Raw genomic sequence first — 266,365 nt, 5'->3', positions numbered from 1 at the left:
ATGTTGCTAGAGTTTTTAAAACCAAACCCAGTGCTGTACTAATCCTGGAGGAATTAACATTGAATTGTGATGGTTTTCTTCATTCAACAGACCTGCAATCCAATCCCACCAGCCCTATTCAGTTCCCTTTGTTCTACCAGCCGGTAAAGTGCTCTGAACTGAAAGGTTAAGGACGATGTCCTTCACTTGGGATCTCCTTCTCCCTTTAGCTTTGAGCAGGAAGTGCTGCCTGCCAAATCCTGGTTTCTACTGCAATTCCTAATTATGACAGGAAATACCTTTAGGTAAGGAATGTGCTGGGAATATTTGGCTGCAGGAAACACAGCCTTGGAGAAGCAGGATTTGTGTGATAGGTAGGTAAAGTCAGAGGAAAAATGGGCACCATCCCCCTGGGGACTGTCCTGCCTGGCACAGCCTGGACCTGGCACCTCATCCATCTCTGGGCAAATGTCCATGTTGGACCAGGCTTGCTGGCTACAGGACTGCAGGGGGGCTCCTGGGCTGCAGGCTGAGGTGAGGCACATCAGGGCCTTCATTTCTAAGAATGAAACCCCACGTACTTTGGTGATAAGGTGGAAGATAGCTGTGGTGAACCTAAATCTAGTTGACCATACGTCCCCAACACACTGCTCCAGCAACATTTAAAAGCTGCTGAAATGAACGTAAATGCAGTGTTCACCCATGTTTGTGTGCCAGAAGTCACTACAACACAGTGAGCAATGCTGATGAGGTGGGAAGAGACGGTAAAGAAGCAACATTTTTAAGGGAGAGCACAACTTCTTGAAATATACATGGTCCAGGCAAAGCCAATGGTATCTGGTGGTAAGCCAGTGATAACTGAGAGCAGCTTGCCTCCAGCCACTGTTACTCCAGTGGTGGTTATACACACAAGAGCACCCAGGTGGTTTTCTGTCCTGAAGATAATGCACACACGGTCGTGGAAGAATGAGTCTGCGGTCTGCTTGCCTTTCAAGCATAGCCAGCCATGCAATCATCCAAGCTTAGGAACTTTGTTTGAAGGGCATGTAGGGCTCTGGGGTGTCGAGATGCTGTTGGGCATAGCCACCGTCAGTAACTGGACCACCCGGCAGGCAAGCTGGTGTGCTGCATCTGACTGACACTGGGCTTTCCTACAGAACAGGCCTCCACAAAGTCTGGAGAAGAAAGTCCTGGCCTTTCCCTTGCAGGTGGCAGGTAAGTGTACAGAGAACGGGTATTCTGTGAAGGGACTCAAAGACTGAACTGCCTCAGCCAGGACTTGACAACCCACAGTGGCTCTGGGAGAGGAACTATGTATTTTTTGAGCAGCTCTGATGTAAATATGTAATTTTAGGACTATCTGTAGTGCCACAGAGAGAATGCACCATAACCCACCTCCCAGAGCCTGCCCTGTTTGCCTGCCTGTGTTCCTCCAGCCCTGCTTGCTCTCTGCGACCCAAGAGTTCTCATGTCCTACAGAAACACACAGCCACTGCAGCCACAACATGCAGCTCCCTGGGGGCTGCCAGACACCCTGTGGGGCAGCAGAGAGCTCTGCCTGGTGTGGTTTCCACCTGTTTCCCCCTGGAGCTCCATACCCTAACATGGAGCAGCCCCATGGTCTCCTTCCTTCTTCCATACTGCCTGGTGGAGCTGCAACCCTGCCCTCCCAAACTCTGGGAACAGTGGCCTTGGGCAGCAGCATCCAAATCTGGGACTAGAGAGGCCAGTGTAGCGTTAATGTTTCCAGTGAACGCATGGCTGATGGCAGCAGGGAATTTAAACTGCTGAGTTAGGTACAACCCAGGTATGGATCAGGGAAGTGTTATGCCAAGGAGAAGGTGGGGATTAACCAGCCAGCAAACCAACCGAGGGTGAAGAGGAAACTCCCCACATGCCCAACGTACCCCAGGGACAAAACATAGGATTTTGTTTGAAGTGCATTTTCCTCTTCCACATTGCTCCTGCTTGTTTAGGTGTAAGCAGGGACAGGCAATCATCATTAGCATCCAAGATGCTTCCTGCCAAGCCAAGCTGTCCATGTGAGGTGCATTTGTTTCAAAACGGGTCAGCCTAGCTGCAAACTGGGGCAGAGCAGTCATACATATCAAGGGAGTCTGTAGGAAAATGACTGTTCCAAGGCTGCCAGATCCCTCTGTGTGCATCAAAGAGGGATGAACACTGCTATGGGCATCCTGAGGGACATTGCATGGTGAGCACAGCCAAGGACTGTATAGCTTCACTAGTGACCTTTCAGCTTCCCGAATCCTGGCTGTACCTTGCTAAAATACACTTTGCCTTCACTATCACACTTGTCCAAGTGGAACTGAGGGGGAACAGACTGAACTAGAGCTGGCTGACCACATTTTGAGAGCTCCTGCCCTGGAGATGCCAAGCTGAAGCTAAGCAGCACAGCCAGGCCAGTGTGGGCTCTGCAGAAAGTCCTCTCCATCAGCAGTGGCTGCCTAGATGCTGCTTTTCAGGAGGAACCTCTCTGATCTTGCAGCCCTGGAGTGACTTCACTCCCTGTCCCAGGTAAGTCTGAAAGGCACGTGAGTAGCCTTGGGCCAATACTGCATCAAGTCTTCAGGCAGCATCAGGCTTCTGGTCAAAACTACTGCACCCACCTTGTGTCTGCACAGGGTTTCTTTCCTCTGAGGAGACACCTCACATCTCAGGGTGTGGGGTTTTTCTCTGCTCTTGGTGCAGGCTCAGGACAGGGCACTCCTGGGTGATGGGCAGGTATTGGCAGAGCCAGCAGCCCATGGGAGATGCACTATACTCCTGCCTCATTCCTTGGTGCTTCCTTCTGAGTGAGATAGTCCCTATGTGGCTCGATGTCAGCCCAGTGCCAGTAGGAAACGGCAGCACCTGAAAGGAAAAATGATTTTGAAAGTGGAAGAATTCAGGGTTCTCCGATGCCTTCCTCTGGCGGGTGAATAACAAACCACTGGCCACAGTGTTTGTAATGAGACTCGTCTCCGTATTTTTAGCAACTGATCTATGAGATCATTTTGCTATTTTCAGTTGTTTGTGACTTGGGACTTTTCTGCTAGGAACATGCTGAGTGGGAAGGAGCACATAGCATTAACTTCCAGCAAGGGCTGAGTGGACCCTATGTACCCTGTACTCATTTTCTGAGCAGTTTACCTCCTCAGAGCACCGGCAAGCCAGGGCATCAACAACAGTTGTTCCTTCAAGACACAAGAGAATAAGCATATACCCAGGAAAAGTCCAGACAGTCTTCATTAAACTGACTTGACCACTTCCATAAGCAAAGTCTGTCTGTAAGCCACGACGTCATCTCCTGTGCCCCATTCACAAGCAAACAGTCTCTTGCTTAAAGCAAGAAATATAATTTGGTGATCTGGTGGTTTCACTGCAAAGGATCTCACAGCAGAGCATACATTCTGCATATCTTACACCAGTCCCCGCATTAACACAGTGCTTGCTACAAACACATCTGGCAGCCTCAAAATGGAGCAGCTTGATCATCTCCCTCTTGCCTGCTCCTCTCCTGCTTGCCCTGCTGCACTACACACAATGTGCCTTACATCATCTCTTGTCTCAAAGTACAAAGAGAACCTGATCCTGAATGCTGTTGTTCATTCGTAAGTGCATAAGGGTGCAGTAAGTAATTGTCTGAGTGATAAGCCACAGCTATAACTTTACATCAAGCCTGCAAAATCACCTGCAGGATTCTCCTAATGCCATCCATGCTGTGCTAAAACTGTGGATTCCTTCATCTATGCCAGAACTTTAAACAGTCATTAAATAGAGACAACCTCAGATGAGATTGTAGAGCTCAGAGGGGACAAGTTACTTGGGCTGTCTGTAAGTGACATGGCCCCGGCTGCTGGACCCAGCTTGACACACTGCAGCCTGGCATACTAGGCACAGACTTAACTGCTGGCTCCTGTGGATAACAGCTCCCCCTCCAAATTTGTTTCACACTGTAGATGTGATTTCTTGGTAGCAGCATCCTCCTGGCACCACATCTCACCAGCCCAAATCCTCCGTAATGTCACTGTTTCTCCCCAGGTGGCTATGTAGGGACATGCATCAGCCACTCCCCATCCTCTTTTTGACTGGATAAATAGTCTCCCACTACAGAGGGCTTTATATTGAGGAGCTTATCCTCCTTCCCCAGCAAACCTGCACCACATCAACAATCCCCAAAAGCCCCTGCAGCAATTGCCAGCTGGATGCCAGCAGTGCCACCATCCCCCTGCTCAGTGCGCCCGTGTCCAGGCCTATGTGTCACAGCAGGATGCTTGGACTTGGCTCACACGCTGGTGGGTGAGCCCTGCTGACCTATAAGACCCTGTCAGAGCAGCAGGGTTTCCAACCAGGATGAAATTCTGGCTCTGGAAAACCCAAAGGGGCACAGGAGAGCTCGATTTCATCTGAGCAGACCCACAAACTCAAGGTAAGCTTTGGGATTTTTGCACATTGAAAGCTCTGACAGGGCTCTACCAAGGGAAACACGGCCATGGACTGGAGCACAGCCACCAATCTGACACTGGAGCTGTTCAGCCTGACGGTAGACAACCTCTGCAAGCCAGTGAGCGTGAGATGGCTTGGCCTTGGGACTTCAGCATTTCCACAGCTTCAGGTTTACCAGCTCAGCTGCAGAAATTTTAAGCTACTTAATGGCATTTTCCTATGGTGCTTTAAATGTATAAAATGCTTACGGAGGCACAAAATGGCACTTTTACTCCCAAAAGAGGACTGTTTGTTTCCTTTCAAGTTAGAGGAGGAGAGTGGAAGAAAATACGAACTTGCTTTCTCCAAGAAAACAAACTGACCTTTGAGTGTTATGAAAGCCTTTATACAATAATTTGGGCAAAGAGAACTGGAATTTCTCCTGTGGAGCATATTTTTCCTTTCAAAATGCCAGTTTGCTAAAACCAGGGCAGTTTGCAAAAAGGCTTGGTTTCAGTGAATCTGCCCATTTCATAGCTGTTTACAAACGTTCTGAAACTGCTGAAATGCTGAGTTTGTCAGCATAAGTCTTCAACTGCAAAGTTTATTTACAGCTGGAGTCAAAAAGATAGAATGAATAAATAATTATAAAAAGACAGAAGCAAACCCAAAATGAAGTATTTTGCATTGCTTAAAACCAAAGCGTTGTAACTGACCTGATCCAAAACACATCATGATCATCAATTCACAGAAGCCTTGAAATTTGGATTTCTGAGGAGTGGAAAATTCACCCCATACACGAGGAGACTGGTAACGAGCCCTTGCAGGGAAGATGCAGGGTAGTTGGGATCAAAGAGTGAGGCTTTCTACCTGTGTTCTAGAATAAACTGACAACCTTGTGCAATGGCATCACTTTCTTTGCAAGTATCTTTTCCAAAATGGGCTCGAATAACTCCCTGACCTGTGGCTATGGCCACAAATTCATGAAAAGCATGAACTCTGCATTTGGACAGCATGCAGCCATTACCTCCTCTGAAGAGCTGCACTCACAATAAATGTGTCTAGTGCACTGATGCAAAAATCGTGTTGGTTAGGAGTCAGGAAGCTCCTTCTGCCTCATCATGTTTTCTCCCAACAGCTTGGAGGTGGTACACAGCCACCACATGGTTTGCCTGAGCCTGCACGCAGCACACAGAGGGCTGGGGTGATGTCATGTTCATAGGATCATGAATCACAGGGTGGTTTGGGTTGGAAAGGACCTTGAAGCTCATCCAGTTCCAACCTCCTGCCACAGACAGGCACACCTTCCACTAGAGCAAGTTGCTCAAAGCCCTGTCCATCCTAGCCTTATTTGAACTTACTTTACTGATCTGCCCCTATCTGATGGGTTTGTTTTCAGAACAGCACAGCTTCAAAGCAACAGGTGAAGAAGCATTTCTGGCTCTTTTCTTCTTCATCAAAGGCAGTGCAAGACATCTAATGGTAAAAAAAGCAAACATTAAGCTAAAGACACATGTCGGTCTTACTAACCAATGCTAACCTTAGAAAGCTTATTATGGTTTTGCTGCTACTTTTTACCCCAAAGAGGAAGTATTCTGTGCTGGAACCACTGTGAGGTGTGTTCAAAGCAAGATAAAGGTCCAGTGAAGATCCTGCCCTCTGTTAAAAGTGTTTTTGTCCAGGAAATATATTGGGAATAACTGGTGGGTGGGGGAAATCAAAAGGAAACAATTAAAAGTAGGTGAGTAAACTGTCTTTCTTTTTCCCTTCTTTCTTTTTTTCCCCTTCTTTCCTCACCAGAGAAAGCACACAAAACCAATTACATTCATTCTAATTTGGGAAGAAGTGGAGTTTTTAAGGCCAAAACAAAAAAGGAAGACCCTATCCTAGAATATCACTTTGCCAGAGCCTGCAGTGGCAAGGTACTAATGCACTTCCAGGAGGGGTGGAATGATATTGCCTTTGGCCTTAAGCCCTATGGCACACTGAAGGCATGAAGCTATGGCTCATTGCAGATATCATTCATTGTGGCTTAGGTCCAAAAAGACAATAATAATGACTTATATTTGCACTGCACAGCACATTTCATAATCCACCGAGGCTGCAACCAGCCACGTTGTGTGCAGCTGTGCCCTTCTCAAATTCCTAAGTACCAAATTAATGTGCCAGTTTGTGGTTGTTAGTGAGGACACTAAGTGGCCTGTCTTTCCTCCTCGTTGCTTGATAATATGTCCTGCTGCAAGTCCTCCTGAGAGCTGCTGCTGTTGATTTTTATTTTCCTAGGGCTGAAACAACATTTTGATACCAGGCAGTGTATAATCAGTGCAAATTGGTCCTTACTTAGGTCCCCACCTGTAGCAAAAGATGTATCTCTTTGAAACCGAGAAAGACAAAAACCGCTCCCCCTCAGCTGATCATTTCCGAGCTGCTGTCCCTGGTATGAACCTCCTTCATCTGGAATTAATGCCTGCTCCTCAAAAATTCACCCATCCCTTTCTTTTTTTGCCTCCTTGCTGCTTAGCCTAACATTTTCTTGAATAGACAGGAATAAAGCGTCATTTTGAGGGTTTCTAAGTTCACAGAGCTATGTGTGATTAACAGTAGCCAAGAATCAAACGCATTATGCCTAAACATGTCTAGTAAATATAATGGAGACAGGCAGAAGTCTGAAGGCTTTTCTGCATCTGAAAGAGATAATTCAAGGGTCATAAAAAATTCACTGCCATAAAAAATGTAACTCCCTGGAGCTTTTGGAGTAAATCCAGTCTGAACTCAGAGTGTCGACTAGGGATGCCTTTAATAAACATTTAATTAATCAATCACTGGTTCATGGGGCTCCTGATTTTCTTCTAGTAGGCATTTTCCCTGTCATTAGTTTATCTGTGCATTGAGCTCACATCAAATTGCACCAGCCCTTCTGCTGGGCAATGCCACTGGTGGATGTTCGTAAGTGGTCTCCATAATCCTTGGCACAGCCACACTCAGAGGCATGCCCAGAGCTGAGCTCAGTCACCCAAAACCACAGTGCCCCAACAGCTAGATCAGCCAGGTGCCTATGCCCAACGCTTGAGGGGTGGCTGGGGATCCAATGTCCCCCACAACAGGCAAAGAGGGACGTGTCCTCCCAGAAGACCTGGGGTGATGCAGTGACTTCCCCATGGGGACTCTGTCTCCCAGCTCCTGCTGACACTGTCCTTGGGAGCTGCAGGGGCAGGATTCATCTGAGCTGTTGGAGACTTATCCTCACCTTCCAGGAGCCAAAAATCTTCTAAGGCAGCCAGTGGAACGGTGGGAGTGGTGAAACCCAGAATATGTGCACCCCAGCTTGGGCCTGTGGGTCCCCCAGCCACCTGCAATGCACTGGCAGGAGCCCCAAGGAGTAAAGCAGCCTTAATATTGCAATCTTGCAGCCCAAAATGATGCCACTGAAGCCGAGTTATTGTCAACTTGTGTTGTATGTGTTTAGGGGTTGTCCTGCCCACCTCTGGTATGTAGGCTGACACGGACTCTTCAGACTCTGGCTTCACTGTGCTAGCGGGAAGCTCAGCCCAGCTCCTGTCCAGTGGGCCACCACAGCACCCAGCCTGGGAGATGAGCCTGACCTCAGATCTGCAGAGCACCCCCTGCATCCTGTGATGTCTGGCATAGTCCTACATCCGTCCCGTGCTATAACCTCAGTTCAAATAGCAATAGTAGGAAATTGTGGTTTATTTAACTCAGTTTTGCTTTTTATAAAAAAATGGTAATAAAGTTTGTTTCACTAACTGAACTGGGGGAATACATGCAATAACTATGAGGCCACTGTGGCATGTACCTAATGTAGGAGGGAGGTATGGATGGGAGGGATTCAAGAAAAGGAAGAGATACCATGTAGACACACATGGAGCAAATAGGAATTTTTTCCAATGAAAGACCTATTTTTTAAACAAAAATAGAAAACCCTGGAGGATGTGGGAATGATGCTGATGCTTCATTCTTTGCTTCCATGAGCAAGGTAGGGAACTGCAAAGCAGCTGCCAAGAATACCCCAGAGAGTGCAAGTTCAAGGCATGTGGCAGCTACAAAGGTATTGTCTCAGCACCAAGGTTTTGTCTCTTGGGCCAGAAAACCTCCAGGGTGGTTATATCTGACATGGGTCTCATGTAAATCACTGTAAAGTAGACATAGGTGCCTAAAGTAGACACAGGTGCAATTGAGTGAGTCGATGCATGTTACTGCCTTCTGTTCCCCATTGCTCAGTCTCTCGTATGCCACTTCACAAGGAATCTCCAACTCTTTGGTGCAGGTCTCCTTATCCACAATTTTAAAGAAGATAAATTAACCTGAGCATGTTTATATGTTGACCAAGTTGAAATATTGGTGGGTAAGCCATATTGCTCAGTCTGAGACGACTGGAAACTAGAGCAAAACATAGCACCTGGAAACAAAAGAGCTGGGGATGCACATGAGGCTATTGAGCTGGTTTGATGGGCAGCATTGATTTTCCTCTACAGTCAACTGCTGCCACACAGCTTCACAAATACTCTCTTCTCCCACTTTGTTCAAAAGTCAAACCAGCCTGCAGTGCTGCAGAAAGGGTTGATGAAATAACAGCTCATTTTGTCTTTTCTCAGCAACACAGGGAGAGCAAGTTGTGAGGATAGAAAGAAACAAACACCTATCTATCTGTCACAATGAGGTTTGTCCTGTTTGCCAGTGCACTGAGCAGACGGTGTAGCATCTTTCACAGAGGAATCCCAGCAACTGCAGTGAAAACTACAACTGAGCCAACTCTGGTGCCAGGAAATCCCAAGTTCTCCACATGAAATGGCCAGGGAAGACTTTTTTTTGTTACTGAAGACTATTACCCTTTTCCCCAAAGGCAACCCAGGAGATGAGAGCTCAAGCAGCTGCCCTCAAGTGACAGGACTATAAATCTTTGTCTCAAGGGCAATGGAAATGAAACTGCCTCAAGTGCTATTGGAAAATCCCTGCTTGCTTCTTACGAAGTTCAACCAAACAGAATTAAATCACTATTTTTCCTTACTCAGGGCTGTGCATCTTGCAGATAAAGGAAGATAAATGTAAAACCATCCACCAGCCTGCATGGTTGATGCTCTGCGCACAGGAGCTGTACAAAACCACCTTCCAGATGGAACTGACAGCCCATCCATACAGGAATCAGGCCTTATTTTTGTTGAACTTCCTTGTTTTTTCAGCTAGGGAAGATCCAACATCAACATCGCTGTCACAGCAGCTGCACAAGGAAGTAAGTGACTTCCTGTCTGAGCATGTTCCACCACTCAGCATTTTGTTTTTGTGATAAACCACAACCATGCATGTCATCCCACCCTGTGCCAGCGTACTCTGACCCATCCCCTCCCACCAGAAAGGCACTGGGAAAATATCACAGAGGCAAAATGTGCCACAAAATGCACACTCAGTACTTGTGCCAAATGCCCTCCCTAAAATGTGCTGCCAAGGAGGACTTTTACGTACTTTGGGAGTAGCTGAGGGCTCTTCTTGCAGGATATGCCCCTTCCTCCAGAGCAGTTACAGAATCACAGAATCACAGACAGTTTGGATTGGAAGGGACCTTCAAAGCTCATCTCATCCAATCCCCCTGCAATAAGCAGGGACATATTCAACTAGATCAGGTTGCCCAGAACCACATCCAGCTTGGCCTTAAATGTCTCCAGGGATGGTGCATCCACCACCTCTCTGGGCAGCCTGGACCACGATTTCACCGCTGTCATTGTAAAGAATTTCTTCCTCACATCCAGCCTGAATCTCCATCTTTTAGTTTCAAACCATCACCCCTCATCCTGTTGCAAGGCCTGGCTGAAAAGTCTTTCCCCACTATATTACAGGCCCTTTTCAAGAACTGAACCACCACGATAAGTTCAACCTACATGGGGACAAGAAATTAAATCCTGGCACAACTTTCAGTCCAAACTTGCTCCAGAACCTAGAGATAATGAAACTCTCTATCTCTCTGTGCAAATAATGGAAGAAAACCCCAAACACTGACAAGCCTCTTACCGTTTTTCCTTTCCTTAGTAATATTTCCTAACAGTGAGACAAAAAGAGCTAACCGGCGTCCTAAAAGTAGGTCCTGCCTGGGTGCAGTGCTGCTGACGTCCATGAGAGGGCTATCAGCAAAGGCATTTGGATGTTTTACCGTAGCACGGAAAGAGAGAAAACACAATGCCAGTTAATTGCAAAATTCATAGGCACCCCCTGCTCCCTCGCAAGCTTCTGCACAAGCTCTGGCTCAAACGAATGTGCCCTTGCACCAGCTGGATGTGCAATGTGACCTCCTCTGCCCAAAGCAGCTCTTGCAGCAACACAGTCATTAGTGACTGTAGTAGCAGCATGGGGCAGTTCTGGAGCTGTGCTGCCTCCAGCCCTGGCTCCCCCCACACTCCTGGACAGTCTTCTGCGTTGTCAGAATGTCTGAGACGAGTCCCATGCCGAGGACTGCTTTTCTTAATATGGCAGTTGAAATAAACCACATTTGATTCGCACACAGCTGAAAGATATGGTTGGATCCAAAGTGACATGTTCTGTGTTTGCTCAGGTTTGAATCTATTCTCATTATCAAATAAGGCAAATTTCAGAATAAAGCAGGGTTTCAGAATGAAAAAAACAAACCCTACAGCATTTTTAATTGAAAACATGTTAAAATGAAATCTTACTTCCATACATGTATATTTCATGTATATATGTAACATATTAATATAAAGATTTCATACCTTCTTCTTCCCTGTACTTATCATACCATTACCTTCATCCAAATGATACTTTCTGAATTAGACAGACCTGGTCAACACGAGGGGTTTGTGGGAAATAAGCCATCTATAAGAGAGAAAAAAAATGAAAAAAAAGACCCAACCCCCAAAGCCTTTTCTAGCTCTGAGATTTTGCTTCCATTCACTTTTGCAGTCATCAGGAGGGCTGTTGGCACTTCTGAATACACCTTGAGTGAAATTCAATCCAGTCTTGAGGTCAACATGAATGTCAGCATTGCCTGGATAGAGAGGTCCTGCTTGGGAGATACGTGATCTAAGACTTGTGCTGGTAATTGCACAGGTCTGAATGTGACCTTTAGATTTCTCCTCAGCTCATCTGAGACTTTGTACATTATCTCTGGGACATTAAGCACATCAGGATGAGCTCTTCAGGGAAATTCTGCAGTGTTGTCAGCACTCAAATTGCTAGCCCCGTGGGACGCAATGTACTTCTGTCTCCATCTTCTGGTGTCGTATGATTATGTGAGGATCTCAGCTTTCATGACAATGAAAAACAGGTTTCTAGTCATTGAGACTAGAGAAAAGCTGGCAAATGTCACCTCCTAAAGGTACAGGATCAGAAGACAAATGAAATGGAATCTCAGCTGTATCAAGAGCCTGATTTTTAAGCTAACTGCATGGCTTAACAGTGGCATAGTTTTGAGGGACAAATATTAACTTCTGAATACTTGGAAAAAGAAATAGCATTCAATTCTTGAAGAGAGAAAAATTTGCTTCTTGCTTTTTCCTCCTTCTCTCCCTGCACTTCTTCCTTCTTTTCTAAGGCTTTTGCCTATTGCTTACACTCCTTGATACTTCTCAGTCCAGAGATGCCATTGGAGGATGCTGCTGTTAGCTAGTCAGATGGAGTGTGAGTACTGGGAATTTTCCAGGGTTACAAAATGTTTTCCTTGCATCTGCCAAAGCTAATGGCAGCAGTCACTGAACACGTGCCACTGGAAAATCACAAGCAGGCTGCCTGCCAAGCATGCAGAGCTCTTGGACAGAGGCATGTCAGGGTCTTGTGAGTGTGAAAGGACATGGCCAAGTCTGAGCTGGAAAGGCAGCTCTCCAGGCTGGAACCTGGCACGTGACAGCCCACCACTGCATTGCCAGCCAGGAAAGCTGCCATAGATCTGCATTGCGAGCTGCTGGGCTGTGTGTCCCTGACAGCCTTGCACGAGCAGTGTCTGCTCACCATCAGAAGAGCACATTTCTTTTTAATGGAGCAGTTTAAGTGGAAGTAAAGTGGTCAGCACAGAATAAACAATCTCAGCTAATGGCTTGCTGACATTCAATCACAATTCAGCAGCGACATCTCCAGCATCCCTTGAATCTTGTGCCAAGCCATCAAACCCCTCTCACTTGGCAATGGAAATTTGCCAAGAAGAGGCTAAAAAGGAAGCTACTGAGGAATTACTCTACTGTGAGCACATGAAGAGGAGTGTCACCAGTGCAGGGTGGAGAATTCTAAATTTATACTGCCCACATATATCCATACTAGATCTGTAGCCCATCTGAGCCTATAGTCTGCTCTCTGGCAGTGCCCAAAACCAGGGAAAAGATACCTAAAACTATGCAAGTGTTTCTCCCAGCCTCAAATGATTTGTGACACATGTGATTGGGTGGGGAAAGCCATTCATCAGTTGCATTGTAGCAAAAAAGGCGATCTTTTGTACAATTCAGTGAATCCCATGGCTGTCATAATGTCTCATCCAGAGAAAAGTTGGTGGGAAAGGGTAAATCCATGTAACTTAAGAGAGATTACAATTTTTCATAGAATCACAGAATGGTTTGTGTTGAGGAGGACCTTTAAAAATCACCTAGTCCAATTTCCCTACCACAGGCAGGGACACGTTCCACTAGACCCGGTTGCCCAAAGCCCCGTCCAACCTGTATTTGAGCACTGGGCAACCTGTTCCAGTGTTTCACCACCCTCATCATAAAAATTTCTTGCTTATATCCAGTTTTGGTAGTATCCGTCCAGGTGAGAACATCATGTTATGTATATAAATGAGAGTGGAGTGATGCACACCTCTGTATTAAACTGCTCTCACTTGGGCTGATTACTACCTTCATACTTTCACTCTGAAGCTAAATTCTTCAATGGAAGTTATCTATTTCCATGGGAGATGCTCAATGGCACACATTTTTTAGGATAGGACTTCCAGAGAGATTTTCTTGATTTCTATCAAGTTAATGAAAAAATCAAATGAAGCTTCATCTTGCAGAAGGTTTTGTCAAAACACTTAGGCCCTAAATTCTGCCTATAATAATACACATTTTAATCAGGAGCTTGAAATTTATAGCTTAATGTAGATTATGTATATGCATACATGCGTGTTATCTGCCAAGCCTAAATATACCCATTTGAAGGAGCTTCAAAAAAACCCAAACCCCCTCACTTGGATGTTAACAGGAGAATGGTGAAGGTAGAATTTTCAGGCACTATGTATAGCCAAGAATTCGATGTGTGCTCAGTGCAGAAAGGATGAAGGGAAGAAATAACAGTGGATTTATGCCTTTGCAGAACCAGCCAAGCTGGGACAGCCTTGCAGTTGGCTGCCTGTGGCCCTCAGAGGTTTGTTCCAGCTTTATGTTTCAGTAATATGCGCTACCAAAATGCTGCCTGGGGCTGACAGACTACCAGCAAGACTGATTAAACCAACTACTGGAAAAAAAAAACAGGAAGCTAGTCAAAAAACAGCATTTCCAGCACTGGAATATGAGCTGTACTACTTCCTAGAACCGACTCCTGGGTTTGGTTGCTTTGAATCGCGCTGTCATACACACACACAGACACAGCAGCCCATGACCGTGAGATGACAGCAGGGTGTCTCTTACAGCACAGCAGAGCTGGAGGCTTTAAAGCACTGTACACAGGTAATGCACACCTTACTGGCTGTGCTCCTACTGACATACAGGTAGCTGCTGAAGGACACATTGAGTGACAGTTGCGCCAGTAATTATAAATGACCCCAGAGCAACCACATAATTAGGCAATGCAGACTCCTCCTAAGATTTCTGTTCTTCCACATTTTCTCTGAGTAAAAGGCTCATTTGTGAATATGATGAATAGCTCATGAAATGGCTTGTACAGCAGGATGCTTACAATAAAATGTGTTTGGAGCAGACAGGGCAGCATTATTATTGCCCTGCCTGCCTGGCTTCTTGCCAGCCTCCTGCTGCCTTCTATCTCCCGTCACAGGAGGCTGGAACAATTCCCCTGGGATTAACATGAGAGAGATTCTGTGAAAAATGAAGGTGGTATGAAGGAGGGAGGTGATGGCTGAAGGGAGAAATCAGGCTTGCAAGGACTGACACAAGCAGTTAAGCACCTGGAGAGGTGGGACAGCTACGAGACTCACTGCAAAAGGGAGCAAGAAGGAAATCTCAGGAAACTTCTTCCCTCTCTACTGATGCTCCAGACCTCCCACAAAAATGCTGCTTCTGTAGGACAGAACGGCAAGAAGAGCCACCCGCCCTCGATTACAGTTGGTCAGCAAACTGGTGAAGCTCTAGAAGTAGAACTGGACATATGGACATGCTCCCACATAATTCCCAGGCACAGTTCAGGAGGCAGGATGGTTCAGAGATGATTCCCACCGTGTCATACAGCCACTGTGATTTGGAGGCTGAGGCTTTGTGAGCAGAGAATCAGATCACACCATGTCAGCTGGTTTCATGTCCAGGAAGGTCCCTGGCCACATTTAAATTACTGCAGCTGAAGCATCTTGTGAAACTAAGGTTTTCTTCTGTATTTTATACTGTATCATACATTGTGTTTATACTGCCACTCATCACACTGATAAGGCTCTGAAAAGAAAAGAAGACATTTTAAAAATTAATCTGGAAAAATTCTTACGGCAAATCTTAAACCTGATTTTAAAAATTCTTTCTGCGAGGGCCAGTTTTTTTTACCTCTCAAATATTCAAACGACTGGACTTGTCAGGTAGAGTATAGGAGATCTTTTTCTTCTGGTTTCTCTGTGGTATTGTTTTCCCAGGATAATTTGGCAACATCACAACATCTTCTTTCTCAACTGGTATCCTTGTTTGCTCCATTTCCTGCCAAAAACTATGCTCCTGTTGCAGCCTGCGGTGTGACTGGCAGGTATCAGCAGTAGGCAAGTTTATTCCCTGACTCTGGACGAAGGAAGAAAAGGCCAGAGGTCACTGTGTGCCTGCTCGGTTTGTTTCTGCTAAATGTCAAGTGCTGAAGTAGTCTGGGAGGAAAGAAGTTAAATGTGTAGCTCCTGAATTACAGTGCCAAGAGTACAGTTTGCTTTTTCTACATGAAGCTGGACTTGGCCAAACTCTTGGTTTGCATCAAAAAGAGAACTCACCCTTGCGTTTGTAGGACTATGAACTTTTTGACTAAGAATTTCTGACCTATTTTCTTTCACAGAGTAGCATTCACATTTAATGGCATTAGAAAGACTTTTTTATTTACCTGGGGTGCTTGAGACTTATTTGGTTTGTGTTTTGTTTTCTAGAAAATTTCATCTGCTCAGATAATAACTGAATTAACTACATAGCTCCACTTTAATTTCATTATGCTCTCGGTTTCAGTTTCACTTCTCATTGTATTTAATCCCCATGTATTTTTTGCAAGTTGTGATCTAAAAGACATAATCTACTCAGTGCATTTCATTGTTTTTAAATTCTTAGCAGATTCTTTAAGAACTTCTATTGTGTCTCATTTGGCAGACAAATAATACCTGCTTGACCATCTGTATTTGTGTACAGTTATTCCACCACAAGACTTCCTTTCTCACCATTTAGAATGATAAATATTTGTACTGTTGAATAGAGTAATTTTTATGTTGCGGTATGATGTCCGTGATCCGGATTTGAGTTACAAACCTGTCATGTCATGTGTCAGGGCTCATTATCCACCGATTGCATAAGCTATTGTTACTAGGATAAATTTAGAATTCATCTGAAAATCACAATTAATCATTTGACCAGCTCTACATTAAGGTCAGCCAACATCTACTGTCTCTAAGCTCATGTATATTGAAGCTTGCTGCCAGAATATTTTCTGAGTTTTAGCTGCCTTGATTTGTGTTATAATCAGAAATACTTCATTTCAGATTCAAATTACTTTGCGTAGTTAGCTCACTAACTCAAGTGTGTTGGCATGCCTTTGAAAGACTAGCACATTCTAAATATGTGCATAGACAATTAAATAGCAATATCTGAAATAATTATTATTTATATCCTTCCGTTGTTTTCTCAATAAACAGTATTTTATACTTAGATATTGTTTTCAAGATGATTAGGCTGATTCCTAAACTGGTTTTCCTAACTGTTTTAGTTTTTTTCAAGTCCAATAATGTTTCAGGACTATTTCCATCTGGTAGCAATAGTCCTGTTTATTCTGGAACATCTTGGTTTATATTATCCTTCTGTGTCACAAAATCTATTGAAATCATGCAAAACACCAATCTCTCTGCCAAAGTCAATAAAATTACTACTTGTTGAAGAAAACAGTAAACAACAGAATTTCATAATGATGTCATTAGCACATCCTTTGTCAACAGTTGGGAAATCTGGAACACTGAAGAAAAAATAAAGAAGGAAAAACCTTAATGCATTCAGCTTGGATGTATAATTAATTTTACATAAAATTCTAATGAGATTTGGTTCAAAATGCAAACAAGTTTTATAGCAGCATTAGGTGCACAGCAGCTCAGCATGCAGAGTGGGTGCTGCATTTTATGCGTCCATCCATCACGTAAACGGACACATTTTAAAGCTTCTTTAACTCTGACAGTCAGTGTGCTACCACAGACCCTTTGCAAATGGCATTTAGATCCGAGCTGATCTGGAGTCCAGTTCAGGAGTCTGATTCGGTACATCTGGGAGCTCCCAAGGGATTTCATCATACCCTGTACTTTCTGCTGGAAGCCAAATTCTCCTGCTCTTTCTGTTCAGAACATTCCCGGGATGTCATCCAAAGCCACCTCTTGCTTTGAGCCAGCACAAGATTTGTGCATCCATTTGGTACAAGGAATGGCTTTTGGAGGTTTCAGAGGTTTTCTGTCCTGATCATTTCAAATGTGACAGTATAAACCTCTGCAGTCATGGACAGAGTATGTTTATTCAATTGTTAGTGCCAACCAAGCAGCACACAAAGTATTAGAAAACACAGGGATAGGCTGAAGCACACTGGACAGATATTGCCTTAAAGTTGCATGATATGGTCAAAACTGAACTTACAAGGTTAGTTGTCAGAGGTTGCTGTCAGAAAATGGAGAGGGGAAAAGGAAGGGGTTTTCTGATTTCTAGATTCATCAAAACATATATTAATAATAACACTACAGAGGTGTACTTTGCTATAAGGAACAGATCAAGTATTGTACTAAATGCTAGGCTTTAGTGAGGCTAATGTATAATCAGGGATGCTACCGATAGTCTACACCAAGCTTAAGTGGTCTGGCTGCAGCAGAGAGTACATTCTACCTTTCCTCCATGGTTTCCACTTTATATCAGCATATACAGCATTTCGTCCAAGAAATTCTGTCGGTTTTCATGGATTACAAACATAAACTTATAATAATTTATTAAATAAATAATAACCTACTTAGCCTGACAATGAGCCATTTCCACAGTGTGCACTATCACAACGTGCCACTAGATGGTAGAACAGGATTCTGTCTGCGCAGCTCTGCAGTCAGCCAGCCCTCCCTGATACAACCTTCCAGCAAGCAGCTGGATTAATTCTGCCTGAAGATTCCTAAAACTACAGTGTCATTTAGAATTTTTATTCCAAGTGCATACACCATATTCTTTGTCTTTTACAGTTGTTATGCTCCAGAACTCCGACTTCAGTGATGACTTCCCAAGGTGTATTTGCAGAACAAGGCACATAGCAGCACACTTTATATATGTTCCACAGGTGGCTAGTCAACACCTGAAAAGTGATAAGCTGTGAAAATGAAGCCACAAGATTCGTTTTGTAAACTGTGATTCCCTGTAGAAATCACACTGCCTGGGAGGCAAGAGCAACTATAAGAAACTTCTGCTCTGAAGCATCCTCCAGAGGAGCTGCCTACCACCTCTATGGGAAGCACTGCCTTCCCTCTTCCTTTTGGAAATGTACACAGAAATAAAGGGAGCAGGGAACATGAGTGCCTGTCCTTCAGTGACTTCCACAGGGATCAAGGAGAATAGTGAGAATTTTACACATGTAGCAGTGGAAAATTAAAATTCAGGGCAGCAAGGGTACTAATAAGCAACATCATAGTTGAGAAGTAACTAAGCTGCTATGAGTAAATGAAATGAAAGCAGTGTCAAACACCTAGGATTTATTATAAAAATTTGGATACAGTGCCTAAAAAAATCTGATTTGTATTGACCACAGAACTTAAAACCTGCTTGGATATGATAGAAGAATGGCACATGCAGTGAAATATGTCTCAAGGACTTTTAGCAAATTTAAAACAGTGAGTTCCAAAGTCTTGGAGAAAAAGCATAGGGGTGCCACAGAAATCAGGGAAAAAGAGCAGTGTAACTTATCATTGTTATTAGACAGCCAAAAGAGAAATGAATAATAAATATATTAATAGGCGTAAAGAAGAAAGAGCAGAGTGCACAAGCAAATAAAATGATGTCAAGACCCTAGAAAACAGACATAAAAAATTGGATAGAATATTGCAGCTTGTTATGTCACAAGAAACCACCTGTGAACAGCTGTTTGGCAGGTGAGATTTGTTTAATATGGGGTGAAGAAAAGCACTTTTCCACCTGGAGTTTTCAGTTACAGCACACCTGCTGATCAGACAGTACTGTGGACAGAACAGTCCCATGAAACGGTGTCTCTCCTGCCAGATAAGTATTAACTTAATTATCTACTCTTGTTTTATCTATAAACACAGAGCTCAGGACTTCCCTTAATTCATACTTGTTTGGACTGTGTAGGGGTTTGGATGGGAAAAGAACATAATGAATCATCAAGGGTTTTTTCCACTGCTATCACAAGCAACAGTATTGCAAATATCCTGAACTCCCTCTTGAAACAACTTCCAGCCTTTGCCTCCTGTTGGAAGACATTTCTGGAATCTCATACTTACACTTTATGTTCAGCATAAATTATATTCTTTGATTATATGCAGTGATCCCTGTGGTAAAACCATTTTTTCATACAAATCTCTGCCTTCCCTATGTCTACTCGCTTGTGTACTCCAGGCTAGTAGTAATACCTTCCTTTTGCTAAGCTAAACACCCAAGTTCTTTCAGTATATGAATAGGAGCTCTCCATGACCCTCAATCATCCACATAGTTTGAATTAATCTTCCACAAGCATTAGGAAATGTGACTGCTGCACAATGCTCCAGAGGAAGCTCATTTGCTCCTCGCACAGGGGAACAAGTGCTTTTCTGTCTCTGCTGGAGACATGTCTCCCTGGGCAGCCTGAATCCTACTTGGTCTCTCCCACAGCTTCTTCAGACATAACGAGAGTAGTTATACAAACCCCACATGTTCATCCTCCTCTTTATTTTCTAATGAATGGGACTTTGTATGCTAAAAAGTTATTTTTATTTTTTCACTAATAATATTGATTTTCAGTTTAAGAGTTATCAGTTACCTCATTTCTAATTAAATCAGTGGTTTACATCAGTTTCCATATCCTTCCAGAGTCATCAAGTATCAGGTCAAATAGCTTGCAGAACTTGGAATTATGCTAGTTACAAATATTATCAGCCTATTCTTTTGATCATCGCTTCTTAAGCATTGGCTGATCAGCAAAAACTAACTCCCAAATGACCATGCCCTTAACATTAAATATCTTGTTTTAATTTAATTCTCTATTAAGAAGGTTCTGCATCAGTCACCTCACCTTTTTTTCTTAGGAATACTGATAAATGGATAGGCCTATATTGCCTGAACGTCGGACATCTGGATCTTGACCAGTGTTTCAAAGCAATCATTGTTCATATTAAGAGAGCTCCTTTATCAACCCTGTCCCAACTGAGGTTGCTGGGTATTGACAACTGACAGAAAAGCTTTAGCAGATGTGACTCAAGACTCCCCTGAGCCCTGCTGGAGTGGAAAGGATTTATTATACAATTAGCATATTAATAATTTCCTGCTTTTTCCTAACCCCCCAATACAATATTGGCTATTCCTGCTTTTTATTTAAAAAAAAAAAAACAAACCAGACCTGATTTTCATCATTTCTCTCCATTCACTTCGATATAATCTCTTCTCTTCCTCCCATGTTTCAAAAAGGCATTGCTGTTGTCCTCAAGGCCATAGATCATACACTGGTGCCTTGGTTCTTTGGCTTTTCTGCAGTAAGCTGCCTCCTAATTTATATTCATTATTACCAACACCTCCTTTGTCCCATTTGTTATACAATTTTCATACCTCTGACACTTTCTCTATAAGCTGATTTTCCAAGCAAAATAACTCTCTTTTTCTGTCACAGGCTTTTTCAGTATTCTGAAACAGTACACAGTATACCTGCTTAAATTCTTCCTTGCAGAGATTTGATTCAGAATTCGTTTCAGCTTATAAAATTAGCCTTGTAGAAGTACTATCTATGTTTAATGTATTTGATATAATTTTGGAATGCAATCCACTAGCAAAACTGTTCCAAAAGACTTTTAACTGCCAGGGAGAGGTAAGTTATATGGAGTGAAAAATTAAGAGCCTTTTCCGATTTTGAATTAATGAGCCCACAGCTAGAACATTGTATATAGTTCAGAGTACATCCATTCCAGGCATGACACCTGAAAAGACTTGGAGGAGAAAAAACATCAATCAGGGCTGAGTGCATTTTTGAAGTGTGTTTTAAATAATGAAATGCTTTTAACTAACTGACAAGTGGGAAAGGAGAGGAATCAAACAAATGCCTATATGTATTTTTACAGAGATACATCACTTATAGCATTTAAGTAGAAGACAGGGAAGAAGGAACACAGAGAAAAAATTACTGAGATAGATTGGATGAGGGGCAGAGAGTTACTGAATCCATCTAGACTGAACCATGACTCTGTATGCCACTGATATGGCATATATGGAAAGGTTTTTCTTGAGCATGGAGGATGTAGACATGATGAGCAAATAGATATTCCATCTTTTATCTTGGTCTGTCCCTTGCTTATATTCCTGTTTTGCTCCTTTAAGGAACTGGCTATTCAGGCAGCTAGGCTAATCAGGGTGGCTTGGACCATCCACACTGCATGTCTGGGTCATGGTGGAGAGGTTGTTTGATTCATGTATAGAGAGTAGGGAGCATAGAGAGTGTCCCATAGGGTAAGTTTTCCTGGACTGGACATTGCTCATTTAATTCTATGACGGGGCCCTGCAAGATCAGAGGGCATCTCACCAGCTGCTTTAGAAACGCCACCATGAAACATAGGAAAAAAACTGTCAGTTCAACAGATTCCCCCCCTGGACTTTGATCCTACAAGACCTGCACAGCCTAAACTAAAGCATATTTTAGTTCTCCCACCATTGTGATATCCACATAAAAGAGATCCTAGGAATCTGGCGCAGCTCTGATGTGGTCTTGTTCCCTAATCTGCACACACTGCTCAACTCCATTGCATTTAGAGGGATTAATTTTAGCACCAAAATAAGAGCTTACTGTTCTCCCCTTGCAATATCAGTTAATGATGCATCACAGAACCACAGAATAGCAGAATGGTTTGGGCTGGAAGGGACCTTAAAGCTCATCTAGTTCCACACTTGGGAGGGAGGGCATGGAGCCATAGTCTCTCCTTGTAACTAGGTTATTGTATGCCCTTTGCTTACAGGCATCAAATCTTCAGCATGGGTTTTAGCACTTTGGTATCACTGAAGATCAACATAACAGCAACACGGCACAATCACCAGAATTGCCTAAAGCTTAAAAATATCAAACGTAGCTAATGTAATTTCAGTGAGCTTCCATTGCACATGAACTGTCAAGAGCCTCTGCCCTGCTTGCTAATAAAATCACCAAGCCCACAGCCAAAGTGTGGTGCAGATGATCCTCCGAAGCGGGCTGCCCTCTGCCTGCTACCTGCCATCCATCCTGCAAGGCTGGACCACAACGACACGCAGCCCTGACACCAGAGCATCAATGGCCTTTGCCACAGCAGCACCTTCTAGCTTCAGCCAGTCACTGCCCCTTCGGCCTCTTAGTGATAGAGGGATGGAAGGAAGGAACTCCTCAAACTGGCCAAAGTCTTTCCTTACTGTGACAGCTCCTGTGCTGTATTTCATGAATTCCATGAGAGCAGCATGCACGCCACACAGATGGGATGGGATGGGATGGGATGGGATGGGATGGGATGGGATGGGATGGGATGGGATGGGATGGGATGGGATGGGATGGGATGGGCTGAGATGAGCTGGGCTGGGCTGGGCTGAGTTGGGCTGGGCTGGGCTGGGCTGGGCTGGGCTGAGCTGGGCTGGGCTGGGCTGAGCTGGGCTGGGCTGAGTTGAGCTGGGCTGAGCTGAGCTGGGCTGGGCTGGGCTGAGTTGGGCTGGGCTGAGTTGGGCTGGGCTGAGCTGGGCTGGGCTGAGCTGAGCTGGGCTGAGCTGGGCTGAGCTGGGCTGGGCTGAGCTGAGCTGGGCTGGGCTGGGCTGGGCTGGGCTGAGCTGGGCTGAGCTGAGCTGGGCTGGGCTGGGCTGAGCTGGGCTGGGCTGAGTTGGGCTGGGCTGGGCTGAGTTGGGCTGGGCTGAGTTGGGCTGGGCTGAGCTGGGCTGGGCTGAGCTGAGCTGGGCTGGGCTGGGCTGAGTTGGGCTGGGCTGAGTTGGGCTGGGCTGAGCTGGGCTGGGCTGGGCTGAGCTGGGCTGAGCTGGGCTGGGCTGGGCTGGGCTGGGCTGAGCTGGGCTGGGCTGAGCTGGGCTGAGCTGGGCTGGGCTGAGCTGAGCTGGGCTGGGCTGGGCTGAGCTGGGCTGGGCTGGGCTGGGCTGGGCTGGGCTGAGCTGGGCTGAGCTGGGCTGGGCTGGGCTGGGCTGAGCTGGGCTGAGCTGGGCTGAGCTGGGCTGGGCTGGGCTGAGCTGAGCTGGGCTGGGCTGGGCTGGGCTGGGCTGAGCTGGGCTCTGCTGCCCTCCCGCCGGGACCCGCCTCCCCCGGCCTTCACCTGGTGGGGCTGAGGAGCGCAGTGTGAGGTAGCGGCGTGGAGCCAGTCTCTCGTGAGGTAACGGGTGTGCCAGGGCGGAGCCCCGGGGATGGCCTATAGCGGGGTGCCTGCGCGGGGCCAGGCTGTGTGCGGTGGTCCTGGGTTCAGACCCAGTCGCTGCCGGTTGCTCTGGTATGGCCCAGAATGGCCGGTGCGAGGCTGGACTTTGGCTTGCTCTTGAAGCCCCTGCGCTTCATTAAGGTCCTCCAGTGGGTGAGTGGGGTTGGGGAATGTGTAAGGGGAAGCCCCCCCCTTCTCAGAGGGCTGGTTCTTCTCCTTCCCCAGGCCTGGCTTTGCTCCTGTGTCTTAGCTGAGTAGGTCTGAGGAGGTGTGTGCCTCCTGGTGGTGGTGGTGGTGGTGGTGGTGGTGGTGGATGCTCAACGTGAGGCTGCTGTTCAGCCAAGCATGCTGGCTGGGAGGGAAGAAAACAGTTCTCCAGGTAGATAAAATCTATATGCTAATTACGAGTTTGTCACAGTAATTTGTGCTGCTGTGTGATGTGTGTTCTGGTTGCTGGGGGTTTTGGGTATTGCTAGTAGGTAAAGGTAAAAGAATAGCTACTTAGTCATGCTGGTGTGCAGTATCCTGAGTGTGTACTTTCTAGCTGCCCTAATCTACAGCTGTGGATGTCTGGGACTCCTAAAAATACTTCCCTTACCAACTGTGTAGTGTGCTGACTCTTCTCTTCAAGGAAATTTGCTGTAGAGTTAAGAAAAATAAACAAGAAACTCTTAAATGTGCTTTTTTTCTTAGTTGAGCTTCTAGAATCCAAAATGTTTGCATTATCTCTTGACATCACTTCATACTTGAGGTTTCCAGACTTTCTTCCCATTTCTTGATTTCATTATTCATTTCAGCTAAACGTTGGGTTTATTTCCTTGGAGATCCAGTGGTGTGCATTAATGTGTCTCTGTATCAATTCCTATAGATTTTTGACGTCTTTGCTTTTGCCACATGTGGAGGCTTTCAAGGTGGAACTACTCTTCTAGTTTCCTGCCATGGCATGGTAAACAAAACAGTTACAGCCGCTTTTGCTTATCCTTTCAGGTAAGTATTAGCTCTTCAGTTGCCACTTATATGCTAATTATCAATTTTTCACTTCTTTCCCGTCTTTTGTCAGTGTCCTATAGAAGTAGATAGAAATAACAATAGGCTGTTTCACTCTACATTAAGCTCTATTCTACTGGTGTGTGAATGCAAAAGAAGGTCAACTAGTAAGAAAAACTACAATTAATTTTAACAGCCTTTTCTTCATCAATTTGTAGCTGCTTTGGAGGCCCAGATTAGATTAGATTCAGAAGTACAGATTTTGGTCACAAAACCAAGCACCATAATAATACTTGGAGGGGAAAGTAGGAATGTGAAATGGTTCTGTGCTAGTCACTGCTAGTCACACAGGTTTGTTGAACTTCGTGTTTGTATGGTCTTGAAGCTGTAATGCAACCCAGTCTCTTTTACGTCCTGCTCCACTTCTTTAACTGCCAGTCTCTAAAATAATGTTATGTCTCCTTCCACATCAGGATTTCTTTCTTCAGTTACTCTAAAGAGTAGATTCATCCCTAAAAGTTGCCATTGCATATCCCAGTGTAGGATGGGGAACAGTCATTGGATATCTTGGCAAGCCTTTGTGCTGTATAATTGGTGTATTATGCAAACATAAATTTTGTTTTAAAGAGAACTTGCACAATCAGAATGCTGAAGCACTGTTACTGTGAATCATGTCTGTGTAGTTTCCACTGTATAGCAAACACTAATTACATGAAGGATATAATCTTTGCAAGTTGTATACTGTTGTATTTAGTGCACCAGACCCAAATTTCTGTGGTGGTACTTGGACTGATGTTTATCTTGAAGGCAACTTCTCATCTTCTGCACAGTTCTTCATTACTACACTTGCAGTGTTGGTATTCCTCTACAGCATTGCAGCTCTTGTGGTATATATTAGATATAAGCATGTGTAAGACCAAAAGGGGAGGTTTCCACTAACTGGAAGTAGCACTAAAATATTTTAATGCTTGCCTGTGAAACTACAAGGAGATCAAAAATACTCCTGATACAAGAATACCTGAATAACTTGTGAATATTCAGTAGTTCCAGAAGTTAGGTGGGTCATGAGCAGAGTATCTCAGACCAGTTACTACAGCAGTCAAGCAGAAAAGGGGATCCAAAGATCTTGAACATTAGTGGTATTGTACCTTATGCAGTTATTGAAGCAGAGTAGAATGAAGTTCCACCTTCTCAAGTGAACAGTGTCTTCACCACAACTTTTATTTTGTTTCATGTATTCAAATATACAATTGTTCCATAGCTGGAACCTCTCTTAGTGTCCGAGAATATTCCCTGTGCAGAGCACCTGCTGTGTGGATGCTGCTGGCAGAGGGAAATAGTCATCTTGTGAATTTTGGTCACTTATGTGGACTTAAAATTTTTTAGCATAAATGCTACACATCTGATTTTAGAAATTATTTTTTTACAAAGGTTAAAATTGCCTATGCTTGATAGATGCAGAGGCATACAGTTTTGTAGCTGATCAGTACAGAATATAACTTGTGTTGTAATTACAGCACTGTTAATAGCTAAATGATCATTCGCACTGATGCAGTTATTTTGGTGATTTAATTGATGCTGTCTCTGCCTTGGTCTCTTATGTGTATTCATGGATATTTTTTAAGTTACTAATGAGTACTTCTCTTTTGTAGGACTTGGTTATCGCTGTCATAACAGCCTTTTTGTGGCTAGTCAGTACTTTTACTTGGGCAAAGATGCTTGCTGACATCAAAATGTACGCAGGGGCCAGCATTATTCTAGGAATTGAATCTTGCAAAACACCAGGAACAACTTGTCATTTTGCTGCTGTGACCAGCATGGGAGCTCTGAATATGTCTGTGGTATATATGCCTTCTGCCACATGGGTACAATAAATGTGTTAGAAAAAAGCCAGTGGCACCTGAGAGCCCTGTTCTATTATTGCATGCGTTGCTTTGTGTGAAAATTGCTTTAGGTGTTATCAGTCATTCAGGCTCTTTAAAACTGGTAAAATACCTATTTTTTTCTTTAGAAGGAAACTCGTTTCTCTTAATTTCTTTGAGGAAATAACTTGTAGGATTTGCCTCTAGAGCTGTTAAATGTGTCTGGAAATGCTGTGTCTGAGTATAATTTTTTCTGTAGCCAAAAGCACCTTAAAATATGATACTGCACCATACAAATGGTGGCTTGGCTGATGCAAATAAAGAGGAAACACTATGCCTCCTGTTCTGTCTTTTGGTGCTGAACCTAGGTTTTTCATCAACTGAGCATTTTTACATATTAAGTAGAGGTTCTTTGTAATATAAAGATATAAAGCTCATGTTCATAGAAAGAACTCTTCACAGGTCTTCACAGTAGGGCAAATGAGATTTATTGTATGATCTTCTGAGTGAACCCTGCTTTTCAAGACTCTGGCTGTTATTCATTGGCTCAGTAATAATTAATTGTGTGTTCCGGAGGCTATGAGTGACTGGAAAGAATTTATCTAATTCCATGAAAAGGATAAAGTAAATAGAAATATCTGATTTCTAAAAGAGTCTGTTAAAGTAGCTTGTAATACTCTAAAGCATGAGGAAATACCCATGTCAAAGAGCCGCCAAAGATAGCGGTTGTTTCTGGCTTGTCTTGAAGCTATATTCTAGGGTTTTGTTGTTTTGGGGTTTTTTGTTTGTTTTTTTATTAAAAATCTTATCACCTTTTTTCTAACCTACAGGTATTTGGCTTGATTAATATGATTTTAAGGGAAGGAAATATTTGATTTCTATACAAGGACACCAACCTGCACAACCAGCCAAACAGAATTTCTCTAAGTCCAGCAATACATCATATTCAAAGAGGAGCATAGAAACAAGGTGATACTTTGAAGTGCTTCCAGATTTACATCACACTGCCAAGAGCATGGAGCCATTAGGATTTATGTCAAGAATAACTAATGATATTTTGTAAAAACTTGTTTTGTATTATGGCTTGACATAAGGTCTGAGATACTCCAATTGAAGTGTTATCTTGAAATGTATTATACCTTTCAAAGTTGTGCAGCCTTTTATTGCAGTTTTTGAAGAGAAAAAAAAAATGAGGTTATCTGGATGCTGGCCCTTTCAGATTCTTAAATTAGCCATGTAGGAGGGACGGGTGAGATGCAAGTGCATTTGGGTTATTAATGCAACTTCTTTAGTTCTAACAAGCCTTAGCTGAAAAATGAAATGTAATTGCAACTAGGGCATGTGAAAATGCAGTTCAAGTTCTTCCTATTGCTGATATATCAAAAGCTGTCCGAGTAGAACTTGTAGCTCTGTCAGAGTTGTAACCACCACATGTAGTTTTCCAGATATTCCATTCAGATTACTGTGTCTAATCTGACAGAACTATCTGTAAGAACATTACTTCTGTGTTTAATATGTCATTACTATTTAATGGCTCAGGACAATCTGAACAAGAAATCTTAGAGTTTCACTATAAAATTGTTAAAGAGTGCATATATGTGTGCAATAGATAACTTAGACTCTTACTGATACTGTAGAAATCAAAGCTAATATATTCCAACTAGTAGTGGCTGGGCTCTGAATTCTTTTTGAGGTGTATGAGCAATGCTTGTGTGTGAAAGGACATAACTGGAGATATATGAATATGACCAAGTTGTCAGTGATATTATTCAGCTTATTCCCTGGGAGCAATATTTGGTACTTCTCATGTGGACTTCTTTATTATGATATATGACCCTGTGAATTGCCCAGAAAAAAATGTGTGTTTTGACAAATCTAATAAATGAGCTGTTCAGTTTCTTGGTTTGTTTAGACTGTTTGTGATTAAAATAGACATAGTGTGTGTGTGTGCGTAATGCAAATCCTAATTGTCTTGTGTCCCCAAGCTACTGATTGCCTGATAGTAACCTTCCAGTCCAAAGACTGTCAGAAAATAAGTATGACTTGCTGAAAGAATATGCCTTGTGTCCTTACTGCTGTATCAGTGACGTAAATGTATTGGCTTTGTAGTTTCTTAGCTACTGGCAACCTTGCTAGCTGAAGGAGTTATCTGTGCTGCAGAAGGGCTTTTTACACAGATACCTTGGGGTTGTTGTAGACAGGACAATCTCTCATTCCTGCAGAATAAAGCTGCTTGGTGCTGCCCAGCACTTCTTTCTGTCAGCCCAAAGTGGGGGCTTTTAGTACTTATAACTATCTAAAATTTCATTTGAATCTCTAAGAAGTGCAATGTTCAGTTGTCCTTTCCTAAAACTCTGTTCTTTCTTCTGCATTCCTGGATAAGGGATTTGAAAGCAATGAGCTTCTGTTCTTTGTGTTACTGTCTCAACAAGACAGACTTGTGGTTATTCAAGTACCACATGTTATCCCACCTTAAAGGCTTCTTGAGGGAAGATAAGAGAAAAGCAGTGTACTCTGTTCCTACTCTTGCCTGAAAAGTATGGCACTCAAAATCATAATATGGACTTTCTTGGGATCTTTCCTCTGTCCTGGGCCTTCTGCAACCCAAGAGGCAATTCTTAATGGAAGACTGGGTCATAGGATTTAGGAAGAACAATATCATTCTTGTTTTCACAAGCAAGGTATGAAACTAGGTACTTCTATTATGGGTTTATTTGGAGAATCTTTTTGATAGCAAAGCTGGGCTAAGAGCTAAAGGGCTGCTGAAACTGCCAAATGGTTTTGACAGTGAAGTGGGGTTTTTCTTTAGCTTTGCACTCAAAGGACTTTGAGTAGATCAGTGATTGACCCTGCTTTCTCCACATCCTTGCTTGTGTAGATGTTACATGCAAGCAGGCCAGGGCATGTGCATTCTTCTGGTAGTCCCATGCTGTTTGAACTTCCTTTACCATCAGAATACTGATTATGGCTGAGTAGTCTTCAGTCATTTCAGTGGTCTGAATTGGGTCTTGAAGCTTCACTGGAAATATCAGTGATTAAAAAAATGAGTGTAATCTCTGCTACCAGCCCAGCAGAATTGAATTGAGCTATAAATGTAGCATAACTTTTGTGGAAAGGCTGCATATATAGTGATTACAATGCTTTGGGTGTTAACTAAAATAGAATGCAAAGCTTCCATTGATATTTAGCATACAGAATGAGTTGATTATAAGGGTGTGTTAGGCTGAGGTTCTCTTGCACTAGCTGTTCTGCCTCTCAAGAACCCCTGTCAGCAATGACTTCCGCGGTATTCTTTCTGACCTCTTCTCTTGCATCAGTTCCATGTTTCAGTTACTGACTTCACACCTTAAATCCTCATTCCTCCTTGAAGTGAGTTCATTTATTACCTAATGCTGCCCTGAACTGACAGTTGTCACAGATGGTTTGTTTTGTAGTGTTATATCTATATCACTATGAATAGCTGGGAGGAGAGGGATGGAGAAGAGAGTGGGAGGTGAGGGAGAAGTCAAAACTATTAGACTTTTTCTATTGCTCTCTTTCTAACAGTGTTATAGACACTTCAGATAAAAAGCTCTATGCTGTTTCATCATGGTGAGCTACGATAGAATTACTCATTCAAGGTTATGAAAATCAGTATTTAGATGTTTGGGTAATTCTATTATTATAGCTTAAATTTCAAAGCTAGACCTGAAGTAAATCATTATTTGTCACCTGATCAAAGCTAGCACTGCTCTGAGCAAGAGGTTGAACCGATTTTTTTTTACAGCAGTCCCTTCTTTATAATGTTTGGGTTTTCATTATTGTTCTTTTTTTTCTCCCTAACACCTGATGAGCCATTGTTTGCCTTTCCCCCCTTTTTTTTTTTTTGTCTTTTAGCCAGAGGCTGCCTGTTTGCATCATTGTGCGTGGTTATTTAAAACGTGTATTTCATCCTGAAATCTAAAGCCTCCATGAATTTTCATACTGCCTAAGAAAAAACCTTGCTAATTATAGATTAGGTTTTTTCAGCCTCATAATTCTTTGGCTAAAACGTAGTTTTATTAACCTTTATTTTTAACAAAACTATGTTCCTGTCTATTTATTAAGTGCTTATTTACCAACTGAAGCTCCAGTTCTGCACTGAACTGACTTTTGTCGCAAATAGACCTATTAGAGTGATTGGGATGGCTTCGTTATAAAATGGTAATTGTGTGTATTTTTGCACCCAAGAGAGCAGGAATGGATTAGATCAATATATAGCTAATTGATGGCTGAGGTCTAGCCCACAACTGAAATGGAACTGGGAAGTTTAGCATACTGTAATTGATTGTTTCAACAAACACATTTCACGTTCATTCAGAGAGACGTTTGTGTTTTCCATATTGCCGAAACTTCACACTTTTTGTAGGTGAAACAAGTGTGTCCCACCCCCAGCGTGCTTTCCTTCAGAAGCCAGGGAGAGCAAGTACAGCAGGCAGGGCAGGGCTATACCTGGTAAAATATAGATCAACAAATAGGTGGTTGTGTCTTGTAGAAATTCAAGCTGCATATATGTCTGTTCTACACAGATAAATGTCAACAGCATCCTGGCTCTGCAGGCTGAGGTGAGTGTGACCTGTAGTCCACAGCAAGCAAGATTTTTAAAAGGAAAAATAACCCCATGTCCACTTCTGGCTCATTATGATTAGACTTGTTTCCTTCACAAGGGGGAGAGTCTGATGCAGAGTACTGTTGGCCTTGATGTCTGATAGCATCCTGCAGCTGAGATGAAATGGAAAGCATCATGCAGCAGGAGTAAGCAGCTGCTCTCATTTACCTTGGACACCCACAAAGGGCTGAACAGCCTTTGCCTTTGAATTGACATCATACTCATACTGGCAGTACCGAAACACTCAATGTCTTATTTACTCCTGAGAGTGGAAAAAAAAAAAAAAGACACTTTGATTTACCAGCTTTATCTTGACTGCACAAGAATCACTGTTGCTATCAGGAGAAGCAGCGTGCTTGATCCCTCTGTATTGAGGGAACAAAGGAACTGGAAATCTGCCAGGTCTCTACAGGTAAGATTCCTTCAGCTGGAAGCAATCTCTTTTGCAGCCATCAGCAGAGCAAGTTCATAAAAATCCTTTCACTCTGCATTAATCCTTCTGGTAGCAGGCTATAGTTATGGATCTCTAGCAAGTGAAATGAGGTATGATACCTGGTGGGATGCTAGCGAGAGGGGATTGTGATCAGAAACTCATGGCAGGAAGAAAGGCTGGATGGTGGTAGTGGAAAATGAAGCTGAGTGGGATAGCAATAGTGAACTCCACAGCATTATGAGGTGTTTAAGGAACAGATTACTTTGTGGTTTAGGGAGCTGTAACCAGTGATCTGAGGGTCAGGCTCCTGTGACAATGAAATGTACATACTCTGTGTGCCAACTCCAAGGAGAGTTCCTGCCATGAGAGCTGGCATAGTGGTGGTGGTTGAGAGCTTTGCCATCAACCTGTGAGAAAAGCCACATGAACTCAAGCCATGAGTGATCTGATAATGTCAAACAGCCAGTAGCAGCCAGTGCTGAATGGTGTCACTGTGGGATCTGTATCACTATGGCCACTATGATCCCAGAGACCAAACCAAGCTCAAACACAGGCTGGATCTAGGACACTGCAATGCCAGCTGACAGGCCAGCAGTATTAGTAGTGTTAATTGTACCAGAGCTGAACAACATTTTGTGATGTGCAGTAAATTCATCAGAGCTCTGGCTCTGCTTGCACACCTCCTGTTGCTAGCCTTGATGTGAAAAGCTGTAAGATTGTGGCTTCATCACCTGCTTGAGGACACCGTGTAGCTGCAGCCTATTTATTTTATCCTGTCTCCTAGAACTGAGCAGCCCATAAAATGGGAAACTTGGCTGTGATGCACCATGCTGGCTTGGCTGCCCACCATGCTGCAAACTCCTGCAAAGCTGGTTGGGTATCTCGCTTTCGGAAGCTGTTTTAAGACAGTCGCTGGTGCTTCCACCAGTCTGGTGCCTGACTCTCAAGCAAGTCATGACTGCACATCAGGCATTCTTCATTATCCTGTATCATCTGCTTCCTAGCAGATTTGCTGTATAGCCTAAAGCAAAGTTGTCAGAGGCCAGGTTTTGCTGCTTAGTCACCTTTAAATATTAACCTGAACAGTAAAATTATTCAGAAGAATGCTACAGGGAAGGAGTGTATCCCCCTCTTAAATACTAGCAAATAAGGCAGTTTCTCTCAAGGTTAAGATCAAGCCTGCAACAGGTACTCAGTTTTAGTTTAGAGTCTGACTCAAACGTGGAAATCCCTTTTCTTCTGGCATGTCAAGTGAATCCAGGTGCGCCCTTGATAACACTGTCCTCCTACAGACGCTTGCTACTTAGAGCAGGGAAAAAATAAATCAAAATTTCTGACTCATGTTTTAATCCATGCGCTTTCCTTATACTTTTCAAGTAGCAATGTCCAAAGCCCTGCCTGTGCTCAGCAGCACTCCCTTGTCTGGATATTTCATTCATCTTGAGTCAGAAAGGCAGCAGCACAGAGCTGGGTTGTGACACACTTTAAATTTGTGCCCATACAGATGCAGTCAAAGGTTTTGCTCTTTGTTTGAGGGCAAGAATTGGAGAAATCTGTGCTAACCCCTGACCATGTGTTTCTTGTATTCTTTCCTTAAGAAAATATGCCTCAGCCAAATCCTATTCTCCACTATCCATGTCTTCAGTTAATGGTTCACTATGGATCCTGCTTGGCTGATGCTGGAGCTCTTCCCCCTTTTCCCTTCTGGACTAAGCCCATAACACTCAGTAATTTTTCAAAGTATTTTTCTAGGTATCATCTAGGTAGGTTTCCTCTCATTCTGCTGCATCAGCACTTGTTGCAAATAGTGGGGGTGTATTTTAGCAGCCTGTTCTCATAATGAATCTACTACATAATTGATTGCTGTTGCTGCCATGAGAGCTGCAGGTACCTGTGCCCCATCAGCAGTGGGTGACTTGTGCTTGCTGTCCCATCCTGATGGTATTTCAGCAATTCTTCATTTATTCATAAAACACACTGTCTGTTCTTGGCTTGAAGAATATTAGTGCTGCTATCTGCATTTCCTTCCTACCTGTCTGTGCAGCAATTTGATTCAATGTAGTCATCAAGTAGACTGTATACTGATCCTTTACTCACAGTGTGAGTAAAACCTGGTGTTAGCATGAGCTCTAGTCAATTTACCCATTTCATTTCAATTTAATTCAAAGTTTGAAGTACTTTCTAAAAGGATCACACTGCTGCGCTTGTTTTCTGTGGTCCAAGAGCAGCAGCTATCTGCCCCACATCCCCTGGGTGCAGCAATAATTTCACTAGTTGCACTCCCCTGCCTTGGGATAGTAATCTGTCCATTGCTCTTACGTGCTGCTGTTCCCAGCTCCTTTTTCTTTTCCCATTTATACATATCATCCCTTAAATCATCTTCCTCTGGTGACTTTAAATCTAATTCTCCACCGCTTTCTGCAGGTACAGCAGCTATTTTTAATTTTTGCATCCTGATCTGCTTTTGCGAGCTGCTAATTTTAGCCTCACATTTAATATGATCAGGTTCCCTTGGAGCTCTCCTTTGCTCTAGGGTGAATGGCTGCACTGTGAATGTTAATCCTTCTGCTGGAATCTGCCTCTTCTTGCTTCTGTGGCTTTTCTTTGGCTTTCCCTGAATAGAAAACACTGTATTTCGCTATTACCCTTTTGAGCCACTAGACTGTATTCCTTTACAATTTTCTTACTATTTTCCTTTAAAGCAGTTTTCAGATTGAAGCAGCTATTATTCTGCTTTTACTCTAGCTCGATCAGCACAAAATGTTTCAGCTGCTCCCACAACAGTCATCAAAATACAGGAAGTGAATCCTCAAGTTTTCCTTCATAAGCTCTACAATAGCTAGAGAACATTTATTCTATCTTATACCTGGTCCTATGAGCTGAAATGACACCCCCCTTCTTCCATGGAGAGGTGGGTGTAGCCTGAAAGAGTCTTTGAAGTTTTCTGTTGGTTCTGTTATCCAGCTGAAAATCTGAGCAATATCACTTGGTAGCATTTGGACAGAGCCTTGGGTGACATGGTCTAGCATGAGGTGCCCCTGCCCATGGCAGGGGGGATTGGAACTGAATGATCTTAAGGTCTTTTCTAACCCAAACCATTCTATGATTCATTTGGGTGGAAGTAATGGCTTGTCAAGGTCACTGCCTATAGTGACATAAAGCTTGTTGTCCAGCAAAGGCACAAAAGACTGGGCAAACTATAAAAGACGACACTGGCTATCGAATGAAAAAGCCTCTTTTTTCTTTTTTTCCCGTACCATGCAACATTCTGGCCTGATCACAGCAAAAGGCAGCTGTGATGCCTTCAGACTGAAATTGAGCCATTCTTATACATGGGCTTCATGGAGTGTTGCATTTCAGGAGCCTTCACTCTTTTCAAAGAGATCAGCACTGTCTTTGGGCTCACTACTGACACAGTGTGCTTCTAGCACACTGGAACAAGTCATGTTTACACCACTGAAACAAACCACAGTTCAGCTGAACAGTTCATTCTGCTGAGCTGGCCAGTAACTGAAAAGATCCTTGATCAGAAGGAAGAGGAGAGAAAAGAACACAGTATGCTAATAATGGGTCTAAGGTAAAGACATACAGCTTCAAGCTGCGAGAGCTCAGAGTTGAGCTCAGGCTTATCAGAAGTCCCCAGTACTGAGTGTAGCATATGAGGCATTTCATGACAGTGCACAAGCTATGACCCCAGTTACAGCACCAACAATAGTTCTGCAGAAATGAGCATGGTACTGGTAGCGTTTCTTCCCAGAAGATCACAACTGCAGGTGGATCAAGCAGTTAGAGAAGAAAAAAGTATGTGCCAGTAAAGAGATGATGGTGATTATTTTTAGCTTTAGTTTCCACAGAGACTGTGCATCAAAAGTAATGAGAAAGGACTGGCAGGCACAGGAGGCTGCAAGGTTTGCACGCAGCTCCATGAAGAGTATCTCGAGGATGAAGCTAGACCAAGAAATGCATTGCTAAAGCATTTGCAAAGCCGAAGGGCCAACGTTCCCATCTTGTCCTGCAGCCCTGAAAAATCTTAAGGAAGTAATCTAATTTTGAACTTCACTGATTGTCTGGGTTTACATGTGGCCAACACAGGCACTTCAGAGCTTCCAACCTTGCTGGAAATAGAGCAGGACTGCTGGAAACTCGGAAGATCTCTGCTTTCTTCTTCAAGACACCATAAGCCTATTCTCCCAGGTGCTGGTCAGTTACTTGCATGGATTTACAGCAAGTGCAATAGGCCTTCAGTCTGGAGCAACAGTTTTACCTGCAATATATCAGTGTTGGTGCCCCAAAATGGGCAGGACTATGAAGGATCAGTCCCTTCAGGATTAATCCTTTGAGGTACCATTCAGATGCAACCAATGTCATGACCTACAGCTAGCAAAGCTGAAAGGACAAAGAATCTTCCCCACAAGAAGAGACAGCAGAGTGAACACAGTCAAGTCTGGCTGGAGGCACCCTGGGGGTGGCTGCTGCTTTATTTTGCTAATGGGTAAGTTTGTGCTCTTTTAACTTGGGAAAAACACCTTCTGGTTCAGTGATGGGCAGGTTCTTCTCAGGACCACGTAAGAACATTGTGTTGATTCAGCCCTGGCTGCGCAGGAGGAAATCCCTAGGAGCATCCGTGTCCTGCCTTACCTGTCAGAACACCACTGAAATACTGGACTGAAATGTCTGTTGCTTCAGTTCTTCAGTGATCACCTGAGCTGGCTCTCTCATACCAAGCACAACAGTGATGGGGAGAAGAGGCAGAAGGGCATAAGGTACTGCATAAAACCCGTAGCTTTGCTGGTCCTGGCTGGTACACTAAACCAGTTTAGCTATCAGTTGTCCCATGGGGACTTCCTACCCAGAGAGAGACAGACTAACATCAATTCTCTGCTGACTTCCTCCTTCTCTCTGAAGGGGATGAGAGCCCTTGGGATAGGTAGGACCTTGAAACACTTCCTAGCACCAGGTAAAGCAGCTGGGGAAATTCCTTGCTGACACTGATATATCACTGGGCTTGGTATGTCTCCACTGGATGCTATTGAGACTCTGGTCTCTCTGGCCAGGCTCAGAAGTACCAGGCACCTGAGGGGGCTTTTGGGGCAGTGCTTGACAGACCATGGTGTCCAAGTTCTTCAGGCACGTACAGAACTGGGCAGCATATCTGCATTTTAACCCTTGCCTTTTAATCTTTGATAGCAAGTAAATACTCTTGTGTCTTGGTGTAGGGAATAGGAAATACCTCCTGACTGAAGGTCACTGACAGAAGCTGGCGTCTATTTTGATCTCTTTGAATGCTGTCACTGAACTTCTGAACTGCTACTATTTCCCTGGAATTGTGGGGGTGTCTGATCTCATAAATGCTCTGCCCCAGGCTGCATGCTCTTACATCTGTAAGGCTGTTCCAGAGCAAGTACATTAGATAGTTAACCCCCGGTGCTGGCGCTTAATCGGGACAGCTCAGCCTCCTCTGTAGATGTCAGTGAGGTTATACTGCTTGCATGAAGTGGGATATTGCAGGAGAGCTGTTCAAGAAATACAGTATGAAAATGGATTGAATAGGGGTCCGTATTGCTTTGCTGTCCGTGGCCATGCAGAGAAACACTGGAGCATCCCTCCCTGCCTGCTCTCTGCACCCAGCCTGTGTGGGTATAAAAGAGTAGTTGATGAAGTACAGGAGCATCCACCCCGCGGCTTACACAAACAGTAAGGAACGGGTTCAGTTCAGTGTGAGGAAGCGAAACGCAGAAAGGAAACTGCAAACAGGACACTTGATCGTTCCGGACGTGACCCAGCGTGGTTCGTGGGAAAACTAATCCCATACCGGGATCCCCTCTTCCTGGCTGTGCCTGCGCTGTGGCGGTGCCTCATGACCAAGCTTTTCCCTATTCCCTCACATGTACTTGCTCTTCCCGCTTGTGCCCTCTCTGCGCACCCGCCGGGCCCTCCCCTCCCGCTGCCCCGGGCTGGCTCGGGGGCGCTGGCAGCTCCTCACCCTCCAGAGCCGCGCTCCCCGGGCCCGCTGCCCGCCCCCTGCCAGCCGCGCCGCTGGGGGGCAGTGTTGCCCCGGCAAAGCTGCGGCAGCGCCGAGGCCCCGCTCCCCGGGGCTGTGCCGGGGGCGGGGGGGTGTCCCGGGCCGCCGTGGCTCCGGTGCCGGCTGTGCTGGCTGGCTGGCGGGAGGGAGGCTCACGGACACGCCGCAACCGTGACTGCACAGAAGAACCTGTGCCCCAAGTCTCCCGGCCTAAAACGCATCGCATCGCCTGCCTCCCTCCCTCTTGTCAGCAGCGCCCAGAGACCACGGTGAGAGCTGTCAGTGCGCTCTCCACTGAGCAGCGGCAGAGACCCCTTCCTTGCTGTTGCTTTCAGTAATGGCACGCAGGAGGCTGGAGGCCTTGCAGCCTGCTCCAGTGTTTGGAGCAGGTTGGGACCAGGCCACCGCAGGGAATGCTGACGGTTCTCTTTCCCCCGGGGCCTACCTGGCCCAGGTTGGATGCCCAGAGCTCTGCCAAGGGTATGGATCCAGTAGCCCCCTAACCCTCCATGACGTACATGTGCACTGGATGTGCACAGGCCCTCTGGAAGTGGTTGGCTGCCACAGGGTGCCTGGCGGTGGGCCTGGGGCAGGGCAGGCTGTGCTGGGCCCAGGGGAGCTAATCCAGGCACTGCTGCTCCAGTCCGTGTGGCCCCAGCTAGTACTGTGGGAATGAACTGACAATCGGACACAACTGCACGGCTGGAGCAAGCCTTGCCTTGCCCATGTCACTCAACAACTGCTTTTTTCCAGCCCCGGAAGTTAAGCAAGAACCTTGCCTCAAAGTTGAATCCCAGGGGGTCTATTGATCTATGGCAACTGGAGTTTGATACCAGAGAACGGCAGAGCAGTGGCATCCTTGAATAACATTCAGAGTAAGATCTGTTCATCTGCTTTGTTTTCAAGTGTGTCTGTCAATCGGTACTATGGAGCTTGCCGCAGAATCTCACTGGAGCTTGTACTTGTTGTCTTTAATCTCCTGGTCAAGCCCATGCTTTTTTACTTGACTGCTTTGAAGCATATCTCATAACATGCTTCCAGATGCAGAATGACCCTAAAGGCAGATCACAGAAAGCAGCCTGCAGACCTCAGAGCACTAACCAAGCATGTCCTCCTGGGAACTGAGCAGGCAGCCACAGAGCCAGGCTGACCTCCACGCTCAGTGCCCTGCTATCTGGGACAATGGTGCCTTGGACCTGCCCTCACCTGAACAACCTGGGCTGAGGCTCAGCTGATCTGCTTTTCATGTGTGGTGTGCAGGCGCTGATATCTGATCTAGACAGCCAGAAAGAGCTGCTGTTAGTGCACAGTTCATCTGATCTGTTCCAGACGGATGTCTGCTCTGCAATAAGTCACCCCCAGAGTGTCTCTTTCTCCCCTGTGACTACATGAGGAGCTTGCAGTGACTTGCTCAGGCAAGGTGTGTGTGGATGGAGTCCAGAGGGTACCAAGCCTGTGATCAGCATTTCAGCTGGAGCCTTGCGAAGGGCCTGCTGTGGTCAGGGATCTCAGTTAACCTATCAACCAGAGGATGTGGAATATGCAGTTGTGGCTACTTGCTGTCAAAGTGTTATTTCCATTATGGTGTTGCAATCTGGATGCCATACAACAACCTAGCAGCTAGATTTTTTGCTCAGGAGTATTATTCCCCTTGCCTGGCCACCCTTCTCTGAGGGGGCCCAAGCTCCATCTCCTGCTCTTAGTGAGCAGTCACAATGCTGCAGCATCCTGAGCAGACATTCTCCATCTCTGCAGCTGAAACCATTCTCATGTATAGGTCTCCTGGAGACTATGAACAAATACAGCATAGGCACTTTTACATTCCCTGGTATAAATGAAGTTGCATGGCCAGAAGCTGAGCCTTCTGATGTTTATTGCAAATGCTATATATAATACCAACGTGAAAGCAGAGCATTTGTGTGTTAGAAGTACTTTCACTTTGGAAAAAAGCACAAAACCCCCTGGTAACATAATCACACATAATCATAATGGAGGAACTAGACCCAGTCAGTAAAGTGACCTGTGATCTGTTATAATCACTCTTGAAACTTCAGAGCAGTGTTAATCCAAAGATCTCAAAGCACTTCAGAGATGTGTAATAGGTGGACACAGCAATCAAAAGCTGTGGCAGAACTCACACTGGTTTTTGTAGGTTTTGGATAAAATTAACGCATAATGTATAACAGGCAGCGGGAGGTCAGGACCTGTTGCCCCCAGCCTCTCTGCTTGAACCACCAGCTGCCTTTCTTCCTCTTCTAGCTCAGCTTATTGGTGTCATCCCTCTAAAACAAATGGCACCAAAGTTCACACCTTTTAACTATATGCAGAAACTCACAGGGCTGTTGAAACTAGAGAGGCTGTTCCCATCATGTACTCTGACCCTCTACTGCACACAGCAGCTGTTCTTGAGTTCTGAAGTCTTCTAATGATGGAAAGGCCTCACAGTCTTAGCTAATTGTTCCACTAATTAAATGCTTTTATTGTCTAAAGCCTGCCCTTAATCCTTGCTCTCAGTCTGTCTAGCGGCAGCGCTCAATACTGATTCAGTGTTCTCAAAGACACTTCCCAAGGAAAAAAGCACAAAAGCTGGTTGAGCAATTAGATGAGGTTTCTAATATTTAAAGATGTACTGCACAGCCTATTATCATCTGTATTTTACGAAACAATATACATTTCTTTTACATATATTTAAAATATCTTTTCATATATTGTTCCATATAATACTTAATAGGTGTACATCTAAGACAATCAGTTCTGTCTTCTCTGCTTTTGCTCTACCAAAGACAATCTAAAGAAATGAATGGCTGTGCTTCAGCTCATTGAGACCTGAGTTTGTTCACAGGGAGGAAAGTCAATAGTAGTAGGGGTAGCTGAGAGGAAAAGCTAGCTGCTTGTGCATAAGGCCTTGTTATTACTTGATTTTGTAGCTCCTGAGCAAGGAATGTAGTTTCATGCATGGCCAAAATAAGGTTTCACAGTGAAGATAAGGATGAAGAATCAGTTGGAGCTGGAGATCAGCACTGCACGTACTGAAGCAATAGCGTGGGTGAGAAAGGATGTATCTGTGAGTTATGGTCAGCACATTTGTTTCCCCATGCAGCAAGTTGCATGCGACTCACGAGATGCTGTATCTTAGCTGAACCTGCCCTGTGAAAGGCCAAGCACACCAGCTACACTCACCTCAACTGGATGGAGGCATCCCGGGCAGTGTTAGTTCTTAGATCCATGGACCTGCCAGTTGCTCAGAGGTTAGAGTATGTGAACATCACTACAAGGGTAGTTGCTTTTAACCCAGCTGTTGGCCTGCTGTGGGAGACTATGGCACCATCAGTGTTGGCTGTGACAATGCCCTTGCACTAATGGATGTTAAGAGCATACTGTGATGCTGTGTTTGTGCTGTTGGGTTGGGTTTTTTTTCCTGAGAAGAAAGGAAAGAAGTTTGTGCAGTTCAGCAGCAGGAACAGTAGTAAAGAAAGAGGAGGTTTTATCCATCTCTTTCCAGGTTTCCTGGCTGAAACTACAGCTTGTCTCTGCCTCTCTGCAAAAAAAGGTAATAATCTCTTAATCACAAAAGTACTTACTATGAGAGGCATCAAGGAAGCAGAGTGGCTGCCCCAGAGAAATACTCAGGAAAATAAATATAAAACCCTTTAATGAAACAACGCAGTTAACTTCTTCAGGTAGCAAAGATTTAATACTTGTATGTGCCAGGCACAGCTTGGTGTCAAAGTGACAGAAAGATCAGTGTTACAGCAGTACTGCCAGTTACTTCTCTGTGTCACCTGCATAGAATTGAACAGATCATGTTTACAGCAAACGAATGCAAACAATGGTGGTTTGGAGCTCTGAATGTGGGGCTAGCCCCGTTGGTGCTGGAGGGTCAAACAGCACTATAACAACCGCCACAGACACAGTAAACCTATAACATGCTTACAGAGTATCAATCACTCCTTCCTATCTCTATCATTGTGGTGTTAATGACAGCTGGGTTTCTGATTGCACAATGAATTGGCATTTGACTGAAGGGTTTTGGTGTTTGTAAGAGAAGTTGTTCCTGAGCCAAACCGCTCCTTTGGAGCGCAGCAGAGTTGCAGCGCTGTGACGGGTGGTTTTGTGAAGAGTAGGATCCTTGGTGAAATCACCCTGGGCCTCCACTGTACCACAAAACTCAATGTATGTGACAGATTGGATAAAACATTCACTGACTGTCCCTGCTCAACTTCAACTGAGTATTTTCTTTTGCCACCCTGCCGCCAAAAACCTTTCAGTAATCAGGAAAGAAAGGAAGCCAAGACATGGAGTATTCAGTCATTATTTATAATTCATTTTCTTCAGATTAAGATAATTTTCTGAATTCTTGTAGAGTTTGCTTTTTTTATATCAGGTTCTTAGGCAGCACTTACATTATACATGCCCACACTTGGAAAAGATTATTTCACCCCATGTGTTTACTGTCATTATTCTTTTGAGTGTGTTCCACTTGATTCTGTTAAACATTAAATACGCCAGTGGAAATACCAAGGGTGAAGACATTGAATGCTGCTAGTGTTACAAAAGATAAATAAGCTGAAAGTGTTGATATGACAGCCTGAGATACCATAACAAGCTTTGAGTTTTCTCCACTCTAAAACTGCTTTCAAGCCGTGGTCTTTACTACAGCAAGATGGGAGGACAAGGAAGGGCTGAAATAAAATACTGAATGAGAAGAAATGTTTTTAGCTTTTACCAGAAAGCTTTTCAACTCTGTTGTGTTTTTCACCCTTTCTGCTGCTCAGCAGGGACAGAAGACTCCCATTCACTGCTTGACAAAGAATGTCTGCGTGTCGGCTGGCCTCCCCAAAGGCAGTCAGAGGATGTGGCCATGTCTGTCTGGGGATGCAGAGCTCTTCCAGGAGGAACCTGCCAGTGGCTGTAGCCCAGGGACAGCAAATGCTTCTGTCTGTGACTCTGCTTTTGCTTCCTCTTCTCCCTCTTTCACGTCCTCCCCTTGACTCTCACTCTTACCTGTACCTGCCAAGGGCAAGTCTGGCTTCATCCTGCTTTGGGTCCAGTTTATGCAGCAATGGGCACCTTATGTTTTGCAGCCAAGATACAGAGAGAGAAAATCACATCTGGTTCTTCGGCTGTTCAGAGCAGAGGTCATTTGGGAGGCACCTTGGAGTCTCATCCACTCTGCTTTAAGGCTAGTTTACTGGCAACACAGCACTCATTTTGGGAGAGGAGGTCAGTACCTGCCTCGGGGGGCTGGTGAGGATAACCCCCTGTTCTCAGACTCCTCTTTCTGCTTTTGTAATTTCAGCCCATCCTTGCCTTGTGTTTCTCATTGCCCTCCTGTGAGCTTGGAAGCTGGTTTTGTCTCTGCAGCCAGCTCTTTCCCCTTCTCTGAAGGCTGTTTTTTGCTTGGTGCCTCTGCTCTTTCTGTCCGTTGGCCACTGTAATCCATGGCACTGGATGTTACCTGCAGGGCCAGCTCTGGTTGAAGGGGCTCATTGCTCTTCTTCCACCTTCGGGCCCCTGAATGTGTATTGAATTCATACATTCTGCCAGTAACTTGTAAGGGAGAAAAGACAAGTGATTAAAATCATTCCTGCCACAGCAGATTAAGACATGACAGTTCTCCTCAGGACGGGGTTGAAATGAGAAACATGAAGCACCTGGAATGTCAGCTGAGTTGGGGAGGTAGCCCCAAGAGGGAAAGCCTCATTCCTGCAAGCTGGAGTGGGGACCTGGGTGTCGTGGTGGCTGCTCAGGAAAGATCTGGGATCCCCAGTGAGTTTTGGCTGTATATATTGCTTCTCCATTTGCACAAAATACTTTCTTCCAGGCTTTATGCGCACATTTGTCGTTAACAGAGTGAATACTATCTATTTCCTGTTTGCGCAAGTACGTACTTCATATAAACACAATTTTGTTAAATTTGGGTTGTTTAGCTACATTTTCTTGTTTGAAAGACTTTTAGCCCTCTTCATATTTTATGCATGATTTGTACCTGTACATTAAAAGCATCTTATCCTTCAGTTCATTTAGTACCTAGAGATAGGTGGAAAAATTGCTGTGTGTTCAGTGCTATTGCCTCACAACCTAAATCACCATCTCTTGCTGAACAGAGAATCAGGAGCTGTAGTGGCACTTCTTTGTAATTAAACATTATTAATATGAGACAAACAAAAGACCATTAAGGCCTGAAAAGAAACAGTGGTTTCATGTTGCTATGTGCTAACAGTTTGTATGTATCAGAATTAATGATTTCTGACATATTAATGCAATCTGAGCAATTAAAGATGAAACTGGATCTCTTTACATGTTATTTTTCTGTCTGCTTACAAGGCGGGCAGGTTAAAGCAGCTCAGATCAGGAAGCAGCTCCTGACCATCCCTCCTAATCATATTCCACAGATGATATCCTGGGAACTATTAAATCTCATTTCCAAACCGCTGACACTTGATCCTGTAGGGTTTGGGATGAGCCAGGAATGGGAGAGTGCACACCACACATTTCTCTGCTGACACCACAAAGCTGTGTAATAGCGCAATACTCATGTCAGGCACGACACCAGGCTCTAGAGGGCGGTTCAGGTGGGCTCAGGTATCCTTAAGTCTGGTGCTGAGGCCATGTTTGTTGAGGAAGGGAGCCATCAGCTCTCCTGAACAAACACCAGGATGCGGCTCTTGCAACAGCCCAGAGAACATCCATGTTTAATACATTACAAATGCAGTTACACAAAGAAAAAGCAGGGACTTTGGAGCCCATCCCTCCAGATCTCTTTATAAATAGCAGGTGGGCTTGGACATGGACCAAACTGGCCTTGAGCAGCTTTGTGGATGGGTTTAATTGCACAGTAGGGTCCCATTTGTTTGCCCAAATTCTACTGAAGTCCCCATGCCTGGTGTTTCCCATTAGCTCACAGCATCTGACAGCTCCAAGCTAGCTAATAAGAAACACAAGGTACAGGCACTTGTGTGGAAATTCAGCCAGATGAATCCAAGCCTAGAATCCAAGCCTGCCTTCTTCTGGATAATTTTTAGACCTATTGTTTCAAACCTATTTTTGGATCTATTTGTTAAAGACCTATTTTGACTGACTGTCTCGGTTTTTACCAGCCCCCCTTTCTCCATGCCAGGGATCCAGCACCCTAATGCCAGGCCAAGCGCCAGGGTACAGGGCTCAGGCGCAGGGGCTGTGGATCGGGGGGATGAGGTAAGGCAGATCAACCCCTAGGAAAAAAAAAAAAACACTTTTCTGTAATGAACCCACTGCAGAGCACAGTGGCCATCACTTGGAAAAGGGATAAGCACCAAAGCTCTGGCTCATCCTGGTTTTCCTAACTTTCACCTTATTTTCATTTTTCCCAGCTGGTTAATGAGATATACTCAGAGTTAGCTAAGTATATTTCAGCTAACAGCTGGAGCCTGGTGACACTCAGTAACTGATGCCACCACAACTGTACCTAAAAGCAAGTATCTTCCCTTTCCTCCCTCACAAGTGATGTTTTCCTCCCCAACAAAAAGCAGGAATGCTGCACTGTTGCTGCAAGAGAGGAGGTTTGAGAAGGAACAAGTAACTCTCCCACCTGCCCTCATCCAGGGAGAGGTTTAAGAGGCAAAGTCAATACATCTGCAGCTACATTAATCTTCTGACCAAGTTACAGACATGGGAAGGGTGAAACCCTGTAGCCATGACAGCATCCGAGTAGGAGGCTTGCAGCAAATTCTTCCTCCCCTCCCACCTTCCTATAGCAGACCGATACGTTCAGGTTTAGCAGAGGAGCAGTGAATAATCTGGCCATCAAATGTGTGCTTTCAAGGGCCATAAGAATTTCTACCATTAGAAATGTTAGTAGGGCAATGTCTTGATTTTCACTATCTGTGAAATATAGCTCCCGTTCTCCTTGGAAACAGCAAACCTGAAATATGAAAAGCAAATGTCGAACCATATTTAAATCAACTAATCTGGTTTCCAGCCAAATTATCATATCCACTGTTAATTGCTTTTTATTACCTGGGTCTCTGGCTTCACCATCAAAGACAGTGTTTAGCTTTGTCATTGTCTGTGAAGAGAGACAAACGTGAAATGAATCCTGTGAATTAGTTAAGTAAGAAGGAGGGGCAGTGACTTGGAAATGGTGAACTAAATGGATTGAGATGGACTTGTATGACCTGCATATTGAACTCCTATAGGCAAAACTGGCAACAAAAGCCATTTGTGATGTAGTGTGTTGCCACTAGATGTTCAAAGGAGAATTAGTAAGGTCTGACATGCTAAATACCTCTATGTGTGTAACCACAAGATGGTCACCTCCACCCAGAGGGGGATTGGGAATCCCCTCTTTGAAGAGCTTGGGGAGGGAGAGTACGCTAATGAAAGTGCTTTGCAGCCTTTATGGTGTTATGGCTATGAAAAAGGAAGGAGATCCAAGATCAAGGAGCAAAGAAACATCTGTTAAGTGGAATTAACTATGGCATTTTGCTGCAAACAGCTTATGAAGACCAAACTCTTTACAGTTTGGGGACATTTATGTACCTTATTGGTCGCACTCAGGCAGGTCAGGGTTGGCTGTACAGGTCAGTGGTAACACAGCAGTGCAACATTGCCATCAGGGCACTTGTCCTCCTGTCTCTGTGGCTACAATGAATCTCCTTGTCACTGCTCTGAATGCAGCCTCTCTGGCCTCTCACATACAGGGCTGCCAGAGCAGCTGGAGAATTCAGCAGTTGGGAGCAAAGGGGCTACAGGGCAGATAAACACCCCTCACACTCAGTGTTGCCTCCAAATAGAGGCCAGCTGGGGCACTGAAGTGTTTTGCATTTGGAGAGAATCCTGTTTTCCTTGTCTATCATTTTTACGTTCTCATTGGAAAACAGGCACCTTTCATAGAAGGGGTCCTACAGTCAGATTTCATGATGGGGCTGGACAAAACTAGGTTTTGTTTTGAGGCTGGCAGTACTTACCACAACCACATCTTTCTTGGGTTTCTTCTTTTCTACAGGAAGGAAAATACACATTGTAAAGAATACAATTTCTCTGACAGTGACTAGAGACATTAAAGCCAAGATTTCCTCTTGGTACATGGTACCAAGAATGGAAATTCTTGGTATTCAACTTCTGAGACATCTCAAGTGATCCTTATTTCTCTTTAAAGGCTGATCCCTCCTGCTATTTGAAAAGTGAACGCCTTCATAGTATTTTGGAGTCAGAAACCAGAGTTGCAATGACTAATCAAAAGTATAGCCTCGAAAAGTCTTATTCCTTCAGTAATGAATAAATAACAATGGTTTCTTTAACAGATTTCCCTTTCTAAATAATACAAACAGATAGAGAAATTCAACTCTGGGGATATTTGAACGACAAATGTGGATTATTTTTTTCCAGTGAATGTTTGTAGTTGTAAAGCTTGTGCACTCAAACATGCACTTGGAGGCAAAACAGGGAAATGCCGCAGATCCAGTCAAGTAAAATTCAGGTTGAAGAACAGTTTGGTTATATGTGAATTTACCACACTATTAGTTGATCCCACATGCAAGCAAATACAGCAGCAGTGCCACGGGCATCTCGACAGCACGGATTTGTGGATGATACCCAACTAGTTGCTATCATTTCTTCTTGCTTGCTCCCTGCCAATGTGTTTACGGCCTTTCGTCAGACAACTGTATGTCTGGCCATCAACAGGCTTTACAACCAGCCAATACTCCGAAGAGCTGCAGATGGGTCTCAACCTGAGCACCGATGGGAAACCTTTCTGTCTGGCCTTTGCTGCCCAGCATTTGGGAACCAGTTTTCCAGGAAGCACCAAGCATCCATTTTTTGGAAACCAGCCAGCTGAAATGCCTCAAATTGGGCAACCAAGAGAACAGCTAATTCTGTTGGGTTTTGTTAGTCATGTGTTTTTGTCAAGCTGGGAGATACTGACTGAGAAGGGGAGTTGTAAAAGCAGGGTCTTACTGAGCCCATATGAACCATGCTTGCTAGCAGAAAGCTAATGGGACTAAAAGCAATAAGACTGCTTTTAAAAAAAACCTGTTTTATGCCCCTGCTAAGTTATACAAACCCCTTTAAAGCACCGATACTTGAAAATAAACCTTCAGGTACATGAATTAACGACGTCAAGGAAGCAAATGAAGGGATCAGAGAACAGCGAATTAGAGTGGAGAGGACTCTTGAAGGTTCTGTAGAGGGATGGGATTATTTTTTGACATCATATGAATTGCACGTGAAAAGAGCAGCAATTCTTTTGCATCCATGCCAGAACACCTGGCAACTCTGAATTTGGATATTACCTAATAGTTAATAGATTTAAAGACCATGAAATCACTTAGGAAGACCTCCCATAATCAGCCAGTGTTATTTAATCTCAGTATTCTTGTATTGGGTTAAATTTATGTATCTAGAAATGGATTTACAAATTCTACATTGAATCATAAACAAGGTTTTGTTGTGAAGTATGAAAATACAGAAAATAGGTGCATACCTGGAGCATTTATCCTGTAATGAGAAAAAGATTAAGAGTGTAATTAGAAAATGTCACACTTTTGCCTACATAAAAATACCATGCTTTGTTCTCTTTCATTTGGCAAAAAGAATGTGCTTTCTTGAGTTCTGGGATTTGCTTGATAGGTCTGGTTTCTGATTTTGCTTTCACTGAAGGCCTGAATCGTTTAATGCTGCTCTCAAACAGGAAAACAGCCCTGAGCATTGCTCCAACACCTCCCCAAGAAGTGATGGTATTAAAATGAAGTCTTACTGATGAAAACATGATGGATTTATATAATCTGGAAATACATATTTTCAAACATTGTCATTTTGTTCCATCCTTGGAGGAAGGTCAATTTTTTGGATCTGATGTGCCTGGATAATACCGTTTAAAATATTTGAAAGGTTATAAATGTTTTTGAAAATACAGAAATTGCTTTTTAATGGGAGAGCCTGGTTCCTGATGAATCACTTGCCCTGTTAACAAATAATAACAATAGCCAGCTATTCGCTGCTAGATTCATTTGCCATTTTTATCACAAATTGCTAGTTTCCTTTCACACCATTCAAATTATAATCACAATTATGTATTACCTGTTTACTGTAATTTATAAATCTAGTTCCAAATCCTGAGAATACTTACAGAAATCTTTCTTTTCTAATTCTAGTCCATTTAAAGAGCTGCTTATCTTTGTTCTGTGAAGTAAAAAGTCAATTCAGAGGCAATCTGGCTCCAGCCCACTGAGGAGGCCGCCAGTGGGGATCTCCGCTGCTTCCCACACTGAACCAGAGCTGGTTCCAGGTGCTTCCATGGCTTTTGCCAAGCACAAACACTTAGAGATACAGTGAAACTTAATGGGCCAGAGCCTTGCAACAGGCTTGGGTAAAACTTCAGGAAATCTGAAGAGGTTTTGCCAGACCAAAGAATTTGGCATGAGCACCAAGGTTTGGAAAAGACTCTGGGATCTAAATGCATCCAGTAACTACCTAGATGGCAGCTCACTCAGAGTGGGAGCCAAATACAAAACAAAAACTTCTGTATTTTTGGTCAGCACTGTCAGACGCAGATTCTGACTGAGCCTCACAAGCACAGCTGCCCTTTCAGGTTACAATTGTGAATTCCGCTATTACCTTCAGCTAATGCTAACGTTAGCAAACCCATGAAGAAAATGACATAGACATTTTTCCTTGATTTCATATCATTAACACCAAATATCACTGTGGCTGGCAATAGCATTCACTACAACGAAGGGCACACCGCTATGAACTATTCCTCATGGCTGAAGGGCCTGAGTTCTCTCTGTCATTGCTGGTGCTTCCCCAGCATGGCACTGGGAGGACTCACAGAGGTTTTCCATGTGCTCTGCCTGCTGGAAGGCCGTGGGTACGGACCCAGGTCGCAAGGAGGAAGCCCAGGTAGCCCAGCAGTCCGAGGAGCAGCAAGCTGCAGAGGGTGATGACAAACGGCACGTACCACGCCGATCCGGAGTAGAGGTTTTCTCTTTTTGTCACAAGAGTGAAGCCAGGCTTTTAAAACAAGATAGGGAAAGTTCCTCAAGGCTGCATAGTTGTAAGGTAACTGACACCAACAGCACCTTTCATCTGGTTGAACTTATGCACTGAAGCACCTGGCCCTATCTTGCCCCAGGGCTCTGAAGATGATGGGCAGAGAGATAGTGTCTGCTGGAAACAGTGATTCATCCCAGGTACCTGCCTGCTGACTGCCAAGGCAGCTCAGATGACTGAGATGGACCAGAGCTCCTGGGGCAGCCAAAGGTAGGTGAAATGGAGCCCACCCACGATGCAAAGAGGTTCCAGATCACATTTCCATGCCTTATATTAAAACAAGCATGCCATGGTGGGGTGTAAAAGCCTCAGGATGCCTGAGAAGCTGTGAGTGCACTGTTGGAGGGTGTGCAAGTTCAGGGAATACTGCCATTACCAAGATAATGGTTTCTTGTTACCGAAGGCAAAACTGGAAGTAGGTCATCTTTACTGCAGTGATCATTCAACTCACTCCGTAAGAGGAGTTGAACCCTGAGGAACTGGATTATTGTATAAAAAGAAATAAAACTCCTTTTTATATATATATTTTTAACCCTGTGACTTGTTCCAGAAAGGAAAACCACACTTCCTGAGCAGTTGCAATCTCCCACATCTTCCAAGTGCCAGAAGACACGTCTCTGAGCTGGTGTGTAACTGTGCTAGCAACTCATTCATTAAAGTCCCATCATGAAACTATCCTCACATGGATCAAAAATTACTTATTTGGTCTACTTGGGTCATTCCTAAGTGTGGTAGTATAGTTTTTATTGTCTGCTGAAGGTTTTATTCGATTTTCTGTAAAATATTTGTAATCACATTGTGTATGAAATGCAGTAGGTTACCCATTTCTTTCCTATTTAAATAACCTATTTAGCCTCGACAAAAAAAGTACATCCAACCCTTAGAGAAACTCTCAGATAATCTTTAGATCACACCACCGCTCCATCCTCACCGGGACTGAAGTCACAAGTGACTTTTTGTGACAGGGCTTCTTTTCTACTGCTACCAGCCTTCCAGCGTCTGATTTATCAAGTTGCTGCACTGAACATGTGTAAGGAGTAGTGTTGGGAGAAGTTGCTATAATGGAAGTGCTCTTCTGGAAAACAGACTGAAAGTGGAAGGCTGATATCTCTGGGGAGGCAGTTTTAATGCTGTGGTATGTGGTCTAGACTGTTTGTAGTTGTGGTAAAGCATGGGGAAGAAATACAGAATAAGTTTTGTTATTCAGCTTAACTTTTCATTTCCACATCAAGTAGGGGGAGGAGAAGGCTGTGGGAAAACCATTTATTCCTTCCCAGCAGAGCATTAGATAATAACAGGGTTATTAATCAGTCTGCAAGTTTGGATTTAAGCATTTTCATAGCAAAGTGTCCAGACTTGCATGTGCTGTTTGCAGGATCCACTGGTTCTGGCTAGTTACCAGTAGTCTCTAGCAGATCCAGACCACTTCACAGTGAATAGCTCTTTTACCCCTTCACCAGCATACTCATGTTTTCATTCCTTCATGCAAGAGAAAAAAGGGCAGTACCATTTGCAGGCAGGCAGAAAATGAAAGGACTGCAGGTGAGCTGGTGCAGCAAGGGATGAAGGTGGGACTGGCACAAGGGTGGGGACAGAGGGTCTGTACCCTAAGGCTGTGCTGCCTCTGCAGGCAGGGTGAAAGCCAGCTCTCCTCACATCCTGCACCAGCCTGATGGAAATTATCTCCAAAATTAAACTGGTGAGCCAGAGCTTGCCTGGGATGGCTGTGCAGAGGGATAGACTGTATTGATGGGACACAAGCCCACAGCTCCACAGATCATACCCTGGCTGCTGAAATCTGTGCAGGCCTCCTCAGCTCAGCTATGGACCACCACGTGGGCAGGGAGCTCAGGAAAGACCCATCTCACCCCTCTGGATTTGCTATTTGAAACCTGCTGAAAGCTCAACAGCACAATGAGGCTGTGCACAACTGCTTCATTTCCTGACAGGCAGCTCAAGGGCTTACGTGATGGTGACCTCTAGGATGGAAAAAAGCCCTTTCCAAGTGATGAGGATCTCTTGTTGTTTTGTTGTCTACTTCAGTTTTAGTAGCCACAGATTAATGTGTTCCACTGCTAAAGAAGCACACAGAAGTGCAGGGCAGCTGGGGGAGTGAGTAACTATGAATAAAAAAAGAGGTAGTGTGAAATGCATGAGGTAATTTTAAGGTTCCAGGCAAAGGTTAACCCTTGCTCTTTCCTTATTAATAAAGCTGCCAAAGTCTTTAACTTTCCAGTTGCCTAGTAATGGCAGTGTGCCCAGTCCTTTGGCTACTTGCCCTTTTTGTTTTAGAAACTAAAATACAAACCATATGTTATGACTCTGTACCTGAGACCAATCATTCATGACAGTAAGTACATCAACTATGTCTGGCTTCGACATCAGAGCACAGAGCTCAGCATTTCCCAGGACTGGACCCACTGTAGGCTTCTGCTCTCATTTTGCATACATCTACCCTCTTTTGTTCACTTCTATGGAGATTAGTCCATAAAATAAATGCAGAACTAGACATAAATTTCAGTGAACTTACTGTCGTGGTAATGGGGGTAGTTGGGTTTGGGATAACTCTGAGGCTTAAAGTCACTGTTCCAGTTTTAACTAGGTGTGTATTTTTGTCTCTGGCAGATAATAGATTGTCGTCTGTTATATAGACACGCAGTTTGTAAATCCAGTTTGTATCAAGTCTGCTTTCATAGTCAAACCTCGATGCAAGAATCAGCCGTGATGTGTTGGAGCCAGCACTTGGTGAAAAGGCGAAATGATTGTTCACGTTGCCTGCAAAAAAACAACAGCGAAGCACAAAAACTTTATTTTAATCACATATTAAAGTAAATGTGTGGAACAAGCAAAACAATTTGGTTTTGCTGAAAACTTCTTATGGATCACTATCCACCTGTGTGGTGAAATGTCATTGATGAGAACTGCTCCTAGATCTTCCTGATACCAATTTGAAACAATACAATCATAAAAGCATTAAAAGATAGAATAAGACCCTTTATGGGGATGCAGCTGAGAGGAGGCTGTGGAAACACTTCAGAGCCATAGAGCACACAAGAGGTGACCTGAATGACCTGTCCTTGCAGCCAGGAAAGCACCCAGAAGCAGCAGCATGCAGCTGAGGCAAGGACCTTATGCTGCTGCAGGGCTCATTCTGCCTGTCACCAGAGGCCCCTTCAACACCTCTCCATAGCCCCTCCCTCTAGCCGGAGGTGGAGGCCTTTGAAGAGGTCCCCAGAAGAGATCTAATGACCTGGGGACATTAATTGCCTCCAGGGCTTTGTCTGTACTGTGGACCAGTGATGCAGGCTCCCCAGACTTCATTTTCTGTCAATACAGCAGCTGCAGGTAGGCCAGCTGCTGTTAGGCTCCAAACAGACCACACATACAAGAGATCAGAGCCATGAAAATGCATGAAATGTGCTTTGGTTTTGCTCGTTGCCCCAGGGAGCTCCAGAGTTGAAGTGACCTTGAAGGCCATGTCTATTGTACAACACAAAACAGGTCATGGGCTGCTCTGCGGCTCAGAGGCCAACTGCATGGCACAGCTCATGTCTGTACAGCCAAAAGTGGACCTGTGGTCAGACCTTTACTTACTAATACAAGCACAGCCTTTGTATGGGTTTGTGTGTAGGTATCACTGCTGCACTTGTGGAGATACACCTCTTTGGGTAAGCAGTAAAGTAACGATGAGCAGAATTTGTGGATCACAACTAGCTCACCATGAGAAGCAGGACATAAAACTGTGCTAGGTTTTTATTTACACATCAAAGTGAACCATCAGCATTCCCTAATTTTTTGCACTGCTCCCAGCTCACGCACCATGACACAGTACCTTCATTAATGAAGTAACGGAAAGACCTGGGCGGAGAATCACGATCTTGGCATTCAATCCTGAAGCCGTTAATATTGGTCCCAACAGCTAAGCTGACTGGGATTTGAAATGAATAGAAATTGGGTGAACAAACTGGTTCTTCATCATTTACTTCCAAAACATTGACAGTTACCTGAAAGAAAAGAGCAATAGCAAGCTGAACCACATCCATTGCGCCGAGCCACAATTTTATTAACTTCAGTAACTGTTTGGCTTTGCCCATTTTGCTCTTTTTATCAACAGCAGTTGAAGAGCAGTGAACCTCTTTTCCAGTCTAGTTTCTACCAGAAGATGTCTCTGATCATTTGACGTTCAATTCTTGCGATCAACACTTTTCTGGAAACTGGTTCCTCAACTTGAACTATCTTCCAAAACCGTGGGGGTTTTGAGCTGATGTGTCTGACTATTTGAATCACCTGAATTGTGTCATAGTTAAAATTAGAAATAATAGTAGTGACACATATTCATTAAACCTCCTAGCAAGACTCTAAAATTGCTTCACAGTCATTTGCTAGGCTTCTTAACATATTTAATAATAATTCCGAACATGATCCATGGAAGGAAGGAAGACTCCTTATAGACTGTTCCCAATGAGAGAGAAATGGTGGTAATGGCCTTCTGCATGGCTGGGAGCACCCCAGGTAGCACCAGAAGTGCTTAATGCCAGCTCGGATTACCTGGCTGAAGGAAAACAGTTACCCTTCTCAAAGCTCTTTCCTCTAATGCCTATTGGTCTCTAACAGGCAACAGGTAAACTTGTCATTGTTAAAAGCTCCTGATGCTGAATTTTCCTTAATCATCACCTCAAAATACTACAGGTGGGGGCCCCTCAGTTCAAGAAGGACAGGGAGCTGCTGGAGAGAGTCCAGCGAAGGGCAACAAAGATGATTAAGGGAGTGGAGCATCTCCCTTATGAGGAAAGACTGAGGGAGCTGGGTCTCTATAGTTTGGAGAAGAGGAGACTGAGGGGTGACCTTATAAGTGTCTATAAATATATAAAGGGGGAATGTCACGAGGATGGAGCCAGGCTCTACTCAGTGGCAAACAATGATAGGACAAGGGGTAATGGGTACAAACTGGAACACAAGAGGTTCCACTTAAACTTGAGAAGAAACTTCTTCTCAGTGAGGGTGACGGAACACTGGAACAGGCTGCCCAGGGAGGTTGTGGAGTCTCCTTCCCTGGAGACATGCAAAACCCGCCTGGACACATTCCTGTGTAACATTATCTAGGTGTTCCTGCTCCGGCAGGGGGATTGGACTAGATGATCTTTCGAGGTCCCTTCCAATCTCTAGCATACTGTGATACTGTGATAAAGAGATTAAGAACCTCCCACCTAGCATCTCTACGGGTGGTGCTTGGCTTGAATAGAAAGGAGGCCTAGTATCCATATCTACCTCCCTCCCACCCCCCCCCCCACCACCACCCGAGAGATGTGCAAAAATCAGGTGCAAGGCTGTCATGAGGAAGAAGATGTGAAAAGGAGGAAAAAGGAGTCTGTATGTGAAAGACACAGGGATTCTTTGAAAGAACTACAAAATACCTTTGTGAGCATACTGGCTATATATTTTCTTCTGAATAAAAGAGTTGTGGGCAGCTATTTAATTAATATATGACTGTGCAGGGGTGAGCTGGCCGTTTACAGACCACAATGTTTTGCCTGATGTCTTACTGTTCTTGCTATGAAGAAGGAAGAAAAATGTAGATAAAAGGGGAGAAGTGGAGTGAATTTACTCACAGATGCAGTTGCAGTCTTCTCTTGGTCTGAGGCCTGTACTGTGAGAATGTGTTTCTGAGCTGTTTCATAGTCTAACCTAGCTAAAATCCTCAGATGTCCTTTGGTTGGGCTGATCCAGAAGATATTTGCGTAATTCCTGGTGCCTCCTCCAGCTACAATGGAATAAGTGACGACACTGGGTGGCCAGTCCTTGTCTCTGGCACTCACTCTTCCAATGGCGGACCCAACTGAGAGACAGAAAATGCATATTTCTGTAACATTTTAAGGAAAAGGAAGTACAGAGTATGTGCTCCAACTAAAACTTGATGAAACTGAGCTTAAGATTTGTTTTAGGGTTTTTCACCCCCCAAAAAGTAAAGTTTTAGCGATTTTCATCCCATTTCTCACACAATGGTGCGAGAAATACTAGTTCATCATGCTGTGCTATGGCTCCCACATGTATGGGCTTGCCTTCTACCAATAAATACCAAAATGTAAGGAGTCTGCGGAGAACCACAACAGAAGTGCTCTGCTCATGAGGGCTACCCTGAGCCCTTGCACCAACACCTTGTGGCAGCCCAAGCATTGGCTTGGTTGGAGGAACAGGGCTCTTTGTCTGCCTTTAAAAGCAGTTGCTGCTGTTCCTTCTGAGGTCTTTGGAAAGCAGTTTGAATTATTTCCATGCTGAGCATTTATGAAGAAAACTACATTTATGAAGAAGAAAATGGCAGCGCTGTAAACTGTGAGAACGGGGATGGGTCTGTGCACACCCGTCTCTGCAGTCATTGATTCAACACTAAGTGGATCCACATGGCCTGGGGATATACAGGATGAATAGTCTACATGCACAGAGGAAGACAGAAGGAGGATGTAAATCAACGGTTGGCATTACTTTTTTTTCCCCTGACCCTGTGATCTCCAGTCTCACTGCAAACTGTTGGCTCCTGTTTGGTACGGCAATAGCAAGCACCCTGTTAATGTCAACTCAACCCTAAACAAAAGGCAGTCTGAGTTGAAGAAAACATATTCTTTCTCTTGATAGTCTCAGCATCCAGCAGAGTTCTGTGGCTGACACAGACAGCTTTACAGACATATCCATGTCACAGATGGGTTTCAAGTGTTATCTTGCTAAGATACACGTCAGTGGTATGAGGAGACACACAGAGAATAGGAAATACTACAAAATTCACCATATCATGCCCACTGGGAAACAGTGTAGAAAGCCAAGCTCTATCCATGTACCACAGAAATAAAAGTTGGGCAAGAACAACAGGCTGCTGAGCAATGCAAGACACTTGTTATTAACACCTGAAGGTCAGTGTCCTCTGCTGAGTGGCCATCCTGTGCCTCCTTGTCCTCCCTTAGCCTTCCTCATTTTCCTGGCACTTTGGCTGCTGCAGGATCCAGGGCTGCCATGGATCTTTGGCCAGGCAGATCCCCCTGGGAGCCAGCCCCTCCTGCCCCCCCCCCCCCCAGTCTCTCCAGCTGCCTCCCAGGCCTTCCTCACCACACCAGCTGTACTCAGCAGCTACTGATGAGGGTTTCTCTACGGGGCTGGCAGGAGTGATTTTTGCAGACCTGTGGACCTTGGCAGGATCATCCTGACCAGAGACAGAAGAATACCAAGCTGAGGGTGAGGGCTGGATATTTGGGGCTGCTTCTTTGCCCGTGGCAAGGGAGAGGAGGTTGTGGACACGATGGCAGGGCTGCTTGAAGCATGCCTTTTCCTTTCCACCACCTCCTGCCTCCTGGCTTAGCAAATGGACACAGAAGCACCATAGAGCCCACATGCTCTATGCTGACCATAGCCACAGCTGCCTTCACCTGTGATTTAAGCTCAGCCTGGACATAATAATTTGATTAATTCAAGCAGATACTAGGTTATCTGACTGCTAAATCTCCTGGAGTTTCATGGGCAGCTTCACCATATACCACTCAGATGCAGTGATGCAACTGGATGACCTCCTTGGTGATGTGGCCATGGGAGTAGGTCTGTTAGTGAGAGCAGCCTGGGGCAGTGTTGGACATGCTAAAGGACAGAGGTGTCATTCAGAAGGGCCCAGCAGGCTGGAGCTAGAGACCAACAGGACTCATGGAGCTCAGCACAGACAAATGCAGTCCTGCACCGGAACAAGCCTGTGCATCTGAGCAGGCTGAGGCTGACTGAGCAGGAGCAGCTCTGCAGGAATGGACCCCTGGCCTTGGGGGACAAGTTATAAATGAGCCACCAGAGCACCCTTGGGGAATGGAGACTGCGTACTGGGCTGTATTAACAAGTGTATTACCAGCATGTGGTGGGAAGTGACTAATCCACTCTGCTTAGCAACCATAAAGCTACCTGTGACCAGCCTCGGGGCCCAGGTACAAGAGAGAAGATAAAAAAGGCTGGGGAGGGCTGAGGAGAGAACACAGGAGGAGAGGGTGGTGACACTGGGCTTGTTCAGGCTCGAGAAGGGAAGGCAAAGGGGGATTTAATTGCTGTGATCCACTACCTAAAGGGCAATAACACAGAAGACAAAGACACACTCTTCTCTGAAGGGGACAGTGAAAGGACAATAGAGAAAAGACACAAGCCACAAAAGAAAATTCCAGCTGGATACAAGGTAAAATTATCTCGAACGCAGGTTGCTCAGCTGGAACAGGGCTCAGAGAGGCTGTGGAGTCTTCATCCTTGGGAATTTTCAAAATGCAACTGGATGAGGCCCTGAGCAACCTCATCTAGCTTTGAAACTAGCCTCACTCTGAGCACAGGTTGGACTGGAGATACCCATACGTCCCTTACCCCTTCAATTTTTTCTGTGACCCTAGAAAGTTCAGAATGAGGATCAAGATTTACCCAGAATATATCTCATGTACCTCCCAATTTTTTTCTCATTCAATACAATAAATACAATAAAGACAATAAGTGAGGTCCTGGGGCAGAAAGCCTGGTTTTGGCAGATCAGGTCATATGAGGAAGAGGCTGAACCTAGGGAAGATTCCATTCCTGTGCTGGCTCCTCTGTGCACCGAGCAGCACAGCACAGAGCTGGCTGGTGACACACAAGGATTACACATCAAGGTGCTGTGGAACTTCTCGGCAAACACATAAGGTGCAGGACTCCCCATGGGACAGGAAGGTGCTGAGATTAGAGCCAAGGATGTGAACAGGTTCGGCAAATTCAGTTTTAAAGCCATATTTGTAGCTGCTGGTCCTGGGCTGTTGCAGGACTGGGAAGGACCCTGGCTCTGGGCATGAGGAACTGCTCTGGCTGCGCCTGGCTGAGTGCAGCCTATCCAGGCAAGCACTCCCATCCCACCCCATCTACCGGGCACCCACTGAACCCAAGGTGAGCTGGGCCTGAGGGGACAATTGAGTGACTGTCCTGCACCATACCCAGGGCAAGGGAGTCCTCACTCATCTTTGTCAGTCAATAACTGGTTTTGCACTGTTGCAGTGCCTCCAAACGGCTAATTTAGCAAGATCAGAAACATGGTCTAAAACACAAGACATCTGAGTTCAATTCCTGGCTCTGTCACAGATTTCTTGTGCATTGCTGAATTTGTCTGTGTCTCAGCTTCCATCTGTACAACTGGAATTGTTGCCAGTTTTGTCTATTTAAGGGTAGTAGGTGGTTGTATGGTGAGACCCTGGTTGAACTGGAACTTTGAGCTGTTCTCCTCATTCAAATACATGAAAATCCATTTAAACCAAAAAGGTGCTTAGCAACATGACATCATTATTTCTATCATGTAGTTCCTACTTACAGTACCTTTAGTAATTTCTGGAACATTAAATACATATGACAAATTACTGAAGACTGGAAAAAATTCATTCACCGGCTTTATCCTGATGTAAATGTGGATGATATCTGGAAATATAACAGAAGATTAAATCATAGTTAAGTATGGCTGTGAAATTTTCTCATGCATATATTCAAAATACATATGGTATTATTCCTCTCTCCATGCTGTTACAGTACAGGAAAATATCAAAAGAAGTGTAAAAGGGATACTTGCTTGAGTAGTTAGGAGAGGCAGTATCTTGCACCCTGACAGTCAGTGAATAAACTTCAACCCCTAGATTAGCTGGGTTTTCCAAATCAATACTTTCAGTCATCTAAATTAAGAAGAAACACAATGGTAGTTATACTTACATAAAGTCACAACACACATGATGGCAATTACTTTTTTCAGCATTTTGTAAGTGTGGTTCCCCCCCCCCCCCCCGGATATATAGAATTGCTCTGTAGGAGGAATACAGGCTATTAATCAATTACGGAATTGAATTTCAGGCTTTTTCTTTTGTCCTGCCAACAAAATTCCTTCTCCTTAAGTGCAGGAAGTTTTATCATTTGGATCATAGGGTTTTGGCCTTTTACCTAGTTAATACAAAGCTCATGTAATGAGCTGGCTATTTACTCTGCCCTTTGTTGGCTCAACAAGAACCTGCTGTTGCTAAATAGTATGAGTTACTCCTTGAGCTCATGCCTGCAGACATGTATTAAAGGTATCAGGTTCAGCCACAAGTGTTTATCCAGATACCAAGCTGTTACTAAATGGTGCCTCACACAGATTTAAATCCTAATCTCTTCAACTCTCTGTCTTTTAGTAGAAGCCTCATAAACTCTGGGGCAGCAGGACTAAAGCACAGCCATCCACTGTTGATCATCTACAGGGAAATTCCTGAAGGAACAGAACACTTCAGATAGCCTGTTATATTACATATACACAGTGATCAAAGGGCTGACAACAATTGTATCCTGTGCAGCAGTTAAAATGCTTTTTACGTTGTCAGATACAGCAGCTAAGGGCAGTACTCACTGACATGTACACTTCAGATCTAATATTAAAGTAAGCCATACAAAATCATTTTACTGATCCAGTAGCACTCTTGTGTTTCAGACAGAATGTCTATCTTTTATTATGTTTCCCTTTTCCTGTAGTGGTCCAAGGTTCTTTTTACAGCAACAGAACAACCTCCATTGCACATGGCCAGCAGCTGGGAGGGCGTCTGCAAATGTAAATATGCCAGCACCTATCAGCATAAGATACCCATATTTTGACATGCAAAATCACACAAGTGCAAATCCCACTACACTGTTGTGAAAATTCACCACTCAAAGTGGTTTTACAGTTCTGACCAATGAAGCTGGGAAGTAGTCAGTGAATGTGGGATTTCTCAAGTATTTCAATTCTTCATGCCGGATAGGAAGGGTTTTCCACAGTTTTGTCATGAATAAATGGGTATGAAACTGCATCATATTTCACTGTTTATCTATATCGAAGTTGGTGCTTCACACTCCCTAAAAATGGATACTTTTTTTCCAATCATATCTAGCACATTTATTTAAATCTGGAGAAAACAGTTCTCTGTTCACCAACTTTCGTAGAATCCATAGAAATCATCCTAAAAAGCGTCCTATCAAAGGGTACATACTTCACACCCAGTCAAAATAGTCATTCTCCACATCATACTTACTGTGAAATGAATTATAGGAATTTTCTTTTTCTTGTGCAAACAGTGAATTCAAAGAACTTACAATATTTCATAAGCTGACTTCTGAAGTGTGACAATCTAACATAAAACCACAAAACAACTGACCACAAGTCTCCCAGACACAGTGGACTCCAGAGCAAAGTTATTGCGTCCAAACCCAGATAATCCAGTGAAATCAAATCGATTGTTTGATGGATCAACATCAATATCTTTACAGTAATTTCTAAGTTCAAGAAGGAATGTCCCAGCAGCTGTATTTTCATTTGCCTCTCTCCTGTTAAAAACAAACACATTTCCCATCAAAGCAAATTATATTTCGCCTCCTGAACTCTTCGTATATTACATGCCAAAGAGTCAATTTATATTTATCTCCCACATTAAATCCTGTTGATGAAACAACCCAGAATCTGATCCATATGCTGTGGTGGACAACAGCCCTTCACAGTGGGCAGAGCATAAACATTTAGCCAGATCCAAACCATAAACTTGAGACTCAGCTGAACTTCAGAAGCTGCCGCGAGATCTTAATGCTCACTATTAGTTCCATTAATAACTAGTACTTTAAAAAACTCCTTTATAACATTCATTTCTTCAGTATGTTATAATGTTCTGAAGAGAAGCTCATTCTTTTCTCCTTAACTAATAGCTGGACCATTCTGTTGTTTCATGGAACTAGCATTTCTGGCCCTGCTCTTGGCAGCAAGGGTCTCTGTGATGCAAATGGAAGTGGGGGCAGAGGTTGTTGATTTAATTTTTTTAAATCAAGAGAATTAAATACAAAACAATGAAGAACCAGCTGAAATACCGCTAAGCCCTGGTTTTGTTACCTTGTGCAATCTCTATAAAACTAGTTGTTTGATTTGATTGCATTTTTTTCCTTAAATTCTTTGCCTCCCTCAGATCAAAATTTAAGCTTACTAAATCACCAAGAGACTGTTGTATTGTTGTCATGGGTGTTGTAACTAAGCAGCACTCTGAAGAATTGGATTCTCCTCCGGCAGGAGTATGTAAAAGTATGTGATTTAAATCTAAGACATTTCTGTTAGATAGTGAGCAAGCAATTTAAACGGATACCCATTAACTGGGAATTCCTCATTGCATAAGTACTTGGCCTGAGATACTGGATTTTCATCTGCAGGACCATCAAACTACCGTAAGTGCACCTGAAGAACTGCACTATGCAATGCAGTGTACTCTGAAAGATCAGAGCCCAGGCACATCAAACACTTCAGATGCACAAATTTTACTCCCATTATTCTATGACACACTTCATCTGTAAAACAGAGTTAATGTTATGTCCTCATCTATGAATACAAACTACCTGATCATCACAAAGGTCTCAGGGCTTTCACAGTGATAACGAAGTCCATGACTAAGTCACCTTGCACAGAGGACATCAAGACATTATCTGAGCTCTGAAGACCTAACAGATTACATTAGACAAAAATCATGCAGGTCACTGGGAGGGATTTAGAAGAGAAGATCAGGAAGTTTAAAATAAAACTGCAGAACTGACTAGCAAGCTTTCCCTGGTGAATGATTGTCCACACTTTAGCACAGGGTAAAGAAAGGAGGAGCCTGGATATGTACAGGTCAAAAAAGTAATTCTAATACATGCGTCTGATATCCTAAGGATTTAGGTATCTGAAAGAGAGATAAATAAATTACCTGAGTATACACAGATAATTTTAGTCCAAATTTTCAGTATGAACATGTCAGGAAATAGAATTTTGTGCCCTAAGACTCTTAGAGTGAGCTCTAACCTTTAAAGGCTAATAATGAATGCCCATTTGAGCTGTAGGCATGAGAACTCTAGCTGATGTCCCCTAGACTGCGCACTGGTCCAGGGCAACAAGGCATCACTAAGGCAATGAAGAGCCTCGATACCTGAAGGTAGAAGGATTGCATTCTGGTGGGTTGTCATTGATATCATCAATAATGATTGTGATCTCCATTTCTCTGGCGTGACCACCGCTGGGACTGTCCTCCACCCGGACTATCAGTGAGATGTTAGGTTGGAGCTGCAGTGGCAGGTAATCTCGGTCAATTCTCCCAGTCACCTGCAGCATTCCAGTCACTGGGCAGAAAGCAGACAGAAGTTAGATGTTCACCATGGGAGGAAGTAACAGACACTCATGGTGTATGTGCAAAAGAACAGGATAGCTCAGCAGACAGGTAGAAGAATAAATTATCTTCTATTCTGTGCAGATCATGGCTGGTTTAATTGTTTTTTTAAATGGTACAAAATGGCTCTGAAAGTTCTGCATAAGACTTTAACAGATAGATACCCATTGCTCAAAAACATGCCCCAGGTAGCCTCAGCAGAAGGCTTGGGAAGCAGTTACAGATTCCCCTTACTCTCTCAAAGAGGTAGTGCAAGTCAATGTTGAGTGCAGTCACAGACCATCAAAGACAATGAGCTGCTAATGCCTGTTCTGCCCTTGCTTTCTAGATAGTAAGACTGCTTCTCTTTCTACTGTTATTGTTCAAGCATCCTTCAGCACCTCTAAATCTACTCACAGAGCTGCTCTTAGCTGTGACAGTTTGCACCAAGTGGTCTGGTCAGCCATTCACTTAATTTTTTTATCACTTCTGTTAGCCTCTGTTCAAAAAGTGAAGGTGTTTATGGCACAACACAATACTATTTCCAAAGCGCAGAGGAGGTAAAGGAGCAGTGTATATATCTTCTGCCTTTTGGAGTGTAATTGAAGGGGTAGGGTGGCAACACATCATCAAAGGACATAGGGAATCCAAAGCATTTATGCACTGTGTTGTGTGTCACCTCTTACAGCTAGATAAGCAGCCCTAAAGCAACAGCAGACAAGGAGCAAAGCAGTCACTGAATGCCAGACTTGGAGCAAAACCCTCAGGACAATGGTGTATGCACCCCAGGGAACACAAGGAGATAGGACAAGCATGAGAGAGAGTACTCTTTTGGATGGCCTTACTAAGGAGGGTCAAGAATCAAGCAATTAAGCTGCAGTGCAGATTTGCTGTGCATGTCACAATACTAGAGCAGATTTCAAGCAGGAGAGAGGACATTATGGTCTATGTGCAGCTGTTTCAAGAGCCCCAGAAGGGTCACTGCAGTTCTCAGAGATTAAAAAGGCAGCAGCTAATCTTTCTTCTGCTGAAGGGATATTACCCTCTGTAAGTCAATATTTGTCAAGAAGTCACCTTTGGTCTACTTTCTTCAAAATAACTTACTGAATCTTGGCCAGCAGGCCAAAGAATTTGATCCTAGTGATATACTGATCGCTTCTTACTTCTAGGGGCAGATACAAAATAAAGTGTGTCAATTTAAAACTAAGGCAAAACTTTTTCTCCAAAGTGGCCATGTTTTTTTGGGGTGTCAGAAAGCACATTTTTGTTTGTCTTACATGGATTTATGGAGAAATATCTCTCAGAAGACTGGATGCTGTAGAAAAGTCTGCTGGGAGAGCCTTCATCATCAGGATCTTTGGCTGTTAAATTGGCAACAACAGTGCCTGGGCTTTGTTCCTCTGGAATCCTGTAGATTCTTTGCTTTCTACAAGATAAAACAATATTTATCAGAACACCCATCTGTGTTTGCAAGTGCAGCTGATTACAGACCGAGCTGAGCAGTCAGTTGTAACAGCATAGCCATGGCCGCACTAGGCTCAGATGGCTATTTGCACGTCAGGGTAAATAACCCAGTCACTGTTTCTGCCAGCTGGATGGGTAGCAGTAGCTGAACTGGTATGTGGTCACAAAGCATGACATGGCCACACAAGTAAGCGTCCTTCCCCTGCAACCTATTCACAGTAAAAACAGTTTGACTGTGACAGATTCATGGAAGCTGAAGACAGAAGGGGCTGTTAAGTCATGCAGTCCATCTCCCTACTGACCCACCAGCTGGTAAACCCACTTGCTTTAATTCCTTCACTATGCAAGAGAAAAACAAAAATAGAAGCAGTAATGTAATAAATCATCTTTTGGAATGAATGCTGAAGGCTTTTTGAGGATAACAATATTACCAAAAATCTGATTTGCCCCTGAAGTAGGTGGAGGCAGAGAGGAGCACTACTGATGGTGCCCAACATGCTCCAAACTCCCAGAAACATCTGTCTGTCTGATTCATTTTACATAGAAAAAATGATTCTTTAATGCTGCTGTTTGGTATGCCAGTGCTCCTAGATTTCCCATGAATTAAGTGAGTTTTATAGCCCAGATAAAGTCTGGCAGATAATTGTGCAGGATTGCTTGTAATAGGTGCAGTTGCATGTTCACATGGGTACTCAGGTATGCAATTATGGTTCTCGAACCACGTGCAAAAGCAGGTGTGGGCAAGCACACAAAAATTGTGCAAGGAATTCGTGAAGGGTAATTTATACTGCTGAAACACACAGAGACACACAAACATCTACAAATCAAAGGGAGTTGAAGGTGCTCAAGGGTTCAGAAAATCTTTATGAGTATGTTTCAAGACAGAATCCTTTTTGCACATTTTGAACTTCCTATGCCAACACTTAGCTAATTGACTAGTCTATAGTTCGCAGTACAGAAAAGCATGAGCCCTTGGTCATCCTCTGAAAACCAACATCGCAGGGCACCTAGCAATTAGAGCAGGGAATTGTAGAGACAGATCAGAAGATCCCTGGTCTCCAGGTCTCCACTTGCAATTTTAAAAATGATTAAGTAGACAAAGTATCTTCAACTGTTTTGTCAGCTCGTATGAAAAGAGGAAAGCATACAGGAGAGAGACCACATAGGGTTTTCCCAGCAAAAACACCTTAGTTACAGCCACAGATTAATAAGGAGTTTGTGAAGGCTGCAGTGTCAGTTTTTATTAAGTTTCTGTCTCCGTCTTGGCATTGGATTTCTTCTTTGGTCTCCTGTTGCTTCCGCAGTCACTGCTACCAAAAATGCCATCACAAAATGCCTCTCTGGTCACTGGGGAATATGGGAAGGACAGCTCTAACTGGTTTTGGCTCAAAGTAGGAAACTCCCTATGCCCACAGCAACCACAGCTCTGACCTTTCTCTGGACATCAAACTCACCACAGCACCACCTTCACAGCCTCACCAGTCCTCCTGCACCCTGCACGGGCCATTGTTCTGTCCCCACCAGATCTCTCAGGAAGAAGTGGGATGTTACCAAGCACATCCCTGTAGCACCAAGTACTACTACAGCTGGGGAGGAGTTGGGGCCTCTTCCTACACAGCCACGTCTGGGCTGTGTCCTGTTGTCCATCTGTCTGCCACCTGCCAGTGGCTTTTTACAGGATGGTTCAAGCAGACGTTTTAGACGCTGCAGCGTAATTGCAAAGGAAGCATATGTTTGTTTTCTTGTCTTCTCCTTTGTTTTCCTGACTCCACAAGTTTTCCATTGATTTTAACAGCCAGAATTTCAAAAGGCTGAATGCCAATGCAGTGTTGTGAACACCAGAAACAGATGTGCTTGCATATACTATGGGAACAATTAAAAATACCCTTTGAAACTCTGTTCTTGACAGCTTTGATCAGGAGAAAATAAAGAAAGTCTGCTAACTTGTCAAGTTTCCCCAACTCCCATCCCAGCACTAATTATTACAGCGTCAGAAAGTATGCAGCCCCAGCATGCAGCTCAAATTTTAGCAGGGAAGAGGCCATACATGTGCATACTGAGGATAGATCATGATGTGTAATTTAATCTAAAGTTCTTTACAAACTGAGCTGCTCTTTTTGGTCTGTAATGTCAGTCTAAAAGGGAGAAGATTCAAACAAATACCAGGGCTTATTTGTGCCATATGAGATCTGAGTCTTAGACCTTAGCTGTTATGGATGCTCAAGTCACTGCAGCTCTCACTAATTTGAACAAGTAGATAAATATTTAAAAGAGCTCCTTTAGCATTCCAGACATAAGGATAAATATGCAGAAAAGGCAACATTTGGAGGAAATAATCAGTCTAGAACACAATGTGCAAACGTTGGCACTGGGAAGAAGATTCCTCCTGCTTGTAGCAGTACAGTAATGTAGAGTGAGCTGTTAACCTTATTGATTATTCAGACATGAAGTTCAAGTATTAAATGAGTAGCAACAAAACAAAAAATCTGTGTCTTTTCTAATATTTCATTCTTCTGTTTCTTCAGCTTCTCCACTTCTTTACCCAGTAAGGTCCAGATCCTTGGCCTCAACCCAGGAGCCCTGCATTGCTCTGGCTCCACAAAACACCCAGAAGATTGCTCCAAACAAGTGGCTGGAAACCTCTTGGCATGGCCCAGGTGCTACATTGTCTTCTCCTCTGCATAGATGGCAGGCGAGCAGCCATCATAAATATTCTCAGCAGGGACTTCGTAATGTGCTGAATCCAATCAGTATCTCATGCAAGTGACAATAGAATCAGATCAACTGTAGTTGCCAAGCTCCTGCTTTGGAAACAATTGTTCATTGAGCTTTCCACCACAAAACAGCCTACTGGTGGCACAGGTATATTCTTTCCCATTTTCCCCAATTTTCTGCTATTTTCTTGATTCCAACTAAAACTCCATTAGTCTTCAAAAGCTATTTCTGACTTGTGTGTTATGACACAATTTCCTGCTTATGACACAGTAAGAAAGGACAGTGTTTCAAAGATCCCTGGGATTGTTCACAAGTGAGTATGGGAAGAAGGGGAAGACAGATCAAAAGTAAGACATTTTTATGTCTAGACATTTCTGCATGAATAAACATCTTTATGGTGAAATGCACGTCTGCATGAGGGGTAAATTCTGTATTATTATATTCACACAGAGTATAATTCTTCTCCTTGTCTGAATTTGTCCAAAGGTCTTTGCATAGCTTTAACCTTTCTAGATGCTAACAAGTACAACAAGCTTATTTGGCTGTTCTTAGCATGAAGGCAGAGACTGGAAAACTTGACGCTATTAAGAAGACAAATGTAATAACAGAGGGAAATGAGAGCAAAGCTTTCCAGTAGAAGAACAGGAATCACAACATTAAAATACTGTTTTCAGTAGTAATTTGTTGTTATATTTACTTGCCCTTTCGCTACACCCTCCCATTGATGCCAAAGCAGTAGAGCTGGCAAAAAATCAAGATTTTGAGTACAACAGAACTTTTTCACTCACGTGGTAAAGTAAGGTTTTTCATCATTGATGTTAATAATCTTGATATTCACTGTTTTAGTTGAGTTGAGTCCATCTGGATCTGTCACTGTTATATTTAAAAAGTAACTGTTAAATAAGAAAACAAAGCAAGAATCATTCAGTGGCTATGTAGGAAAATATTTCTCTGCCTACTGTAAGTTAATAGACCATGTGAATAAAATACATTCTTACCAATGTGGATCTTTCTCATAATCAAATTCTTTCCTGGAAAAAACGGCTCCATTCTCAAAGACTGAGAATGGCACTGATGCAGGGAGCAGTGAATACTGAAATGAAGAGAGCAAGCAGTTAGTCTTTGTGTATTTATATATCCCTCCATTCATTCCTTGCCATGTAGAACAGGCTAAGTTATAGTACAGCATTTGCCTCAAACTTTGCTTAATAGAACATGCTGATGTATAGATGCCAGCACGAGCCCTGATTGTCTGAATTGAAGCAGCTCCAACTTGGTCGTGCGTGCTTTGCTTGCCAGCCAGTGGGGAATCAGAGACACTGAAGTACGTTAAAGCCCACACTGTTCTCTACCTCTGTGAACTCCAGGTCTGCAATAAGAATTTAACACAGAGGTCAGCCAGCAGGGCCACAATGCCCCAGGCAAAAATCAGCCTTGTGGTGGCAGTTAGAGTACGTGCACAAACGAGTGAACGGGTGAGCCTGGATTTGCAGGATTTAGGAGCTCTGGAGGGAGGCAATGAAGTTTGGGAGGTCCAGATGTTGGGAGAGGACAAGGAGGGGAGAGTGAGCTTTCATAGAGTACACGAGGGTGTGTGGCTGAGGGATGTTCACAATAGCCTGGTGTTAAAGCTGCCCAGCAGCTGCTTTGTGCATTGCATTACACAAACAGGTACCACACCAGTGCACAGGGGTGGGAGGGAGCTGAGCACCCCAAAGCTATTCACAGTATGGAGAAAGGCAGCACCCTGCTCTCCATGGCCCCAGGGTAGCTACCACATACCCAGTACGTTCTCCTCACTATTGTCCACATGCTAGGCCACCACCAATAAGCCCTCAAAGACATTTCCTTTGCTAGTGCAAGTGCTAATAATACCCACAAAGTCTGAAGTATGCAACATCAGAGGGTCATGCACCATACAAGTAATCTGCAAAATCCACTGAGCAGATCTGTCCAGGGCATGCAACTGCTGTAGTGTTACCTTTGGGGAAAAACCAGGAGGTACAGAGTGAAACAACTTGCCTCCTGCAATGATAGATACAATGGAAATTGCTTTTAAGAAGCAGCTGGCTGATCACATATTTTAAGGTTTTTTTTTGCCAGTTGACCTTTCTAAATTCCCTCTCTGGATTATTATTTCACCTGTTGCCCAGCACTTCTGTATTTGCAGCTTCTTACTATGCCTGAGATTCATCAGGGGTTAGAGGGTGTGTGGAACTCACTCCTATTGCTTTCAGAAGCAAAGCAGAGTTAAAACCCAGGCCTCTGCTTCCCTCCTCACCAGAATTTTTTGCTGATACCAAGAGTTTTTTCATATCAGCTATCACATTTTCTTAACTGAAGGTCACAGTTTGCTCTGGGACTGTAAAAAAGCTGAGATCCATTTGCCTTCGAAGTGATTTCCTTATTGTCTTATTGAGAAGAATTTACACTGTGATACAGGTTAAAATTTTTTGCTTGCTTTTAGGTCCTCTCATCTACAAGAAATGTTTTGCAAGCCATTTTTCTAAAAGAGACACAATTTCTCCTGTATCCCTGATTAATTCTATCAATATCTGCCTTCGATGTCCCTCAGTTTTGGAGGGCTGAGAATTCAAAATACAACCCAAACATCTAGGCTGGGTTTTCTTAGTATATTATTGAAAATGCTTTATTTTTCTTGAATAAACCTTTTCCTGTTTCCCTGATAAGAAAGGAAGTTGTTGAAAGATGCTGGCAATTAGGATTTCAGATACAATGGATTGTATCATTTCTGGGTTTGGGTTTTTTTTTTAACTTAATACAACTTACTTTGAGTTTAGCATTTTCAGGATCAGCTGCTTTAACTTGGTAAATGCGTGCTGGAGGTGTTCCTTCCAAGACATAGATCGTTACAGCTGCATGGATATAAGTGCACTCAGTATTAATTGGGTAAGAATAAAGGACACAGCGGCAAACATACTGATATGCTGAAGTTGTCCATATGTATTACTGTCTGCTGCATCTTCTCACTTCACAAGTGTAACTCCAAAATTGTCACAAAGAGCACAAACACAGAGAAAAACAAACTGACTGCACATCCATAAACAGGCAATCACCACTGCAAGCTGCAATACAAGTTGTACCTTCAGGAGAGAGACTGATCTTCACATACTGCCTGCCCATCTTGAGCTGCTCACACGGCATGGAGTAAAATGATGCATTTGGGCTGCACCTGTGTCTTTCTTTACTATATGCAGATGGGGAGAACGTAGCCCTGTGCCAGGTCCTCATCCTCTCCCTGTCCACCCTGTGCCTTACTGGGAGAGCTCAGAGCCTTTCCTCTTCATTTTTGCCTTTCCTTTACATCAGTGAAGTAAATGAATTATGGATGGTCTGCATTGACTTAAATTTTTGCCTTATTAAGGATGCTAATTCAGTGCAAGGTGTGCTTCTTTCCATGCCAGGAATTCTCACAGCTGGACTATCCCACACTGTGCCACTGGCAACAGGCTTATCTCTCCTTGGGTTGAGTGATTAATAGAACAACAGATCTTTAGATCACATCATTTGCTTTATGCCCTTTTGTGTCTGCTGGACCAGCTGTTTCTGGACTATTAATTTCCACTGTGACCCCTGCTGACTGCTGCTTCTCATCAGAGCAATGGGAATCCCAGGGCAGCGTAATGAGTTGCTCCCAGAGGACAACAATATGAATATAAAGTTTAATGAGAGGGAGATGCTTTTGCATATCCAGCGAATGTGCAATTAGTGTCTAATTGTAGCTGCTACTGTTAACTAAAGCCACACAGTTAGACAGATCAGACATCTGTGCTCACCAATTTATGGCAGCTCTAGCTGAGAGTTAAGCTGATGCACTTATTTGTAACAAGCTCCCACGTAAAGTGTTTCATGCTGTGCCGATCCCCTGAAGTGTCACATTTAATTATTATTAGATTTCAGCAGCACCCATGATATGCAAGATACCAGCTATATTGAGAAGATGACACAGCCTCTTCCCTAGGGGAAGATGGTTTTCTTTACAAAGTATCGTATAGAAGCAGGAATGTCAATGTGCTTAGGAGGCATTAGGTGAAGATGAATTTGAGCAGGCCCGGTCTGAACTCATTGGGCAGACAAGCCCTGCCCTCTGCAGTAGGCAGAAGTTAGGTCTGCAGCCACGCTGCACTGCTGAACACCCCAAGGGCTGCAGGTTGCAGCCTACCCAACACTGCTGCTGTGTTGGTCCAGATGTGGGACCAGCAGCCTGCTCCAAGTACCTACCATGAACAGATCACAGTTTGGTATTCTCACATTTTAAAGAAAAATGAATATTAAATTATTGAATGCTTTTCCATAGAGTGCTGTTACAATATCAGGACTTCAAAGAAGCTCTCAGTACCTCATGAAATAATAAGAGCATATTTTTGCTCACTACCTGAACTGTTCTCTCTTTCTGTGAACACATGATAAATACATCACTATACTCTGTCACCCACAGTACAATTTTTCCAGGTCCTCTCATTAGCAAATGAACGAGATAAGACCGATCAGAGAGTGAGGCAGTTATTCCCCCTCATTTCTATTGATGGTATAAGGTACTGCATGGCATGCAAAGCCTATACTGATGACAACTGGGGTCCAGACACTCCAGCCTAATCCCTAAGGCTACTGAACACTCCTCCCCATTGCACCTTTGCCCACAGTCTGAAAGTAAGCCTGGTTAACAACATCTGCCCCATGCAGGAGACAGAACTCTGCCTTTTGCTAGCTGAACCACAGATCATGATCTCTGAGATCACATTCTTCAAAACAATTTTCCACTTAATTTCTCTGTGCAGGTTCAAATGCAAGATACAGATGTACACAATTATACACTTATTTAAATTTATCTTTCTTCTCCAAATAAGTACAGTTTTCAAATAACTGCTGAAACATGTACCCGTACTCAATGGCTATATCCCACCAAACATCAAGTTCTCATTCACACCTCTAATTAGGTAGTCTCATAAAAAAAAAAAAAAGTATTTATTCATATTAATTTTTATATATTTTAAAAATTCTTCAGGTACTTCAAAATGGCTAAATCATTTTTAGTCAAAGCTTTAAGAAAACTAAAAGGGCATTTTCAGAGATGAAGCATACCAAATGTTCATGTAAAATGAGGCTCTGATAAAAACAGTGTTTTCTTCCTCCCTTGTTTTCCTAAAGAAAAATGCTTAGACCACTTTAGCTACAGGCACTGTATGCAGCTATAGGGTTTTTTAATCCAATATCATCTTTTCAAGTATTTTACTTTTCAAATACCACCATTATCTTACTTTGAATTGCCATATTTCCTTGAAATACGGGACTTTCATTTTTATCTGTTACTTGGACAGTCAGTATGTTAAGGTCAGTTCTCCCAGTTGTGTCTTCCACAAAAATCTGTAAATCGAATCTATTTGGCATGGTTTCATAATCCAGGACAGGGTTTCCAGTGGTAACAACCTGGAAAGAAACAAGAAAAGTTATTAACATATGGTGCAAGAGTTGTAAGTTACAGTCTGTGTGAGTGAATGCAAGTGAAACTACACTTTACATCAGTAAGCAGTCAGCATTTTAGTCCATCTCCTAGTTGCTGGCACGGTTCTTATCATGGCAGAATTGTGAGAAAAACAAAGTGGAAAGACCAAAACATTGTGGCTTCAGGGAGTTACAAGGACCTTGTGTGAGGGACAGTCTGAAGAGGAGACAGCCTGGAAGGAGTTGTCTCCTGCCTCACATGCAACTCTTTGTCTTCAAGGTCAGGACTACATCTTGCAGGTTCTTGTTTGCATCAAGTCTTCCCCTTTTGACACCAAACTCAAGGAGCAGTCAAGGTGCTTTAAGTTTCAAGACGGAAAACTGGGAGGAAGCCCTGCAGGACACAAAAGCGGCTTCGCTACTTCTGTGAGTCAGAAGCACAAGGGGGAAGAATTTTTACTTGCAATAAGGAGTGTGGGGGCAGGAGACCTAGGCTAGCAGGTACCAACCCCTTCCTTGTATAAGCTTTGCCTGGGAGAAGACTTGCAGGAAACCACAGGAAGAAAAGAGCTGCATGAACACACTGTATGAGAGAGGGACATACATGAGAGGACATGCATGAACACACTGAATGAGAGAGGGACTAGAACTGTTTGGTGAAAATGTTGAACTAGTTAAAAAATTAACATAGGCCTTAAGTTTTGCAAGATTGATAAGGCAAACATTTGGTTTGGGGTTTTGGTTTTGGTTTTTAAAGGCTTCCAGCTCTACATATCGCCTCTTAACACAAAATATGTACAAGCACAAGGCTGACATTCCGTGAAAAACATTAAATGCATTCTTTTGGGGTTTAGGATGTGTCCAGAGCAACAGCAGGATGGTGAAAGTTATATGCCTCAATCTTCAGTGCTGAAGTAATAAAGAAGCAAGAACTTTGTTTTCTTGGACAAGAAAGGAAAAGGTGAACGTTAAGTTCGCTGTGTAGCTAAAAAACTATGAAGCTTGAACACAGTAGTGGGGTGCTGTCGAACTGGAGGAGAAGAGAAGAGTTGGGGCTCACAAGTGTGTGAGACAAGGAAGGTGTCAGTGTATTCAGCATACTGCAGAATGGAGGAGCCTGGAGAGGATGCAGAACAATGAAAAAAAAATCCTTTATTTTAGATGAGATGCTTTGGCCAGAGGACAAATACAAAAGTGGTATCAGCACAATTAGAATACAAAAGCCAAAATAGAGCCTATTAACTAAGACAGTTGGAGGAGAGTGAATAGAAGAACAAAAGTTTTATGCCTTCTGGTACGTGAAACAGCTGCTTTCTGGAACCTTGTGGATCTTTTTGTTATAATACTGCAGGAGAAAGCAACTGTGTCCTGGATGGTCTCCTCTCTCCTGTATTGTACAAACAGAAGTTTCCCATAAAAGTGATGCTAGCTCAGAAAAAAAACATTCTACAAAATCTTGTAACACCAGTAGGAAGGTTATATGAATGTTTACTGCAGATTTAAATACAATAAACAGATGTAATGAATTCAACATGAGAAACTGTCCAATTCTAAGCAGAAATTATATGCTCTGGGGATTACCCCTCCAGTTCACAGCCAAATATTTTCATTGGCATTGTAAGTACAGCCAGACTGCCTACGAAGACATCTTCCACCCTCCTTTATAGAGACCTTGCAAGTGAAGATGTGAATCTAGATGGTCTTTTTCTAGGTTGCTTTTGAGAACAGCTTGCCACTGGGGTAGGCCATGACCCTCTCACCCTGTGTTCACCTCTCCTCCAGGCAGGAACAATACTTACTGATGAAGGCAGCACTGTAAACACTAAAAAAGCTGCAGATTTCATGAAAAGGGGTCTAGACTCACCATATAACTGTTCACCCCTCATTCCACCCAAGAATTTCATTGTTCCCCACTTCACTCCCAGGATGCAGAGAGAGCATCACTAACAGCATCAAAATAGTTTCAGGCCACAATACATTTTCATGCACTCAACACATTTTCTGCCCATGGGATTCTTCAAATAGAAGTAAGGTGAGGAGGAATTACTGGGGCTCAGATCTCAGAAACAGAGTTTTTCAGCAATCTCAAAACTTATCAAGAAATGTGATACTGCTTTGGCTTGCCGCAACAGGAGTAAATGTAGCTTCATAAATACAGAGCAGCCTGTGCTAAGAGGTACTTAGCTAATCTACAAACTCCATACATTCATACATGAAAAACTGCCTTTTTCTATATCTTAGCAAAGCTTTAATCATTTTGGATCACATCTCTTTTGCAAAATATTGTACAGCTCTGCTACAACGTAGCATAAATAGTTAGAAGTAGCAATGTTTATCAAATGAATGAACTAAGAATACTCACTGCTAACTTGCAGAATTTGTGTGTAGCTTGCTTTACATTTTTCTCATGACTGATACAAACTGGACCAACCTCTTTGTTCTTCGTTTCGAGTAAGTTAGGAAACCCTGTAAACATCTACAGTTCAGCAAAACATACAAAGCCTCACAGGCCATGCTAGTAATGGGGTAGTAGTATGAAATGAGTATCAGCTGGCACTTTGGAAGAAGCAGTCTCCGGCCTATACCTTTCTTGGCCATTCATTTTCATTCTTGTGTCACACTCTGCACTGTGCTAGAATCTCTCATCATCCTGCCATGATAAAAATCAAGATGAGACATTTTATCTATTTGCAGGGTTATTTTTCATCCAGATTAATTTCTCAGTCCCACTCAACAAGCAGCAACATAAAGTGCTTGTGCTGCAGAGATGGCATGGGACAGGAGCAAGCAGGTATAAAAAAGGTCTATGTTTTGCACCAGAAGGTATAGCTTTAATTCAAAATGCCAAAATACAGCTGTCCTGGGTTCAGCAGTAGCAGTCATTTTTTCTCCTTCTTAGTAGCTGGTGCAGTGCTGTGTTTTTGACTTTCGGCCTGGGAATGGTGCTGATAACACTGATGTTTTTAGTTACTGCTCAAATGTTTGGTCTGGTCAAGGACTTTGTGAGCCTCATGCTCTGCCAGGGAGGAGGGGAAGCCAGGAGGAAGCAGAGACAGGACACCTGACCCAAACTGACCAAAGAGGTATTCCATACCACAGCACGTCATGCCCAGGATGTAACTGAGAGTTACCCAGAACGGCTGGGGACTGCGGGGTTCGATGAGGTATCGGTCGGTGCTTGGTCGGGCTGGGGGGGCGAGTTATCAGTCGGTGGGTGGTGAGATGTTGTATTCTCTTCCCTTGTTATTCCCTTATCATTGTTATTATTGGTGGTGGTAGCAGCAGTGATTTGTGTTATACCTTAGTTACTGGACTGTTCTTATCTCAACCCATGGGAGTTGCATTCTTTTGATTCTCCTTCCCATCCCTCCGGGAGCAGGGGGAGGGCAAAAAGGGGGGGGGGGAGTGAGAGAGCGACTGCATGATTTATGGCTGACTTTGTTTAAACCACGACAACAGCCTAGCAAGGGAGTCCCACATTATGAATTCTCTGGCAGCACAGACAGCTTAAGGGATGTATCCATCTCCTGCCTGTTACATCCCCTCAACTGATTCTGTTCAGGTGCTTCTGCAGCCACATCCCATGCTTCACAAGTGAAAGAGGGCTTTTTTGAGAGGTTTTTTTAGCATTTCACCAAACTGGCTGTGGAGCAGCTAAAGAGCCAGCAGAGGTTTGTGCTTGCTGGGAGGTAGCAGTATGGGAACAGCAGCAGCTCCCCACAGACAGGGTGAATCAATGAGCCTCAACCACCTGGGCTCACAGGCTTACTTTCCCCATTTTCATTGCCAGAAACATCAGCAAAGGGAATGAGAAAAATGCCCTGGTATCAGCTCTGTGAAACCTGAACTTCCTGGGAAGCACCCAGAAAAATGTATTTAGATTGACTTTTCAAGAGCCTACTCAGTGCCTATGCATGTCTTTTAAAGACAGTCTTCGGTGTCACGGCTCAGGCTCAGACATACAAGCAAGTTACAATGGGATGACAAGCTATTGTGCATCTGAACAGTCATTGCCAGTGACAAATGTGAGCTAACACTTACTAATTTATCCAGCAATGAAAAAGAGTGTTAAGTAATAGAAATTGCTTTGCCTTTGCCATAGGACAAGAGCACACCATAGACAAAAATAGATCACAGATGTGTGGAAGTGTGATAACTTCTTACCTTGAGATAACTACCTTGTGTGTCACAGCTTTTGTCCAGAGTTAAATATGACTTTGATCTGACTCAGCTTACTTTGTTTTGGAAGTGAGTCAAATTCATTTTAATTCTAGGCCAACCAGAAGATGCATGTGGTTTAACTCAGCCACTTTAACTCCACAATGACTTCATATAAATTAAGATGAAAAGCTATGTACAAATCCCCAAAACATGGGGTTGTATATATCCTTCTTCACCTCTTATTTTCCAAAAATATCACTTTTTTTTCTATCACAGAATAAATGGGACTACTGTGATAGATGTTTTTTACTAGATGCAATTAAAAGTTATAATCACTACGGCTGTTAAATTGTCGTATCTATTACAACATGTCCAAATACTACCACAGTCTGCATTCGCAACTCTTTTCTGATTAAACAATGAGACACTGTGCACTGTCAGTGCTCAGTAATTCAGGAAACATCAGCCTACATGACTGAACATAGCTCAAGCTAAACGTAAAACTCACCCTGTATTTGAGATTTCCTTCTGGTTCGATAACAAAAGCCCCTGCAAGTGGATTTGAATTTAGTATGGTAGGAAGTACGGCAACATCTTTAGAAGACAATGGAGAAACAGTTACATTGAAGGTATAAACTGTAACACCAGCTGCTGCATTTTCTTCAACAGTGCTTGTTGCAGGCAATCCCTGAAGCAACTGGGTTCTTCTTCCTGCGAGATGAAAACAAATGTAAAATTACTTCTGGGAACCTTGGCCTAGCAGGAGCACACAGCTTGTGCCAAGAGCTGCCATTACTGAGCACAAAATAGCTTGATTCTCTGAATGGTGGCATTGCACAGGAGTAAATACAGTGCTAATGGCAAAAGAAACAATCTTTTCTCTAATTCAGTACTGTACTCTTGTCATCTAGAGTGGCTGTTGTTAAAGTAGTATTCTTACTGCATTGTTTGACCTCACATATGCCTCTATGTAGAAGCAAAGAAACTGAATGTTTCTGTTGTTTCATTTCAGCCCCTGTGCTAATTGCTGCCTCTGTGCACTGATCGCTTCAAAAAGCACCTTGAATCACACAGACCCTGATGGCAAAAAAGCAATCTTTTGTGAATTACAGACTGCTCTGAGCAAGGAAGAGCAACCTCCAGCCCTTGGAGGAGATGCAGGCCCAGAAAAGCACTCTATGGTTCAAAACTGCCTGGAAGCAGCAGAGGCTGCTGTGGCATCCAACAGCTGAGCTCCTGCTTCTCAATCAGACCTTTGGACTCCCCAGACCAAAATCTTTGCTTGCTCTGTCACTGAGCTTCTGCGTTTTGTTATTTTAACAAAGGCTTGTGGTGCTTTGAGTGTCTATAAAACACAGATCACAGAATCATAGAATAGTTAGGGTTGGAAAGGACCTTAAGATCATCTAGTTCCAACCCCCCTGCCATGGGCAGGGACACCTCACACTAAACCATATCACTCAAATATGATCAGATCAGGACAGCTTTTAGGGCATGTCCTGAAACAACATCTTAGTAACCTCACACACCTAAACTGACAGTGTACCTCAACATGAGACTGTGGCAGGGCTGACTGCTGCTTGGCGGGGCTTCACTGGCTTGTCCAAAGCACTTGCTAAGAAAGGTGGCTGTGTTCAGTTGAACTTCCCAAACACTGTGTGCTAAGAGAGAGGCAGACACTGCTCACCCAACGGCCTGGCCAGGCTGCTCATACACTAGCAGTTACGGTAGCGAAGTATCCTTTTGCTGGGCAGCCACAAGGTAAAAAGCTGCTATGGAAACTAATCTAAGGCTGCTTAAAAAAGGGCTGCTGCACTTTTCCACCTAGATGCTCAAGCTCACCCTGGAGCTTGGGAACGTAATGCCAAGGGGAAATCTGCTGCTTTGCAACACTTTTGCAGTGTGGGACAGAACCATCTCCCTTCTCTTCCTATCATGCAGCTGCGGAAGAGCGGCCCTCATCAGCTACCAAAAAGGCCATTCCTCAAATGGAAGCAGGCTTTTTAATTTGGAATGGGACAGTTCAGGTCCAATGCTTTCCAATGATATTAGAAGTCTTAGTGACTTTTCCCCCAGACTAGCAAAAAATCTTTTTTCCCTACATCCCTAGGGAAATTTGGGAGCATTTTAGGGGTAGCCCATGTATAGCCTTTGTGTGATAGACATTGCTTCTGTTACTGGCCTCTTAAATAACTTTTTGCCATAGTATCACAGAAGACTTAGGATCCCTGTGCCTTTACTACATGAGAATCAAAACTAATCTCAGTAGATGAGGAGTCCACAAGGCAAAGCATGAAGTCACATGGTCTCCCTTCTTCCTGCATCCCACCCCAGGAGGCACTTGCAGGGTTTCCTGGAGCACTTCTTAGAGCAGCATGAATCCATCAGACACTTCCAGTTCTCCTGCATTGTGGGGAGGAGAAAGAGGGAACATGGGCTGTGGGAACATACTAGGGTGTGATGGGAGTTTGTGTGTGGGAAGAACACTTCCTCACACAGGGCCTCACTGGTAAAAGGCAGAGCTGAGGTTCTTCCCTGGAGCTGCATGGAGGTTCCCATGCTCCTACATTCTAGATACAGCAGGTCCATGGATCACTCATCTGTATGGAATTACCCTGGCCAAAAGGCCTTGGAGATTCTCTGCAGGTGACTAAGGTACAGGTGAGATGTGGGAGAGTGTGAGGTGGGAGCTGCCTGTAAGAGTTAATCTGAACAGGTCACACTGATTCTCCGGTAGGGCTGAGTTCAGCTGAGCTGTTACTGGTCTATGTCAGTGGAAGCAGGACCCAGTGAAGGACTGAGTTTTCACCATAAACAGAAATTACCCATCCAAATGAGACTGGGCTGGGAGGGGCTTCTGGGGATATATTTCCATAAATGGAGCTGAACTTTGAGTATAATCTCCTGTGGACAGAACCTGATAAATCCAGTTCCCTCAGCAAACCACAGCTCATTAATGGAAATCATTCATAAAATAAATGAAATAATTTTTAACATTTAGAAACATGGAAAGGAAAGAGTTGCTATTTTATATTGTCTCTAAAGATGTCATTGGCTGTTTATTTGGGATTTGTCTTTCTAAATCACAAGTTCTTTCTTCTTGCTCTGTATTTTTAACTGAAATTTTCAGTACTGCACGTAAATGGCTTCTTTTTTTTTCACTTGATTTTACAGAAGTCTCCCTTCCATACCACAAGTCTTTGCTTACCTTCTTACTCTGGAGAACAAAACATGCCTGAAGCAATTTAATACATTATTTATCAGAATTACCAGCCCCAAACATTGACAAAAGATGAGTCCAAGTGAAAGCAAGCATGAGACTGGCTTTGGGAAGTACATGTATGTTTAAGTCTGTGATCTGTTAGCCTTTACATTGTGCTCAAGTCACACCTTCATGTATTTCTCTCTCCACAAACATGCAGGCTTGAAAAAGGAAAGCTGAGATTCACATGCAGTGTCCTGGTCATAGTTCTGGGGACATCAGGAAAACCACCAAATGCTGAGAAGCTCCTGAGGCTTGGCAGAAATCTTTCAGTTCCTTGAGAGCTGACCCTTGAGTGACTGTACCTGAGCAGCTAGCTTACTACAAGCAAACCAAGTGTTCCATGAGCCACCCAGACTGCAGTTGGATGATCTGCTTTAAGTTGTTAATGTGCACATATTCATATTGGCAAATCTCCCATGTTTTTACACTGGGCAAAGACAGTGATATTACCCTACTAGTATTTCCCACAAGTGTTTACCTGTTTGGTCCCATTTGATTGCTTGGTTTATGCAATCAAAGAGAAATGTTATTAATATTTCTGAAGAGAATACTGGAGTATCAATACTAGATATTGTTTCCTGGAGAGCTGACCTCCTTTCCTACTCCAACACTGTCACACTGAGCAGCAGCTACTGCACACCAAGTGCCTCATCCAGCAAAGTGTCTTAACAAGGAGCCATAGTCTCTTCTTTATTATACTGCTGTAACCACAGAGCTCAATCTAGTTCAGTAGGAAATAATTGTTACTTGATTTTTTCCATCTGTGTCTGATCCCTAAATGTGCATTATAAAGCTCCCAAGAGAAAGAATAACAGCCAACAGTGTTATAATTTTAGCAGCATAATGAAAACATGTTCTTACCAGATACTACTCCCAGCAAGATGAGGAGAAGGAGCATGATCTTCATTGTCTTTATGACCCTGTTCTTCATGTTCCCAGGATGCAAACTGAAGGAGTATCATGGTATGTTTTCCCTAGTTTACACCAGCTCCACCTAAATTCTTGCTCTTTGTCATGCTGTGGAGCAAAAAACAAAACAAAGGACCCATGTCTCTAAGGAAGTTTCTAAACACCCTCAGCTTGTTTGCTTGTCAGAGAACTGCTCCTTGCTGACACTCCATCCACAGACCTGGGCAACACTTTAGAAAACAATCATTAATAGTCCTTTCACTGCAATAATATTTTTTGAAGCATTATGAAAAGAATCTAACGTGTTCTAAATCTGAAAATACCATGCTGCTTTCATCGCTCTGGCAAATGAGGTGCTGTTTTCATATGTCAGTATCAAATACTCATGCTTTGTTACTTAAACCAAGAACCAGAAGTTTTCTCATTTCTCTGGCTACCAGAGAATTACTCGGACAACACACAGCGTACCTGGAAGTGAGATCACAGTGTATGTACGTGATGAATTTAGTTTTGCTGCAGCTGTCTCTGGAACAGCATGGACTGCTATGCAAAGTGCACTAGCACCCTTAGATCAGGCATTTAGCTAGCTAGACCACAATACACCCATGCAACTTCTTTTGTTTTAAATCTAAGGGGAATCCTAGCATTTTTTCACGGAGCATAGTACAGAGGTGACACTAAAACTGGGCCTGGTTGCAGTATAAGTGCATCAGCATTGTCTCATAGAATAACTTGGGTTGCAAGGGATCTCTGGAGGTCATCTAGTCAAGCACCCTGCTCAAAGCAGGCTTAATTAGATCAGATGATCGGGGATTCGTCTAGTTGATCCTTGAGCACTTCCACACAAACTGAAGAGCTCTGCTAAGAGGTAGAATTTAGAGATTCAGGTTTAACACAGTTCTGGAGAAGCCATATTAATTTGTGAGCTAAGCTAGCATCCCTTTATGGTTCTGCATGACACTCTGGCTGTCCCAGTGAAAGCTGACATTAGTTCAGAAAGCTCTGCCCCCTGCTCCTGTGTTTTATGTAGTACGAGCATGTTCACTGAATATGCTGAACATAAACAGCTAGTTTAACATTGGAACAGGCATTGCCTATGCTTGCTGCATGCTCACCTTAAACTGTTGTATAAATGTGCCCTGGAGGATTCTGCTGATACAATGAAACTGGAAAAGATGCATCAGTAAAACCTACTGATTGGAACAGAGCCATACCTACATATCTGATACTGGCTTAGGGAACCATAAGGCACAGTCATTTGATGGTCAATCTGCATCTATTTTAAAGTGCTTCTAGAGCCTTGCCAGGTCCAGATGAAGCCTGAGTTCAAAGTGAATGTGTTCACACTGTATCATCTAGGAGCACACATTGCATAAACCCGTAGTACTGAAGAAGCTGGTCTTCCATTGCCCCAGGAAATGTGTGCTTAGACTTTCTGTTAGTAAAAAAAAAAAAAAAAAAAAAAAAGCATGGAAAACCTCACCCTCAAATGACACAGTTATGCTGGTAAGATATTAATGTGAATGTATTTATATTTGAAGGCGTCTAGCCTGTCCCTTTACCTACCGGATCATTGTCCACCCCTTCCTATGCATTTCCTTGTCTACAATGAAGATTTTGATCTGACTGGACATCTCACAAAGATGAGGTCTTTGTGCACAGGCATGAATGAGGCTAGTACAACAAGCTTGTGATCTTTTACTAATAATCAGAACACTGTAAAACTGCTGCTAGCTTTATTCCCTCCTTTTAGTTGCAAAGTACGATCTAGATACTGCTGTTTCTTTTAATCTTGAAAGAGCTATAGAAACAGCTGGGCTAGGTTTTAAAGTAGCCAGTGTTTCAGATACATGCATAAATTTGTTTAGTATCTAGCTTGAGTGATAGAACTGCTTCCATGCTATGCTCAATAGGTAGGCCTTTTCCATAATTCAGAATTCACAGGTTTTGTCCTTTATTTTCTTTCTCTTACTTCTTAGGCTGAGGATTTTATCTGGGGGGCTGGTTTTGGTGGTATTGTGTTCGAGGGGAGGGCGAGGTGGTTCCTATAAATGCGTTTTCCAACTTTTTGTTGTTGTTCTTCCTTCATCTGAAAACCCACAGAGATATATTTTCAGCAAGAGCTCAGTGTCCATATACATAAATAAGGCTTTCCTCTGCACATCTTGTGATAGAGACACTATAAAGCAATATAGGAGACACGGATGGCAAACGCATATGGAATACACATGTGCTTGAAATGCCAGCCTTTCCCCAGCTTCACATGGAAGTGTAACAGGTAATTGTTTCAGGTGCTAAGTGAATACCCATAGAGTAGTTATTTTCTGTTTTCTCTCTAAATATGTCTTGAGGGCTTTCAGGTATCCCCTGTTAAGCCTTGTGGTTCAAGCATGTTGTCAGAAGAGATTGTAGAGGTGTCCAGGGAAACATGGGGAGAGCCAAGAGTAGCACACAGTGAAGGAAGAGAGTGCAGAGGGCATCTCAAAGGGATGCAGTGTGTATGAGGGTCTCTGGCTCCTTCTTCTTCCTTCGGTCACTGCCAGTATGTCTCAGTAGCTCCTTTAGATCCCTCTTTTCTTACATTTCTTTGCTGAGTGGATTTCTGTGATTCTCTGATTCATCCTGCCAGCTTGTAAGGAAGAAAGTGAAAAAGCAGCCACAGTTAAAAGAGACCCCAAACAGATTGAAAATTAAATAGAAATAAATACATGTATATCATCAAATACAGGGCTGGTTAGCAACAGATGAGGTAGGAAAAGGCGAGCAAGGCAGAAGTTCCCTGGTGAGGTGGCAACAGTAGATCTGCCGCTGCATGAAGGTCAGGAATGAGATTCCTGGAATTATAATGCAGCAAGATGAAGAGAGATCAGGGCAGCACAAGCAAGAATACAACCAGAGTCTGCAGGCAAAACAGAGGGAAAAAATTTAATTGAAGTAAATTATAAAGATCAAGGAACAAACTGGTGTTTTAATCATTCTTGGCTTTCAAGATGATTTGATATCTGGGTACTTTAGAGCAGTGCAGAAAAAAATGTACTTCTGAATAAATGTCTTCTGGATTACCAGGTAAGATGGAGAATGTGAGGAAGACACTACATCTTTCAGGAAATTAAAGAGTCCTGGTTCCAGAGGAAAGACCAATATAAAATCATAGAATCATAGAATAGTTAGGGTTGGAAAGGACCTTAAGATCATCTAGTTCCACCCCCCCGCCATGGGCAGGGACACCTCACACTAAACCATGTCACCCAAGGCTCTCTCCAACCTGGCCTTGAACATTGCCAGGGCTATATTGAGCTGCAAAAGACTGCACTGGTCTTAGGCTGAAAGCAGAGAAAAAGAACATGGGAAGAGAGACGTACCAGGTGGGACAGAAGAGAACTTGATGTGCAAGCTTCCAATTGCCCGTTCTCAGGAAAGTGAGGTATTTTGCCAGAGGCCAGCCTCAGAGAAGCAGCCTACTTGCATAACAAAATGTGCAGGTTCAGGACATTAATCCTTTTTCTGTGCATTTAATTCTCAATTGATTTCCAGTCTGTCAACAGGAAAGAAATGTTCTCTCACTTCTCAAATGCATCACAGGTTCAAGACATAATTTTCCCATTAATGGTGATTTCAGCCATCAGTGGCTCTCTTCCACTTAGCCAACTCACAGGAAAGGAGACATTTTGCTCTAACTATGGTAATTATCCACCAAAAATTGAGCAGCATAAGGAGAATTTTCACACACCTGATACAACCTCAGTTCAAGACTATTTCTTATTGTTATTTCACTAATTAAATTACCTAGACTGTCAGGTTTTATTTTAATCTCTTTTCTCTTTTAACACTACAGCTTCTCCATTCACTGCTTTGGTAACCTTTCCTAAAATATTAAAACAGTACCTTAGCACCCTACACCAAAAACTTACGCACCATTGCATTACATTTCTCTGCTAAAAGCTTCCTCTGTACCATTTGTGAGGGACAAGAGCAACCTAAAAGTCATGAGTATTACCCAGGCTACCTTAATCTCACTCAAAGAGATCCCAGTTTAGCAAGGTTAGTAACCCACACAATTACACAAAAATAATCACAGACAGATATCTGGGCCATTTATTTTCTGTCATTAAATTGTGGACACATACACTCACTCAATTAACTTGAGGTGTCTGTTAATACAAATTGATTCCATTACACCAAGAAGTTTTGGTGGGATTGAGGTTTAAGAAAAGAACAGTTTAAAATCTGGGTAAGTTCACACAGAAGCCCCAAAACAATGCTCTTGTCAGTGCTGAAAGAAAGCTCTCCCATTGCTAAAGCAGTTATACACCCAATGGATGAAAACATTTGCCAGCAAAGAAGGAACCCTGGGAGTCTGTCTTTTGCCATGAAGAATCTGAGCACTCATTTTAGAAGGACTGGGAGTATGTAAGGCATTAAGATTGAGGAGATTGTTCTGATCCTTCCCATTCCCTCCACTCCATCTTGACAAATGTGGATTGAGGCAGACAGATGATTACAAGGACATAAGTTCATGAAGGCTCCAGATGTACTTCAATCCTCCATACAAAGAGGTCAAGTGATTTCCCCAAGACCACACAGGAAGTCAAGAAGAGCCAGAGTTCTTGGTCCCACTATCAGCCTTAATTCTGATGACTGTAAGACATCATGACTGTAAACAGCACATTGCTGCCAAATGTTTTTCTCTTTGAGAAGTTCTTGTGCTGCTTAAAAAATACATTTTCTTCTGCATTAACACAACATGGAAGTCAGTGAAACACAAGCTTCAATATTCATTCACCTGAGCAAAAGTAGATGTTATCAGCAACTACTTCGTGTTTTGTGGTACAAGACAAAAAATGTGTGGTGGTGTAGAACATCCAGTACCTGTGAGAAATTATGTCACTTGTTCACATCAGTCATGTATGTTGCTTGTTCAATTGTGTGATTTGTCTTCCAAAATGTTTTACTGCAAGTAAAGATTCAGTAGAAAAGGTGTCGAGTTCAATGAAGACCTTTTTCTGAGTTTACTGGATATTGGATCAGGGCCTGAATCCATGTGGCTGTACTTTGTACCTTGTGATACAGCATATTACAAGTTTGTCTGTTACTGTAATTGCTGGGCCACCTGAGCTGATTGGTAAATATATAAACAAGGATGTGAAGTAGCAAATGATGCAAATGCAACAGGAAAGAATGCTCTGTGCAAATATGGGTACAGAAACTCCAAGGTTTCTATGTACATAGTGTGATGCACTTCACTTAGTCAAGTATCGTAACGTATCACCAAGAATGGCTTAAACAGATCTTTGCATCATGAAACATACTGTATCTTACCTATTTTATCAGCAAAAGGGAATTGATTATACTTTGCAAATGCAACATTGACTTTTAGCACAAATAAAATGTTTTCTATTTGCTTTGGGAAAACAAAACAAAACAAAGAAGTGTGTAATTAACAGAAAAGAGCATGGCTGGGCACAGAATGAGGGCTCAGGCGGTGGAGTTTCACTTGGAGGTGGAGAGTTTCTGGCTCATTGCTCCAGGGCTCCAGTGATCTTTGCCTCAAGTCCCAAAGAGTGCTGAATTGACTCATTTCTCCTCAGCAGTCTGTAGCCTAACATAGCTGGGAGAGGACATTCTCCTCCAGGTATTGGCATGGCAAAGCAAAGCCAGTGAGGACAAGAGAAGTACTGCATATACCTCCTAGGTATAGGCTTTCCCTGGGGAAGATGTGGCTTCTGCCCTCCTCTGTAGCTGTACCTGGCATCTAGCAGATGTGTGTAAGGAAGTAAGGAGGGATATTGCTCTCTCTTCCCTGTTTGTTTCACAGTATAAGCTGCAGTCTGGCTGTTGGACTGGAAGAGGACAATACTTTTTAATGCAGGACCTTAAATAACTGCAGGATGACTGCTCAGAGTTCTGTGCTTCCAGTGTTCCTGTAAGCTTCTGCCCCCATCAAATGAATACCCATCAGCTGACTGATGGTAACCACAGGGTGCAGTCTTAGTCCTACCATGACCACGGATCAGATACATCAAATGATACATCAAATCCTCCGCTTGATACCGCCTGAGGATTTGACATTTCATTTCTGTTTCTGCTCCACTGTCATGCTTAGCAACACCCAACACAGTAGTATCACGATTTACTCAGCTATGTGAGGACATGAGGACAGAAACACGAAGAAGAAAGACACAATAGTCATTGCTAGCTCTGTTCCTTGCTGCCTGTAAGATCTGTGACTAGAGAAAGCCTTTAGAAATATGACACAGGGATAGGACCATATTCATCTGGATACAGACACAGAATTCCTTTTTTTACAGTTGCTGAGTTTATGTTGTGCTTATTTTATCTGAGAGCAAACATGTGAAAAAAATAAGCCACTTAGAAATGACACAACATTTTATCTGAGTAATGACTTGAATGAGTCTCCAACCACAGTAATAGGCAAAAGGCAGCAGGAAACCAGTGCAATACTCCATATATAGATACTTCTTGCCTGTGGATTTGGACATCAACACCAGGGAACAGCCTGAGACCACAAGGGTTTTCTTACTGACACAGAAGACCCCATACAGTAAGCAAACTGTCCACCAAATGTTTTGACAGAGAACTGTAAAGTTGTAAATGCTGGGTGAACGCACAGAGAGAAAAAACCCTGCAGCCCAGACTGACCTCAGCCACATAAAACCTGGCTGTTATAATAAGAGCTACATGGGTGATAACAAGGAAACAAGGTCAGAATATGTCCCTTTGCTGTGTATGGCTCCCTGACCATTGCTGGAGCTGAGGGAATATTGCCATCTAGTGCCACACAGAAATCCAGCTGTCTAAACAGAAAAGAGCCGTTTAATTCATGTAGGCAATGGTTACAAAGCATACTAAAAAAAGGGGACATTCTGTGCCAGGGACATCATTTTAGTCAGTGTCTTTGCCAAGCTTGTTATCAAAAATGGTACATTTTCTCCTTGAAAAAATGACAGTGTGTTGTGGGAACTGAGTCATAGTGCTTTGGAAGAGAGACCCTGTTCACAGTCGTTCAGAGGTGAAAAAAGTACGAAAGTACTCACAGAGTGCTTTAGCAAGTAGCAGTCAGAATGATAGGATGATGTGGAGGATGGGATTTACCTTACCTACCTTGAAATAACTAAACCATGCACCTGTATACGTTAATGATATATAATCACCCCAGACTTCTTTTGGAAACAAAGGGGCACAACCAGGGCGATCAACTTTAACCATCACCTTTAAGATGGGAAGCACTGTACTTCTGAAATATCTGTTTCTCCACAGTGACAGTAAAGGGGGTTTGGGATGGCTAGCCCTGATGTTCAAATTCCTTCAACCCCTAGTGCCTATCTTTCTGTACTATTTGTTAACCAGGTAGCTAATAATTTTGATGACCTGCTGGTGGAAAAATAAATACCACTTCCAGACTTCTAATGTCCATGATCTCAGCTGTGCGATTCTCACTCAGGTGAGGGGACACATATGCCCACACAGGAGTTCCCACTGACTACAATGGAAACAAGCACTGGCCTATACCATATTGCATGTGCTAATAGGCCAGCATGCCTGATCATAATGCATTTTATATTCACCTCTGTGTGCAACAGCATTATGAACTTCCTCGTTGTCATGCCAGAAAGACCCCTTAGGGGTTCAGAGCAGTTGAGTTCCCCTCAGCCAAGACTCTGCTGAGCTGGAGATGAGGGTTTTTTTAATCAGTGCATATGTCTGAGATACTTTTAATGAGGCCATCAACTCACTTATCTGTGCTACCAAATATGTGCCAGATTATAACAATTTTCAGTCACTGCCCATCTGGAGCAGATTCAAACCAGTGGCTGATATTCAAATGCAATTTGAAAATCAAAATCACTTAAGCAACCAAATCTTCCAGCTGCAAACAATGTCCAGATTTTCAAGCCAGAAACCTAATGTTTATATGTGTTGACTTAAAATTGCTTAAATGTCCCACCAGTACCTCTGAGTTAATTGCCATGTTATTGCCTGTGGTTGTGACTTTCCCACTATTTCTACCCCTTAACCATGTAAAGAAAAGGATTAAGTCACAGACAGAATCAGAATCAATAATGCCAAAGAACATAATTTTTCAGCCTGAGAAGGGTTAGAATATTTGAGACACCCACTGCTCCATTTTATTTTAAATAGCGTGAATCCCAATTAAGCAAGAGGCTGCTAAATTCTTTTCCTTATATTTTAAAATTCATTGCTTCACATATTCAAATATAAATCCTTACAGGGGATTTTTCCTTTTCTACTCTGATTTAAATATGCTGCAAAAAATTAGTACCACAAACTTCCCCAAATGAGTATTATTTAGGTAACAAAAAGTCTCAAAATAAATTCTCGTGTATAAAGTTACTGATGTCAAACTCTGCCAGGTTTTTTTTTAGGGGTATTTAAAGGGAAGTTCACTTAGCAAAGTCCTTATTCTGCGTATTAGAAAAGAAATATAATATGTGCAGTGTCCTGAGTGTCCATAAATAAAGTTGAATTAAAATTCCATCTAAAAAGGAACATGAAAAGCAAGGATGGCAGATTTTTATATAAACACATTTAAAGTATCTAGAAATGTGACTTTCTAAAACCCTCACTCTATCATCTCAGTTCCCCATAACTAAGATTAGCTAAAAAAATCTAAGCTAACAGCTTCCAGAAATAAATACCAAGAAGCTGGCAGCAAATCCTGGAATTCCCTCATACCTTTTAGTCCACAGGGACAAAGACTGACCTTTCAGATGCAACATAAACCCAGCTGTTTTCCTCAGGCTTTTGCCTGAGATGAAGGCTACCTCTGACAGTTTGGGTGTTCTAGGCAAGCAAGAAAGGATTACTAACATTAGCTCAGTATCTTAATTGCTGTACTTAAGAGGCTGCATACTTGCCTACAGCTGGATCCAGCACAGAGTGAAAGCTCCCACTGACTTCACTGGGATCTGGATCAGCCTTTTAGGTTTGAAGGAGCAGGGGAAGTGGCAGGAAGGATGGACATTTTACCTGCTGGTACAGACTGTCATGGCTCTACTGACATTTGTACCAGTTGAGCCTTTACCCCAGGACACATGCAGCTTTATGAAGCTATGACATAAAATCACAAACTGTTTTCCTATGCTAAGGGGCAGCAGTGAGATGACATGCCAAATACCTTTCAGTATCAAGAAGTGGACACCGCAAAACATTCCCAGACCCAGCAACCCATTTGGATGGACCGTCTTAATGCAGACAAAGGTAATGTCCATAGATGTTTAACAACAGCACCTATGTATCTTTTGTTTCAACTGACAGTAATGGCAGACAGTGGGGTTTAGCCATTTTATTTTACTGATAATTTGCAAACCTCTGAGACTATTTCCTTACATAAACCATTTTCTGGACACAAGCATTTTTCTTGACAAAACCACCCTAAGCTGTACAGACCACTCAGTTGTTTCACCTCAGCCTGGGCTACCCCTGGCTAATATGCCCACACAATGGTTAGTGTTGCCACAAAGGGAGCTGGATCCATGAATTGATGCTGGGTAAGAACTGAGTGGATGAAACAGCCGGGAGCAAATGGCCAGGAAACAGGGGGTCTGGGCAAGAAAGTTCCTGTGGAACCACAACCTAAAACACTCCCTTCATTTGTGTCCAGAGGATGTGTAGTAATACTGCTCCAGGTTGTAAGATACAACATAAATGGGTTTTATAGATCCTTAAACCTTTGATGTTGTTGCTGTTCTGTGAATACAGAAATTAAGCCTACTATTAGCTTTTTTCTGCTGAATTAAATGTTCTGTGAAGTATCAGAGGGGCAGCCAACACGTCCCAGCTAAATAGCTTGTTTGTAGTAAATTACTTTCCATTCTTAAGCAAAAAGAATTTAATCAAATGTCAGAAACAAACTACATCTTGACAGATTAGCAAGGTTGCTGCTGTTAAAATAAATCTGTTGCCAGATTTGTTTACAAAACTTCTTTTTCAGGGATGGGTGAACTTCCTGGAATTTGCCAATCGTTTGAATAAATATTGTGGAGGATTTGTAAAATGAGAATTAATTAAACATTTCCTCTGAGTTTAAACCAGACATTTTGCTCAGTGTGAAAAATTACTTGCAAGCAAAGAGAAGTCTTTTTTTGGGAGGTGGAGAGGCAAGGAAATCTGAGCACTCCCTTTTCTTTTCCAAACAAAATTTAGAATATAATAACTATGACTAATACAGGAATTGTAATTTATACATTAGATTTTATATATTCCTTTTTAACTTTCTTCACAGTTCTGAACTGAGCTCAATACGTTTGACTTCAGCTTTCAAATCCCTCAGAGGTTTGTTTATTTTTCTACGAGTCTTTTTGGTTTGGCTGCTTCTGTACAATACGTGGCAGATGTGTTCATTTCTGGAAATGGGGTTTTCTGATACTGACGCCTACATATGACTTGTGTTGCTCTAACAAAGGCCTCTGAATGTGTGTTTGGATGGGTAGTATCACCATCTCAGACAAAGAGATAAGCTTACTGTCATCATCCATTCGTTCTGCTGGGATGTCTGAAAGGACCAGATAATGAACTGCTCATCCTAGCCAGGGAGAAAACAAGGACAAGTACTTGCATTCTGCCTTTTCCCTCACTGCAAGTTAGGTTTGGGGTTTTGGGGGGTTGTTTTTTTTAGGGGTTTGGGATTTTTTTCTTTTTTTCTTTTTTTCTTTTTTTTTTGTGGGATTTGGGAGGTTTTGCTATTTTTTTAAAATGATCATGAGGAAAGCATTCTTCATTTACAAAACAGAAAACAGCAAATTGTCTGCTCTTTCATGTAAAAGGTCAAGAAACAGTCACTAAAGATGCCATCTATTAGAACAGCTCCATTGGAGAGGAAATTCAAAGATGGCATCTCTTTTCTAATAAAGAGACAATCCTCTCATTTAGACTATGATTTTTTATTTTGGGGGGGGAAGGGGGGGTATATGTCAAATGCCACTAACCTGGGAAATTAGTCCCTGCAAAAACCTTCACTGCTACCATTTGGAAGATGTTTCTAACAAAACCAGTGGCAGATGTCAGTCAACGGCATCAACAACTTGAGGGACACCAACATTACTCACTGTCCAGGTGAATTAAGCATGGTGGCTGTTGGTGGGTCCTACACATAACTTACAAAAGACTTCATAGACTTCACAGAAGACACGGGACTTTAAAAGCATGTAGCATTCAGGCAAAGAGTCCTTCTTTGATTCTTTAGGTACTAAATCAGGAGGATTGATTCTTCCCACTTACCTTTCCCTAAAAAATTTCCAGCTATTGAAAATATCATGACTGGTCTTAAAGGATTGATCAGTCAGAGCTACCACACACTGCTGCTGCCCTAATTAAATTAAATTCCACTGGGTCCATCCTTCCAAAGCCTTGCTGGGTGCATTTGAGCAGTGTTTCCCACGGTCGTATGTATGAAGCTACATGTTGGCAGGATGGATAAACATCTCCTTTTTAAAGACAGCCTCAAGCTTTTGCTCAAAGAGGCTAACACTGCCACTAACAACTAGGAAATCCTGGCAGATAGTCCCCATGAATATCTCTTTCTATATTTGCACAATGTCAAGCACACTATCAGCACCGAATAAATAATAATCATAGAAACCTGGAGTCAGCCAGGAAATAGCTGTGAATGAGACATTCATATTTTAAAAGTTGAAACTGCAAAATTATCTTCTTATGATTATGGGAAAACTGTTCTTTTCCTTTTTCTCTGCTGTTTTCTTTTCCTAAAGAAGCAGAAATGCTAATGCTGCTGCTGAAGGTACCAAAAAGTAAAAATTTACTTTTTCCTGTACTACAGAATTACATCTGAAGTGTCCTGCCTGCTTAGTACATAAAATCTCTTCAAGGAGCAAAATGAAGAACAGTCGTAATTTTAAGTCCAAAGAATCCACTTCTAAAAAAAATAAATGGAATACAAATACATTATATGGGAGGAAAAGGGAAAGCAGCTGAAGAAGTTTCACCAGACAATCTTGCTCTTGATAATTTCTGGACAAAGTCAACTTGTTTTCTAAATATGGTTGATACTCCATGTTGAAAGGGATTTATATGAATCATAAATCTTCAAAAACAATAAGCAAAATTCATAGAGAATTCAGCCTCCAGCTCTATAGAAATAATAATAAAGGGCAACTCTCTTTGGTAAAACAAGTTGAATTTGGTAACTCTCATTTAATTCAGTCTCTTGACAAACATTCAGGGTAGTTCTTTCTTCAGGAGAAAATCAATTATGTCTCCTTCTCTGCTGAGGTGCAGGGCTCCTGTATTATACTAAGGATATTTCAAGACTATATTTTTATGGTTACAGATGAGAAGCAGCAGATTTTTAAGGTACTTTAAAATCTGCTTTTAGAATTGCTGCCAGGGATACACATACAAACTTGTTTTTTTTTATGTACTGGTCATCTTTAACAGAAATACAAAAAGGTCTGAGGAATGCTTCAGTGTACTCAAATTGCAATTAAGTTAGTCCAGCAGCATTTGTCAAAAGATGTAATGGCAGGCATTATAAAGGAGAAGAACAAACTGAAAACACAGAATGCCAAAAATCACCATCTGCTGAAATGATGGAGTATCATGCTCAAAGCTGTTAAGGTGTTACTAGAGCTGTTGTATGTTACAACATTAAACATTTAATTGCAGTTCATGGGTTTTAAGTAAAAGGACTGGGGACAGCTTTTTACCATAGCAACCACAGAAAAGAAATCTCTTAAAGCATGTGTGCACTGCACACCAACAAAAAAGCAAAGAAAATAAATATATTTGGAATTCAGCATTTAATCTATAATTATTTGGAGAAATTCCTCTTTCCAAATTTACATTCAGAGTATGCTGGAGAGAATAAGACACTCATTCCAAAATTACCAAAAGCCTTTCCTGGGGGACTAGAAGATGTATTACGTTCTGTATCTTATCTCACTAACAACTGTTAAGATGACTTCTTCTGCTTAGGTAAACAGAGTAGGAAAATTAATGCATAGAAAACAAAAGAAGACTTCTATCGTCTCACTGATGTGTGGCCACTTGTGCTGCAGGCAGGGTATGGGCACAAATGAATCGCTGAAGATCACATGTACTATTATTTACCTTTTGCCACTCCAACCATTTCTGTTGTGTGCTGAGGTCAGCCTATTTGTGCTCTTTTAGCATGAGAAGCAAGTTACAGTGACAACATCTCTGCTTGTTTAAGTGCAGGTCAGGTCAAGTTTGAGAGGACAGGAGAAAAGGCAAGTAAAATGACAGTGACATCACCATTGTTCCTTCAACATTAACGTATGACATTTTGATCCCGATGGAACTTCTTATCCATGTTCCTTTTTGAAATAAAATGCTGATGAGTTCAACTATTTTTCCAGACACAGTTCGGTTTTGATGGCATAGTTATTTTGATGTAGGATTCTTCTGAAGCCTTTGCAAAGGCTGGATAGCTGTAAAGGCAGCAAATTCAAGAGGCAGCACAGCAAACTACCTGGAGCTGTGATCTAAAAGGTGACATAGGGAGGTGAAAAGCAAAGAGTGAGAAAGAGGGAGGTCCTGCTGGTTACTGTACCCAGAGGATACATGGAGGCGCAGTGACAATAGGGAGGATTGTATTTCACCAGCCCTGAACTAACTAAAAAGGTTTGAATAAGGAAATGTTTTTAAAACATCTATTGTAGCTGCTGAAAACAATTATGCCTGTGGTATCTGCCAACTCTCATAATTATCTGCTGTTATTTTAAAAGTGTGTATGGGAAATACTGCAAAATCTAGGACCAATAATCCCATGGCTGACACAGCATGCTCTTAGACTCTTACACCACAAATGCAGTGTGAGAACTGAACAGAACAGTTGGCTACATAACAATTCAGATTGACAAAGACAGACTGAGGGGGTTTTGTCAGCTGATGGAAAAATTTCCATCGGCAAAAGTATTAAACCCTGAATAAATGGAGGAATTCACCCACATATGAGCAATTCCAGGACCTAGAGATGCTCTTTCAGTTTTCCCTCTACAAATCCAGGAGACACATGTTCATGGCACCCATAAGGTCTCCAAACAAGACTATTTCTAACCCATCCAAGGGTTAGAAATCTCTCTATTTCAAGGAATTCATATTGTACTGCTATTAAATGTTGTGTTTATCAAGGGACTGTTGTTAGGTCTTTTCACCACCATAACTATTTCCATACAGCCTCTAACTTCATATTTGTATTTTTTATAAAAGCAGGCATAAGTTTTGCTCCGTTGTTGAAGAACAACTTTAGAAATATTTAGAAGTGCCCAACTCTACTGTGACATGAACATACAATTAAAAAAAAACACCACTGCTTATGCTACTGATGACTGAGTTGTATCAGTTGTCCTAATTATGCTGACACATGAGGTCACAGAAGGCTTCACACCGTTCTTTTAAAGAGAAGACACCTCTTGCCACAGAGAACTGACAGACAAAATATGCTTAGACAGATAATGTATTTTAATTGATCTGTTATTATTATTGTTATTATCAGAATTAAACACAGGCAGTGGAATCCACAGATATCTGCTGTCTCGTAAAGTTGCTTTTTTATCTGTCAATTAAAAGGTTTGGAAAACAACAGCCCATTCTGGCTATAATCTTGCATTGAACAGGAATCTGAAGTTGAACTACAAAATATTCAAATGTTAATTTGACAATGATTTTTAGCTGTTGGTTTGGTTTTTTTTCCCCTAAATGGGTATATGGGTATTGTTGGCTTTTCATCTGTCTTGTAGCTTTTGCATATATCAGATGTCACATGCTGAGCATCTACAAACACGACTTGATTCAATGCACAGAGCTGCATCACTGGAGGTTATCAGCCAGATAAAATGTTTGATGGCCATAGAGATGTACAAATATTTTCTTAATCAGAACCTGCATAGTTGCAATCTTAGCTCCCAGGCACTTCAGAAACTTGCACCCTTCACAGGCAACATGGGATATTTTTATAAAAGTTCCAACTTTTATTTTCTCTTCTTGACTAGCTTTTCCATTTAACCCAAGTATCGTTAGTATTGTGTGCTAATTCTTTGCCTGCCTGAAGGTCATAGTGCCTTAGGAACACTCGTCAAACCATAGGTTTCCAATAAACAGACTATCAAAGGGTAACATATCATGAAGAGGATTTAATTCAAAAAATCATTAGACCTGTGAGACCATAACTGAGGTCCATCCACATCTGGTCTCTGCAACTGTACTGCCTGTGTAAAATGTCCAGTGAAGATGATAGAAGTATTGAGTCGTCTGTGAGATGTTTTGAATGATGATGGTATCAAAACATCTGTGACACAACCTCTCACTGTATGTAAGCCAATGCTTAAATATCAAACATATTTTCCACTTCAGGTGCCTTTACTCATCAGGCATGTCACTCACTATTCCTGCTAAGGCCTTTGAGATCCATTTGGACTGAGTCAGAATTTGCAGTGCTTATCAGAAGATACTATCTTTGACTCTTCCAGGTTGGGGTGGGAATCTTACTAGGACAAAGCTCCTCACAAATTTAGCACATCAATGCAAGGAGCTACAAAAGACTTCCTTGTACAATAGATGAGACACAATTGATTTCTGGCACTCCACTTCCAGCCTCAGCCAGAAATACAAGACAAACAGGCTTGCTTTCTTCTATGATTTCAACATGTCTGCTTCCTGTACAAGCTGGAAATAGGACATACCAGAACAAGTGTCATAACATTTCAGAACTTCAAGCAAGGTGTGATTTGAGTCAGCATCTGGAAGCAGCAAAGGCTTAGGGAGCCATGCGAGCAGGCTGGGCCCTCTCTGCTATTGACTGAGCCCAAACATGACCTCCACCAAAGACACACTCAAACCTCTTGTCTTTCAAAGCCAGGCTGAAGTAAATTTGAGCGTCTCCCAAACACTGAGGGACAGCCCACCCAGGATGAAATCTTTATTTTACTGTTCTGGCAGCCCTTGGAGTGCCTTCCCTCAGCCCACTCTCAGACGCTGTGTATCCCTGCCAGGATGAGTCCCCCTTTACACTGGGGATCAGTGGGCTGCTGGGAGGGAGTTCACCAGCACTTGTGGAAAATGGCAGGAGAGGAGGGCAGGCTGTGCACTGAAGGAAAGGGGCCTCCAGTAAGGGCCAGGACAAGGCTGGAAAGGACTGCTGATTTCCCAGGGAACGGCAGAGGAGAGCTGGCTGCCAAGAGGAGGAGAAAAGGAAAGGGGGGCTCCCCCCCCATGCAGGTGAGGAAGCATTTAGAGAGAAGAGGGCAAAACCAAACAGCTTTGTGAGGAGAGGCAGCTCACTGGTGGGAGGTGGAGAGATGACTAAGGACTGGGAGAGATGTACGGGAGAGCCCTGTCCTCCACGGGGGAGACAGGATAAAAAGCAAGACAGGATAAAAAGCAAAAGCAACATTAAAAGACATAGTGGTGTCTGGTGAGGCAGCTGGGCCCAAGGGAAGGGTGGTGAGTGAGAGAGACTGGGAGCAAAAAACGCCCCAAGATGGTGCTTCAGTGGAGTGACCTGGCAGGAGATGAAAACCTACCCTGCAGTGTACTAGTAAAAATGACAGAGAAGAGGGAAGAGAATTCAGAAAAGGGAAATGTTTGGGAGAAAGTGATACAAACAAGAGAAATATGGCATATACTTTGAGAAGGAACAGCAGAAAATTGGTTACGATGCAGTGAGGGAGATGCAGTAAGTTGCTGTTGTGTGCTGCCAACACAGACAAACGTGGCTGGTGAACAGAAAGTTATAATATACATTATTCAGTAGGGCAAACTTAATATTTTATGAAAGCATATTTCTATGCCTACCTCACGAGAAATGCATGAAGATCTTTGGGGACCCATGTTTTGTGGGTTTTGTTACTCACCCGGGCACTGTGAGAGAGCAAAGCTTAGGAGAGCAGCATGCTGTTTGAACACAGACTTTATACTGAGGCAAGATAACTCCACCCCTAAGTGGTTTTATGTCTCAAAATCTAAAGAACTTTACCATGTCTTTCAAAACTGCAGGGAAATCATACAGGTTTTTTTTCTTTCTGTCCCAGCCGGATGGTCAAGAGCCTTCCTCTAGACTCTGGATATGGTCTTCAAAAATATTATTGCTGCTGCTATTTACCAAAAAATGTTTCAAATAAAACAAAACAGATAAATATTTAATAAGTAAAATACAAGTGATTCACTGCACCAGTGCTAGATATGCTTAACAATTTTAAGAAGCAGTAAGAAACATGGATTTTGTGATGTGCATACTGCGATCTTTCCAAAGTACCTGTCAATAAAGGGAAATTGACTTTTAGCCTGTCAAGTATTCTTTCACCCATCATTCAGGTCTTCCGAAATAGCCACATTGATAAGAATCCACACTCTGACCTGGCCTAATGCTCAGTTTCTTGCATCAAGTCCATCTGATGAAGTGTTAGATCAGAGACCTTGGGTAGTGTGTTTTAAGAAGTGAGTTTGAGATCCAAGTTTCATACATGTTGTACCACAACACAGAGACTGGATGTTCAGGTGTTTGTTGGAGGTCAGGACATAGGGAACATTCTTGAAAGAAAGAAAATATTGGAAAGGAAGATGGATCTGAACTGAACTCTCAGAGGCTCCCGGCTGAAACCTGAAACTTTTGCAGAAAAAAACGAAACTGCTTTGCTTCTCACAAGCAATTGGTAAGTCCTCACATCCAGTGAAAATGCCTATCTGCACTGTACAAAGCAGTCCTATGATACACTGATAGTTACCATTACTAGCTTTGGTGTCAGAAAGACTCCAGCTACGGTAACATTGTAGATAAGACAAATTAGCCTCTTAAAAGCAGGATAAATTAGCTGATGTACAGTGCTATGTTAATGCATTTAGACTGCAACCAATACTTCGCAAAATTGTTTAGAACATTGTTTTAGACACTGGAACTGAAGGATGTGCAATTTATTTTTTCACAGTGCTTGCGGAACTCTTGGATTTGAAATGTGTAGTCACTGTTGTGACTAGTTCATGTTGATGTTCATTAGCCTCTAGTGCATGGCCTTTTTTCGGTAGCATTTTTTCTTTATGTTTTTCAGAGTTCACTGTAGTAAGTTATCTTATTCTGAATGCTCTGTTCATATATCCGAGTGGTATACCTCACTCTAGATTTCCCATTTCATCTGATTAGTGCTGCTGTAGTGCTTCAAGCATTGTTTTGTGTGAATCAATTCGCAACACTTGCTTGAGAAACATGGTTTTTTGCTGGGATACAAGACTATCTTGCTCAGAATTTCTTTTTCAGTTCTCCGTTTTTCTGACGGTTTCCATGTTTCTTTTTTCAGTGCTGGCTTTTTTGGCTAAGATGGAACCAAAAGCTTAATCTGGATTTTTTTTTTCTTGTGTTATTTCAGAGGACATTAAAAATAGATTTCTCTGCTGTGTCTATTTTATACAGTTTTCTAGCTCAAGTCTTATATGATGGCACTCACATGGTGTTTGAGACACCTTCTGAAATTACAAAGAAACCAGAAATACTACAGGGACTGCACTTCTGGCCAGAATGACTCTAGGAAGACTGGCTCATAGTGGTTTTTACATTTGGCTTGCTAAGTATCAAGTTGTTTTAATGGCCATCCTGTATGCATCTTTTTTGCAGAAACCTATAGAACTTCTTAAGTATCGGCTTTGTTTAATGAATTTACCTACTCTAATTATCACAGGGCAGACTAGGATGCTACACTATTAAAAAACCAAATAGTTTCAGAATCAGTTTCGTCAGTGAAAGGCAGGACTATCTATCTGTCAGGTTTTGCATCTTCTCAATACAAACTTCTCTGGTATCTTTTCTCCTGAGGTGCAGCTGTAGTATTAAATAGGAAGTTCATTTATTCACTGTGGGAAGTGAGACTAGAGTTAGATAATCTACAGGTTGAAATGAGCAAAAGTGTAAAAATTCACTATAAAAATAATTTGCACACAAGTCAACATATAAATTAGTTTTAGACTTCTCAAAATCCTGGAGGAGAATTGACGTTTCTGTTCTTTTGTGACTGACACCCAGCTACTTTGCTGGTGCTTTTCTTATCCAAACACCATTACTGACTGCCTTTAAGAAAGTCCTGTGATTCATTCACTGTTCCATTCCCACCAAAGTAGATACCTGGGTTCATAAAACTGTCTGCTTCATAATAATTTCTGCTATATAAAATAAAACCACTGTCGTGGTAGATCCATTGCAAAATAGGATCCTGAGAAGTACCAACGAGTTTCTTGACAAACTGCTTAAATCATAATGACTTTGTCACAAGAACATCATATGTTTATCATCTTGTTATGATACTAAAGCCTTATACAGCTGTTTTTTGCAGACAGTTTAAAGCCATCTGGTGCATGATTTGCCAGGTATACATGATTTAAAGCAGAGGGTCAAAAATTCTAGCTGTTGCTGTGACTACACATGCCTGAGCAAATGCATGGTATTTTCTCAGTGTGTGACAGTGGAGTTGAAATGGAATCATGTCATTATTTCTTTGTACATGGTGACTACATCTGAAATTCCTGATAGCCACATGTGAGAACTGCTGTTTTGGTTTCTTATCTCTTTCCATTTAGATCCTGATAATTACATAAATGTCAGAGTGATCTCCACATAAGCCAAATATTGATACGCAGCTAGCTTTGGATGTTATAACTTTTGCTGTGCTTTTATAAACCCCAAGTCTTTATCTATAACTCTAATAAGTAGATATAAGAACATATGATTTTTTATCTCCTGGTTACTTAGCGGAAAGTTTGCATTTGGAGATTATCTTATTAAAAAAACATTAATATATGGATTTAAAAGATTAGAGTTTCATCTGTATTTTGCTGCTTATTAATTAAACACCTTAATTTGCTTACAGTTTTCTTTTTAATTCCATGTTATGATTGGGTAACTGTAGTATTTAGAAGCTGCAACCAAGATGAAGGCTGCACTGTATTAAATTCTGAAAGACCACATAATAAAAGGAAGCCTCTACTTGGCATTTGAAATAAAAGAAGATCCACAAGGACCAGAGAGGGAAAGTACCTTTCCTGACCAACTTAATTACTTTTCTATGGCACAGTGACTTGTTCAAGGTCATAGAAGAATTAAATTTTTGTATTGGTGAGCAGCTGGAAAAGAAACAGAGGATGTTTAATCTATACTTCCACATGCAGATTTTTTACTCATTTCCTATGGAAATAAGTTTTCCGTGATCATGTTTGTGCCTTTTCCTTCCTTTTTTCCTCTCCATCCATAACTTTTGCATCCATTGATTAATAAAACCAAAATTGAAAGAGGAGTAAAAGTCTTAAGTAGAACTGTCTTTCTACAAATTCTGTGAAAGCAGATGCCAGGAAAAGAGAAGAAACTATTTGAATGCCACTGCTACCATAAAGCTGCAGCCTGAGCTCACACTCACAAGAGAGAACTACATACATTCCTGACCATGGGAAGAATGGTCAAAATGTCAGATGGGCTCTCTTCCTACTTCACTCAGGGATGGGGTTCATTCTTTAGAGCATATCACAGAGGTAGCACAGATGCAATCAAAGCAGAACATGCACTTTTCAAACAAAAGATGCTGATTATTGGAAAGTGGGGTGCATGTGTAGATGTGGCACTTAGGGATGTGGTTTAGTGGTGGACTTGTCAGTGCTGGGTTAATGGTTGGACTCAAAGATCTTTTCCAACCTAAATGATTCTATGATTCTGTGATCGTGGAAGCATTTGTTTAATGATAATGTTGTTCGTGCATACATATGGTAGGGAGGAGGAATTCCTTTGGGAGGGCCTTGGAAACCTTTCTCTCAAACTGTAAATCACTGGATTGTTTCTTTTTAAGAAGGAATTGGTACATCTTGCATCTTTGATTTTATGCTAATTTTCCTTCATATGGTCTGTTAGAGCCTAGACTGTAGTTCTGCAGTGTGTCATGGGAAGCAGCATGTAGATTAGTGCCATGTGTTAAAGTTGGAAAGTTTCTTCACTTTTTTTTTGCTTGGTATGTGGCAGCTTGTATTAAATAGTTTCTCCCGCCCCTTTTTTCTCAGTTGTGTGATTAGGAATTGCTTTACTGCTTGTGTATCCTGTGGCAGTATTTAATCTAGTTCGATGTATACATATTTCCCCGAAATCTTACGTCGGTTTTCACTGATAGGGCTTTCCTGGGTTCTCACATGCCTTTCTTTTGTACCTGTTCTCCAGATGTATGTCTTGGGTGATCACGAAATTGTTATGGTGTAAGCTGTGCAGTGTAACTTTAATTACATGACTATTTGGCCACTGTCAAGACTACCTTGCGGTGGATATGAGCACAAGTGCCAAACGTGGTTGACTATTAGCATCATGTCATTTATTATTTCTCCCAAGGAACTCCATCTTGCTATTCCTCACCAAAAAGTTTTAGGTGTAGTGAGCAGGGTTTTCAACCTCAACATAAGCAGTTTAAGTCTATTCTTCTTTTTCCTCATTGATTATTATGTTTCCTTATAATTAAAAACATCATTCATATTCGTTCCCAGCTAAATTTCACTAGACTAAGCCAAGCTCTTCTCATGTGACAGACTTTACCTCCTCTGACCATCCTGACAATCCTTTCCACACTTTTTTGCAGGAAGATTAATTTAAACTAGTGGCTAGAATTGTACTTAATATTCCACAACAGGTCTAGCCAGGGCTTTGTGTTGCATCATGACCACCCTTCCTGCTTCTGGAAATTCCATGTATAATATATCTAAGGCCATACAACTTACGGCTGCTTCACACTGGTTGCCAACAAGGCTGCTGTGATTGACTTGTTTTCTTTGAAAGCATATTTTGGTGAGCTTTCTGCTTCTTTGATTGTTTTAATTGTGTTCCTTAGTTTCTTGTAGCTAATGTCACACAGCTGGAGGCACTTTGGCCCTGCCATACAGCATCTAAGCTTTTAGGCCTGAAGGGTAAGATTTGTATATTCTACCTACTTTTTGGAAGAGGTGGTGTGAATGCTGTCTGTATTTAATACTGCATCTGTCAACAATGTATCTAAGGCAAAGGCTGTTTGGCCTTTGCTCCAAACATTTATTAATTTTAGCAAAGACCCCTGTCTTAATGAAACAGTAAGAAATTTCTTAAATCCATGGTAGACTGTAGTGCCATGCACCTTTCTGCAGGCAACAGTGCTACTTCAACAGTGCTACTTCAGCAGTGCTGACTTCAGCAGCGCCTGTCCTGCCCCTCTGGACACCACTCCAACCCTTGAGTAGGTCTTACATGCTATTTCTTCAAGTTTAGATTGATTTCATTCTTTGCTTCAGTGCTGTCTGGTATGAACCAGCGAAAAGTGAATGGTGACAGAGGGTCTTAACAGAGTGGCTGGGAAGAGGCATAGGACAAGGAAGGGACAGTGAAAAACCCACACCCACAACCACAGAACCATGAGCTTCAGTCATCAGTTCTTCTGCTAGGGCTGCACAGCTGTAAGAAAGATGCTGTGAGCAGAGTCTGTGAGGCTGCTTAAATGAAACTAAGTCCTTCACCACTGTTTTGGCTTTGGTATGCTTGGCTTAACAGGTGTGAGCTGGAGCAATAGGTTTATGCCATAACTCCTTACCCACATCAGGTATATTGAGGACAAAAATTTTCCCAGTAGTGTTATTTTCTACCCTTACCTAAATGAAGAAAAAATTAACCAAAACTTACACAGTCCTAAAATTAAATGAAAGGAATGTAAATCCCGTGGGTTACACACAGCGAGACGAAAACCTCAGTATTATTTGAGAGGAGTGGGACCTGCGAGTTCAGAGCTGCCGTACCGTAGCCTAAGACTTCAAAACAACGAAAAGCCCATTTGCAAACAGACGAAGCCTGCGTTTAAACGCAGATCAGGTAGTATTTGGACAACAAAATGGCTGTGGCTGTGGTTATAGGTGATTCACAGGAGGGCAGCTGGAAGAAGTCGGGAAGACCGGGAGCCCCGACACCGCCACCCGGGGCCGCGCTGGGCCGCGGGGGTCGTGCCGCAAATACCGAGGGCGCGACCCACGGACTTACTGCGGGGCGCTGCGAGACACGGGGCGCGTAACCCCGGGGCGCGCAACGCCAGCGGCTGCCTTCCCGGCAAGGCTCTTCCGCAGCCGGCCCCGCTCCGCTCCGCCGGAACGGGCCGGGCCGGGCCAAGCCGCGCCGGGCGGAGGAGCTGCGCAGGGGCGCGGAGGGGCTGCGCTAGGCGCGGAAGAGACCCGCGTCCGGCGGCCCCCTCGGGGCGGGCGGCAGGCCCGGCTGCCGGCGGCGTCGCGGGGCGCGGCGCGCAGGCGCGGGGCACGCGGGCATGCGCGCTGTGCTGCGGGGAGCCCGATCTGATAGGGAGCAGGGGCTGACACTACCCCCGTGTGGGCGGCGGAACGTCCCGAGGATGACGTGCGGCGTTCTCGAATCCCGTGTCTCGCTCGCTCGCTCGCCGCCGCCGCCGCCGAAGGAAACGGGAAAAGCAACAAGGAGGCAGGAGCAGGCGCGGCGCCATGGCGGCCCTGGAGCGGCCCGTGCCCAGTCCCGAGGCGTTCCTGGGCCAGCCCTGGGCCGCCTGGGTGCGGGAGGCCGCCCCCCCGCACGCGCACGGCGCCGCCCCCCCGCACAGTAAGGGCAGGGACCGGCCCGTGGCTCGGCACGCCGCTCCCCTCCCCCGGAGCGCACGCACGGCGGCGGGGCCAGGGGCCGGGGGCCCGGCCGGGCCACCCCCCCCCCGTACTCCCCGGGGCCCGCGCCCCGCGGTGGGAGGTGCCGCCCCCCCGGGCGCTCAGCTGACGCGCCGAGCCCCCGGTGCCATGTGTGCGGGAGGCGCTGGCGCACGCCGTGCCGAGCCGCGCCGTGCCGTGCCGTGCCGTGCCGCTGCCCCGCGGCGCGGGATCCGCCGCTGGGCCGGCGCCGCGGTGGGGGAAGGGGGCGAGGGGGAGGATGCGCGGAGGGGCCGGAGGATGCTGCGGGGGGTGGGGGCTGGAGGGTGCTGCCGCGGGGGCCCGGCGGTTCCGCTCCCTGGCAGATGCTCCGACCATTGTGCCTTTGCTGTTGCAAATAGAAACACTGCTCACCTCCTCACCTCTCCTCCTCCCCCCCCGCCAAACAATAAATGCACACCTCTGGGCCCTCGCCGCTTCCTGACTCTGCTTCTCTTCTGCAGGTGTAGATCTAGAAGAGACTGGAAAGGAGGGTGGAAAAAGCAGGGAGGTTATGAGGCTTAATAAAGAAGGTAAGTGGATAGTGCTGGCACACCTCTCTACCTGTCTGTCTCTTGGTGGCTGTGGATGACTGTGGTTTGGCCTTGACAGGGTAGTTTAATAGCATATGGGTATCTCTGTCATGAAGAATGTTTCAGGGTTGGATACACGCAGATGACTGTCACCGTGTCAACTTCTTTTGAAGTATAACAGGTGTATGCATACAACTGAGAGATGTGGTAAAAGATAAGGCAATTTTAAGTCAAAAGACAACTACACCTCAGTGGCCATGTTGGATTTTTTTCGAGGACCCTGCCCCTTGATGCAATGTTTCGTTTGCTTCTCTGTGGGGATGACCATATAAACCTGTGCATCAACTTTAAATGTTATATTATTAGTGACTAGTGAAAAACATTTTCACTCACAGAGAGAAACAGTTACCATCTTTGGGTTCATCCACTTTAGCTCAAGTCGCATTTTATTCTTTCATCCTCATGGCTGAGTGACTTACAGTCAACTGAGCAGCCAGCATCTTATATTATCTTATGTTAGGCTAAGCCTTATTATGCAAAACCAAATACTGGTCATTTGCTTTTCTGATCATAAGGTTTTCTGGTACCGTAAGTATGAACAGGCAAATTCCAGGCTAATGATATTTGCTAATATGTCATGCCTGACACAGTTCTGTCAGTTGAGAGGAGAGACTTGAATGGGGAGCGTGGGCAAATCAAATCTACACATTGTGTGACATGCGCTGTTAACATGCTGAGGTAAAACCTCATGCAACTAGTGAAATGGTTTGGGACATGTTTTCATGTAGCTTTCTGTTTCTGTTCCATTAAGAAAGCAGTATACATATACAACCTTTCTGTCACGAGAAATACTTCTTGTGAAGTCAGTTTGTAATGAATGATCCCATCATAGTAAAACTTCAGTGTGACGTAACTGATGCTGAGAGAAATCCCGCTATTACCTGTAATGTCATCTCATATATTCTGAAATGATGCAAAGTTTCTTGTTATGCTATAGTTGTCATTACGCGTGCGTTCAATTTTGAGCATCTTTGTAGCTAAAAGACATCTTGTGTTTTCTAAACAAGCTTTTGAAAAAAGAATGAACTAATAATATAGAGTTGTGTGATAAACTATTAAATTGTGTGGAGTACACATTAAATAAAATTATTTAAAATATCATAAAACCTCCCTTTTCAAAGACCTTTATAGAGATGCCAAGCTTGGTTATATTCCTGTCTTGATTTTTACGTGCCTGAACGTATCTGTTTTGCCGACCCAAAAGCAAGTTACAGGCAGATTGGATTTTCATGTAATATAGTATGGCTAAAAAGTTCCAGGCTCAAACAGTTTGTACATCTACCAGTAATGTTGAGTGTATGTTTGATTCAAAAGTAATCAAACAAAAATTTCCCTACTTGAGCTTGGCCTTCATAAGGATCTTAATTTTTTGAGATAAAATGTTTTCTGCCTAGAAGTCCTTGAACGCAAATTGTTACTGTAAGCTTACTTGAGACATAAAGATTGAAACGCATCCCTGCTCCTTAGTCATACATAATATGCAAATTGTTTCTTAGAACAATTCAGTATAGATTATCAGCTCTATTCTGTCATTGTTTGGTTTTAGGGAGGTTATAGACTTCATCAAAGGAGCTCTATTTAAACTCAGTATCCAGAAAAATTATTTCCAACCTAAGTGTAATGTCACTGCTGACATTGTGATAGTGAGAGGTGTGAAGCACTTATTAGCTTTCATAGTATTTGCACTGTTACACAGTTTAAAGAAACAAAACTGTTATATTTAGAAAATAAAAAGCTTTAGGAATTTTATTGCTTCCAAATAGTAACTTGTTTTGGATCACTTAGAAAGGACTTTCAAGAAGTTTGAAGAAATAGTATGTGTTGAAATATTTCTACTGTATTCACTTCAGCAGTGTGTTAATACAGGTGTTTTCACCACACCCATCCATGTCTCTGAATGCCCACTGTAAATCTTTCTGGAGCCTCACTATCCTTACTAGTAAAGGTGGGAAGAATTTCCAGGGTTAGATTGGTCTGCAGAAAACATAGCTCGTGGGCTTGCAGAAATTCTGGGGCACTTGTTCTGATCTTGTACGCATCTGTTGTGTGACATAGTGACTTCTTTTGTCTGCTTTGTTCATAGACAAGGGTTGTGGTCATGGTAGGTCTTAACACCAAACCAAATGAATTTTTCTTTGCTTTCTTATCTATTTGAGTAGGTCTTCATATGGCATTTGTGGTGCCAGGAGATTGTAAGAGGTGTCTTACAAAAATCAGACTTTATTTGTGTAAGGGGGGGATGACGGAAGGACAGGACTTCAGATATCAAAAATTAGTGTCCTGTTTGAGAAGGATAGTGTAAAATCTGATCTCACTGCTTTTACTTCTTCTAATATTTGTCTGCATTTTGTCAACTTCAGTTGATATGACCAGATTCATGTGGCCATTCCCTTGTGAGTGGTTAAGCAGGGGGCCTTTTTAGACTAATGAAACTGTGCGTGGAGAACACAGTGGGGGAAAGGGTAGGGAAACTGTGGTCCCCTCCAGAGTGTGACAAGGTGTTTCAGTTTGGATCCATAGGAAAAAAATTTGTCGGGTGTCAAAAAATGCTTCATCCCCCTGTCACTGCCTCCTTTCTGGTTGTGTACTGTAGATGTTTAGAGTGGTGGGCTGCTCTTTCTCCCTCTTACCCAGGTGGGGGCCTGGGAGGCAGTATTACCAGTGGTGGTGGGGAGGAACCCTGTGAAATCTCTGCCTGACAAAGGGGTTGATACTTAGCACATCCCTGGGCAAAAGGGTTGCAGTCTGGCAGTGCTCATCCTTTCTATAATGCAAAGGATGTACCGAGGCCATGTGCCCCTGTGCCCCCTCCTTTGGGCAGAAGTAAAAACATAGAAATATTGCTCACTGCTTTCCTTTATTCTGCAGTGTATATGTAGGCAGCACAGTGGAGAGAAATTTCCTGAACATTTGTTCAGTTTTGTAGATGGAATTGCTTTTTCATGCTAATACTTGGTTTGTGTATCCTTTAGCAAATGCAGTATGGCCATGGTGGACTTTTACTGGCTTGTAGGTTTGTGGAGAGGAGATTACCAAGTTGTAAGTGTTCACAGAAAATGAAAAAAATTATGCAGAAATGTTTGTGCTAGGGGAAAAAGAAAACCAACCAAAACTCAACACACTTACTTGCTTATCTAATCAGGAAACAGAACCAGCATTGTGTAACTTATCTGACAAATCACTACCAACCAACCGGCTTAGCTAAGAGGGGTTATCAGAATTGGAGCAGCATTTGGGGTTTAGATTGAATTTTGAAAGTTGAATGGTGTGTCTGAAGAATGAAGATTTCATTCTAGATAGCAGGCATAGTAAAAGGACTCTGTATGTATTTGACAGTTTGTGTCCTGTAAAAAGTCACAGTAATTGTATGCCTGAGAGATACAGTGATCTTTTATTATCAGTCATAACCTGTAAGTTGAGTTTAGATTAATTTTAGAGGCATATGTTTTGCTCTATGCAATATTCAAGAAAATAATAGAAGAATGTTATTTTTTTGGTTTTCCATACAGAACCTATTAGTAATCACTTTAGTAAATGTGCAAGCATTAAGTGTCGTGTTTCTAGGTATGCATGGGCTGTAAAAGAGCAAAAGATATCCTGTGTATCTTCGTGGACTACAGCAGGGTTAAACACAACATGGGATTTAGATCTGTATCTGGGTACTTGGTGTCGTAATCAACTTCAGTTTCTCAGTTCAGTGGGTTTGTATTATTGAGGTTTCAATCTGATGGTGTGTGTATTTTGTCTTAGATGATCTGTTTTTCTAATATTGTGTTAAAATTAGAGATTTTCTATCATTGTGCAGCCCCAGACTTGACCATTTTACTTGACGATTACACAAGCAAACTGGATAGTTGTTTACAGTATGTTTTTCCTATTTTTGACTTCCCATGTAACTATCTGATGGAAAGCTTTTTGGTAAATCCATTGGCACTGTCAGAACAAAATTAAAGGGATACTGATTAGTTTTGCTTTCAGAATTATTTTTTTTATTCTTCAGAAGAATAGCTTAATTTTATCATTTTTCATGGAAAAATAAGAAGCTAAGGAGATTGGGTGATGGTAGGGAGCACTTTATAGGGAAAAAAAAAAGGATGTAGCTTGTAACATTTTACTTATGAAAAGCCAGAGGAAGAGAACGAAGATTATTTATGAGGAGATTGTAAAAGAAGAGAAGGCAAAACCAGCTGGTTAACATAAGCACAGGAATTGAAGCTGGTCTTTTTTTTTGATTCTTATTTATTTTGTTGTTTACTGGTGGTTTGCTGATGGTGCTGTTTGTCTCCTTTAAAAACATACTAACTAAAAACTTAAGGATAAAGCATTCTTGTTTTTATTTAGCTGCCTTCATCTCCACCTTTTTGTGGTGGTAGGGAATGTTTGAAAAGGCTGAGAGGGAAAGAAAATTATAATGAAGTTTTGAGCACATACCCCAGAAGAAATAAGTGAGGTTTTTGAATTTAGACCACGTTGATTGGTGATTCGGGGTTGGTTTTGACTTTGGTTTTTCAGTGGGCAAAAGAGGGAGGTGAATGGTGTATAGTTTTCTTTCTCTTCCCTGTAAGCTAATAAGGTCTTCCAGAGATACTGGTTCTTAAACAGATGTAATATTCAGGTGGAGCTTGGTTAGTGAAAGAACTGAGAATTAGCAGCATACAAATCTGTGGTTATTAGCAAGTGAAACTTTTTCTTACCATTCTTATCTTTATGCTGGGAATAAGAATAGTGAGCAAAGGTCCCCACTGGGTTTTTCTTTAGGATGAGAAATGACAGTGGGACTGGATTCTGGTGTTCAAATACCCGATCAGTTCAGTATATGATATCTGACTTCCATAGTTTTATTTTTTTTCCCATGGACAGCTTCTGCAGGGGGTGGCGTGGCTCATGGTTGTGGCTGTCACCTCATTTAATGTGTCTCAAGGAATGGTAACAGAGGAAGAATGAAACATTATGTATGATAGTGCCCAGAAATTTAGTCAGAATTGTAGTTTATCCTCATAGTTACATAGTTATTTTCTGAAACCTGTCCTTTAGTTCATCAGCCCACACACTGGATAAAAAGAGTGGAGTCATTGTAAGGCTCTCTGATCAGACATTCTGTGTTTTAAGTCAGGATTTTGGTAGGATTTTAAAATATGTATCTGAACCTGTTCTAGAAATTATTTTGTTAAAGATTCTGGGTTTGTTAGATGGCACATATCTTGCTGGAGTTCAGTAATGTTTCTCCTAGTACTTGTGCAACAGTTATTCTGAAGAGGTTAGATCTCCTATAGCTTAAGGTAGCTTGTTTGATCACTGGTGGGGAAACGACATGTGATTTTCTGTCAACTGACAGCACTGTCACTAAGGATCTGTCTCTGACATTGCTTCTACTTGTTGCAATTTATAACTGGACTTGAGAAAGAAGGAAATGACATGTGTACTAGAGTGTACCCTGTTGTCACCACAGAAAGTGAAATAACTTCTTTTATCTGTTTTTGATTGAGATATAAAAACGTGTGTGTTCTTGTTGATCTGCCTCCATACGTGCTTAATAGTTTATAGACTAAATATAGGTTTCCACATTTCAGAGAAGACTACACAAGTGTTGAACCATTTTCACTGTGAAACAGAGTAATTTCCTTGAAATAGGCATTTTGTTCTAGTTAATAAAAATTAGGACATTGTCCGGTTCTGTATTATCTTTGGGGCAAAATTTTTAGCCATTTAACCAAGGCTGATGTGTATGAAATGGAATCAGTGGGAAGTCCTATAGAAAACATGTTTCAAATCACATTTTGTTTTAGTTGTGGATCACAGGAGTCCTGTAGGCAGAAAGTGTAAGTTTCTGGTAGTCCCAGTGAAAGTTTAGATTTATAACCCTGCATGTATTACTAAAAAGGTTCACCTTTAGTAAAAATAGTATGTAGATACGAGTATTTCTTAAACAGTTAACTCCACCATAAAGTCACCTGAATGACATGACCATGTGTTATTAAGAGTAGTTTTGGAATGACTAGCAAGAAAGATTTTCAATAGCTAGGAACTTGGTGCAGAAGTTCTTCAGCTTGTCCTTGAAAAAGCTGATTCAGGAGTTAGTGGTGTTAGTGGTGCAGGATTCCTGGTGAAGCTTGTGTCTTTAGGTTATTTGTATGCAAAAAAAACCTGTGGTGAATGCTGCTGTGATGCAGTCAGGGTGTTTGACAGAGGTCTCTTAGTAATTCTATAGCAAGATGGTTCTCTTGCTGGATGAGAAAGATAGTTGCTATGTGGGTAAAATGATCCAATTTTTTATTGTGCTGTGCAGCTCTCTTAGCTGACTCAAATTGGAGATGGAATACAGCATGTTACTTAAGACTGATGTGGGGCAAAGGAAAACGGACTACTGCATGCATCATTTCTCTCTTTCCTCTTTGTGTCCCTTTATATGGTTGAATGTTGATAATTTTAAGGGAGTAGTTTTGTCATGAATTGTATGGTTTATTAAAAGGTGTGCTTTAAAGCCACTGATGGCGCTAGAGAAGCGGGCTTTCTGACTGCTTTTGGTCTTGTGCTCAGTAGAAATAGGGATGTCTTCCTTACTTCGGATATGTTGTGTTTGTTATTCAGCAAATTTCCTTTCATATTTTACTAAGTTATGTTAATAATATAGCCCTTAAGCCCAACCCATCTTCCTATTTATCTGTGTTCTTGACATTATAATCTAGAATTATTTGGTCTTCCTGTTTTTTGGTTTCTGTGTGCATGTATTTATAAAATGTGCAGTGTTTGGCAAAAAAAGAAGTGGAATTTTCCCAGGTCAGCAAGAGCATCAGCCAGGAGCAGTAGTGAAGTTGAAGACAAATGCTGTAGGTTCTGCACAACTGCTGGTACCAGTGTACATCTAGTGCAGTTTCACTAATCGCCAGGCCCCTCCTGAATCATCTGTAAAACGGAAGCAGTTGTGTTGTGACAGTGTGGTGTGCAGTACACAGGGGGTTTGGACTTCCTTTTGCTTCCCTTTCTGTTCCCTTGGAGCAGGTGTTCAGCAGAAGAGGCAGAAGGGTGGCTGATGAAGTAACATCAAAACATAAGAATGATTGGCAAAGGGCATAAGCTATGAGGTTTGATTCTGTGTTCTTAATTTTTTTTTTTTTGTTTTATTCTAATATAGAGTGTTTGATATTTTCTGACCATTCTTTCCCTTCCTGTTTCTGCTGTAGGGGGCTAAACATAGGGGGACAGGCAGAAGACTGGGAATTTATAGTTATATTTGGATTGAACACTGCTAACATCATACACATAATAATTGTTGACAGGTTTGTTGGACCAAAAGTGTCTTTTCTGTCCAGACAAAGCAGGATGGGATTGGATTTCTCCAGTATCAGAATAAGGCGACTTCAGCTTGTCATTGTTCTGAGCTGATTTGGTCAGAATGGAAGCAGAGGTTTGCACAAATGTAAATCATCACGTGCCTTCATCTTTGAATCTCTGACAGGTATTCTGTCCTCAGGTGGCCTTTCGGCTGGCCACTTGAGATTGTCCAGATTAAATAGATTATCAGGTGGTAGTTGGCATATGCAGTTATTTTTTTAAGCTGCTCATTGAAACAGGACGCTTCTGATGATTTAAATCTGAAAAGTTTGTTGGACCCATGCCACCACAACAGCCACTGAGAGAGCCAAAGCCTTGTTTGTTTGGGGCTGATAATGGAGACAGTCAGAGGACAATGATCTGGATGAATATAAGTAATTCGTCTGTTACTGCTGTGATTAGGGAGGCAGTGTTATTATTTGCATGATCTGAATGGCTAGCAGCCCCATCAGAGACTAGATGCTACTGTGTGCAGGAAGGGTGTGTGCATGTGTGTTGTGAAATCGTTGTGCTGCAGAGCTAACTTTTTAACATATGACAGAGCAGGAGTTTTAATATTGACAAACAAAAGCACTTAGTTGCTCAACATGATAGGTGGTAGACTTTGGCCTAAACTAAAGTGGCTTTCTTAGAACTGGCAAGGAAAGCTTTAAGGTGGTGTTCAAAAGGCAGTGAAGTAGTTTTGCAAGAGAATGGAAGATATCCTTACTCAAGTGTGGAAGCTGGCCTGAGTGAAAATAGATTGGTTGTTAAAAGCTTAGTAAATGGATACTGACATTGTGAGCCAACTAGAAATGTGAGCAAATGGTGTGATAGCAAGTAGGATGTGGACAGAGTATGCTAGGTATGCCAGAAGAGCCTGGAAAGCAAAGACGAGTCATTCCTAGTGTTTAAAGCTGGAATGGAGGGTTGTTGGTTGCAGAGAGAATAATGGTAGATCAGTATGACGATATAGAAGAAAGAACTTTTGAAACAGCATAAACAAGCAGGAGAACATTTGTCAAGGAAAAAAAAGAAGAAAAATTTAATATCTAATGTGAGGTGAAGGCCCAGGAAACACTTTAGCCCTGAGAATGTTTAGGGAAGACTTTGTCCTAAGGATGCAAGACAGGAGAATGATTTAGGTATAGATGTAGCCTGAATGAATGGATCAAGAGAGAAGTCATTGTCAAAGATGACGTAGTATTTCATATCTGAATGATGCGCAGGATGATAATACTGTCCGCAGTTATCAAGAGAGGGGGTGGAGAAGAGAGGGTGGGAAGGGTGAGATGTAAGTTCTGTTCTAGCTGTATTGAGCTGAATCTGACAGCTACTCAGTGACAAGAGGTGTCAGAAAGATAGACTGAGATTTTTTTGTTTAGACATAAATCTACTGTATTTGAGACCTGTCTCCTTAGGAGCAGAGTTTGTGGATGAATTTCCCGATCATAAGAGAAGGTGCAAAAGATGCAGCTTAATGGAACTACTAGAAGACAAAGGAGAAAGAAGGAACCTCCCAGGAACCTGTGAAGTGTTTGGTACAGGGAGGAAGGGAAGCAGGAGAGGGTAGAGTTATCAAAGTAAGAAAAGGAGAATGAATGCTTTAAAAGGAGAAATGCATTTAATTTTTATGAGGAACGTACAAGGGTTATGGGTGATGGAAATATATGACTTAGTCAAACAAAGATATAGCAATAGTAAAAGCTTTTAGATGTTTTAGTGAAGTAGTTGCGGTGTAGTGCAAGGGACAGCTGAAGGGAATTCAGGCTGAACTTAGAGACAAGTTAAATGTGTAATTTGTTATCAAACAGTTCATAATGAGTTTAGAGATGAAAGAAGAATAGAAAGAGATGTAGTGGAGTTAGAGAAGCAAGGGGTAAGAAGTAGGTTTCCAAATATAGGAAAGACTGCCTGTCCTGCTGTTCCATCAGAGCATGAGGAGAAAGATGTGAAGTATGGGGTGATGTGAGTGAGGCAAGTGGAGAGTGAGACAGTTTCGTATCTGTGGTATGAGGAAGAAGCAAGAGCTGTAAGGAAGAGAAAGAGAGTGGGAAGGAAGAATGTGGAATGATTATTATGTTTTCTGGCTTTCTCTTGGAATAAATATTTGCATTCTAATGTAGAGAAAGAAATGGATACAAGAGAAGAGGCTTGAGGAGTGAGTCAAAAGTAGGAGGAAAAAAGGCTGAAATTGCAGGTGTGGGTTCAGCTCAACTGGAGGAATGGCACAGCTTAGTAAGCAGTAGGAGAGAGAGAGAAAACGTGCAGTAACCTCATTTCCAGTCTGTTTTCCTTTTCCACTGCAAATTCTAGGACAGGCAAAAATAAAGTGAAGGAAATAGATATTTAAGACGAACATGGATTTAGGACTGGTGGAGTTGGACCTAGCTGTGGGAAGGAAATGAAAAAAAGATTAAAGGTGGAAACAAAAAGGAAAAAAATACTGTGTCAATGTGAAAAAGGGTGGAGTCCTGAGTATCAGAAATAATGGAGTGGGAATAATGAGCAGTACCAAGAGAGTAAATTGGTGCTATTAATTATATGCCAGGTCAGCCTTTGAGTCAGGTTCTCAGATGGAAGGTTCTTTTGGAGATGACTAGAGAGAAGATTGCTAGCATTTTGTGCTCTCTGACAACCCCATGCTTGAATCACAACATGCCTCTGAGAAAGGTCAAAGCCTTGAAGAAAAGCAGTATTTTGGAGAAATCCAGAGAATATTGCCTTTTCTCCAAGGAGAGTGAAGCGTGTGTAGATCATGGCTGTGGCAGCAGAATGCTTCTGTGCTTGGGTGACTGTTTGTATCTATTACATCATGTGATGGGCATGAAAGTGGTTTGCTTGCTGGTTTCTAGCTCAGTAGTTTTGTTCCTTGCAGTGCATCGTAAGTAGGTAATGTATCTACGTGACCTATCATGTGCTGATATTGACTTGCGCTTCCTGCTTCCAGAGCTGAGACAAGGCCAGAGGATTCCATTATCATGGACTGGGTCCCAGCTAGTGCAGTATTGCACAAGGTGTACTAGCAGAGCTTGGGCACGGTGCTACAGTACCCATAGTTGTGTGGCTTTTTGCTTGTTTTGCAGGGCAAAGCAAGCTTGTTGTGGTCTGTATGCTACAGGCAGGCATGTGTTATGATACAGCATTTTTGTGGGGTTTTCTTGAGAAGGCAGAACAATGATTTTTGAGGTGTTAAGTGGAATGGCTGTCATTTGTGATGCAGGCTTCTCAGTGTTTAAGAAGCTAATCTCAGGTTTTCACATGTCTTTAGTAGATCTAAACAGCTGTGTAAGGAAAGAGATGGGAAGAGGAGAATGCTGTGTGGAAGAGGTTTTTGCTCACAGAGGATTGAGCTGATCCTTTGACACGGAAAGTTTTATCCCTTACCGTCCCTTCTTTTCCCGGGCAACTTTCTGCCTGTCCTTGTATATTATCAACATTCAGTCATCCCAACAGCTTATACACAATGTCTCCCAGTCACTGAGAAGAAAAAAAAGGCATAAGATTTTTCTTTTCAGGGTCCCTTGGGTTTTTTTATGCAGTATCATGAAGTTTTGTTCTAATCTGTATTCATGCTTTTGTTTTATTTTTGGCTTTTTAGAAGACTTGGAGAACCTTGGGCAAGTGTACTAGGAAACTGAATGTGTGGCAATGGAAAGATATAAGGAGAAATGGGAGAAAAAATATTTCAGCTCTTGAAATTATGTTCAGCTGTGTGTACAGTGCTTTTAATAGGGTCTTTGTACATTCTGTGCTTGGTGTTTTCTGCAGCTACTTTCCTAACTTGCAGCACACTAGGTGTGAATGTCACCAAGCCTTGCAGGTATGTAGATTTTGAAAGAGGTAATGCAGCTTTATAGATTTTTGGGTTACTTGTTAATCAGAAAATACTATTCTTGACTGCATCACTGAGGGAGAGAATGCTACAAGTTTTATTTTGTGGCATTTATTATTGTTTCCAGCTTTTCAAGATACCTGTCACTATTCTGACTATTTGTTTTCCAAGCTCTTTGGCAAATCAAAGCTATTGTAAACCTTTATTGCTTTCCTGGAAGGTAAGAGTTTATCCTGAATGTGAGGGTTTGTGTTTTGTTTTGTTATTAAGTGTATATTTGGAAAAGTTCTAGAGATGTGTAACATATATCTTCAAATGATTTAACATGTATAAAAGTGCCAGCATTAAAAAACTACTAAGATACAGTCTATATTTCAGAGAGCTTACAGTGCACTTCAGACAAAGCCATCATGGTATGCTGTGAAGGCAAAAATCAGTCTATGAATGTTGAAAAATTTCATGCAGGCAGCTATTTAAAGGAGGAATTTAAAGGAGGTAGAGAATAATTAGTGGAGGAAGGAGGCATTGAAGCTGATAACATAGAGCACAGTGAAGTAGTGTACAGAACAGATTTCTAGTGAGAGCAGTTTATTTGTGAAAATAAACTCTCCCTGTTTTGTTAATATTATCTTGCTGTCTCGGAGCTGGAAAGTGAAGCTAATTGTAATTGCCAGACTGCAAAAATAACATAAATATTGCAAGATAAATCTTAATCTTCCTTAACTCTGTTCCCTAAACATGCCCTCTGTTTTCCAAATACTTTGACATTCCCTTTTTTTATTAGGCTTCAACCTTATCCATTCTCTTGAATGTTGCCCTAGTTTTAATACTAGGCAAAAAGTGAGGAGAAACTAACACATTGTGTATGCAACAATATTTGTCATTCTTTCATACTCCTCTTCTGTATGAGTTATTTTATGCCCATTTGTTTATATATTACAGGATAAGAGTATAAATGAATTTGCAACATTCTAAGCAGGTTTGACTCTTGTTATGGACTTTCAGCTTCAGAGTGAGTCTGTTGTGTCCAAATTCCTCTGAAGTTTTAATTAATTTCAGAGAATCCCTTGAATGTGGGCTTTTTGTGGCAGATTTCTGATGAACCATGTGCAAGCATAGAGTGCTATGAAAACAATACACAGAACAAGTGCTTATAAAAACTTGCTCATTTTAATACATTGAGGTGGTGCAAGAGACTTTCCCTGTGTTAATAATCATGTATTAAAGCTGCTTTGAGTAGTAATCAGGACAGTGTATATATTCAGAGGAAGGATTTGGAGAGGCAAAGGGGAAGAAATCCTGAGTATACACATGATGACTATTGATAATGTTTATAGATCACCTTTCATTGGAAAAAGACCCAAAGTGTTCTACCAGCCATATGCAGAAATCAGTTTCTTACTGAAAGGGGGCAGGGGCATCTTTGAGTACAAATATGGCTACTACTGAAAGCCTAATCCTACCTGCAATGGAATTAAATGAAAACGTGCTAAAAGCTGTGTACTGATAGAGTGTAATCCAGTCCTCACTGAAATATGTTACTGCATAATGATTTGGAAAGGAAAGGAACAATACCTGATTTCCAGATTACAAAGAGAATCCACCTTTCCCTATCAGAGGTCATGGCAGACTTTACTGACTAGTGCTGTTTGCCAGTGGCCAAAAGATGGTGCTCCCATTGGCACCAAATTTTGCTCATTAACATTAAGTAGCAATCGAAGACTGCCATGTTTTGAAATACATTGTTGGGGTTAATCTGTCTTGTCAAAGAACGGTTACCCAAACCAAGCTTATAAGAACAGGCCAGTACTTATTACAGCAAATTAATAGTACTTCGCTATATTTTAGCAAGTCACCACAAATACTAGTATGCTGCTTTTCTATCATTTTAAAATTGCTTAGAAGTAGGATTTGATGTTGCTGCTCCAAAAACTACATTGCTTGCTCCTTTCCTGTGCAAACATGACTATCATTATCATTTTCCCTGCACCTGCTCTGCCAGAGGACCATCTATGCTTTACCAGACATGGTAGGATATGATTTTATAATCTCAATTTTGATAATTCTTTTGGTAGTCTGTTTTCCTTTTCTGTTTGTGGAAATGTTCATCCTAGATACTTCAAGATTTTACTTGGCTTATTTTTTTCATCCTAGATAGGAAGGGAAACTAGCTGGTGATACAGTAGTAACTGAAGATTATAACTGGCAATTAATTTTCACTACATGGGTAAATTTATAACATTAGCAAATCCTCCATGAGTAGCCTGCAGCTCTGCCTTTTGTCTGGTAGAACACTGCCTCTACCCTGAAGCAGTCTTCTGCTGTGCCTACTGGATTTTGCTGAAAATCAAATCTGCTGTTGTCACCCAGTACTCCAGAGGTGACTATTCAGGTGAGCATCAGAACATGGTGGGGCAAAACAGGCTGGGTGATGAGTTTATTGAATGAAATAGTAGTTTAAAGAGGTAGCTTTAAATTGGGTGACTGTTACATGATTGTAACATAATCTTTTTCTCTGCAGTTTTTCTCTTGTAAAATACAGGCACTGAATTCATACCCTCCATTATACATAGAGATTGTGCAGTTAGGGTTTCAAAGAGACATGTGTTTTTCTTTATAACAAACAGAACTAAATTTGGTCACAGTCCATTCTGAATGTGTTGTGTTAGGAAGAACTTCTATCTAGAATATAAGTAGGGATGGAAGAATTACCTTAAAGTATTGATTAAGTTATTACTCCCTGTGCAAAGCAGTCTTGAAGAAGGCTGAAAGTGCGTGATTGGGAGAGTAGGAGAGAGGGGAATACTACTACTTTTCATGCATTTTTACTGAAATGCTGTATCCTGGTTCTGATGTGCACATCAAGTGTTGGAAAAACTGTAGGGAGTTCAGAAAAAAATCTACATTAATTTGAGGACTGGATAATCAGCTTTAGAACGGAAGATTTAAGAAGCTCAATCTAGTTTATCAACAGACGGTAGAGGCTACCTGCTAAGTCTATAAGTACTTAGACAGGGCGAAGGTATCTGACAGTTAGATTGTTCTTTGTTAGCTAGATTAAAGGGATTCGCATGGCTGAAAGCTGAAGCTAGATGTGTTCGGACTAGAAATAAGGTGCAGTTTTCTAATGATACAATTAAATAGGAACAGCTTATCAAGGGATGTAGTAGACTCTCTGTTGCACAAAGTCCTTGCATAATGCCCTGGTGCTTTCCCAGGAAGCACCTGGTGCTTTAGCCAATCAGAAAGCTTGGGTTTGAAGCTGGAATATGATGGAATTCTGTAGCCTGTTTTAACATAAAAATTCATTACAGATCATAGGGAAGACTTTTCCTCTCAGTTCCTCTCCTCCCTAAAATTTCATACATTTTTAAATGCTTCTTTTGTTAAAAAAGTTCATGCGAAAGATGACGTCATCAAAGCAAAAGGCAGCTTCCTAGCAGTATGGGTAAGAAAGTACCATCCTTTATTAGCAGATGAAAGAGGAAGTAACACTTCCCATTCACCCATTATATTTTCCTGGTACTCAAACCCACAGATATCCCTCCAGTCATTAATTCTAAGCATAATAATTTACCAATATAATTGTTAGCCTTCTCAGATGCGTTGCAGATAATTTGTGCCTTCTCACTTGTAAGTTCATGCAGCAGATATCTGGGCCAAATGCCCCCTTCAGCTTTACTTTGCAAAGCAAAGCAGCCTTTGTCAACGTGTTTTTCCTGGTGCTGCCTCCTTGTCCATAGACTTATAAGAAAGTAGCAGGTCAATCTTTGTGGAAAGGTAAGAGGCTGTGTAATTTCTGATGAACTGTGTGGGAATTCTTTTTGTCCTGGTTTTGCAAAAGGAATAGGATGCTGGGGAGGGACTCTTCATTAGGGACTGTAGTGATAGGACAAGGGATAACAGGTTTAAACTTAAACAGGAGAGGTTTAGGTTAGATATAGGGAAGAAGTTCTTTACTGTGAGGGTGGTAAGGCACTGGAATGGGTTGCCCAAGGAAGTTGTGAATTCTCCATCCCTGTTGGTGTTCAAGGCCAGATTGGACAGAGCTTTAGGTGACATGGTTTAGTGTGAGGTGTCCCTGCCCATGGCAGGAGTGTTGGAACTAGATGATCTTAAGGTCCTTTCCAACCCTAACTGTTCCATGATTCTGTGACATTAGCACTTGACATGATTTAGTTTACCTCTTTGTTGTAAGATCACCATCAGTCTGAGTGAAAGTGTTACCTTTTTTTTGCAATTATGTCTACAGCAAGGCAAATAAATGCTGATTTAAGGGACCATTCAACTTAGATGGGAGTTGTATATGTAGCGTTAAAGGAAGAACCTAACCTATTTTCAGTGAAGACACACTTTAAGAGGTTTTCCTAGTGTCTGTGGTCCTGTAACTCTGTGTTTATAAGAGTCACAAAATAATTGGAAAGCAAATGTGATACATCTCAAGTTTATAAATTGTCCTCCCTCATCCTCTTACCAGTATTGCTCCCTCCAAAAACTTGTAAGAAGGTAGCATGAATTGAGGTTCTAAAAAGGAAAATGCGCAATATTGGATTTTATCAGTGAAATGTTAGCTTCTGGGACTTACACACCCAACAAAAACTGAAGAATTTCAGATCTGTGTAATATATGGGAGGTTTTTTATTTGTTTGTTTGTTTTTGTTTTGGGGTGGGTATTCTGGTTCATTATGGTTTTTGGTTTTGTTTTTTTTTCCCCTCTAGTTGGAAAGGCTAAAACCAAATGTGAATTGGATGATGAAGTTTGCTCTAAATGTATGTCAGTGTGTATTCTGTGTGTATGAGCTCGAGCTGTTTCTTGTCAGGAATCTGCAGGGTCACACGTCTTGTGCTACTTTGTAGTAGTATCATGAGGGGGTTCTGAGGGTTCAGGGAATCTGAATCTTCCTCGGTTCCTTGTTGCTGTCTGTGACAAGGTGGCACAGCTTGATAGGTGTTTGATCCATCCTTTCTTAGCTGAGTGGTTTACACTCAGAGTCACCCTTAGTGTGTAACTTGTGCACTGAGTTCGACTGAGTGTTTGGGCCAAGTGGCCTTGTCCTGGTCTCCTCACTGTGTAGAACCCTGTATCCACAATCTCTCAAATGCTGGATTAGGCTAGGATGTGCCGGTAGGTAATACACTCTGCAGGATACTAACAGCCATGCTAACATCAAGCAGATGATTAGTCTGCGTAACCTTCCCAGCATCATTTAATCCATATCTGTATTCAGGTTTCATATTTTTCTTAAGTATGTGGTGATTCAAAATGACCCTCTTTTGAGGCATCAGTTCTCTTCCTTCATCTGATTTTCTGGTTTTTATACAGTGTGCTTGGGGGTCTTTTGCTTAAATTAAAATTGGGTTTAGTTTGTTTCTGCTGTCTCTTTTAGAGCAACTGCTTTTAGCTATAAAAAGTATATACTCTTCAGTGGAACTAGTGTTTGGGAGTTGGTCTGAATTGTGTCTGTATTATATAGCTGGTATTTTTAGATGATCCTTGTCCGCTGTCAGTATTTTAGGTAGACTGTTTCTCTTGCCAGGAATGGCTTAATGAGAATTCTTTCAGTGATATTGCAGCAAAAGCAACATCTAAAAAAGAGCAAAAGTCTACACTTCGGGTTTGTATAGGTACAAAAATTCCACGTGGATACTGCTTTGAAAGAAGTGTAGTACTCAAATTGTGTTCACTGCCAGTGTCTAATACATTGTCTTTTGCAGATGTTGGGGACAGCCTGCTCTTGGCTGTATGAGCATCCAGGCTGTTTTCTGCCCTAATCAGGCAACTTGTAGCTGATACCTGCTGTCAGTTAAAGATTGCTGACAGGCCTTGGTGTGCATAGGCCTTCCCCTGTGGCCTGGGGACAATGAGTCTGGCTGGGCATGTGCCACTTTCATTTGGTGTTACTGGTTTGCTTCTCCTCACTTATCACCTCCTTCAGGAGTGTAACAGTAAATGGAGGGAAAGAGGGTTCAGAAGAACCTAGTCTCTGTCCTACTGTAATAAAGTACCTAAAGTCTGGACATCTTTTTCTGTAAAGGAAAATAAGGAAAATGTGATACTTATGCATTTTAAAAATGTAGCCTTCTTTTAGGGTTATTGTTGGGTTTATTTTGGTTTGACTAATGGTTTACCCTTTCAGAACCAATGAACACAGTTTTAATGCTTTAGTAGCACACTTGTCTAAAGCACTTGGCAGGCTTCTTGATAAATTAAGCCTCTCAAGCTTTCTGTGAAGTGTCACAGATGGAGAAACAGAAACACGGAGAGGCCAAGTGACTTGCTCCAAAGATGTCAGATAAATCTCCAGTTGTGTTGCTGGAGTGCTTTGGTTAAATGCATCTTCATTTGGAGATTGTATGAGCTGAGGTGGATAAAAAAAAAGCAAAATAAATTGCTGCGTGTAATTACAGCACATGACACATTTTCAACAACATTCTCCAAAGACCTGTATCTTGTCATCGCACAGTGTAGCTAGTTGTGTCTATGCAGAGGCTACATTCCCCTTTGCCTCACTTTGAATAACCACTGATATTTTTATGAAGAGCAGAGTAATGGAGGACCAGATACCTATGTGGGACCTCGGAGACTGAGACCAGCCACAGCTTTAACTTGCCAGCAGCAGTGGAAGTTTTAATTCTTCCCATGTTTGAGAAGAGAAAAAAACCTGCTTTTCTGTATCTGTCCACAAAGTGCCAGTCTTACTGGGCTGTTTTATAGAAGAGATTTTTGTCATCAGAATAGTTGTGCTTTTTGTTGTTGTTGTTGTGTTTTCTTTTATTGTGTTTAAAATTTTGCTGTACTTGCAGTCAAATATTAGGTACTCATCAAAATCCAGGTCTCCGTCCAGACGGCACTGGCAAACCTTGCCTTGGAGTGTATTATTTACACAGGAATATCTGTGGACTGCACTTTACTAACCTGTGTATTGAAGCATCATACAGCTTTGAATTGTGGTTCGTTTTTTCCCCTCAGAATTTGATCCAAGCAGCTGTCAGAGTAGCAGTTTGATGCCACTATATATGTTCTATAGCTTGAAGGAGGCTTTCCTTCACTTTAGCAGGTATCAGCTCATTTTTATGAGAGTAAACTGACTCACAGTGCTCCTATGGAGATGCTTCATTCACAGAGATATCTTGCAGCAAGGAACTTGCTGTTGTGATACCTTCTTTTGCTTGGTTTTGAGTTGCTCCTGGCATTTTCTGCTGTAGGTTTGGTTTTAGTTAGAGTGCTTGGGTAGGTGAAAGGGCACAGAGAGCTATAGGTGAGACAAAATTCCCCTAGGTAAGGAGAATAAGGAAGAGGAGCAGGGGGGATTTTGCAGTATGTCTTCTGAAGTTTTGGGTGATGTGTCCTTGCTAGTAGTGTGCCCTCTTGCCTAATTTGCTTTATATCTAAGTGCTTCAGATGTGCCTAATGGGAATACTAGGGGAGCTTGCAAATTGCCAGGATCTATTTAAAGCAATCAAGAAGTGTGGTGAATGATTAAATTTTTGTTTGCTTAGAGTGTGCTGAGTTTTGTCTGGGCTACTGATGCTTACAGTTCCTTTGGTATGTGTGTTCAGCACTCTGCACTGCAAAATAGAGGGCAAAGTTTCCATTAACAGCAGGATAGCTCCCATTATGAATGATCTTGCTCACCTTACATGTCCAAAATCTTTCTTAAAAGTTGAGAATATTGACTATTTTGAAAATGAGAACCTTTCTTTTTCATTTATGTTTGGAGGCTGTAATATCTGGAACTCTTTTGAATTGAAAGCCGTGCAGTCAGATCAGTACATGTCATTTAAGGAGATCCTTATATCTTTGTATTCAGATGTCATGAGATAGTAATTCAGTCATTTAGGTAAAATATGAAATAACAGTTGATGACAGAACTGGAAGAAATAGTCCTATGTTTTTTACATGATTTTTTAAATATTTTTTTTTGCAAAGGAGAGCTGTTCACCTGGGAGGAAATGCTTTAGTTCATTTTTGTATAGCATAGCTTTTTGGGAAAGTCTTATCAGAAATTATTTTATTCACAACTTCATCAGTGGTTTTGCAACCAGTTTGACATTTTGTAGTGCTCTGTTTCCACAGAGGAATGAAAGTCCTTGTAAGGTTATTGAAACATGCAGTTGTGAAGCACTTGTAAATTACCTTAGAATGTAAACAGGGACTGTGAGCAAGCTACAGATATGTTATTTTAATAAGAATTGGGGCATGTTTTGATAATTAACTGGGCATGAATAATTACTGGTGATTTTTATTGTATTACAATTTCGTTTTTCATGATTGGTCACTTAATTCTTCCTTCTTTTTTCTTCTTTCCTTTTCCTTTTCACCCTTTCTTTGTCATGGGGAGTTGTCATCTGTTAATTCCTGGTAGCTATCCTGTTGGTGCTGAACCAAAATAAATCAGTTGTGAATGGCCAAATGACCAACTTCTGACTGTTAGTGCTAAATAGTTCCAGCACTCTCCTGGCCATAAAATACAACTCTTAGATGAAACTAAATCTTCCCACTTTATGTATGTGTAGTGATAATTTAAGATTTTTGAATCCAGGGTTGGATCTGAGTTATGCCCATGTTTTCTAGTTAAATTGTTAGTATATCTTTGTTGAATTTAATAGGTGTTGACTTTGATGGTGTTAGACATTCAGTTCAGCTGATGCGTAAAGCAGAAAATGCTTCCACTTAAGTGATAAAGAAATAGAATTGTAATTAGCAAGTTTTGGTTTCTGTTTGCAAAGAGTTTAGGATTATATAGCCAGGAAAAAAAAAAAAACAAATCAAAAAACCCCACTAATATAAAATTACGTTAAGAAAATGTAATAATACTACAAGAATTTTAATAGTTAAAAATCAATGTTGCAAGTAACCTTAAAGTATTACAGATATAGGTAATAAGTGGTAAAGTTATAAAGTAATATATTGGACATTAAAGAAAGTGATTAAGTCAGTGAATAAATTTATTTACTTACTGCCTAGTTCTATTGATAGTCATGCAGTAACTATGCATCCTAGTAACTTACTCAGAATATGTGCTTCCCCATAGTGCTCTTTTTTACAACTGTTGGAGGGTTTTTACATTGCAGAAACATGTTGTTCTGATCAAAACAAAGAGTTCAGTTTTATAAACTGCACAGATTCTTGACTCTTTAATGCTTGCAATTGAAAGGCAGGTTTTAAATTGAGGCCATTTGACTGTTTAGGTATCAGATGATGTACTCCTCTTGAACTTGGCAACTCAAAGAAACAGATGCACTTTAAGGTATCAAAGTGGTTTAGGAATCCTATGCCTATGACAGAAGCTTTGAAGATGCTTTGTATTTTAACACTGTGGAAGGAATTGTATTCTGGGCTGAAGAGTTTTCCGTAGGAAAAAGCATTCTATTGTGAATTCTTGAAAAAATTTTTGACTGTTCAAACCTTCTGCTCTGATAACTGCAAAACATCCTTTCTGTTGAAAAGTTGTTGGAAAAACTATTTGTGATAATCAAACAGGACTATATTTAATTGTAGACTAGTTGGAGAGCTCATTTACGGGTGCTTCATTAACAAGGAGTTTACATTAGCAAGTGCTAATGCCGTTCAGAGTTCAACAAAACTCATGTCAAACAAGAGATTCACAAGGAAGGTGCATGTCACCTGAGTGATACTCCAGATATGCACTTTACAGATGTGTATGGTCACTCTTTATACTGTGATAAGTGGGGTGTTAGTGCATACTGCTTTTTTTCTATACTTGGATGTTTAGCCTGCTTAACAAAGAATTTCACAGCCTCTTTTGGTTAGAATAGTGATTCTATCTGGCATTATATTCATTTATCCTTCATTAAATCCGTCTACCACATTAATCTCTCACCCAACTGCTGCCAAGATCCCTGAGGCAGGTACATTCCACAGGTCTGGGGCTGCAAAAGAATACACAGTGCAGTCCTGCATCAAGATATCTGCCTTTCATGCTGAAGCAGCTTCAGCTCACGTAAGCACCTCCAGAGTTTGCTTCTGATCCTTGATATAGTTCCACTTAGAGAACATGCAGAAAATTCTCAGTAGACAGATGTTCATTCGCATGGCTGCTGTACTGTATTTTAGGCTATTTTCTGGCTTGGGTTTGTTTTTTTTAGCATCTCAATTTTGTTTAACTCAGTCTTTTGGAAAAGCAGTAATACCGGTGGGTTTTTTTTCAATTGAAATGTTGCGTTAGGAATTAGTGCCACTTATGCTGTTGTAATCGTCACATAAACTTGCAGATGAAGAGTTAACATATTTGAAGATAATGCGTTATAATGGCTGTACATCTTTTCTTGTGTGATACTTTTCACTAGTAAATTTGGAAGTGTTTAATTAGGAGTTACAACACACGTAACTACTCCTGATGTACAGGGAAAGTCATTAAGAATTCAAGAAATTTGGCTAAAAGTTTTCCCAGTAGGCGACGAAGGAATGCAGGGTTTGACTCTTCCTTTGTCCACTGTCCTGTCTGTTGGATTGTGGGGTAATTAGTAACAGCTCTCCAAGGCCCCATGCTGTTACAGTAAATGGAAGGAAGGTTTGTTCTTTGTAATGGTGTGGAGGATATTTTTGTTTAATGGGGCTGCTGAAAAATTCTCTTAAGTGGTCTCTGTCTATGAATCTTAATGTTTTTTTTTTTGTTGCTTTATGATGTTGATGTGTACCTTAAGTGCAAAGACAAGGCAGTGTATTTTTGCTTCTCTATCTCGTTTTTCTCTTTTCAAGGCACTATCACTGCAGAAGCCAGGTACGTGCCAGAAAACTGAGTGTCTCTGAAAAGCTGTGCCTTGGACTCTATCTAGGAAATCTCTTGTTCCAATGACACTACAATTAGGTAAATCACGGAGTCCTAGGAGGCACAGCAGACTTGAAGAAAAGCTGAAAAGAATGCAGATTCTTAAAAAGAACTGTTTTGTTGATTTTTGTCTTTAACTGTTGCAGAGCTAGCACAACATTGTAATACTGGGGGAAATAACCTAATAACTGCTTTGCTACACCCAAATCCTCATAATAGTATAATGCTGGAGGGGAGATTCCTGCTAAGCAAAGTTGACAGGCATCAGGCTGCAGCATAAAAAGTGTTAAGTGGTCTGCTCATGTCTGTGAGCTGTTAGGTGGATGAGATTAAGCTGGGTGCTGGTGAAAGCATCACTTCTGGGACCAGGTCTTGTCAGTAAATGGCAAATGTTGCTGACCTTTTTGCACATTCATGCCAAGAACCTGAGACTGTCACAAAGCAGACCCATTTTTGGTAGCTTGCTTTCATCTTGCTGCACTTTTCTTTGTGTGTGTTTCTGATGTGTTCTTAGTTCCCCAATAAAAATGACTGAGCCCTTCAGGCCCTGATGTCAGGTGTCAACAGCAGTGAAACTGCAGAGTACCCAGTGCAAGGAAACTGGACTGAAGGGGCTGCATCGAGAAGCAGGCTTGCTACCTCCATGGTCAAATGGCTCTAAAACATTCTTACCTATTTGGTCAGTGTAGCACATCTCAATATTTGAACCTCCCTGCTGATTCTTGATTACATGCAGAGCTCTTCCTTTAAAAAGAAATACTCAAGCTCCAGAAATGTTATCTTGTGGTATTTGACTAACTACCTGAAGTACTAATCAAGTACTAGTAAGTCATTGCTTTTGCCAAGTAGTAGCAAGTGAGGTAATGTTGTAAAGAAGAGTGAGCTGGAAAGATCATTGTAAAGTAATGAACTTAAGATAAAAATTAGGAAAAACAGTCATCTTCCTGTATTTTGAGTAGTTCTCTCCTCAAAAGCCACCTTTTTCTCCTGTCCAGGAAACTTAAAAAACAGCTCCAAAGACAACTGAAGCTTTTTCAAGTCTATTTGAGAATATGGAAATGAAATTCTTGCATAATTTTTTGTTTGTTAGTGAGAATTACGTATGTGCAGGTCCAGAATCTGACTTGTGCAGTGTTCATTGTGGCAGAAATTGAAACAGAACAATAACATGATTGAACTAATAAACTGCTGCTTTCTTTCATTAAATGGAAAGAGCCCCATTAATAGCTTTTATTATATTAGTGTGCATGCCTTTGAGTGACAATATTAAACTGATGATTTATATTATGAATGGTACTGTGCAGCATAACAAGTGTAGAACTTCTTTTTTCCTGACAGATACAAGTAACATGTATCTTCACTGCTTTTTCATTTCATTCTTCTGCTGTTCATTCATCTTGTACTAGATGGACAGGTTTCTTTAGATTCACTTTAAATTTTTTGCAAGTCTTCAGAACTTTCAGAACCCTGAAATACCATTTCAGGGGGGAAACACAGTTTCTTTTGCTCAGTCTTTAGTTGGTTAAAGCTCCTCAAGTTTCTTGAAGCCTCTTTTGTGTGATGTAGCAACAGCAACAAAATGTTCATTTTTCTCTCATCTAATGGCAGCAAAACTCATGAGCATGTCTTAGTAGCAGAGTTGGCTCCTTTATAGGGTGATTACTTTAACTGCAGAGCTTTATTTTGAGGCTTTAAATTGTGGTTGATCCAGTACCTGTGGCTAACCGTAACTTTGTTAGTAGCACCCATGGAAGAAGCAGGGAACAGAGAATATCTTGAATGTGGCATGCACGTGTGCTTTAGGATGTTCACATTGAAGATTTGATGGACACATTAGTGGCATACAGTCTTGTACTGACCACCAGAGCCCTTTGTGACCTTGTTCTTCTCTAAGGGTAGTGCCTCTTGGAGATAAGAACGCTCCCTGAGGTGTACAGTAGGCTCTTGGCATGGACTTGGTTAGTCTGGATAAACTATGCTTTTATCTCCTGGAACAGGGAAAAGACTACTATACCACTACAGAGTGCTGCATTGCCAGGTTAGTTTGTCTATACTTTATGTGTTTATCCAGTAGGAGCATATTCCTATTCTGGAAAATGTTTGCGGTGTGCCTGTAAGTGTACTGTATAAATCTCAGTGTAAGAGCTGATGATGTATGCATGCTTTTTCAGACAGTAAAAGTATTTGAGTGATTGTACTTGCAAGGATAATTATTCCCTTGGGAGCAGAATTCGTAAAGCAAGAGAGCTATTTTCTAGAGCTGTATGATATTGGAACTAAAGACTGCTCTTCAATCTGCAGGAAATATTAACGCCTGTTTTAACTGTTTTGTCTCAGTGGCCCAAGGGTAGAGATTTTGCATGTCTGGACTTTGGTTAAAAAGTTTCTCATTCATATTTCCATATCCTATTATCCACTAATCAATTTTTTCTCATATATTTTTCTTTGGCATAAAGTCCTCCAACTGAAAAAAACAAAGTGCAGTTGAGCACTTAAGGCAGTACCTCAATCTGCACACCAACAAGAAAGAGAATGAAATCCATTTCATTTGGAATTGTGTGGAGGAAAAAAGATAATCTTATTGAAAGTCTCTCTGAAAGTAACTTGTAGGAGAGACAAGTTAACGTGAAAGGCAATATTCCTGAAGAGAAGTGCTGTTATAGGTGTAGGAGGCAATACAGAAAAAGCACAGAGAGAACTGGCATAAGAATTATTTGTGTCCTTTTAGACAATACCTTTTCATTTAATACCCAGCTCTTGATTAAGAATGAGCAGCACTTTCCATCTTGTGTGAGAAGAGGGTTCTTAAATTAAAATATGTTCTTGTTCTTGACTTTTATCGAAGGGAGAAGTGAAGCAGCAAAATAAAAGTACCTTTAGCAATGGACTTGGGGATTGGAAAAAGCCAGGCAATTACTGGAGAAAAAAAATAGAAACTGATACACGTCACTGTGTAGAAAGTGCCTCTTTAATTTGTTCAGCTTTTGAATGCTTCAGATTGTTTCACTTGTAAAATGCATATGTGTTGTAAATGTCATGACTAATTAGTTTCAGAGGGTGCTTCTGATTGCTTTGAGATGCAAAGTATTTAGGTATTTAGTTATGTTTGAGGGTTTTTTTAGCTATGTTTTTGAAGAGCTGACAGACCGAGGAACTCAAATTGGGTATAGAGCAGGTAAATAGCAAATTCCATCATAGTATCTTATGAAGCAATTTGCTGTAGATTAGCTCCATTTCTGTTACCCCGTAGCAGTGAAGTCCTGGATCTAGCTGTAATTATGTCTCTTGACAAACTTAACAAATTTAGGTATACAGCAATCACCACATGTTTAATAGACAGTACTAATCATTAGTGACTTGTTTTCAAGTAGCAACCTGGTAGTGAAAGATGATATACACCAAATTTTCACTTTTACTGGACGTAACAGTTTTTTTCCTAGGTCTACTGAAACAACAGGGTTTTTCCTAAATTGTCATAAAGAAATAGTAACTTGATTGTAAAACTGCACAGAACACTTTGGGAGAGGAAGAGCTAGATTTGAGTTTTCTGTGTGTTATCTGATGGCCAAGTTGAGTGTAAAGAGATACTGGCTTCCCTCAGCAGTAATGGGTGCTTTGACAGCAGCAAAGGCACCCATATCAACACCTGAGAAAAGGAGAGCAGCATGTGGATCCACTCTTCCAGTATATGGGCAAGCAGTGAGACACTTTGCATTTGATAAGATAACGTAAGTGACATAAGGGATTTTTATTTTTCTCAATGTTTTTTGCTCATTTACTTCTCATTTTCCCTGCTAAAAAAAAAAATAGAAGAATATATTCGTTAGTCTTTGTCTGACATATTTTACTGCCGATGCTATTTTTTTATTACTAAACTTTTGTTATAGTAACAATCAGAATCTTCTAATTAAGAGCTGGGCTAGAAACCTGTGAAAATTTATTTTTTATAGGACTTTTTTAAACCCTTAATAACTATTCTTACTCAATAAGGCAGGATTTCTGTAAAGAAAGCGTAACAAAAGTTTTATTTGGAAACAAGAACATATGATACAATTATATATGCCCCTTGGATATGAAAATGCTCCTTTAAACAGTATTAAGACTTCTCTAGTAAATAGCATCCCAAATGTCACAGACAGCTTCTGAAACATACTGGAAGTTATCTTTTTCATTACTTGTTCTATAGTCATAGTGAGGTCCCAGCCAAAATGAAGGGCCCCATTGTGGCCGCAGTGTATGGACAAATAGTAAGAGAATACTGAAAGGCTGCAATCTAAACAGGCAGGGCAGACAAAGAGCATATTATCCTGATTTTAGAGATGGGATACTGAGGCACAGAAAAATCTAATCAGGGTCATGCAAGAATGTTGTTTGGGAGCCAGGAATTAAGCCAGCACTCTCCTTCAGGCCAGTTGTATTGCCTTAAACCAGAGTTGCTCTTCTGCAGAAGATAATACAGCTTCACAGGCTAGCGTGCGAGTGCCAGTTGTGTCTTGCTGAGTGTTTGTGAAGAAAGCACCAGTTGGAGGATTAAAGTCTGTTTCATGGCAGTCTGCACAGAAGAAATAGGAGTGAAGGGTTTTTTCAGTCGTGGGATTTTTCTCCTGAGGACTGTTTTACTACACAGATAACATCTTTTTGTTGGTGTGCATTGACAAGGAACTGAAAGAAGGAAACCTGCAACCTTTGTAGTATTTCATTACTAACACTCCAGGTGATGGAATTACTAAAATAAAATATTATAAATTAATTTATTTCTCCACATTTAGTAGTTCCTAATAAAATTCAACATTTCCTTGGAGGGGGAAAAGTCAATAAAGATAAGAGAAGGTTTTTTTCCTTTCAAATTTTATTTTTCAGATCACTTAATATAAAATCATTGAAGCTGTGGTTTTAGCAGAGAGGGGAAAAATAAGGGGAAAGCACCCTGACCCACTGTAAATACGATCTGTAGTACAGATACACTGTTGTATAGTGTATGGATGGGTTATTAATTTATTTTGATTTCAGGTATTTATTTTTACTTGCTCAATAGAAAGCTTCAAATCTTTGCACTAAGTCCACGTAGAAACCCTGCTGGTTTGAAATCAAGTAATAGCACATCAGTATGTCAATAGTAAATACTTACTGATTATGGTGAACCTTTAGGATTATTGTGCTGTGAGAGAGGAGACAAATTAACGGTAGTTTATGCTACTTTCTCACCTCTTCAGCCACAATTAGAAGCAACATTTATGGTGCACTAAGAAGTAAATAAATTTGGCTGGTCACTCTGGCTGTTCCTCAGCTATTCTAACAAGAGCTGATTTTATTCTTGGAAGTAGTCTGCTAGCAATTGTTGACTGAATTTGAACATTAAAAGATATTTGCAACATTTGAGTAGAAAAAGAACTGCATTTTCTCCAGAATAAAAATTCTTGCATTCTTATTTCTTTTAAAAAGTCTGAATCACTGTCCTGTAAGGAGGAAATACCTTATGTATGTAGATCAGGTTCTTGGATTAGATGTTGCTGCTGGTCCTGCTAGAGTAGTGCATGCTACTCTCATCTGTGAGATCAAGTATTTTTTAAGTGTCACGTTGTTCCAGCAGGCTTGAAAAGCTATAGTCTTCTGTATATAAAGTCAGGGAGGGCTTAGTAGCAGTTGCAGTTCTCCCGTAGTTTCATGGCATGACAGCAAGATTGTACTTGGTGAATATCTCATGTTACTACTAAGCTGAAGCTAAACATTCTCAAACTTTATCTTTTAACTGATGTGGTCTGATCACCATCCTCTGAACTATGCTTTGCTGCTCATGTAAGTTTAGCACTAAATGGGATCAACCCAAGTGCTGATCAAGAAGCTCAGAAAGAAAGAAATCAGCCTCGTAACAAAAAAGACACAGAAGCTTTGAAACAACCTGAATGTGTGAAGAGAAGCAGCAGACTCCTGAGCAGAGTGCAAGTGGTGGTAGTGTTCCTCCAAGCGAGCAAGGCTTAGGCAGATCCAGGTCTTGCTGGTACCAGTCTATAACCTGTGATAATACAGGCTCTGTAATAAACCACAGTACCTTGTATATAGACAACTTCCTGAAAGAATAGTTGTTCTCTGTTACCATAAAGTAGTTATGTTTTCCCATCTGTCAGGCAAAGCTGCCTCCTTCAAATTCTGCAGGTTTTGCATTGAAGGACCTGAAAAGCCTTGTTTCCGCTCTGTTGAACGCCATTTGCCTTATTGGCTAGGTTGGTGCCAGTCTTGGAAATCACCTACGTTTGGGTGGATGCCAGTACAGCTGTAGAGGTATAACAAAAGTGGTCTTTATCACAGATTAAAGTCTCATTCCCCATTGGCATTCTTAGCCAAACTCTTGGTGCAGACTATCAGAAAGTTAGACCTGTGGTATTTGAATAGCCCATCTTTGCGGCAAAAGATTCCCTAATTGTTACTGGTAATGTGTGTTTCACCTTTGGCTCTAGACAGACTAATATCCAGGACTCTAATTACTTGCAGAAGTCCAGTATGCTTTTCTGAAACCCAGAAATAAATCAGGCTCCGCTGATGAAGAACAGCAATACCAAGCTATTGCCCTGTAGTGATCATCAGCTGTTGTAATGCCAAAGGTGGAAGTTGAGAAGGGGTCCCAGGTACCCTCTGTATAGCCTGAGTACTTAGAAATATATAATATCTATATAGTAGCTTAGAAATAGATGAAATGCTGAGGAAAAATTTAAGAAGACCCCATGTATTTGAACCCCATATATTATAACCACTATATTTGATATCTCCAGATTTTCACCTTGGTGCTTCTGCAGGACCAATATGTTCATATTGTTTCCTTGCTTCTTCAGTTTATTTGGCTAGGTATCAGAAAGCTTAACTGTCTTACGGCAGAAAATCTAAAGCTGAAACTTTGTAGTTACCTTGTAGACCTGACGTCTCTTCCTGTGTCAAGGTGTGCTCTCCCAAAAGGGAAGGTGGTAAGAGTCCACCTGCTGTAGAAGTCTCTGGGAAAGTATGTATGCAGTGCAACGCTTGTAACTGTTGATAAAGGTCAAACATCTAATTCAGGAGAACCATACATCAATCTGAGCTGAAATTCAGTCCCGTCATCCATGAAGGATACTACTTGTGCTGACAAGTCTCATTTGCAGCAAGACTTCTCTTGATGCACATTCAAGGAAGAAAGAATTGTTCTGTTGCTATATAGTGGTTCATGGAGACTCTGTAGTCAAGGTGCATAACATTCACTTTGAATTATGAGGGAAATGAAGATGCTTTCCAGCCATTCCTCCCCTTACTGCCTGTCTGTGAGAAGTTGAGAATCAGGAATCTAATGCAGAGACTGATAATTGTGGTGCATGTCCTCTATTCTTTGTTACGCACACCTGTGTGCAGCAATGCTCACTCGCCAGCGTCTAAGAGTATCTAATCCACTGGTTTTGCAGGGTAGGAAAGTCTCCAGATCAGGACTTCTTTGCGATGCTCTCCTTACTCAGGAGCCTGAGGACAGTTATGCTCTATGTTCTACAAATTGGGTGCCACCACTGCTTCTGGATAGTGAGTGCATAATCTAGATCTTTTTAAATAGTATATCTTTTAGTGTTTCCTTGCCCTCAGTAATTTAATTTTTGCTGTCACTTAATAGTACTGTTGCTGTCCCAAAGATTTCCAGACATAGGCATGGTGAAATCTGTAGCTAGAGGTGATATTTTTAACAGACTGACTGTAGCTGGTGAGGAAAAAGATACATTTTCAGGCGCACATCTCCTTAAAGCCCAAAAGCCGGATCTGACCCTTTGCCTGTTAGTTAATTGAAGATACTGTCTACATCAAGATGACTATTCTAGCTTGCTTTGAAACACCTGAAAGCCGATTTCTTCATTGTATTTTGCTCACCTTGATTTCTGAGGCAAGTTATTTAACTGATGTGTGGAAGCTTTGGGTTTTCTTCCTTTTGTTTCTGTTTTTGGACCTTAATATGCTTAACTGGTATCTATTTTACCACATAAAAGGATTTTTTTCCAGGTGTTGACTCTGTATAATTTTTATAATAATGGATTTTGTAAGCAGTTGCTCTAATTCCTGGAATATATTGTTATATATAAAATAGGAGGCAACTCAAAATACAGGTTCATGCCCTTACCTAGTTAAAACTAAATATTGAGTGAGTGATGTCCATTTCAATTACAAGCATGGGCTTCATTACCTGTCACCCAGCTAAACTGGATTTTACTTCACCTTTCAGCCTTGTTCCACTCTCCAATTTCTTCTATGCTGACTTGCAAGAGAAGGGCCAGTGCATAGCATGGCCAAGGCAGTGAATTGTCTTTGCTTTCCAGGGCCATCCCCTGTCACTCCAGCCCTGGGCTGCAGCAGCCAAATGCAAATGTTCACTAAACTTTAATATAGTTTATTAATATATTCTAGAAGCTTTAATGGTTGTATTTGCTCTGTAGTTTAGACTCTGATTATAAAAAAGTAAAAAGAAAGTGTTAACAAAAATTCTCATAATAATCCAAACAGACCTTGGTGGTATATGACCTTCTCTTAATGTGCACTGATTTCTTAGTGTGCTTCCTTGAATCAGAATGAGGAGGGCTTTTTACTGAAGGACAGGCAGGCAAGCAAGTGTGTTCAGGAACTGTAAAGGTGAAAGTTAACCTGTCTGGTCACATTGCACAAAATAATCAGAAAGTTACATGGGGAAGTGGAACTCTGTTTTAAGGATTAGTTTGGTAGTCTGAACTGTTAGAAACATAAAGAATTATGTAAAATGACAGTATATGCTTCTAGATGTTTTTATACAGTGCAAATTACTAAATTCATTACTTTTTATTGCTTTCTGCTGTCTTTAACTGAGAGACAAGTAGCTTTATTTTTACAGTGCTTTTTAGAGCATTGGTCTTGGTCTTGATTGTCCTCCTGTTCTCCAGTTCTGGGCTCTGCATTTCCTTCTCTGTTATGTTAGTGGTAGTGTTCATCAAGTTCCTACAGTGGGGCAGCTCATGGAATTAAACTGTCAAAAAACCTTTTCCTGTTTTGTTTTGTCCTTCCTCTTATCTACTTTGCTCTTGGGTCAGAGTTGTCTTCAATTTGACTCCTTGTGTAATCAGTTAATTCATGGTACAAGCACAAGAGAGGGGCAGGAATATGAAGCTTGAAGTCAAAAAGGACCATACCAGTGCCTAACTTTGGTTAGTTTAAATTGTGATGGGGGTGCAGAAAATTGCAAAACAGTGTTTGAGTGTTGTACAGTGAAGATTGTTACTGAAGAAATTAAATGCCTTTGCAAACACAAGTGGCTGAGCACTTTAATTATTCAGTGTTGGAGGCTGTACTTAATCTGAGTCGTGTACAGAGAGTGAAGTAAAGACTCCAGAAGCAGATGAGCTATCTTCTGCCTACTCCAGGAGGTAAGGGGCCATGTGCCTCTATATAAGCATGTTTTAAGAAGTAGCTATACTTCTATATTAGCTACTGTCTTATCCTCTAGATATCTTAAGATGCGAAAAGCTGAGATTTCTTAGTGTTGTAGGTATGCAACATACTTCCTGCACTTGTGAATTTCGGGTTTTCTCTTCCAGTATTCTTGTGGTAAGTTAGTAGCCTTGACGCTTCCGTTCCTGTGTTGCCGAATTCTTCTAAAATGGGATGGCAAATAACCTACATAAATATCATTAAAGTCTTCAGAGCTGTGGGAGATAAACTTTGTCACATTTCCCCATGTTTCTTTCTTTTTTCCTTTTTTCTTTTACATATATATGCATATGGTATCTTAGGCAAAATTGTAACATCAGTGATGTGTAGCTTACTTTATAATCCCTTCAAAATGGATTGTTGTCACAAAAGTTATGCAGATACTGTTAATTCCCAGTATTTGTTTAGTTAGCTAATTCCCAATTATGAACCCTCTGGTTTTGCTTTTGTTATGGGTCTTTGGGAATGGAAGGCACCACTTCCATCTTCAATACAGTTTCCAAATGCCCAGATAAGGCAGTGTAGTACAAAATCTTTCCAGGTCACTGGAGGTGGTATTTCCTGGATAAACTATAATTAATAAAAAATTCCCAACGTTCTTTAGGGTTGCCAGCATGACTGCAAATCCTCATGATTGCTCTAACCTGGGAAGCAGCATACCATTTGAAGTTACTGCTCTGGTTTAAAGGTGTCATGCCCATGACTCTTTACCACATTGACTCTTGTGAAGTCTATTTGCTGTTTTTTCCCCTGCATTTTTTTTTCTTCATCACTGTTGTGTTTAATTTATTGTTGTTGAAAAGTCCAGTATTCCTGTTTTCTTATCTTTAATCACTTTTTTCTTAGCTTGAAGAATCTTCAGTTCCTTGCATTAGCACCCGAAGCACTTAAGTCGGGACTTAGGACAATTGCATTTGGCTCTATGTTAGTCCTGTCCTTAATATTTTAATTTTACTTTTTCCTTAGCATCATGGTTACTTAAGCCATGACCTGCATTGTTCCATCAGAAAAAAATGAGCTTGAGCATTACTTTGTGGTTTTGACCCTGAAGTGAGATATGATTTGAGCAGGGGCTTAGAGTAAATGACATCTAATGATCTCTTTCAGCTTAAATTATTCTGTGATTAATTGCAACTGTGACTGGCATTTTCAGGGGTAAAATGCAATTTATACTGGCTAGCTAATTGCTGAAGCAACTTACTGGGTTTTATGTAAAAGAAGAAAGCTAAAGGAAAACCATACTTGGGGGAGAATAAAGCTGATGTTAAGTGGAAAGAGTGTGACATTTATTTCTAAGATAAGACTATCCTGTCTGTGCAGGCATATTTAACTGCTGTCTGAGTAATACCCTGAAGATGTCTTCTTATTGTTTCAATTTCAAGTTTCCATTCACCATTCAAATTACTTAGTTTTTAAGTAATCTCAAATGTAACAGTAGTCTAATGCACTGAATATTTTTTGTGCATTCCTCCATTTTTGAATGATGGATGGATTTGTCACTTCTGTGGAACAAGAGGGAAATAATATTAAGTACATTTCTAGACACAGAGTTTAAAAATCTGTGTCTCCAGGAGCTGGAGAAACCATATGGATTCGGTTTTATCCATAGCCATTTTTGCCATTTCTTTTTTTAGCTTTTCTTTGTTAATTTTAAACTAGTGTGTCTTGAACAGTCTTTCTCTTTCCCTTCCTTCCTCCCCTTTTCTCTCTTTACACATAAGCATCACTAATACTATTCAAAGCAGACTTTATATGTGTATTTAGTGAAGCAACAGATATATAAGAGAGTGTTTAAAGTGTGTACAACTTACAGCAAAAGATCATCATTAAAAATTCAGTTTCCCACACAATATTGTGAGGTCTTGCTGTTTGACAACCTTAATTCTGAAGGGGAAGAATGTTTTAGATTATTTCTAGCTTATGTCTTATTATGTAGTTGGATGTAAATGATTATGAACTGTATAATAATAGAGAAGGAACTTCATATAAGTCATCTTTGTTACTAAAAATAATTCCTTTTTGTGTGGTTTTGGAGAAGATAAAAAGTCATGTCTGACACCTGCATTTTTGTGTTTGTGTCACAGTTTGCAGAAGCAACGTTTTCTTTGTATTTGCAAACGCTTGTAATACAAAAACTATAAGCAGAAGTTGTGTTTATTTTCCAAGCACCATAGCAAAGTATATGCACAAAGAAATATTTTGTTTAAGATTTTAATCTAGGAAAGTCTTATTTCCTACAGTCAGCATTCGCTGTCTCTGATTTCCACCTGTCTTGCGTATTTTTCACATGACATGGGGCACTTTCGCATCCTGTTAGTCAGATAGCTCATTTTCAAGCAAGGCTTTTGTCAGTGTACAGTATCAACAGGCACACTGTCCAAGTAATTCCATTTTGAAGGGACGACAATTCAGTATTGCCAGGGAGTGGGGTATGTGCAGAGAAAACTCCTGCAAAGCATGTGTCTACTGGGAAATAAGTTCTGTTCTTTCCTGCCATCAAGAGTCTGTTTCGCATCTACTGAAGGCATCTCGCAGTAAAATGAGGTAACTGTGATGGGGGCCATGGAGAACTTTTACTTACCAGAAGGGCTAGACACATCACTCTATCTCAGACTTGTAGCTATCTGTATTTATTTGTACACGGGGAACAAGCGTGTCACAGGCTCTGGTAGAGATCACCCTGCTGGTCTGGGGTGAGTCATGCAGACCTTGGGCACTTGTTTCCCTTTAAGGGGAGACAGAAGTTTTGGTAGAAAATAAATACTCTTTGCAGTTGCTCTTCTGTCCCTCCCTGTGTACTTTGTAATAGGTTAATTTAGTATAACAATTACTTTTTGTACTTTGATAATTATGTCAGTACTAGATGATAGTCACTCATTCAGTGATTACCTGCTGTCTTCTTCAGTGGTCATGCCTGTTTCCATGAAGCAGTCTTTCCTGAGCTAACTTTGGAGAGAGACATTTTCGTCTCCAAAATTAACCTTTCCTGAAAACCTTATCACCATTGCATCTGACTGAGCAGGCAGGGAGCTGTGATTGTTCCCTTTAGAAGATAAATTTTTGTTTGGAGAGGCTGTTGTCTTTTTTGCTACATATACAAGGTGTTGAGTATCAAATGGCTGTAATCTGATCTAAGAAAGATACCAGTGTCCGCGATACCCTTTCAATCCTGGTGGCTTTGAGTAGGACTTGGTAGCATTGAACTATTCTTCTTAAGAAGAAATAAGAAAGCATAAAGATACATAGTTGTTTCTATTTTCTGCTTTCTTTTTCATTTTGAATTTTCCTTGCTTTCTTCATTGTAAGTTCTCTGATCTGGATTGCATTTGTAATATCCTTGTGCCTAATAAAGTGTGTCCCCAGTTGGAATTTCTGGTGGGATAATATTAATGCTTCATCTAGCTTTAATTAAAAAGTAATTTATATATATATATTGTGTGTGCTTAAAAATTATGAGTTTAATAGTGAAACTGATTTGCGTCACCTTGTTAATGTTGATGAACTGATAGCATTAGTTGAACCTGCTTGTTCTTGATGAACTTTCCTCTTTTCCAAATAGTGAGGTTCTTAAGGAATCCCATCTGAAAGATAGTGTTTAGTTGAAATTTTTTATCTATTCTGATTCAATAATAGCAATTTGTGTGTACTGTGATTCTTATTTCTGATTTGAAACCTGTGGTCTCATGTCCTTGAGATTTTTGGATTAATTTAAGTGAACTTTTGACAGGTAGCTAATAACTTCAATTCATGTAATAAGGTTCACTTTATGGTAGCCACTTGCACCTCCACTTTGCTGTACCTAAGCATCTGCAAAATGAAACACTTCCAAAGCACTGTTTCAGGATGTCAGTCACTCTGCATCTGTGCATTGTTTTGATGCTGTGTTTCTCACAGCAGCATTTTGGTGCATTCTCCTATGTGTCTGTGCATATAAACTTCTGCTCCCTCAGTACTTTAAAAATTGAACTGGTGCTGTTTACCAGTTATGTGCAGTGCTGTTTGCCAGGGCTTGCATTGAGTTTGTCGGTACCAGGACTTTTCCTTCATGCTCTGTCTCTTGACAGTGCCTGGTGAAGACATATATGATTTTGTGAACCTTTGAGCTAACCTGATTTCTTATTCCATCTATGTCCTTGGATATATTCCTCCAGTACAATATCTTGCATCTTTCTATAAGTTATTCCCTGCAGCCAGACATCGTAAAAACTCAAAGCCAGCCAGACTTCATATGCCTCATAGCTGGGCATATTTTGAAGGCTGGTATACAGACCTGTGAAGGTTAAATGTACTTAAAGAATTTTAAATGGAAAAAAGTTGTAACTTTTATGTTTGTAAAGGGCAAAGTCTATATGTTTTCATACATAGATTGTCACTGGACCATTCAAACAACAAAAAAAAATTGAAGTTGTTGAGATATCTATCCATTTTTTAAATGCTTCAGAAGTGTAATTAAATTCATGTTTTTGAGCTGAGACTTTGTGTCAAACTATATCTGGAAGAAATAATAATTCCTGTGGAGTTTACAGTGCTGTCAGTGGAAATCTGTAGGTTCTGATCAAAAATATCCTTGGCAAAGAATTGCCAGTGTAAAGTGATTTTTAAGATCACTGACTTACCACATTAAAACAAGAAATAAAATAAACAGGTCAAACATAGTGCCTGCTTAGGGTTTTGTTTGTTTGCTTTACCAGTAGGGAGGATTTAATTTAATCTTAACTGTGCAGTTTTGGCTTCATCAGTACTAATGCTATCTACAGCAAGAAATTACCAGAGGAGTTTACACCTCACCACTGCCTTTCTTTTAAATTTAAGTTAAATGTGTTGATTGCATTCATCTGGCTGTAATGCATTTAAAGGCTTGGCTAGTCCAAGATTCACACTGCAAAGGGGTCATGACTGGCTTTCATAGCCTGGTACGAGCAGTAGCATAGAGGCTTTTGGCTTTCAGGGGATAAAGGAACAATTCATTTTGTATCGTGCAGGTTGATGGTGCTAGTTTGTGCCCAAGAATGTTTGAGCGAGCCTGCTTGGAGGTACTTGTGATGCTGCCTGAATTACTGTGAGAGGGGTGCCCTGTTGCCCTCTGAGGTTTTCAGGGACTGAAGACACTTTGCACTTCGTCTTGCCAAGTACTACCATTGTAAGCAGGGATGTTACTTACAGAGCAGTACAGGCCAGGGCAGAATTACTTATGAAAATATTTCTATGGTCAAAATATTTGCTTTGGTTAAGAACTAATGGAATAAGTACCTGCTTAAGTCACTTTTTGAAAGAAATTACTACTTTTAAAGAAAAATACAACTTATTGGAGAAGTAGGATTTAGTCGTTGGTGTTTATCACAGCTGCTATTGTGCATGTTTGTCTTCACAGAGTGTCTTCTCATTTTTCCTCCTGTTTAAAAGGCATTGGGTTGATATTTCAGACCGAGTCAGAGGCTGCATTTGCAAGTTCTGTAATAGATTTAAGATGCTGCTGACTAACGTCGGAATGCCATTTTACAAGATCTTTAAATCAAGATGTCACTGCCCAGTTCTGAGGGGTAGCATGATCTCTGTGGCTGATATTTGGGACGGGGTTACTAATGCAGCAACACGTTTGTTAACAACACTGGGCATGATGACAGGATCATACCGAAGTGCATAAAAGCGGCTGCAGCTGAGCTGTGACAAATGAGTATGTGTGCTTGTTCTTAAGCTATAGCAAAGCAAAATGAAACAAGTTATGTCACTTGTAATGTTAGAGCTCTGAGGCCTTCAGTAGTAATTTAAGCCCATTTTACTCTCTGTTCGTAATGGCTTAAGAATGCATGTATTGCATGATGTGTTTCCGCTGAGAAGGACAAGTGCCTGTCATCATCTGACTGTACCCATCTTTTGATTTCATGGAAGTCCTTGTGCTGTCACTGAGAAATACCTCATTAACTAACTTTGTCTCTTCCCAGAGTTTTTGTTGGGGAAACAAACAGCAGGGCATTTGAACTAGGGTGAACACACACAGAGACTCAAAAATTTCAAGTCATGACATCTGGTTCAAAGCAGGGATGACTTTGAACTGTATTTTAAGCTTCTTGACTGTATTTTAAGCTGTAGGGTCCTTGACCTGGTTGCTATAACTAACTTTTAAGCTGGATACTTTCTCTAGCAATCTGTAGTCAAGCTTGGGATATTTTAACATGGAGCATAACTCATGCACCGTGTTTTCTAAAAGGAACTTTAGGCAGAGATTTTGAAAGACATCTTATTTTACTGTTCCAACATTTGACCAGTACAGAAATACTTATTCCACTTCTTGGCAGTGAATGTTAAGACAAACGTGTTGCTGCCTGTGCTCTGACTGAGGGATGAGACTGCAGTATTTTAGTATAGGTCCTTGAAACCCAGAAGATGGAGAAAAAAAAGTCTCTTAAACATAATAAGAAGCTCCTATGGAGCAGTGTATAAACTTGCTTTGTATAAATTAATATAACAGTAGTGGCCCTACAGTATTTTCAATATATTTTTTCTTAAGGTATATTTAAAGCATAATTTCTAATTCTTGTATATATTTTTAACTTTCCCACAGATATGCACTTATTTGGCCATTATCCAGCTCATGATGATTTCTATCTTGTAGTGTGCAATATCTGCAATCAGGTAGTCAAGCCACAGGTTTTCCAGTCACACTGCGGTAAGTGAATGTTTTCTTTCCTGAATTACAGTGCCAAACTGGCTATGGTTCTCTTAAGAATCATTGCATATGATCATGACAGAGGCATTGCAGATATACTTTTGTGGTTATCTTGTGTTCTTTCCACAGAAAATACCAGTGATGCCTTCAAATAGGCATATTTCCTGTAGAGGAAGTTAGATTAGTTGTTCTAGAAGCTGGGCTTTTGAAGTTGAACTTGTTATACTAAATTAACCTCTTACAACAAATAAATCCTGTTAGCTAGATACTAGCTAGGCTAAAACTATTATGACGTAACATTGGATTGTTTTTCATCAAAGCTGTAAAGTGAGCAGCAGGCTGTGATAATGATCTATATTAAGTAGAAGTTGGATATTATGGGTTATTTTCTGATGGGTTTTATGCATAGCTGTATATAGGGTTTATTTTTATCAGAGGGTTTAATTTTTTACTTAGGTAACATGTTGAGTCACGTTTCTTAAGATTCTCTTGGAAAATGTTCACTTGAGAAGCTGCAGAAATGTGCTGAGACTAATTTCTCAATTAGTATAAGCAGCAGCAGGGTGGCAGTTTTAATATTGATAATTTATAAGCAGAACCTACTTCAGTTAGAAATTTTTGCTATTGACTAACAAACTACTTTCAGATATTCCTGAAAAACTTCATAATGAGGTCTGCTTTATTTACTACTTATCCAGTGGTTTATTTGTTATTTGTCCAGTGGTTTCTTTCTGTGGTGGCATTTTGGTTATGGTTTTGTTGTTGGTTGGTTTGGGGTTTTTTTTAAGGATTGCAAAATGTGACTGGAATGGCTAGCTTTTTCATGAGGTTTAATCAAATTCAGTTTAATCAAATTAATTTGAAGGTGATTGCATAATAATGAAAAGCAGCTACTTCTGAGGATGGAATTAGTTAAATACATGAGGGAGGAGGGGGAGAAAGACCCAACAAAGTTCCTTGCCTACATACAGCAAATAAACTTCACAAATTCTGTGCCCCTTTCAGTCTTCTGGACAGCAAAGCAACACAGTAAAAGGAAAACCTAATTGGGATTAACAGAAAATATAGAAGTTTATTTACTTTTAAAGAGATACTACCAAAATATTACCGTGGGTTTGTATGGATGGGCTCCTAACAACCGACACAGAGCAACTGCAGTCATGTTGAAAGGCAGTTGTATGACTCACCACTAGCTTTGGCCCAGATTGAAATAATTGTGAAAACATGGTAATAGAGGAATATAGCATTTATATCTGGTGAATGAGAAAAGATACAAAAGCATTAGTATAGTGGGAGAAGGACTTACAAAGTTAGGGTGGGGGCAGGTGTGTTAACTTTTAACAAGCTGTCCTACTATTTTTTCTCAAAATACATTTCTTGCCTGTAGTCATAGCTGGTTTCTTCTTGCCCAGCCTCAAGTATCTTATGATTCTTTCAGTGACCAAAAAGCTTCTCTGCAGATGGTCTGTTTATGGTACAGTGGGTACCATAAACATTGGACTGGTGCATTAATAAAAGATCCTCTACAGAACAGAGGAACCTATATAACACCTTCCTGTAGCCCTCTGTAGTGATGCTGTTTCCTGGACATGATCTTCTGGTTTGGGCAGCAGCACGAAAGTTGGTCCTGTTTTCACATAGGAGGCATATGAAATGATGTTTCTTCTAGATGAGAGTGAAGTAATCTGTGTTAGAAGGAACTGTTTGAGCTCTTTGGAAGTAACAAGTTGCCATCAATATTAGTGGGTTGTCTGTAAACTGAGAAGAACCTGTGAGTCACTGCCCTTTTTTCTTTTTTCTCCATCACTTCATTATTTCTACAATTCCTTTGACTTCATCTTCATTATAGCAGTCACGTTACACTGAACGGTTGAGTGTTACATTCTGAATTGCTTGATTTAAGAATCTAAGGTCAATAAAGACTTTTTAAAAACAAGTAGACTGTATTAAAAGAAAAGGAGAATACTGAAAATAGGTGAGCAAAAGTGCTACCTCTTGAAGATTGTACTTAATCTAGGCAGACTTATTTCAGGAGAGGTGTACTGAAATATTGCTGAAAGGCCTGTGGAAGAGCTTTAAATGTATAGATAAATATTTTGGTTTAAAGACGAAAAAGTCATGGTGATGTAGTAAAACCACATAAAAGAAGTTTTAAAAGAGAGAAGGTTTCTTGGAGGTCTTAAGGATTATTGTAAATACCTAATAATTTATTTTCCAAAAAATAATGTTGAAAGTACTACATGTTGTGTAAGTGATGTGCATTCTACTAACACACAGTTGTTTTTGTAAGAAATGAATAAGGTGTAAAGAAGAGCTACACATGGTTCTTATTAATTAATCTGTAGTTGCATTGTCTGGTGAGAGAATTACAAAAATCGTGCAATAGGAAACAGACCAACTGTGCGCTGCCTATGGCTGAATAATCTCTCACTGGACATGCTGTGATATCAGTTGTCCACTGAGAAAGATTTGGAGAAGGCTTAGTTTGAGACATTGCTTCTGGCTGCACTGGGCTTTTCTCTGAAGAGGGAAGGTTTAATTTTGGGGTTTATTTAGAGTTTTATCACCTGTTTGACATAATCCATTTGATGGATCAGATTTTTAGTTAGTTAGGCCATGTAGCAGTATACCTGTAAACTCAGTGATGCTGAACACCAGACTTTGAGATGTTTTAGGCTATCATATTTACTCTAAAATGCACTATATTAAGTCTTGAATCACAGCTTTAAAATTGTAACAAAGACAAGGGAATGAGAAAGCATTAGAAACCGCTACTGTTTTTTTGGCTCTGAAAGGCTGCATCACAGGGAGTCTTTATTGCTGCTGACAAGGACTTGTAGAGTTCTATCCCAGAATTTCACACAAAGTGTGGTTTGTTACTAATATCCCTGGTAAGATCCAATCCATTTTCTCTCAGTAAGGATTTAGGTCCGTGCCCGACACGTGCTTTTATGTTTCTAGGTTCCCTGCATTGTGACTTGAAGATCTTGGCTTTGGAGCAGCACTGGAATGCTTAGTTTAACAAACGTTTTTGTAACACTTCTCTCAAGCTTTTGCTGGCATTTGCATTTCTCCAGAGCGTAAAGAGGACCCACTGTTTCATTTGTCTCTAATTTCAGACATGTGGCAGCCATCCTTGATGGCTCTGGGAAGTTGTGAAGATTATGGAGGCAGATGTTGTTATTTAACTTTTAAGACTGTGATTCCTGAAATATCAAGCAGAAAATCAGAAAAATCTGGTTGTTATTCAGGCTTTTTCATGGGAGACAATGAATCATACAACCTTAGACACATAGAAATAAGGTAAAAAGAAGAGATCTGGCTCATTAGAGAGCTAATTTGCTGGACTTGAGAGGCTTTGTAATAAACACAGCCTAAAGCTCCATGTTGCAAGTAGTAGATCTGTTCTAGCCTCTAAGTCAGAGAAACGCTGAATTGTTTTTCAGAGCAGTTTCACGTCCTTGTATCTGTGGAATAGACACTTGTACCCATTTGTAAGGATTAAACTATTCACATGCATATGGCATAAGCCCAACTGAAAGAGAGACTTGCTGTTATAGGCTGCTGGATAAACCATATAAATCAAATAATTTTTTGAGGTCATTCAGTATTATTGTGCACTTAGAAAATAGTATATCATAATGTCATCAACAATAGGGTTGTTTGCTTCTGAAGCCAGTTCATTGAGTAGTTTGTTGCAGTGATACAGTATCTTAGATATTTTTGAATGTGTGAACATGTAGTTGTATTTATTTCTCCATAAAGTAGTTTGAAATGAGAAGTCAGTCTAGTTGTGCAGCTTGTAGCATTTCTAAGTGTACCCCGCACTTGGAGAATTTTAGTTTTGAGAAATTGTTCTCAAATGCCTACTTCAGTGAAGATACAGAAGACTTCTTGAGACACCAAAACCGTAGTGTATCTCTGAAGTACCATAATGTTCGTGCTGTTTGTTTGGGTTTTTTCTCCAATATATCTGTTATCTAGAAGATTTTTAGGCTGACAGCCTATGCTGAGCTCTGTCGTATAACTTCAATTCTGTGACAGTTTGTCTGTTACTTGTTAAGATGGGACCTGTACCGTTTCCCAGGAGATGTTTCTATTTTCCTTTGGCCCCAGAGAGAGTAAAGCTTCATATTCTTGTACCACATTGTCCTTTTCTAGACAAAAGAGCATCAGCTGCAGTTCTGGTTATTTTTCTAAAGTGTTCCATACAACAGTAGGCTTGTTAACTTCGGGCCTGTCTTGTTGAAAGGAAAATCTCTTGTAAAAGGTAGCTCTGGCCCAGTGAAGAATAAGCAGTTGTACATACAGAGAGCTTGTCAAAACATCTAGACTTTTTCTTTTAATATGAGGAAACAAATTAATGACTGGAAAGTGTTAAAAATAAAGTTGGGGAGAAGAGGTAAATTAAGCCAAACTAAATAATGCAGCTTAGTTAAACAATAACCGTAGTATAACCATCAGAGAAAGTTTGCAAACATATTCTGGAACAGTTGCCAAAACTGTGGAGGGTATCTTAATGAACTGAATAGTTAAGATCCCCACTTGATGAAGTCTTAGCGCACAGAGGAGAACAATTGTGCTTCATCAAGGAGAAATGACCATGAAGATCTCTTATTTTGTTAATTTCTCTATTATAAGCTCATTGCTATCTATCCTGACTGTCTCTAAGGTTATTCTAACAGGTTTCTAATTAAGAGCTAGAAATTCTCATTCCTTTAACAAGAAAAAACCCACCCTTGATTTTCATTACTTGCAAGTTATAAATCCTCAGGTTGACATCCTCATGTCAGTATGAAAGTTGGAAAAGCATATTTCCTTTTTATCCTTTTGTTTGGCTGTATAAGCATCATTTAAAAGAAAAACAAATTAGAAAGTAATGGAGCACTGAAGAATATAAATAAATAGTTTTCCCTTCCATATCGTGGTTATTTTCCTAGGAGAAGTTATGTATTTTTAATTACTCAGACTAGCTATTTTACATTGTGCTAGTTGTGCGTTACAATTTAATGAACCATAATTAGAGGCAAGAAAGCTGAGCTTACAGTGTGAATAAGAATGATTTGCTTTCTTAACACTAGCTGGAACATTACTAGCAGGCACCTTTTTTGCATAAGGATATAGATACGAGTATCACTGTCACATTTGATAGATTATTCTCAGGTTTTATATTCTTTTTATTTATTCTGTGCATTAGGTGTTATTAACTACAGCTGTTTGAGGGTTTGGAATTGTGAATATTTTATCTATTGCATTTGACCTTTCATCAAGAGAAGTGTTCTTGTGCCCTTCAAGGACAATGACTTTTTGAATGATTCTCCTCCTGCTACTGTGATTTTATTTTTTCACAGCCTTGTCAAAATAGGCTATATGATACCATTATTGATTGAATAACTTTCTGGTTGTCACATGGTTACATTTCACTGCATAAAAGAATTAAAATAATGAAAATGACTGTCGGCCCTTCTGCTTTTTGTTAAATATGGAAACAATAGCAGCTACACTGACAAGAATCCCAGTTTTCTTTTTCTTCTGGTGGGGGTAGGTGAGAAGGAAATGAATATTTTCTGTGTACCTTATTTGTTATTGTTTTACTTGTGCAATTGCCTAAGATGCACTGTTTTTGTCTGTAACTTTCATTTCCATTACTTGAAATTGGAAACCCCTAGTAGCTGAATGCATACAAAAAATTCCCTTCGGCTTTACAGTCTATCAGAAATCTTGTTCTCGAGACCAAAGTACAGCCAGTGGCATAAACCTCTGTCTCCTGTCTGCAGTGAAAATCTGAGCTGTAGTTCCTGTAATGGTACATGCAAGTTATGTGGTCTGTCATGTCCATCTCATTGCAAGTTCTCCAAGCCCAGCTGGTCACAAGCCATCTTTTGCACCATTCCCATAGAAATTAAGTAGTCCACGTCTGCATGGACAATCCAGGTAGAGCAAATCTTACCCCTGAAGAGGCAGAACTAAAAGAGCACTCTTTTTCTCTATCTTAGAGTGCTGTGTTTTTACACTCTCAGGAATTCTTGATTCTGATTAGGTACAGAAATGCAAAGTTTTTGTGTGTTTACTCCTTGGAGAGACCAGCTCTGTATCCTAGCTGCTGAGAGATTCTGGCCAGATTAAGAAAAACACTTAGATGCATAAAAGATAACCAGTTGACATTTTATTACTTGATTCAAATGAAGCAGTTAATACAAATCCTTCTTAGCCGCTCATTTATGTGAGAGTGTTGGTGACTTTGGTATTGGCTACTATGCTCATCCAGGACTATGAAGAGCTTGGATTTTCCATATGTGCCCTGGAGAGAGCTCAGCGGAAGATACATTGACAAGGTCATGTTCATTCAAAAGAGAAAAGAAAAAAAGAATTATCCTACTTTCTCTGTAATTATTCATCCAGGAAGCAAGAGACTTGGATTTAGTAGCCTTGCTACCTAGGAGTTCTTCTCCCATCTTCCACCTTGTAAGAGAGGAAAATATCCTAACCACCGTAACTCAGGCTAACAAGACTAGCACATGGTTTTTGCATTGGAAATACATCAAAGTAAACCTGAATGTAGCAAGTACCACCCAGATCGAAGGCATGGACTGTGATAGGGACTGAAAAATGCAGCTGATGCTTAGAGCAACAGCAGAGATAACATGTCTTCACCTTGCAGGTTGCTGAGATCTGCTTGAGGCTGGAAGGAGTTTGTTGTGTTTTCTTTCCTTAGTCTAGTGTGTGAATTACAAGTGGAGCTGTGTTCAGACCTGCTGACCTCTTGCTTAGAAACAAGTAGCACAACATTTTATAGGGTTGTTTTTTTTTATATTTGCTACTATCATCCCACTGCTTCCTTCTTTGTTGTTACTAATTCATCATCAGTGACAGAGCCTAAAACAGAAGTTCAGATGTAGAAATAGATATGATGTATAGAGAGTTGCAAGGTCAATGCATAGTTTAAGTAGGAAGCTGGCAACTTCCTATAGATAAATTAAAACTCTTGCACTTCAAAAATTTGCCCTAGGTTGATGTGTCAGTAATTGAAAATTTCTTCATTCAAAAGATTCTTTGAATGAGAAATCAGGAATATTTTGGCAGTGTTGGATCTCAAAGGACTGTGCACTGGGGAGCAGTGAAGAAAGCAGAAGAAAACATTCAGCAGTGAGCAGAATGCTATGCATGTATGCAGTCATTATATGCAGAGCACAGTAACCTCCCCCCTTCCTCCCCTTACCTATTTCTAGACCTGTGTAGAAATTGAAAAGTCTGGAGATAAAACATTGATTAATTGTCTTTTCCCTAAGTTTTGATGTTTTTTTTTTCCTATTCAGTTGTAACTTTACAGTGCCTTCACTGTGCTGTAATTTTACAATGCTGATGTTAAATTAACACAGGAAGTAGATTGAAAGTAATAATGACACTAGGATTTTCAGTGGACTGGAAATGTATTGTTCTAGTTTATACATAATTCGTATTGCTATAAATTAGTTTATCTCCTTTGCAAAGCATAGTGTATTTATTGGTAGTATTTGATCTGTGAACTCTTTTGTATTCTTTTTTTTTACTTCAAGCAAATTGTGGTAAACACTGCAGTGCATACTTGAACTGGGTGGTGTTGTCATGGCGTTGATGGGAGATACATATCACTTGTAATTTCTTTCAGTCAAGATTTTAATAGAGATGTAGTTTTAAATAGTAACCAATAAGGACTTCTTTTAAGGAGTGTCCATTAATAGAACTCAGCTGTTGAAGGTTGACTGTAGCATTAGGCTTAAGTTTAATCTCCTACATACTATAATTTAACAGGGCTCTGTTTAGTGCATCATTCTTCTAGCTGCTTCACTGGTGGAGGGATAAGGGTTGTGATACTGGGGGAGAGGGGAGAGGCATAATGAAAATTTTCCATCATAACCTGTAAAAATCTGACAAATTAAAAAATAGAAGTTTTCTGTAGTGTGTGTCTTACTTGGTGAATGTCTTCTGTCTCAGAGAATAAATGTTTTTAAAAATAATTCTGAAAAAGACTTCATGGTCCTATTCGTAGATAAAAGTTCAAAACAGAATTAAGAGCTTTTGAATTCACTGTTGGGAAGTATTTTGGTGAATAAAAGATAAGCAAGAACAAATCCTTTATATCAAACTGTGATGCACTGTAAATAAGGCAGTTTAAAGTGGAATCTGAATTTGCAAAAGGCCTGAATAAGAAGTCATTGTTTCTCCACTGTATACAAAAGTATATATGCATTAAGAGCAAGTGTCTTCTCTCTGTTATCTCTTTGTTTTTCCTGCACATGATCAGGCAAAGAAGATGTGGTGGGGTTTTTGATGGAGGGCTTTGGGGTGAAATGCCGTGTTATAGTTTGCATGTCTTGCAAAAGGTAATTATAATTTGGGTCAGTCACTACCAAATATTGTAAGTTCCATTTCAAGTCCGTACAAGTCTTGTCTGCGTATAGTCCTGCCCATTGACCGTGACTTTTAGCAGCTGGCTAAATGTTTTGGGTTTATGTAATTTTCTGACTGTTGCAATTTCTACTATGTTATCTTTTAGCAATTTCTTGTAAAGCGTATTATAAGTTTAGTAGCTTCTCACTCTCCTTATACTACTTATTTTTTAGTATAAGCTGGCTCATAAAATTGATGTTTGTCCATTGACTATTGGCTCTTCCCAAAGGAAGTGGCTGCAATTTTTGGGTAGTGTCTTCTCTGGCAGCCAAACATTGCCTGTGCAATGAGTTGTGGTTGCTGAGTCTGCATGTGAGGTAGCAGGTGGGGCTGGAGGTGCAACTCATCTTGGGCACTCAGGGCTCCCTTCAGAGCTGGAGAACCGGGCCTGGGAGGAGGCTGGATGACCCCAGAATATCACTCTGGCCCACATAGATGCCAGAATTAGATGGCCTTGTAATGTACGATGGTGAATGGAAAGAAAACTGGAATGGCAGATTGTTACTTTCCAGAAATGCTGTTTCTGATAGTCTAAAATACTGCTTTCATGTGATGTTTCCTAACATCTACAGGCCACATGGGGTGCAGTGGGGAAGACAAAAATCCCTAGACATGCAGGAGGATGGTAGGATAGTCATACATCCTTTCTCACAGAGGTGCAATGGAGAGCAGTTGGAATAAATGCTGAACTGTATGTAGTCCAAGAGCTTTATGGCTTTTTCAGGTTGGAAGCAGTTACAATAAATGCCTTTAATGAAGAAAGATTTGTTTGGTGTTTAGAAAACCCCTTGTTTTTTAGTAGAGGAAAACATCAGCTGTGATAAATTTACTAGTACAAGGCTTGCAAAACTGCTTGAGATACTTTCCCCACAATTTTCAGTAAGAATACTTATCCCAGATTTTGTATACCTTCTTAATTTTTAAAGTATTTCTTCTCGTTAATTTTAATATCTTTTTTTTTTCTCTAGTATGCGAGCATGTTTGTCACAGCTCCATGTTTAAAACCTAGTGAGTTCTGTTCATTTCATTGTAATAGCAGTACACAACCTCTTGGTACCTGACTAGTGCTAAATCTATTCAAAACATTTTATTTGCATGCATAAAATACTTAAAATTCTCATCGTTTCAAATACAGCTGAAGCTCTGTGTGTTTCCCATTTCATAGTCCTATAGTGATTCATATAATTATCTTTAATAGCTTATTGCTATTCTATTTAACTGGTGATATTAATGTAATAATTGTCACATTAAAACCTAAAATATTGAATTAGGCCTTGTTCTAAAATATATTTTATTGCTACAGATAGGTTAGAAACACTGTAGGCTTCTGTTTTCAAAATAAGTTTTTTTGCATTCATCTAAATAGGTTAATGAAATTATATTCTACAAGATATAATGAAAGAACTCTTTAAAATGTTAAGCAAATGATGATGGGCATCTCGTTCACCTCACTACCTGTGTATTTTGATTCCGTTTCAAGTACTTGATTTAGCTTCCTGCGCCAAAACATATCTAGTGTTAAAATGCCTAAATGAGATTTAAGAAACTTGCCTTGTGAGCTCTTTATGTTTGTGGGACTCTTGATACTGTTAACCAGGAAAACTGTCTTTGACTAGTGTTCTGGGAAATAACAGATTTATTCCCCCCCTCTCTTTTTTTGGACAGGCTTTTTGTTCCAGTGAAATATTTTTTTATCTTGCCTAGTATCTGTTCTGCAGTTAGTGAAGTTCAGCTGATACCATACCTACATAAAATATCAAGCATTGCATATAAGAAATGTTTTAAGGCAAGCATTAATATATTATTACTTGGTACATCTGCTTTCAATTTATTCCCTGTGTCATATAAGGTATTATTTTCATGAGTATATCATCAATGTTGTACTTTTACTATTTGTGAAACTAGAAAATTTTACATTATTTTTGTATTACTATTTTTAGGTTTGAGATTGGTGATTGAGAAATTTTCGTGTTTTAATTCAGTTTGTTAGGAGGAGTACTGGCAGGGAGGAGTCTCTCTTTTGGTGCTGCTTTTACCTCAAAATATTGAAGCAAGCTTCTGTGCAAGCTGAAGCACAGACCAGGAGTTGGCCAACAATACTGACAAGGTCTGCATTGATTATAGGTGTTTCAGATAGCTTTAGTGGTTGGATTGGTGGTGGTTGGATTGGTGGTGGTTGGATTGGTGGTGGTTGGATTGCATAAATTATGGAGACCAGTGCATCCTCATGTGTACTTAAAGTTCCTCAAACTTGTGGTAGCATTGTGCATGTCCAGATGAGTCTGAAGACGAGTGTTTCTCATTCTGTGACTTCAGCTAGATGAAAATTGTAAGATATGAGTAAAAATGATGCTTCTGAATTTCACTAGGACAACAGAGGATTAGTTTGCTGTTGAAAGAAATCTTTTTGTCACTGATTAATGATAGATGGATTTAGTGGGAATGCTGGAATGAGCAGTAACACTTCTCATCATGTTTGCATGGGCAGGAAAAGTGTAGTCAGGATCAGACAGTTAAGGCTGTGGAGAAGGGCATGGTGCAGAACTGCATGTTTAGTAAGATGAGTATAGTGATGGTGCAGCAAAAAGTTGAAGCTTGAAAAGTCTGATGTTTATTGTTGTGCTGCTAAACAGCTTTGTTGACCCTGTGTTTTTCTGAACTTAATGAAGACTTGAGAGCTATGGAGTCCTGCGGAAAGGGTTCTTAAAACTATACACTGCATGAAGAAATGCCTTCTTTTTTGCTTTGTCTTTGAACCAGGAATGAACAATCATTTCCTGTCCACCTTCATAATAAATGTGCATCATTGCACTCCTCTGTCATCACTCATCCAGTCTGACAAGTCCAAATCTGTGTAATTGTCACCCTGGTAGAAACTCTCCATGTCTCTGCTATGTGTTTTTGTATCTTGCCTAACTCTTCTAAACTGTTTTTGAAAGGAGGGTATGATGTACTGTATTCCTTGCTTAATATTTGATTTGCCTTTATGACCACTAGAGATCATTGAGATGATAATTTCACGGAACTGTTACAAAACCAGTGTCTCATTACTGTGTAATAACAATTCAGAGACCATCACTTTGTATATGAAGTCAAGATTGTTTTCTTCTTCCGTGTCTGTCACTACATTTCTCTACATTGAATTTCATTGACTATTTTATTACACTGTACAGTAACGTTGGGTCTTTCTGCAGTGTGTTGATTTTCATCTTTAATACTCTGAGTAATGATATACCAAAGGTTTTGTTCTCTCAGTAGCCATCTCTTTTTGATCATTTAGAATTGTAGAATCACAGACTGGTTTGGGTTGGAAGGGACCTTAAATCTCATCCAGTTCCAACCTCCTGCCATAGACAGGGACACCTTCCACTAGACCAAGTTGCTCCAAGCCCTGTCCAACCTAGCCTTGAATACTGCCAGAGATGGGGCAGCCACAGCTTCTCTGGACAACCAGTGCCAGTGTCTCACCACTGTCATAGTGAAGAATTTCTGTAAATGTTGCAAATTTCTGAATGTGTTGAATAATTCAGGCCCTAATGCAGGCTCTAGCTCTGTGCCACTATTGAAATTCTTTCTTCAAAGACCATTTTTACTGTCTTTCCTTACCCTGTAAGTAGTTTCTTAGCTTTTGGGTGGGGGTAGCAACCCTCCTCCCTGTCTCACTGCAGTTATCTTTCCTCTGAGAAACATGAAAACATGGACTTGTTCACTTGGAAATTTAAGTAGACTGTGTCTGTTGGATTTCTCTTGTCCATGTGTCCCTTTAAGCCTTTCAGGATATTTGTGACTCATAACTCTTTCACAAAACTACACTGACTTCTCCCCAGTACCTCATACTTACCTGTATGTAAGCTAACTTGGTTCCCTCTAACAGCTTCTACCTCTCTGACTTGGATGGATTGCAGGTTTGCTACTCTCTTTCTTCGCACTTCCCATATGTCTATGTTGTCTTCTGGTCTTCAGGTACAAGGTGGCTTGCTTGTTAGTAGCTCAATAACTACATCCATGGCTTCTGGGGAGCTCCTGGATGAATACAGATGGTCTGGTCCTGTCAAGCCATATTCCAGCCTCCTGCTGCTGCTTCAGTTGGAATTGGGATCTCCAATTCCTTTGGAGCTTCTGGACCATGAAGGCCATCTTTGTCAGGACTGGAAGAGAAGAAATGTTTCATTTATGCATATGCGTCTAGGTGTGTATGTGCGTTTCTGTATGTATGCACATATGTTGGCTGATTAATCCATTGCATCCCAAGTGTAATTGTAACCTTAATTCTAGAATAACAACTAGGGAGTGGTTTATCGCCACTTCTTCGGTAGAGGCATTCGGAAAAAATGGGATTTTTTCTTTTTTTCAATCTTGCTGAAGAAGAATTCATACAGGTTTTTCGCAATAAAGAAATGGCCTGAGGATAACTATTTTTTCTCTTATTTTCTTACCAAAATAAATTTTATACGGGTAGAGGTGAAGTGTTGCACTTGGCCAAAGGTAACATATTTCTTTTAGGAGACTGAAGAAAAAACAGAAGAAACAAAAGTCCGGATCTGCACAATGGTATCTGATCCTTTAGTCACTAATGGGGAGATTACAACAGTTAACATGCCATGTGAGGCATCTTACTTACCATTTTCTTCCCTAATCTGAGGTGAGTTGAATCAAGAGCACCTTGAGCAGGCTCCATGGTGTTCATGGGTATTTGTAATCACTCACATGGACTATGTTTTCCTTTCCATAAATAAATGATTTTTGATATCCCATCTGCCAGGGAGTGGAGGAACAACAATGCTTGCATGGCTCTGCCTGCTTCTCCGAATTGTGTGTCTTGTATGGAAAAGGAATGGAAAGGGTTGAGGGAGGCTCAGAATTTCCTGCAGGCTGAGGGAACAACTGGGTGCTTCTGCTACTGAAAGACACGAGTTCAAGTCCACACCGATTTCTTCCCTCCTTTTGATGTTTTTATTTTGCATAAAGTAATTAAATAGCTGTTGAACAGAGTAAGAGAGAGAGTTAATCCCTAACTTTGACCAGAACGAATCTCAGTTGGGATCCAGTCTGTGGTTTGGGAAATATATTTATAAAAGGTTGAAATAAGTTCATCAGGAGGGAGGGAGAGAGGGAGAGCAAACCCCTTCAAAACCCTTCACAATATTTTGTCCTCATAGTTAGAGCCCTTTTCTGTAGAGAAGATCCAGGTTCACACTGGTTACAGCAAGATGAGTGCTTTAATCAGGTAAGCAGTCATCTAACTGGGGTTCAGCACCTTTCGTTTGTTTGGAGAATTAAAATGGCTTTTTAATAAAAAATATTAAGAAATATTTAGTATTTTATCAGTCAGAATTTTAAAAACAAATCCACTTTCAGAACCAAGTCTAAGTAAGTAGCTGGTCATAAAAAGAAATAAAACCAGTCACTGAATTGTCAGACAATTGTAAATTGATATTTTTGGGGGGAAAAGCCATAATACCAGCTCCTATGTTTTGATCAGCGAGACCTACTGGTGTGTCCTGAATATAAAGAATTTTGAGGACAGGATGCTCAGACTGCAGTTATCAGGAGTGGGTTGGTTGTCAAAGCCTGAGTGTTCCCTTAGATTTGTCTGTCTCATTGCTGCACAGCTCATGTCCAGTTGGTCTGGCAGCTGTGCTATATGTGGACTGAGTTAAATTTTCCCTAACACGTGGCATGATAAAACCCCAGATGCCCTGTAACATTTGCCCTATTGAGGTCAGGGTTTTTTTTCTTGAAAAGAGGTAAACGGGGGAAACCCCAAACTAAAAACTCTCTACATACATAGACTCATACATACACATATATATGTGTGTGTGTGTATATATATATATGTAGATAGATAGATAAAGTTATACATATAGCCCTTTCCCCCAAGAGCAGAAGGATGTGCACAGGGATGTTACAAGGCCCCAGGCCACAGTCTGCATTTCCTAGCTTGGAGTCCTGGGAGTTGTGAAAACTTCATCTAGTGTCTGTTTGTCAGTCTTGGGAAGAACTGGAATGTTTTGGGATTTTTTCTCTTCCATGATCTAGATCCCTACTGCTCCATAAGGCTTACCTGCAGACTGAGAATAGATCACATCAAAATTAGCCTGTCTGTATTCAAGAAGGGGCAAGAATGAAAAGTTAACAGCAGTACTGCAGCGAGGAACATGCTTAGCAGGTTTTGTTGGGGCTTTTTTAAAGGAAAACGAGGAAGAGAGACAGGTCAGGATTTTCTCATATCCAGTCCATGTTATGGTTACAACTTTCACCCTGGTTTATTTTTATAAATTAATGAAACAAAACTACAAATACTGGACTGCCACATCTCACAGCCATTAGTAGTTTTGAGATCAGTGCTGTACCTGTTCAGTCATTCCCCAATTTTGAAGTTCTTGGAAACAAACATTTGAAAAGATTTTATCTTACTGTTAGTGTGGGTCAGGTGAATCTCCTGCCTGTGCACACTCTGAGGTTGTTCCTCTTCAACACTGTATGCCAGCTTTATCCATGTGCTTCCCTGCCTTCCCATCACATTTCTCTCTTCGCACTTGCAGCAAATGGTTCTAGAGAGGGATAAGGGAACAAAGCTGAAATCCTGCTTCTGTCCCAATTTGGGGGTGCCCAGTCGTCTTGAACCTGTGAGTGGCCTATTTGTTGTTCACATGCCGAAAAGTCAAAATGGAAATGCAGGCAGGAAAAGGTGCAGTTCCTTTCTCCCTTGTGTTTCTGAGTTCTGTGTTGGTGAAACCTGGCAAAGTTGGCTTTAGTCTCTTCTGCTCTGCTTTCATCCACAGGGAGGGATTCAAGTTACCCGCTAGTGCTGTGCTAGAACTGAATTATTTCCAGTTGCTAATGGCCTGATGCAGTTACGTGAAGGAATTGCAAAGCTGTTGCCAACATTTGTACCAGAAACAACTGTTTAAGCAGACCACTTGGGTTTGGTTTTGTTTTTGAACTCGCAGGTCCGGGTGTGACAATTCTAGCTAGATAGTATCACTGAGATGAAACAAAGTTCAAATAACTGATACAAGTATCATGGTTTGGAAAGAGAGCTGTAGAAGCACACCACTGATGCTTAAAAATCCAGCTAGCCTAATGCAAGGCTTTGTTTTAACCATTAATTACTCTCTGATTTTTACTCCATAGTTCCATTTAATAAAACTGAAAGATTGTCAGGTTTTAAACTATCTTAGTTTAATGTAAGTTTAGTAGAATTGCCTTGTGGCTTGGTTTTGGGCTTTAACATTTAACATAGGGTTGGATTGATTTTATTCTTTTCAAAACAAAAAAATTCTTTCAAAACAAAAAAGACAACACTATATTTCTTTCGTTTGATTTTTAAGGAAAGTTAGAATATCTACTGGAAAGTTCTGTTTAATGGCAAGAGAACATATGCCAGCTGACTCTGCAGTCAGAGTTGCATAATATCAACTGTTAAGCAAGTAAAACAAGTGATGCTTTTACATGTTTATGATCTAACAAAACTGTCATCTCTGCTGCTGCAGCATATCACACCTTTACTTTCCACACTTCCCTCTTTAGCTTTGGCAAATACAAACTGTATTCCACTCAAATCTACCCGAACAGGATTTTGAGGGGTCCACTGCTACTTTCATTTTTTTGCAATTTCTTTTATGAGAAAATCTTCTTGGAAAAGTATTATAGCTGCCTTCGTTTCAGTTAACATAATCATCTGCAACTTGTGTGTGTGACTTGTAAGAGTCAGCTAACTGAAGATCTGACCTGGACGTTTTATGTCTGTGGAGGAAATGAATGCATAAAGTGAGGTTTAGCTAACTCAGCTTTGTAAAGCATACATTTGGAGTTACATTGGATGCCAAGGTAGCATTTTCTTAATGGTCTTTTTGTGTTTTTCTTGTAAATTTTAGAGCAGTCATTTTGTGTTCCTATGTGGCAGTACAGTATCGTCTTTAAAACCTTGATTTATAAAGTATAAATTATAAGCTATTTCCTCACAAGTAACCTTACAGGGCAGTCCAGACAACAAAGATCTGAAGGCCCTCGTTCAAATACATCTTCTATCACCTCTAAAACTGGATGTAATATCAATGTTGTGTCTTTTTTGATACATGTGTCTGTGAAGCTGATAGAATTAGTGTTTGTTTTACTGCCAGTAGAAAACATTAAGTAAGCATGGACAGTTGTGACACAGGAAGGGGTCAGACCTTGCTTCGTTCAAAGAGGAAGCTGCTCTCTACTCAGTGTTTGTGTTGCAAACTGTGCTGGGCTTTTAAAGGCTCTGTTTCACCCTGCCTGGCTCTGGGTTTTTTTATTTCCCCACTTTAAGCTAGGGGCTTTTTTTCTTAGTGCACTTCACACAAGATGCTTGCACTGGATGAGACAGCATCAGTACTAACCTAAGCTCATTTTACTGGTTAAGTTTTGCCATTCTTTTATTTCTGATATGCTTTGCTTTAAAGCTCAGCTTCAGCTGAACCATGCAGATCAGTCCCAGTTCTTTCTTAAAATGTTCCATTTAATGGTTAGTTTGGGGGAGGTTGGTTTGTTTCTAATAATTCAACCCTCCAAGTTGAAGGAAAGCCGTGGATACAGCATAAGCATGTTATGTTATGCAGGTGTAGCTGAGTTCTTTGGGCTCCCCTTGATTAGCAAGATGTCTACTATTCATCTTTGAGAGAAATGGTTTTGGGGCTCTGTGTCTGCAAAGTTTCTGTCAAGAACATCTATGTAAGTTTTGGAAGATTTTATAAAGTTGAGTGGCCACAGTACCAAGCTGGCGCCATTCCTTGAACAGGGATATCAGAGGATAAAGTGTTGTCAACATAATATTACCTGATGCTACTTTTTACACCTTTAGAGAGTGGAGCTGGATGTATTAAGTTGAATTGTGATTGTATTAAGCTGAATTAAGTGATTCAAATCACCTAAAGATACTTCTAGAAATTTTGAAATCTTATCTGGTCGTGTTGTTTTAAAAAAAAAAAATACAGCTGTTTGCAAAAATTAAACTTTCCTTTTTTTAAACTAAAACCAAGAAGTCTAATTAGATCATCTACAGATATGCATAAGATGTGTTGCTGGGTGAAGTTGTAGTGATTAATAACTTGTTTAAACTGAAAAATGACAGCTATGCTATGTATTGTATAGGAAGCTGTGCTGTGGCTTAAAATACCTTTTGTCTGCTGGTTTCTCTGTAAATGGGAAGAATGATGAAATTTTGAGAATCAGTATTATTACAAAAAGTAAGATGTTATCATGTGGGCTTTGCACATATTATGTGATATGGACGTGGAGACATAGGCTTACCTTCAGGTGAAGACAGCATAGAGATCTATAGGTGGGGTAGTCGTTCAGTATTAGGTTTATGGAAGTGAAAGCAAAGGGAATTTTCATATCATTACACTGACATTTAGCAGCTTATTTTAATTACATAAAAAAAATACAACAAGAGGAAAGGCTGAGCAAGTTATTTATTTTATTGCCTTACATTTTCACCACAATGTAAGAGCATCTGCTTTACCTTCCTCAGGAGAATTCCCTCGTGTTCACTGCTTCCTCCATGCTGTGGGACTCCCCTGGCCAAGCAGTACCTCTCCCCATTAATCAGCACTGCCTTTCCTAGTGCTGAGTGCCGGAAGAACATTCCTTAAAGCAGTTGCTCGTAGTTCATTGCTTAAAGATTACTTCATAATACATCATTGCACTAGCACCTGCTTGTAAGCATGGACCAAATCTTGGTCAGTAGGCACAAGCAGGTTTATGTGGAATAGAAAGTTACACTGCAAATAAGTCACTACTTCCTTCCTTTAATCTAGTTTCAAAATTATTTGACTTTTGCCATCCAAACACAGCTTCCATTCACGTGTTTGGGAAGCTTTTGAAAGCATATGAATGGTGATTTTCCCAGTTTTTCCAGAACTTAATGTAGTTCCAGACATGTCTGCAGCTGGCTGTCTGATAAAAACAACTTGCATTCCTAGAAACATTAGATTGTACCGATGGCAAAATTTACTAAACTCTTTTCAAATGTAACCCACACTCTTGCATTAAAATATGTTTCATCTTAGTCAATATTAATCTAGAGTAAAAGGTTAATTGCAGTCATGTTTGGTTGTGTTTTTATTAATTAGCCATTTAAAGAAAAGTTCTCATATTGTAGCAGTTTGCTTTTTTAACCTTGATTGCAATCCATCGCTCTCCTTCATACTGTTTTTTCTTTTGGTGGATAACCTATGTTGCATTTATTCCATGCCGATTTACTGGTTTAATATAGCAAAACCAGTTTGGTTTAATATGCAGAGATTTTAGGGTTTAAATTCTCTATTTAACTGGAAAAATTGCTTTTAATTAGGAGAGAAAATAAACTGTTGTATTTCTAATTCATCTTTTACTTAAAAACTTTGGGGCAAAGTAAACATGCAAAACATTTCTATTTTAAAGTTTAGGTTCTAGAGAATTTTCAGTGGCTGGATTAATAGGTTTTGTGATGAAATGTGTTAGTATTATAAGTAGGGTATGGCAGCATTGAGTCCCAGTTCTAGCAAGGTCCACTGAATATAGAAGCATTATAACGAATTCCCTGTGCTTCTGTATTAGTCTCTAATTATCTATTCTTAGGTGTGTAGAAGTCACTGATGAAGTCTGTCTGTAGTGTCCAGTAGGCCCAGCAGCTCTAAGTTACTCTAGTGTTTTGTACTTGAAAATGAAGCATGCTGTTTCTTGGTAATATCCAGCAATAATGGATGAAGAGTTTTTCTCCTTTTGTATCCAGTTCCTCATAGACTCCTGATCATGTTTGTCAAAATACTGCTGTATGAAGAGAGAGGTACTCATTCTCACCACATTTGTCATGTCTTCTCTGCTCTATGAGGGTTGTAGCTGCAGGCAGCTAGGTTAGCTAAGACCAGCCAGTGAGGTACAAGTATCAAGTGATTGATGCCAGACTGTCAACACTTGCCATTGTTTCCCAAAATAACACTGTTATAAACGGTACAGCAGTCGGTGATGTTTTGTGGGAATAAACTGTTGGGCCTCGATGCTAGGTGCTGATAGATTGGAGGAAGACAACACAGTTTGGAGGCTCAGCTTTGAGAGCAGCCCCAGGTCGTGTGACAACTGCAGTCCTTGTAAAGTAAGCAAGAGCCTGTTTCAACAGCAGCAAAACCTTCAGTAGCTTTAAAATGTTATTGTCTCTCTGGGATGTTTTCTCTGTTGGTGATATTGGTGCTCTTTTTACAGCTGTTTTGGCTATCACTGTGTCAGGTTGTTGCTCACTGGGCATCTAATGGGCATCTGCACACAGCTGCAGGGAGGGCAGAGCCAGCTCCTCCCATCTTGCCCTTCCTGCCTAGGCCTAGGATCCTCTTCCTTACCTTTACTGCTACTGCTCATTTCACCCTGTAGTGACACTATTCAGTTCCTATTAAATAATAGGAGAAAGCTGTTCACTTTGATTTATTTGTGGTTTTGCACTTTTTCCCCTTTCTTTGGTTAGTTTTCAGATGGTTTAGCAAGCTAAGCTCACCCATCAGGGCAGCAAGTAACTGCCAGAGGTGGTGCAAGATAAAAGCAGGGAGAATGTGTGGTTCAGAGTAGCACTTAAAAAGAGAACAGCAGCAGCAATTAATTATTAAATCAGCACTGCCTGTCTTATCTAAACTGCAATCTTAAAGCATATCTTTTGAAAAGGACACCTGACCTTGAAGATGAAATATTTACGGTTTGAATTAATCTTTAAGTGGTATTTTTCTGGGCTATGCCTGATCAGATTTGAGTATTTTTTGGTAGGTGGTATCTACAGACTGTTGATATATCTAAGAATCGGTGGTGGCATCCCCAAAAAAATGATGCTTATCTCTAACGGAAATTCACAGCCCTGAAGGGGATGTGGTAGAGACTGAATTTTAGTACGTGGAGTCAGCCTGTTAATATTATCAAAAGACAGAGAAAGTGTAGAAGGACAATTCTAAAACTCCACATATTCTGGCTGAATAGGATTAAAGTTGTAAATTATAGAAAATGAGAATTAAACTGGGGACACAATGGTGAGGGCTGCTGGAATGCATATCCAGCTGCCTTCTGCAGCACTGAATTCAGGAGGGAAGAGATAGGTTGAATACAAGTTTCTGCAAAAACTGTGTGAGTTTTAGTTATGGATTGCTTTTATTGCACATGATATGAGCAAATGTATTTAATGAGACTGCACAGATGTTACGTTGCAAGTCAAATAATGGAAAAAAGCTATGATGTGTGATTCAGGAATTAAAAATGTAATAATAAAACCTGTATTCCTCCCATGCATGCAGGTGACTTAAAAATGTGTTTCCTGAGTGTACTTTTGTATGCTCAGATAAATCCACTCTGGACTATTATTTGTAAGCCAATGTTGATATACATGTCAGCAAGCAGTTAAATACTGGTTTGATGGTTTCAATCAACTTCTGTGTAACTCACAGTACATTCTTGCAGTACTGTCAAAACGTGCGTACCCACAGGATGTGGAAATCATGTGAATTTAACTTAAATCTAAATCACTGATTTCAATGCCAGACTAAGAGGCTAATTGAAATAAACCCTTTATTATTAGTTGAATTAAGTCAGTAAGAGATAGTAACTAGGACAAGGGATTGTGGAATTGCACAGCTAAGAAAGGTTATATTGTGCTTGTGAAGATATATGTGGCACTGCACACATCAAGCAACAAATTTTCTCCTGTTTGCTCTAAGTTGTTAAAGGACACATTTGATGCCTTTTCCATGTAACACCTTAAGGAAGCTATATGAGTGTGAGGACAAAAGTAATAAACTTAGGAAACCGCTACAATATACAGCATTGAAAGATAAACACTGTTTTGGGTATTTTACTTTGCGTTCGTTAGCTCTTTATGTATCATTTAACATATAAATATTCTTTAAAGATATTCAAAAGCTTCGGAGCCCTAAAGCAGTGGAAAAAGTTGCATGAGAGAAGTACTGAAGCTCTCCATGAGCTTGCTTGAACAATTGCAGGTTTAAATGTTGGAGGAGGAATGGTTATTCCTTGTTGGTTAGTTTAATCCATTATCCTAGAAGCAGGTAAGCAGGATACTGCACCTGTAGCAGTACTGCTGAACTCCATGGCACTGGTGAGGTGCCCAAGCATTTGACATCATCATTTATAAGCAATTGAAAGAAAGGACTGGGGTTTATGTGATTGTACAATATTAATTCTAGCTACATTTTGGAAAGACAGTGTGGTCATTGCTTGCTACTTCAACTGACCTAGATAGTTCAGAAGTTTTACAGTAAGAAAACTGTTCAACTCAAAATGGAAACAAAATGTCATTGTTTGTTGCCTCAGTATTTTAATAAGAGAAACTCACCTCTAAGGAACCCCTAAGAATCATGACCAAGAGAAATCCTGTATTAGACATTAAATAAGCACTTTCTCAAAAGATGACTTTTTCCCTAAGAAAGCAGATGGCAGGTTGTCTTTTCTTATGCTGTTGCAGTATTTGAAACCAGTTTTAAAATGTCACTTGTATGCATGTTGACATCTAAATGGCCAACACTAGCTTGGCCTGATGAAGAAGGAGAGAGAACTGTGTTTATCATACATCTCCATATGGAAAGGATGGGCAAACCTCATGCAAGGACTGACTGCAATTAAGTGAAAGGGATTGGAGTAATTGTCCCCATGCCTGAAACAGGGACAAATCTCAGATGCATGAATTGGGCAAGCAGGAGTATCTTGGGGTAGGGATGTATCCCAGGCCTTCTAGGCTTTCCCAGAAATAATAGTCTAATTTACAGTTTTAGGAGAGAGCTGGGCAGCGCTAAAGCACTACTCAGTTAAACCTGTGTTCATTACTTTCCATTTCCAAGATGTTGAGCAAGAAGCCAGAATGCCATGGCCTTTTTCTGGAGGAGCTGCTGTGAAAGTCTGAGAGCACTGAGGCATCAGTCTGATCTATAGGGCATCGTAAGCGTAACTGAGTGCCTGTCAAGCACCACTTGTTAGTACAACAATTGTTTGATTTGTTTATAAAGGTCTATGATGCTTTAAGAGTAGTGGAAGTTTTTTATAGGCCACAAACCCAGCTTCTTAGAGTGTGCTTCTGAAAATGGATCAGATGCTTGCACTGTTGGAGTTGAGTTAGGATATTTGGAGTTCATAGAAATCTGGGTCACCACTCCTCTTTTCTGCTAAATATGGTTTAGATAAGATACCTGTTGGTAGTTTTTACCAGCCATCTGTAGAAACAGTCACCTAGAGTTTTAGAGATATTTCTGAAATCACCTCTGCCAGCGAAATCAGTAGTGTTGGCTTTCCCAAGTGCTCTGACTTGCACTTCTCTAACACCCCTTTTCTGTCTCTTGGTGCTGAAATATCCATGGCACTGAAACACAAGAAATCCAATTTGGAGCTCAGAGTGAGATTGATATACAATTACAGAAAAATTTGAAACACTTCATATACAGCTGTCACTCAAATATATATGCTGGAGTTTGGTTTCTCTGACATGTTAAGTTTTTTGCCTGAAGACTGTTCTGTTGTTGCTGGTGCTGAATTGCTGAAGCTGTAGCCTTGTTTCTAGGGGTGGGGAAAAAAAAAACAAACAACCCTGTATGTTGACCTACCTAGCAGTATGAGGAAACAAAATTAATTTTGGCACTATTTTAGGCCCGCTTAGCGGTAGCAAGAAGCATGGATACTCCCAGCAGATTAGACTCTTGCTTCTGCATTTTTAAGTTTCCGTCCCAGAACACATTCCAGACTAGGCGGTCTCCGTGTACTGGGTACTAAGAAATGTTCCCAGGCTCAAGTAGCTTGAATGTCAAGCTGTCTGGTTGTGCCAGTGTCCATCAGGAAAGCACTTAATATTTAAATCTGGGGACTCCTATTGAAAATTCTATGGGAATATTCTTCTGACACACAGCACAAAAAAGTTACTGTAAAGTGCAGCGGGCCATATCACTTTTGGGTTTTTTTCAATAGGGACAAGTCCAGCTCCATCAGTCCAAAACTAACTACAGAGATTAGATGTTTTGTTTTCAAGAACACTCTTGCTATCCTAACTTCGTGCTGACATCAGGCAAGTTAATGTCTATATCCAGACATTGGTAAATAGGAGTCTCTTTAATGTTTTTTATGTAGTACTGCTATTACCAGATGCACATTTATAGGCTGAAAAGAAGCAGGTTACAGAGGAATCACTCATAGTTGCTCTTTATTTCTTTAGTCCCTTAATTAAAGGACATGAGCAAAGAGAGTGATACTTTAAAAAAAATGAATTCCTTCCCCCTCCCATGTATTCCCTATGATCATTTGTAGTTGTAACTGTTGGCTTGTTTTGTTCTCAGCCTTTTACATATTGTGGGTTCTGTAGCTGAAACTTCTGTATTAAGATTCTAGAGTTAGAAAATAATTATTTACTGTGCAATATATCCTCTGAGTGCAGAACTTGTCTGTCGTCAGCACAGACTGTCCCTGTTAGTGCCACGTTGTACAAGGAAGACTATTTAAAAGAAGTTATTTTATGAAGTAAATGTTTCTGGTCTTCATCTCAACTGTAGGAGCCCTTTTATATTTAAAGCGTCTTGATGTTGTTGATAAATTCTCCTTTTTAGACTGAAAATGAAAGCATTGGTTATCACTTCCTGAAACATTTGGTTCAGGCAGTCTATTGATGGATCACTTAAGATGCCTAATACTAAGATACAGAAAGCTGTCAACATCCTGACTGTGTCTTAAACAAAAGCTAACGTTAGCTTTGCTTTTCAGAAGATGGGTTTTATTTTCAATTACTAATTATTTTGAATTTAATTCTGCTAGACTTTTGCAGGATTACCATGCATTCTTTCCTTTTACCCCCTTATTCTGATGTATGTCTGTGTGGAAGTTAACCCTTCCTTAGCCCAACCTGTGTTATAATTTAAACATTTAGAACCACGCAATGACTTACTGGCCATGCAAAACCTGTGATACGGCTTTTATCACACGCTCACGTGAGGTAGCAATCACCACTCACTTTGCAGCAGCCTTGCAGTCCTGTGGATCCCCGGATTATGTGTTACAGCATGCTTTGACAGCTGCTCCACAGGCACAAACCTGAGATGTATGAATAGGTCTTAGCAGTGGGTAACATCCTAGCCACAAAATGATGGGGCTATACCACACGAACTATAGTTTCTTTCAGCCTTCTATTCCTCAGCTTTGCTGAACCTTTTTATAAGCCTATTTTTTTTCTGTAATTTTTAAACTTCATTCTTATTATTTATTTACATTTTGATACTACCTACCTATTATTTCTATACCAGTTACTTGTTTCTCTTCTGTTCTGCGTATTTCTGCTTCCGTATTTTATTTTGTTTCATTACTCCTTGTTTTCAGTGATTATCTTTTCTGTGAGGCATGTATACCTGCAGGGACTGCCTTCCTACACACAAATCCCAGAAGCATTCAGGATTATTTTGCTTAGGTAGGCGCATGTCCCAGACGTACAACCTGTTTTATTTTTAATTCTATCCCCATGTTCAAATTAAAGTAGAGAAACCCTACAAACCAACAGTCAGGTACCTTCAAAGATCTGTTGGCTAAGTTTCTGGGCTCAATTTTGGGTCAGGGTGTCTTGAATCCAGTTCTTCTGTCCTGTTGAAGCCGGTCTGGAAGGAACGCACAGTGCCTACTGAAGAGCTTCCTTACCCTAACTAATCTCCAGGATTGCTGGTTCTCTGTTTCCTCACTCCCAGCCACATTCTATCTTCTTCCAAGGCCTCAGGCAGAGGATTCTGTGATTAAGAAACAAGCTTGAATAAATTGGGGCCATTCCCAGTCCTGCCCCACTGGGATCCCTGCAGAGCCAGGGAGGGTGCGCAGCTGGGGAATGCAGTACTCCAGAGAAAATCTTCCATCTTCATTTCCTGGGGAACGTCACTCCATGCATGTGTGCAAATATGTAGCATTTAATCCTAAAACATTTGTAAGTATCTTACAATGTAAGCTTGCATTTGTCAGTGTGTTTCATATTGGACACAGCTGTGAGAATAAATTTGCATTTAAACTAGGGTCCCATGCTGGTCTGCTGCAACTTGGTGGCTTGGCTGCTTTTAGTGGACAAGCCACAGCTAGGCTGCAAGAGGAGTTGCATGTATGTGGGGAGAGGTATGGGGCTGCTACCTTAAATATGGTTGAAACAAATTACTTGTAATGGCATTGGGTAAGCATTAAAAATACTCCCATTCCAAATATTGAGAATGATAACGAAGGAAGTATTTCTGGTTAACGGGGAAGCTGCTGTTTCTAGCAGCAGTCAGCTAGCTGAGGGTTTGGCTGAGGGATGCTTTAACACACAGCGCTGTGCCGCAGCAAAAGCTCCACTTGTTGATGTAGCTTTTTATTTTGGGTCGTGACACCATGGGTCTGATATCTGTACTTGAGTACGGAGTACTTGTAAGATGAAAAATAGGTGATAAAGAACTTATGTGTTTCTCCAGCAGCTGACTGTAACAGGATCTTAATTCTGGGTCCACTTGGACACTGCTGTATAAAAATCAAAGACAATTAGTCCCCAGAAGATTAATTTTTGATTACTGGTTACTGTGTATTCCGTGTGGCTCAGTAAGTGCTAGAGTCTGAAAGAGAAGGACAGGGCATGTAACATTACTGGAGGTGGGTGAAGCTGTGGTACTGCTGGCTCCTTGTCTGCTTGAAGGACTTGCTTTCTGTAGGCCTTCCTAAACTACGTTAGAAATCTGCCAACTTCTCAGGAGAAGAATCAAGTGGTTAATGAAACGGGGTTTTCACAATCGAAATTTCTGCATTTACACTGCCAACCATGAGCTTTTTGCTGTTTGGGCTTTTCCTGCTCATTGCATTGAATAGGGAGGGTAGAAAAAAGACAGATGAGTGCCCCTGGGAGCATGCGTCAGTAGATGTGTCTGCTGTTTACAGAGCGCTGCTCGCCACTGCCGGTGTGCCCGGACAGCAGCTCCCATACCAATCCTCCTCTCCCAGCAGCTTCAGTGCCACTGACCCTGCTAGCCAGCCAGCAGCCTCTGCCAGGGGTGGGCTCTGGAGTGCCCATGGGTGAACTTGTCAGCACACAGGGGCAGCTGCTGCTGATTGGGTTTTGCACTGGAGTCTGAATGTGAGTCTGGGTCACTGAAGACCCCAAGTTGGTTTGATGCCTCTGAGGACAAGCAGCATGATAAGCATGCTGTAGGAGCTACACGGCCTTATAGCATACAGCTGTTGCTGGAGAGAAACATCCATGTTTTTAGATACCTGTGTAATGTCAGCTCTGTATGTTAAAGCATCCCTCAGCTAGCTGACTGCTGATGGAAAAATGACACTTATCCAAGGGCTGTCAGCAGCTTACAGTTTACAAACTCACCGAGATATTAAAGGGTACAAGGGTACCTTTGCAACTGCTGCCCCACGCTGGGAGGTTCCTCCTGAGCTGAGCTTTCTGCAGCAAGGCTGAGTGCGGGTCTGGGCTGTGTGGCTAAACATGGCAATGCCTCCTGTGGACTGGAGACCTTTTAAAACTGGCCTTATGGTTTATAAGATTGTAAGTGAGCAAATCAGAAGCAGATACATGGGGGGGGGGGAATAGCAGTTCATTACTTTAGCATGGAAGGACAAAATAGATTTAATTAAGTGTATTTTGGACTCAGAACGGGAAGTGCCAATACTGAAACTTCAAGCACAACCAGAACTTTGACCCTTTCTTATCTGCAGTATGAATATGCTTTTTTCCCAGCTATATCAGCATGCTGTTGTACAAATACGATTGCTCATGTTGCTTACAGTCTTGGAGTCTAATATAGTCTGTGATTTTTATTTTTATCTGCACAGATTGCTGCAGAGATTTTTAACTTGTGAGCAGACACTAAGCTCCACTTGCAGCTGCTTCAGAAAGGTCAAAGAAAAACAGGGGCAGGTAACTAGAAACTTAGCTAGACATGTAAAGTTACTGTGATTTCTCCCTTATGCATAGTGTGTATTTGTATGTTCTGTGTTTTACTCTGCCACATGTCTTTCACATGTGACAATGTGGTAGTGCAAACTGTGCGTGATTACATTGGTAATAGGTAATGTCTTAGAAATATGTAATTCATAGAGGTGTTTCTTTTTTAATTCAATTAATAACATGACATTGGTACCAAAGCAATTTAAATAGAATGTGCCACTGTAATGGGAAACTGCTGACTCTTGAATTAGCAGCTGTCAACTTTTTTAAGGTCCCTTTTATACATACTCCATAGAGCTTTTTAAAGAAAGAACAAGTCAGTTGCTGAGTGTTTGCTTTTGGAACTTTGATACAGTTCTAGATGTGCAAGTTTAAATTTAAAGGAAGTGAGTACTTTCATGATACTGAATTATGCTTTAAATATATCTGATTTCTCTCAGTGTGCAGTTCTTGGAAAGAGAGGGATTACCTGCAAGCTTTATAGTATCAGGTTTAATGTCGGTATTACTGCTTTACCTCTGCTGTGCTGTAGTATGAATTACAGCTGAATTACTTGCTGTGTGCATGGATTACAACCTCCTTCTATTTGTACTAATGCACTTAGAAGGAGAAAAATTTAAAGTCCTGTATGTCCATTACTTTATTTTTTTAATGGTTATAATTATGATGTCTATGTGACACTACAAAACTGCATTAGAGTTTTCAGGGGTGGGAGAAAAGCTACTTGTTTACCTGAAACCAGTATTATCTGATAGAGGCTGTATCTGTCTAAGTCTGTGAAATACTGTGGCTGTTAAATGATCTCATTTCTGTAAAGCTAGAAATGTCCTGGGGTGTCTGACCAGCATTTCTTTATATTTACTAAAAGTACAAAACCAGGATAGAATAACTTGTTCTAAACTCACTATGTAACAGATTTTGACACGTAATTATGAAGAGGAAGGCAGAAGTCATACAAAATTAGTCCGTATCACTACAGTATTTAATAATTTTGCAGTTAACCAGAATAAAATTTGTGACTGGTAAATTGGCATAAAAACACTAAAAAGAGAGAGGTCTCTGGGACAGGGTGAATCAAGATTGCTTGTGAAAGCAGGTTCAGCAAGCCTCTTTGAATACACTGAATCTATGTGGCTACTTTGGGAACAGTAATACACACTGTGCTTGCAGGACGAGAGCAGCCTCTTCTAGGAAGCACTTGCTGAAAGACTCAAGGTTGTTACACAGTCTTCGTGGTCCCTGTTCATACACCCTCATTCAGACATGGATTAATGCCAGCCTGACGCCAGAGATGAGCCAGGAATGTTTTGAAAGGGAGGCGGAGCAGAAATAGAAATTGCATCTCTGTTTGATCCACAGTATGACTGCAGCCATACGCACAAGGCCCAGTGCCACCACGCTGCTTTGGAGCCTTCAGGCCATAAAATTTCACTGTCCTTTTGTAAGTGCTACCTCTGAAGTGTTTCACAGTCTGTTGCTAATCAAGTTCCTGGCTAGAACTGATATCTTGGGGTGGGGGGAGCAGTAATGGAGCAGAAAGTTTATGTAAGTGTGGTTTGCGTGTATGTGCTTGACAGATAGGCAGCCAATCTACCTGGAAGTTACAGGCTGAAATTTGCTGTGCAGTAGCCCCCCAGGAAGGGAAAATATCGTGGGTGTCTTTCCTTAAAACTTGAGAGTTTCAGCAGGGCAGCAGGGCAGCGAGCTAGTGCAGTGGTTTTGTATTTATGGCCTTTCCTAGTTTGATAGGGCTTAGGGGAAAAGGAGAGGAGTGCTGGCCTAATCTTGTTACAGCAAATAAGAGATGAAAACTTAAACTTTCTGTTGGTGCGAATTGTTGAATGTTCAACAGTCTCTGCTCCCAGTTGTTTACAGTAAATAAAGTCCTTTCTCTTCCTGTGCTTGTGCTGCTGTCCTCATTAGTATGTAATCCAAGATAAATACTGTACATGAGACCTGCAAATACTGTACAGCAGAGGACATGTTTTCCATTTTTGTTCACTGAATGTTACACCTTCCAAAATGTATTAGTTCCTACTACTGAGAATAAACTTCATGTCCTAAGGTAAAATGGCAAAGAAAGACAATAAACCTTCTGTAATTTCCACTGCTGTCACCTCTTAGGCAATAGGTATTTAGGGATCTGAAATATAAGGAGAAATAATAACTAAAACTGCCAGAATGGTCTGATAAGTAATACCTAGCATGGTGAATTCTGGTTTTGAACTATTGTTTTTCTCAGATTACTTGTTTTTCAGACCTTAAGCAACCTGGAAATTCAATGCATTCACGACTAGAGAGAAGGAAAGGAGGCGTAATAACTTGCAGACGTAGGACCTGCAGATTTCCTCAAGCATTACAGTGATGTTCTAGTGGGGATAGGGGATCTCTTCCTCTACCCCATCCTACTGTCTGTGACCCTCTGTTTCTTGATATCATCTGAAACTACTCGAGCAATTCTCTGCTACACATTGTGTTCTTCAGTGTAAACAAACTTTTTTCTCAGTATTTAGATACAGTAAGCAAATCCCAGGGGTGATAGCTGAGGCATGGCTGGTTTTGGTTCGCTTGTTAGCCATTGCTGGTTGAATCTGCTGTACTGTCTAGCTACCAGTTGGCAGACTCAGCAAAAAGCTTTAGAAAAAAACTTGCTCTGTGATCCATTTGCCAAATCCAGAGTTTAGTGCCTCCTCTGTAATCAAGCTGGAGTCAGCTGATTATAGCTGAGACTTTTCATGCCAGTATCCTGCTTGTTGTCCTTTCCCTGCCTCTTTGGTCAAGTGACTCCAATTGCTGGAAAAAGAATAAACTGAATCTCAGACTCCTCCAATTTAGGAGTATCTCTTGTTACCTCTAAACACTAGGATTTCTTTCAACTTAGAACATCATCAATTTGATAAGGAGAGACAACTTCCAGAAGAGTCTAAACAGCATAAAGTGCCTTCTGGAGTTTGCTGTCTCCTGACAGATGGAGAAAGGTTTCAGCCCTTGAGCATGAACACAGATAGTCTGATTCAGAGGCAGCAATTGGCAGGTAGGAAATACAAGGTTAGATTTTTTTCTGTTTCCTTCCCTATCTACCTTTTTATTTCACTGACAATTACACTTTTCGGCATTGTAGCCAGGAAAACAGCTTCAAGCTTAATTGGTATTGTCTGTTGCTGTGTTTTTCTTAGAGTTAGGAAAACACTAGAGTTTTAAATTTTCCCTTATTTAGAATGTCTGGTTTAAATGACTTAACTGTTAATCATAATCTCAAGTGATTTCACAGCTCAGTCCCTCTGTATAGAGGCCATCCCAGCTGTATTTGGGTTTAACAGTGTTTGCCCTGCTGGCTGGTGCCTGGCTCTTGCTTTGTCACAAGTATCCTGTGCTTGTCTGCGCTCAGCTCCCCAGCACCCAGGCAGAGGGCACAGCCCTGACACAGCATAGCAGGAGTGCATGCAGCCAGCTCAGCCTTGACACTACCCTTCAGTTCGTAAAACTCTTGGGACCCAGACCACGGAGGTAACGCTGCAAGGTGTGGTGGCTTTACCTGGGGTCTTCGCCGTGTTCCCCAATGCTCTTGCTTTTGGAAATGCCATATGGAGACAAGCTTCACTTTAGATAAAAAAAGGACTTCAGTCTTATGCTGAAAAAAAGTTGTTGCATGTTTTCTGGACCCATGCTGTCCCTAGAAGTATAGGAACATTTGCACTGAGCTGCACCTAGGCTAATGAGTCCAGCTGTAGCTGATTAGTTTCTGCATCTCTGGTACAGATAATCTGACCATGGATAATTGAGTGTTGACTCTATAAATAGCCCACTTTGAAATCCTTGTCTTAAAATTGTTTTCTCTTCTTTCTGTCAGCTTCCAAGCTTATTCCCCCTGTAATCATTTCTTGGCTGACCAAAGGCTATTCTCATGTCTTAACGAACAGATGTACTTTTCATTCTTCCCACCTGAAGTGACATGTTACACCAAGCATGGATGAAACCAGGTTCTAGCACTATAAAATACCAGCCAAGCCTGGTAGGAAATAATCATCCTAATATTTTACCTATGCTCCAAGTGACTCAGGTGGCTTAAATCAAAACCAACTGATACATGTCAAACATTGATACCTTGGAAAGATGTTTGTTTCATGTTTATTCTCAGAAACCTCCTGTTGAAGGAGAGAGCTCAGAGTTAAATGTCTTCAGGTAAAACTGATTCCTTTGTAGGGACTTGCTTGCAAGTTGGACTTCTAATGATCTTGGTTTGTTTGCTTACTGTACATGTTAAAACTCACAAGAATTGTTCTGAGTTAAGCTATGCCTTGTTTTAATGAGAAGTGATTTTTTTTCCTCCAATGAGCTTATGTAAGTAATTATAGAACGTAATTAGAATGCCTCATAGGAAGAATATCCCGAGTCTTCAGCTGGTGAGTGTTTACGTGCTTATGTTTTTCCTTAAAGTTTTTCTAAAACACAGCATGTGTGTGCTTCTGAGAGGATGCATAGGAAGTTGGAATCACCTGCACTGCATGACAGCTGGTTCAAGGCATCGGAAGCGGTAGGAGGGAAAGCTGAATTGTACAGCTGTGCCACATCATGTAGCTCATGCACCTTGGTAGGTAGTTGTAATGGAAATCATCTGTCTCTTTCTCCTGTGCCATTCCTGCCCCAGTAGTACATGACAGAGGCAACATGAGTGGGTGAGTAAACTTGGAATCCCTTAAAATCAGGTCCACCCTCTAATTGCTGTGTGGCCTTGGAAAATACCTTTCTTCACAAACCATCTGAAATACTGGCCATGCTTCAACAAATTTTGGAAGCCTTGATTTGTTATTGATTATATAGTGCCTTGAAAAAAAATTAATAAAGGCCCATTTGAAAGAAATCTTCTATATAGGTAGAACAGACATTCGAAATTGTAGATTTACAGCACACTCTCCCATTCAGGGCAATGATGGGAAAGCTGTTTGTATTATGAACAGGTAAATGGTTTATCCAAACCAAGTAATTTGTAATACATGAAGTTCATTGCAGTAAAGAATGGTTAAGAGGCACATTCAGAGGCAGAATGTGAAGTAGTTGTCACTTGGACTCTCAGAGACTGATTCACATATATTTCATTAGTGCACGGGTAGGTCAGAGTTTCTTTAATTTGCACTGTTAGAAGTCATAAATGATGCAAGCTAAAGTAGAAAGTGACTTTTTAGATCTTAAGTTGCATATAAATATAGAATTCAATAGATTTTTAAGGGAGAGGAACACATAAAAAATGCCCTGCAAACTCACTTTTGTATTTGGGTATGTCATTTGGTGTTGTCTGTTCAATTTTGTTCTGTACAAGGCTGAGAATTTGGTTTCTTGTTTGTAAAGGCTGTTGTGTGTAGTGAAGGAAACATGAGCAAGTGACCTCTTCAAAAATTATTTTGCACATTCATTTTGGAGGCTGTGTGTTAGGGGCATTCTGAAGCATTCTAAAGAATAGATTTTATTATTACCTATGACAAATAGTGTGCCTGAAAGATGTGTGTGCTGATTTATCTATAACATCTAGAATGAGGAAATAGTCTGCACTGACAGTTATGCTGCTTATGCAACAGGGTTTGATAAAGCAAACTAAAATGTAACTACAAGCTCATTCAATTTTCAGAATAAAACCATGTCCTTAGTTGGACAGATCAAAATATGTCAGAGTATTCCAAGGGGATTAATTTGATGCCTGGGAATATCCATGGGGAGTGGCAAACACAGAAAAGCAAGTAAAAAAAATCATATATAAATTTTGAGTTTCCTATTGTAATAATGATAGTAGTAGTAATAATGATGATAAAATAAGTCTTATGTGATTATGCCACTTTTGACAAAGAATTTTTAATTCTTTGCAGAGTTTGCTCCAAAATATGAAGTTTCAGCAATTTTGTGAAAAATAACAACTGTGAAGAGAACACCTTAGTTAGCGTGTCCCAGAGAGCAGTATCTCATGTGGCAGTAGCATGCTTGTGCTGACAATTGTCACACATGTACCTATAGACGGAGCTTATCCTATCTCTTTTGTGGTGGTGCAATGGACATGGATGCGGGATGAAACATGTTGCTTAGGAGCAGGGAAGCACGTGGTAGCAGAGATGGAACAAACTCAGGGATCAAACCCATGGATTTTTACAAAAACATACTTCATTGTTTTTCTGATTAGAAAGCCGCTTGTTAAGGAATACATTGTTTCACCAGATGCTGGTTTTGAATCCCAAATAATAGTTAGAGCCGAAAAAGCCAGAAGGTTTGAACAATAGATTGTATTCAAGTCCTGCAAAGCTGCTATTCTGGGCTAATATCAGCAAAGTTACTGAGTTTGTACAAGTTTCTTCTAAGGAATGATAAAATGAGCTGGTGATGTGTTATCTTGATATTGAATAAAATCTGACATGCTATTATGCACAAAACCAGATCAGGAACATAAGTCTCCTAAAAAAGATAGCCTCTTTTCCCAGCGTCGCAGTACAGCATTGTTTTTGCCAAACACCTCAGTAGTCCCATCTCCCTCTTCCATGGCTTATCTTTTCTTTTCTGTACAAAGAAATGCCATTATATCTCTTTGGATTAAGTAAAGCACTGAAGAAGTATCAGTTTTCTGTAATAGTTGTATGATAGATGAGGGGAAACATCCAATGGGTTCCGAAAACAACAATGTACATAAATTACTTTTTTTGTTACTGTTTTGTAAGTATCATTAAAGGTGGAACTAGAGATACAGTGAAATATTTTACTGATAAGTGAGTAAATTAAAATACATGTCATCAGATGACCTTGAATATGAAAGAGCTGCCTGGGGCCTGAGGAAACAGGTCTGTGACACAGTACAAAGCATGAGAGGATGACAATACTAAATTCTGTTTGAAACAGTCTGGAGTAAAATTATTTAAGTTTGGTGTTTGGAGGAATGAACAGGTGAGTTGCATTTAAATTTGTGTTTGAAGTGGTGTTTATCTTGTTGTATTTTAGTGTTAAATGTAAAGTTACTTTTTTCTTACTTCTAACAAACAGCCGAATAAAAGGTTTCTCTTCGCACATAGAATCACCCACAGAATTGTAATTTATGGCAAGTACTGTTGTTTGATTGCTAAAAGTATTTTATCATTTCACCTGATGAACCTGCTCTGAGTTTGGGCTGAAAATGCGTTTCTTGCTCTACCAGCAAAAATGCTGGAACTACCATTACCACTGGTCAGCAAGTAGTAAGACCAGTGCCAAGGGACTGGTGCAGGAGGCTGGTGGGGGCTGTCCTTCTAAGTGTGTACCTGGGATCCACCTGCTCTGTTACTTCTTTTTTGCCCAGGGATTTTTGGCATTGCAGAGCTGGGAAATATGTATGACTTACAGCTGAAAATTGTCAGGCTTTTCTGCTGTAGCAGTGCATCAGGTGGCAATTGCCGATTACACGTCTGGAATTGTGTCATTACAGGAAGTGATGAATTCCTTCTTAAATCTCCAACTCTTTTTTAAATCAAGTTAATACTCTAAGTCATTAATATCTCCATTTATAGCTGAAGAAACGGGCCTTGACACCAGTGTTAAATCCAGGTCTTCTAGCTCAGTGTTGTGAAGACTGACATTGTCACCAGAGCAAGGTATTCACTCTCCATCATTTTCCTGTTGTTTTGATACATCAGGGATACCTTGAAGCTCCCTCTTTATAGATCTCACAATCCTTGTAAAAGAAGCAGACAAGTACCCAGCAGTTTCATGTTATATTTAGTGTAATTACTTGCACTATTTGAAGCAAGGTTTTTTTGCTGTGCTGGAGTTCTGTTTGAACCTTGTTTCTTTTTTTTTTTCTTAATGCTTTCTACTGAGGAGGAATGGAAATATTCTGGGAAATGCTGAGTGTGAGGCTTCTTGTGGAATTTGGTCATTTTTAAGAGGTTTGGCCATTTAAGTGTAATTTAGTGATATTCTAGGGATTATTTGTCCTGTCTCTTATAATTACCCTGGCAAATGCCAAGTTATCCCATAAATAAAAGATTTTTCAGGAAAACAGCAGGTTCATCCTACTGTGTGAAACACAAACACCCTCCTCCTTTTTCCTGAATCCAGAAAGAAAAAATGCAGCGTCTTGCTCTAAATATACACTTGTGGGATTTTGCTGCTTTTAATTTTTCACTTTGGTTCATGTCTGCAGCTACTCGAGTTGTATCAACAATTATTTAAGCAAAAAAAGGAAAGTAAAAAACCCTGCAGCCGTTTTCAGTGCTTGTTGTTCTTGGCACAGGATCAGTTCTGGTGTCCGACTGGTAGGACCTGAAACTTGGTGCTTAGCAAGTGCCTGTAGTCAAAACAGTTGGTGTGTGCGAGCGCTGATCTGGTATTTGCTGCAGCAGGTCATCTGCCTGATTTTTTACCGTGTGCAGAATACCTAATCACGCTGCTGCCTCTCTCTGACGGCATTTGTGGCAATGTGAATAGTTTCACGTTCCAAAAGTACATGTTTACAGTCGTCGTAGAATCAGATTAAGTTGGCAGCCTGCTCCTCTCTGTAAGTGGCTCAGTTTACATTTCTTCTTCTAGCAGGATGTTTTACATAATTTTGCTGATCCTACTCACTTGTAGACTTTGTGAAATGGAGAATCGTTTTAGTGGGTTTGTGTCAGGAAGCGAAGCTTGTGTTTATTGTAAACAAACACCAGCAGAACAGTGGTTATTTTAGCACTTGATAATTTCCCAATTATGTCATTTGACCTGGAATGAAGCTTGCGATTGTTGAGCTGCGTTTTATGCCGCAGATCAGTCCGGGGCTTTGAGCTGGCAGTTTATTTCCTTTGTCAGTTTACAAGAAGTATCAAAATGAAACCAACTGTGCTGTTTCCTTTCCAGTGCGCAGCGCAAGAAGGGTGGAACGGTTTGCAGATATTATTTCCAAACTTTTTCAGCTGGACTTGGAATAGTGTTTTGTCAGAAAAGCTGGTAAAGTTAACCTTTGCTCTGGCTGTCGTTTGCTTGCATCAAATCCAAGTTTATTTTTGCTTAACCTCACGTACCATGGTTTGTTAGGGTTTTTTTTTCAGACTGTGGCTGCAAAATGAAAGTGCTTACAAGGTGTTTATGTACTCTTGTTATGAACCAGCTGCCAGTTGCTGCAGGTTGACACATTTCTGCAAGCAGCCTAGTTGTTCAGTTTTCTGGTCACTGGCTGTCGCTTTTTGGGCATGTGTGGGTTTTTTTGCTGTTTTGGTTTTCTCAGAATTAATGCCAAGTACATTTGCAAACTGTGAGCTGGGATCAGTCCGAGGTGGCAGGTTTCACTTGCTATTTACTGGAATTGTAAGTATGCATTGCTCAACTTTGCCTAACGAAGGGCTGTGCAACAAAACACCTCAGGATATGCTGAAAATAGAAAAACTGAAATTTGTGCATAGGTGGTATATGGAGTTACCATAGGCAACATCTTCATTGACTAGACTGGGATATGTTACTGAAACAGAATTGTTATGTGGATCGGATACTTAGTTTCATTACCATCTGCTTAAATACTGTAAATGGGGAATAATGAACACTATGTATATTGTGGTAAGGGCAGTTGGATCAGTTACTTTATGCTATTTTAAGTAAAAGGGCTATGAACTGCTGGGTTGTGATGAATACAAGCTTAAAAGGAGTTTTATTATTCTGTAAATGTTTACTAACAGCAAATAACTTTATTAACTTTCTGGGTTTTAGCATTCTACTGCATTTGTTTTTACCAAATTTAACACCAAGCTATAATACATGGCATTGGGCCTCTGAGTTATTCATGGGTCAACCTAAAATTGATTTTTGCTGTAGGCCTCTTGTATACAGGAAGTCAGATCGTGCTAAATGAGAGTAATGTTTCAAAATGACTGGTGCTGACAGAGTTCTCGTGTCTCTCTTCTGACAATGTTGGAGGGACTTTTTTCTTGTTTTGTTTCAACTACCTGCAAGAAAATACTGAAAGACCAAAGGCTTATCTTTCTCTATGCTCAAGCTGTATTGTGACTTCTTCCCTTTGCGATCTTCTGTTTCTCACTGATGGAGAAGACACTGACTGGGCAAAAACTGTTCACTTGATCAATTTTGTGTAGCACATGTTGGGTAAGAATGGATGTAGATGAGATATACTAAGAAATGGGGTTTTTTTGTAATCCAGGTTAGAGATAACTGCAATTTCAGGATCATATAAAAATCATCTTGGGTACAAAACTATTACAGTCCATGTGGAAACGTATGGTTGGCGTATTTTAATGGCAACATATTAGCTGTTGTGAATAAGGTTTGCTGTGAGCTGAGTGAGTGCTTGATCTTGTGTGAGAGTGGAGACAAAAACTCGCAAAGAGACTTTCTACTCAGAATGTGGTTTTGCCTCTTTTTCCCACACGCTGTGTTTGTGGCTCTGAAGCTCATGTTGCCTCTCTATTGCTTTGCTTTTTTTGCCTGTGATTAGAAGGAGATGTGGCGTTTCCTGCAAAACAGCTGCTAGTATTCCCTGGTGACCCGTCAGAGCGGATCCCGTGGAATTACAGATTCAAAGGCAGACCTAGAGGACTTTGGCAGCTGCAGCAGAGGTTTCTGGGGAAAGGTGGGGGGTTGCGTTGTGTAGGATGCAGGAAGGAGGATTAGAAATGGAGTACAAGGGCATGGTAGAGAAGCTCCAGAGATTCAGGGACTGTTAAGTCTCCAACAACATAAGGGCTTCACATCTACAAACAATTCAGATTTGGCTGAGAAAGTTGGACTACATCCATGTTTCCATAGGACGTGGAGAATCTCCTGGAATAGTTTTAAGATTGCTTGCAATGCTACTGATGGAGGGTTTGCAGTGCACATTCGGACGATACGTAGCGTTGGACTTTCACACTCCTGCCACTAACTAGAAAAAATAACAGATATTGATCTGAAATTGATTCTTTAGAAAGTGCAGTTAATTCAGTGAGAGAGTGTTAAACTTGCTTCCCAGATTCAAGTCATTAATACATAAACTGTTTGACACCAAAAGTCACATGTTGCTTGTCACTTGCTGCAGTGGCTGTGCTGAGACAGCTGAGGGGTTGCAGGAGGATTAATGTGGTAAAAAGGATTGTAACTTTGATTGTGTTCTCTCTGCTCTTGGATTGACAGCAGCTGGTATTTAGAGGCAAACCAGAATATGTGTTGTTGTTTCTGTGGAGTGTAAACATCCATTTGCAAGTATTTAAATGAACTGGAAAAGTTGTCTTTTGAACTTGAGCACATTCACAGCATTGCAGGCTCTGCAGAAATGCTTGTAGGATTTAGGTTAGTAGCGTATGAGTGATAACTGCTTTTATAGTTGCCTTGCAGGGTTTCTTAATTTTTTTTTAGGGGCAAAAATTTTCATTCTACTTTAGGTTTGTTTATGCCCAGTGTCAGTGCCACTTCTATATGCAGACAGTGACAGCCACATCCACAGCTGTGTGCAAGTTCACCTGCCCTGCTAGATCTCATCTGTCTGCACATGAACTGCAAATGAGCCTAGAAATTTTTACACAGATGGCTGGTTGTCTCTTGAATGTGTTGGCACGTGAATATCTAATTTTATAACAACTATTTGAGTGCAAATATCTTTTATTTACATATTAATTTATTGCATAGGCTGTGTAATAGCCGATACCTAGATTGTATATAATTCCTTATATATACGTAAAATATTAATAGACAAACTAGTAGAAATTTTTGTGACCAGGAAATTCAGTTTAATAGAGGAGCACCACTGTCCTGGTTTAAGCAGTTGATTTTCACAGCTGACAACCTTCTCGCTTTGTCATATATTCCCACTATTTCTTTTTGAAACTTATTACCAGTGCCTAAGACTGATTCATTACGACATACAAAGTATGGGAGGAGGAAGCAAGAGGCAACCTAATAGTTCTTGAGAAGGAATAAATCAATATTTTGTTATTATTTATGCCCCCACCATCAAGATTTGTTCTTGAGGTTTCACGTCTTTGGCAATTCCAGTCTCCTGCGGCTGTGCTTGCCCAGCCTAAGCAGTGGTTTTCTGCCCCCTTGGAGGGAGTTACTCTTCCATTTCTTCACTGTGGCCCTACTTGAAAGGTGTTGCTGCCATATTCTCTTGCTGACACAAAAGTGACATTCACTTATGTGAGTAGACATGCAGATTTTACCCATCTGAGCAGCATCTGAGAACACTGATGTGTGGCACTGGCTATTTACGTCCTTTCCCCTGTATGACTTTACAGTGGTCATAATTTCCATTTTGCTTCTAGGAAATGTCAAGAGAAGCTGTGTAATGCTGGTAATTCTCAAATATGTATCAGAGCCTGTCTAAAACATAGAAGACTTTCTTTAGCCATGTTTTGAGGGAAGACAGGAGTTTATGGAGGTAAAAGGAAGCACCAAATATAGCAGTTGGTTTAATCACAAGAGTGACCACCAATCTGACACACTCAGATAAAATAAGTATTCTTGTAAGCTTTTCCTTCCCCATCTTTTAAATAAACATTTATTTAAAATAGTAGGATAGACTTTATTATCTTGACACATCACAACAGTGTCTCTTCCACTATTTTGCATGTTACAGTAAAAAAATCCAAAGTTTGATATACTGGTTTGCTGTTGGGAATTAATAAATTGAGAAGGTTGTCCAGGGAAAAGAACCAAATGTTTAGCTTGACTGAAAACCCAGTGTAAAGAGGCTGTTAAAAAATAACTTGCTATGGCATGTGATACTGAGATGGCTTTAACATATAATTTTAGATGGTCAGTATCTTGCATGTCTGTCTTTCCGGAAGATTAATTTTAATAACAGAGTAGTGTATTTCACTTCCAAATATATCCATAGGGATGATATAAAAGACACAATTTACTAGAAGGCCGTCGGTGTTGAGAATTTCAGTAGCCATGGTGAAAACTGAAGTAATTAATCCTGAATTTGTATAATTTGTATATGGAAATTGTGTTCTTTCCCAGGTTTCACTTTCTATACATCTTGGTTTTATTAGTTACATAGCAGTTCCTTTTCATCAGTCCTCAATTAATGGGAAAGTTGCACATTTTTATTAAACTAATTAAAATTAAATACTTATTGAGAAGGTTGGTGAATCTTGAAACAATAACTATTATTTAATGAAATACCCTGTGAATAAAGCTCTGCATTTCAGAGGCAGATGCACAGCTTACACGGTTGTTGCCACCAACGTGAGGTGAAATTAATATAAATTAACTGCTTCCTGCAAAGGACTTTTAAAGGCAGAGGCTGCACACAGAAGGGGTGTATGGTGGGGTGAAAACTGGCAAATGACAGCTGGCATTGGGGGTGAGGGGAGATACTTTTTGTATTTAAAAAAACATTAAGACTGTTTTGTTCTTCAGTTGTAGGAAAATCTGGAGGGAATTTCAGCATTTTTGTGTAATTAAAGCTGTGAATATGAAGACACGGAAGTGCTTAGTCTTTAATAGAAAGTACTTTTATTTAGTCATTGGAGATTGAAACAGTTTGGAATATTCTTTAATATAATTTTTAAGCATATCTCTTTGTTCTTGAGGTATTCGGCTGTTGCAAATTAATCATGGATGAATCCTTCTGCCACTGGCAAGTTTTTACTTGTGAGGATGCCAGACAAATTTTCGTGTTTTGATTCTCTGTGGGAAAATTTTTCTTGGTTATCAAACTGGGGAGTGCAGGGCTCATGATGTAAATACAAAATCCTCCCTGGCAGCAGCAGGTTGCTGCTGCTTCCTTAACCTGCTCTTTGCTGATGGGGGGATGCTGTGCAAGCTCAGAGTAGCACCCGCTTGGGCTCTTCAAGTTAAGTGCTGAAAGCTTTAGATGAGGAAAAATCGGTGTGTGTTGAAGGAGAAACTCCAGCTTGTCCGAAATTCTGGGTCTGTAGTTACAGTGCGCTTGCTGGTTTGATGGCTGTGTCGGCAGCTGGGGTACCTGGCTGATCCCATTGCAGAGGCTCTTGGTGCCAGGGCACCAGCAGCCCGGGGTCAGCTGCTGCTGAGCACGGTCCTGCTGACTGGAAAATTCCTCGTCCCACAGTGCGGCCGCTGCTGGGGCTGGGGAGCACTGGGGCTGGCTCGCTGCAGGGTGAAGGGGATGGGGAAACGGTGTTCCTGAAAATGGGGGAGTAGGACTGCTAGGGCACCTCTCAGCAAAAAACAAACCCTGTCTCCTGTAATAACCTTGTAGCTGTGCTGAAGTTCTCAGCCCCAAGCCCCTTGCTTGCAGCACAGCGTGACCCAGCCTGTGCTGGCCAGGCACTTGTCCCCTGGAGAAGGACATAATTTATAAAGAATGGACAAACACTTTCTTAAAGCAGTCTTTCTATTTAAAAGTCTCAGGGACAGGACATTTAGCTTTTAAATAATCATAACCAAACGCAAACAGTTGAACTGAAGCTGGTCTGTCCTGAAGCCTGTTCTGCTATTGCAGGGTCAGCAAGGCCTTGCTTTGTGCAGTGCTTAGGAAGTCTCTGGTGTGAGCGTGAGCAGTGCTTGCACAAGGGCCTGACGTCTAGATGCAACTGATACATAAACTTCCTGCTTTTCTGCACATGCCATTTGCTGTGTGTGATAAAAAACCTGGATTGATGGCTGGAGATCACCTCCAAGCAGAGCCAACCTCTGCAATGGCTGGCAGCAGTAGACCTCTCACTACTTCTCAGGCTTTCAGTTGTCTTCCTTGCAGCTTCCCATTAAACTTGAAACAAAATAGCCATAAAGTAAACTGTCCAGTAACTGGGTCATATGAATTCTTCATAAACCATTATAGAAGCAACCTCATGTCTGTCACAGAGTGTTTCACCAAGTCGTCTGAGCAATTGCTACATACTCTACATGGAGGAGCTGGGACACCTAGTGTACCTTATGCAGATGTTGGTGGTTGCTTATTGCTTAAGAAATGGTTTGAGATTTCTTGGTGAAATTTTCTGGTAGATTATTAGCATTAATTTTACTATTTTTTGCAGTTTTCAGACCACTGCTTTGAGTTGGTTATGTTTAATTATCATTTAGCTTGATTACATTCACAACAGTGATGAACTGGTGTTCTTGGGAGTGATGAAATCATTGTAGCTAGCATAGAGAGGAACGATTGCCTCTTCCCTGACTCTTTTTTTCTTTTAGCCTATGAAATGCTATAAGGTTTATTGTTTTTCCATTGCAGAACGAAGACACGGTTCAATGTGTAAACCTTCCCCTTCTCCAGCTTCTCCAGCCTGCAATTCCAGGACATCCCTAGTACAGATGAAACCGAAATCCTGTATCAGCGGCCATAACCCTGTCAGCAGCAACTCAAAGCCATTCAAAACGCCCAAAGACAATCTACTTACCTCCAGTAGCAAACAGCACACAGTCTTTCCTTCAAAAGTGTCACGGGATAAACCATGGTAAGTACCAAAATAATAGCTACCAAAGGTGTGGGTGTTCAGAAAATAAGTATCTCTGTCTATCTCATATTCATCAAGAAAAATCTGTGTTCTCATCTTAGATAAGTTTGCAGTTTAAGCCTCTGCATTTCCTAAGAGAGGAAACTTGAATGTTTTCAAATTAAAAAAAAAAATTATATATATATACATTTATGCGCACACATACATATATATAGGAATAGGAAAAAGGACTGGATGTTCCATCAAATGTTTTGCTTTTCAAAAACCTCCATTTTCTATCTTTTAGGTCCATCTTCTGTTACAGTATCTGCCCTTAAAAGTGACGCTTTTAAAGAGTAAGATAATTTTTGCAGAGTTCTTAATATTGCCTTAACTGATATTCAGGAAAACTTACTGGTAATAGTCATTTATCTTCAACAGCAGCTGTTGTTGAAGTTCATTTGGTATTTTGATAATGTTTGATGCATTATAAGAAGGCAGAGGAAAATTCTGGCTGCCACTATTTGGGGGGTATCTTACATCATGTTCTGTGATACATATATATGTACAGGCTTTGAGACTGCCAGGCCCGTCCTCCCGTGACTGTGATGGTAGCAACAGAGTTGCAAAAATGCAAAGGAAAGGAGAACTGGGTCACTGTTTTATCCCTTAAGAAACTGGTTGTTGTTAGTTATCTACAGAAAAGGTGCTTTGTGATTAGGTCATTAGGTTGATGACTCGAGATCAGGTTCCTGGTTCTGCACAGGCTACTGTTGTACCTTAGTCTCCTCAGCCTCAATTCTGTGTCTGTAAAGTTGAAATAGTAATGCTTCCTTTTTCTTAAATGTTATCTGCTTACTGTGTAAATATCCTTCCTTCTTCTATGCTGTATCTGGCATGAGAAAGTCACGGGTTTAGGTAGGGTTCCTGGACACAACTGTCTTAAAGCAGTAAATCTAAGGTAAACCATTCTTTCGTGAGACAAAGCATGAAGTCAAATTATGTTAACGTAATAGCTCCAGTTTTCTCCCTGAAACATTCACTGGTTGGTGGGATTTCAAAGAGAACAGCTTCTGCCTACCTGTAGAATTTACCTTGCAGCGGAACAAACTTGATCGAAGTCTAATCTTCCTACAAATCTGAACCCACCATCTCTAGAAATATGATGAGCATTGCAGACAATTATGATATATCATTCTGAAAATATAAAATCTGGATGATTAGATTACACACACACATATACACAGATGAGACAGAGCATTCCAATTAAGGTCTGCCTCATTTAGTATTAAAAAAAGTGCTATTGACTGAATAGTGACCTTTTCTTCCGAACGTTGAAGAGGATTTTATACAAGAGGATTTATTTCTTTTTTTTTAAGTCTTATTAAAGAAAAATCAGAAAGGACCTTAGATTATTACCACTATTGACTATAAACCTGTTTCTCATCCTAGTGTTACAGACAGCAATTTAGAGATCCACATTTCAGCATATTAACTGAATCTATAAACAATATCTTCCATTCTGGCAACAGATGGCATTCTGTCAGTCAGTAGAAGCCGGAAGGGAACAAAATAACTGGGCATTTCCACCCATCCCTTTTCCCTTTATTGGGAACATCCCAAACATTTTCTGGTGATTATCAAGGTAGATTTAGCCGTATAAAAATGTTGTACTGCTCTGCTAATATTTTAGCAATAAATATGTCAGTAGTTGTACCTGTGAATTACCCAATTCCTGCAGCTCTGCTGGGAGATAATGCTGTGGTTTTGTTTACCACTGGGGAAAATGAGGCGTACAGTAGTTAAAGATATTGTAATCATCACACAACAAATCACAAACAGTGTGAAGTGGAGATCAGTGAGATTGTCTTTCAAAATAAGTGTTAAGTGGGTTAGATTGCATGACTTGTTAGAGAATAAAATCAGTCTGATAATCATCACAGGTTATAGAGAGCTGACAGCTGTTACAGAAGGTGCGTGTTCCTATTCCATTAGTGGATTATCATTTTTATTTAGGATTCTAGAAAATATTCAGCAGGTCTGATTTTTTTAAAGGAGAAATTATTCATAAAATTAATTCTTTTTTATGATTATATCTTCCATTCAGCTTTCTGCCTAGATTTTCACCCACTTATCTTCTGGGAGGAAATACTCAATTGGCACAAATACATTTGTCTCAAAATGCAAATGGGATGCATTATGTATCCAAGTGTGTTGTGGTTTATCATCTTCAGAAGCTTCCAGTTATTCAGTGTTTTTGTCTGTTACGTTTTAGTCTCATACCACAAATATTTACTTGATAGGGATTCTTCCAGAAAGTTATCAGATTAGCTTATCATTGGTAGTGGTTGCTTTCCATACCTGGAATAACCATTGTTGCACTTGCCTAATTCTTTCATACAGCATCTCTTTTTTAAATTTTAGCTGTGACAATTAATAGCAGGGTTTCGGCAATGTCTTCTGCAGCAGCACAGACCAGCAGATCTGTCTGCTGTCATGTCTGCCTGTGTGTGGACCCAACTCTTCTGTTGTTTAATTCATTGTAGCTTTGGTTGAGTCATCTTAAACACTGACCAAGTAGCTCTTTCTCTTCTTCACATCCTGTGTTGTTCCAAGATGTGCTGTAGAGGTTCAGGTTGCTCCTTGGCTAATGCTTTAAAAAGCAGGATCAGAATGATCGGATGAAAGAGATCTGGAACAGTTTCATTTTTGTAGCTGCTGTTTTAATACTTCCCTTCTTGTAGTTGGAATATGAAGGATTATTGTGAATACATCATCCAGGAATATCTGTCAGCTCTGATTTTTTTTCTCCTTGTATCTCTCTGAGATCGTTGCTATTAATACAGCAGTGCTTAGAGACTGGAGCAGTGCTGGAGCACCACTGCGCTCTGCACAAGATAAATGTAAACCCTCGTTTTCTGAAGCTTGCAGTTGAGATGCACAAGGGTACAAAATAGACAGAAAAAGGCAAAGAATAAGATGACGGGTAGTAATAACAGTAATAATGAACAAACAATCATAATTAATAAGGCTAGCTCAGATATGCTTTCTGAAAGGCATTCCTGTTAGCCAGCAGCTCTCCCTTGCTGCTGACCACCCCAAAGGATGCTGCTTCACTTGCTGAGTGCCAGCACAGCTTCTGAGTGCTGCCATAGAGGTTTTTGGTGCTGTGGTGCTACAGGGTATTCATTTCCACCCATTCTCCATGTGAAACTGGGGTAAGGCTGGAGCAAGTCTCCTGGACCTCCCTCCATGAGGATTAGTCATTGCCTGCCAGAAGGTCAGAAAATGAGGGAATTACAGTGGTTTTCATCAACATGTAGAGAACTGACACTCTCTCAGAACAGAAATAGGATCACAAAGGTAAACCTATAGGTTATCATTTAGAATTTATGATATTACTTTTCAAAGGATTTTTTAATCATCTCTTAGTTTTTATTTCTTTGTGTTAGGAAATACCATTATTCATACTGAGGTTGAGAAAGTGAAGCTAGTTTAAGATTTGAGGATATTCCTAATGCAGCATGGAATTGGAAACAAAATTCAGCAGAGATAACTTGGGCCACATATTCTAACACTAAATCACAAGTATTTTGTTACACTACAGAGGCAATCCCAGCAACATAGAATAGAGCAATAGTTTATGTTTTTAAATGTCTGTGAACTTCTTTTCTCACCAGATTTGAAAAGAATTGAATGAATGACTGAGATTTTAGAACAAATACAGTTATGAATGACCAAACCAAAACCCCAGCAAAATTACATAACAGCAAGGAAAAAATAATTGATAAAAGCCTGAAGAAATAAAAACAGGAGTAATAAGGAGCTCCAGACATGAGGAGTGTTGTGACATACTGCAGTTATGTTTCTTGCTTGGGAACAACAGTGACAGGCAATGGCTTGGAACTGAAAAAACTTGCCGCAAGATACTCAAGAGGAAAATTCACTCAGACTGTTTTGGGAGTTTTTCACAGGTTCTGCTGAAGGAAAGGACAGGAATGGAATGGAATTGACTAGAATTATCTGTTTTCCCTCAATCCTGATTCCATCAGCAAATCTTATATTTGTTTCTAAAGACCCATGAAGTTTTCAGTGGTGTCAGACTTGGTAATGATGTCTAAAGCATTCCCCTAGCAAGCACCCTTATTGAATCATAGTGCTCTGAAAAACTAGTTTTTTATTTTATGTTGTTTTAACAATTGCTTTTAAATTGTTCTTATTTGGGTTTTGGAATGCCTTTTGAAAGTGGAAACATTTTTACAGTTACCTTTGTCACCTTAACTGGTAACCTCATCAAAAAGTGAAACCAGGCTTCTCTCCCAAAATCTGATTTTCAGCAAAACTATGTGACCTAATTGTTTGTCAATTTAGTTTTTCCATTGCTTACTGGGTTTTCAGTGTGGATGCAACAGCAGCACTCTGCTATCTTCTCTCAGTTGCCAAGTGTTTCAAGGTTCAATGAGATATTAATATGCTGAGACCCACTATCTCTCCAACTGTTTCGGAACTCATGGCCACATTATCCAGACTTGCTTATGTTAAAAAAATAAATCATGATTTTTCAGCTGGCAGTTTACACTTGCTGGGGGGAATCAACAAGCATCTTGATCTGACTGGAGAGCATTATCAAGCTTCCTTCTTAGTACAGATGCAACACTGAACATTTATGTCATTTTTGCACTGGCAATGACTATTTTACTGTCCTTTAGGTAGATATTGCTATTATTAGAATTTCTTTTGTTAAAGAAAAAAAATAAACTTGTTTTAACTGAATACAGATTTTTCTCACCTATCTTTGGCCAACTCCCATTTTCTCAGTTTTACTTAATTATCATGATCCTTTCCTTGGTTTTCGTTTGTTGCATATTGTTTCTCTAATTGTCCCTTTCAGCAGGTGTCTTTAATAAATCTAAACAGGCCCTTCATTCAAAGATCCTTTTGAAAATATAGTAAATAAGGTGATGTGCAGCCAGGCAGGTGTTGCCTGTCTTGGGACACTGTCAACAGTGTGGTCTCTGGCAAGGAACTCTGCTTACCCAGACTGCATCCTTAAGCACACCTCAACATATATCTGGATATAAGAATGGTTGTGTGTCTAACAGATGGCTCTGGAGTTTTGAATGCTTGCAGAAGCTCTGCACCACCATGCAGAATGACTGCAGTGATGTGCAAGAAGCAGATTGTTCTTTGAGTGTAGTTTGCTAAGGAGTAATTTCTCTCACTGTGAATAGGCTTTATTTTACCTTTAAGCATGTACATGAAGTTAAACCTTTAAGATAACACTAAGATTAAAGCATACCCGAGTTTAAAGAATTTCTGCGTGGGACAGCTTCCTCTGCTGTCACCTTTATGCTGGAGATTAAAATTACAGACGTTAGCTTAGTTCTCCGCAGTTAAGAAAGAAAAAGATTGGAATACTGTTAAGGAGATTCTCGTGCTTCTGGATGAGGAATGTGTTTTACTTTTTACCCATCACCATTGCATTTGTATTTAGGAAAACTTGTGTTTCTTTTGTTTGCTCAGTGTGGAATGATAGTCTGAAAACTGTCAGTTTTGCACAATCTGTGTGTGAATTAGCTTATAAGGCAGATAGTCAGCTGTTTGGCCAAAGCAGCTCTTCAGGTGGTATATGGGAAGAGCTGAATAAGTGAGACATTTTAATTTTCAGCCTCCAATGAATCTGGGCTTAAAGACTGAGAATTTAGGGGGTTTTAACTAATATTTTTTTCTCTGGGTTCATTTCAGTAAGGAGGGGTGTATAATTTATACATTATATACTAATTCATAGTCACAAGACATCCTCTTTTGGAGTTGTTGGGTAGGTAAAAAGCAGCTGTTATTAATGGGTATTTCCTCATGGAGGCAGGAGCCAGAAGTGTTAAAATCATGTTGGAATCGAAAATCACTTGTCTCAGTCTTTTGCTGCCAAATTGAGGAGGTTAACACTTGTTAGTGTCACAAATATGCTGTGGTGGTAGTCAAGTTAGAAGAAGTTACTTTTTTAAACTTTACTCTGAAAAAGACCAACCAACCAACCAATAATTATATTGGGAAATTTTGTTTGAAGTTCATAACTTTTTATTAAAAATACATTATAGTAATTCTCAATTCATCAAGAATTTTAATACTTTTAAAGGGACCACTGTTGAGATTTCTGTTCTTAAAATCTCTTCTCTCCTTGTTTTCAGAACTTGTGTGTCATTCAGACACATCTGAACAAATAAATTATATTTGTATTTGTTTAAAAATATTAATACTGTTAGCAAACAACTTCATTATCACAGAATCATAATGGGTTTGGGTTGGAAGAGACCTTAAAGATCATCCAGTTCCAACCCCCCTGCCACAGGCAGGGACACCTCCCACTAGACCAGATTGCTCAAAGCGCCATCCAACCTGGCCTTGAGCACTGCCAGGGATGGGACATCCACAACCTCTCCAGTAAACCTGCGCCAGTGTCTTACCACCCTCACAATAAAGAATTTCTTCCTAACATCTAATCTAAATCTTCCCCCTTTCAGATTAAAGCCATTCTGCCTTGTAAAAAGTCCCTATCCAGCTTTCTTGTAGGCCCCTTTAGATACTGGAAGAGGCTCTAAGGTCTCCCTGGAGCCTTCTCATCTCCAGGCTGAACAACCCCAGCTCTCTCAGCCAGTCTCCATAGGAGAGGTGCTCCAGCCCTCTGATCATCTTTATGGCCTCCTCTGGACTCAATCCAACAGGTGCACGTCACTCCTGTGTTGCGGGCCCCAGAGCTGGATGCAGGACTGCAGGGGGTCTCACCAGAGTAGAGGGGCAAAATCACCTCCCTCAACCTGCTGGTCACACTCCTTTGATGCAGCCCAGGATATGGTTGGTTTTCTGGCCTGCAAGCACATGTTGCTCACATCCTGGTGAGTTTAGTGCAGCACACACATATCTGTGTTTGTGTTAAAGGCATGAGACCATATATGTAAAAGGTTATGTTTTGTGTAGTACTGAGGACTTATTTTGTTTATGAATCATAGAGGATTGGATCTTAAAAAAAAAAATATATATATATACATAAACCACAGTTCATTGTCATAATTCTCTTCCAAGCCACATGCCTGGCTTTAGAAACATTTGATTGGACAAATAGTCAATAATGGTAGTAAGTATTTCGTCTTAGTCTGGCCTTAAGATATTGTGTCCTTTGCATCAAAATGTTTTGTATCTGTGAAAGAGGATAAAATAACAGAAAATACAACCTGAAGAATTTTCTTTGGTTTTGCAGCGTTCCTGTTCCAGTAGTCAGTCTAGAGAAAATTCCTAACCTAGTGAAGGCAGATGGTGCCAATGTTAAAATGAATTCTGCAACCACTACCACCATCACCTCCTCCTCAACGTCTTCATCCACCATACCTCCTCCAACTCTGGTTAAATCTGGTTTGACATCCAAGTCAGTGCCACCATCACCAGAAAAGATTCTGAATGGCAAAGGAATTGTAGCTCCATCAATAGACAAGAAACACCAAAATGGCACTAAAAGCAGTAACAAGCCTTACAAAAGACTGTCAGGTGAGTGATGATGTACTTCATCTTTTGAGGTTGTCAGTCTTTCTTCATTACTATTTCAACAGCTCAGATTTCTATAGCTGTAAAATGCAGTAGCCTGGTTTTGGTTTGATTTTTTTATTGTAAGATGCCAGTTTGCATTGTATGAAGAAGAAAGCTTCCACACTCTTAGCATGTGTAAAACATTTTCAAAATATATGTTATATTAAGGTTGAAATTAGAGTGTTTTATGTATTTCTCAACTGACCAGTAGGTCAAATAGAAGTTTTTAAGGAAGTAAGTTCAGTAAAACAGAAAGGCAGAAGGCATTATGTGATCCGGGTCTGTACACAAAAGATGTGCCTTAGCTGGGTGACACCAGCATAGTCAGGATCAAGTTGAACAGTTTAGGTCTTAAGATTATCCACCAAGTCATGATTCTTTAAAGAATCTTCTTTCTTGGTTTTAAATACTGGAAAATTCTAAGAAGATATGGGAAATGCTGGGGGAAGTCTTAAAAGTCATAGCCCTCTTTCACCCTCCTCCCCCTGCAGTTCCCACATGAGTAAAGATGTTTGTAGTGCGTGGATCTTGAGTTTTCTCAGCAAGACAGGATGGTAGGGTTGAGGGATTAAATGTGGAAATGCCCTGGATGGCCTTAGGCAGCACAGTATTGAGAATGTAGGTACCCATGCAAGCCAGCCACTGAAAAACAGAATTATCCCCCATGGGGAGGGCAGAGGCTCTGTTAGAAAGGGTGATGCCATCCACTGGGAGAAAGAATTATGTTCTGTGGTATTCCTCAGAGGTGACTCGTACCAGCTGGGGGGCAGCGAATAGAGAATTTTCCCCCAAAGCTGAAAACATATTTTGTGGTGAATGAAAGGAAACAAAGTGTTTTGAGGGACTTTTGTGTGTGTGTGTGTGTGTGTGTGTGTGTATGTGTGTTAAGCAAAAGTAACTGACTCAAGTTTACCGCTTCAGAAGCTGTGCAGGGTCTATTCATCAGCTGGCAGTACTTTGTGATTTGGGCAGCACCTTCTTGTGTGCACTGAAAGGCTAATTTTGCTAATGGCAGCATGGTCCACATCAGCTCATCAGCTTGGCAGAAAGTTAGTTCACAGGATTCTAAAATGTGTAGTAGTTACGAACCAAGTGTAAGGTGTACAAGATAAATGCTTTCATTTCCAGTTAATGAGTGTGCCCTGGTTTTTTGTCTGAATATCAGGTTTATTTTTTTCATCTCTCAGATTTGGCAGCCAGCCTATGGTACTGCTGCCTTGGCTTGATTCCAGAGCAGTGTGAAGTGTTTGCTAGGGCTGTGTGGGGTGTGGAGCAAGGCCATTGCTTTAAAGGATTCAGTAACTGATTGCTTTCTTAACTCCTTAAGGGTGCCATATAAGAAAACAGTTGTTCATTTATAGCCTTCCACAAAACAAAAAAATACCAGGAGAAAGTAGCTGATAAGACTTTTAAACCTTACATTTCACTTGCTAAGATCCAATTTGTTACTCTAATAAAACCTCTCTATAGTTAATTTAAAATATTGCTTTCTCTTAACCTATTATTCCCTCTAATGGTTTAGATGTTCAGTTTAGCTAATAATTCTGAATTCCTACTTGGGCAATAGAAACTGATGCTATTTGAGATACCTGTTTTCCCTATGTCACCACATACTGCTGCAGGGCTGTAGGTGATATTCATGCCTTTTTTGTACAAGTGCTTGCTGAAATGTGTTCATAGAGGAGAATCATTTCTGTAGGGCCTTCCTTCAGCTTGCTTGCATTTCCCATGGATGTGACTCCATCGCTGTTCTGTCTCTAAGCCGTCACGTGCAGTGTCTCCTAGGCTGGGGAGTGTTTCACTGGTGGAGATTTCTGCACAGCACTGAGACTCTGATAGTTAACTTTTATATGGTTAACGAATCCACAGAATTGATACTTTTTTTTTTACAGCTCCCCTGTCACGATCAGATTTGGAATCTATTCAGGCTTCTACTGCCTCTTGTATTGATGCAGCAACAGAATAATGTAGCGATGATGCAAACAGAAGTCCTGAAAGCGCTGTAGATGAATTGCCTGTAGATTGTGTGTCACTATGATGGATTCCTCTCCATTATTACACAGGACTTTGCAAAGGCTGAGTAAAAGATCTTGGAAGGTCAATGAGATGATTATTTTAAATATCCCATAAATTTCATTCAGTTCTCATTAAAAGAAGGAGGCAATGCCTAGAGGATTTAAGTTTACTCAGCATCCTGCAGTCCAGCTATTAATTTTTGTAGCCTTTTAATAGGTCTGGCTGGTTCACATCTGTTTTCTTTCCTTCTTAGCATCCTCCTCTCTCACTCACACCATTTCCCTGACTGTGGCTGAAGTTTGGGGGTTTTTTTGTTTGCTGAAAGCTGGTGGTTGGTTGGATGATAAATGGACCTGTCCCTCTTTTCAGGAATGCTGTTGTAGTGAGAGGAAACAGCTTGTGGAACCACAAAAGATGGTCTGTAGCTGCCCAGCATAAGTGGATCAGTGTTCCCTAATAGCAAACTGCAAAAATACATGGCTTATATATATATATGTATATATATATATATTTATATATATATAAAATAATTCTTTTCCCCCTAAATCTTCGTTAGTCCTTGTTCTCTTTGAGGTGAAGTTAAAGAATGCAGATGCCCAGTTTACCCCAAGAATATCTGTTGTATTGAGGCAATTCAGGCCCTTCGTTTCCTTTCAGCGAGGTGATAAAGAATGCCCTACTTTGTCCACCAAATGTAGTGTTTGCTGTGCTGTGCTGTGCAGAGGAGTCTTTGGGTTCTCACACTACACATTCCTAATACAGTGGCAGTCAGAAGCTGCATTTTCTTATTGGTAAGAAGGTGAAAATCTTCCTGTGTTACCCAAACCAGACTTGTCTGCAGCTGTTCATGATTTCTCTGGAACAGCAACACACACTTCAGGCAGGACAAGTGGTTCCGGTTCCCTGTTAGTTCAGTATTTTCTGTTCCTCAGGGAAGGTGTGGGATTTTGTTGTTTGGTAGGTGGCAGATGCTTCCACTTTTCCTGACTATGGCTTTCACTTTTCCTGACTGTAGCTCCCTATGTTGTTTTTACCTTGGAATGTTTTCCCGACAAATGGCTTTGCTGTAATCAGTCCTGCAAGTCTTGCTTGGGTGGGACAGTCATACTGACAAGTAGCAATCTGGATGGATGCTCCAAAAGGAGCACTTCTGATTTTTGAAGTGCATTTCCCCATGAGTCCAAAACAGTCCTCGCTTGGTGACTTTCAGAACACGTTCCACGGCCTTACAGTTACCCTCAGGATTTTTCATTTGAAGGCATGTTTATAACCTATATGGTTTATTTGGTGTTTTTTCATTTGGGCTGAAGGTTATTAGATGGGTGATTCAGGAAACTGTGATAGGAAGGAACACTGTACACTCAAAAACCAGGAATAATTAACTCTTTTGGTTCATGAATGTGTTTTCATTCATTAAATGGAAAATTGTAGCATTTAGTCATACACAGCTACTTCTGTGTTTCTGTTGTGTCATAAAGGCCACAGAAACTGCAACGACTTGTGACAGATTTCAGTCCCTTTATCAAAAAAACAGTACCAACTATTTTTTCCAAGCTCCCTTTTTGGTAGGTCTCTGCTAATAAGTTGATGACAGAACCATTTCATGTTTGCTTTATTGTTTTGGAGTCCACATAGCAGAACACATAAAACTGCTAGTAACTGTGGCACCTGGATGACAGTTGTCTAACGTAGACTGCTTGGCCTCGTGTCTTCTTCCAGCTGTTCTGCTTGCTGTGATGCTGTCATAACATTGCAGCAGAGCTGTGAATTGCCTCTTCCTCTTAGCTCTGATTTGTTTGTTTATAAGGAATTTTTAGATCCTCAGAGGTTGCATTTGATACAGGATATTTATTGTATCTGAATGCAACACCGCTGTAGAGTTATAATAGGCTTTGACAAATAGTTGGTATTCCAGTATCCAACAAAAGCAAACCAGGCTGCCAATTAAAACATACCATATCAAGGCATAGAAATATAATGATAGATTTATTTTTTCTTTTGGTGGCATAAACTACAATGTGTAAGTCCATAGTTTTGTTACAGCTCTACAGTGCAAACACTAAAATTTTATTAACATGACCTAAAGAAGATGGTGCTATGGTATAGAAATACTAAAGTATTAATGAAAATAAAATATGGAAATACAGACTATTAACTATTAGTGATTTTTAATGTTAATCATGAGTAAAACTGATGTAAACGCCTTTTTTTTTTTTTTTTTTTGTGTAACCTCTGCACGCTAGAAACTCCATCCCTCCCTCCACTTAGGGAAATAAGAACTAACATACATGTTATATTTACACAAACTTAGGGGACAGATTCAGAGATAAGTTTTGTTTTCAAAATGCCATTAGTAATCTTGCATTTACTTTTGAGACACCATGGGTTGTTTTTCAGAGTTCTGAGTGTCTCAAAGAAATGTTGGTGAAAGCACTTGTGATATTTAGCCTCTGTGTGTTTCAGCCAAGCTGAGAAGCTGGATTTGCACACGCAGTATTTTGTGGTCTCAGAGGCAGCCAGCATCAGAGGGGGAATTGAACTCACGGGTGTTTGGCTTGGTCCTATGTTTGGGCCACTCTTCAGAGCACAGCCTTGTAAGACCAGTTATTTCTGACAAGTCTGTGACTGAAATCCTGCACCAAATAGTTTGAAACATATAAGGACAAAACATGCCCAACTGTAAGAGTGATGGATGTGGCACAGTTGTGGGGTGCTGGGGTAGAGATGAATGGTTCAGGTTGAGCCTGGTTGAATTAAGTTTATCAGGCAAAAATTATAGCTACTCTGGTTAAAATTTCTGTAACCTAATTTTTTTTTTCTCCTTTTTCTACTCACCCCCCATCAAACAGAAAGAGAATTTGACCCAAATAAACACTGTGGAGTACTGGATCCTGAAACAAAGAAACCTTGCACAAGATCGCTCACCTGCAAGGTATTTTTCTTAGAAGATAAAATATCAGATGCTTTGTTATAGTTTAAATCCTGCCACAGTAGTTTGAGAGGTCATACCTGCTCCTGTCTTACAGACAATGGGTATGGTATTCAGACGCTGTTTTCAGGTAATTCTTTTGAGTAATTCTGTTTCTTTGAATCAGAGCATCTGTCTTATTCCACTGATATTTCTAAAAAGATCTTTTTTCTTGTCATTTTGTTATGCAAAAAGCATTAAAGTGTCATGTAGAAGCACAAGTACTAACTTTAAATGCTCCTTTTTTGGTTCATATGTGCAACAATGTTGTAGTCAGTTTTTAGTAAAAAAAACATAACATTTTTGTATTATAAATTAATTGGAGGCTGCCCTTGTGATAGTAATAAGTCTGATGTCAAAAAGTAACAGCAGTGTAAGACATAATGAATATTTGTATGTGCCTGTACTACCTGTCAGTAGAGGTGATCAGTTAAATTCACTTTAAAATGTGGTTTTTTCAATCCAATGAGATCAATTTTTCATTATTAGTTAAAAGCTACAATAATGTTGCTTCTTAATGCTTTGAAGTTATTGGAATTATATTTTCTGTCTTGGAAAAGGTAACTCAATAAGACTCGATTGTATGAAAACATTTGCAAGAAGTAATTTTAGCCTTGATGCTGGCATTTCTTAAGAATGACTTCATAAGTTCTCAAAGATAATGTAGAATAACAGCTTTATTTCCATAACTGTGTCTAAAGTTGTTTGAAGTAGATTTTATCTTTTAGAGTTGTGGTGTATCGGAAGTATAGAGGACTCATAAACAATGTCATGCACACACAAATGCTTTTTAACCACCCTATTTTTAGACTCATTCACTTAATCATCGACGAGCAGTTCCAGGCCGTAAAAAACAGTTTGACATCCTTCTAGCTGAACACAAAGCTCGATCCAGGGAAAAAGAAGTTGCAAAAGACAAAGAGCATCCACCATCTGCAAGGGAAAGCTATCAGAGCCAGCCCACACCAGCACAAGACTCTCTGTCAGGATCTTCAGTGAACTCTGGGCAAGAATCTAAAGTAACATCTCCTGCAAAATCTAGACCACCAAATTCTGTACTTCCAAGGTAAGCAATTCTCCAGTGTGGAATGTTGCATTCTGAAGGTGCTGTAAGAAATGTCTTAGTCTTTGGTACAGCTCATTTTATAAGCATTCATCACTTCTTTAGACTACTGCATGGTAAAACATGTAAGATTTTCTGCTAGCAGTAGAAGATGCTTATATAAACCTAAATCTGTCCATGGTAGCCTGTGATCTGATTGGGAATAAGGTAAGGAGTGATGTCCACCCTAAACTCAGAATCTCAGACTGACTGCTTTTTTTGGCTAAAATAGTAATAATTAGGAAAGGTCACATTCAAGTCATTCTGGCACATTTGAGAATAAAAGTCTATTGACATGAATTAGGGTAGGTGTCAGTGGGGAAATTCTGGACATTTATGTAGAATATTTCTCTGCAAATACTTCGTCAGTTACATCTGTGGAATGCCTTGTAAAAAAAGGGGATAATTTAGTGTAAATGACCATGTAAGCAGCTAGTTCTTATAGGTATTGATTTGAAACTCTCTGTAGCATGTCTTTGCTCATTTGGGAAATTTTTCTTAGAAATAGGAAAAAGAATCTTCATAAAGACCATACAAAGACATTCCTTTAGGAAAGCTAGTGTGAGGTATTTGATCTAATTGGAATTCTAATTATCCTCTGGTAAACTTCCCCTATGTTTTGTGTGGGGTTTTTCTGGTACTAGCTTTGGGTGGAGCAAATAGAGGTAAACCAGTTGGTTTTGTTCATATTTATCTTGCTTCACATTTCTTTTCTTGCAGAAGCCTTGGTCAGGATTGGGTGCCCATTTGGGGGCTTTTGTACAAAGTCTCTATTTCAAAGAGTTATTTGCTGTATTTGCTATCTCAAGTCTTATAGAGACAGCATTTCCAATGTTTTCTGTGTGTTCATTAAGCAGTAATGACATTTTATTTGTACAGTGGCAGAGGTGGGTTTTGCAGGGTCTGAGTGAAAGGACAGGAAAAGAATACCCACAGATAAATTGGTGAGAGATCTGCATAATTCTTGGACAAGGAGTGACTTTACACAGTCCTTACATAGAGAGGAGCACGGAGGGACAGGCAGGTGTTTTTAGTAGCTGTTACGGTGAAAGAAGCAAAAGTGGAATGCAATTGAGTGAGAGTCGGGTGAAGACATTGCAAAGGCAGTAGATGGGCAAGTTTTTAGCTGTCATTCATTATACAATCTACACTTTCATTTCTGCTGCCGTGCCCCTGTTCTGTCCTGTCTGGTTTTGCAAGCCCTGTGCCAGAGGAAAGCCTTGCCTACCTCTCTGCTGGGAGCCAGGAAAGTTGCAGCTCTGCTGCAGGAAGAGGTGGTGTAAGTGCTCCTTGCTCTGCTGAGGCAGAGCTTGCTGTTTTCCTTGTGGTGACTTGGCTTGACCTCCATGATTTTTCCCAAAGGCTGAGGAGCACTCACACAATGTGTGCTGTGAAACAGCAACTGCAGCAGTTATTTCTAGCGGATGGGCATTGGTTAGCGATCCCTGCTCAGTTCAGAAGAGGGCACCTGTCTACAGTCTTAGTGACTGCTGTGTTCTGGTAGCAGTAATTCATGAGACTGAAGATCAGATTTTGCTCAACATCGACATCTCCTCCAACCTCAGAGGTTGTACAAACTGTAACTGAGAATCCTTTTCCACCGCTGCTGCTGATTTGTCTCCAAGCTACTTTTGAAAGGCAAGGCATACTCATGCCCTGTGGTGTGAAGGCATTCCCACTTTGTTCTAATGGATTTTAGACAAAGAAAACCCACATGTTGTTAGAGGCAAATTTCAGGCAATACAGAGGTGCTTTTGCTAACTGGGTGATAACCCATGATACCTTTCTGATAAGACCAAATGTCAGCTGTTCTGTATCTTTTACTGTCCTTCTTTATGTGAGCATTTCTGGTGTAATTCACTTTGATGCTTCACTCTGGCAGGCGGGTTTGCAGATTCTTTGAGCACTGATGGCTTAAATGTATATTCTTCTTCTAGACCATCATCTGCAAATAGCATAAACAGCAACAGTTCTTCAAACCACAGTGGGTACGTACCAGAACTGCCACTGCCTTCCATGGGAGGAGATTTAACAAGCAGATTGTCCAGTGATGAAGGAGAAGCGGATGGAGCTGAAGAATCTGAGAAATTAGACTGTCATTTTTCTGGACACCATCCCAGACCTCTTGGGGTATGTGTCTGTCTCTGGCATGCCTTGCTGTAATTCTTATGTAGTTAGAGAGGGAAGGAAAAGAAGTAATTTAGCAAAAATGTAAGGAATGAGGGCCTTACACTCTGAAAACTGTGTTCTAAAGAAATCAAATACATTTAACAGAAAATTGTATGGATGGGATAAGGTAGGAAGAAAAGACTGGTTAGTGCATGTGACAGGGAGGTTGTAGAACAAGATGAGCAGCCAAAAATCACAAGTTCTAGTTTTAGATTTTTCTCTCAGTAGATTGCAATGCATGTGCAGTCCTGCTCAAGTGAGGAAAGCTGCACTGTTTTCACTATGACATGAGCAGATAATCTCTTTGTAGTCATAGTTCTTACGGAGCTGTACCTTACAATTGGTTGCATCTCTGAAAATCATATGGCAACAAAGGGCTATTACAGTGCTTCACTGATTTTTGTCATCTGGTTTGAATCAGTAATTAAGTATCATTTATGTGAGTGTATGTAGACTTAGAAGCCTTCATTCATCTAAAAATGGAAAGTCTAGAGTACAGCATAGCCCGTCTGCTTTGGTGGTGGCTCAGGTATGTGCTTCTCTGGCAGCTGCTTTTGTCTTTCCCATGTTGGTGAGAAATTTAATGGTAAGTAGTAAGAGCTGCCTTGTGGCATTATCTCTGCGGTGTGAACTTGTTTACACTGTACAAACCGAGAAGGAATGGGAGAACTCTTGAACTTTGAGCAGTTGGTTCTCATCAAAACTGAGCCAAGGAATGAAATTAATGATGAATTCCCTTATGTGTTTTCCATATGATGTGAATAATAAAACAAACAGTGTGATAACTGTAGCATTGTCTATATTCCCTAGAGCAAAGGAGAACTTGTTACTGTCAGACACCAGTAAAAAGTATGAGCTGAACATAAAATGACTGTCAGATGAAATTCTATATTTGGTTCTTACACAGAAAAGAATTATTATAGGCCATATCATATTGTGATATGCAGGAACCTTGTGCTTCCTTGGTACTTTTGTATTCTACTTTGGTTTTGCTGACTGCTTCTCTATGAATTAAAAACTAAAGCTTCACAGCATGTGTGTCCACACAAATGAACAGTCTTGTACACTCATCATCAGTGAGGCCTGGCTGTCAATGGCCATTCTGGTTTAGGATCTTTGTTCTGTTTCAAGGCATATCCCACTGACTCATCTGTACTTTGAGATCTCAGCACCTCCCAGCTGAAGCAGTTACTGGTAGTGCAGCTGTTCTTAGTCCAGATCAACAGGAAGTCAGAAAAGATGGTATAAATCACCTTCGGCACAAGCTTCTGCTAACTTGCTACATGTCATATTGAAGTGCACTGGTTTCCTTATAAAGTCTATCTCCCAGCTAGGTGGTAGTAATTGGTGGGGAAGAGGCAGTAGCTTCTTAACCTACCTCTTAGTGGTAGCTGATCTGTGGCACTGGGAGGTGAGACTAGTTTATCAGCTTAGGTGGGGGTTTGAACTAACCTGTTTAACCTTGTCATGAAACAGATGTAAGATAAACAGGGAGTCACTACTCACTATCCAGTAAGCTGAAGGTACTGTAAACAGATGATGTTCTACTCCATCAGCTGCTTCTGCTTCAGACTTGGTCCCTGCATGGGGGAGTGTTGTCTTATTTTCTGAGGATGATTTATAACAGGTTTCTCTCCCACAAATACGTTTTGCGGCAGTTCTCTGGGTGAGATCAGTAGGACTGAACTGAAGAAGGGTAGATTCCTTATAATTCCATTTCAGTGTAGTGTAGTAGGACTTTTCATGAAGTTCCCCAGAGGAAGTAGTGCAAATATGCCTGAGCTCTGAAGAACTCTCAAAATATTTACTCCTCCTCTAGATGATTTCCATACACTGAAGAGGGTACCCACTGTTCTGTTGTGTAGCACAGGTACCATGCATAGTTACACATTTACTAACCTGTCACTTATTTATTTATTAAGCAGATAGTAAAGACATTCTTGTTGCACCTTTTTCCTCTCCAGTTGTGTTTTTATTCCTGTTACACGATTATGAGATTTGATGTGTACAGAATGGTGAAACTGTCTTTCAGAGGCAGTAAAGAGTATTAGTAGGCAGAACTGATTCTTAACATTACCTCAGCATTTATATTCTTTTCCTGTTGCACACAGGTGCCTGATAGCAAACTGACTTGTTAGTGAAATATGAAGTATACTTGACACTGAGCTGAAACATTGTGCACATATTCGTGTATCATTAAAAAAGTATTTATGCTGTAGGTCGTGAAACTCACCTTTTTCAAAGGTGTCTTATGTGCATGATACAAATTACAAAGGTTTTCCTTGATCTATAAATGAATATTTTCTAACATAGATATATATGTTTTAAGCAATGTTGAAATACCTTTTCTTTCAGTTTTGTTCATACGGCAGTCGCTTAATGGGAAGAGGGTATTATGTCTTTGACAGAAGATGGGACCATTTTCGATTTGCGCTAAACTCCATGGTAGAAAAACACTTGAACTCACAGATGTGGAAGTAAGTGGGGGTTTTACACTTGGTGGGTAGTTTAACATTTTTAATTCTGTAAAACTTCTAAATTAAACACTCCATGGGAAGCATTTGTAAAGTTACCTCTGTATTAAGACATAGCAGTAATACAAGTACAGATTTTCTCTTCTCTCTTAAGGAATACACAAGCACAACTGATCAATCTCCTATTCAGATGTAAATTTACACCAGATTTAGCGCTTTTTTTTTAGCCCCTCTGAAGCTGGGGAGGAGTAATTCATTAGTTAACATTAAAGCATTAAAACTCAGTGTTTTCTGGGTTTGGAGATACGTTTTGCTATCACATAGTTTTATAACACACAGGTTAGATTTTGCCTAGACTTCTATGTCTATATATCATGTACTCTTATCACCCACTCAGAGTTTGCTCTGTAAGACTTGTGTTTTGTGAGATCAGGAACTCAGTACACACTTGCCTGTGCGTAAGATAGGATGTGGTAGTTTTTTTAGTCAGTAGTACCCTTGCTGGCTGTGAGGTCTTAAAGTTCTGATTATCACTCACTGTTGAAGCCCCTCTATATCATGTGTGCAAGTTCCAAACACTATAGGCTTTGGCTGCACAGGTACATGAAAATAGACTGTACTAATAAAAACCATGCTAATTCTTTAAAAAAAAAAATCTATTTGAAAAGCTCATGCCATCTGCAGGTAGGATTGTTGAGGTTTTTTGGGGTATTCTGCTACAGCATAAGCATACTTCCAATGTAATGACACTAAAGTGCAGTGTTTCATGTCACTGTTTATTATCAGGACTGTATTATATTCATTGGATGGCAGCCATTAGATAAACAAGGTTTGACTTTTATTTAACTGTATTTTTGAAACACTAAAGCTTGGCTTGTCTGACTAACCTGGTAACTTGATGATAACAGTGCTACTGTGCTGGGAGACATAGTTTGGAAATGGTTGGGTTTGCCATAAAAGGGCCAGTGTCATGTCGATTTAGGGACAGATCATGCTTGATCTGCAGGGGGGTTCCTCTCTTCTACTTTGTAAATTTGGCTGTTAACTAGTGTCTGTCACCTTCCTCAAATAAAACTACTTAGTTTTTTTAAATAAGAAGGTTAAAACTTGTTGTCTATTGGCTTTGTTTGTTAGGACAAACAAAATGTGTCACTAGTACCACTACTATCACGAAAACCAAAAATAACCTCTGTAGTAGTTACATGATACAAGAAATAAACAGGCCTCATTCTTTTCCCACTAAATCCAATTGTAAATGTTTTCCCACATTCTACCTGTTTATGTAGTCTCTAATATTTTAATGAATTCCATCTGTACTTACTTGTCTGTGTAACACAGGAAGCTCACAGTGCTTAACCCCTGTTATATTCTTCTGTTGTCCTCAACCCTCCTCTAGACTGATTTGTTCCTGTCTTCCCCAAGCAGGAGTATGGGTAAAGCTGTTTTATAACTGGTGCCTCTGCAGCTCTGTAGTTGGAGCTACAGGTACACGGATACCAGGCCATGTTTTGAGAGTGATAATTACATTTACAAAGTACTTTTTACCCCTAGATCTCACAGTACTTGACAAAGGTGGGTAAGAATTATCGGCCCTTCCTTAAAAATGAACTGAGGAATGGATCTGAGAAACAGCTCTGTTCACATAGCAAGTTGCAGGCAGTAGGACTTCCTCATTTCTGGCACATGAACTGTATGTAATCCCTTATGTAACTGTGCCATAAACAGTGTTCTGTCTGACAGTCTCCAAAGGAGGAATACCAGGAGAGAGCACTTGTAATTAGGATTTGATTTATGATAAAACAGCACACCCAGTGCTGCTCTTTTGTCATACTTCTTTGAGGGCAAGAATAAGCCTTTAAAAACTAACAAGGTGTCAGTAGTGAGGATAACAAGGGCAGAGTTATGGTGATGTACAGCTTCTTAACAAAGAGAAAGAGGATTAAACTGTGAATTAAATTGTATTCTAAATAATGAGAAAAGCTCACATAATTTTCCAAGAGACATTACAGAAGTCTGGTTCTTTGTTAACACTGAACTAGATAAAATAATAGATGATGATGGCTGAGCAGAAAGGAATTTGAATACATTCTACTAATTTCACAGGAATTATTATTAGATTTTATTCTCAGAATAGTACTCAACTAGTTACAAATCTTATCAAGCTTTGTTTAATAATTTGTCAATTTTTCAGTATCAGTGAAATTAATCAGTAGCTTACGTAGCTAATTCCATCTAGCCAGCTCCCAAATGAGCTGTTGGGAGCACCACTGCATTTGGAAAGGGATGAGCTTTCCTCTTTAAACTCAGTGATTAAATACTTCACAACTCCCCAGAACTGGCTCGTTTACTACCCTCATCAAATCTAACCTGTGAGTTTAGGTTGATATGGAAACAATTCCATAACTTGAACTTTCAAACAAAACATACACAATGAGTGAAACAGAGTGACTAGTATCTCTATAGATCCCAGCATCAGACATTTTATTTGTATTATTTGTTTGGCAAAACAGGAGAGGAAAAAAGGAAATTAAATTCATAACAAAGTGATTAAATTGCAACACAATGCACATAATTGCTACATGGGGCACTTGTGCTGAAGTGGAGCTCAGTTCTGGTTTAACTGAGTTACACAGTTTAGGACTCATGTGCCATGACAGAATTGTGTAGGGAAAATTATGCTGCATGGTTCTTTATCTCATCAGCCTCTGTTAGGTCTCTGCTGCCTTCACAGATTTAATGTGCCCCATTTCAAAATTAATTTTTAGGAAAATGTACTCCACAATCCAGCTTTCCTGAATTTTTGCAATATTAAAATACTTGTGGTTTGGGGTTTGTTGTTTCTATTAAATCCCAAGGAAACCTCATAATGGAATTGCAGGTTAAAAAAGAGGGAGGAAAAATCACAAGCAAAAGTGTTTTTAAGCTGTAGAATGCAGAGCTGATTTTGACTGGTGAATATGAAAATACATGTGAACGGTAGAATAGGCATCAAAATTGGAATGATCTAGGTTTGCATTTTTTAACAAGTTGGTCCTTCTCAGAAGTTGTTTCCTATCTGCATTGTTCAGATGGATTTTTTTTATGTATCTAAATGTTTTCTTCTTTTTTCTCTTTTCCCCTCCCCATCCCTCTTCTTAATTTAGGAAAATTCCTCCTGCAGCAGATAGTCCCATGCCTTCTCCAGCAGCACATGTCTCCACTCCTTTTCCAGCATCAGTTTTACAGCCTTTCAGCACCCCCAGTGCGGTGTATATTCCTTCAACACCTATCAGTTCCAGAATCACTTCTTCTTCTTACCTAATGACATCAGCCATGTTATCAAATGCAGCCTTCGTGACAACATCAGATACGAATTCCATTATGTCACACACTACAGCTTTTCCTCACATGGCTGCGAGCCTAAGTATCATGGACTCAACTTTCAAGGCACCATCAGCTGTGTCACCAGTGCCAGCAGTCATCCCTTCCCCATCCCACAAGCCATCCAAAACAAAAACCAGCAAATCCTCAAAAGTGAAAGACCTGTCATCTCGGGGTGATGAGTCTTCAAGTAACAAAAAGAAAAAGCCGCAGTCGTCGTCCTCATCATCATCGTCATCGTCCTCGTTATCTTTGCAGACATCTTCCTCGTCTTCATTTTCAGGGTCCCACAAAAAGAACTGTGTCCTGAACCCCAGTTCGACTTTGAACTCCTATCAGGCTACATCTTCCTATAACAGCATGTCTCTGCACAATACAAATAACGGAACAAGCCCACTCAGTGCCAAATCGGAGCCCTCAGGACGGACTTCATTATCAAGTAGTTCAACGGACTCAGTGAAACATATGAGCATGGTAGTAAGCAGTATTGACTCTTCTAATCTGTCTGTATCTTCTCTTGTGCATCACTCAGGGGACCACTCCCTGGGAGCACATAACGCAGTGTCTTCTCTACCCCTTTCTTTTGACAAATCAGAAGGAAAAAAACGTAAAAACTCTAGTTCTAGTAGCAAAGCCTGTAAAATCACTAAAATGCCTGGTATGAATAGTGTTCATAGAAAGAGCACTGCCAACCTTATTTCTGCGGTGCCAGATCCTACAAGCAGCTCCATCTCTCGGCAGGTAAGGGACTCTTCCAGTTATTTTTATGCAGGTCATGTCTGATTTGAAATATTTCATGCACTCTTAAAAGAAAATACTGTGTTTGCTTCAGATTGGTTTCCATCACACAACTTACTTTCTAGGTTAATACAGGAACATATTTGTATTTGTTTTGTACCAATCAGAGAAAGATGTTTTTAGAGTTTTAAAATATATATCTACTTTCATAAATATTTTAATGAGATTTTTTTTATTCAATTAATAAAGTAGCCATTTGTATCTCTGAAAGTGAAATGGAATGTCCAGAATGGATAAAGAATTTTTAGAGATTAATTTTTTTACCTTAATTCTCATATCTGAAATAAATGGTGTCATTAAAACAGGAAGATAAGAGTCAGCATTTCTGTTTGTTTCTTTTTCCCAAACTTGTGGCTGATTCATTTCTTGATGTTACACAAGTCTCCTCTTTGCTCTGATGTATAAGGCTTACATCTACCTTTCCCCTGGAGAAGGTCTCAGGTGCCTGACCTCAAGTGCTGTTTCCTGTTTGAAACAGGAAACATGAAGAAATTAGGATCCTAACCAAGATGACCTTTAACATTTGGTTATCTTTTGTAGTGTGCCTGTGTTCAGAATATTGAAGTCAATGCAGCAGATAAGGTTACACAGTCTTACTTCATTGTCAGCTTTGGCTGCTCTTTGTTGCTATATAAGGACAAAAGTATATGTGAAGTAAAATTTGGTGGAAGAACTGGCAGTATGATCTTTATAATGATCTACTGTTTGTTCTGCTGCTGTGTCCAATGCTGTGCATCGCACAGAAAACACAGCTTGGCCCAGGTATCTGGAGGACAAAACCATAGAAAATAGAATACCTTACAAAATCCAGAGAAGGTTGCTTAGGAAGACTTTGTTTGTTTGTTTGTGAAACTCTCATTTCCTAAGGATGTTGCATATCAAACAGAATTTGGAAATGGAGAGGGTAGGGTCTTGAGCGAAGGAATCCAAAAGTAATTGCAGACAGAAATGGGAGTGGCAAGGGGGGATAAATGAATTGTAAAGCTGGTAAAGCAGACAGAATGAATATCTCAGAGAATGGCTTAGCAAGTGTATGTTCTTTTTCCAACTTCCAGCCGAGGTGCAACTGAGATTACTTGTTTGGCTTTTAAAAATGGATAGTGGCATTGTCATTCTGTTTTAAGCCCTTTAAATGTGTCCTGCAAAGAGAACTGATCTCGAAGTCACTGCAGTCAGTGGAGGATGCTGTAAGCTTTCCAGTCTGTCACACATCTGATTTTTGAAATACGTGCGGGCCCAAAAAGATTAAATTGCCCTGAGATACACGATCTCAAGTGGGAAGTAAAAATAAGTACAAATGGTTACTTTGGTGCAAACATGGAAATGGATTGTATCGTCTTTTCACAGTACACAGACTGCATCTGTAGCTAGAGCCGTCTGACGAAGGCTTACAGATACACGCAGGAGGTTCTGAGTTCCAATTCTGGCTCCCTAGTGATTCAGTCTGTTCCTGTGGGACATTCCTGTTCGGTTTTGCTGTCTTTCAGCAGGTTGCACAGTAATAGAAGTAAATAAACCTCAGAGGATCAGTCAGACGTCTTTTCTGAGTATTTGTAAAGATGTAATTCACACTCATATTTTTTTCTTTAAGTAAAAGCTTAAATATATGTAATGTGTAATGAAATGCAGTTTTTTAAACAAGTTTCTCTCTACACATACAGGTGTATGCATATATACACACATATATGCATATATGTGCATATATATATATATGTGAAAGTTGGTCACGCTTTCCTCTTGCACTGCTGGTCTTTGGAGCTACATTAGTAATCAAAAATACAAGATAAAGTGGAGTTTGTGTTTCAGGTGTCTGGCTGGCAGCTCATTGTCTCTGACAAGGATACAGAATTGTATGTGATACAAAATAGACGTTTCCTACTGTTTATTTGTGCTCTAAATAAATGAAATTTGTACCCACTTAAGCATATGGGTCAAATAATATTCCATACTCTACAAGTGAATATTAAAGCTCTGAAGAATACAATACTTGAAATCACTTTTAAGTTGTGCTGGTTTGACTTGCAGTGTTCTAGAAATGCAATCCCAGTAAAAATTACACCAGAAAAATCAGTATTACTTAAGATCTTGCCCCTGTTCCCTGATGTAATAGGGCAAATTAAATTAAGAGACTAAGAACACAGAAAGGAGATCAAGTCACATAGGCTCAGTTTGGGTTTTTTTCTAATTCAGTTCAAGTCTGGCCTAGAGAGATAATAACGGAAAGCATTAACAGTTGGGTTTTGAAGCATACTTTATTGTTAAAAGAGAAAAAAAATAAAAGGATTTGAGCCTTGGCCTCACCCTAGTCCTTTTGCAATGGTGTTGCCATCATTAAAGACCCAACATGACCGGGAATCATTCTTATCTTCATGGAGTGCTGTAACTGCTCAATCTGCCTGATTCACCCTCCTGTCTGGGGCACTGCATCCTGAATGAAGCTGCTCCAAGCCCGACCTCAGTGCTACAAGCTGTGCTGCTCCCTGCTTTGTCCCATGTCCAGAGCCAAGCTGTTAGTTGTAACAGCACTGCATGAATGAAAGCCTAAACAGGCCGAACGTTCCCTCTCAACGATTCTAGGATCTCAGCAAGTCAATTTCCTAGTGGTTGTTGTGGATTTTATTACAGAAAGGTTTATGGATGTTCTAATGATGGTTGTAGAGAAGAAAGGTTTGCAGCATCATGATGTTCTGAGTCGCTAGGAAAGATTTTACAAGGCTGTGTATCTTTGGTCAGTATTTGTATACTGAGGAAAAGCACATTACTACCTGGAGAACAGCTGTGGCATGCAAACCAGCAAGCTAAAGGGACCAGGACAAACAGAGGCCTAGCCTTTTACTCTTTGTGCACCTCAGGAGCTGCCTTAGAACCGGCCGTAAATAAAAACTTTAAACACTTCTGGATAGCATGTGAAGAGAGAACTCAGTTTTAAACAGTTACAGTGTGAGAAAGGCCTGATATGGAGAGGGAGACAAAGACTGCCTTTCATATATATACGTGAGATGGCAAAATAAACAAATGATGTTGCAGAAGAGAAGGAAAAAACTGATGTTGGTGAACACCCCGCCAGGCAGTGCCACAGTCCAGTCTATTCAGTAAGAAACTTGGAACTGCATTTCTCACTGTTCAGAAGGCAGGCCCTTGCTACCTCTCTACCAAATAGTTAAAATTGATGTTGCTTGAAGTCCACTGACCTTGTGAGTAACTGTTCAAACTCCAGTCATCTGCCCTTTGCAGGCAGGTGTCCATGGTTCATTTCTGTCAGCCTCGTAACCCCTGAGGAACTACTCCTCTGACTTAACAGCTGGCTCCCCTTTTGTACCACCACAGAAGTATCTACACTATGTGTATGGGTCGTTGTAGAAAAACCTCAGGCAGGCTGCTCTTACAGAGTGCTGTAATGTCTCAAGCATTGAAATATGCAGATTGACTATTGCAATATTTCAACGAGGCACTTTTAAAACGTGTATATGTGCACTGTCAGTTTGCACTCATTCCCAAAGAAATTCTCTGATGCAGTAAATTCATATAATTGTCAATATAAACCTCTGGAGTTTGATTCTTCTGCTAATATTTGCATTATTGAGCAATGACAATAAATGAAGATTCTGTAAAGAAGAAAATGGAATACCTTAGGGCATGCTGTGGTGCTTGGGCTCTTGCTTTAAACTCCTCAGGATCAGGGAGGGTCTCTGGGCAGGAGTCTGTGAGGGTGAGCACTCTTGTGCTCTGGCAGTGGCTGACCAGCTGCACTGTGACTCCAGGAGCTAGACAAACTGTCATTTCAGTGTAGAGAGGTGTGGCTTTGCAATCTAAATTCCCTAGGTAACTGTTTCTTACGTTGTTTTCTGACCTGTAATAGTATTTATGTGCCTTTTGAGAGTTTATTTAAAGTATACAGGCTCTGAGAGATAATTATGATTCTGTCTGAAGTGTATCTTTTGCTGTAGCAAAATACCTGTGTTCCAAATGCGAAGCAATTAGTGCCACTTTACACAGGAAAGAGAAAGCCATTTCCAGCATCTGCGTTCAACTGACAAATATGCCTCTCAATACTGCTCAATTAATGTTTTTCAGATTGGGAAAAATAGCAGTGTAGCTTTGTCACAATCCAGTCCTTCGAGTACATCAAACCCTGTACACAACAGACAAGTAAGTTGCTTTAAAAAAAAAGTGTCTCTAAGCAGTTTTGAAATACTTTATACTGTAAAACCTTAAAATACCATTTCTTTATGAAGGCAGTTCCTTACAGAAGCTGTCTTCCGGTGAACTGATACTAGATTTCTCCTCTCACATAATTTTTTTTCCAGCTATTTTCTCCTCTGAGATTTATGAATAACAAGTTTCCTGCTTGTTTTGTACCTGGAATGCACCTCAGGTTGGCTTACGTGCTGTTCGCTGGCTGTTACTTTGGTGTGATACAAACTGAGCAGCAGCAGCACTGTCTGCGCAAGATCCAGTTTAGGCGGATGTGGGGTTTCTGTCCAGCCTCCCCTGCTGAGCGAGATGGCACAGCAGAGTCCCCACTGGCACAGGAGGACAGCATTTAAAAATAGGCCACAAGTGAAAGCAGGAGGGAGGACAGACCAGGACAGAGAAGACAGGGCATTAAAAATAGTTTGGATCAGTCACATCGTAAGATGAACTGCCAAACAGTATAGTTATTGTTTTCTTTTGGTGCTGAATGCAAAGCAGCATATAGAACTGCTGTGAAGGGAAAAGAGTGGCAAGTTTCTTCATACTTCTAGGGACTGGCATTTTCCAGTGTGAGACACTGTCATCCACCTGCCAGTAACAACCATGGGATAAAGCTGTTCTGAAATGCAAAGCTTCTTTTGCTTCAACCTCCTGCTCCGATGTTAGTGTAAAATGTATGCTAGAGGAGGAGCAGAGTGTGTTGGGATCAGTTGCCTACATCCCGTGGGGAAAACCTAACAGTACAAAACATTCATTTTGTGGCAGCCTTCTGTAAACAGAGGCTATTGCTGAGCTCTTCAGCTGCCTGTTTCTGCAACTTCATCAAAAATAGAAGTGTTCACTTGGTTGAAGCTCCACAAGCTCCTTATTGTTCAGATGATGTTTCTGTCACTGTGGTAGCTGAATATGGAGCTCAGAATACAAATACAAAAAACATTATGATGTATTAAGTGTTATTAAACTTAAACACAGGATTTTAGTATTTGGAACCATGAATAATGATTGCCTATCTAATAAATGCTTGTCACTGTCAGAACAAAACTGAGCTGTTTTGTTGACAACTTTCATCTGCAATCTAGTAACTGAATAGACTCAAAATAAAACTTCAGTCTAAAAGCATGCTATAATATTTCTTTATAAAAGGCATTACTAATTAGGTAACAATAAGAGGATCTGCAAGTAAATGCTGTGTCAGTAAATACATTACTGGAGGAACATGAGCTCTTTTGTTTTTAATGTTCATGTTATAACCGTGGTAATCAGGGAGTCCAAGTTGAAGTGAGGTGTGTAGGCAGAGACAATCTCTGCTATATGCTGAGGTTCAGAGTTAGAAAATGAAGCAAGTTTTCATGAATACAAGTCCGAACAACAGACTTTTAACAGTGCAGTTGAAGTAGAATTGCAGCTGTTAAGCTAAATGTGCTTGTAGAGCAGTTACTGGCCTGCCTCCACTGTGCTGCCTGGTCAGGCAACCTGTTGGGGTTGTCTGCTGGTGCACAGGAGGAGTAAGAAGGGAGATTGTTGTCCCTTAGGAGAAGGGAGAGGGGTCCTTAATTCCACATGGGGTTGACTGACTGGGTGAGAGTGAGGATTTGGGAAGCTGCAGAAGGCTGTCAACCCAGCCTCGTTCAGACGTGGTCACCTGCATGCAGTCCTACTGGGAAAGGCAGCTTCCTGCTCACCTTCCAACCTAAGTGCTCTGAACCTTCCAAAGCAGCAGTGCTCTGAAAGTCACCTGCCATCTGTAACTGGGTATTTCTCATTACTAAGTTGTGAGATAAAGGTGCCTGTGGCAGTTCTAGTTTCACACTAGTGGTTTCTTTCTGTCATTTGCTGCATCTGTGGAAGCCTCCTGTACTCTGAGGTACTCCTGTGGGGACTGGTGGAGTGTGAGGATAACTCTTGTGGGCCTGGCTGCTCTCTCCCATCACCTTAAACTTGGTCAGGTTAAACCCAGCGAATTGTTCTCAGTTCATGTTTAATGTGAATGTTGCTGCATCCGTTTGAAACCCGAATAGGGGCTTGTATACAGAAAAGCGTGGCTGATTTTCCAACTGTTGTTGCTTTAAGTAGAAAAGATATTACTTTTCCCTACAAAAATTACTTGTTTTTTAACAAACATTAAGGGAATAGTAGTTTTATGCTCAAATTATTTGTGCCTGTTAATGCAAATTTTCACAAGCTTGTTTTCTCCAGTTTTTATCCTTGTTCTAGGTTTGTAACTAATCAAGTGTTTTTGTCTTCATAGTGCCTGAATGTGTTAACACTTCAAGACCTCAGTATGTGGTGTTTTTTAAAGACTGAGTAACTAGATCATTGTATTAAGGGAGGTGACAAGGTGTATGCTGTATGGGGATTCCTTCTGCATGGAAACATGCTGTGTAGAGGAAAAGATTCTTCAGAGTTGTCTGTTTAATTGTTCCTCTTTATTTGTAATGATACACCAAGTTAATGACCATGGGATTCACCAAAGCTTACTAAAAGCAGACAGTGCCAAAAGGAAATACGCTGTTTATTCAAAGCAGTTCCTTTCCTTAAATGTAATCAGTAAACAAGGAGGGAATTCAGTTCAGAGACTTGAAATAAATTCCTGCTCTGAGTTGTGTCAGATGTTATTAAGTTTTCTGTGCTAGAAGACATTCTGTGATTTTGAACCTGGCTCTGGTTTCTCTTCTAGAAGACGTCAAACCGGACTGGTAGAATAAGGACTCTTCCATGACAAGGAAAAGGAACCAGCCTATAATCTCTAGCTCTCAGCAGCCCTACGCCACAGGGTTTTTTCTTTTCTATGTCCTGCAGATGGATTTAACCTTTTATGAATTTGTGGTTTTAAAGAGAATTAAATTTACAGACAACTGTAATAGTGATTTGTTTAGTTTTTCACTTGTATTTGCCACTGATCTGTGTGTTCTGCTTGGTTATGTTTCATGCCTTTTAAAGCTGTTAGCGTTGCAATGCTCCCTTTGTTTCTTACCAGAACACAACGGACATTCCAAGAAACAAAAGAAATCCAGATCATGATTTGAATTAATTTAAAGGATCTCCAAATGTTTTCATGAAATAAAAATTACAGTAATTCTGTATTTAAGCTTGTCCTATGGATAAAAATGGAGTGCATTTCTTAGTAACTTGCAAACAGCTGGGGCACTGCAACTTTAGGGACTAATCCTGACTGGTGCTTTGTACCTACAGCATTTAATAATTTCAACGGGAATTCTAAGTGTTCAGCCTCTTCCAGGATCAGGCTCTTAAGGAACCTCCACTTCAATCAATGCAGAGCGCGTTTTTGCACCAAACTGTAGTTAACGTTATCAGGGGCTCAGTGTGTAACATCCCTGTATCCCGGTGGATTTGTAGACCCTCAAGATCATGGCACTTGATAGCTTCAGTGAACAGTTTGGGTTTGCAAGGGCAGGAGTTGAGCAGATTGACTTGCATTAATAGAATTGCACTGACAGTGTTTCTTATAGGATTACTGAATAATTTTTTTAATAAAAGGTAGATTTTTTTTAATCAGTAAGCCAATACTGGAACAACAGAACAGAGCAGTTAATTTTTCTTTCTACAGTGTTAAAAGTGCACTTATATGCTGGTTTATTTACATCTTTGGTGGGGGGGTGGGGGGGAAGACGAGAGACTGCAAATAGGGAGATTATTACTACTTTCTTTTTTAAAAAAAGAAGGCTTAAGGCAAATTTTAAGGCTAAAAAAGTTGAAGCAATTATAAACAAGGTTGGACCCTTTGAAAAAAGTTTAGAAATATTCTTAAAGTAAATTTTTATAGTGTTAATTTTGTAATAATTTATGTTTTGCTATACTTCAGAGCTAACTGACCGCCATAGTTTCAGAAACAGTATGAAACTTAGGAAAGTTGAAGCAATGTTTATATTTTTAAGATGTTCTTTGAATTATGTTTTTATTGTACATTTCTTCAGACTGAAAAAAAAAATGTGTACATATCTTGGTTATTTTTGCACAATTTTTGTCTCGTTCAGTTGTAGGAGCAGTGCTGTGTGGATTATTTTCTTTCTTTCCTTTAATTTATTTTGAGTTATAAAACTGCAGGAGTTTAAAAATCTCAGTCACAAAGTCATCCTCTGTAATCAATGAACTGCTATTTCTAGTCATTGAGGGAAAACAGTGGTTGGGAGATCCAGTGGTTGCTTCTGAGAAATAATGCTAATCAATGACTGAAGGAGCGATTTTGTACTTTTTAGGAAGCTTTAGCTCTATCCATGCATCTTTTAATTGGAAAGCTGGAAAATGGAGCCTGTCCTTTTGAATGCTGCTTAAATGTTTTTCAACTGGCTTACACCTGACAGCATTTGAGGAGAGTTAAGTGTGAACTAAAACCCCATGGTGTTCTTTCATCATCAGAGAGTCATTATGTAATTCTGTGGATCAAAAATTTCAGCCTGCAAAGTGAAGTGGAAGTAAACATTGGGAAAAAAATCCGGAGACAAACTGGACCAGCCTGTAATGCATCCTTAGCGTAGCATTCACTCGGTAGTTCTTTTTCTCCCCCATTTGCCTGAAAATCGTGTGATTTGTTTCCAGCAATAGAGGCTCAGAAGCTTTGGTTGTTACACATTCGCAATGCATAGGCCCGTCAGCCATAAAAAGCGACTTGGATAACTTGTATGCCTTCTTTTGTATCAATGTAACAATTGTACATAGTGCTGATCGACCTTTGTAGAGAATAGTTTATACAGCATATTCTATTATTGCTGATTCTCAGTGAACTATTGTTTTAAAAAAAAGAAGAAAAAAAGAAATTTTTCTATTTACACCTTATATTTTGTTATGCTGTTGACCCATGGCACTTTAACAAAACTCTGTGGGTTTTGCATAGCTGGTCAGTCATGGGATATATTAAATAACTGTTGTTGCACAGAAATGAATTTGCACCTGCTATATTGTGCTTTCCTACTACAGATTTTAGAACCTTTTCCAGAAGACTTTTGAAGAAAGCATGTCCAATCATTCTAAGATTTAAAAAAATGCCATAACTTGTACAGCCAATTTCTTTTCTACAATCCATATTTTGTAACACTAAGTATTTTCATTCTTTGTCCTGCACCTTTATGTGTTAGCAGTATCAAATAGAATTCATTCCATGCTTGTGATAATTGTAAGCAGAATAAATGTCTAAAGTAGGTGTAAATAGTAAATTCTATGGCTTACAGTTTAAAAGAGGAAAACCAGAACAAACGTATCTGATTGATACTGCCATGGTTCAGCACCGGGCCTGGAGATATTCTCTAGTGAGCGATTGTATTTTTTTGGTTTTTGCTTTCTTTTGGGTTTTTTTTTTGTTTGTTTGTTTGTTTTTGGTTTTGTTTGGTTTTTTTTGTAACATGGCTTTGTAAATAAAATAATTTATATGTTTGTAAGAAACAGATGCGTTTGTCATTATTCATCTGTGCAGAGTGACAATGGTAGGTATCGTACACACTGTGCCCATAGCCAGCCCTGAGAACTTGACTGGTAGCACAAAGATCTGCCCAGCTCTGTACAGGGCTGAATTGCTCTGGATTACTTCTGACATTCGTTCCTCCAGTATGTCTGTTTTTATATGCCAGGGCATGGGTGACAATCAGCTGCTGAGGGCTATGCACTGATAAATCATTTTTCAATTCCTTTGCTTAACTGAATGCATTTTCTCATTCCTTATCAGTGTAGATGAACTTGGCTACAGCCACTGGAGTTAGGAATTCTCACTTCAGTGGGCAGTACAGATGTAAGACTAGGCTTTTTATCATTGTTGATACTGAAAATGCAACTTTTATCTAGGCGTTAAGATTCCTGTTCTGTGTAAAGCCTGTTCCAATAACAGATCAATGAGACTCAAATTGTCCATTGGATTGTCAGCTCTGCAGAGAGGACTGCAGTTCTTTCTCTCACAGCAAACCTCTCTTGCGAATCTGGGGAAGATACAGAATTCCATGTTCCTGCAGGGAAGATGCTCACAAATAAGGTATCATCTGTTCTAAAATCAAGACATTTGGACTGCAAGCTACATTTTTGTATGCATACACTGAGAACTGGCAGTGGAGGTAGAAAGCTGGGCCTGCAGTACAGGGAACAGTCTTCGGAGGAGAAAACTTTACCTTCTAGGTAAAGGTTTTTCTGTGATGCCTTGCATGTTCTGATGCCTGTCACAAAAGCTAATCCTGAACTTCCTGTTTACTGTCCAGTCTGTGCCTTGGTCTGCGCTGCCTATAGTTTGAAAACTTGTTCTTTCGTTAATACTGAGTTTATCTTTCCAGTACAGAAAACCCCAACATCCTGGAGCAACAGCAGATACTGAAGTTACATCTGATAGAGTGGTCCCATGAAGAGTGACGTTCTATTTGTAAGCTGCTTTGCTATTTCTAGCAGCCGACAGAAATTAAAGCAACAGCTAAGAGAATGGAATAGTGCAGCTGTGAGTTACGAGTTGCTTGCCCATGGCCGGCAAAGGCCGAAGACCACTGAAATTGTTTTCCAAATAGGAATCCAAGTAATTCTTTAGCGCTTGCAGGTTTGTTAGAATGATTCACAAGCTGTTCTCTATTTGGAGTTGGTTTCCCCCACCCTTTTTTGGTTATACAAGTATTTTGCTTGCAGCAGTACTCTTTACTCTTTTGCTTGTGTTATCCAACATGCCCTAAATGCCACCAGTTTCGGAGGGAAGCAGAACACACTGTAACTTTTTATTCGTCGCACTCTAGGTTTTGTGCTTCTGGTTTTACCACAGGACTATTTATTTTAGCAGAAAGTCATTGCTGTGTGCACCTAGTATCTGTTTTACTCTTCCAGATCTGTCAGGATTCACAACTGGAAGAAATCCCAAATACTGATTCCAGAAATATTTGGAGGAGATTCATACAACGGATTCAGATTTCAGAACACAAGAATGTTTATTTCATGCAAATTTTTATGCTGGTTTGCTCCTTTAGTACCTCTTGAGAGCTACTACTCATAACAAGTACAGACCTCATGTAGGGCATTCTTTCTGATGTAGATGAAAGACAAAGCTGTGATAATTCAGCAGCAGGTCCCTGTTTGCCTGTTGATTGGAGAATCCATGGTAGATGGTGTGGACACTCTCGTTCTCATTTGTAATGCACCACAAGTGACAAGGGCTGGATTCTTCTGTGTGGTTTTTGGTTGTTTATGGCTGACCTGACTGAGATCTGGTCTGTCATCTGCTCTCCCCACAGAAGGGAGAAGGGAAGCTTTAGGGAAGCTTCCCCTGTTTAGAGCGGACCTTGCCAAAAATAACAGTCAGGATGCAGGAGAACTTGATTTGTGGGTGAGACACCAGTAGGGATTTGAGATGATGCCAACACTCAGCTGTCCCTTTGCAGACTTCCCAAGCCTGAAAGACAAAATTGAATCTGGGTTTGATTAACTTGGAGCAGTTACTAATGTGGTTTACGTGGCACCGCAAGAGACCAGTTTTCCAGAGCAGTTGTCTGGCATGAACAAAGTGTATTTACAGAATGCTACAGGTGTAAAGGCCCATTGGTGTAAATACAGTGAATGGCCACGATGAACTCACGAGTGAAGCCCTGCAAGTCCCATATCTGTCAGCTGATTTCCAGCCTGAGCCCTGCTGAGGCAGAGGAGGAGGTGGTGACAGGGTAAGTAACCATCACTGCAGAAAAGACACCATCATAGTGCTGATTTGGAGAGCTGTGCCATGGGTAAGCAGACAGGTCACTGGAAAAGGATCACTCAGGCCCAACCTTCTAGCCTTTCCCACCACAGATACACAATATAGAGAGGCCTGTTGCCTTAGTTCTGAAGGTACTCTGCGCAGCCTATGCAAGAAACTTCTGATCAGCTCCACTCTTAAACTGCAACTATTTGCTTTCCTTTTTCTTTATTTTTGACCCTATAATCAGCTGAGGGGGAGGGGTTGTCCTGTGTTTTGGGGCTTTTTGGTTGGGTTGGGGGGGGGTGGGGGGTGTGTTTATGGGGTTTTTTTTTTTAAACTTGTCTTGAGTTAGTTACTCCTTCCTTGTTAATTCTCTTTAGGAGTTGTGTTTGGACCACAAAGCCTGAGCAGTAATACCAGCACACTGGGCTTGCTGCTTCACCAAGGAGACACCAAAAGGTGCAGAAAGCTGGTTTTCACTCATGTTACTTTGCAGAGACTTCCAAGACCTGCAGCTTCACCCTGAGCATGGATGCTTCTGAAGAAAAACATTCAAATGCTCCATTTGTGCTCCTTAACCTAGACCAAGCCAAGTGCATGTTTGAAATCAATGCGGACATCGGGAAGCACTCCAAGACCTCTTTCTAGTAGCTGCTTTTACACAGCACTGACTGAAGTGCTACCATTAAAAAAGACATGTGGAGTTATGGTCAAAAACAGGAAAAGACTGAGGCTATTGATCAGTAACATGAGCCTTTGGAGACACATAACCCACACTTACTTTTGCTTCCTAACTGCATGCCCAGACTTTCTATTCACAGTGTTTCTCTTTGGACTCGGGGTGATCAGAGAAACTAAGGCAATGGAGATGGGTCTCTGATCACTACCACCCTGTGTGGTGTGAACTCACTCTACAGACACTGCTAGAATAAAACTATCTGTGGTCTTAACAGCTGTAGACTCAGAGCCACATTTAAACAAAATTGCTGTGTATCTCAAAGAATGAAGACTCCTGCAAAGCAACTTCTTATTCCTTTGCCTTCAGCAAGAGCATGGTTCTAGGATAAGAATTCCTTGGGTTTTCAGTGAACTGGGAAGTGGCTGGTTCTGTAAGAACTGTATCTCCTGATGCTAAACAAGCATTTTTGTAACCTCTGACTCAGAAACAGTGACTGGAAGGACTTTTCTACTTCCTGATAATTTCATTTTTCCCATGTATGATTTTTGGTGGCAGGTTTAGTCTTTATTTTGCAGTTGACTGAAGAAAAAAGAAAAAGCCACTCACAGCTTAGTCTTACGACTGCAGGCTCTTGTTCTTGTGGGCTGGGCTGGCACCGCAGCAGAGGCATAAGTGATCCAGGCTACCTCTGTAGTACACCAAGGACAGCTTCTTGACAGAAGTGCTGCACAAGCTGAGTGGGGCTCTGCTAGACATGCTGCTCATACATGAGGAAGGGCTGGCTGGGAACACTGACACTGGTGGCAGCCTTGGCAGCAGTGACTGAAAGCAAAGCTGAAGGTTCTAAGGGAAGTGAGGAAGTTGAATCATGACCCTGGGATTCAGGGGAGCAAATGTTGTCTCCTGTAGACATTTTGTTGGCAGAATCCCACAGAAGACTGCCCTAAAGGGCCCAAGGGAGGCAGCTGAAGCACAAGAACAGTCCAGCCCGACATGCAGGAAGTTGAGCAGACATGGAAGAAGGTCAGCATGGCTGAATGGGGAATTCCTGACTGATATCAAATCCAAAAGGCAAGTATAGAGACAGTGGAAGCAGGGGTGGGCTGCACTGGAGGAGTACAGAAATGCTGCCTAGGCATGCTGGAGCAGAACTAGGAAAGCCAAAGCTCAGCTGGAACTGGAATTAGTGAGGGATGTGAAGGACACTCTGTACCTTGACGTGGAAGGAAGGCTAAGTAAAATGTGTGCCAAGTGACAAAGGACATGGAAACAACTGAGGTACCACTCGGTGCTGCCTTTGCTTCAGGTTTTAACTCAAAAGGTCTGTGCTCAGATCCTTGGGCAGAGACTAGGGACTGAGGTGCTACCCACATAAGAGGAAGCCTGAGCTAAGGACTACTTACCCTGGATCCATGCCAATCTGTGGGGAAAGCTGGGCTTGATTCAAGGCTGCAGGCTGCTATCACTGCAAGGCTGCAATCACCCTTGAAAGATCACAGGGAACAGGGTTTCTAAGGACTGGGAAAAGGCAAAGGCAATGCCCATTTTCAAGACAGACCCAGGGAGCTACAGGCTGCTCAACCCAACCTCAACCCCAGACACATTATGGAACAAACTCTCCTAGAAGCCGTGTCCAAACAATGTGGATTTACCACGAGGAAGCAATGTCTGACCAACCAGCTGGCTGCCTGTGATGAAATGACTGGCTCCAGGTACTGATCAGAGAGCAGTGAGTGGTGTTCGCTTTGACCTTAGCAAGGCTTTGGCACCATTTGCTTTTGTATTCTTACAGTAAATTGGAGAGATGATAGGGATCCATGGCATGGACTGTGAGGTGGGTGGAAAATCAGCTCCACAGCAGGGCCTGGAGGGCCGGTGAGCTCTTTGAAGTCCAGGTGGTTGGTTGTTACCAGTAACATTCCTCAGGGGTTAATACTGGGCCAGATAATGCTGAAGGGTTTCACTGCCACCCTGGATGCTGGGATGGATTGCTAACTCATGGGTAACAACAGATAGGGGGTAGGGAGGTGATTGATACAGTAGGGGCAGGGCTGTCCTTCAGGGAGCTCAACAGGCTGGAAAATGGGGCTGACAGGAGCCTCGCTGTGTTCATCAGAGACAAATGCAGTGTCCTACACCCGGGCAGAAGGCACAGTCCTGTGTCACCAAGTGACTGCAAGAAGAGGGGCCAGTGGATGAGCTGAACATGAATCAGACAGGGGTCCCTCACTGTGCTGGCACCACAGCCTCACACAGCAGTGAGAACGTGGGCAGCAGTCAGAGGAGCTCATTGTCACCTGCTGCTCCTACCCCTTGTGAGCCTGCACCTGCACAACTGAGGCCAGTTTGGGCCCCCGTGGTACAAGATGCAGCACACTGGAGTGAGGCTGGGGAGTGATACCAACACGATCAGGAGCTGAAGCATACAATGTATAAGGATATGCTTAAGAACATTAAGAAGGGGAGAGGGGTCTGAGTGCTGTCTTCAGCTACAAGATGGGTAATTGTAGAAAAGATGGAGCCAGATGTAGATAATAAATACATGGTTCATTACCAGAACATTTTTCAAGGAAATAAATTGGGCTTGCTTAGTGAAACAGATTTTTTTTTAAATACTCTTCCTAGTTGTAAATTAAATTGGGGTTTGCTCTTAGTGATTCTTTTGAACCATTCCTCAGAGAAACATACCTCAATCTGCAATTCCTGTGTTTATTCATAGAATTCCAGCCTTCAACATACGTATTTAATACTGGTTATCTTTGTTGACCACTAAAGGAGAAACTTCCTTTGCCAGATGCAGTTTTCCCTGTCCCAAACTGCCTTCCTACCTTTCTCTCCAGTCTTTCACTTGCTTCTTCCTTTCCTGTCTCTCTTCCCACCCTTAGGTTCCCATTTTCTTCAAAGTATTTACCATGTCTCTGTTCCTCCTCTCTGCCCAGCTCAAGCTTTACTTTCTTCTCCACACTTCAATCTGCACTTTCTCCATCACTTTTTAGGACAAAACCTTTGCAAATCCTATTGAAGGGCATAGAAAAGGCAAGTGCAGGGACAGATGCCGTACCTATGAATTGCACTCCTTGGGACATGCAGGTTTCCATCACTGCCAGGAAGCTGTCAAGCAAGGTAAGTTACGAACCTACAGTTCCTCCAGCACTCGTTAAGGCTGGAAGTGGTTAATCGGTTTAAAACACTACAGGGCATAGCAGAACATGGCTGCGCAGTCTCTGCAGCTTTGGATGCTGCCTTTCTCCCACACTTTCTCTAAGGAATCAAAAAAGGTGAATTCTATTAATGTCTCGTGGTATTTTAGTTCTGGCAAATAGTTCAATACACGTAGTGCTAGACTTTTCACAGGAATGCTGCTTTTCTTTGCTATATGCTCATTTATCATTGTCTATTTTTATTTGGTGGCAGATGGCAATGTCTTTGTAGAGTTGCTTGATTTACTTTTTTTAGTGGGACACAATTATCTTTCTCCTACTCACACAGGGTAGCACCACAAAAGGCTCTTTGGTGTCTCTTCATCAGGCTGTGCTGCAAGTCTCAACAATGACTGTTAAATGTGACCTTTCTTAGTTGCTAGTGAGTGGTTTTGCGTTATCGTACCAGTGGTCATGACCGGGCTTGGGGCAACCTGCTCTAGAGGGAGGTGCCCCGGCCCTTGGCAGGAGTTGGAACTGGATGAGCTTTAAGGTCCCTTCCAGCCCAAACCGTGCTATGATTCTACGGTTCTATGACTCCGCTGAGCACGCACAATCAATGACGAGGGGACAGCTGAGCAGCTCGCTGTCCTCCCGCAGGTGCTGGGATTAACCAAGTCCGCCCTTAGCAAGGGAGCCCAGGCAGGGGTCGGTGGATGGGTGGGAGCGGAGGGTGCTGCGTGCACCACCGCCTGCGGCGGGAAATGCGGATGGAGGCGACAGGCTTGCATAAACTTTAAAAACAGCAGCGTGCGATTCACATTCCCTGTGCGGGAGCGCGGCTGCGGCGCACGCCGGTAACGCGCTGGGGGAGGCGCTTTGCTGTCCCGGTGCTGACTTCTGCGAGAGTTAAGTTTCTGCTTCCCACTTCCCACCCTCTGGAGCGGGGCTGCGCAGTCAGCAACCCTTAGTGTGCCCAGGGCCTCGCCTCGCTCCCCGCGAGCCGAGCCGAGCCGCAGCTCCGGCTCCTGGTTGCCCGTTTCTCCGTGTGCGATGAGCTCCGGCTCCCGCCCGCCCTCAGCTCAGCTCAGGCAGGCCGGGGCGGGGCGGGCTAACGGCCCGGTGTCCCAGCAACGCGGCATGGCGGCGGGCGAGCAGCAGGCCCGCGACTACCTGCAGCGGCACCGCATCGCCGAGCTGCTGCACCGCCTCAGCGCGCTAGTGCTCTACCACAGGCCCGGTGGGCGCTGCGGGGCAGGGCGGCTGCAGAGCCCTCGGGAACGGCGGCGGGAGGATTCGGGCGGAGGGAGGGGACTGGAGGCCTTCAGGCAGGCTCCGGCTGAGGGCCCTGTGTCCGTGCGCTGCGTTGGTTCTTTGCAGACAGGCCACGCGAGTTCCTGATCCAGGCGCTGGAAAAGGTGAAGGCCGGGCGGCGAGCCGAGGGCGAGTACCCGAACCTCATGGGCGAGGACAACGTGGTCGCCATGTTCGGCCTGCTGGATGTGGTGGGACAAGGCCACATAACGGCAGCGCAGCACAGGGAAGGCGCGTACCGAGTCACTGTCTCTACCTGCACTGAATCGTTGACACAGTTTCAAAGCTACACCCAGGTTTATTTTACATGTGTCTGCACATCTCCGTATGTGCAACCTGAAAGTTAGGAAAGTTACATATTTTTAAGTTACCTGTTTACCTTTTATTATACCTAGGTCACTTCAAGCTGTTAGGCAAGTCTTTGAGGTTAATTTGGGAAATTCTCTTTCCTTAACTCTAGCTCTGAAGACTTTGGGACTGACCACTGAGGATCTACAGATTGAAGACAATGCAATTATCACACTGGATGTATTCGCGCAGGAAGTGTAAGTTTAACTGAAAGAGCTCCTCTGGGTGGGGGATATGCACAGGGGATAATTGACTGAGATTCATTTTGATAAAACTATGTAATTAAAGGACTGGCTTTTCAAGGATTAAAGGGGTCAGTCAGTGACCAACGTGACCCAAACCCTGCTCTGCGGTTTCCTCAATGCAGACCTCTCACTCACCTGCCCCTCAGGTCAGAGAGATGCCATCAGGTGGCCCAGGGGGTCAAATCCTGATTTAGACATGTGAAACAGTAAGGCAGCATTGCAGGGGTGGTACCACAACTGTAGGTGAAACAAGCTTGGAATTATAATGATTTCTCATGTCATGGCATGGTTCTAGGGGCAATTTCTTGGTAACTGTTGCAATCTCTGAAAGGAATCAACATAATAATCCTCAGTGTTATGTGACTAAAATTTTCTTTTTTTCTGTCTTAGGAAGAAAAGGATGCTGGAGAGCTGGGCTGTGCATTAGCTTCAGTCTGCTACATGTATTAAAAAAGGCATTGTGCTCACTTCTTTCCTGGTTTGGCAGCAGTGGCGAGCTGATTTAAGCAGTACCCTCTTTTTCTCACCCGGCCCTGTCAGAGCAACCACCTGAAAAGGACCAATGGCAACAACTTGTTCATGATTACCACCTTGTGGAGGGGTGGCGTTTGTGAACTGCTTTTATTAATACACCACCACATTTATTTAATTTTTAGGGAGAAAGTTGTAAAAAAATAATTAGGATGAATAAAGACAACCCATTAACATAGTCCTTTGTTCCTACCTTCTCTGTTCAAGTTTATACACATTTGAATACAGAACACCTATTACCTGGGCTGTAGATTTGTAAAACATCTGTGTTCAAGTGAAGGTAGATCAGTTCACAGGGAAGAGCTCCCACATCATTCATACACAGGTGTACTTAAAGCACACACACTGGCAGGGCAGACATACTCCTTCAAGATGAAGCCAGTTTTAGCTTTTAAGTGTACTGGGAAAGTGGCTGTAGAAAAGATCTGTACAGTTGGAAACCAAGGGAATCCCATTCTGATGTGGTTTTAAAGGTGAATACAACAAGGCATGAGATGAAACCAGTCACTCAGCATACAGTATTTTGAAAACAGGAAGCATATTACAACATACTTGTTTTGCTTTTGTTTGAAACAAGCAGCATAGACCAAGCTCTTAACCACTGCTGAAGAAGTCTTTATTTTCCTGTGTTTGGCCAACTAGCTCTCAAGTTGAGAAGAATCTCAACATCTTGTTGTGCTAATTTGTAAACTCCAAGTTCATTTAGTGCTGCTGTTGCAGAGGGCTGGTTTGGCTTGAATGTCTCATTGTCTGCAGCCGACTGCAGTACATCCTTCAGAAGCAAGGCAGAACCAATATTCAGGTTCAGGATAATGCAGGCTTCTTTTATGCTAGAGGGAAAAAGAAGTTATATGGATTAATATAAGAAGCACCCATGAAATACACTTTATTCTGTGCACACAGTGATTAACAAAAACATCCCCATGGACTCCTGAAAAGGCTCAAAAGTATTGAGCTGAAAAGTATGGCTTAGATCAAGGCAGTGTACTTGTTCACACTAAGCCTTTTCCCTCATGTATGTGTATTTCCTAAGCATCAGTGTTTTGCCTCCCAGTTCTCTGCATGGCTTTTGACTCTTTCTTCCACCAGCATTACAAATAGAGAATAGAATTTACCACTTAACCTGTCTACCTATCCCTATCTGCGTTTTCCCCTAAGACAATTAGCACCTTCTTACTCAGTGTATTTTAAGAGCACAGTTTAACAGACAGTTGCTGGAATCTGAACATTTTCCCTAATTAATACCATCAGGGAGCAAACAGATCCCCTGTCTTTGTCACATTGTTTCTAATCTAAATATGACAGAGCCGTGTACCCATTGTGCATTACTTTTTATGGTTCCTTTGTGCATCTGTTTCCTCTTATGCTGGGAGTAATATGTACCAACTACCTTTATAAAGGTGATGTGCTCAAGAAAGACAGAAACCTGGAGATGCTACGTGAATGTTCCAATTAAAAATGCCAGTATGGAATCTTTGCCTTCCAAGTGTTAAAGAGTGAATGCCATGCTCCATACTGATTTGAAAACACTAAGATTTATGCCCCAGTTAGCCCAGAAGTTTAGCACTGGACTCTCTAAATGACTGAGTGCTATTTAAAAATGACTATCCACAAAGAAGGCAGCTGCTTCTCATCAATGAAAGCAACTAGACTGCTATGCAATTCTGAGCAGGACCGTAGTTTAAAGTAGTCTTTCTTCTACCAATAAAGTTTAGCATTGTAATTACATCTTTGAGTAGTTTCTTGGGCCCCGGTTTCAGAAGTCTGTGATATTTATATTACTTCCATAAGTTACCTAGACATCCTAACTGCACAGAACACCACATGCCACAGCCCGCTGCTGCCTGAGTACATGGCGCAGAATCAAAACCTTCCTGGTTGTAAACACTGGAAGCCCAAACGATCCACACATTTTAAGTGTGAATCAAATCTAACTGAAAAACTCTTGGTGATACATAGAATGTGTATTCATCTGCACATTCACTTTTGAAATACCAACGGATCAGAAGTTTGCCTACTTACTGCTTGAAGTAGTTTTCTGGCCTCTTGCAGTAGTGTGAAAATAAAGGGAACAGATTCCTACTCATGTCAAATTGGAGCTGGGCTGCTCCTCCTTCATTGAAATGATTTGCCATAATTATCTGCAAACACAGAGAGGTGCATCCACTGTTTAAAGCAGTCACTGACACCCACCTGCACTGCAGAGCTCACGTTTTGCTGATACCTACTTCCTGATAGATGTATATATCCACTTTCTCCGCAAGCATTTGCCAGAAAACCTTGAACAGTGAGTGGCAGAGCTGCTGTTCCAGTTGTAGTAAGCGGTCTCGCAGGGTCAGCAACATTGGGCAAGCTGTGCTTGACAGGGACATCACTGCTTGCTCTGCTTGAGATGGCAAAGACAACCACCTGAAAGAAATCATCACAAGTCATTACAATGAAATTATTCATATTACAACAGCTGCAGGTAAAATTATCCTTTAAAAAAAATCTTTCCTACTTACAATGGTTCAGAGATTTCTCCTTTCCCATTTCAAATCTAACAGTAATCACAGTCTACTGCTATGTTTAAATTTCATTTAATATTAAACTCATGCTGGAGTTATCAATCTCTGAACATGCCATTCACAGAAAACCCCATCTAATCTAGAAAATCATGGAGGATTTGTATGCCTTTAACGAAGTACTTCAGAAATCCTACTCCAGAGCAAATGTTCAAGAAGCCCTGTGAGCCTGGGACGACAGAACAGTTATTACAGGCCTCTTTGTACTTAACTCTTTAGTACTACTACAAAGAAAGTAATTCTTATCCAAACTAGAGGGATCCAGAATGCTTCCCAGGGTATTTAAGCTAATGCACCTACTAACTCTGGACCTACTTTAGAAAACACATTAAAATAAAGTAAGTGTTAAACAGAAACATTACCAAACTTGCTACCCTGTGCCACTCCTACTCAGGAAAATAAGTGTGCCTGTTACCTACTCCTGCCTTTATTTACCTTGGTATTTTTCACAGGAAATAATACTGTAATATGGGAAGAGAGTAAACAGATGGAATCACCTCTCTTTTTTGTACAGCTTTGCAGCATCTTTGACCTCTCTGAAGACATGATCTACCTGGCGAGTCAGCATGTCATGCTTCAGGCGTTCCAGGAGGTTAATCATTTCATCAAAGACAGAGCTCTCCATCGAAGCCAGCTGCCCTAGCTGAAGCTTACTGACAGCATTGCTTTCCACACGAACCTCCAGCTCGGCCTGCTGGAGCTGCAAGAAGAACTAGAGAAACAAGTAAGGTCTGAATACCTCAGAAAATAACCCTACCATTGGAACTTTCCATTGGTACTTTAATAGACACAGCTCTAGAAAACACTCTCTGACACATTTATAAACTTAAAAGTCTAAAGATTTTAAAAACACTTTCTTATCTTTTCCCTTGGCTCTGATTTAGTGAAAACCAAAATATGGTGGTTTAATCCTAGCGGTTTGTCCTAGTGGAATTGATACGAGTTTCAGGTACAACAGCCAATAAGTAATGGGAATAGAGCTAAAGAAATACTAAAAAGGTATTTTAAGATTGACAGCAGAATGCTTTGAAAAGGACAAAATCGGTTGTTTTTCTTTTAAATGTTTGCAAATGTAACCTAGAAGCTTTGATTATTTCTAAAACAAATTACAATTATTCATTAAATCATAAATTTGCTGGGCTGACAACAGAAAGAAATCAGAATGTAATGTGACATAATGGTAACAAAACTATGGGCCGGTAACTTCTTGGGTTTGCTTTTCAGCAGATCAAGACACTTAGGTAGACACAGCTGTACAGCATGAAGGCTGCTATCCTGCCAAGTCAAGATTATCCACTGCTAGAGCCAAAGCTGCCTGTGAAGACAAAAAGAATTTGGAGGCTGTCATCTTGCATTGCACAATACCTATTTTTACACACATCATGTGTAACAGGAGTTTTTGACCTTTTGTACCCATAACCATCGAAAAGCTGAAATGCGACAGCATAGCCATGCTGCCACGAGGCTATTATCACAGAATCACAGAATGGTTTGGGTTGAAAAGGACCTTGAAGCTCATCCAGTTCCAGCCCCTTGCCAGGGGCAGGGACACCTTCCACTAGACCTGATTGCTCCAAGCCCCATTCAACCTGGCCTTGAACACTGCCAGGGATGGGGCAGCCACAGCTTCTCTGGGCAACCTGTGCCAGGGCCTCACCACCCTCACAGGGAAGAATTTCTTCCTAACATCTAATCTAAGTCTCCCCTCTGTCAGTTTAAAGCCGTTCCCCTGGTCCTATCACTCCATGCCTTTGTGAAAAGAAGTCCCTCACCAGATTTCTTGTACCAAAATAACCAGTTATCAGTGAGTGACTTTTTTGAACAGCACCTGTAATGTGTTGCAAGGCAGATCCCCACTCTGGATCTATTTAAGCTAACCTGCCATAGGGATGGTTCAAGCATCGTGCATAGGCTGCTGCACAAACCTCAGCATCAATGCTTTTAATACTTGTCAGAGATCTCCAAAGGCAACTTACTACTTTTTCACAATACAAAGCATGTAAAGGATATTACTTCTCTTGTCTGTTCAGATTATTCCATTCCCCAGGCTCTCTTTGCAATTCCCTAGAAAGTCTGTAATTAATGCAGCTTAGATCTCCAACAATAATCTGTCTTTATTTACACATCTTTTACGAAATCTGAATGTATATCTCATTCTGGTTTTGCAGTAATGAATTCTTATGAACACACTTGCAGAAACAGTGCTGAAAATAAAATATTTGTTATGAAACAAACATCCAAAGTCCATTTTTTTTATTTTTCCAAGTAAAACAATTACTCACTACATTGTCAGCCCAGTCTGCCAACACTGTTGCTATATAGTTAACAGCATTGAGGATCGCACAGTATCGGAATCCTAAGGAAGCTCTAGTCTCTTCCTTCATCACTTGAGTTAATCGTATCCTGAAATCATCAACTAACTCCTTCTGTAGGCCCAGGAACTGCAGTTTCCTGGAAGCTGTTGGAAGGTTCTTATACCTGTCTGGAAAGACATTAATAAAATGTTTTTAAGTTTTCCAACACTAAATAAAAGCTTTTCAAAAAGAAATATTCAAAAAGAAACTTCCTTGCTCTTATATGTTCTGTTCCGAGGAAGCAGACGTTACTTACTGGCTTCTAAATTGTCACAGAGTCAAAAGGAATAGTAGGATTTTTTGATAACTGCATTGTAACAAATTATATTCTCTCAAGTATAAGCAAGTTTTAATATGCTGATAATTTAACAATATGTTTTATATTTATTTAGTCAATGTGTCAGAAGCTGAAGATTGTTCATACGTGAGTGACTGGCCAAACTACAGCATGAACAGGAAAGTTTCTAGCAAATTACAAACATCATAACTTTGCAACATTATTTGGTGACTACTGTTCACAGTGGCTATCTGTGAGGTCTGTCAGCTGAACGGCTTTTACTGTTCATTACAGTGAACAGCAGACTAGTAATTACCTGTTATAACTAACAGCAGAGTCATAAAAGTTTCGGCACAGTCTGGGACTTTCATTTCATCTACATCAGTGATGTCTTTGTACTGTGATACCCACGCAGCCTCTGATGAAAGCATGGAGTCCATTTTCTGAAGAGCAACTGAGATGCACACAAAACTTGTCAATTGTTCAAGTCTTTAAAGAGAAACATTAAACAAACAACAACAACCGAAAAAGAAAAAAATCTAACACACCCCCCTCCCCTCTAAAATATATAAACATTTATATTATCTCCAGTAAGTTGAATTTGACATTTCGGGGTTGTAAAAGCTACTGGTGACTGGCTTTGTACAAACCAGCTTCAATGTATCTGTATTTGCAATACTGTTAACAGCTACATCACAGCTGACTGGAGGGGGTTGTTTGGGTTTTTTTAATAGCTGGCTTGCTCCTTTCCAATATATTTCCTCTTAATTTCTCAAAACGTAATACCCTTTCCTTATTTCAATTTAAAGTCCAATCTCACATAAATACGTTTGTCTCAAACTAAGCCTACTGGATTCCATACAGCTTAGAGGCAAGAGTCCCACAACTAGAGAAGCACTATTAGAATCTAACCAATCTTTAATCAGAAATCATAGAATGGTTTGGATTGGAAGGAACCTTATAGATCACCCAGTTCCACCCCCATGACACAGGCAGGGACACCTTCCACTAGACCAGCTTGCTCCAAGCCCCGTCCAACCTGGCCTTGAACACTGCCCACGGATGGAGCAGCCACAGCTTCTCTGGGCAACCTGTGCCAGGGCCTCACCATCATCATTGTGAAGAGTTTCTTCCTAATATCAAATCTAAATCTCCCCTCTGTCAGTTTAAAGCCATTCCCCCGGTCCTATCACTACTTGTTTTTACAATAGCCATGACTTATACATAATAGTATCTGTTTTCTTCTTCAAATAAAATCAGAGGATCCATGCTCATGACTGTAAATCTAGACATATGACCCAAGTGTATGCTTTAAATGCTCAAAAGACAAAAGAAGTAACATTCTGACTTTTCTCATCAAATCTTGTTTTTAGGACACTATCACAGAGTACAAAAATACACATCTTATGTAGCAGCTCTGTCCAAGTGACTTATCCTATTTGAGAAGGCTGTTTGTATAAGCAAACACGTACTTTCTGATTGGGCAATATAAAAGCTAACAAAACCCATTGCAAATCTTACATTTTTTTTCCACTGTTAGCCACCTTTGGAAGCAGGATTCTTCTGACAGAATATGCATGCAACTGGGCAAGCTGCTGAGATAACCATGAACGCTGTATAGCTCTCTCTCAAATAGAAGTACCTCATCCACAAGGTGACAAAAGAGCGTATCATCATACAACAGGCACGGAATATCAGCAGCCAGCTTCTCCAAAATCAGCATTACCAGAGCACGAGAGAATTCAAGCTTTTGAAATAAAAAAGTGAATAAAATGTCAGAGATAGGAAGTATTGACATGTGCAAACATGTACATAAACTGCTACTGGACTGAGTGAAGTCTCGCCACATACTCAGTGAAAGCAGTGAAGTGGGCTCACATAAGCATCTGTCAGAAGCTGACTTACACATTCATACATATAGAACCCATGGAAGTGCTCACCCCAGCATTCACCGAAGATCCTGCCTTGTCCAGAATTGGCTGGATTTTGTCATCAAGGAACTTTGCATGATTTCCAATCCACATGAGTACTTGTGTTAAATACCACTCAGGCTAATTAAAAAAAAAAAACAAACAGAAAATAAATTATTAAATGCATCCAAACAACATTTATTCAAGTTATACTAATATATATTAAGACAAACTTACAAAAATACTAGTCTCTTCCCCTGCCTTCTCTTGATCTCAGATCACGCAAGCCTTTCACGGTGTTTTATTTAGCTTTGATTTTCCATAAAAGTTGCATCAGAGACTTATTTCTGGATGTGAATTGCTTTAAATGAACCAATTATTCTGTTTCTTCTCAAGCAAAACCTCCAATTTTATTATCTATCTATCTATCTATCCATCCATCCATCTATCTCCCTCTTCTCTACTGCTTTCTTACTCACAGGCTCCTCTTTTCTGCTTCATATATTGCCTCCTGTGCTTCTTTTGTCTTTATTTCTCAGTACAGTGAGAAGGATGCACTCCTGAGAGAAATCTTCCCAGTAGCTCTGTTCTTACTGTCACTGTACCCAACCTCAACCCCACCTTCCCCCTGGAAGCAGGGAATCTATCAACTTCTCATTTCACATTTTAATGCCTTTAAGCTTTTTCAGTTTCCACACCTTAATATTCAGTCTGCGGTTTTTGATGACCTGATCTGACACTCAATCATCTGTAAACTTTTCTTCACAAAGTTTTTAGAAAAATGGCTGTTCACCTGCTTTTCTTCACAAATTTCATCTCTTGAACATCGTTTTCCCATTTGCTTATGAAATAATTTTGGTCATGTCTAAAAAACCCTCTTCCCCACTAATATATGTAACATTATTTGAAACAGGATTGTAGTAGCAACTATCAAGATCGCAAATGTATTTACATTTACCAAAGGCTGTTAACAGAAGTCGTACAGTCTTGTACAGTCAGTACAACTGAACAGGTCTCAAACTCTGCTCCTGACGTATTACTGCAGCATTAATGCATTGAAATGTATTCCAGTGATAGCTCTCAGACTAAAATCCTCAGTCTTTGACTGTAATTCATACAAAAAGTGAGTAAATTTCCAACTGATAAACTGGACATCTCTTGTTGTATGTCAATTAAAATAAATGTAACCCAGGAAACTAATTATGTATCAGTACTTTTAGACTAATCACATTTTATATACCAACAGTAGAATCCACCATGTTCACTTACATGAAGGCAGCTAAACACAGTGCCAAGAATCAAAGCCCCAGCTTTTTACAGCCTTTGAGTGCAAAATGGTTTGAAAGGAGACAGAAAAAATGATTCAGAACTTCTGAAGTGCTAGGAGTCAGTCTAAGGGTGTCATAACACTTTGTAAAGGATCTGGGCAAGGGGGAAATATCACCTGGCCCAGAGAAAACGCTTGTGCCTCTGAAAGGTCTCTCTATGCTATCCTGGTATCTGCCCACGCTTATGTAGGCTCAAGAACTGCACAGTTTTGAAGAACCTTAATTTCAGGACAGAAAGTGTTAAAGCTACACAGTGTAAATACAGCAATCTAGCTGTTGCTTAACCAAGCAATTTAAAGAAGCCCAAACAGTCAAAACTGCTTTCTCCCATACCTTGTTTAAAACATTGGTTTGTTTATTTCCAGTGAAATGATACTTAAATCTCTTCTGAAGAGGATTCAGCATGATCTGTATTGGAAGGATTATTGGTGGCGATGGGGGTAAAGAGTACTTTTCTGGCAGCTGTTTAGGTTTGGTTAACAGTTCATCTCTAAGTTTGACAGTCAAGGATGAATGAAGACATTTTAATTCTTCCAACATCATCATTTCAATAAAATCAGTTTATAAAAATGAACATTTCTTAATTCTACATCATTGCATAATACTGTCTTCAGCCAATCAGTACAATTACTCAAATACGAGGGATACACAAAATAAACACAGAAACCGACCACCATCAGTATCAAACACAGAGGCTATCCAACAGACACGTTTATTCATACTTGTTAAAGAAGAATAAAAGACTCACAAGAGTAATAAATGCAAAACATGATTTCCCATTTTCATGTAACTGGTTTAAGGGACCCAGTGTGTGAGATCAAAACTGTTATCAGCCCAGGGTTGTGCAGAATGGCCTTGTATCTTCCCACTCCAGGATAAAAAAGAAAAGTCACAATCACTCCAGGAAAAACTGCTTGGCTGAGCCTTGGCTATGCTTTACTTAATTCACAAAATAATGGAACTGAAGGAGCAGCGGTGCCTCCTGATTGACCTCAAAGGGAGACTCGTGAAGCTGCACACGGAAAACCTTTCTCTAAGTCTCCCCTTTTTGCAGTCTACTTCCAAGACATGCACCTTTAGCTTTCCCTCTTTTCCTTCTGGGATGGGACATATTGAAGTAATTAAGACTGATTTCAAATAAGGCTAAGAAAAGCATTAATTGTGTAAAATAAAACATACACCACCTTTTTCTATTTTTTTTTCATTAATATGGATAACCTTACTGAAGCATGCAAGGCCTCATCCTCACCAAACCTGAACTGTCAGCTACCAGGAGATCACTACATTTGATGACTTGGAGGTACAATGTTGCTACTGCCAGACAGGACAACTTTGGCACCTACCACTTTCTAAACAAACAAACAAACAAAAAACATTCTAACATTACTAACAAATTAACATAATTGAAATTATCTTGTTTTTAGGGAGAATAAACTTCAATAATCCTCCTTGAGAACGTGCATATCTCAACGTTTATTATCCTTGACAAAATAGACCACAGCTACTTAAAAGGATACGAGGTTTGCAATTTCAGAAGCTGACAAAACAGCATCTCCAGGTTGTTGTACACATCAGGAGCACTGGCTGGGGCAGGAAGACCAAATGCTTGAGACTGTGGTGGCCCCACAAACGGCCAGGAAAGCTGGGCTAGGACCTCTTCAAAGTCACTGCAACACAAGATAAGCCCTCTAACACACACTTACAGCACAAGGCAAAGACAAGGGAGTGAGAGTGCATCTCCTACCTCGACAGCTTGTCCTTCAGAATTTTATGCCAGAATTTAACAGTGGATCTCATAAAAGCAAGCAGGTGCGAGCAAGATGACTCCTGAAGTTTAATATCCAGTTCTGCCATGAATGCGAGAGTACTGGCTGCCTCTGGAACATTGTTGGTCATGAGGTATTGCTGAATGCTATCACTATAAAATACAAGAAAATCAAGGCCAAAAATTCATTAAAGGTAACAGAAAATAATCATTTGTATGTTGAAAAATGAAACTTTCTCTAATCTAAAACATTTTAATGATGGACAAGCTAGTCTCAGAACACACAAGCAGTACACAGAAACTTCACCTCAGCTCTTCTATTCGTGAAATCCATTTAAGATAGGCCAAGTGTCGTTCAATCTCTTCCACTTGACTAATCAGTACATGGAGCTCTTCCATCCAGGGCTGAGCTTTCTCTAAGTGGCTACTGATTGACTCAGATAGAAGCGTTTCTTCCTCTAGAAGCCGACTCAGAGACTTTTTAGAATCTTCTGCATTCTTCAAGGCATTCTGAATTCTTTTAGGGACTTCTGATGAAACTGTAAGGACCTACATTCACAGAGAAGCATTGTGTCTGACACAGAAACACTGCACTATGTACAGTAGTACCATTTCAGATATTAATACGATGCTTTAATGTAGTTGAGTTATTTAATCAGTCACAGACCATATACAGAAGGGTGGGCAGCGAGGAAAGAATGATGCTTACCTGTTCTTCTAACTGCTTTTTATTCTCAGATAGCTTATTGATAAGGTTGTCTAGCTTCCTCAGAGAATCATAGTCATTTCCAACTTCTCTTTCCACAAATTCAGAAACATAGTATGGGATATCACAGTGATCTAGATCTCTAGTGACTTCTTTCTTTCCAACAGCAATGGTTGCCATGTCTTTGTTCTCTGCAACACTGATCATACAATTTCTAATTGGTCACAACTAATAGAACACAAACAGCTATTCATCTACTGAGGACATGAATTCCATGAAGAGCTGGGCACTTCAATGTAAACCGAAACTTAAATAAGCCAGTCAAGAAATATCCTAGACAATTTGCTGCCCTAAGTCTTAGCTGAGGTATGATAAAATCATGCTTACAAATCCAAATGGTGATTTATCATACATTAACTACTGAAGAGAAACATGCCTGTTAATTTCTTCCTTCCCCTAAAGCGTGCATTTTATTAAAAACAGTACAATATATATAGAGTTTGTACATATGCAATATAGAGAACTTACGGAAAAATACTGGAAAAAGGTAATTTTGTAAAATACAAAGGAAGAGGACAACATTCTTCTTTACCTTTTCATAGTTTAGGATGTTCCAGAGATATCAACTGATCACTGACGTATTACTAGCAAAATATCCATTCAGGTTTTACAACGATTTGTGAAGCAAAAGCACCACTGAAATACACCGTGTGGGTTTTCTTATAAGTAATGGAAGAGGCATATGCTGACCCACAGCTTTGGCAGCATCCAGAGAAAAACGGACCTGAAATTGAGAGTACATGTATTGAGAAATTGAGATCATGTGCAGTGAAACACCTCACTATGAGCACTTGGCTCGTTCAGTTCTCAACTTCCAAACCAGTATTTAAAAATTAAATGTATACACTTGCACATTATCTGCTACAAGCTTTAATAAAGCAAAAACTCGTATTAAACGAACAGTGAAGTGTGAGAAAACAGTACAGCTGACGAGCCAAAGCTGGAGAAGCAATAGAGCACCAGGAAGAACAGACCGGGAGACCGAGTTAGGAGTGAATAAAGAAAACAAAGCAGTAAAAAGCACAACGCTGTTTGCAGCAACGAAAACAACACCGCGGAATATTGCTGACCCTGCGGTGCTCTCTTCTTGCTGGAGGAAAGGGTGAGGATACAGGAGGAGAGGGACAGGAGACGGAGCACTCTCCAGCCACCCCCGCTCAAGCACGCAGCCCTACACCCACCTTCGCCAGGAGCTCCGGTCCCTGCCGCGCACAGCCCGGGCAGCGCTACCGAGCAGCCCGTTCCCCGCCAGCGGCTCAGTCAGCGCTTCTGCCCCCTGCTGTGGGCTCCGGCCCCCGGGACGGCGCTTGCCCTCCCCGGCTGCACAGCAGAGCTCGGCGTGCCGGGCCCGCCGGCCGCTCCCCGCGGTGCTCCCGCCCGGTTCCGGTCCTGCCGCGCCCGCCCAGCGCCCTGTCAGCCCCGCGCGCAGCCCCGCCGCGTCGGCAGCCCCAGGCCGCGGGGGCCGGTACGTGAGCGCAGGTCCGCCTGGGGGCGGGACGCAGGGCGCACGCGCGCTGACACTCCCCCCCTCTCCCCTCCGGCCCCGGCAGTGACGGCTGCGCTCTGACCGCAGTGCGCACGCGGGGTGGGGCAGCGGTCTGAGGCGCCGCGGCCTTCACGGCACCCTGGCGGCCGCGCTGTGGGGGAGGCTCGGAGGGGCACGGCAGGGCACGGCACGGCACGGCACGGCACGGGGCAGAAGCAGCTGGTGCTGTTCCCGTGTGGAACGCGCGGCCCCGCAGGCTCCGCCGCTTCATGCCGCCCGAGGCACGTCCCCTCCTGAAGGCCCACGGAGCAGGCAGCCGAGCAGCGGCGACCGGCTGCTGTGGACACGGCTTCAGCAACACGGGTGTTGCTTGGTGTAGGAAGAGGCTGAAAATGCAGTGTCTTGTTTCAGAACGGTTTTATAATATATAGGGCTTTTGCCTGCGAGTAGCCCAGCTCATTCCCTGCCAGCAACACACAGACGAGATGTGTAAAGAAAGGAGTTACGGGCAGACAATTAAGACTTTTGTCTTCATTTATTCTCAGTACCTGTTCTCTGGTCAGGTAGAACAGAGCTGGAAAATACACGCAAGTATTTTCCCAAGGAAAAGGACAAGTTAAAACGGCTGTACATCTTTACAGCACATACAAAGCCTTGCTAAGAATCCTCTACTGCACCAGTGCAAATGCTGCCAGCAAAACCTCCTGTGATACAAATGTTAGTTGATACGTTAATTTTGTTGTACCTTATCTTCCTAAGCTGTCAGTTAATGTATGTGAAGAGACTCTAAAGTGTGCTGAACTCATGAAAACTTTGTTTGCCAAAGAAAAGGCAAGCTAAACATTCTTCCAGGTCTGGAACTATTAAAAGTCCATTTCTTAAAGATGCATCCATATTACAGCTCAAGCAACTTACTCATTAAAAGCACCAGTCACTAAGATCTATATTATATTACAGCCACCATCTTGCAAACGACTACTGAAGTGAAATGCTAGCACTAATAAAAACTTAAAAAAATACAAATCTCTTACTACCAGTCTTTAAAGAGTTGTGCAGAACACGTTAATAGGAAAAGACTTTTCCCTATGTTAAAATCCCAGTGATCTCTGTAGTTCGCTCAGCGTAACCAGGTCGTATTCAGTTGTGTCTGGTTCTTTATGCTTGTGTCCATTTTCAGGACTTCTCGGATCGCCATGGTAGCATAAGTGGATGGGGGAAGAGAGAACTCCATCTTCAGTGCCCTGAATTTACCGTCTATCGTAAGGGGGAAAAGGAGACAACACAAAGCAGGAGAAAGTTTAGGGCATAAATAAGCAATGATTGTCCTGGATGCCATGTAATGACTGAAATTTTCTACAACCAAACCCCCAACCCATAAAGCAAAACAACCATCACCACACTCCAATTTACAATCCACAGTGGAATTTCATAAAACAACTTATTTGACAACTTCTTTTTAACATTCTCTCTCACCAAGAAGTAGAGTTGCAGGGATTATTGTCTTTTAAAAGGAAAATAAACTTTTATTCTTTCCTAACTGAACTCTTGGTCTCTCCACTTTTTCGGAGCAGCAGTGTCACAAGACCTTGCGACCAGGGTTGCATATATAAAAAAAACTTCCACTGAATTCTGCTGAGTATTTGACTCGGTTTCTTGTGTTCAGCACAAATAACGCATGCTCTAGCATACAGACAATTTGTGCCTTGATTCCACCTTCATGCATTTCGCAAACACTTCCTGGTAAGCATTTACTCAATTTTACAGTTGCCCATCAGAAAATGTCACAGTCAATGCAGACCACTGGAAGGATTGCTTGCACTCCTGAGAAATAAGGGTCCTTATTTAGACAACCAACTTTGGGTATCTTTAATACCATTGCTTACCAGTCTTGCTAAATGAAAGCTCTTCCTTAAAAAAGCTTTCCACATGTAGCAGTTCAAAGCAACAGACAGATCAAACTTCTATTCTGCAAACATCAGCAGAGAAACCAGCTTACCTGTAGGAAGAACTGGTAATGGTTTTCCTTCCAGCTTATCCAAATCCGTAGTAAATAATGGGATTCTGGGGTCATCATAGGCTACTACCTCCCTTTATAACAGAAATAAGATTTTGTAATTATTATTTTATTACAGTACTTTTTATTGCTATTCCAACCTGGCAGTTACAACTGAAATGGAACTGATTTTCTAGTAAGGTAGGGTGGCGTTTATGCTGCAATAACTGTTTAAAATTGTTTAACTGCAATAAAGCTTTATGTAGAAGCCTTGCCTCTGATGAGGATTATAAAAGAAACCCACCTGCTTCCCCTCAGGGGCTGTCAGGATTAAAACAAAGTGTAGTTTTGTAGTTTTTGTCTCCCTGTGCATCACTGATCGTCTTTCTGCACATTTCTACTATCACCTGTTTAAATCACTTATTTGATTGCCTTATGACAGCTAGGCTGGATCTCTGCAACAATGATTTAGTAAGTTTAATCGACAGACAGTGAACTGGACACCAACTTTCTCATAGGAAGACTCCAAAAAGGCACATTTTGAATATTATCTGTCATAGTTTCAACATAAATAATTATCTATGAAGTGTGTAGGCAAGCCCATGCAAGGAGTATAATAACTAAATAGATGTCTTGACACTCAAGCATCACAGAACCAGAGGACCAAGGAAGAAATAAGGCTATGGCTCAACTTCAACTGCCTAAAAAATGTAGGAGAAAAGCACGTATTCCCTTATATGTGCTTTCTCCTCCCTATCGATGCTTCAGTCTACAGATATCCCATAGGTCAGCCTAATGGTTCTTGCACTTAAGTCATCTCACATATAGAATCATTTAGGTCTATGCTGTCAATTCGAGTGTAATTTCCTTTATCCTTCTACTCACCAGTTGACATTCTGAGGTCGAATGATAATCTTTCTGTATGCTCCAGAAAGAGAATAATCTCTGATCTTATGCCTCATGTTGTTGATATCAAGATTGTCATCTACTAGCATTTCCTTGTAGGCCTCCCCAACTGCAAGAAAGAAAAATATTTAATAGGAGAGAGCTTAGTGCCGCTGATCAAAACAGTCACTTTCATGGATCATTCCTTCCTTTATATGGAGCAGGTTTTAGCATAAATGGGATAAATGTTGCACAGAAGTTTAAAGTTACTTATTGCAAATCTTGTTTGCTTCTACACCCTGATTAGTAGAGGCAGTAACTAAGAGAGAATCTTTCAGATCAGAATTTCAGATGAAAACAAAATTTACAAAGTATTTTATTGACATTTGATTGAGATCCCACATGCTTTCCAATTATCTTCACATGACTCATCTCAGGTGTACAGATTAAAATCAATGTGGGCCAGACTGCCCACTGCTCTATCTCTGAAAAAGCAGCAGAGTGAAATGAATTAAGAGAGCCCCAGAATAGTCAGCAGGGATCTTTACACTGCCAACAGGAAGAGTAACTCTAGTACTGTCTGGCATCCTTCAGTAAGGATGTGGGCATGCACACCTGGGGAAGACAGGGAAGGCAATGGAAATGCAAGAATACTGCAGTTAAAATGCTGTCTGGTGCCTCTGATTTGCAGCGCAATCACTAGCATTACTTCATGCAGTTGGCAATTTTAAATAGGAAAGCATTAGGTTTCCTGTGGTCAAATCTCAGTATAAATGTATTGAATGTAAAAAATTGCAGCTTTTCTTTCCAACCTTTTTAACTTGGTGTTGTTCAGAGCCACACTTTATCTTCCAAGTATTTCAGAAATGGGGATAAATGGGATTGTGGCTCGGACAGGCAGAGCCTCCAGAGACTTGACCAGTCATCTAAGGACAACCAAGTCCAAGAGCAGTTCAACCCAATATTGAGGAAAACAAGCCTACATATTGGTAGACTGATTTGGCTAAGCAGGGGACTCATGATCAAGCTCCTATGTAAGGACACACACAGTAGGTGAAAGCTAGGGCCAGTTACAAAGAAGGAATACACAAACATTGTCCAGACACGTAGGGATGATGTTAGGAAAATCAAAGATCAGCTGGAGTTGAAATCAGCAACAGACATCAAGAGCAACAGGAGTTAAACTGCAGTATCAGGAATGAAAGAATAAAAGGGAAGAGTTGGCCTGCTTCTCGTCAGGGCAGCTGGCCTTGTGACAGACTGATATTCTCAGTGCCTCCTTTGCCTCAGTCTTGACCAGCAAGGTCTTCCAGGCCTGTGTTCCAGGAGCCAAGGTTCAGAAAAGATGAGGACTACCAACAGCAGAAGATTATACAGGCTGAGTGGGCTGGCTTTTGTCATGGTAAAGCTTTTCTCTGTCATCTCTGAAAGATCATGGAGATCCGGGGAGGTCCCAGGTGACTGCGGGAAACCAAGTGTTGCACCCACCTTCAGAAAGGGCAAGAAGGTTGAGCTAGGGAATTACATACTTGTCGGACTCACTTTAGTCCCTGGGAAAAATAATGGAGCTAATCCTCTTAGAACATGTTTCTGGGCACACAATGAGAATAACAGTGAGCATGGTTTTACTGAAGTGGGGAAAGGAAAAGAAAAACAAAACAACCTACCAATCTTACTGCCTTCTATAATGAAACTATTACAGCTGTAGATGAGGTGAGAGCCATAACTTTTGCCTACTTTGCCTTTAGCGGGACTGCCAACATGTTCCCACAGGAACTGGATACAAGGATGACAGCATCCTTGTATCCAATGTTAGAACATTACATTGGGTGGACTGCTAGACAAGTAAAGAACTGTCTGGCCCATTGTCTCAAAGGATAGTCACTACTGGTTTAGGCACTACCCAGAAGCTCACTGCAAGCAGAGCTTCTCAAGGATCTGGAATGTGTCCTGTTAAATACTTTTATCAGCACACATGGAGGAGGAGCTCGAATTCACTTCAACAAGTTTGTGGATAAAATCTATCTGGAGTGGTGGCAGTCGATACACCCAAGGGCAGGCTGCCATTCTGGGAGACTTCAGGAAGTTCAGCAGGGACAAAGTCTTGTACCTGAGAGCAATTAACACTTTGCAGTGGTACAGGCAAGGGGCCAGCCCTGCTGACTGTCACCTGAGACTCCTTGTCAGAGTGCCCTGGCGCAACAAAAGCCAATAGCAACAGGAGCTTAGCCAGTAACTACATCAAGAAAGGAAACTACTGCCCTTTACTGGGCACTCATGAGACTGCACTTAGAATGATGTGTCCAGTACAAAGCAGATGCCAATAAACTTGAATGAGTCAATGGAGGGGCACCCCAATGGCCAGGGATTTAGTCCATGCCCTGTGAGGAGAGTCTGAGAGACTGGTTGTCTTTAGCTTAAAGAAGAGAAGACTTAGAGGAACTTGGAGACTGTGTGTTCCTGAAAGTTTCAGACAAAGCTCTGAGCAAGCCGGCCTGAATACAAGCACTGATCTTTCTTTGATCTAAAGACTGGACCAGAGGGCATCCTGAGGTCCTTTCCAGCCAAAATGATTTTGCAACTCTATCCCTTAAAAATAACATCATGTTCCATGCAGATTAATTGCAGGTCACCCAACCTATTCATCAAAAACAATTTAGATACAATACACTGTATATACAGGATATGAAAGAGATACTCTTTTTAAATTATTATATTTTTAACATTCACATTGGTTAATATTTAATTAAACAGATCTGATTCTTTTTCCTAACTTCAGGCGTTTGCTTGGATTACAAATTCTAGAAGTTTAGCTTGTTTTCTAATTTAAAAACGAAATGCATGCACTTTGTAAGTAACATTTCACTGTTCTGTTCCCCTTGTGCCTGGAAAAAATTGCATTCTTTGGAAAAGCTACTTGCTAAAAAGAAATACGAAACAAATTTATGTTACATGAAACAAGTACGCAAACTATTAGTATCACTGTGGGAGAGGGTGACAGTAGATCAGAGATCTGAAAGAGTGTGTTATTTTAATGGTGACCAAGGTTGCACAGATCTGACGTACCTTTTAAGGAAAATATTAAAGCGGACTTACATTTTCTGAGTAAGTACATAACTTAAGAGTCAGACTTACTTTTGTGCTTTGGATAAATAACATCAAATCCAGGCAATGGCATCACTACATCGTGGATAGTGTAGTTATCAACATCTCCTTCTTCGATATGAACAGCTGTGGCTACAGTCAGCACAGAAAAATGAAGTTACTGGTACAGATGCCTGTGACAGGTGACACTGGCTAAATTTGAAAAGAACCATGTGATTGAAAGAAGCCCCCTTTGAGAGGGGTAACTACTGCGTTTTATCTCCACTTAACAGGCAACATTTCCAAGAAAAGAAGTAACAGTCTTCAAGGCTGTCACAGTTACCAACAATCACAGCCTGGTTTCCAGTGACTTTTAAAGCTGACGGAGTAAGGACTGATAGATGAACAGTCCCCCTTACCGGCCATCAGGCATACACGAAGGAGAAATACTGTGGATATTCTCACCCCAGGGAATACCAGAGCAAATACAAGTGAGGAAAGTTTTAAATAGTGTAGCCTCCGCTTTACAAGATATTAATGCAAACAAAACCTTCTGTGGTTAAAACATCTGTAACATCCTTCCATAGTTCTCCCTAGCTCAACTACGTTTGAGTCCATTCTTGGGGAACAATCAGTCCTTCATAGTCTCTCTTTCCTATCCAACTATTTGGAAACACAAGCAAACCCACAGCTCACAGAATTTACTACCTAACTTCAGATTCCTTGCAAAATTTGATGAAACCTACTCAGTGGATTCAGAAATCACTGGAGCAAAATGGGCGAGGCGGAAAGAAAATATGTAAGCAGTGCCGCCTGAACAGGTATTCCTAGGAACACCTTATATTCCTAGGAATTTGAACTACACAGCATCACTGTGTTTTTATTTGTCTGATATTACCTCCTTTAAGTGTGAGATCTCCTGGTACAGCTCTAAGCCCATATTCTTCTATTCTCTTGCTCACCATATTATTCCACACATAACTCTGGTAGCTATGAATATACATTAAGCGATTATTTCTTGGTATCTAGAGGTAAAGAAAATATAAAAGTGAAACATTAGAAATATGTATTTTTAGTTTTTTCTTTCAATCAGAACAAAAAATGCATATTTGAAATGTTACCTTTTTCAGCAACAAGACTTACACAATTACTTGGTTTACAGATGTGACTTGTGTTCATTATTTGGAAAATGGGTATGTGAAGAAATAATGCTTTTACACGTTTGAAATTAACACAAAACCCTCCTGTGCTTAAACAATCTTTTTTTTTTTTATTCAGCAGCTCATCAAACACATGGGGCTATTAGGCTATTCTAAAGGACTGGATTCCTATTCAACCTCCCGAAATCTGAAGTAGATTTTGCAGATGTGAAAGCACAGTGTTATTCTAATTACCTTCTTCATAAACAAGAAATTATTCCTCGGCTCCTAATGTGCCCAGTAGTTTGCTGCTGATGAGGTATTTTCTCCAAAGACTTGATCTTGATTACAGCACTTGAAAATGACAGTGAACCCACCACATCTATGCCAAACTCAATCATTAACATACTTATCAGTTTAATTTATACTTTTAAAGCAACTCTGATACTGAACTTTTGCACAATTCTCAGATCTGTGTTATACATGGTTATATGCTAAGTCTAATTGTATTGCTTCCAACATACAGGAGAGACTGTTGTATAAACTGGAAAGCTCACTATGCACACATTAATTACAGGTGTTGTCAGTTACCATGTGGCAATACCTCAAGCAAAAAAGCAAGGATAAACAGAAAGATTTTAAACTTAACCCTCTACCCATCAGGCACCTATGAGTCTATTTCAAGTTCATCATGGTACCATCAAAAGAATGTTTATTCAAGCAAATACCCCACAGCACTTTTACACTCACTATGCCAAATGCAGAGATTATGTTCTTCATTCCATACTTTAAGAGTCCACGTAGAAGCTGTCCTTCCACGCACCTTTTTACAGGTAGTTTCTTGAGGGCTGCTGCTGGATCTTTAGTCTTTGCCCATTCTTCTCTGCATTTCACTAAGTATCCCTTCTCAGCTAGAACAAGGACATGAAAATATTTTAACTACACATCAAAAAACCACCCATCTGACCTTTAGTTAAAACAGCTGAAAACTGGAGTTTCAGTCATGGTAATTACATGTATTAACAGAATCACAGAACAGTTGAGGTTGAAAGCCTTCACGTGGAGTCTGAGCAGACCCTGTGTATTCAGATGCCTTTTAACCCCCACTGCAAGAAACTGCACAATAAGGAAAGGGAAGAAAGGCAGAGTCAGAAGAGTGCATCTCCACTGCTAAACTGGATGAAGTTTAGCACATGTAGAGCTGTCCTTGCTAACGTCTTTTTCCATTAAAAGACTCAAAATCTAAGTGTGTTTTTCCTGAACATACAATTCTTGGAGGAGGAGAAGCAGAAACACCTGATGTGTCATTTTTCAGTCCTTACCTCCTGGTCTTGGTTTTAGTATCAAATCCATTACTTCATGCCAATTGTTCTGTAGAATAGCTCTAAGATTCAAACAGGAAAGTGTATTAAGAACTACATATATTTTAAGGAGATTTAGCCAACTTACTCAAAAAAAGAAGTATCAGTGGTTAGATTTATGCAGTATTACAAGTAGTGGTATTATGCAAGACACCTGCTGAAGCAAGTTCTTTCTTGAATCTAAACTTAAACCTGGCGTATCCAAGATGCTCGAGAAATGTACCCCAAAATACTAGGAAGTTATACAGGGATAAAAATAAAATCTAAAATGAACAAAAGGGGTGGTGGGGAGGGATGAAAACAACACATACCTGCCAATCTGATATGTAGGAACAGCTGTGGTTCCAAATCTTTGCATTCCATAGTAATTAATGAATCCAATTTCCCTGAGAGATTGCATTGCTTGCTCTATCTGGTCATCAGTTCCTGTTATGTTTCTAGCATTAAAAAAAAGAGACAGATCATTAAGGGCTTATACTATTTTGTGATCCCCATAATCCCCATAAAGCTCAACATCAACATTATAAAACATGTATCAAATTCATCAGACTCCTGCCAATAGGACTCTTCTTTTTTTAAACACAAGATGCACTGATATCTTTTAACTATTTAAAGGGAAAAAAAAAATAAAACCTACCAAAGCTGTCTGGACTAACATATTACCTGAGAACAACAGTGAAATGGTTCCCTTGCAGTTCTCCTAATTTCAGTGGATGATTCTTGTAACTGAAGTTTCCTAATTTGAAGTTCATCAAACATTTATTCAAATGAGCAAGTCTTTGTGCAGTGATTCTAAAAAAGAAACAGACAACAGTGACCAACACATGCTTAGCAAAGCAGATAGTTAAATGAATACAGAAATGCTGGCATTCCAAGAGAAAACGCAGTAAGTCCAGCTTCCTCAATTTTCTATTGTTGCCTTTTCAAAGTATTTTAATGAAATATCTAAAAGAAAAAAAAAAAACAGATAATTCTCAAGGCTACTCGTACAAGAGAACATGTGTACCATGGCAGGCACTGTTAGTACTGTCTTTCCCTACGTTACAGCAAAAAGCCCTATGTTGCAAAATTGATGTATATGGTATCCCACAAGCTGAACTCTGCTTTGAGGAACTACACCATGAATACACTCTAGTTAGCACAGTCATAAACACAAAGTTAAGTAGATAGCCTCTGTGCAAGCTTAGTGCAGATGAGATCCAATCTGTCACTGGTATCTGCTATTTTTGTTGCTAGTACTTTTGGAAGTGTTCCCTGTTCTTTGCATCAGAGCTGCTCTTTGACACTTCTGCTAAAGTTTATCAGCAAGTTTATCAACTAGCATGGCCAGCATATGGGGCTGGCAAATGGTATGTCTCCTCTCCTGCACCATCCTTCTCCATGGCTGCGCAAGAGAGTTGGGTACACTGGCACTATTGAACAGACACCACAAATCAGTACACTCCTCCCCAGTCAACACACTGAAGCTCTGGGACACAACATTAAATGTGATCATGTTAAAAGTAAACAGAACAGCACCTGAGATGGCTACACCACAAGTCTGGTTACTTGTCATCACTTGCCAAACTTGCCTTGCAGCAACAAGAATCTGGGGCTTCTCAAAACTCACAAATTAGTAATTCCTTTTATATGTGCAAACATACACACATGCAAACCACTTGGAGGAAAAATATGAATAATTAAGTATTGAATGCCCTCCTTTTAACAGTGATGTGATCAGATTTCTGTCATTCCTTGGAATTCCTCACTTGAGGAGTGTGGTTTTCAAAGAGTTGTAAATAGTAGTCCAGGCAGAATATTCCAGCTAGCTAAACAGACATTGTAATATATGACTGCGAGGTCATCATCCTCAGTTATGGATGTAACACTAATTTCAAGGGCCCAGAAACAATAGAATTATCTTGGAAAATGACAAAATAAACTTTTTTCTCTCTTAATAGGTAACTTATGATAGTAGGTTAAGGCAGGAAAAATTCCTCATCATATTTTGCCCCTTCTGCCTACTCATAGATGATCCAAGGCAGTGGTTAGTTGTTCAGAGTTCAGTGAGAAAAAAAATAGGACTCCAGCTGGAGGAAGAGGAAAACAAAAGTCAGGAAGGAAATGGGACATAATTTTCACCATGTCATTCTGGTTTTCTGCTGTTGCATGGGAGCTGTGCAGCGTAAGAGCACATAGGCAGTTTCACCCACTGCTTCAGCCAAATACATGTGTCCTGCCTATGACTCAGAACACCAATGACTTGAAACTACTAGCAACCACCATAGAGTAAAAAGGATTAGAGCATCTTCATTAATATACGAGCTTTACAACATCGAGACCTGAATCTGCTATGTATTACTCAGACTGCAGCATGAGTCTTCAAGGTTTCTACAGAGATACTCAGGCTCTCATGGTAGAAGTGTAAATACTCCAGCATACATTGACTTACCTGAGCACAGCAATTTCTTGAACTGTTATAGCCCTTTTATCCTTGGTTCCCATGTAGGAAAATATGTTTGGCTTCACTCTGAAAAGCAACAGTAACAAATATTACATATATTAAAATAGAGATCAAACATCATTTTTAGTGTCATTACCCAGAATTATTAATCTTTTATATTAAAAATAGAAATTATCCATATATTCCCCAGAACTAGCCTACAATTTTACATGTGTGACGTCTTCACATCTCATCTCTGAGTAGATAAAACACAAGGAAACTTCTCCGATTTAGAATCATAGAATAGTTAGGGTTGGAAAGGACCTTAAGACCATCTAATTCCAACCCCCCTGCCGTGGGCAGGGACACCTTACGCTAAACCAGATCACCCAAGGCCTCGTCCAACCTGGTCTTGAACACTGCCAGGGATGGAGCATTCACAACCTCCCTGGGCAACCTATTCCAGTGCCTCACCACCCTAACAGGAAAGAATTTCCTTCTTATATCCAACCTAAACTTCCCCTGTTTAAGGTTTTAACCCATTACCCCTTGTCCTGTCACTATAGTCCCTAATGAAGAGTCCCTCTCCAGCATCCCTATAGGCCCTCTTCAGATACTGGAAGGCTGCTATGAGGTCTCCACGCAGCCTTCTCTTCTCCAGGCTGAAAAGCCCCAACTTTCTCAGCCTGTCTTCATACGGGAGGTGCTCCAGCCCCCTGATCATCCTCGTGGCCCTCCTCTGGACTTGTTCCAACAGTTCCATGTCCTTTTTATGTTGAGGACACCAGAACTGCACACAATACTCCAGGTGAGGTCTCACAGGAGCAGAGTAAAGGGGCAGGATCACCTCCTTCGACCTGCTGGTCATGCTCCTTTTGATGCAGCCCAGGATACGGTTGGCTTTCTGGGCTGCAAGCGCACACTGCCTAGAAAGCCATTACACATAGACAGATTCACTTTTACCACAACTGTGCTTTCAGAATATAAGCTCTGAAGTACTTCTTTGTATTAATTCACTCAATACCCAAATGCAGAGCTACCATTAATTTCGCTGGAAAAACCCCATCTATGCCCGTTTCTTCCTTAAACTTCAATAACAGGTCTGTCTGAATACCACGCATGCATGTTACATGAGAATTTGAAAAGGTAATTTAAAATACGATGTACTTCTTTCCTTGAGAAGAAAATTTCCTTGCCTTTCCACTTCGTAGTTCACAGCCTGTGTTACACAGGAATATTCCCAGTTATTCCAGGTATGGGCACCAGGGGGTAGCAAGATTGCCATTACATACATGTTTCTACCCAACTATGCTCCTACCATTCTGTTCTCAACTAGTAGTAGTATACTGATTGAGTCTAGATTACAAATGTTTATTTTTGGACAGGAAGGGGGAAGGGAAAAGGAGGGGAGAAGTGGGAAAGTTTCTCTGTGAGTAGGTCACTGAATTGACCCAATTTTAAAATAATCCTTCCTCTGCAATTCACTGTGTTCTTGTCACGCCTTTGGCAAATCTTGTTGCTGCACTTGATGGGATGAAAAGTACTAGGATTGTGTTGCCATGGAAAAATTAATACATGTAAGAACACTTCACGAAGTGTAACTGCTTAGGAACTGATCAGCATATTATCACAACAATATCTGACAGGTTCATAACATACTTGCATTTATTCACACACTGGGGAAAAAAATAGCTTTTAATTCAGGATACGCACATCAAGGCTTTGAGCAGCCAAGCCTTCCTTAGATCTTCAGCTGTGGACCTTTTCCCACTGAAGCACTAGAGGACAGTCCTTTAAATTTGGGGGATTATTTTGTTCCATTCTCACCTCTTTCCAAAATGCACAAGTGTCGAATTTAATATTATCAAATAACTTTTCTAAAACCACTGGGTACAAACTAGGCAACAGCCAGCACTGTGCTGCTCTTCCATAACCCTGAAGCACAATATTTGCAGCAGGATGAACATATACAGAGGGAACGCTGCATGTCACCCAGGCTGGCAGAAATAACAGCCTTACCTTAAAAATTTGGATAGGACATTAATGGCATCCATGGTATCCTTGTTCTCCTTATATAGGACAAAGTGGCAGTAACTTCCCCTAGATTTTGGCCAAGAGTGTTTTCTTGGATCTTTAAAAACAAAAGGTTCAAATTTGTAAAGTGACATTTTTTTTGTTTAATCAATATATTTGCCATTGCAGCTACATTTAAAAGAACATGCAAGAGTTAATTTCTGCTGATTTCCATCTGCTTTGAAACAAGAACAAGTTAACTGCTGACAGCGAAAGCTGCAAAAGGACCTTCTCCCCCTTTCACAGGGCTGTAAACTTCTCTTTAATAAGTTCTGTCACCTAGAAAATCTTCATTGAAATTACGACAGTTCCTTTGTCAAGAAATTATCTACAGATATACCCTACTCATTTAACTGACATATTGCCTGATCATACTTTCCCCAAACATTATCATTACACTGACTTTGAGCAGTGAAAGCCACTCCACATTCTGTCTAGGGCTTTCTACAAGTAACAGATGAGGACCACTGGAGCCCTGTTTGTGGGAAGACTAGTTATTTTTTTATAGTTTAACACAAATCTTCATTTCTGTAGGATTTTTTCTGTGTCATGCAAAGCATGGGTTGTATCTCTACAAAAGCCTAGAAAAAAGTATACTCACAAAAAAATTACTTTATCTCTAAGTCCTATGAGACAGAAAAATTCATGCCAGATACTGTGTCATGTTTAGAGAAGGGCATGGGATGAGATAACTTCAATTCCTGCAGACTAACAACTGATGTGCAATTCTGCACAATCATTTGGCGTTTCCTGGAGGGGGAAGAAAACTGTGAATGTATCTGACAAGTTTTTGCTGCACATAAAAGCCTCCAGAGATAAAACTTGAGCTTTACAATCATCCACTTCTGATGGCATTACTGGGAAGGGGGACTGATTCTACACAGGTTTAGCAACCAATTCTGAGGTGACTTTGTTTATCAATTCTTTGTTTTATAGGAACAAAACTAAGGATTTGTTTTGTTTTAAATGAGAAGTCCCTTATCTCTGGGTAGCCACTAAGCAGACATTCCTGGTGTTGTACAAAAAGGGCTTAGGCTTTTTCACAACAGCAAAACCTAACTTAAAAAGCCAGTCCTATTCTAGTAACAAACCCCAGTGCAGGAAGGAAGCTCTTGGGAAATTTTGCTCTTTTCGTTCAGTTAGTTTAATAAAGCCCAGATATCCCACACAGACAGTGAATGTTTAAGTTGCAGGAAACGTGTGGGTAAAAGGTAATTCCTCTTGCCTTTTTTGAGAAGCTGCCATCCATACACACACTTCTGAAAAACATTTTGGATGCTACAGTATAAAACACTATGTGCAAAATTTTTAATCACTGAAAAATTATTGCAACATTTGCTTTGTACCATCAGTTTCTAAGCAAAACCACCCCCTATGGAGTTTCCTAGGACCTAAACGGAGCAGCACGGCCCAAAGCCTGTCAAGAGACCTCATGCTCCTGACGGTCTCCCTTCTGAGCCACCACTGCTCTTAAACACAATCAATGAAACACTGTGTTCAGCTTGAAGAGCAACATCCTCCATGAAGAACTCCGTAATTTGAAGGAAAGAGAGGAAGGCAGAGCATGATTCACAAGGAAAGTCTTCTCCGGTTGGAACTGTTCTTCAGCTTTAACTAATCCATCTTGCACATGGTCATTTCAACACGCTTCAAACAGGGAGCCCTAACCTGGGCTAGACTAAAAGGGCTCTGTAGACACTCCCTGTACCAAAGGGCTCTTCACGCTCTGGGCATCACAGCCATGTGCCCATCCACCACACTGCCAGCCATGCTGCAGCTCCAGTCCTGATAGTTAACCATTCCTCACCCAATGCTTCAAAGTATTGAACTGGGTAGGTGGACCAGAGGGACAGATTGCAGTCCTTATTGCTATGTTGCAGAGTCATGTTACGTTTTTGACAGCAAAATACTTCCAAGCCCTTTTTTCCCAACCTTTTGCTGCAACTCAAGGGCTGGAAGCTCTGTTTTAATATCAGGAGGTATCATATATACTTTTAAAATCGCATAAATACATATATTTATGCCCAAGGCTGAAGGGCAAAGGCTTGGCTTAATGAAATCAAGGGGAAATATACCACAGATGTCAAACAATATTGGCAAAACTGACCATTCACATCACTCGCTACTGATGGACTTTCTCTGCACCAAGTGACTGCTGCCTATACTGCACTAGAAAAAAGATGCAGCACAAGCCCAATTCTTGGCTGTTTCAGGGAATTTTAAGTATTACTTAAGTGCAGGGGTTTGGGGTTTTTTAAAGAATTAATTGTAACTAGTTTGGCCAGTCTTGACGCTATTTAGGAGGTCGGCATGGTTGGCATTTCATTTTGTTAGCATGAAATGTCAACATCTCTTACCTGTTGCAGTTCTGACCTCTGTCCCAATGCATAGCATAAAGAGCACAAAAGAGTAGCATTTAATTTTTAGACTGTCGAAGGGGTTTTAGAGGTGAACATGCAGGTTTATGGTTATGGGTTTGTTTATGCTTTAGGGAGCATCCAACAGTTAGGTGGTGGATGACAGCAATTTAGACAGTTATGCAATGGAATCGTGCAGAGGCAAACAGTGAACATATGGAAAGCTTCAATTGGAGATGCAACAAACTTCATTTGTGGACAATGATGGAACAGCAGCTTGCTGACAATTTAGTGAGACAGTAGTTTAAGAATTTTGGGTGTAAACTTACTACGTACACAAAGTAGCTTCTAATTTTAAATTTTAGGGAAATATGTTTGATAATCTTTTACATTATCAACAAAAATAATCAGGTATCTCAGCTAATACTTGAATACTCTACACTTCTGAAATGCTTCTTGTTTGGGGAACCCACTCAGGACTAAGACGTGTTAGTGGCTTCATAAACACAAAAGATAAATCTAATCCTGACTAAAAAACCTTGCACTCTTGAAACTACATTCACAAGCATTTACACACACTCACTGCAACTGCACACATCTCCATGCACGGGTATTTGTAGCATCACAACTAAAGAATCCAAGTTTAAATAGATGATGCTTCTCTGCATCACAAGATGGTGCTCCAGATAATGTTTTAATCCTAGAGACACATCACTAAACTCTTCTCAGCACATTTCAAATAATTAAATTCTCTTATACAGTATCTCTTAGATCAGACTGGTCAGCTTAGTAACAACCACTTGATTGTAACAATGATTAAAAAATAGAAGGAGCAGAAGGAAAAGGTGGAGGTAAAACCGTTTCAGACCAACGGAGAACAAAACTGGCTGAGGAGGATTTTGTGCTGGTAAGTTACATACTCCATGCATAAAGCATGCAAACATACAAGTTTTCTAAACATGGTTAAACAAGATACATAAACACATTATAATTTTACCAACAAAAGTACAACATTCCCATATTTGTCTAGAATGAGCCTTAAAAAAAAAAACAACTGAATGTGGAGATGGTGTTATTTCCAATTTTAAATTATCTCCTTAACCTTTCTCCATCTCCTCCATCTTTAAAATGAAAGGGCTTGGTTTACATACTGTCATTTGTGGTAGGCTGATATGACAGGAATGCTATCACTTTAAACCAAACTAAACTTTAGTATCTTTAGTTAAAGGTGCAATACTCTACATGTAAACAATCCTCGCAACTTACAGCAGCAACAAATTTCCAGTAACATTAAAAGATGTAGAACACACGAATTCATCCCCAGTAACCAAAACAGTATTTTGTAAGATGAAGGTGAATAACATTTAATTTTGAAAATCCTTCATTACTTTGATTGTTCCAATAGTAACTGTGATTTATAATGAATAAAGACAATTTTCTGCAAATATAAGTAACCTTGGAAGCAGAAGCAGCCTTAAAAATCATGGTAATTATATTATGTTTATATAAACCTATAAACCTGAGACAAAAAATAGGTGCTTTTCTCTATTCATGTCATTAAGAATTTTGTCACGGATTTTCAAGACAATCAAAATTATACTGCCCATCAGTGTAATGCACCCATTTCAATTACAAACTCTTGCTTCCACAATTCACTCTTAAACATCCAGGTATACTCATGAAAGCTAAATTCAAACAAAAACCTACAAAGCCCCTACTCTGCCTATTCCCACTGAAACAGCAAAAGGTCCTCTCACTTCTAACACAGTTGTATTTGATGAATGATTTGGAAAGAAAAACAAGTAGAAATTTTAATTTGAGACCCTCCTTGTGTTCCGGGTCATTACAGAAGCACTGATCAGTTGCAAAGAGGAAAAGGCAAAGCCACACTACATTAGGAGGTACACTCCACTTGAAGGAAGTACTTACTAATGATTCTTATTTCGGGCATAATTTTAACATTTACTTTACCCAGCTACTGTGACACTCAAACTCACTTGCCAGTGCTTTCTTCCCAGCAGCGTGATAAGCAATAATGTATTTTTTTCCATCTCGATCTTCTGTTTTAGTCTCCAGTCCTGGAAACAAGGACTTCACAGCCTGGTGGATAACTGTTCTTTTTTCTTTGGTGTCTTCAACTACCTGTGTTAACACACACGCATGCAGAAACCAAATAAAGTAATGAAAAATGGGAGGTATTCTATCAGAGTTGAATTTTGCATGCTTAAAGAAAACTTAACCAAATCACACCAAAGTGGTGACTAGGAATACTTTTAGAAGTCTGGCCTGCTTATTATAATTAGTTTGAAAAATAATAAATAACTCTGCCACAAATCCCTGTCTCGACATTCACAAAAGAAAACTCTCAAGATTTATTCCCCTCTTCTGCGCTTAATAAATTTCTCTCTTCTAATTAAATCCCTGGAAAAATGAAGTTTTTCTGTAAGTGTTAAAGGGGGAAAAAAAAGGCTAAATAAGATTATGTAATGTGTGAATGCTTATTTGAGATTACCAAATTTAATCCTAGCAATCTGTGTCCCAAATTTAACTCAACAGTTATTCTGCAAGTATATAGAAGACTTGGATGTTTGAAAATACCAAGTTTTAATTTCAATTTGTACCTTCTTATTTTTCTTGCTACCGAAGAGTGTATCTTCTTTTCTATTAGATCACTAAACACTGACCTTGAAAATAGTCTTTAGTCTTTCATCAGGGTGGATATTTTACTTAATCCTTCTTGCATAATTATTCTATAAAACAATACTAGACAGATATATACTGCAAGGAAATTTTAACACCACAGTAAATAAGATGTGTATCTGAGTTCATGTGTATAGTCCCACTGAAATCAAAATGACAAGTCATATGCATGAATTTGAGTATTATCTGTAAAGCTTTACATAATTAAACCCTAAACTGGAAATACTTCGGTATTACCTGCTGCATCATGTTCAAACTGCTCTGATACCTCACATGCAACTAGGAAGTATGTATCTTCCATTCACTCCCCCTCCTGTCCTCTGTCCTTCCCCCCAATTTCATATCATTTATTAATTTTACCTCTATGGCAACACTAGTTTCCTTATTCTTAAAAAGCTGGAGCTCCTCTAAACGCTGCTTGTCTTCATCTGACAAAACTGTAAATGTTTCTTCTGATGGGTCCTAATACATATTGGGAGGGGGAAAAAAGAAACATCCAATAATCCTCATGGAACAACTGTCGACCTTTTAATGGTTTTGCTTTACCAAATATTAACCTCAAAATTTACCTCATCATCCACTGGAACAGTAAAGTCATCTAAATGGCTCACACGTCCATCTTTGCCTATTTCATGGACAACAAAGTCTGAGTATCTGACAGGAAGAAGTAAGTATTAAATTTGTAATAAAATGAAATAAAAATCCCACATCACACAAAGTCATTTCCCAAGAAGCTGTTTGCCAGCAAAATTCACTCAATTCAGAATTCACACAATTCAATTCATATAAAAGAAACTTGAACCATGAGAAAGCTGTACCTATTTCCACCCCTCAGAAGGATACCACAAGAACACAGAAGTTAGTCTGGCCTATTTAAACACAGCAGACTTCTTTGCAGATTGCCAAAAACCTGCTGTAGTTATTCTGAGTCATTTTCTTACTAGCTTTCAAAGATCTGTAACATATATCCTCAATCCCAGTCATTACTGACAATTAATACTCTACTGCATTGCTACAATGTAAATACAAATGCATTAACTCTGTCAATTCAAATAACCTGCAGAATAAAGTACATTAGCAACTCTTAAGGAAAGCAAGACAAATTCAGCTGTTACATACATTCAGTTATAGAAAACATCTTTCGATTTAACAGTTACTCTATGCAAGCAACAAAGAATTTGGGAAATTTTCAATCAAGTCACTATGTCCAGTAATAACATCTAATAGAGCACAATCTAGGTTGGAACTGCTACATGATTTCTACTGAGCATTTGCTTGTAAAGGAGAAAAAAAAAAAAAAAAGGAAGAAAAAATTTTTAGCCTGTGAATGTTGAAAGATGAATAAAACTTCACCATGGGAGTGTTTCGACTGTATCTCTCACAAGCCCCCATTTGCCATCTCTCTGTGCAGTATCTTCTATTGGTAGAATTCCTTCCTGAGGAGTGTTTCAGGTCCTCTCTCCTATTATCTCTTGCTGTCTAGACATGCTAGTGACTGGTACCATAAAAACACCAGGACTAAATTAATGATGCATGTTATAAACTAGGATCAAAGAAAAACTGTAAGCCCTCAAACGGTTTTAACACCTGGCTACCTTTGGCCACCTCAGTTCAAAACTGGCAGATTTCCCAAAAGAAAGTTCAGCACAGACTGTGCTCCCCAGTGAAGGATTATGCCAGCATCTTAATGCTGCATAGAAAGATTAAATATATACTAAATATGCGCACACCACTTTATTATGTAAAATGATCTAAATATTAAGCCAGTATTTAAAAACGGGGACTTCTATTTGTGCAAACAAAGCATCCTTATCTGCTCTGCTAAGTCAGGGCAACAACGATTCTGACTTCAGTGAGTTTTTGTATTTGCATTTTGTTTTATTCAAAGATGTTATTTAATAAAACCAAAGTAAAATCCCAAATTAAACCTTTCTCTCAGTCCTAGCACCAGGAAAAGAAAGTGATGCACCTCTCACATGGCTGCACATAACCCAGTTGCATCTTGTGAGTCAGAAAGGAAAACAGAGAACAATAGCTGCTTAACAAAAGGTATTAACATACATAAGAAGACAAAGAATTACCTCTCTTTCAAGATTCCAGAAAACCCTTTATGAGAACTAACAAATTTAGTTATGCCAACATCACTTTCTGTCAGTCCATGCTTCATCATGTCTGCAAAGCTCTCTGGATCTCCATCTTCATCACTGTCCTCTAGTTCCTCATCTTCCTGCTCCTCACTTTCCTCATTGGGGATTATTTCATTTTTCATGTTCTCAAGCAGAGATTTGTCAGGTTGTTCTGTTACAGTCTCAGTGCTTTGCCCAGAGTCATTCTCTGTCTTAGACTTCTCTGAGATCTTCTGTCTTTTAACTTCATCTGCATTAGCCACACCATCCTCAGAGTGAGGACGTTTCAGGGATACACTATTCTTTTCTACAGTTTCCATGTTTAAGGCACAGTGTAAGATAGAAAGCCCTGAGGAGCAAGAAGAATGGCTTATTTCTTGTCTGCTTAGAAGCAATATCAATACATAGTCTCTTCACTCCGAGGACTCTGCCCCCTGCAAGAGTTCAGGAAAACCACATAACTTTCCGCATTTTAAAGTTAAACATCAAGATTTTGTATAGCTAGAAACAATATGCACTCGGGAGGAGAGAAGGGAGATGTTAAGAGAACTTAATACTCACCCTAGGCAGCATGCGCTCTACAGAAGAGCAGGATCCAATATTACACTGACCATATATCACCACCGTCAACTACTACCACAGCTGCATCCATGCACAGAGGCTCTGCTGTCATTAGCAATTTAGTGCCTAAGACACTGCTTGTTCCCAAGCCTTCTATTATATGACTACTCTTGAGTATTCCTTTTTCTATCAAGATTCCATCTTCTAAAGATCAAGAGAGGATGGCTCGATTCCCCCAAACCTGAAGTCTCATCTCTTCCTTTTCTATGTTCATCTCTTCTAACACCCACAATCCCACATGGAACTCAAGGTGGCAGCAATTCAGACCAACAGATAAAGGGATGAGATACCAAAATCATCAAATGACTGGAAATAACAGAACAACAAGTAGGTTAAATGATCTCCAAGAAGCACATGACTACTCACGCTGGTAGAGCAGAGCTGTTATTGTTCCCTGGTAGTGTGAGCTGCCATCTTTGTGTCAGCAGAGCTAGCACCTTCAGATCTGAAAAACTGAGGAAAACTAGTTATTTGAGAAAGTTTTAGGCTAAAAAAGAGAAACAAACTATTAATATACGAATGTGATTGTTATAGAAACTGGTCACCTCTGAAACCAGGTATCAGCAGCTGTGTAGGAACAGACACAACTACTCAGACAGACAAATTAATAACAAACACAATTGTAAAAGTGTAACCAACCCAGTGACATAACACCGCTATTTAGCAAGCTACAGCAGAGAAGTCTGATTTCTGTGTTTATGAAAGGAGACTGGAGTTCCTATAATTAGGCAACTGCAGGACCTTTTTCTCACACCACCCAACTGGCACACTCATGTAGTGGGGATAAAGTGCAGGTTTTGGGGGCTGCATGGGGGGAGCCCATCAACTGCCCTGTGCTGGCCATGGCCAGTTCCAGCTGGGTCCACAATGGACCAAACTCACCACCTGCCAGAACTCCAGCTCATCAGATGAGCCCACCGTGCCTCTGCTCCAGCTTGGTTAAGAAAGGGAGAGGCAGCTGGTGGCAGAAAGTGCAACAAGAAGCAAAGGAGGAGGCACGTGAAATGTGCTAAAAAAGACATGGGAGGATGCATGGGAAGAGAACAACTGATGGGGGTGCACTCTTGGAAGAAGGATCTTCACAGGGACACCCCTGAAAGGACCGCAGCCTGTCAGGTGCCTACACTGGGACAGGGATAACATGGAGGGGCCCACATGGGAACAGAAGAAATGAAAGAGAAGGAGCAACCCTCCATGGACCAATGCCAACCTCCTGCACTCCCGCTGCCTCACCGATGAGACAGAGTGTAACCCAGAAGATAAGCAGGGGATGGGAGATGAGGAAACCAGGGGAGGGGAGGTATCTGCAGAGAAGTTGAGCCTGGGGAAGGAGATCTTCTTGGGAAAGGAGTTTTCCCCAGGTGTTATACTGGTGGTCTGCTTTGTATCTCACTTGCCAAATCAGTAATTTGAAATGTATGTTAACTGGCAATACGTTAAATTCCCAATTTAATTGTAATCAGGACAGTTCTGCCCACAATTAGAAAATCAGTGTACCCTCAGGCAGAAAGCATGATTTCAGTTTGTTCTCAAATAAAATGAAAATACATAAAATCCTTTAAAAAGAAAAAAAACAAACAAACAAACAAACAGAAACCAAAGCCAAGAGAAGCAGCTCACCACCATTTCCAGATTCTCCTACGTACCCGAATTTATGGAGCCAGGGTTACAAAGCACTTATGTGGAAAAGGCTTCTAGATGGCTTGTGAATGCCTTCACATGGCAACCAAAACACCCCTCAGCACAGCAAAGTCCTCCAAGACACCTGCAAAGGAGGTAACGAGAGACTTACTTTTCTGACATAAAACTGTGATACCTAGTTCCTGAATGATACAAACTGGTAAAACAATTCAACATTGGCCACAAATACTCCAAAGTTGTCAGACACGGCCTATTCTCACAGCAGAGGAATGACTTACACCAAAGCACCACCCTGTGCCAAATGGGCGCCATAACCTGGGAAACTTTCTGCAGGGTAATTGCTCAAAGGAGCAAACTGAACTGAGTAAGGCGCACACATTCTCACTTGACCAGACTGCTAGTGAGAGGGTAGTGATTGCTGCTCCACTGTTTCAGTCCTCCTAGCAAACAGGTGTTTCCATAAAACCCAGAATATGCATAAGCAACAGTTCCACAGCAATTTCAACACAGACCATGTTTTAGCAGAAACAGGATTTGCTACTATAAATAAAGGGCTTGATTCTCCCCAGCAAGAAACGCTGACTGATGACTTTTGGTGTGGTACCTGTCGAGCAGACGCATGGACAGGTAGGGGCTACGGAGCACTTCATATTTAAAAGGGTAAATAAAGGAGTAGGAGCACGCCAGCGCTGGGTACGGAGCTGGCTTCTCACGAGAGGAGGCAGATCGGATTAAAAGGCAACCGACAGGAGGGGACGACGATACCGCAGCGCCCGAAAGCAGCCCCTTCCTGCGGGCGCAAGGAGCAGTTCCTAGCTGGGAGGGCAGCCACGGCCATGCGCGCAGGGAGCGGAGCGGGCCGGGCCGGAGGCGCAGCGCCAGGTCCAGCGGCCCGGCTCTGCCGCTGCCAGCCCCGGCGCTACTAGGGCCGGTCGGGAGCAAGTGAGGGGCTGGGCAGGAGAAAGGGGCTGCTGGTGGGCGTCCCTGCACCACGCGGTTGCTGATCGCCCGCTGTGGGCACACCGGAGAGGACCAGGAGAGCCTGGCGCAAGCGGGGTAAAGTTGCCCCGAGGCTGAGCCCCTCATCCGCCGCCGCCCCGCCCCAGCGCCCGACCCGGGAGCGAGGAACCTGGAACCGGCCGCGTCGCGGAGGCCGCGGCTCCCGCCCAGCCGCCAGCCGCAGAGCGCTGGTCGGCTGCAGCTGCCGGGGGAGGGCGCGCCGCTGCCGGCAGGGCCCGGGGAGGGGGACGCCACTTACCCGTACGCCAGCACGGGAGGACGGGCCGGGTGCCAGCGCCGCGGGGAACGAGGTGGCGGCGGGAGCGAGCGCCGCGGGCCCGCCCTGGCTCCGCGTGTGCGGAGGCGGCCTACTGCCTGCGCCCGCCCCTGGCCAGCCCCATTGCTGCTGCAGCGCGGCCCGGCCTGGCCCGGCCGGCGGGGAGCGCTCCTGCCCGCCCGCAGCAACCATTTGCTGGCGGCGGCGCCTCCGCGTCCGGGCCGGTCCCGCAGAGCCACCGCTTTTTGGAACGGGGGTAAGGCGGGCAGTCACCCCCGGGGCCCAGTGCCCATAGCGGGGCGGCTGTAACAGGGCTGCTACGGAGAGAGCGGAAGGCGGCGGCCCCGGCCCCTGCCAGGCGTGAGACGGGTGCGGGAAAGCCGGGGTTCAGGAGATGGTACCTGTGGAGGATAGCTCTTGCACACGGTTCTGCCGCTGCCGGCCTGATGAGCCCGCCTGTGACAGAGGAAACGGGCTTATAGCGTCGAGAGGGAGCAGACGAGAATCTACAGAACACCAACTCTGCGGAAAAAGTTTAATTTTCAAGCTGCAGCAGTAGCTGAAGCAGGAGTCACGTACACGAGACACAGGCCTTCCTGAGCTCCCCGAGCATTGGAAACAGATTGTGCTAATTGAACACTAGCCGCAGGACATTGATGTGTTCAAGAACCATTTCAAAACCTACACCTACTATGCAAATCATGCTGCCATTTTAAAACTAAGTAAACTCAGGCTGGATCGAGACCATGAGTCTTTCTGACCTCAGAATGTCACCCTCTACCCTTCTTTCCATTTTAAGCGGTGGTGCACAGACCCATCTTTTCATTAACTACAACACGTATGGTTTGGCTTTACTTTAAAGATGTGTTGTATCTGAGCCCTAGCCAGCCTCAGACTTCCTCTTTGCCAGGCCAGTAACACCACTTTAGTTTCTCATGCTTCCCATTCTCTAGTTGTATTCTACTCAGAACACTCATACATGATGAAATAACTGCTGTGTGTATATGGGGGCTTATTTTCTTATTCCTTGTACTTACTTTCTTATTTCACTGCAAGAGGCAAATGCTTTGGTTTGGATTTAAAAAAGTCCCAGGTATGTATGTGTTGCTCTAAGGCCAGCTTATAAAAGACCGCATGGAAATGCATGTTGCTGTTAGGAAGGCAGGAACAAAGATTTGTGGCTATCCTTAGTTCTAAGTGGAGATGGATCCAGAGAGATTTATGTTATTATGTTCTACGGGATCAAAGTTTTGTCTTTATCACAGATCTTTAGTTCACCCCTTGTCCACCTTCCACACTTGGAATTTAACCTACTGGAAACCAGTAGGGGTAACAGGAATGGGTTACATATGCTCCTGTGAACAGGTCAACAGCAGACTGCAACCAGCAACACATTAGTAATTGACAAGTCAGATTATGGTACTTGTGATGACTGCAGCATACCAAGGAATCCTGAGCAAGGGCTGCTACTGTCCAACACCCTGTGGTACGCTGCCCCAGTGGTAGGAAATATGAAAAGAGCTATGTGCCTTTTGATCGTTGCTGTCATCTGACCAGTCACTATAGCTGTGGCATGTTGATGTTGAAAGTCAGTTCCTTCACCTCTCCCAAGCAGATACAGTATCTGGCTGGGGAGATCCTTCAGCAAGAATTTTACCATGCATTGATCCAACTTTCTTTCTCATGTAACTTTTTGCTTCTTTTATCTTGTACAGAAGTTCCCTAAAATACTTATTTTTCCTCCTCCAAATTCTTACATTAAGTGCCTCCCTGTTTACAAAATCCTTGTCAGTAATTAAATAGCTTATATGTTACAATCTCTGCTTGGTATAATTACCCTACTATTAGTTCTCCCTGTTGACTGTGTTTATCTTCATCTACTACCATCAGCTCTGATAAAATTTGGAGTGTATGAAGTGCCTTATACAGTGAAGAACCAGAATTATGAAGGACCTGCAGGTGCTACCACAAGGTAAATAGCTACTAAGATCATTATTATGTATTTCTCAAGTTTTCTAATATATTCAGCAAAGTTTATTACTCCTCTCTCAATACCTGTAAGCAATCTCTGACATACTAGAGAACTACGTCTAAGATTCTACAGACAGAATCCTTGAGGCCATCCTTCCTATGGCTCAGGGGCTGGAAGGAGGGAATCTCTAGTTCTGCTTCTGAGATAAAACTGAGGCATTCTGCAAGCAGACACCATCAGTACTTAAAAGATGTCTTTGCTCAGTCACCATCTGTTATGGTCTAACCCTGATGTGGTTTCCAGGTGTGGTCTGCAAAGGGCACAGAGTCATCACCACTTTCTTTCCATTAGTCAAGTGCTTCTTTTACCTGCAGAAGTATAGTGTAAATAGAATAAGAATAATTACATGGCTGTAACTTCAGCTTGATTTTTTCAGTTGGTTGATTTAACAATTTAAAATACTCTATTAGAAATGATCTAATACAACTGTCAGGTGGTATCATTATCATTAAAATATTTGTTTAATCTCAATTAAAATGTGAGTATCAGCGCATTCCCATAGAAACCTTATTTAATGCAACTTAAAGGAAGTTTGTTTTGTAAGAGAAATTATGACTGACCATAGTTATTGCCTGTAATAAGGTTCTAATGTCTTCCTGCCCTCAGGATCCCCAGGAGGGGAAATCAGAATAGCACGTATTGTCAGATGAGAGCATAATTCCAGCTAGGAAGAGAACACAAGTGAGAAGCTTGTTGAGTCAGTCTCTTTCAAAGATGATCCTTGAAAACCCAAAGGTATGAAGTTGAGTTGTTCCCACTCAGTAGAAAAAACCTCATAAAATAGAGCAGCAATAACTGCACTCACACTTCCTCAGTTTTATGCCTCCCAGGGGCACTGACAATCAGGCAAATGAGTTGTAATTTTACACCTCTTTGCACCAGCTGCTCTTAACCAGTCTGATTTTTACCTGTCACTAAAAGCCCCATAGAGAATTAATATGAAAGAACTATTAAAAGCCTGATGTATTTTTCATATGTAGGTTGTTTGCATTTCTAATGCTTATTTTGAAGCTTTGCATGAACCAAAAAGTGGAGGTGATAACTCATAACACGCAAAATCTGAAAGTACAATATTATGGGAAAAAAGGTTTTTTTTTTGGAGTTTGAGAACTTAATGCACAATGTAAGTATGTCAGTGAGAAAGCTCTTTGAAGAATGTTGAAAACAATCCAAAAAGTATAATACAGGTTTCCACAATAATGACAAAAAATGGCTTTCAAAAAACACCCTTTTATAGAGTTTAATAGGCCATCACCTTTAAGCTGATTCTTCCCCTTTTCCCTTCCCCCATGATTTTTTTTTTTTATATTAAAAGCTGCTTATATTTCAATTTCATTTCTCCAAATCCTTGTGTCAATTAATCTGCAATAGGAGAAAGGTGGAAAAACATCTTATGGACAGGCAATGAGAATTTTAGTCAGAGAGGACTAGGGGTGGAGGCTGACCAAGTTGGTTCCTCTCTAGAAAATGAACTGTATGAAAGTTGCTGTAAGCAAATTGTCAGGTGCTGTGCTATATACAGGGAAATTTTAAATTAAGAATGTATGTGACTGTAAGAGATTAAGTAAAACCTTAACCATAGGACTGGGAGATAACTGTGAAATACATATTCTTTTTGTCCCTTTGCTTCACTTGAGGAGTTTGACTCAGGGACATTGTAAAGCTTTGCAGCAGTGTAGACAAAACAGGATGTTGTTGCCCACAGATGAAGGATCTTTGAGTGGCAGCGTTCAGTTTCTGCAGACAGTAAAGAGTGAGTGTTACAAGAAACAGGAGTCTGAACTGGGTGAATAATTACATATTTCTGCCTCCAGCCACAATTATCTCAGAAGGTCTTTCACCTCCAAGGGCTGACAGACCTTCCTGTGTATTTGTGCCATGGGCATAGGAGGAAAAAGCAGCTGGGCGAGGATGCAGAGCCTGAAGTGTGAGCTGGCAACAGGCCTGCTGCTTCTGCTGCTCTCACAAGGGCTGTGGAAAAGTGAGGATGTTGGGTGGTGCTGGGTGGGACCACCTCTGGCTACAAAGCTGCTGCTGCCTCTCATGCAGCAGGAAGAGTGGAAAGCTGCAAAGGTGGAGAGAGAAAATAAGCTATCTTGGCAGCTTGTGCAGGGTATATACCTGGCAGCTTGGTAGCAGAGTGTGCTCTGT

The 266,365-nt window shown here is 41.1% G+C and overlaps 6 protein-coding genes and 1 long non-coding RNA gene across 17 annotated transcripts; 4 read left to right on the top strand and 3 right to left on the bottom strand.

Annotated features, from left to right (window-relative positions):
* Positions 1–23,410: 23,410 nt before the first annotated feature.
* Positions 23,411–28,263, top strand: SYPL1 (synaptophysin like 1). The gene is given in 5 exon segments (XM_062638279.1): positions 23,411–23,512; positions 24,228–24,350; positions 25,081–25,286; positions 25,998–26,187; positions 27,039–28,263. Coding segments are annotated over 5 exon segments (720 nt in total). The 5' UTR covers positions 23,411–23,443; the 3' UTR covers positions 27,171–28,263.
* Positions 28,264–41,593: 13,330 nt separating this feature from the next.
* On the bottom strand, positions 41,594–80,697 carry CDHR3 (cadherin related family member 3). The gene is made up of 20 exons (XM_062638359.1): positions 80,422–80,697; positions 76,804–77,006; positions 71,951–72,119; positions 69,462–69,547; positions 67,670–67,764; positions 67,460–67,564; positions 63,770–63,918; positions 62,277–62,466; positions 60,495–60,663; positions 59,823–59,903; positions 58,910–59,009; positions 58,663–58,761; positions 54,933–55,159; positions 53,156–53,327; positions 51,854–52,098; positions 49,103–49,284; positions 47,756–47,769; positions 46,239–46,270; positions 45,289–45,337; positions 41,594–42,840 (listed from the first exon to the last, which is right to left on the bottom strand). The coding sequence occupies exons 1-20, from the start codon at positions 80,489–80,491 to the stop codon at positions 42,611–42,613; spliced, it is 2,667 nt and encodes an 888-aa protein (XP_062494343.1). The 5' UTR covers positions 80,492–80,697; the 3' UTR covers positions 41,594–42,610.
* A 23,082-nt stretch (positions 80,698–103,779) lies between these two features.
* On the top strand, positions 103,780–217,142 carry ATXN7L1 (ataxin 7 like 1). 7 transcript variants are annotated; one of them, XM_062638251.1, is made up of 12 exons: positions 103,780–104,074; positions 104,616–104,684; positions 142,702–142,806; positions 185,292–185,514; positions 192,749–193,032; positions 197,937–198,019; positions 198,865–199,121; positions 201,095–201,287; positions 203,682–203,803; positions 206,944–207,901; positions 212,033–212,107; positions 214,830–217,142. In XM_062638251.1, the coding sequence occupies exons 1-12, from the start codon at positions 103,960–103,962 to the stop codon at positions 214,869–214,871; spliced, it is 2,526 nt and encodes an 841-aa protein (XP_062494235.1). In that variant the 5' UTR covers positions 103,780–103,959; the 3' UTR covers positions 214,872–217,142. The 7 variants fall into 7 exon arrangements, with proteins under 7 accessions (XP_062494235.1, XP_062494236.1, XP_062494238.1 ...); XM_062638252.1 differs by lacking the exon at positions 142,702–142,806; XM_062638255.1 differs by lacking the exons at positions 103,780–104,074; positions 104,616–104,684; positions 142,702–142,806 and adding exons at positions 178,553–178,664; positions 179,003–179,092.
* A 7,561-nt stretch (positions 217,143–224,703) lies between these two features.
* On the top strand, positions 224,704–226,232 carry EFCAB10 (EF-hand calcium binding domain 10). The gene is made up of 4 exons (XM_062638249.1): positions 224,704–224,856; positions 224,997–225,161; positions 225,391–225,475; positions 225,914–226,232. Exons 1-4 carry the CDS (start codon positions 224,757–224,759, stop codon positions 225,948–225,950), a joined length of 387 nt encoding a protein of 128 aa, XP_062494233.1. The 5' UTR covers positions 224,704–224,756; the 3' UTR covers positions 225,951–226,232.
* A 416-nt stretch (positions 226,233–226,648) lies between these two features.
* Positions 226,649–237,742, bottom strand: RINT1 (RAD50 interactor 1). Its single transcript, XM_062638248.1, has 14 exons — positions 237,551–237,742; positions 236,962–237,157; positions 236,560–236,801; positions 236,232–236,405; positions 236,005–236,154; positions 234,821–234,977; positions 233,190–233,300; positions 232,771–232,996; positions 231,566–231,703; positions 230,901–231,100; positions 229,116–229,330; positions 228,283–228,463; positions 228,077–228,195; positions 226,649–226,884 (listed from the first exon to the last, which is right to left on the bottom strand). Exons 1-14 carry the CDS (start codon positions 237,556–237,558, stop codon positions 226,671–226,673), a joined length of 2,331 nt encoding a protein of 776 aa, XP_062494232.1. The 5' UTR covers positions 237,559–237,742; the 3' UTR covers positions 226,649–226,670.
* Positions 237,743–239,020: 1,278 nt separating this feature from the next.
* Positions 239,021–262,295, bottom strand: PUS7 (pseudouridine synthase 7). 4 transcript variants are annotated; one of them, XM_062638273.1, is made up of 17 exons: positions 262,165–262,295; positions 260,912–261,030; positions 258,600–259,078; positions 257,088–257,172; positions 256,879–256,980; positions 255,798–255,960; positions 251,408–251,519; positions 249,398–249,475; positions 247,630–247,758; positions 247,278–247,403; positions 246,928–246,989; positions 246,356–246,516; positions 245,365–245,491; positions 244,518–244,619; positions 241,383–241,512; positions 240,501–240,592; positions 239,021–239,758 (listed from the first exon to the last, which is right to left on the bottom strand). In XM_062638273.1, exons 3-17 carry the CDS (start codon positions 258,962–258,964, stop codon positions 239,622–239,624), a joined length of 1,971 nt encoding a protein of 656 aa, XP_062494257.1. In that variant the 5' UTR covers positions 258,965–259,078; positions 260,912–261,030; positions 262,165–262,295; the 3' UTR covers positions 239,021–239,621. The 4 variants fall into 4 exon arrangements, with proteins under 4 accessions (XP_062494257.1, XP_062494260.1, XP_062494258.1 ...); XM_062638276.1 differs by having other exon boundaries at positions 255,816–255,960; XM_062638274.1 differs by having other exon boundaries at positions 258,600–258,993.
* Positions 262,296–262,364: 69 nt separating this feature from the next.
* LOC134173842 (uncharacterized) lies at positions 262,365–265,301 on the top strand. Of its 2 annotated transcripts, XR_009968411.1 has the most exons (4): positions 262,365–262,438; positions 264,073–264,154; positions 264,821–264,949; positions 265,195–265,301. It is a non-coding gene; the product is annotated as an uncharacterized LOC134173842 (long non-coding RNA). The 2 variants fall into 2 exon arrangements; XR_009968410.1 differs by lacking the exon at positions 262,365–262,438 and having other exon boundaries at positions 262,451–264,154.
* Positions 265,302–266,365: the final 1,064 nt, after the last annotated feature.

This window comes from Pezoporus occidentalis, unplaced genomic scaffold (assembly GCF_034315485.1).
Source record: "Pezoporus occidentalis ecotype Australia unplaced genomic scaffold, CSIRO_AGI_Poc_V1 ctg56, whole genome shotgun sequence".
Lineage (NCBI taxonomy): Eukaryota > Metazoa > Chordata > Aves > Psittaciformes > Psittacidae > Pezoporus > Pezoporus occidentalis.
This window is presented reverse-complemented; position numbering and strand designations above follow the sequence as displayed.

Bases quoted from the DNA above. Each gene is read 5' to 3' on its own strand.
- CDHR3 (XM_062638359.1), bottom strand. From the start codon at position 80,491: ATGAAGAACAGGGTCATAAAGACAATGAAGATCATGCTCCTTCTCCTC. The intron at 58,762-58,909 runs GCAAGTATCCCT...TTATATTTCCAG, and splicing joins TGCCTCTCCTAACTACTCAA to ATATCATCCACATTTACATC. The intron at 49,285-51,853 runs GTAAGTTCACTG...TTGTTTTAAAAG, and splicing joins CTACCCCCATTACCACGACA to CCTGGCTTCACTCTTGTGAC.
- RINT1 (XM_062638248.1), bottom strand. The intron at 236,406-236,559 runs GTGAAGTTTCTG...TGTATTTTATAG, and splicing joins TCACGAATAGAAGAGCTGAG to TGATAGCATTCAGCAATACC. The intron at 229,331-230,900 runs GTGAGTAATTGT...TTGTTTCTCTAG, and splicing joins CAGACTGGGCTGACAATGTA to TTCTTCTTGCAGCTCCAGCA.
- ATXN7L1 (XM_062638251.1), top strand. From the start codon at position 103,960: ATGGCGGCCCTGGAGCGGCCCGTGCCCAGTCCCGAGGCGTTCCTGGGC. The intron at 104,685-142,701 runs GTAAGTGGATAG...ACTTTCCCACAG, and splicing joins TATGAGGCTTAATAAAGAAG to ATATGCACTTATTTGGCCAT. The intron at 207,902-212,032 runs GTAAGGGACTCT...AATGTTTTTCAG, and splicing joins GCAGCTCCATCTCTCGGCAG to ATTGGGAAAAATAGCAGTGT.
- EFCAB10 (XM_062638249.1), top strand. From the start codon at position 224,757: ATGGCGGCGGGCGAGCAGCAGGCCCGCGACTACCTGCAGCGGCACCGC. The intron at 225,162-225,390 runs GCGCGTACCGAG...CCTTAACTCTAG, and splicing joins GGCAGCGCAGCACAGGGAAG to CTCTGAAGACTTTGGGACTG. The intron at 225,476-225,913 runs GTAAGTTTAACT...TTTCTGTCTTAG, and splicing joins GATGTATTCGCGCAGGAAGT to GAAGAAAAGGATGCTGGAGA.
- PUS7 (XM_062638273.1), bottom strand. From the start codon at position 258,964: ATGGAAACTGTAGAAAAGAATAGTGTATCCCTGAAACGTCCTCACTCT. The intron at 256,981-257,087 runs GTAAATTTTGAG...AATATGTATTAG, and splicing joins CTGTTCCAGTGGATGATGAG to GACCCATCAGAAGAAACATT. The intron at 247,759-249,397 runs GTAAGTCAATGT...TTTCTTTTTTAG, and splicing joins CAAGAAATTGCTGTGCTCAG to AATCACTGCACAAAGACTTG.